Source organism: Erinaceus europaeus, chromosome 18 (genome assembly GCF_950295315.1).
Source record: "Erinaceus europaeus chromosome 18, mEriEur2.1, whole genome shotgun sequence".
NCBI classification, from domain to species: domain Eukaryota; kingdom Metazoa; phylum Chordata; class Mammalia; order Eulipotyphla; family Erinaceidae; genus Erinaceus; species Erinaceus europaeus.
Genome location: NC_080179.1, coordinates 26,008,866 through 26,278,457, shown reverse-complemented (window position 1 = coordinate 26,278,457; position 269,592 = coordinate 26,008,866). Strand labels below are relative to the sequence as shown.

The following is a 269,592-nucleotide window of genomic DNA, read 5'->3' as shown; positions in this document are numbered from 1 at the left end:
ATAGCTGCAGACCTGCTTCACCGCCTGTGAAAGGACTCCCCTGCAGGTGGGGAGCCCGGGGCTCTAACCGGGATCCTTACGCTGGTGTTTGCGCTTTGTGCCACATGCGCTTAACCCACTGCGCCACCGCAAGACCCCCACTTGAAGAGCTTTTTCATAGACACATAAATTAGGAAATTTTCTAAATCATGGGAAGAGCTAAAGAGGATTCTAAGGTAAACTCCATGTGCTGTGATCAACATAAGCAAATGTTAATGTTTTGTCAGATTTTCTTCAAGTTGCAAAAATGAAGATTTGGTGTCACAATAGAAACCCCTTTGTAACTCCCTACTCCTTTCCCTTTAGCTCCAGCCATTCACTTGGTGAAGCTGATATCTTTCTCTGTATTTCGTTCGTGTCTTTGATGGAGGAGAGGAGATTTTAGGAAAGAAAATTGCCCATTTTATCATTTCAGCTGTTTTCCTTTGAAATAATCAAAGAACACTTGCAACATAAGAAAGTCTTAAATTTGAGTTTTTAACTAGATTTTAAATAACAAAACTGAGATTATCAGATGGGATGAGGGTGTTACTTTGCCTTGTATGTTTTCAAAGTTTAAAAAGATGGTCCCATGTTGTGCATATGGTTTCCTTGCTAGCATATTTTTTTTGTTTGCTTATTTAATATACTACTTTAGAGATACATGAAAATATATGCAGATAAATGTAGATTTATGCAGATAGTCACCTTATCTCCCTCAGAATTCAGTAACTAAAGACATTAAAGTTGTTTTTGACTTTAGAATTGTTAGCAAGTAGCTCATGCACATTTTCAATTATGTTAAACATTCCTCTACTGCTCTGCAGATAACATCAATTACATTTCCACTAGCAGAGGTGAGATGAAATTCTTATGTTTTTTTTAAATGATACATAATCATTGTATTGATTCAATGGTGAGATTGAAAATCTCATATGATAATGACACAGCAGCTATTTAGAAAGTGGTTTTTGTGAGTTTTCTTTATTTTATGTTGTCATTAGGGTTACTGATGGGGCTCCACACTGACACACAATTCCACCTTCCCTGGTAGACTCTTCATTTATTTATCTCTGCCATTATGGTTATTGCTGGGTCAAGTGCCTATACTATGACTCCACTATTCCCAGAGACCTTTTTCTTTCTTTTTTCTTTTGATAAGAGTTTAAGACAGAGGGAGAGAGAGAGAGTGACAGACACCTGCGGACTACTTCATCACAAATATCCAGGACTGCGAATTTATACAACTTGCAAAACTTTTTTTTCCATTTTTTAAATTATTAGGTAATAGGACTGTATTTAAAAAAATATTTAATGTTATTTCTCCTCCTTCTCCTCTTCTTCTTCCTCCTCCTCCTCCTCCTCTTCCTCCTCCTCTTCCTCCTCCTCCTTCTTTTTCTTTTTTGATTTAATGAAAGTGAGAGGGAAGAGGGAGGTAGAGACCAGCAGCACTGATTCTCCTCTCTGGAACAGGGGCATGAGCCCAGGCCCTGGTACATTGTAGCATGTATGGTCTACCATGTGAGCCACCGCCTGGCCCAAAGGACTGTATGTTTAAGGGTTATCATTTCACACTTCTTCCTGATATATGTTGTCATACCATGCCCACCACAAAGTACCAATAACTTTCCACCTGCCCTCCTCTACTGTTATAAGCCCCTCTTCCTCCCACTTTAGAGAACACAGAGTCTAAGGGTTTCCTATCCTTTGATTTTAGCAAAACTTTCTGCCCTACAAAAGAAAGGAGAAATTATAAATTACTGCATTCTCATTTTCAATAACCAAGATTTTTTCCCAATATAATGTGTGTATATTTCCTTCCCTTCCTGTGAAATTATGCTCTGTGGTGGTTTAAAACACTTCTACTAGATCAGAAATTGGGAAATACACAGTTTAATAATCTTGAATAGAGACAGGGAGAAATTGAGAGGAGAGGAGGAAATGGAGAGTGAAAGGGACAGAGAGACACCTGTAGCACTGCTTCACCACTTGTGAAGTTTTCCCCCTGCAGATGGGGACCAGGGGCTTGAACCTGGGTTCTAGTGCACTGTAATGTGTGCACTTAATTAGGTGAGCCACCGTCTGGCCCCTTAATAATCTTTCTTATAGATGTTTTCTTCTATCTTCAAAGGCAGTATTTTTTTAAAACAATATTTCCATAGTACTATATTCTCAGTGAGAAAACCAGAAGAAAAAAGAACAGGACATAGGGGTGGGGTGGTGGTATACTTCCTTGAGCACACACATTACAGAATACAAGGACCCATGTTCAAACCCCTGGTCGCCAGGTGCAAGAGAAAAAGCTTCATGTGCAGGTGTCTCTCCCTCCCCCTTCCCTCTCAAATTCTCTCTATGTCTATCCAAAGAAAATAAATAAATACAAATATTTAAAATGAAAAATATCAAGAAAAGAATAGGACACAATCACTGGCAGTCCTCCCATGCGAATGTAAACACAGTTAGCATTTTACAACTCTACAGTTTAGTCATACTACTTAGTGTTCGATGTGGAGGATAAATGCATATTCTTATGGGCATAAATAACTTTAGTGAGTCTGTCTTAACTCCAGATCAACAACATGGAAGCCAGACTTTCAGGAATGTGGAAAGCCTTAATTTGAGTTTTGAGTTTTTTCCCCAGACTGTACAATTATGCAGATAACATAGTATGTTCACCTAGAATTGTTACCTTTCTTCACTATTTGGTTACAGACCAGACTGAGTGACCTTTAAGGGTATTTAGCTCTCTTTGAAATAATCAGAGAAAGTTCTATTTTTGGTAAAAGTCTAAATTTGCAAACTTAACTCCTTTTTGGTTATTGTTAAAGGTCCAACTTTAAATGAGAGTAGAAAATAATAACTCATAGTGCACATTCCTGGAGAAGAGTTAGTTATTTCTTAAAATTTGGCAGGGAGATGAAAGAGGGGCAGTTTTGTCTTTTATAAAAATGAATGTTTCATAATTCCACAGTATTAGATTATTAACTTAGTTTCACAACTAAAATAAAGTCTAAAAATTAGGTAGGGAACAACCATTAGATACTTTTAGCTAAACAATCAGAATCCATTCTTCCCTTCTACAGATTAATCATCTTGCAAAATGATTCTTATAACTTGCCTCCTATAGTCTACATACTGCACAGAATCAAGAAATAATCTCGTTCTTATGGTACTATGTTATCACTATTGCATATTTAACGTATTTTGATGAGTTCTAATTATTAGAATTCTGTAGATCCACTGCAATACCATTTTTGGCTAGGATGCAGAGTTGGGGTACTGAAGAATGAATTATAGCCAATGTATAGCAAACCCTGTTTTACCCAATACAGTCTAGTATGAACTTGTTTTTATTCCTTTTTGTTACCCTTGTTGTAGTTGTTGTTATTGGTGTTGTTGTTGTTGAATAGGATAGAGAGAAATGGAGAGAGGAGAGGAAGACAGAAAGGGGGAGAGAAAGACAGACACCTGTAGACCTGTTTCACCGCTTGTGAAGCGACTCCCCTGCAAGTGGGGAGCCAGGGGCTGGAACTGGTACCCTTGCGCAGGTCCTTGTGCTTTGCCCCACGTGCGCTTAACCTGCTGCGCTACCGCCCAACTTCCTAATGTGAACTTTTTCATCCCACTGTGATTATGAGCAATTTCTTTTCCATTCTCAAAAGTGCACAGGCTTGGGTGTTAGTTTACCATATCATTTTGCAAAACTTTTCACAGCACTCTCATTGTGTTCAGGTTGATAATTAATGGACCTTAAAAACGTGGACTTTGGGAAGCCCCAGCTACCCACCAGCAGGGAGGTCGCTTCAAAAATGGTGAAGTGGGTCTACAGGTGTCTTTCTCTCCCCATCTCTGACTTACCCTCCTCTCTCAATTTCTATCTGTCCTATCCAACAACAACAACAACAACAGTAACAGCAACAACAGGAAAAAAAAAGATGGCTGCCAGGAGCAGTGGATTTGTAGTGCAGGCACCTAGCCCCAGGGATAACCCTTCAGGCAAAAAAAGAATAAATACATACATAAATAAATAAATTTAAAAAACATAGAATTTGGTTAATATTTTGGTTAGTAGAGAAAATTTGAAGTTCAGATTCTAGTATCAGGCTTTGATTCCAAATACAAGCGGTCTTGGAAATTTCTTGATCTTTAGAGTTTTGAAGCTCATACTGTAAAAACAAAAATGAAAGGGAAGAATAACAATTCATTTTTCTTAACAGTAGTGTGAATTAAATAACTACCACAAATAATAAATTTTTAGTATTATGTCCTTATGGCTGCTGAAACAAAGTAACCACATACTGAATAACTTTAAAAGAACAGAAATTTCTTCATCTAAAAGGAGAAGCTTCATGAGCAGTGAAGTAGGTCTGCAGATATTCTCTCTCCCTTTCCCTATCACCCGTCTCTCTCAATTCTTTCTATCAAAAACAAACAAACAAACAACAACAAAAACAGCCACCATATGTGGTGGATTCACTATGCAGGCAACATAAAACTCTAGAATAACTCTAGTGGCAATAATAAAAATAAATGAATCAATGAATGTTGAAATTAACTTTTAGACTTCTGGATGCTAGTTCTGGTGGCAAAGTATCATCAAAGTCAACTTCTTTTTGAAATCTGTAGAGGGAATAATTTCTTGTCTCTTTTTAGTTCTTGGTGGTGATTTGTTCATTTCAATCATCCTTGGTTTATAGGTAGATTAATCCAGGTTTCCATCTTCACATTCCATTCTCACTCTATCTCTTTACCTTCTCTTCCTCCATGCTCCTAAACATGTAAATAACCCCACACCACTTTCTGGACTTATGTTGCACTAGGGCTCTGATCACTGATCTCATTTAAAAAAAAAAAAGTGTAATTATGGTGGGCTACAAGATTTTAGGAATACAGGGTATATCTCCACAGAACACCTACCACCAAAGTTCTGTGTTCCCAACCTCCCACCTCCCAAAGACAACCGCCATAGTTTTTGCAATTCTTAGAAGCCTTTTCCTTGCTTGCTTTGTTTTGAAAAGTTCATGTGTATCAGTTCTCTAGATTCCACATCTAAATGAAAGTATCCAATAGGTGTCTTTTATCTCTCTACTTGTTTTGCTAAGTATAATTACCTCCAGTTCCATAATGTCATCTTTTTTGATTACTGAGTAATATTCCTTGTAATATAAATCCTATAGTTTCATTAGCCGATCATTTGTTTTTTTTTTAATTTTATAATTTTTTATTTATAAAATTGAAACACTGACAAGACAATAGGATAATAGGGGTACAATTCCCCCCACCAGAACTCGGTACCCCATCCACTCCCTTGACAGCTTCCCTATTCTTTATCCCTCTGGGAGCATGGACCTAGGATCATTATAGGTTGCAGAAGGTGGGAGATCTGGCTTCTGTAATTGCTTTCCTACTGAACATGGGTGTTGGCAGGTCAGTCCATACTCCCATCCTGTCTCTTTCTTTCCCTAGTGGGGCGGGTATCTGGGGAAGCGGGGCACCAGGACACATTGATGGGGTCGTCTGCCCCATTTGTTTGGTTGCTTCCAGTCTTTGGCCACTGTGAATAATGCAAACTATCAATATGGGAGTAGTTATGTCTCTTTGGATAAATGTTTATGTGCCCTTTGGATAAATACCTAATAGTGGCATCATCAAGTCATATGGTAATTTCATTTTTATGTGTTTGAGGATTCTCCATACTGTCTTTCAAAGGGCTGTACTAGTTTGCATTCCCACCAGCATTGTAGAGAGTTCCTTTTTCTCTACAACTTCATCAACACCTGTCATTTTCTTGTTTGTTGATGTAGGCCATTCTCAAAGATGTTATCTGGAATCTTAGAGTAGTTTTGATCTGCATTTCTCTAATGATAAGTGATAGAGAACATTTCTTCATGTGTCTATGGGACGTGTGTATCTGTTCTTTGGAGAACTGCCTATTCAGTTTATTGGTCCATTTTTATTTTTATTATTTTTAATTTTTAAAGCATTTTAAAATTATCTTTATTTATTGGATAGAAACAGCCAGAAATCGAGAGGGAAGGAGGAGATAGACAAAGAGACACCTGCAGCCCTGCTTCACCACTCGTAAAGCTTTCCCCCTGAAGGTGGGGGCCAGGGTCTCGAACCTGGGTCCTTTCACACTGTATTATGTCCCTCAACCAGGTGCGCCACCACCTGGCCCCTATTGGTCCATTTTTAAATAGGCTTTTTTTTTTCTTTTTGTTAAGCTGTACTAGTTTTTGTTTTTTTTTTTTCCTTTTACCAGAGCTCTGGCTTGTGGTGTTGCAAGGTATTAAACCTGAGACTTTGGACCCTCAGGCATGAGAAACTCAGCATAATCATTGTCTCCCACCTATGCCAGTTACTTATCGATATTTGACATCAATCATTTGTCTGGTGTTTGTTATGATCTCATTTTAACTATGCCTGAAAATACCTTATTTTCAAATAAGGTCATATTCTCAGGGAGTAGCCCATGACACTCCCCACCCAACCCTCCCTTTTAAAAAAAATTTTTTTTTTACAAAATTTAAGTTTCTAAATAATTCTGTTCACTTACTTGTTATTAATGATGGTTTACAATATCATAAGATTACAGGGTATAGTTCCACAACACACCCACCACCAAAAGTCTACTTCCTCCTTCCCAATAATAGCCTCCATAGTTCTTACAAAGTCTTAGAAACAGTTTGTTTGGCTTCTGTTTTTTTTTTTCTTTCCCATGACACTTTTTTTTTTATAAGGATTTTGTTATTTTCTTGGCACATATATGTTCTCAATAAGAATGTATGGCTACTCTATCCAAATAAAGAAGATATTTTATCACATTTAAATAAGACAAACTATGAAAAATTCTAGCTACTGCAGCAGAAACCATTTATATCTAAATAGCTGATCTTTTCACACCATGATGGAGTTGCAGAGACCTGATGACTGGAGGTGGAGCTTTAACCTGGACAAAACACCTGCCGGGACCTTAATATCAAAGTGATTAATAAGATAGAAAGACTGAGTTGTTGGTGAATATACCAGACCTGGATGAGTTATCATTTACAAACAAGGTTAACTTTTTTCTTTTTTTTTTTTTAGTTGTGATCAATAGTATGTCACAAGATTGTATGAGTACAGTATATAGTTCCCCACCACACTTACCATAAAAGTTCTGTGTCTTCACTATCCAATCGAGTTCTCACAAGTCTTAGAAATAGTTTGCATGCTTCTGTTTATTTTTTTCCTTTTTCTTTTTTGCAAGTTCATTTGTATCAGTTCTCTAGACTCCACGTGTGTGAGTGAAACCATCTGATAGTTGTCTTTCAGAATTTGACTTATTTCACTAAGCATACTCACCTTCAGTTCTATCCATTTTGTCTCAAAGGACACAGTATCATATTTTTGATGATAGATTAGTCGTCTATGAAATATATATTCCATAACTTTTTTAGCCAGTCAACTGCTGCTGAGCATTTAGGCTGCTTCCATTCTTTAACTATAGTGAATATTGCAGCTATGAACACTGGTGTGCATATGTCCCTTTGAATTAGTGTCAAACAAGGTTAACTTATATTAATACTCCTTCTCTGGGTACCAAGACTATGATTCTAATAATCACATAGGATTTGACTAGTCCAGGTGTTTTTTTTATTTTTTTATTTTTATTTATAAAAAGGAAACACTGACAGAAGCCATAGGATAAGAGGGGTACAACTCCACACAATTCCCACCACCAAAACTCCGTTTTCCATCCCCTCCCCTGATAGCTTTCCTATTCTTTGTCCCTCAGGGAGTATGGACCCAGGGTCATTATGGGGTGCAGAAGGTGGAAGGTCTGGCTTCTGTAATTGCTTCCCTGCTGAATGTGGGTATTGAAAGGTCGAGTTCAGGTATTTCTATTTAAATAACATTTAAAGAAGCTCATCAAGTGATTACCCTCTGATAGGAACAGGAATCTTCATTGTGGTTAATTGAACTCTGTACTATTAAACAAACACTTTTATTATTTTAGGTATATGTAATTATCTGTAGATCAGTAGACTCATATATATATATTTGTTTTTGTTATTGTTGTTTTGTTTCGCTATGAGTCATGGCTAAGAGAAGCTCTCAATAGTATGCCAGTCTTATCCATAGGCCCTTAAGGAGTCTAAGCAACACGGGCTATCACTCTTCTGCTTCAGGGTCTCCATCAATCATCACAAATCATTAACCTGAGGACCCACCCATCAAAACTACAATTGTGACTCTAACTTGGTTATCCAGATTTGTCCTCTCAACTACCTGTACTCTCTTCATGCATAAGGGAAATACAACTTACAAGTTTCTGAGAAGAGGTCTTTCTGCTAGGAATCAAAACTCTAATTTTATCCTTAATATTTATAGCTCAGTATTTCCTTTAGAAGATGAGAAGCATTTCCTAAGTTCCAGAAGCTGCAGATAAATGGCTGTGTGTTTTTTGTCACTCATACTATAATGCAAAGATTTTGATGAAGACAATAAATAGGTGAGCAAGTTGAGATTTATATTCAAGTAATACTAGTTTTATCACTCATTAACACCCAAATTAACGAGATTAAAGAAATGAAGTGCTATATAACATTTTAGTCAGGATTTTTTAATAGAATTATATTATCTGGTGGTTATAGTAGAATAAGAACTCATTACCTATTTTGTTCATATTTTGCCTTATGTCAGTTGAACTAATCAAGGAGAAATGGTGTATACCCTTCAGAAGGGCTGGCTGGGAAGATCAGAAATCTCATTAGATAGTGTTCTTGATTATATCTACTCAAGAAATTGTAGAACTAAAGTAGAGAATGGGCTAAAACGTTGACAGCCTAAATGTTAACTGTGATGTGTATTCTCTCCCAGCTGGCATGTTGACTTCTTATCCATGATGTATGACAGAAATACTGTCATAAAGGAAGGCAAGTAGGGTTAAAGTTAGGAAATTGTTTCAAAGGAACCTACACTTCACCACCACCCCCCGCCCCCAAAAAAAGACAAAAAAAATCTTTGTGACTTAGAGCCAGGTTTACTGGTAATATAGAAATAAGGGATTTGCATTATGTTTCTTTCATTCATATTTGGGTTAGTTTTTTAAAATTATTAATTTATTTAATTTATTTATTCCCTTTTGTTGCCCTTATTGTTTTATTGTTGTAGTTATTATTGTTGTTGTCGTTGTTGGATAGGACAGAGAGAAAATGGAGAGAGGAGGGGAAGACAGAGAGGAGGAGAGAAAGATAGACACCTGTAGACCTGCTTCACCGCCTGTGAAGCGACTCCTCTGCAGGTGGGGAGCCGGGGTTTGAACCGGGATCCTTATGCCGGTCCTTGTGCTTTGCGCCACCTGCACTTAACCCGCTGCGCTACAGCCCGACCCCCTTTGGCTTAGTTTTATTTATTCCTAAAATATATTCCTCCAGCCCCTACATTATGTTGTAGGTAGCTATAGACCTGTGCATGTGACTGATAAGCCTCTCGAGGATAAGGCTCATATTTATTTTGTTCTTATTGCTGATTTTTTTTTCTTTACTGAACCACTTTTAGTGATAGTACAGTTATTGATGTTCATTAAAAACATAAAAATGGGAGAAATAATCTCAAGAGGAATCAGGTAGCAAAAAGCATTGATATTAAGAGAGAACACATTTAATGTGGCTAGAAGTAAGGACTATCAGGAAAACATTCCACTAATCAGATTATGAAGTTCACTTGCCTCTGGAGCATCTGCGAAGCTGAGGATGATCTGGCACATTTCATTTCATCAACACAACCAGAACACTGAAAATAAAACATTAGAAATGGGGGCTTAAAAAAAGGGGGGGGAGTCGGGCAGTAGCCTAGTGGGTTAAGCGCATGTGGTGCAAAGCAGCAAGGACAGGTATAAGGATTCCAGTTCAAGCCCCCGGCTCCCCACTTGCAGGGGAGTCGCTTCACAAGCGGTGAAGCAGGTCTGCAGGTGTTTTTCTCTCCCCCTCTCTATCTTCCCCTCCTCTCTCCATTTCTCTCTGTCCTATCCAGCAACGATGACATCAATAACAACAACAATCATAACTACAACAATAAAACAAGGGCAACAAAAGGGAATAAATAATTTTTTTAAAAAAGGTGTGTTTCAGTCTAAATATTTCAATTTAACACTTTATTACTTTGCTGTTAGCCCTCAAATATAATGCAGTGTCATTCTGTGATTCATATATTGTATGGATGTATTAAAAGATATTCATGATAAGGCATAATAATGGGATGGTGTTTAAAATAAATTCAATAATTGAGAGTTATGTAAATTAATTTCTTTAGTGTGTTTCTGTAATTGTGTGTATAATCTCATTTAGCATGAAAGCCTAAATCTTAAGACATTTCAAGCTCTAAGACTTAAACCAAATGACCCATTTCAACCATCAGCGACATGTACCATTGGTCTTACAAATGCTTGATAGCAGTATATAACAAGAGATGTTAACAATACCCAGAATATTAACATTTGAAAATATTATCTATTCATGGTGCAAGAGTCTCATCCCCTGTAAAGGGTAGGGAGGGAGAATGTTCTAGTCTCCATTGCACATCATTCCTATTCCAGGCACATAACTGGAGCCTCACAAGTACTGACTAAAAGAATAACAATAAATATAAATAAATAAAATAGTGTAGGGTCAACTTAATATTCTCACTATTTTAATTTTTTGCTGATCATTAATTTGTGTATAGCACTTTATAAGTATCAACTCTACTTTGGAGCTAATCTTCAATTAAGGAGTTGACTAGGTCATGACGTACCAAAGGGGTAAGATGTATTTACTGGAGAAATTAAGTAATTATAATCTGATTAAATTTAACAAATATGATATTATCCTGTGAATCCCACAACTTTGCCCTGGATCAAGAAAAAAGGACAATAAACACAAGGGAACTTCTGAGTTACTGAAAATTTATTTGAAAATGAACTCATACAAGTAACAAAATGTTTGAAATAATTCAATAATATAATAGAAAAGTGTCTATTGTTTTAGGCAACAGTACTTGGCTAAAACACAGAGCAAGGAAATGATAGACAAGAACATCTGAATAGATCATTCGTGGACATGTGGAAGTCATGGTTTGGCAAAATTACAGATAAACTGGGCATTTTTCAAAGAGAAGAATTTATATACTGAATATAGGACAAGAAAACTTAGTTGTGCTCCAAAACACCCTAAATTTTTACTTTCTTTATCTATGATGGCCAACTAGATCTCTCACTTATAAAACATTGGCTTTTCTCTGTGGATCTTATTAATTCTTATGTTGCAGTTGACCAGTCTTTGGAGAAAGTGAATCTCACAGGCTCTGTCAATCGTCACCACCTTTGTTGAGCACAAGTCTTTTTTTTATTCTCTCTCTCTCTTTTGATTCCTTTTTTTCCCCTTTCTTTCTTTTATTTAAGAAAGGAGACATTAACAAAACCATAGGATAAGAGGGGTACAGTTCCACACATTTCCCACCATCCGATCTCCATATCCCATCCCCTCCCCTGATAGCCTTCCCATTCTCTATCTCTCTGGGAGTATGGACCCTGGGTCCTTGTGGGTTGCAGAAGGTGGAAGGTCTGGCTTCTGTAATTGCTTCCCCGATGAACATGGGCGTTGACTGGTAGATCCATTCTCCCAGTCTGCCTCTCTCTTTCCCTAGTAGGGTGGGTCTCTGGGGAAGTGGAGCTCCAGGACACATTGGTGGGGTCGTCTGTCCAGGGAAGTCTGGCCAGTATCTTGCTGGCATCTGGAACCTGGTGGCTGAAAAGAGTTAACATACAAAGCCAAACAAATTGTTGAACAACCATGGACCTAAAGACTGGAATTGTGCAGATGAAGTGTTGGGAGGTATTCCCTGCAGGCTCTTGTGTACTTCAGCTTTTTAAAACAAAAATGTAAGTTACCACAAGGTCTACCAGGGCACTTGCTTTTCCCCCTACCACATATATACTACCACCACTGTCACCTTAGGTTTCACAAAGTCCAAGAGAGTTTGGTTACTTTTTTTTTTTTTGCAAGTTTATTTTCTTTACTCATCTACATTCCACATATAAGCCAAATCATGACTGAATCGCACCTTCGCACCTTCTCCTTAGAGGCTATCTGCCTAATACTGAACTCTCCTGTTGTTAAGATCCAATTCCAGGGTCTGGGAAGTGGAACAGTGGGTAGAATGCTGGACTTACAGGCATGAGGTTCAGAGTTCCATCCCAGACATCACATGTACTAGACCAATGTTCTGTTGTTTTCATGTTAATTAATAACAAAAATAGATCTAGTCTCTTGTAGTCATAGACCATTTGGAAAAGCTACTATTACAGGTCTGCTAAGCACTGGAGGATAGTCTTAAGAAAGCCAGTGTCCATTTGGAGTTGACTTTTGTTTCTAGTGAGATAAAGTGGTTTGGTTTCATTCCTCTGCATGTTTCAACCCAGTTTTCCCAGCACCATTTATTGAAGAGAGCCTCCTTCCTCCATTTAATACTTTGGGCTCCCTTATCAAAGATTAGATGTCCATAGGTGTGGGAGCTTTAGTTCTGGGCTTTCAGTTCTGTTCCACTGGTCTGTGTGCCTATTTTTGTTCTAGTACCAGGCTGTTTTGATAATGATGGCCTTATAATATAGTTGAGATCTGGGAGTGTGATGCCTCCATTTCTGTTTCTTTTCCTCAAGACAGTTTTGGTGATTCTAAGTGTTTTCTGGTTCCAGGTAAAAGATAGTAATTTTTGTTCTATTCTCTTAAAGATGTTAAAAATAGTATATTGCAATAAGTGACTTCACTCTTATTAGTAGTCAATTTCTCTAAATAGAAAACATTGGCAAATGAAGTAAAACAAGAATTAAGATGTCTTACTCACTTATTTTTTGCCTCCAGGGTTATCACTGGTGCTCGGTGCTGGCACTATGAATCCCCTGCTCCTGGTGGCTTTTTTTTTTTTTTTTTTTTTGATAGAACAGAGAATTTGAGAGGGGAGGGCATATAGGGAGAGAGACAGATAGAAACCTGCAGACCTATGTCACCATTTAATGACCCCCTTCAGGTGAGGAAACAGGATCCTTAATTAACCTGGTGTACCACTGCCCCGCCCCCTTCACTTCTTTTTTATTAAGGACGTTATTTTATGTTCATTTATCTATTTATTTATTTTAACAAAGCACTGCTCAGCTCTGGCTTAAATGGCTTAGTGGATCAAATGGCATTTGTTTTTTTTTAAATATTTGTTCATTTGGCTTTAATTTTCCCTTTCTCAGATGTGCTAATCTCTCACAAAGCTCAACCTATCTTTCTATCATAAGGTCCTACATCTTGTACATTTTCTAGAAAAATGTGAACAATGTGGCCATCATGAATTCAATCTGATTATAAAAACATATTTTAAAATAGTATGGACAGAAATAAGATTCCATGTGTGTCCTAAATAGTACTACTATCTTCAACTCAATGTCCAAAACAGACCTGCATTTCCCTCAGCGCTCTGGGAACCGCTATGTAGACAGCAGTCACATTCCTACAGCCTTGCTTCCCAGGGATCTAGCCCACATATGGTGGGAATCACTGTATAGCAAGGCCTACTGAGTTTGTGTGCCATAAATGTTCCACCAGGAACAAAGCGACCAGGAGCAGGGGATTCATAGTGCCAGCACTGAGCCCCAGTGACAACCCTGGAGGCAAAAAAAAAAAAAAGGGAATAAAACATCTTAATTCTTGTTTTACTTCATTTGCCAATGTCTTCTATTTAGAGAAACTGACTACTAATAAGAGTGAAGTCACTTATTACAATATACTATTTTTAACTTCTTTAAGAGAATAGAACAAAAACTACTATCATTTACATGGAACCAGAAAACACTTAGAATCACTAAAACTATGAAGACAAGGAAAAAAGAAACAGTCCTTAAATGGTGTAAGACATATTGCAAACAACATGTAAGCTATTTAAGGGAGCTGAGTCATGAATTTAAAGTTCAGAAATGTAAGATAACATCAGTAAGAAAAAACTAAGCTCTCAGAATGAGTGTGCTGACCCAGAGGATGGCCTTGTGGTTGAAGCCTTGAATTTTCAGCGTGAAAACTGAATTCAATTCATAGCATCATATATGCCACAGTAATGATCTCCCCTATCTCTTTATCTAATTAACAAATTAATAAATCAAGGAGAGAGGTACCTATTTTAAAGTTTAATTGTAATGGGTTAGAGAAGTAGCATAAAATTTCAGGTTCAATTCCCAGCACTACCTTAAGTCAAACCTGAGCAGTGCTCTGGTAAAATACCACTACCACTACCACTACCACTACCACTACCACTACCACTACCACTACCACTACCACTACCACTACTACTATAAACATACATAAAAAAAAAATTAAAGCCTCTTTTTTTTACTTTTTAATTTTTTTATATTTATTTATTTTCCACCGCCTGTGAAACAACTCACCTGCAGTTGGGGAGCCAGGTGCTCGAACTAGGATCCTTACGTAGATCCTTGCGTTTGCGCCATGTGTGCTCAACCCACTGCACTACCGCCGGACTTCCCCCCCCCCCAAATTAAAGCCTCTTTAAAGTTTAATTATAGAGGTCAGGGAGAAGACACCGTATGTAGAGTGAAGGGATGAGTTCAATCCCTAGTGTATGTAGTGGTGCTCTGGCCTCTTCTCCCCTCCCACTCTCATAAAATCAGTATTTAAAAACCTGTTTGTTTTTTGTTGTTGTTGTTTTCATTTTATTTATTTATTTTAATTTTTTATTTAAGAAATGAGACATTAACAAAACCATAGAATAAGAGGGGTCCATTTCCGCACAATTCCCATAACCCGATCTCCACATCCCACCCCCTCCCCTGATAGCCTTCCCATTCTCTATCTCTCTGGGAGTATGGATCCAGGGTCATTGTGGGTTGCAGAGGGTGGAAGGTCTGGCTTCTGTAATTGCTTCCCCGGTGAACATGGGCGTTGACTGTTCGGTCCATACTCCCAGTCTGCCTCTCTCTTTCCCTAGTAGGGTGGGGCTCTGAGGAAGTGGAGCTCCAGTACACATTGATGGGGTCGTTTGTCCTGGGAAGTCTGGTCAGCATCTTGTTGGCATCCAGAACCTGGTGGCTGAAAAGAGAGTTAACATACAAAGCCAAACAAATTGTTGAACAATCGTGGACCTAAAGACTAATAGTGCAGATGAAGTGTTGGGGGGTATTCCCTGCATGCTCTTGTGTACTTCTGCTTTCAGGTATATATTTTTCCCCTAGTTTATGGGCACATGTGAACCTATGCTCTATCTCAGGGGACCTGGACTATATCTAGGTTTGGGGACTTTACTGGGGAGTGGAACACCTGGAATGGAATTAGAGAATACTATGAAAGGAAAGGTCTCACCCGAGTGATGAAGCTGAAGGGTTGTCATTCCACACCTGATGTCTTTGGTCACAGTCTGAAGTGAAGCACGCTGGGGTGGCACTCTTTGTGTAGATTAGGTTGCGATCCGCGGATGCAATATTATTTGATTTGAATTGAGAGCAGCATGCAGAAAAGTGGGCCCCACCCTAAGGTTCCAGGACTGGGGGAAATATAGGCTCTATAGTGGAAATGTGAGGTTCCTGTTGTCTTAGGGTTCAAGCAGACAATGGATAGTTATTGTTATCATCACATTATTTGGTGATAGGGTTAACTTTGGAAAGTCCCTTTGTTAGGGTTTGGGGTATAGTACCCAGCATCTTGTATACAGCTGTGTTGTCGGTTACTTCTGTTCTCCCTGGTCTAGGCTTTTGGGAGAGAACATATCAAAGACCCAGTAATTCCTCTCCTGGGGATATACCCCAAGGATTCCATAATGCCCAACCAAAAAGATGTGTGTACATCTATGTTCATAGCAGCACAATTCATAATAGCTAAAACCTGGAAGGAACCCAGGTGCCCAACAGCAGATAAGTGGCTGAGAAAGCTGTGGTACATATACACAATGGAATACTATGCAGCTATTAAGAACAATGAGCCCACCTTCTCTGATCCATCTTCGACAGAGCTAGAAGGAATTATGTTAAGTCAGCTAAGTCAGAAAGATAAAGATGAGTATGGGATGATCCCACTCATCAACAGAAGTTGAGAAAGAAGAACAGAAAGGGAAACTAAAAGCAGGATCTGATTAAACCGAGAGCAGGGCACCAATGTAAAAACACTGTGGTGAAGGGGAGAGTGGCCATTGGGCTTCCCGGCATGGTGGGGGTGGTGGGTGGTGGGGATGGGACACAGTCTTTTGGTGGTGGGAGTGGTGTTTATGTACAATCCTATTAAAGTGTAAACATTATATAAACCACTATTTAATTAATACGAGAGGCAAAAAACTGATGATATGTCTAGAACTTCTTAAAACACAGACTGAGTCTTTTTAATAAAAACCTGTTTTTAAGGGGCCTGGTGGTGGCACACCCAGTTAAGTGCACACAGTACTAAACGCAAAGACTCACAGAAGGATCCAAGTTTAAAGCCCAGCTCCCCACCTGCAGGAGGGAAGCTTCATGAGCTGCAGGTGTCTTTCCTCTTTCTCTCTTCCTTTCTACCTTCCCCTCCCCTCTCAATTTCTCTTTGTCCTATCCAATAAAATGGAAAAATTAGCTGCCAGGAGCAGTGGATTCATAGTGCTGGCACTGAGCGCCAACAATAACCCTGAAGATAAAAACAACAACAACAAAAAATTGTTTTTAAGGGATAGGGAGATAGTGTAATGGTTACTCAAAAAAAAAAAAAAGAAAGAAAGAAAGAAAGAAAAGAAAAATAAAACCTTTTGTGCGGCATCTCTTTCTCCCCCTCTACTCTCATAAAATCAATATTTTAAAACAATTTATAAGGTAGCATAATGGTCATGCAAAATACTTTTATGTCTGAGGCTTCAAGGTCCCAGGTTCAATCTCCAGTACCACCATAAACCACAGCTGAGCAGTTAAAAAAATAATCATCATGGTAGTAACCATGAGGCAAGAATAATGCAGAAAGACTTTGACAGCACAGCTCAGCATAATACCTGAAGCTGCCACTAATCTTTCCTGTATTTCAGAACCTAAGCTAGAAGCCTTTCATCTAAGCTTTCACTTATTTTGGTTAGAATGTCTATACTGGATGACATTTTTAAAAAATATTTATATTTATTTATTTATTCCCTTTTGTTGCCCTTGTTTTTATTGTTGTAGTTATTATTGTTTTTGTTGTTGGATAGGACAGAGAGAAATGGAGAGAGGAGAGGAAGACAGAGAGGAGGAGAGAGAAAGATAGACACCTGCAGAACTGCTTCACCGCCTGTGAAGTGACTCCCCTGCAGGTGGGGAGCTGGGACTCGAACCGGGATCCTTATGCCGGTCCTTGTGCTTTGCGCCACCTGCGCTTAACCCGCTGCGCTACAGCCTGACTCCCTGGATGACATTTTTAACTTCACTTCAGCAGGATTCTTGGCAGCATCAGATACTGAAGATTCTGCAGAGACTAGTTTGCTGCTGGAGCTTTGCTATATAGTAAGATCTGTTACCTGTAAAGGTATCTTCATCTGCTGTTCTGAATCTGAATTGTTGGCAGAATCAAGAGGAAGAACCAAGCTGAGAGACAAGAATCTTTGATTGTGAATTTTTTTTAATTAATGCTGGAACCTGGAAGAAAAAAAATATATAATGACCAATAAAAGAATTTAGAAGTGTGGTAAAGGGTGCAGTGGCCAGAGCTCTGGGTGTAAAATAAATTTGAGGTTTTAAGTTTGATCTCAAGAATCACATATGACAAAGTAATGATATGGTCATTTTCTGGAGTTCATTAAAATAAAATAATAAAAGTTTTATTTAGTGCCACCAGGGTTATCACTGGAGATGCGTTCCTGCATGACAAATCCACTGCTCCTGGTGGCCATTTTTTTTTCTTTCCCTCTCCTTCTCTCCCTCCCTTCACTTCTCTCTTCCTTCCTTTAATAGAACAGAGAGGAATTGTGATTGGAGGGAGAGATATAGAGGGAGAACCTCTCCCACCCCCTTACCCCCATCCCCCGCCTGTAGGTAAGGTGCTGGGACTCAAACCTGGGTCCTTGCATATGGTAACATTTGTGCTCAACTTGGTGCATCACCTGGCCTCAGTTAATACAACTTTTAAAAAATGATTATGATGGGGGGGTGGGCAGTAGTGCATTGGGTTAAGCTCACATGGCCCAAAGCGTAAGGACTGGCATAAGGATCCTGGTTCAAGCCCCCAGCTCTCCAAATGCAGAGAGGTGGCTTCACAAGTGGTGAAGCAGATCTACAAGTGTCTATCTTTCCCCCTCTCTGTCTTCCCCTCCTCTCTCGATTTCTCTGTCCTATCCAACAACAATAGCAGCAATAATAATAACAACAACAGCAATAACAACAGCAAAAACGGAAAAAATGGCCACCAGGAGCAGTAGATTCGTGGTGCAGGCACTGAGCCCAGCAATAACCCTGGAGTAAATAATAATAATAATAATAATAGAGCTAGGTGGTGGTGTGCCAGGCTAGCTTCGCAGGTGGGAGACAGACGACCAGGGACTCATGCCTGAGCTGGAAACGCAATTCAATCTTTATTGATGAGCTAAAATGCAGTGCAATCAATCTCATCTCTCTTCATTAGAAAATCCTGTCCTTTATATCTTCTGAGGCAAAAATGTCAGGTCAGAAGAGGAAGTATGTAGGATAGGGGGTGGGGAGAAGGAAAAAGCACTGGAGGAAGTATCAAGCTTCCATCTAACCAGTGGGGATTAAACTAATGCCCTGTAGGCAGGACAGTTCTCAGGTAAAGCAGTGATTATGTGAATAGACCACAGTGTTAAGCAATGCAAGGGAACCTAACGTGAAGATCAAAACACAAGGGATCTTAGAAGCAGAATTAGAAGCAGACCAACAGTGGTGCACCCAGTACAGCATGTATGTTACAGCATGCAAGGACCTGGGTTCAAGCCCTTGGTCCCTACCTGCAGGAGGAAAGCTTCACAGGAGTGATGAAGTGGGGCTGCAGTGCTCTCTCTGTCTCTATCCATATCGCTCTCTTCCCTCTCAACTTCTTGCTGTCTGTATACAAAACAAATAAATAAAACTTAAAATCATAATTAATTGTGAAAATTGAAGTATTTTTTTGGTCTGAGTGTGCCTGCTAAAAGTTTGCATTTTTTTCCTCTGAGGGACTTACAGAAAAATAAGGATAATCTAAGAAGTTTGACACATACCTTCCGCACACACACACACCAAACTGAATGCTGTGGGGGAGAGGGTAGAGAATGGGGCAAACAAATACATTATGTATACTTTTATCCTTTAACTTAAATAGTGGCTATCAGAGCAAAGAAAAAGTAAGATGGGGGCGAGAGGTAGTGCAGCGGGTTAAGCGCACATGGCGCAAAAGGACTTGCTCTAGGATCCCAGCTCCAGCCCCATGCTCCCCACCTGCAGGGGAGTTGCTTCACAAGCAGTGAAGAAGGTCCATACTTCCAGCTTGGCTCTCTCCTTCTTTACTGGGGCGGGGCTCTGGGAAAGCTGGGCTCCAGGACACATTGGTGGGGTCCTCTGCCCAGAGAGGTCCTGTTGGCAACATGGTAGCATCTGGAACCTGGTGGTTGAAAAAAGAGTTAATATATAAAGCTGAACAAGTTGTTGCCTAATCATGAACCTAAAGGCTGGAATAGTGCAGATGGAGATTTGGGGTCTCTGTTTTGTAGATAGCTAGAAGGCATATTTTAGTTATAGCCCAAAGGGCCCATGACTATACTAGTTTCTTTTTTTTTTATTTGTTCTTTTTAAAAATCATTTTATTGGAGGGCATTATAGTTTATAGTGCAGTTGTTAATAGATGGGTAGAATTTCTTATTTCCCTCTAACAGTTGTCTTATTCTCACACCCCAACTTAGGTGCTTTTCTACCTCATGTACTGGGACATCTATGCCTTCTCCACCCCACCCTATCCCCTTCACTCCTGTGCCCTTTGCTTTATTGTGGTACAATACACCCAGTCCCAGTTCCATCTGGTATTTTTCCTTCATTTTCTTATTTCTTAAGTTCCCCTATAAGTGAGATCATTTGGTATTCATCCTTCACTTTTTGGTTTATCTCACAATACCTTCAAGATTCAGCCAACAAGGCAAAGTAAATGACTTCATCATTTTAACTGCTGATTCTAGATAAATTTTGGTTTTATTCAATTCTATTAAGGAAAGTTGGTAAGGGGGAAGGGGATGCTGGGTGGTGGTGCACCCAGTTAAGCACATGTATTACCTTGAATAAGGACCCGGGTTCAAACCCAGGTTCCCCATCCTCAAGAAGGATGCTTCCTGAGTGGTGAAGCAGGTGTCTGTCTTTCCCTCTTCCTCTTTCTCTCTCCCTCCTATCGCTCAGTTTCTCTCTGTCCTGTCCAATAGATACGAAGAAAGAAGAAGAAAAAGAGGAGGATGAAAATAGCTATTGGGAGTGCTATAACCCTGGTGGCAATAAAAAAAAAAGTTGGTGGGACTTTGATAGCGATTGCATTAAATGTGTATATAGCAGGATCATTATTTTGATAATATTAATTCTTCTAATCTATAAGTAAGGTATTTCTTCATTTCTTTTTCTATTTCCTTGAATGATGACTTATACATTTCAGGGTACAAGTCTTTCACTTCCTTTTTAAATTTATTCCTAGATACTTTTTTTGTTACTATAGTATATGGAATTGATTTCTGGATTTCTTCTAGAGAGAGAGAGGGAAGGAGAGAAAGAGAGACCAGAGTGTCACTGGATTCTGACACATGCATATGGAGAGAGAAATTGGAACTCAGACTTAAGGAGTCTGTTTTGAGAGTCAGATTCATAGTCCAGTTTCAGGCTCGAGAGTGTCCCCAAGTCCCATATGTCTTTTTCAATGAAGTGTTATCTTTTCAACTCTTTTGCGTACGCAGAGTATTAAAATATAAAAAATCCTAAGTATTTGTTGAACATGTGCAAATTGAAAAATGCAGCTCATCAAAGGATTGAAGTTAAATGGGTTACTGGCCAAATTATGAAAGAAAAGATAAAGCTAATTCAGATAAATTTAAAGGCAATTATATATTTCTTCTGTCTGCAAGATGTGAACTCCCCCTGCTCAAGCATCATGCTCAGTCACCTAAGTACTTAATAGCAGATTAGAAATCACATTTTCAGAACTGGCGTATTGCACCAAAGTAAAAGACTCTGGGGTGGGTGGGTGGGGAGAATATAGGTCCATGAAGGATGATAAATGACATAGCGGGGGTTGTATTGTTAAATGGGAAACTGGGGAATGTTATGCATGTACAAACTATTGTATTTACTATTGAATGTAAAACATTAATTCCCCAATAAAAAATAAAATAAATAAAATAAAATATAATATAATAATAATAATAGTAAAAAAAAAAGAAATAAATCACATTTTCCTTCTCGATTTATTTCCTTGTGTTCAAATCAGTATAGATTTAGATTGATATTTTAATGTCAATTCAATATATGTAATACCCAGTCACTGATTTGTCATAGTTGTTTGTTCATGTTCACCAGTATAAACTTAGCTATAGGATAAAGCTTCACCATTAGAGCACATAGATTATAATGCATGAGGCCCTGGGTTCAAACTGCCTGTCCTCACCTGCAGGGGGAAAGCTTCACAAGCAGTGGGACATTGCTACAGGTGTCTCACAGTCTCTCTTACTATATCTCTCTTTTTCTCATTCAATCAAAAGAAAATAAAAACAATTTTTGAAAAAAACGTAACCATTATTAAAAATGTGTATTCCATTCATGGAAATGTGTACCGAGTTAATTTACTTTAAAATAATCCTTAAATCAGTGCTTATTTGGGACGGTTATCCTATGTGTTAATAATTTAAGGATTAGTTAACTCAAAGGTAAACTTCCTAGAAAAAAAAAAAGTGATTTTTTTTTTTACACCTCCTGGGTCTTGGTGCCAGTAGCATGAATCCACTACTCCTGGTGGCCATTTTTTCCATTTTATTGGATAGGACTGAGAGAAATTGAGAGGGTGAGGAAAGATAGTGAGAGAGAAAGAAACACCCGCAGACCTGCTTCACTGCTTGTGAAGCTTTCCCCCTAAAGGTGGAGAGACCAGGGGCTCAAACCCAGGTCCTTGTGCTTAGTACTGTGTACTTAACAGGTGCACCACTACCTGGCCCCATAATCTGTATTCTGGATTTGAATCCTGTAATTACATTGAACTCTAATTCAAATCAATTATACGTGTGTGTGTGCACAGCTAACTGCTAGATAAGGATACTCCCATTGCAGATCACAGGGCATCAAATAACCAGTGAGAAATAATTCAATAAGAGTTCCTGCTTTCTACTCACAGAAGTTCAGATAAAAATTACGTGAGGAAATACTCTATTTAGGCAAGGAAGTACAGGAAATATAACATCATAATGAATCTCAGATGTCATAGAAAAAAAATCTTTTATATGCCTCAACTGATTTGGCCATTTTTATATGTGTTCATATGTTTCATTTATTTTATTGCTTTAATTAATTTTATTTTATTAGTGATTTAATGATGGTTTACAAGATCATAAAATTACAAGAATATAGTTCCACATTGCACCCACCACCACAAATTAGAATTCCAAAGCTATATACGGGTTTTTAGGTAAATGGACAAACTCAGGTTTGAATATTTCCAAAGTTCATTCTCTGTCCAATACATCATTGCAAAAATAAACAAAATGTCTCATGAAATCCAGAAGAATGAATGATTTAATATTTATGAAGACTTGTGAAAATTCATAAGCATAATTGATTTTCACTTAGTAACACCCTATAAAATTATAAATAGACAAATATATATAAATACAGATAATTATAGAAATAATAGTCAACTTATGTTTGTGGCCTTGGAGAACTACCAATGGAGGGTATAGGGACACAGATTTCTGGTATTGGAGACAGTGCAGAATTATACCCCTGCCATCTCATAATTTTGTAAATCAATATTAAATCACTAATAATAATTTTTTAATTGCACAGTTCATGATAGTGACCCCAGTAATAAAGCTCAGCTAGTTTGTACTTTAAGCACATAGTCTACTAGCTTATAGTTCTTAAATTATCCAAGATTAACTTCTAATGGATAGTTCATCCTTATTGATTGACAAAGAGACTCATGCCTTCCCCACAAAATAGAAGTTTTCCTGTCAAGGCATTTGAATATTCTGGTAGACTTCTTCTACTTCTCAGAATGGAAAGGTTATATATACACACATTATATAGGTTATATATACACACACACATTTAATAAACAGTGAACTCAGTACATTTAAACTATAAGTTTTTATGTTAATCATCATTCTACAATAGCCATTCTTTTGCTTTATGAGCCGAACTTTTTTGTTTTCTTTGCTTTATATGGCCTTAAGTCCATCCATTTTCACTGCTCCCCAGAGCCTCCTCCCCTACACCTTTTTTTTTTTAAATTTTAGTTTAAAAACAGTGTAAGAGACAGAGTGAGGAGATATACTACACAACATCACTGTTCAGGAAACTTACCCTAAGGCCATACTTGATGCACTTATGTGGTTTGGTGGGGGTGGGGAGTTAAGAGAGCTTCAGAACTAAGTCCTCAAACCCAGGTGCCCTAGACTTGATGAATTAATTACTGAGCCTAATATTTCTCCCCCTCTGGGGGTACAAACCAAAATTGTCTATGTGGCACAGTGTGTCTATATCTGTTTGTATCTGTTTATCCTTCTGTCTGTATGAATATTTTTATCCTTTAATGTTTTGTAAAATTACAAGATTTCAGGGGTATGTTCACACCCACACATGGCACATGTAAGTCACCATATCCTCCACCAAAGTTTTGTGCTTCCTTCCCAGCTCTTCCTGGGCAGTCATCTTTGTTCTCACAGTCAAAAAAAAAAAAAAAAAGTCTGGTCATTTTTTTTTTTTTAACCACATCCCCTTCACATGAACAGAGCTGACAAAGACTCAGGCTGAGGAAGAGGCTGGCCAGAGATCTCCCTGATAACTCTGGGTACTCTACTTACTTACAGAAATTCATTCGTAAAGAAACAACATGGTAAAACCACATTTGGTAATTTGGAAACCAAGATAACCATTTCTGCAGAAATAGTTCAAAACCTTCAAAACAGTAAAGAGTGGGGGTCGGAGTGGTAGCACAATGGGTTTAGCACATGGCACAAGAGGGAGTCCGGCGGTAGTGCAGCGGGTTAAACGCACGTGTCGCGAAGCACAAGGACCGGCTGAAGGATCCTGGTTCGAGACCCCGGCTTCTCACCTGCAGGGAAGTCCCTTCATAGGCGGTGAAGCAGGTCTGCAGGTGTCTGTCTTTCTCTCCCCCTCTCTGTTTTACCCTCCTCTCTCCATTTCTCTCTGCCCTCCAGCAACAATAATAACTACAACAATAAAACAGCAAGGGCAACAAAACGGAATAAATTTTAAAAAGTAAAAATAAAAAAGTTGACAAAAAGTCAACAAATGAGAAAAAAAAATTAAAAAGAAGTGGCTTTCAGTGAATCTGTGCTTCCCTTCCCCTGTCTGCTTTTGGAAAAACTAGAACTAGCCTGTTGACAATCCTCCTTTTAATTTCCATCTTTTAAATTTATTTTATTTTATTATTTATATAGAGTTTGGGTCAGTCCAGATTACTGTTAATTTGGATTTCTTTGATTATCTCTTCATGATTACATTGAGACAAATGCCTTTGGTAAAATACTAATAGGTAGCTGTGTGTTTTTCAAATAAATATGAAGCAAGCAAAGGGCTAACTTCTCAAGAGAGAAGCTAAGGATTAACTTCGCAAGCTGAATGAGAAGAACACAGCTGGAAACAGCCTTTCCCTCCCCTCAACACAGACAAGATGTTATGCTAAAAGTAATCAACCTGACATTGGCCAGCTACCAGTGAATCCTCTATCTCACCTGCTAGGAAGGTCTGTTAGCAAACCCTGTTGCTAAGCAAAATAAAATATGCTATCTTGACGTAGAAAAGGAAAAAGAGGAACAACAACAACAAAAACCCATTAAGTTTGTTGCTATGAGTTACTATGTGAAGGTTGATAACTGTATATAAGGGCAAGTACCACTGCGCTCAGGACTCTGTTTTGGATACAAGCTTCAAGCTTACGGAGTCAATATTGCTAGTTGGAAAATAAATGCTTCTTCCTGTCTGACTGACTCAGTGTACTGTCTCTTCTCTCTGCCTGAGAATATCTTACAAACTTACAAAATTTAAATTCTAGTACAATTTTTTTCTAATAAAAGCCACTATCTTTTGATCAGTACGAACAAATTAGAAACATACCTTAAAAAAGAAGTAAGAATGTATTCCATTTTATGAATTTTTTTTAAATCTCCTTTCTTGATTTTTATCTGGTTGATGTGACTAACTAGTTACTTTTTCTCTTATGAGAGCACTACTTAATTCTAGATAAAATCTGGGATCCCTCATGCTGTGCTAGCTCCTTGGCCCATACAATTGTATATTTGATTATTTATTTTTCGTTTTAAAGATTTATTAGTCTGTTAATGAAAAAAAAAAAAAGCCAGAACATCACTGTGGCACATGTGATGCTAGAACTCAAACCCAGGAACTTATGTGCAATGCCTTAACCACTGTGCCACCTCCTGGGCCACACAGTTGCATTTTTAGTTTTAAGAAAGGTAAGGGAAATTTAAAGTCATCTGAAGTTTTCTTCAGATACCTCGTTTTTAGGTTCAACATTACTATGTTGTTTTCTTTAATCCTAGCATATGTACATATTCTGACATAAATAGTATTAAGCAAATGTATTTAACATACTAGATACTTAAAAATGATTGTATTCCTTGAAGAATAAGAACAGAAGGAAAAACACAAAGCAGAACTCAGACTGGGGTTGGTGTATTGCACCAAAGTATAAGACTCTGGGGTGATGGGTGAGGGCTCAGATCCTGGAATATGATGGCAGAAGAGAACCTAGTGGGGTTTGAATGGAAATGTGGAAAATAAATGTTTCACACGTACAAATGATTGTATTTTACTGTTGACTGTAAGCTGTTAAATCCCCCAATAAAGACATTTAAAAAATAAAACAATTGAAAAGCAAAAAAAAAAAAAAAAGAAAGAAAATAAAAGAAAAAAAATATTGTATTTTAGTAGTTTGCTACAAAATATTCAAGTTCACCATCGCATCTACCATTGACTTGCCTTGCCTCAGAAAACGCTAACGGTGGTGGGAACTATGTGGAATTGTACCTCTCTTATCCCACAATTTTGTTAATAGTTATTTAATCACTAATAACAAATTTTTAATGATAAATTAGAAATGGGATTTTACTTTGAGTCATCATCTGAAACAATAGTTTCATTCCTTTCACATTCCATGCTACCTCATTCTCCTGCTTTCATTCTTTATTTGAAAAAGAGAGTTACTTCTCACATAGAATGCTCCACCGATGCTCTACCACCAAGACATCTCCCTCAGTTTTCTTCTTTACATAATTGTATTTGTTTTCACTCACCCTTAAACTAGAAGCCAGTGGGGTCATGACTAATGACTGAATCGAGAATTGAATTCCCAAGAAGTTTCCTGGACAAAAAAAAAAAAGTGCAATACTTGTACACTTCAAATAAAATTTACCTATTTTTTATGGTATATGGTATCTCCACTGCAAATTCAATCATATTTTCTTTCCCCCTCGAATTTGAGCTGTTAGCTTTGACTTCCATCAGGTGCTATTGCATCAACTCATGCTGATGGACATTTTATAGACAAAGGAAATGATTTGAAATGATATAGGGATGCCATTAATTCTCTGTGTGTTAAGCTCCCATCAAAATAAGTATTTAAACATGTGCATTACTGCTTGGTCAAAAGCAGGAGAATGAATTTTAATAGATTCTCTCCAGTGTCTATCTTTTCTTGGTTTCCCTTCCTTCCTCCTGTCCTCCCCCTTAACTGCCCCCCCATGTCTATACTCCTAGGAAGCTTTAAAGAGAAATAGTAACAGGAAAAAAAAAACAACAACAACAACAGGTTCTCTAGCAAGCATGTTTCTTTGGTTTCTAAACCACTACTGGCAGCAGTGTTAGGCATCACTCCCACAGCTACCCACCATGCTATTAAAATAACCCTCTTTGTGTCTATTGTTTCCTACCTTTCCTGTTTTGTCCATAGTCATAACTGTGGAGGAAACACTAGGCAATGTGTCCACACATGACCACATAAATATTTATTAAATTTTTTTTGTTTGGTTTTTACCAGAACATTATTCAGTTTTGGCTCATGATGGTACAGGGGATTGAACCTTGGACTTTGCATCCTAATTATTTGTCTTTTGTTTATTTTTGTTCTGTGCAACTTGTTGGAGTTTCCTTATAAGAATCATTCCTTTTTAGTTGTATACAGTGTACTGTTAAGTTTGGGAGTTAAATGAATGCCATATCTCTGACCCTTATTTGAATGGCACACAGGCTAAACCAATATAGATCAATGAAAAACATTTAAAAGGCAGCCTGGGATGTGGTGTGGCTGCAGAAGTGATAGTCTACAAACATGAAGTCCTGGCTTCAACCCTTGGCACTGCATGTGCCAGAATATTTTTTATAAAATGGAAATATTGACAAGACCATAGGATGAGGGGTACAATTTCACACAATTCCCTCTGCCAGAACTCCATATCCCATCCCCTCCCCTGATAACTTTCCTATCTTTGTCCCTCTGGGAGCATGGACCAGGATCATTATGGGGTGCAGAAGGTTGAAGGTCTAGCTTCTGTAATTGCTTCCCCACTGAACATGGGTATTGACAGGTCAATCCGTACTCTCAGCCTGTCTCTCTCTTTCCCTAATGGGGCAGGGCTCTGGGGAGGTGGCTAATCAGGAACCTAAAGGCAAGAATATAGCAGCTGAGATATGGGGTCTTCATTTTGCAAAAAGCTAGTAGGTCTTTTTAAGGTATATCCCAAGGGGCTAATGACTTTACTAGTTTTTACCTGAGCCCAACAGTTAACATGCAGGTGGACTAAAGCTATTGTCTGGGGAGATGGTGTCAGAGCTGGGAATAGGACTAGAAAGCTGGATCAGGGAGGAGAGCTTGTTAGGTTCGAGAATCCAAGGAAGACACCAAGAGACCAGAGTGATGTAAGAACAAAGAGTCTTTATTTCTAGCGCTAGGGCCAAACCTAGTGTTCGACCCCCTATCTAAGTTTTACTAGGGTTTATATATGATTCAGAATACATGACAAGTCTCAGCTACACAACATAGTGATCACATGACAGTGTTACAATTGTGGTTATCTATAGTGTACATATGCGGGGGAAATGGGGGGGTCCTTTTACAACCTTGTAGTTATCTCTTACTTTACAGACTTAAGATTCTGCAGCTGGTAACAGCCTTAATTCCAAGAGTCATTTTTCTATCTGGGAACTCAGGTCTGTTCTGTAATTACTTACTTAATCCTGTGTTACTAGAGGCCAGGTTTACCTATCTTTTAATTACCATTTTACATTTATTAATTTTAGCTCAACTTCTACAAGATGACCTGGAATTTTTCTTTCTCCTTTTTCTCCATCACAATAAATAAATAAGTAAATAAATCCTAGGGGAAAGAAAAAAACTGAGAAGGAGTAAGGGAGATAGCATACTGGTTATGCAAAGACTTTCTTGCTTGAAGCTCCAAGTTCCCAGTTCCACCATAAACTAGGTCCACCATAAGCCTCTGGTTAAAAATAAAAATAATTAACAATAAGTTAACTAACTAATGAAATTTTGAGAAATGTAGTTTGGGTGGTTTCTTTTGCTCAATTTGCTTAGTAGGCCATATGAAATAAATTGATGGGCTGTGTTCTTTGTCAGTTTGTGTTAGTTTGATGAATGTTTTCTTGAGTGTTCTCTATGTACTTTGCACTATGCTGCCTGCTGGAAAGGCATATGAAATGAGTTCTGCTGTCAAGGACTTAAAAATATGGCTTAAGTTAAACAGGGCAGTTTCACAACAGGTAACCAAGTAAGCCTGTGTGTATTTAGATAAATGGCTTATTATTCGGGGCCTCATTTCCTCCCCGCAATGTGGAAGGGTAGAACTAATGATTTTTTCCCCATTGTCTAACAATATATAATCATTTTTACATAGTGTGTAGGCCCTGGACCTATTTTCCCTTCAAAGTCATCTTTTGCCCTTCTCCTGATCTGCTCTGTTATGAGGGAGAAGGTGATGGAGCTGATTTTTCCTGACTCTTGTTTGCTGGCTTTTGTCAGGATAAGTCAAAGGGATGTAGCTTAAAGTCAATGTGGTGGGATTTTAGGGTAGGATGAGGAGTGGGCTTTCATGGATGGAGCAAGTCACTCTTTTCTTTCAGTTTAGGATGGCTTCTCTCTGATTAGATAGATAGATTGATTGACTGATTGATTTTGTTTGTTGGCTTTTTTTTTTTTAAATCAGAGCACTGCTCAACTCTGATTTATGGTAGTGTTGGAGATTAAACCAGGACCTTAGGACCTCAAGAATGAGAGCCCTTGGTTCACTTACTGATAGCTTTTTTTGGCCAATACTAGGCCACCCCAGTACCAATAGCTTTAGTCAGGGAATCCTTGGATATCCACACAGATGTGCTGGGCCTAGACCTCTAATAGATTCCTCTCTCCACCATCACTGGTCACTTCCAACAGGAATGTCATCATAAACCCTTTTGTGGGCCTCTTCAGGACCTTGTCCTCATTGTAGAGCAGCAATGGTAGGGATTGCCTCACTCTCTGAAGGATGGCTGGGTCAACACACTGCCATTCAAGGAAGATTAGTCCCGAAATGAGTGCACAGTGTCCCCAGCTGTGTTCCCAGCTGTGATCATGGATTGTGAGCTCAGACTGACAGGGACTCAGAAGTTACACAGGCTCCTGCACTGAATATGAATATATATGGGCCCTTGGTCAAATCAATGGGGTAAACAGTTAATGACATTTATATACTTTCTTCAAATTTGGGAGTTACTCTCTGCCTTAATCCAGCTTTATAACCCTGCTCTCAACTCTGACACTATTTTCCCAGACAATATTTTTAGTCCACCTACATGTTAGCTATCAAGCTCAGGCAAAAATTACTAAAATCATAGGACTTATGGAACATACCTAAAATAGAATTTCTAGGTTCTTCTCACACAAAGACCCATAATTTTATCTGCTCTATTCCTATCTTTTGGTTCTTGTTTACTAAACAGTTTGTCCTGTTTTGTATTTTACTGTATTTCAGCTATTAAGATGCAGATGCTACTGTGATACCAACTTGACTTCCCTGGGCATATGACTTCACCAATATGTCACAAAGTCTCACCTTTCCAGAGTCCTATCCTACTAGAAAGTTAGGAAAGATAGAAACAGGCAGGGGTATTGATCGACCTGCCAATGACCATGTCCAATGGAGAAGCAGTTACAGGAGCCAGAACTTCCACTTTCTGCACCCCAGAAATAATTTTGAAGTATAAAGAATATGGAATTTCCAATGAATGGGATGGAACACAGGACTCTGATGGTGGGAACTGTATGGAATTATACTGTTATTATCTTACAGTCTTGTTAATCATTATGAAATCACTAATAAAAATTTTTAAAAGAATGGCAGTTTTTGGGAGCTGGGCGGTAGCGCAGCGGGTTAAGCGCAGGTGGCTCTAAGCGCAAGGACCGGCATGACGATCCCGGTTTGAGCCCCCAGCTCCCCACCTGCAGAGGAGTCGCTTCATAGGCGGTGAAGCAGATCTGCAGGTGTCTGTCTTTCTCTCCTCCTCTCTGTCTTCCCCTCCTCTCTCCATTTCTCTCTGTCCTATCCAACAACGACGACATCAACTACAACAACAATAACTACAACAACAACAAAAAAAAAGACAACAAGGGCAACAAAAGGGAAGATAAATAAATTAAAAAAAAAATTACAAAAAAAAAAAAAAAGAATGGCAGTTTTTTGCATAATCCTTGTTCTATCTCCCCCCACCCTGTTTGTATTTTTTTAATGGTAGAAACAAAATACAGAGAAAGTCCAGAATACAGCTTATCTCTGGTTTATGGTGGTACTGTGGATTGAACATGGATCCATGAAGCCTTAAGCATGAAAAACTTTTAGCAGAACCATTAGGCTACTTCTCCAGCTCCCTCTATAAGGTGTTTTTTTTTTCTCTCCTCTGTGCCTCCAGTCTCCAGTGCCACCAACCCGCCCATAGTTCCTAGTTTTCATAGGGTGATCTTGGCCTCTTGGTTCTTTTCATTGCATTTCCCCATTGTCTTTCCATGTTAAGAATGATATTTCCTCTCCCTGGTTTAATTCTCACCCTCTTGAAGCTTGCCATTTCTTCTACTGTGAACACCAGAGAAAGACTATGACAAATTCACAGTGTTTACCTATTAACTACAGAATACTGAGAAGGACTGGTTATATAATGTAGGGGCTTTACAGAAAGTCCTTCATGCCTGGACACCAGAGGTTCAGGTTCAAACTCCAGTTCCAGCAGAAGCCAGAGGTATGCTCATCTGTTATACAAAGGAAAAGAAAAAAAAAATTGGGGGCCAGGCAGTAGCACACCAGGTTAAGCTCTCATAGTACTAAGTGCAAGGACCCAAGTTTGAGCCCCGGCTCCCCACCTGCGGCGGCGTGGGGGTTGCTTTACATGTGGTGAAGCAGGTCTGCAGAAGTTTTTTTCTCTCTCTATCTCCCCTTCTTCTCTCAATTTCTCTCTATCCTGTCCAATAAAATGGGGAGAAAAATGGCTGCTAGGAGCAGTAGATTTGTAGTGCTGGCATAGAGTCCGAACAAATCTGGAGGCAAAAAAATATACTGAAAGTACCTTAAATGATTGCGGAAGAGACATACATATGCAATGAACATTGTCAATTATTTTATTTTATATTTTTATATTACAGAATTACATGTCGACAGGGGTTTGAATCCACACCATTCCCACCACTAGAGTTCTGAATCTTCACTCTCCCCACTGCAATCCACCACAGTTCCCCTAAGGTTGTAGACATGGGTCGACCATCTACACAACTATCGGCCTAAATTTATACATAGTTGCCCCTTCTTTTTCTGATCACTCCTCTCTTCCCCTCTGAGCCACTCATGACATGATAACTATTTCCACATGTCCCGCTGTGCCACTCATAGCTTCGTAGCTACCTCCATGTGTCCCTCTCCTTTTCCTTCTCTCTCTCCGGGTGCTGATGGAGCTGGAGTGCAGAGTCCTCTTATCTTCATCCTATCACTTCTCCCCCGCTTGGAGTACGGATCAAGGTTGTTTATGGGGAGCAGAAGGTAGGAGTTACGTCTTCTGTAGCTGTTTCTCTGCTGAGCATGGGAGTTGACAAGTTGATCCATACCCCCAGTCTTTTTTTTTTTTTTTTTAGTTGTGGCTTAATGCACTTTATTTTATTTTTTATTTATAAAAAGGAAGCATTGACAAAACCATAGGATAAGAGGGGTACAGCTTCGCACACCTCCAGTCTTTTTCTATCTTTCCCTAGTGGACCAGAGCTTTGGAGAGGTGAGAGTTCAGACATATTGGTGAGGTAGTCTGCTCAGATAAGTCGGGGTGGAGTCATGGTAGCATCTGTTGCTTGGTGTCTAGAAGGTGGTATGACCTAAGTTGAGACAAGATGTTTAATGAACATTATCAATTGTCATCAAAAGAAATGTTTATGTCATTTTCAGACAAATACTGAAGAAATACAGGACCTATTTTTTTAGATGAAACTGACAAATTAATTCTTAAAAATATTAAGAGCCATATAAATCAAGGTGGGGAAAATCAAGTGAAAAAATTGCATTAGTCTGTGTGCTTCTTGATTTTCAGGACAAATGATTTTTATTGTAATTGCCAAATCTAAGATATGGGGTACTTGTCCACCAATATCGATTTTAAAGGCAATTGTAGTGATAAACATATTAGCAACCTAAAGTTTGATGAGAAGAATTGTAAACAGCTCTTCATTCTTTTTTTTAATATTTATTTATTTACTTATTTCCTTTTGTTGCCCTTGTTTTATTGTTGTAGTTATTATTATTGTCATCATTGGTAGATAGGTTAGAGAGAAATGGAGAGAGGAGGGGAAGACAGAGAGGGGGAGAGAAAGACAGACAACTGCAGACTTGCTTCACTGCTTGTGAAGTGACTCCTCTGCAGGTGGAGAGCTGGGGGCTCGAACCGGGATCCTTACACCAGTCCTTGCACTTTGTGCCACCTGTGCTTAACCTGCTGAGCTACTGCCCTACTCCCTTCGTAAACAGCTCTTCAAAGGTGGGTTTTACTTATGATGCTTTTTAACATTTCTTTTTTTAAAATATTTTATTTTATTTTTATTTATTCCCTTTTGTTGCCCTTTTTTTAAAATTGTTGTAGTTATTATTGTTGTTGTCGTCGTCGTTGTTGGATAGGACAGAGAGAAATGGAGAGAGGAGGGGAAGACAGAGAGGAGGAGAGAAAGATAGACACCTGCAGACCTGCTTCACCACCTGTGAAGTGACCTGCCTACAGGTGGGGAGCCGGGGTTCGAACCGGGATCCTTATGCCGGTCCTTGTGCTTTGCGCCACCTGCACTTAACCCGCCGCGCTACAGCCCGACTCCCCTTAACATTTCTTTTAACTGTTGCATTTAGGTTGCTAAGATACTTTTTCCATGTTTAGCAGTTTCACCAGACAAAGGAAAACAATGCAAGCTGAGGTGATTTTATTTTAAAATGGAGTGTAGAGCTCTCTTGCGCGGGATGTTCTTTAATTTGTTCACCCAGACAGGAGATGGTGCTTGAGAGATTACATAATGGTTATGCAAAGAGGCCTTCAGGCCAAAAGCTCAGAGGTCATGGGTTTATATGCACCACTATAAACCAGAGCTGAGCAGTCTTCTGATTAAAAGAAACGAAGTAAGTTGCCACATAGTGGTACACTTCATACAGCACACACATTATCATGTGCAAGGAGCCAGGTTCAAACCCCTGTTCCTCACCTACAGGGGGTAGGCAGGAAGCTTTAGAAATGGTGAAGCAATGCTGCAGTAATCTATCTTTCCCTCTCAATTTCTGTCTTTATAGAAAATAATAATAATAATAATAAAATGAGAGAGAGAGAGATTAAAAGTCATTCTATTTCCCCTGCTTCCACTTTGGATATAGAAGTAAGGAGGGAAGAGATCTATGAGTTGGATTGGGTAACAAGAAAAATAATGGTTCCATTGTAGATTTGAGGTCAAAGGGAGGTAATAGGTGGTTGGTTATCCACTGAGGATGGCAATATATTAATTCTGATGGTTTACAACTCAAACTTGGTGGTTTAAAGCAGTATAAATTTCAAAGAATTTTGTTACTGGAAAAATTAATGGTTTATAGTCAATAGTAAATACAGTTGTAGCTACATGCATAAAATTTCTCAGTTTTCTGCAAAATGATCTAACTCCTTGCCTAGGTCCTCCTCCACCATCATGGATCAGGACCTGAAAGCTCCCTCTCTACCCCAAGTCCTTTGCTTTTGTGCAATTCACCAAACCCAGTCCAGCTTCTGCTTTGTGTTTTCCCTTTCTGTTCTTCTTTCTCAACTTGTCTGAGATCATCCCATATTCATCCTTCTCTTTCTGGCTTAACTCACTTAACATAATTGCTTCAAGCTCCAATCAACCTGTTCCTTACCTCTTCTAACCCTGTTCACTGATGTCCCTCAGCTTGTGACCTTACCATTTAAATCTGTGTCTCTACCTTGCTCTCTTCCATGATGCAATTTCCTTCTGCTTTCCTTCTGCATTTAAAGTCCATCAATTTAATCCAGGATAATCTCCCCCACTGCAGAATCCTTTATGACATCCTCATAGCTCTTTTGTTTGTGCAAATCACCATTCAAAGTTTCCAGGAACGGGGATAAGAATTAGGCAGAAAGGCTGGTGTGGGCTTTATTTGCATGTTTGCATGTTGCTCTTTGAGAGTCTTATGAGACTGTGATTAAATCAAAACTAAGGGCTAACTGCTGCTTTCAAGGATAAGTGTAGTTTTGTTGCTATTGCTTTTTTTTTTTTTTTTTTGCCCAAGATTAAGGCTGAGGCTCAGTGTATGAAGCCTCCAGTGGCTTGGCTGGCTGGCTTTCTTTTTCTTTTCTTTTCTCTTCTTTTCTTTTCTTTCTCTTCTTTTCTTTCCTTTCTTTCCCCCCCTTTTTCTCTCTCTCTCTCTCTCTTTATTTTCTGATAGATGCAGAGAGAAATGGGGGCGAGGGAAGGAAGAGAAACACTTGCAGCACTACTCCACGGCTCACGAAGCTTACCCCTTACAGGTGAGAACAAAGTTGATGAGCATGACAATGTGTAGGCTGTAGCAGTTGCACTACTATCCAGCCACCAGGGTTAAGGCTGATTAAAGATGGGAGAATATTCAGTACATTTATTTATTTATACCTCCAGGGTTATCACTGGGCTCAGAGCCTGCACCATGAATCCACTGCTCCTGGAGGCCATTTTCTCATTTTGTTGTTGTTGCTGCTGCCCTTGTTGTCGTTATTGCTGTTGTTGTTGTTTGATACAACCGAGAGAAATCGAGAGAGGAGGGGAAGACAGAGAGAAGGAGAGAAAGATACACACCTGCAGACCTGCTTCACCACATGTGAAGCAACCCCCCTATAGGTGGGGAGAGGGGGGCTTGAACCAGTTACTTCTTAACATCCGGACTATATGTTAAATATTGAAAGAACGTATCATTTATTGTAAATGGCTAAACAGTCTACCTTAGGAACACTGATGTATGACATCAACACAAAGAACTCTTGGAAGGAGGGATTGGGATGGAATAGAGAAGTATTGCGGTCCTGGTGAATGATGGGGGAGGGTTTCCTAGGTTACAGGAGTGTTCCAGCCACCTAGACACCTATTATAGGAAGATGAAGGGTTGTACTTATGTGTCAACAACTGTACTGTAAACCATTAACCTTCCAATAAAGTATAAAAAATAAAGTAAAACTGATAGAGTTGATTTTAACATTTGATCTTTACATATGGAACATAAGTATTCTTTGTGTAATATGAAGTTTAATTATATCTACTAATGCTATTTTATAATTATTTTTACAGTTCACCTAGAATTTGTTTTCTCTTATTGAGATATGTTAAATTTTACATAAAATTTCCTTTCTTCATAATTTTATGTATATGTATATTATGTAAATTAAAATTTATTCATGGTTATATTTTTTGTTGTATGTTGTGACTTTTTTTTGGTTGATCTGGGACCTGTAGGTCACATTTTTATTCAGATAGAGAGGCACTGAGGTTGATGGGAGGAAGAAAAAAAGGGAGGGAAAGAGAGAAGAGAGGAGAAACACAGAGAAAAAGAGAAATAACCCTGGAGTTTTCTGTGGTGTCACAGTACCTTCCACATGGTGTAGGGGGCCTTACCCAAGGAACCATCTCTCCAGCCCCTTCATTGTAACTTCTAATAATCATTTTATAAGATTTTATATTTTGGTCATGATATATGATACTTTGTTTATGATATTTCTATCTTTCTGCTCCTGTAATTATTTTTTGTATTCCTTTTGACTAGTGTAACTTTTTGAATAATTATTAATTTTCAACATTTCATTGTCATTCTGTTTACATGTGTCCTTCTGAATTATTTGTGATAGAAACTGAATTACATATTTGCTAATATTTGAGTAAGACCCAAGCAGAAAGTCTCTGATCAACATTTCTGTTAGAGAGGTAATCATTTATTGGAAGAATCCAACATCATAGCCTTTGTTGTAACCCCAGTAAGCCTGAGGGAAAATTATTTCTTGTCCAAACATACAGTATTATTTTCATTCACTTTATTCATCATATTAAATGTATTTTTCTTTCCTTTTTTTTTTTTTTTTTGCCATGACAAAGGCTTTATAGTTCTGAGCCAAGTTTTTCAAATAAAGACAGAGAGTTATTCACCAGGGACATCAGTGGAGTGCCTTTAGGCAAAAGTCTGTGTGGTCCCTCTCTCTGTCATCACTGGCCATCTCTACCAGGAATAGCATCATGGGCCTCTACAGGACCTAACACTCAATGTGTGACAACAATAAGAGGGATTCCTCCAATCTCCCAGGGGAGACTGGGTCAACATACTCTGCCACTCAGGGAGGAACACTGGTCCTGAAATGAGTGCATCCTAGAATGTTCCTAGCTATGGTCATGGAGTGCAAACTCAGTCCTACAAGGATACAGGGGTTACACAGGCTCCTGTGCCAAATATGGGCCCCAGATCACATTGATGGGGTTTAAAGTTACTGGTATTTATATACTTATCCCATATTTAGAAGCTACCCTCTTCCATGATGCAGCTTTCTAGCCCTATTTCCAACTCTGACACCATCTCCCCAGACAATATTTAGCCCACTTGCATCTTAGTTGTCAGGCTCAGGCAAAAATTAGTAAAGGCATGGACTGCTTGGATATAACTAAAACAGACTTCTTAGCTTTTATTTTTTTAAATGGAGACCACAAATCTCATCTTCTATATTCTTACCTCAGGTTCCTGATTATTAAACAATTTTTTCTGCTTTATATCTTAATGCTTTTCAGTCACTAAGTTATAGATACTACCATGATGCCAACCTGACTTCCCTGGGCAGACAACCTCACCAATGTGTCCTGCAACCCCACCTCCCAGAGTCCTGACCCACTAAGGAAAGATAGAAACAGGTTGGGAGTATGGATCTACCTGTCAATGCCCATGTGCAGCAAAGAAGCAATTACAGACGCCAGACCTTCCACCTTCTGTACCTCATAATGATTTTGGGTCCATACTCCCAGAGGGATAAAGAATAGGAATTTCCAATGGAGGGGATGGGATATGGAACTCTGGTGTTGGGAATTGTGTGGGATTGTAACCCTCTTATCCAAGGGCCTTATCAATCATAATTAAATTAATAAAAAATAAAGCCTGAGTTGTGGTAAGAATAGGTTAATAAATTAGTATATAGTTAAAACCAGACACTGGTGTGGGTGAATCGCTTCATCTGCATATATATATATATATATTGTGTAATTCACTTACCTTTAATTTGTTTCTTTGTGCCTTTTGAGTTCTTCCTTTAAAAAAAGATTTAATTAAGCACACGTGGTGCAAAGCGCAAGGACCTGCATAAGGATACTGGTTTGAGCCCTGGATCCCCACCTACAGGGGAGTGGCTTCACAAGCAGTGAAACAGGTCAGCAGGTGTCTATCTTTCTCTCCCCCTCTCTGTCTTCCCCTCCCCTCTCCATTTCTGTCTGTCTTATCCAATGACAGCAACAACAACAACAATAATAATAACCACAACGATGATAATAATAATAAAAAAAAACAAGGGCAACAAAAGGGATAAAAATGGTCTCTAGGAGCAGTGGATTCATGGTGCAGGCACCGAGCCCAGCAATAACCCTGGAGGCAAAAAAAAAAAAAAAAGATTTAATTATCTGTTTTTGACAGAGCCAGAAGTTGGGGGGGGGGGATAGAAAGGAAGAGGGAGAGGGGGAAGGAGAGAAAGAGGAGCAAAGAGAGAGAGACAGCACTTCTTCACCAAGCATGAAGCTTTCCCCTTCAGCAAAGACTAGAGGCTTGAACCCAGGTCCTTGTACATAGTAATGTGCTTGTTCCCCCAGATGTCATCCCATCTAAAACCCTTGAGTTTTATCTCTTCCAATATCTGAAATTTTTTAGGAATATGAAATCATTACCAAAAGAATGCCTGTTCTCCTTGTCATAGTGTCCAAACAGATTTACATCAATGAGATTTCATTCACACTTGTGATGCTGGAAGTCAGAGGTATATCCAAAAAAAAAAAACCCTTGGAGCCTATTATCATTATGACAGAGCCAACTTATTTATAAAAGAACTTTTCAGAAAATTGGCTCACAGTATCCAGCTTAAAGGAATGAGGCCAAAGAGCAGAAAGTTTCAAGCAACCTGCCATGGAGGAGGCAAGTAAGAGCTTGCTTTGAAATCTAACATCAATTATAAATGTCTACTGTAGATGTTTACACTTTCCTGGCTTGCTCCTTCAAGGGCAAGCAGGGAGCATTCAAAAAGCCTGAGCCAGGTGGGCATTTAATGTTGCTACAGGTTATTACATCTCAACCACCAACATAACCCATCATGCACAGTTAGCACTCACAGAGCACCTGAACCAGAAATAGTGCTGGAATCAGAAACTCCCGGATTGAAGTGATTCAATGTGGTGGATGAGTTGTGTTTAGTAGACTTTTACCATGCACTTGACTTGTACATTTAGTTCTGAGATCCACTGAAAATATTTTCTGTAAACAGTGCATTGAGGCGTCTGCTGTCAACAGTGCACTGAGGAGTCTGAGATAACTGTTGGGTTTCTTTACTGCTTTGTGTTCGAGCATCTGCATGACTTTTGCAAGGCCTCTGTAAAGAGTAGGCAGAGGCAGAGTTCATTCCTGATGTATTGCAGGAAAGTACTTCTTGTAGGCCCGATGTGAAGCTCTTCTTGCCTCCTCGACTTTCAAAATAGTTGTTTACTATAACCTCTGAAATTAGTGCAGTACGCTTTGAATGTAGCTGTATCCACACAATGAAAAGTGATATTTATAGTGCACATATTACAATGTGTAAGGACCTGGGTTCGAGCTCCCAGTCCCAACCTGCAGGGGAAAGCTTTGCAAGTGGTGAAGCAGTGTTGCAGGTGTCTCTGTCTTTCTCCCTATCACCTCCTTCACTCTTGATTTCTGACTGTCTATATCCAATAAAGATAATACATTTAAAAAAGTGATTTTTCAGGGGCCAAGTGGTGGTGCACCTGGTTGAGTGCACAAGGACTAGCCCCAGTCCCCACATGCAGGGGCCAAGCTTTGCAAGTGGTGAAGTAGTGCTGTGTCTTTGTCGCTCTCCCTCTATCACCCCCTTCCCTCTCAATTTCTGTCTCCATCCAATAAATTTAGATACTAAAAATTTATAAACTTTTTAATAAAGATAAATAAAAAAATAAAGATAATAAAAAATTTATTAAAAAGTGATTTTTTTCTCTCTTTGCATAAGGGTGATTTTTATTACTTTCGATATATTCACACATCCATCCATTCATTTCCAGTTCATTTATTTATTCGTGTGCCATACCAATGCTAGAGTCCACAGAGTAACGAAAAATGTTCCTCATCCAGAAGAAATAAGAAGCACATACCAAGTCTCCACAAGGGAAAGATAGAAACAGGCTAGGGGTATGGATCCACCTGTCAATGCCCATGTCCAGCAGAGAAGCAGTTACAGAGCCAGAACGCCCACCTTCTGCACCCCATAAAGATCTTTCGTCCATACTCCCAAAGTGATAAACAATAGGGAACCCTCCAGTGAAGGGGTTGGGATATGGAACTCTGGTGGTGGGAATTGTATAGAATTATACACCTCTTATCCCACAATCTTGTGGATCATTATTAAAACACTAATAATTTTTAAAATTTTATTATTGTAGTAGTTATTATTGTTGTAGTTACTGATGTAGTCATTGTTGGATAGGACAGAGAGAAATGGAGAGAGGAGGGGAAGACAGAGAGAGGGAGAGAAAGACAGACACCTGCAGACCTGCTTCACTGCCTGTGAAAGGACTCCCCTGCAGGAGGAGAGCAGGGGACTCTAACTGAGAGACATCCTTATGCAGGTCCTTGTGCTTTGCACCACGTGCGTTTAATCTGCTGTGCTACCACCGGATCCCCTTTAAGGCACTAATTAAAAAAAAAAAAAAAAAAGCACACAGTCAAGTCTACTGGAATTCAGATCAGGAAAGGAACAGATCTGGCTGGGGATAAAAACAGCTACACTCATAAAACGCTTCCTATTGGAAAGTTAGTCTAAAAAAGAGCATACTTTGTGTAGATGGGAAGGCTTTAGTCAGGAATCAAGATTCCAGATTTCATGTCAAATACTGAATTCCTCAGGAATATGCTGAGTCATAGCAAAAAATATAGTACTAGATCTCTCTGTGAAACACTTTAATCCATTCTGATTCAGATTTTATTTCTTGGAGTGTTTGCCTGCATCCATATCAAGGTGTTCCTGTTCTTTTAATTACAACCATATTTACAATCCAACTACTGTTTTTGGTGTAGGCCTTGGCTGCAGTTCAGAAGCATAAATTCTGTTTACAGCAGTTGAGTATATTGGCCACTAGAGGACAGCATTTCACTTCTCTTAAAATGTGATAGTTTTTCACAAAATGCTGAGCTGTACCTAAACGCTTTGGGATGCTAAAAGGATGGGAGGGCGGGGCTTTGAGGTCCTGATGCATGCTGGTAGAAATGTACCTAAGTTGGGGGTGAGAATGTTTTGCATGCCCCTGTCATGGGGAGATGAGAATTTGTATTCATGTGTCAACAACTAACCCCCCAATGAACTGATAAAGGAAAAAAAATATCTGAAATTAATTGATTTGCAATAAGCAGAAGACGTTCTGTGTGACTCTTGCCAGTACTTAGGCAGTAAACCAAATAATTTAAGCAAGCAATTTTCTTTTCTTTTCTTTTGTATATATATTTTTATTTTATTTATTTATTTATTTATATATTTGCCTCCGGGGTTATCACTGGGACTCAGTGCCTGCACTATGAATCCACTGCTCTTGGAAGCTATTTTTCCCTTTTTTTTTTTTTGCCCTTGTTTATTGTTGTTGTTATTGCTGTTGTTGGATAGGACAGAGAGAAATCGAGAGAGGAGGGGAAGATAGAGAGAGGGAGAGAAAAATAGACACCTGCAGACTTGCTTCACCCCTTGTGAAGCGACCCCCCTGAAGGTGGGGAGGGGCTTGAACCCGAATCCTTGCTCAGGTCCTTGGTCCTTGTGTTTCGTGCCATGTGCGCTTAACCCGCTGTGCCACCGACCAGCCCCCCCAAAGCAATTAATTTCTATGATTGAGAAACTACTAAGACATTTAAATTATTTCTTTAAAAAGTGTATTTATTAATGATAATCAAACTACCTCTTAGACTCCATGAGGACTAGCGTGGCTGGTGGGGGGTGGACATACGGCTTTGGTGAGGGGTGCAGTGGTTTACGCACACCATGTTGGGGTATGAAATTTACCCTTGAAATCTTATAATTTTGTGACACTGGTAAATAAATGACTAATAAAAAAGATTCATTTATTTATTGATGAGAGAGAAAAAGCCAGCATTATTACTCTGGCATAAGCTGTGCTATGGATTGAATTCAGGACCTCATGCTTCCAAATCCAATTCTTTGCTCACTATGCCACTTCCCAGACCTAGGGCATTAAAGATTTAAATTCACTACATCTCTAATAACAAATGTATAAATTGATAGTTTGCATGTCTTTAGTAGCACTAATTAAAAGATTTTCTGAAGTGAAGGCATTAAGAGACCAGAAAAGGCAATTTGAGATCTGAACAGCTAGCTTAGGGGAAGTGAGGTATTCAATGGAGAGTTCTCATAATTGCTCTGAAGCAGTACATGCTGAGGAAATGTGCTCGTGTATACTTTACTTTCAGGGAAATTCTGTGAGTAGATGGTGAAGAAACAGTTTATGCATTTTAACACAGAAGGAAGAAAAAAACATATAGAGGTGTTTAGTATAAACTGGTGTGTTTAGCAAATTTTGTTTATAAATAATAACCAAGTAGAAAAGTTACAGGGATGAGCAGACTCCTTGAACACTTTGTTTTTGAGCACTTGAAATGAAAAATATTGGAAATTAAGCTTTTAATCAGAAAGAAATGAAAATATATTTGTTGTAGATTACAAACACAGGATTGAAAAACATGTAAACATGAGGAGCTTAATATGAATATGGAAGTGAAAGGGAAGATTCAATAAAAATTTTAAAAGGAAGAGACCAAAGGAAAAGGATATGTAGGGGGCCGGTTGGTGGTGCACCTGGTTGAGTGCACATGTTACAGTAAGCAAGGATCTGGGTTCAAATCCACGGTCCCCACCTACAGGGTGAAAGCTTCCCAAGTGGTAAAACCAGTGCTGCAGGTGTCTCTCTGTCTCTCTCCCTATCACCCCCATCACTCTAAATTTCTGGCTGTGCATATCCAATAAATAAGTAAAGATTAAAAGAAATGAAAAGGGGGACTGGGCGGTAGCGCAGCGGGACACAGAGCACAAGGACCAGCATAAGGATCCCAGTTCAAGCCCCCTTCTCCCCACCAGCAGGGGAGTGGCTTCACAGGCCATGAAGCAGGTCTACAGGTGTCTGTCTTTCTCTCCCCCTCCCTGTCTTCCCCTCTTCTCTCCATTTCTCTCTGTCCTATCCAACAACGAACGATATCAACAATAACAATAATAACCACAACAAGGCTACAACAACAAGGGCAACAAAAGGGGAAAAAATGGCCTCCAGGAGCAGTGGATTCATGGTGCAGGCACTGAGCCCCAGCAATAACCCTGGAGGCAAAAAAAAAAGGATATGTAATAGTTGAAATATTAATTTAAAAAGTTATTGCCATAAAACATCTTTCTGTCTTCTGATTAACATTTTAAAATGTTCTAAAATTTACATTGAAAAATTGTTATACATTACTGTTTACTTATCATAACTCTAGATACATTTTTGTTGTTGAGATCAAGCTAGGGTGCTACTGAGAATAACTCAATTTTTTAGCTTTAATTTTAGCATGAATAGGTAAAACCTGAGAGGAATATTGGTACATTTGAAGTAAGTACACAAAAGGTGTTATATTTCATTATGAAAATAGTTTTATCTTTCTACTTACCTCACTCAGTCAAAGGTTCATTGCCAAGTGCTCAGAAGGCCATTTAAGAGATGGTTTAAGGAGAGGGTAGATAGCATAATAGTTATGTAAGAAATTCTCATGACTGAGGCTCCAAAATCCTAGGCTTTATTCTTCACACCACCACAAATCAGAGCTGAGCAGTACTCTGGTAAACAGAAAGAAAGGAAGAAAGAAAGAAAGAAAGAAAGAAAGAAAGAAAGAAAGAAAGAAAGAAAAGAAAGAGGGAAAAAAACTGGTTCAAGAAAAGCAGATTTAATCAGATATTAGACAAGCCCAAGAAGATATCACAGTCATATTTGAAAAAAAAAATCTTTTTCTCTGAGGCTAAGTTTCAGGGCTCATTTTTTCCCTATGAGGTGAGGTAATGGGCCAGTGGAAGAGAAGTTCAGTTATAGAACTATCTGGGTGATGTAAAGAGTCCTGGCAAGAGAGTGTCCATTTTTCTTTTTCTTTCTTTTTTTTTTTTTTTTTTTTTTTGTCTCCAGGGTTTTTGCTGGGGCTTGGTGCCTGCACCATGAATCTACTGCTCCTGGAGGCTATTTTTTTCCCACTTTTGTTGCCCTTTTTTTTTTTAGTGTTGTTGTAATTATCATTATTGTTGTTGATATCATTGTTGGATAGGACAGAGAGAAATGGAGAGAGGAGGGGAAGACAGAGAGGGGGAGAGAAAGATAGACACCTGCAGACCTGCTTCACCACCTGTGAAGTGACTCCCCTATGAGAGCCGGGGGCTCTAACCCAGATCCTTATGCCGGTCCTTGCACTTTGAGTCACATGTGCTTAACCCACTGTGCTACCGCCAGACCCCCTAGAGTGTCCATTTTTCTATAAGAGGATCTGTCACAAAATTATTTGTCCAGCTAGAGGGATCTAATCACTAGACATGAAATCTCTTCAGCTTACTGATCTTAGTGATTCACTAGAATCAATATGAAATATCTTCTTCCAAAGTCCTACCTAACAGATGCATCTTTTCCCTGAAGTCTAAGTGACAGATAAAATTATGTACATGGAAAGCAAGATGGAGTCTAATATTTGTTCTTCTACACTTACATATTACTGAACACATCTCAGCACTGTATTAGCAATTATATGCTTTTGAGCACTTGAGCACTCAAGGTGCTTTCACTTTTCTATATATAATCCCATCACATTTATAAAACTCCAAGTATTTTGGTAAGAAACTATAAAGCCACTTCCTTAACTGCACACTGATGAGTTTAATTTCTGTTGAAGGGTTTTTGTCTAGATAGGAACTGTGGAGGTGCTTGTGTTTAAAAATAAATAAATAAACCTAAACAAATAAAGAAAGATTGAGGCTTGTTAATATGGAACCCAGATCTAGTTGTTTAAAAAAGAAAAGTATGTGGGAAGAGCCTGTAATTTTCACTACTATCTTTGGGCTTGGAGAGATGCCCAGGTTAGTTGACAAAGGAAACTTTGGGGGAAGACTCTAAATCTACCACTTTGTGAGAAAATGGAAAATCAGATGGATAGCTTCATTAAAAATATACATCATGCAAAATCTTCAAGAGTTAATGGCATAGCAGAATAATTTCTATTGACTTTTTTTGCTAAATTGAAATAGTACTATGATTTAGCAATTTAAACTATTTTAAAAATAAGCAGAATTGTAACTGTAAGCAATTAACTACACTCAAATTTATTATGGGTCTATCTTGGGGACAGGTTTTACATACCCTGGTCACCTAGTCATGAAACCATAATGGCTTCTCTGAACTTTATCATTTCTTTGAAGTACAAGTTCCCTTGCAGGCATCATCTTACTTTGTTTTTCAGATGTGATTTTATGATGTTGTGTGGAAAATATACTTTTGGCAAAAGGACCAATTTCATTGGAGGGAACTCTTGGATGTGGAAAACAAAGGAAAGCTGGAAAAATAGCTCACCTGGGTAGTGTAACGTACACTACAACCAGATTCCAACTGGGCTCCAACACTTACAGGCTTTTGGATATGGATTTCTTGGTGTCTTTTCCTTTCTCTCTCTGTTTCTGTCTTTCTAAAAAAAATGAAAGAACGAAAGAAAAAAAGAAGAGAAAAATCAGCTCAGAGCAGTGAATGCAACAACAACAAAATGAATATAGGTCAGCTTTGAAATAGATTCTAGAGAAAGTAGAATCTGAAGAGTGATAAAGACCATTAAATAGTATATTAAAAAATCAATATTGCAACCAACATGTAAAAGGAATAGCTTTTACTTCATTTAAAAGACCACTTGGCCAGTGGGGAGGAAGGAAGTAAATTTCTCAAACCATTATATAGTCTCTGTCTCCTATCAGTACCTGCAGGGCTCCAGAGTCATTTGATAAAAGCCTGTCTCATAAAGCTGGATGTTTCAAACTTGAGTTCCTTTCTTGATCCAAACGAAAGTTCCTTTCTTAACAATAATAGATACAAAATAGAGTTCCTTTCTTAACAATAATAAATCCAAACTAGAATTCCTTAACAATAATGTGCAATCCCTCCTTGCTCTGTGACTTCAGGAAGGCAGAGCATTGCTGCCCTCGATAGCTGTGCCTCCCCAGTCCCTCTTCACTCCCAGTGCTACCTGATCCAAATCATAGGAGACACTGGGCAGGCAACCATGGTTATGTTTATGTTTAATGGACTTTATCCTTCCTGGAGGAGTCAGTCAGCTTAAGTCCTCTTTTCTTCTTCCCAAGTTCTCCTATATGTGTTAATGTTGGCACCTGGAATAAATGCATGGGTGAGTGATTCTTAGAACTTTTGGCCTTGGGTCTCTCCTATGTGCACAGAAGATATACATGTTACTAGTGAGTTTCTCCTCACTCTTTCTCTTATCAATTAGCTTTATGCTTGTTTGGTTATTTGCCTAGACTCAAAAAACCTAAGGGGTATAATAAAATAATTTATTTTCTGCCCCACAAGCCTATGACTCTTATATTTTATAATGTACACATAATTCTGAAGATTTTCTTAAAATGCAGACTCTATTTCTGAAACAGTGTCCTGAAGGACAAGAGTAACTTGAGTTGCTAACAAGAAGTTTTTCTTTTTCTCCCCCAGCTCCCTACAAAAGCAGGTAGAATAGTTAAGCTGAATCTGGTTACAAAAGAACTTCTGGGACTCAGGTCCTGACAGCCCTGCTCTCTGACCCACTATAGATTTTATTCTATCATGGAAGGACTTTTTGGGGAGCCATGGTACTGGAGGCAGGAAGATCTGAAGGCTTTTGACCTCTTCCTGACTGCCCTAAATCCAGTCTATGATTTTCTAGTCCTCTCCAGCCTCCACCTATGTAAAAGCTAACTATTTGGAGGGCAGGGGGGATAGATCTGAGTTTAGATATTCCAACCTCCAGTTGTATGATAGGGCAGGAGCAGTTGAACTAAACTTCTGAATAAAATGTCTGTCTAGCCACAGGACTCTACCTCAATGCTGTTTCCTACCACGGGGGCTTGTGACTGGGCAATAGTAATCATATCCTTACACAGTGTCCAGTTGAAGTTAGTAAAGGCCACAGAAAGGCAAACACTTACATCCATCTTTACTTTTCAAAGCATACCAGTTTTTGAATGAAAAGGATAAAATTCATTTATTGCTGTTCAAACATGACTCAAAAATGATTCACTCAAATCAACCTACCCTCCCTCTGAAGAAAGTACAAGGTAATGTTAGAAAATAGCAAAGTAGAGGCAGAAGGCTGGAATTAGGAGCAGGGCTTAGGGGGCAAACAGTAGGAGGGGAGACGGTGACCTAAGGCTTTTAAGTCTTCCTACTCCTGGCAGTGTGACAGACATTCTTGAACTTCCTCCAGAAACAAAGCTTATAATAAATATTGGATTATTCTTTACTATTTTCAAGGCCAACAGGTAGGGGGTTGTGGCACTATGTGAAAGCTTGGTAAAGCTTAGGGGAGCTCTCCTATCCTTGGATGGAAGTCTGGAAAGACACCCCACTTGTTAGCCTCTCTCCTTATAGAGAATGAGCCAAGAGGGAAAAGTCTCCCAGACTCAGTTTCTCCTTGTTAGTCTCTCAAGCTCACAGAAAGCCTACAAGCCTCTCACACTTAGTTCCCCCTGCCAGCAGGCCACATGGCTGCCTGCTTGAGGGTTCACTCAAGGTTCACGATAGTCATTCAAAGTTCACACATCCACTAGAACTTCACCTTTTGATCATATAGGAGAACACACTCTTTCATACACCCCTGCCAGTACCTGGCAATGAGACCCCATACTCTATTTCCTTATGTTCTTTGATATCTGTGATTTACATCAAGTTTTGTTTTTCTTCTTCTCTACCTCACCTTACTGGTTTAACCACTATGCTTCTCTCAGATACCTTTGGATAATTAACTTGCCATGGAAACTAGTTGTCTTGACCTTTATGTATCTCATCAATTCTTGTCATACCAACCCCCTACCATGGAGGCAAGCTGACCTTTAAAGAACCTATAATTTCTGACATATGTGAAAAATGTTCTTTGTTTAACTCAGTATAAAATCCTGTACCCATCTTCAAGTAAACAGATGTTCGTACCAGAATGTCCACCGATGCCTCTTTCTAATTCATGCAGCCACTAGAGCTGGTGAGGGAGGGTCGGAGGCTTAGCCCCTCCCCCGTTGGACCCACGCCATGTGAGCCCCAGCAGGGGGTGGGTGCGGATGTTTACTATACACTGCCTACTATTATTTTATTTTCCAAATTTAGTTTTAACTTATTAACTGCTGGCCTAATACACATAATTTTGAGTGAATTTATTGATTTCAGGTCACCTATTTCCCTTTAAGATCATCTCAGATAACCTTCTTCCATGGGGGCTTTGGTTTCCATTGTTTTCTTCTCTCAAGGAGAACAGGGTATTTTTGGTACTTATGAGGTTTTGCATTTTTCTGGTGGCTATTTTATGCTAATGCCCATATCACCCTTCAACAAGCCACTATTCAGTTTAAAATTATTTACTTTAGCAATTTAAAATTAACTGATGGGGGGAGAGGACTATAGGCATAGCATAGTGGTTATTCAAAAAGACTTTAATGCCTAGGTAGTCCCAGGTTTAATCCCCAGCACCACCATAAGCCAGAGCTGAGCAATACTCTGGAAAGAAAAATAGTAAATTGTGGGGCCAGTCAGTGGCATCCACAGTCGATGGCACACATTAGCATATACAAAGACCAAGGTTTAAGTCCTCAGTCTCACCTGTAGTGGGATGCTTCACTAGCCATGAAGAAGTGCTGCAGGTGTCCCTCTTACTTGCTCCTGCTCTGTCTTCTCCTCCATTTCCCTCTCACCTTCTCTGTCTCTATCAGAAAAGAAAAAAAAAGGCTCTGAAAGCAGTAGGTTATATTCTACATACTATTAATTTATCTTTCCCTCACCTTCATTGTAGTCTTAAATGTAAAATAAAATATATTACTTCTAATCTACATAATATATAATTACACACATATATATAATTTTATGAATTAAAATAATATACATGATATATCTAAAATATATTCAATATATAAATTATATACAACCCAATACATGAGATGATATATAACTAAGATACATTCAATTTATTATTGAATATAATGTATGAATATTACAACATGTGTTATAACATTTTGCAATTACATATAGTTTGTATATTACATAGCATATATAATTATAGTACATATAATTAGATGATATAACAATGTTATAATATAAACCAATAATATAATATTCAATTAATTAATATAACATTCAATTAATTACTCAACAAATTTCTTTTACTAAAGTTTCCCAACTCATATCTGGATAGATGAAACTACCCCAGTAGTAGATTCCGAAGAATGAACTCATAAGTATAGTAATTTCTGGGTAGCTGTATGTCTAAAATTATTTCCTATCACCTTGATACTCTGGTGCAAAAGTGAGAGAGGGTGGGATTCTTGGCTTGAGAGATCTTATCCTATTGGATAGAGAAGCACATTTTTTTTAAAGAAATAAAAGTAAGACTTTTTGTCAGGGTGAGTTGATATACCTTTTGATAGTGGTTCTCATTAGTTTTTCTTTTATAAATATACTGCATAGGATTAAATCAAGGACCTTTCAATGCACTCTACTTCTCAGCCACCTCCCTAGCCCATTTTATTTTTTAAAAAATCTATTCTATTGGGGGTCAAGCAGTAGTGCAGTGGGTTAAGCTCACATGGTGCAAAGCACAAGGACCAGTGTAAGGATCCCAGTTTGAGGCATGGGCTCCCCACCTGTGTGTGTGGGGGGGTCGCTTCACAAGATATGAAGCAGTTCTGCAGGTGTCTTTCTCTCCCCCACTCTGTTGTCCCCTCCTCTCTCCATTTCCCTCTGTCCTATCCAACAACAATGACATCAATGACAAGAATGAATAATAGCCACAAGAACAATAAAAAAAAAAGGGAACAAAAGGGGAAAAAAATGGCCTCCACGAAATGGAGACAAGGAGAGAAAGGCCACACGGAGCAGCACCCTGGCATCTACAATGCTGGGAATTGAACTCTGTATCTCATTCTTGTAAGTCTAATGTTCTACTGCTGTGCCACCTCCTTGGTAACTGCCTTCCACTTTCTTTTCTATTTTATTTCTTTTATTTATTTATTTATGAAAGGGAGAGAGAGAGAAAGTATGGCTCTGCTGCTCATAGATTTTATTTTGTTTTTGTTGGTGTGGTGCAGGAAATTGAACTGTAGGTCCCATGCTTGGAAGGCATATGCTCTAGCACCTAAGTCGCTTCTCTAGTTCCCCTCTTAGATTTCCTTGTATTTATGTATGTATATACTATTTTTTAGCCAGAACACTGCTTAGCTGTGGTTTATGGTGGTATCTGGAATTGAACTTGGAACCATGGAGCCTCAACCATGAGAGTCTTTTGCATAACCACTATTTTATTAGACAAGATTAGCTGTGGTCAAGGTAGTAGTATGGCTATAGACAATAACCACTATTTTATCTCTCTGCTATCTCTCTGGTTTCTTAATCTTTCTAAATTTCTTTTAAAATAAGTACATATATATTTTAAATTTAAATAGAGGTGAGACAAAGAGAGAAGGAGAGATACCTGCAGCAGTACTCCAGCACTTGTGAAAGTTCTTCCCTGAAGGTGGGGACTAGGGGCTTGAACTCAGGTCCTTGTGTGTAGTAATATATGTCCTCTAACAGGTGTGCCACCACCCAGCCCTCTTCCTAAGTTTCTAACACTTGCTTCTCTTTTTCCTTTACTGTCAGGTCTCCAAGTCATATCCCTAGCTCCTAACTGCTTTTATTTCAGAGGCCATACTTAACCCCAAGACATCTGCCTCTGCTCTGATGTACTTTTCTGCTCTTCCTTCCAGTTCTCTAGGATTCAGTGCTCTGACCTACCAGGGTTCTCTATATTTCTTCAGCCTATGTGTAACGGTAGTAATGATTCAACCGTTAACAGGCTTATTCCCTTATTATGTATAGATGCTATTTGCTACATTCTATCTTCCAGCTATGCCAACAATGATTTTTCTGGCTCTCATTGAATCTGTGCGATTTTTGAAAGATGGGAACTGAGATTTGAATTTAGGTGTCACCAACACCCCTTGGGAACTCAAAGGACATATATTACTTTTTAATATCAGTTATTTAAGCCCCAATAAGTGTAAGAACTTCGTGGACGCATCTCATACTGTATCTAACTTGGACTAAATTATAAATGTATTAGTAAATATTATATTTCACTTTAGCAAAAGATTATTGAAGGACTGTTATTAATATTTAAGATAAAACAATTAGCCTGTTCTTGTCTAAATTTTATCAGTTTCTGACCTGATAGTTTAATTATTGCCAGTATACCAGTGAAAAAATGTTATAAAAATTACAATTGTTTTATCTATGCAGTTACTCATTCATTTAGAAAAAGTGAGATCATAGAAAACAGTGTAGTCAAATGAATTTTTCCCAATAATACATTAAGTTACATGAATTCTTTTGTTGTTTTTGTTGTTGTAGATGGTACTGTACTACTCTGAGCTCCCTTTTACAGATAGTAGACAGACAGACAAAAGAGGAGAGGGAAAGACACCATAGTTTTGAAGCTCCCCAGAGCAGTGGAAGCTGAAGTTGAACCTGGGTCACAAGCATAGCAAAGCAGGCATTTTCCCAAATGAGCTATCTCACTGGCTCTAAATTTCATTTTTTAGGTAAAGGAAAGAGTAAGCTACCCAATAAGTTTTTTTTAAATTAAAAATGCTATGTTCTCTCATTCTAACCACTTGGAAAGATATGTAAGGAAAAAAAAAACTTGAAGAAAACCTATGGAGCTTTGCCAATGGTTTTGATCAAGAAATGTTGGCAGACTGAATGAAGACTCTGATAAAGTAATGTTGCCAAATATTTTCAGTATTTATAGTAGATGGTGTTCTTAAATTGTGCAGCTCTATGTGAAGCAAACATAAAGTAACTCTGGAAAGATTAATTAGTACTTCTTGCAGGAGATGGATTCCTACTTTCTCTAAAGTAAAACATTTTTGGTGATGCATGTGTTCCACATCATGCTACCCAACCATCACAACTTGCCAAAGGTGGTGAATGGACTGAAAAACTAAACGTTTAAGTTGCTTATGTTAACCTTTATAGATATCCACTTGTGATTCATATTTACTAATGAACTATTTTTAGACTTACTGTACTTTTCATTTGAACCTTGTAGGCTCAAAGAGACATGCATGAAGTCAGGTCTAGAATTATTTAATTGGGGTAGAAAATAAAGAAGAGGTGTTTAGGTGGTATGTGGAAATTCTATCCATCAGTCATCCACCATTAACCTGAAAAGGGGGTGGGGCAGTGACTCCTTTTCAAAGAGGAAACAAGAAATGTTGTTGGGCCAGCAAAGTAGTTCACTTGGACAGTGTGTAGCTCTGTCAAGTGTGTGGCCCAGATTTAAGCTTGACCCTCACCACACTGAAGGAGTCTTCAGCATATGTGGTCTCTTTCATTCTTCTGTTTTGTTGCCTCTCTGTCTCTATCTAAAGTGAATGAATGAATGAATGAACAGAAATCCTACTCAGGATTGTCTATGGGAACCTGGCTACAACCTTTCTTTGTTCCTTCTGCTGTTGTGTATCAGGCTACGATATACTTTTAGTTCAAGCTAAGGAACACAGAACTCTAGTACTAAACACACATGACATACTTAGATTTTCCCCACTATTAAGCCTAAAGCAATGTAGAAATTTATCAGCCAGGTGCGTGTTTGATGGATTGTTGGATTGCCTAAGGATTAAGTCCTAGGATTCAAGATCTGTGATGCTAGGATCTCAATCCTGGATACTGCAGTTAGTAGGTATGGAACTTTTTTTTTTTTTTTGATTGTTAGGAAGGTTAGATGAGAGGGTTTATGATGTTGTTCCTGATGGACATGACCATCGATGTTGTAGAGAAGGATCTATTAGAGGTCTAGGCCCATCATATCTATTTGGGACTCCAAGGATTCCTTGACTAGGGTCCCGGATTATGGGGTGGCCTGGTAGTGACCAAAAGGGCTATCATTAAAATGTTCCAGTCTCTTGTCCTAGTCCAGTTTTTGTAGTCCTTACTTTAGCTGACAGGGTTAGGCTTAGAGTGATTGAAGGAAGTGAAATAGAAAGTAGGTGAGGAGGGTATCTAGGTCTGTTAGAGAATATTTGATGGGGTTCTTTATGGTGTCCATTTTAGGTCTTTCTTTCTTTTTAAATTTTTTATCTTTATTTATTTGTTGGATAGAGACAGTCAGAAATTGAGAGGGAAGAGGGTGATAGGGAGAGACAAAGAGACGCCTGCAGCACTGCTTCACCACTTGTGAGGCTTTCCTCCTGCAGGTGGGGACCGGGGTCTCAAACCTGGGTCTTTGCATACTGTAACAGGTGCACTCAAGCAGGTGCGCCACCACCTGGCCCTTAGGTCTTTCTACCTGCTTGTTGCACCTACTGAGTCACTGTAGATTACTGCACACTTTTATTGTAAAGTATATGTTTTTTCCCAGCTTATGGATCTATGTGCTCATGTGCCCTATCTCATGGGCCCTGGCCTATATCTAAGCTCTTTAACTTTGTTAGGAAGTGCTGCATCGTATTCCATTGTGTATATGTACCACAGCTTTCTCAGCCACTCATTTGCTGTTGGGCACCTGGGTTCCTTCCAGGTTTTAGCTATTATGAATTGTGCTGCTATGAACATAGGAGTATACACATCTTTTTGGTTGGGTGTTATGGAGTCCTTGGGGTATATCCCCAGGAGAGGAATTACTGGGTCATATGGAAGGTCTATGTCTAGCCTTGTGACAGTTCTAAGATTTTAAGAACAATGAGATTTTAAGAAGAATGAGCCCACCTTATCTGACCCATCTTGGACAGAGCTAGAAGGAATTATGTTAAGTCAGCTAAGTCAGAAAGATAAAGATGAGTATGGGATGTCCCCACTCATCAACAGAAGTTGAGAAAGAAGAACAGAAAGGGAAACTAAAAGCAGGATCTGATTAGATTGAGAGCAGGGCACCAATGTAAAAACCCTGTGGTGAAGGGGAGGGTGGCCATTGGGCTTCCTGGCACAATGGGGGGTTGAGGGTGGGGGGCGAGGGTGGGTGGGGATGGGACACAGTCTTTTGGTGGTGGGAATGGTGTTTATGTACATTACTATTAAAGTGTAAACACATAAACCACTATTTAATTAATATGAGAGGGGAAAAATTGATCATATGTCTAGAACTTCTTAAAACACAGACTGAGTCCTTTTAATACATAGGCTGAGTCTTTAATATGTCGACTCTCTCAAAAGCCTAGACCAGAGAGAACAGAAGCAACCGGTAGCACAGCTATGTACAAGATGCTGGGTATTATACCCCAAACCCTAACAAAGAGACTTTCCAAAGTTAATCCAATCACCAATAATATGATGATAACAATAACTATCCATTGTCTGCTTGAACCCTAAGACAACAGGAACCTCACATTTCCACTATAGAGCCTATATTTCCCCCAGTCCTGGAACCTTAGGGTGGGGTCCACTTCCCTACATGCTGCTCTCAATTCAAATCAAATAATTTTGCATCCGCATATCGCAACCTAATCAACGCAACGAGTGCCACCACAACATGCTTCACTTCAGACTGTGTCCAGAGACTTCAGGTGTGGAATTGGGATGCATTGGATCGACCTTCCCGTGGTGCATCCCGTGAGTACCCATTCATTGGGGAAACTGACGATCCTTCCTAGCCGACTGAATCCACATGGATCCCAGTCACTTTCAAAGCCATTAACTGGCTACGGAAGAAGGGCAAACGCTAGAAGAAGAAGGTGTGGAATGACAACCCATCAGCTTCATCACTCGGGTGAGACCTTTCCTTTCATAGTATTCTCTAATTCCATTCCAGGTGTTCCACTCCCCAATAAAGTCCCCAAACTTTGATATAGTCCAGGTCCCCTGAGATAGAGCATAGGTTCACATGTGCCCATAAACTAGGGGAAAAATATATACCTGAAAGCAAAAGTACACAAGAGCATGCAGGGAATACCCCTTAACACCTCATCTGCACTATTCCAGCCTTTAGGTCCATGACTGTTCAACGATTTGTTTGGCTTTGTATGTTAGCTCACTTTTCAGCCACCAGGTTCCGGATGCCAGCACGATGCTGACCAGACTTTCCTGGACAGAGGACCCCATCTATGTGTACTGGAGCTCCGCTTCCCCAGAGCCCTACTAGGGAAAGAGAGAGGCTGACTGGGAGTACGGATCGACCAGTCAACGCCCATGTTCATCGGGGAAGCAATTACAGAAGCCAGACCTTCCACCCTCTGCAACCCACAAGGACCCAGGGTCCATACTCCCAGAGAGATAGAGAATGGGAAGGCTTTCAGGGGAGGGGATGGGATATGGAGATCGGGTTATGGAAATTGTGCAGAACTGTACCCCTCTTATTCTATGGTTTTGTTAATGTCTCCTTTCTTAAATAAAGAAATAATTTAAAAATGACCAAAAAAAAAAGGAAGTGCTACCTGAAATGGGCCTCTACAAGACATTGCCCTCAATGTAGAACAGCAGTGGCAGAAACTGTCCCTTTCTGCAAGGGGAGGCTGGGTCAACACAACCTGCCATTTGAGGAAGACTGGTCCTGAAATGAGTGCAGCTAGAATGTTCCTAGCTGTGACCATGGAATGCAAGCTCAGGCTGATAGAAATGCAGAGGTTACACAGGCTCCTGTGTAATATATGAATAGATATGGGCCCCAGGTCAGATTGATGGGGTTTACAGTTAACGATCTTTATATACTTCTCCCATATTTGGGACTTTCTCACTGCATTGATCCAGCTTTCTAGTCCTATTCTTAAATCTGACACCATCTTCCCAAACAATACTCTTAGTCCACCTGCATGTTTAGCTGTTGGGCTCAGGCAAAAATTAGTAAAGTCATGAGCCCCTTAGAATATACCTAAAATAGACTACCTAGTTCCTTCCAACATGAAGACCCCAAATTCCATCTGCTATACTTTTACCTTTAGGTTCCTGATTATTAAACAAATTGTTCTGCTTTACATCTTAATGCTTTTCAGCCACCAAATTGCAGATGCTACTATGACGCCAATGTGACTTCCTTGGGCAGACAATCTCACCAAAGTGTCCTGGAACCCCACCTCCCCAGAGCCCTGCCTCACTAGGCAAAGATCAAAATGGGCTAGGGGGATGGATCAACCTGTCAATGCCCATGTCCAGTAGATAAGCAATTGCAGAAGCCAGATCTTCTACCTTCTGTACCCCATAATGATCCTGGATCCATACTCCCAGAGGAATAAAGAATAGGGAAACTTTTAAGGGTGGGTGGTGGTGGTGGGGAAATATGGAACTCTGGTGGTAGGAATTGAAATGTGTGTAATTGTATCTCTCTTATCCCACAACCTTATCAATCATTTTTAAATCACTAATAATAATAAAAAAAAACTGGGATGTTTTACATCTGTATTTGTCCTTGTCACATATTAACCTTTTCTATTATAGAAATGTCTTTATAGACTGTAAAGTTAATCTGAGAGAGCTATGAGCCTTTGTAATGATAAAATATCAAATTTGTTTTCAGTTGATCATGGAGGGACTGTGAAAAATTCATGTTAAGTGAATTAAGTCAGAAACAGAAGGATGAATATGGGATAATCTCACTCCCAGGCAGAAGTTGAAAAACAAGATCAGAAGAGAAAACACAAGTAGAACCTGAACTGGAATTGGTATGTTGCACCAATGTAAAAGACTCTGGGGTTGGTGTGTGGGGAGAATACATATCCAAAAAGGATGACAGAGGACGTAGTGGGGGTTGTATTGTTATATGGAAAACTGGGAGATGTTATGCATATACAAACTATTATATTTACTATCGAATGTAAAACATTAATTCCCCAATAAAAATTAAAAATAAAATAAAACGTCAAATTTGTTAATTAGTGTTTTTATAATTGTCTAGTTATTATGTAGACAATGTAAATGTGAGAAAATCCACAAAATAAAATTGGGCTGTAGAGTGAAAAAAGTATAAACAAAGGTTAGATGAACTCATGAAATTGCTATGGTGATTAAATAAGTAAAATATATTGAACAGTGGCTTGTAATGTTCATTGTACAAGTTGAGTTAAATTTTACAGAATTAGATGCTAACAGCATTAATGACATTTTCCCATTCATCAAAGAGTATTCAAATATTGGACGGGTCACATGGTAGACATCAGAAATGTTCCTTGTGTCAGGTCAGGTCAGGTCAGTGCTGGCTTGATAGTCCCCATGATCTCTCCACAGCCTCTCTGTTCAGGAGTTCAGTATGGTAATACAAGCTCTGCTGCCTTCTACTTCTGGGCAGAGAGAGAGTAGAGGAAATATCATGTATTTTAGTAAGATGAGCTTGAAGTAACAGCAAACAGGAAAAATGTTGTCTGAACTTGAAAATACCCTCCAATTTACAGTCCTGAGAAAGATCCACAAAACACAGAAACAGGTGCCCAGGTTTGGCTGATATAATACTCAATATTCTGTTGCTAAGGATCTAAGGCTATTAATGGTGTCCTATTTTTAGAGTGTACAAGAATGAATCAGAGACCTATATTAATTATTAATGATTGTGAAATAGCACTGTTGGGTGACAGAAAGTACAAAGTTTTAATAACAGTTGCTCTGAGGATTACTTAACAAACACATAAAATAATTTTTGAAATTATATTTTACCTCCTTGGAACACTGTTTGCTTTGAAATATTTTCCCACTAAATGAGTATGCTTTCGTCTTATATTGAAAAGAAGAGACCTTGGCAATGAGAATCTCTGGAAAGCTCAATTATAGTTATTTATTTATCAGCATACAAGCAAAATTACTAAAAATTTTAAACATCTGACAGCTTGTCACATTGAAAAAAAATTTGTTTCAACTTGGCTTGAATATCTATAGTAATTAATGATGTTGATAATTTAATATGTCCAGGTTTCATTCTCTATGGGTTAGGCAGATGAGAAAACTTAAGTAATAGAAAAGTTAAATGTTGGGCAGGGGTAGAGAACATGATGGTTCTGTAAAAAGACTCTCATGCCTGAGACTCCAAAGTCCCAGGTTCAATCCCCCTAAACCACCACAGACTAGAGCTGTTAAGCGCTCTGGCGTAATGACCCTGGGTCCATACTCCCAGAATGATTAAAAATAGGAATGTTATGGGGGGGGTAGATACAGAGTTGTGGTGGTGGGGATTGTGTGGAGTTGTACCCCTCTTATCTTATGGTTTTTGCCAGTGTTTCCTTTTTAGAAATAAAAATTTTAAAGAATTAAATAGTTGTTCAAACTCTTATAGATGGGTTTGATCTTGAATAGTCAACTTTAGTCTATGTCCTTAATATTGGAGTCTTTTCCTAATTCACGTAAAGCTCTATTATAAATCACTAAATAAGAACATGGAGAAATTGCATCTTGCATTAATTTCATTTTTCCATATCCTACTACAGTCTTTCATTTGTTTGGCAAATACTGAGTGAGCACTGGCTAATAATAGATATATTTCATGGAACATTTCTTGGCTCATAGTTTCAATGCATCATCTTGTTTAACCTTTGCAGCAGCCCCATGATGTAGCTTAGAGGTTTTCTTTCTTTTTTTTAAAATATTTATTTATTACCTTTTGTTGTCCTTGTTGTTTTATTGTTGTAGTTATTGTTATTGATGTCATTGTTGTTAGATAGGACAGGAGAGAGGAAGGGAAGACAGAAAGGGGGAGAGAAAGATAGACGCCAGCAGACCTGCTTCATCGCTTGTGAAGACTTCCCTGCAGGTGGGGAGCCAGGGGCTCGAACTGGGATCCTTATGCTGGTTCTTGCACTTTGCACTACGTGTGCTTAACGCACTGCACTACTGCCCAACTCCCAGCTTAGAGGTTCTAAATGCTAGTGTCTCACAGCAAGTGAGTATGGAACTAAATGATGAAGGCAGGTCTGGACTCTGGGGCCAGTGTTCTTTAATGTCTCATTGCTGACACCAGATTGTATCCACTGCCATTGAACATAGACATTGCATAATACACAAGCAGCCCCTTGGAAGAATTTGTTATGCAGCTTTGCTGATAAGATTCAGGCAGATAACTGCTGCATGTGGGAAGAGTGCACTGCTACTAAGAGTACAAATACGTGCTATGATGCTCATCTGACACATCTGACCAAACAGGGTCAAAGTAAGTAGAAAATGATATTGAACTTATCCAAGAAGGACAACAACACTTGAGAAAGGGAGACATAAGGAACAAAGTGCAAGTAGTGAAAACTACCAACAGGATTTATAAGAAAAAAAAGTTAACTACAATTTTGTTAGAATTTTCATAGAGCATAGGGATATTCTTCCCAATATCCCCCCTTTTCTTTTTTTTCTTCTTTTTACTAGAGTACTGCTAAACTCTGGTTTATCTTGTTGCTGGGTAATTAACCTGAGGGCTCAGAGCCTCAGGCATAAACATTGTTTGTATATGCTGTCTCCCCACTTCACTTCATTTAATAAGCACATAATGCACATCTGTTGGGTACTATTGATAAATACTGCTGGTATAGGCATTGAGAATGCGTCATATTCTCAAAGAGACAAAGTCTTTCCTACTGACTCATAGTTATGATCTAGAGCACACACACACACACACACACACACACACACACACACACACACACACACACATACACTAAATGCACAACCTGCTTATGGGTAAAAGTGCTTCCTTAGGCTTAAAGCAGGGACAGGAAGTGGAGAGTTGGGTAGGTGAAGGAAGAACCTGAAGGAGGTAAGAGAAGGAACTGAGTTGGTAGAAGAGCCTGGAGCCCAACTTCCCCAGAGCCCTACCCCACTAGGGAAAGAGAGAGAGAGGCTGGGAATATGGATTGAACTGTCAACACCCATGTTCAGTGGGGAAACAATTACAGAAGCCAGACCTTCCACCTTCTTGTACCCCATAACGACCTAGGGTCCATACTCCCAGAGTGATAAAGAATAGGAAAGCTATTAGGGGAGGGGATAAGATACTGGGATATGGAGTTCTGGTGGTGGGGATTGTGTGGCATTGTACCTCCCTTATCCTATGGTCTTGTTGGTGTTTCCATTCTATAAATAAAATTTTTAAAAAAGAGCAAGTATAAAGACTACCTTTTAGTGCATTCAGTGTTAAAAATGCCATTAACTTCCTTTTAGCCACCACCCCTCAACCCCTTTTAAACTCTTTTAATATGGGAAAATGAGCTGGACAGGGTATATCAACCAGAAATCCTGCCCTTTGGTTTGTACTAGGTTTAGCTAAAAGACACTCTAGCATGAGATCAGAGATGCATTTATCTCTTCTATTCTTCTCTAAGCATTAACTACTGTAATATGGAGCATAAGGAAGTTATTAACTCTGCTGAATTTAATTTATTTTGTGTTAGCTGTGTCTTTACTTCTGTGGACCAATTTTTTTCAGATACAGCAATAAATACAGAAATGGAAGGGGTGGGCAGAGAGAAGGGAAGATAACACAGAACCAAAACTTCCTCCTGTGCAGTGGAGAACTGTCTTTGAACCTGGGTTACATGCATGGCAAAGCAGGTGCACTGTACAGGTAAGCTGTTTTTACAGACCATCCCTGTTGTAGAATGTAAAAACATGAATATTAAAAGATCCTCAGACTTCCAGAGGTGGGGCTATGGAGCAGCTGCAGCTGTGTTTCTCTCCTCTCCTCTCCCGGGTCAACTAGGAATACCAATGGAGACCACCTGGGACCGCAACAAGACAGGACTACAACGAATTCAGGAACCCACCAAATCACTGGTGAGTACAAAAACATATGGCTCCTTGACAGAGAGGAGCCTAGGGAAAGATTAAGTGGCTGGTAACAGTCTGACAGTTTACCAGTTGAGACACCACCTCCAGTCTGTTTCATAAACAAAAAGACACCTAAAGGGAGGAGAGGACTCCCCTGAGACTCACCAAGTGCAACTGTGAGTCTCCATTGTTCATGTCCTCAGAGGTTGGAGCTGGGGGGGGGGGGGCACTGTGCTGATACCAGGGGACAGAGAATTAACCAGGAAACTCAGGAGAAGATCTATACCTGAGTGGCCTAGTGGTGGGGCTGTGAAAGCCTCTTTGCATAACTACTGGATTATCTCTGCCCCACTGCTTTATCTCTTTGTCAGGAGACAGTGATTAATCTAAGGAGCCTACTTATAGTTTAAAAGCCCTCAGGCTCCAATAGCCTACAGGAAAGAAGAGAAACAAAAAGGCTTTTAAGCCACTGTGCTCCAACTCAGGGATTAAAATACTATTGAAACAACTGTCAATTTCTATAACTGTGAACCCTTTAATTACCTTACCTAGACACAAGTCAATCCAGGCAAGAGAGATCAGTAACTTGAAAAGTACTGAGAGAGGGACCTCATAACATACTATATAGAATAGTTAAACCAACAAGAAGAAATATTGGAGAAATGAACCAGGACAAGAGTCCAGCTAAAAGCCCCCCCAAAGGGTGAAGCACAAAATAATGAGGTCAACATACAAACACTAGTTAAGGAAATAATCACAGGAGTGAGTAAAGGGTTTGAAAGTATTGTCAACAGAAATACAGGAACAACAAATGAGACTCTGGAAGAAAACACTAATTATCTCAAGGTTATTAGAGAGCTGAAAACTGAAATAGCTGAGCTAAAAACACAACTAGCTGAACAAGCTAAAACAGTATCAGAACAGGGTATCAAAATATATGAACTCCAGAAAACAGTAGAGGGGAGAGAGAATACAATCAAAGAGGCTGAAGACAGAATTAGCAATATGGAGGTCCAATTAGAGACAACTAAAAAAGAAGTAAGAGATCTCAAAAAGAGATTAAGAGATACTGAAAACAACAACAGAAACCCATGGGATGACTTCAAAAAAATTAATATCTGAATTATTCGCTTACCAGAGGAAGAAAGAGAGGGAGGGGAAGAAAGTATTCCTCAGGACATAATAGCTGAGAACTTCTCTAGTATAGACAACATAAAAGACATAAAAGTTCAAGAAGCCCAGAGGGTCCCAAAAAGAATTAACCCAGAATTAAAGAGTGAACAAAATTTAGGCAGACTCACAAAAAAAAAAAAAAAAAAAAAGGGAGAAGACCTAAATAAATAGCATCATAAATGTAAGAGGAGTTATCACAAAAGACTCCGCAGAAATTCAACATATCATGCGAGGCTTCTATGAACAACTATATGCCACCAAACTAGAGAACCTGGAAGAAATGGACGATTTCCTAGATACCTATAAACTTCCAAAATTAAGTAAAGAGTAACTAGATAACATGATCAGGCCCATCACAGCTAATGAAAGTAAAACAGTTATCAAAAATCTTCCCCCAAAATAAAATTCCTAGACCAGATGGTTTTACAAATGAATTCTACAAAACCTTCAAAAAAGAACTAATACCTCTACTTTTAAAAGTCTTCCAGAAGACTGAAGACATTGGAATACTTCGTTCCACCTTCTATGAAGCCAACATCACTTTGATACCAAAAGCAGACAGGGACACAACCAAAAAAGAAAACTATACGCCAACATCTCTGATGAACATAGGTGCTAAAATATTGAACAAAATTCTAGCCAACCGGATACAGCAGTCTATGAAAAAGAGTGTTCATCGTGACCAAGTGGGGTTTATCCCAGGCATGCAAGGTTGGTTTAATATACATAAATCAATCAACATGATCCACCACATCAACAAAAGCAAGACCAAAAATCACATGGTCATATCAATAGATGCAGAGAAAGCCTTTGACAAAATACAACATCCCTTTATGATCAAAACACTACAAAAAATGGGAATAGATGGAAAATTCCTCAAGGTAGTGGAGTCTATATATAGCAAACCTACAGCCAACATCACACTCAATGGTAAAAAACTGGAAGCATTTCCCCTCAGATCAGGTACTACACAGGACTTCTCACTATCACCATTACTGTTCAGCATACTGTTGTAACTTATTGCCATAGCAATAAGGCAGGAACAAAGAATTAAAGGGATACAGATTGGAAGAGAAGAAGTCAAACTCTCCCTATTTGCAGATGGCATGATAGTATACATAGAAAAATCTGAGAAATCCAGCAGCAAGCTTTTGGAAATCAACAGGTAATACAGTAAGGTATCAGGCTACAAAATTAATATTTAAAAGTCAGTGGCATTCCTCTATGCAAACACGAAGTTAGAAGAAGTTGAAATCCAGAAATCAATTCCTTTTACTACAGCAACAAAAACAATAAAAGATCTAGGAATAAACCTAACCATAGAAGTGAAAGACTTGTATACTGAAAATTATGAGTTACTATTAAAGGAAATTAAAAAAGATACAAAGAAGTGGAAAGATATTCCATGTTCATGGGCTGGAAGAATTAACATCATCAAAATGAATATACTACCCAGAGCCATATAGAAATTTAATCCTATTACCCATAAAGATCTGAACCACATTTTTAGGAGAATAGAACAAATGCTACAAATGTTTATCTGGAACCAGAAAAGACAGAGAATTGCCAAAACAGTCTTGAGTAGAAAGAACAGAATTGGAGGCATCACACTCCCAGATCTCAAATTGTATTATAGTGCCATTGTCATCAAAACTGCTTGGTTCTGGAACATGAATAGATATACTGACCAGTGGAATAGAATTGAGAGCCCAGAAATAAGCCCTCAAACCTATGGACATCTAATCTTTGACAGAGGTGCCCAGACTATTCCATGGGGAAAGCAGAATCTCTTCAACAAATGGTGTTGGGAAAAAGGGGTTGAAACATGCAAAAGTAAATTCCAAGTGGATCAAGGATTTGGATGCTAGACCACAAACTATCATATACTTAGAGGAAAATATTGGCAGAACTCTTTTCCACATAAAATTTAAAGACATCTTCAATGAAATGAAGCCAAGTACAAAGAAGACTAAGGCAAGCATAAACCTATGGAACTACATCAAATTAAAAAGCTTCTGCATATTACAAGAAACCACTACCCAAACCAAGAGACCCTTCACAGATTGGGGGAAAATCTTTACATACCATGCATCAGACAAGAAGCTAATAACCAAAATATATAAAAACCTGCCAAACTCAACAACAAGAAAACAAGTAAGCCCATCCAAAAATGGGGAGAGGTCATGGACAGAATATTCACCACAGAAGAGATCCAAAAGGCCCAGAAACAGATGAAAAAATGCTCCAAGTCTTTGATTGTCAGAGAAATGCAAATAAAGACAACAATGAGATACCACTTCACTCCTGTGAGAATATCATACATCAAAAAGGGCAACTGCAGCAAATGCTGGAGAGGTTGTGGGTTCAAAGGAACCCTCCTGCATTGCTGGTGGGAATGCCAATTGGTCCAACCTCTGTGGAGAACAATCTGGGTGGAGAACTCTCAGAAGGCTAGAAATGGACCTAACCTATGACCCTGCAATTCCTCTCCTGGAGATATATCCTAAGGAACCCAACACACCCATCCAAAAAGATCTGTGTATACATATGTTCTTGGCAGCACAATTTGTAATAGCCAAAACCTGGAGGCAACCCAGGTGTTCAACAACAGATGAGTGACTGAGCAAGTTTTGGTACATATACACAGTGGAATACTGCTCAGTTATAAAAAAATAGTCACTTCATCGTTTTCAACCGATCTTGGGTGGACCTAGAAAAATTCATGTTAAGTGAAGTAAGTCAGAAACAGAATGATGAATATGGGTTAATCTCACTCTCAGGCAGAAGTTGAAAAACAAGATCAGAAGAGAGAACACAAGTAGAACCTGAACTGGAATTGGCATATTGCACCAAAGTAAAAGACTCTGGGGTTGGTGTGTGGGGGAGAATACAGGTCCAAAAAGATTACAGAGGACCTAGTGGGGATTGTATTGTTATATGGAAAAATGGGAAATGTTATGCATGTACAAACTATTGTATTTACTGTCGAATGTAAAACATTAATTCCCCAATAAAGAAATTTAAACAAAAAGATGCTATCATTTGGGGATTGGGCAGTAGAACAGTGGATTAAGCGCACACACATGGGGCAAAGGGCATGGACCCATGTAATGATCCTTGTTCGAGCCCCGCTCCTTCACAAGCAGTGAAGGAGGTCTTCAGGTGTCTTTCTCTCCCCTTCTCTGTCTTCCTCTCACTCTCCATTTCTTTCTATCCAACCCAACAACAACAACAACAACAATAATAATAACAACCAGAATGATGATTTAAGAAAGGGGGCCAACAAAAGGGGGAAAATGGCCTTCAGGAGCAGTGGATTCATGTTGCAGGCATTGAGCCCCAGCAATTACCTTGGAGGCAAAAAAAAAAAATAGATGCTATAATTTGATGACGGCATTTCTGTAATGAGTACAAACAGAATGAAGAGTCATATAACCCCTTACTGAAATTTGCCTGCAGAGAGTAGTAACTCCCTTTCCAGACTCCTATGAGAATGATGACAGGGACTGGGAGATAGAGCACGTTCTTTACAATACATGCCCTGAATTTGAGTTCTGGAACTAACTACACAGGAACACCATGGACAACACTAGGGGAGCTCCATGGATAGTGCAGTGGTACCCCTCTCCTCTCTCTCCTTTCCTTCCCCCCTCACTGTCTCTTTCCTCCTGATAAGTGAGGGGGGGAAATGCTCATCTGAGAGGTGGTTGGCTTATTCTTTTATCCCTTAGCATGCACAAAAGAGATGTTTTTGTTTTATTGCCACCAGGTTTATCCCTGGGCTCAGTGCCAGCACTATGAATCCACTGCTCCCAATATCCATTTTTCCCCTTCCTTTCTGAATTTTTTATTAGATAAGACAGAAAGAAATTGAGTGCAAGGGTAGGTAAAGAGGAGGTGAGAAAGAGTGACACTTGCAGACTTGCTTTATTGCTCATGACACACCCTCCCTGTATTTAGGGATTGGGGGCTCAAACCTGGGTCCTTGCACTTGCTAATATGTGTGCTTGACCAGATAACTACTGCCTGTCCACCCACAAAAAGAAATGTTGACATTATTGACTGTCTGAAAAAATGCATATGCACATACTTGCTTGCAGTTTTAAGGGGTTAACAGACCACTAAAGCTTATCTGCTACTGAATATTGATTCCAGGATAAGATTATTGACTTTGCTGAAGTGAGTGAGGCAATCTACTTTGAGGTAATTTGTTACATATTAGCATTTAACAAATACTAATTTTGTGGTTTCAGTGAAAAGCATATGGTAGACTTTATTTGGAGACTAAACAAGGCTTTCAGACTTCAAGGGTGGTGCTATTATGACCTAGTCAGGAAAAATAGGCTCTCCTCCAGAAAACAACTATTGCAACAAAATAACTCAACAAAATTTATCAGAGAACATCTGGGATTTCTAGTAAAGTAAGGAAAACCACTATAAGAAAGTTGGTGATTGCATGTGAACAGTGATAGCAGGAAGGGAGGGATAGAAAGATGACACAAGAAGCACTGCTTTGCCTGCAGGTGTCATATTTGCATTTGCTTAAAATCCACATGGCAGATTAAAGGGCCATCTGGGAACCACTCAGTTACCAAGTAGCTTTTGGGACTGCCTAAACTTTGCAAGTGAGAAAATGTCTTTGACCTTATAGTAGAATTCCCACATTTAGGAATCAGTCTGGGAAGAGAAAGGGGGTCTAGGATCCTTCTACCCCCCCCCCCATCCATAGACTCAGGCTTGTTTAAGGAACATTAGGTGCCATAATACTATGTCACTTCTTCAGAATTGCTCCCATGCCTGTTACAACTCCCATACAAACCAAGCCCAGCACCATCTGCTAACCAACGACAGAGAGTTGAAACTAGAAAAACACTTACTCTGCAACACCAGTGTGACAGCCAGGAACTTGATGCAGATGCAGTAGAGTTATCATTAGAGAAAAATTGGGGACTTTCATTGTAAAGAAAATAGAATAAATCAACATCTGTCACTGTAATATAGAGAAAAGAATTAAGAAAGAAATTCATGACTTTGAAGAGTCACTTGATAGGAAAATGGAAGACATGGAAACAGAATTATGGGGTGTGAAGGACAGTTTGAATCCATTACAATCTCAAATAGCAAGTCAAGGAAGAAGACTTACCCAAGTAGAGGAGAAACATTAGAATTAGAAGACAAACTGCCTACTGTTGTTGACTTTAAAGTATAAAGAGAAAAACTGTTTAGGAAAAACGAAGCAACTCTTATAGAGATTGAAGACTCCATTAGCAAAGCAAATATCAGAATTATATAGATCTCAGAAGGAGAAGGAAAAGCAAGGAAACAGAAACCATCTCAGTTTATAACAGAAAAGTTTCCAAATCTGAGAAATAGTCAGAATGTAGATGTTCAGGAAGCAGAAATAATTCCCAAATTCCCAAGCCCACATAGGCCTACACTAAGAAACATCACTGTGAAATGATCAAAAGTAAAGGATAAAGAAAAAAGTTACAAGCTGCTAGGAAAATGAAGAAAGTGAACTATAAAGATAGTATAGTCAGATTTATGCTATACTTTTCTGCAGGAACCAATGACGGCCAAGAAAGAGTGAAGTAATATATTTAAGGTTTCAGAAGACAACAGCTGTTAGCCATGTATATTTCACCCTAGAAGACTATAATTCAGATATGAAGGAGCAATCAAAACAGTACAAGACATACAAAAACTAAAAGACTTTGCCCCAAGTAGACCTGCCTTGCCAGAGTTACTGAAAGGAGTGCCACAGAAAAAGAAACAAGAGACATTTAGCTTTCAACAAAGTGATGCACAGTGAAACAGACCCAGCAACACCAGCCATAGAAACATGAGACAGCTTTTAAGTATGAAAAGGGAGAAACAGGTAGATGTTATTCTAGGAAAGAAAGGTGAGACAAGACCAGTTTTTTAAGGTTCCCTTTGATGTATTTATATATAAGTTATCTATTTAATGCTTTTACATATAATAATTCACATTCACACAGTCCTCTAATTCTTTTTAAATGATTTGAAATCTTTCCTAGATCTTCTTCCCCCCACCACCTATTTTTTCCTGTCATCCTTTAGGTTCTTTGATTTGATGTATGAGTTCAAGGACTCTTAATGCTATAGTTGATATATTATACATTATCAAATAATTTACATTTCTCTGAAAGGTAACTACCAGATGGTTTCACTCATATGTGCAATATTAAGGACTGAAATACATGAATTTTTAAGAAGAAGAAGGAGGAGGAAAAGAAGGAGAAGAAGGAGGAGGAGGAGAAGTAGAAGGAGGAGGAGGAGGAGGAAGAAGGGGAAAAATCAGCCAAACTCTAAGATTTTGTGAAAACTATGGTGGTTATCCTTGTGTTGTTGTTGTTGGGGGTGTGTGGTCAGGGGTAGAGCCTTAGGAGAGGAGGACACAAAACCGTGGTAATGGGTTCAGTGTGGATCTCTACCCTTGTAATCTTATAATCTTGTATAACATTATTAAATCACTAGTAATAAAAAAAAAGAATTCTACATGGGTTCAATGTCTTAACATGTAAATACATTATTCATTGTCAGGAAACATTTCCAAAATAAAACCCTAGGGCTAGGAGATTTCATAATTTTTACACTAAAAGTCTTTCATGCCTGAAGCAGGCTCCAAGGTCCCAGGTTAAATCTCCAGCACTACCAGGAGTCAGAAATGAGCAATAGTCTGGAAAGTAAATAAATAATGCTTTATACAGGTTGCATATCTGTTAGGGTCTATAGACTTTTACTCAAAGATACAGTATATCTTCTTAATAATATATATCAAATGGCCTTGTGTTATTAAAATGACAGGAAGAGTATTTTAAATCAGAGAAAATGATACTCCATGGATAGTAGGGAAGTACTTTGGTGTTTCTCTCCCCATCTCTTTCTTTTTTTTTTTTTTTTACTTAAGAAAGGATTAATTAACAAAACCATAGGGTAGGAGGGGTACAATTCCACATAATTCCCACCACCCAATCTCCATATCCCACCCCCTCCCCTGATACCTTTCCCATTCTCTATCCCTCTGGGAGCATGGACCCAGGGTCATTGTGGGTTGCAGAAGGTAGAAGGTCTGGCTTCTGTAATTGCTTCCCCACTGAACATGGGCGTTGACTGGTAGGTCCATACTCCCAGTCTGCCTCTCTCTTTCCCTAGTAGGATGGGTCTCTGGGGAAGCGGAGCTCCAGGACACATTGGTGGGGTCTTCAGTCTAGGGAAGCCTGGCCGGCATCCTGATGACATCTGGAACCTGGTGTCTGAAAAGAGAGTTAACATACGAAGCCAAAAAAATTGTTGAGCAATCATGGACCCAAAGCTTGGAATAGTGGAGAGGAAGTGTTAGGGGGGTACTCACTGCAGTCCCCCTCTCTTTCTTTCTAAAAACATAGAATAAAAATAGGTCTGGAGAGGTTGTTGCAGTACTGTTATGTATGATCCAGAAATGGGGCTTATTCTCCAACACCGCATTAAAAAAATGCTACCTGTTGATACTATACTAATTGTGGTAGAAATAAATAAAATATTATTTTGACGTAATAGAGCAATATAAATAGTTTCCATGCTCTTCTCTAGCCTCAATTCTTTGCAGTTATTGACACTATAGTCTCTGAATTGTGTTTAATGCTAACCATGGCACCAACTATAACAAAAGGTGCCACCAAATATTGATAATTGTGAACCATTTCCATTCAGGAAAAAAAAAATCGTGCCTCTTTTATGTTGATAAATGGATGTGAGCAACTCATGTTTCTATATATAACAAAATTTAGAAGAGTTTATTAGATTGAAGATATCATAAAGATTGTGAGCGAATCTGAGGTAGACTGGATCCAAACTTATAAAAAATATGTAAATTTGTTCATGAGTGGAGGCATACTCATTCATACACAAGCATGGGCATATACACACAATAACAAACTCTATGCCTCTTGACATGAAAAGTTGTAATAGTATCTATAGATCACTTAGTTTGTGTAACTTGTTATAGCAGCAATAACAAATCAATACATTTACCTAGAAATAAATCATGAAAGAAATTTTCAGAGCATCTAAAGATAAGACAAGAAGCCAAGGAGTTGGCTCAATGGCTTGAGTGCATACCTTGAATACTTGAAGCCCTGGGTTTGATTCCTAAACTGTACGAGATGCTGTTTCTTATAGAAAACAGATTAATAGACACTCAGGAAAAATATTTTAAAAACAAGGTCAGTAAATAATGTAGTTCTCTTATGAACTACATCACTCCTTTTTCACATTGTCTGCTCTGACTCTGACCCTCTTACCTTGCTCTTATAGGAGCTATCAATACATTGGATTTACCAGAATAATCTTGTCTTCTCAAAAATTTTAATTCAATCACATCTGCAAATCCCCTTATACCATATAAGGTAGCATAGATTCCAAGAAGGATGTGGGCGTCTATGGGAGGCTATTATTAAGACTCCCGTGCTCCTTTAAATGGTGCTATTCTGCTGCCCTCTGTCACTAACTTTCTGAGTTGGAACAGAGCTACCTTTGTCAATGACTTTAATTTCTAAACACAGAATCACTAGTCCTGGTCTTTGCTTAAATACTTAGTAGTGAATAGGGTTTAGCTTTTTTTTTTTTTTTTTTTTTTGTAATCTGCTAAGGTTGTGGCTGGGGCTTTGCTCCTGAATGATTCCACTGCTATAGAGGACTAAAGGTGAACAGAAAGAATGTGTGCGTGAGAGAGGGAGACAAAGAGAAAGAGGCCTGCCAATGCCCACATGGAATAGAAATTACCCGAAGCTAGAACTCCCACCTTCTGCACCCCAAAAATAATTTTAGTTCATACTCCCAACAGGGGAAAAATGATATGGGGAACATGACCAGAGGGCTCTGAAGTCCAACTCCATTAGGACCTAGAGACAGAAGAGAAAAAAGGGAAGAACACTCAAAAGTAATTATAGGTCTAAGTGAGTGTGACTTGGAAAGGAAGAGAAGATGGGACCATGGGAAAAATGGGGGGGCAAATATATACAAATAAAGACAGATAGTTGTAGAAATAATAGTTACCCCATATCTGCACCCTTGGGAGAACTGCTGTAGCATTCAATGGAGGGAATGGGGATACAGAACGCTGGTAGTGGGAATGGTGTAGAATTACACTGTTAACTTATAATTTCTTAAACCCCTATTAAGTCACTAATAAAATTAAAATAAAAGAGAGGGAGGGAGGAAGGGAGAGATGCCACAGCAACACTTTACCACCTGTGAAGCTTCCCTTTTGTATGGTGTTTCTTTTTTCTTTCATTTATTCATTTTTATTGCCACCAGGTTTATCTCTAGGACTTGATGTCTACATGAGCAATGGATTTGCTCCCATTAGCCATTTAATCCCATCCCCCCATCCCTGCAGCTCTCCTTCCCCCATCCTGCAGGTGGGAACCAGGGACTTGAACCTGGCTTCTTTAACTACCAGCTGGCCCCTTGTATGGTGTTTCCCTGTGGTGGCTGTATGATCCAGCCCAGATAAAATGTACACTCTACCAGGTACACTACCTCCTGGTCCCTTGCTTTAGCTTTTCTATTTATTCATTAGTTCATTCCTTTACTTATTGAATAAGTTGAGTCTTATGCATCTATCTCATTGAAAGAGTTGCTTTATTACAAGAACTTCTGTTACCTCGTTAATAATATTTTAATCATAAAAATATTAACTTAGAAATTAACCTAGTAAAATGACCTGGTTGTGCATTGCAGCATATTATGCTAGATGGGTGCATGGGGCACTACTCTATACTTGTCGTCCTGGGTATGAATAAAAATTGCTGTGACAGGTGCTGGGCAGTGGTACACCAGGTAGAGCCCTTATGTTATAGTGTGCAAGAACTGGGGTTCAAAAGTGGTAAAGCAGTGTTACAGGTGTCTCCATCCAAAATAGAACTTAAAAAGGGAAAAAAAAAGTTCTTGTTAGGCACACAAAAAAATCACATTATTATTGTGGAGTTGGAGGAGGGCCCCAAGTATTGAGATCAGCTGTTGACCTAAAGGCCAATTGTTCTTGTTCCGTGTGAATATTTCCACCTGTGCCCATCCTGTGATAACTATAAAAAGGTAGGGGGAGCAGTGATTGAGGTCGCAGACTCTCCCTTTGCTTAGAAGGGTGTCGTTGGCCCAAGGTTAAGCTTGATAATAAAGGATCTTGCTATTGCATGTGATTCTGGTCTTCTTTGCATGAGATCGGGACTCAAAATTCTGGGCATAACAATCATAACAGACTAAGCTATTGTAGCATACTTAATTTTTTGCCTAAATTATTTATTTTACTTAATGTCTCTATTTTTATCCCTTTTTGATGTATACTATCTACTTATTTATCTATTTATTTATTTAACTTTAGAGTTTCATTGGGTAATGGTCTAGAATATGGTATAGTCTTTTTTTCCTCACCACTTCTGTCACCAAAATTCTGTGTTTCTACCCCTAATCCCATAGATAACCACTATCATTCTCCCTATAGAGATACCAACATTGTTCTCCCACAGTCTATACCTATAGGTTGACTTCTTTTTTCACATTTGTATGTTCAATTCTCTATATTCTGCATACAAATGAAACCATTCTGTAGTTGTCCTTCACTTCCTTACTTGTTTCATTAAGCATAATTTCCAGTTTCATCCACTTTATCTCAAGGGATACAATATCATCTTTTTAAAAATTTATTTATAAAATGGAAACACTGACAAGGCCATAGGATAAGAAGGGTACAATTTCCACCACCAGAACTTCGTATCCCAGCCCCTCCCCTGTTGGCTTTCCTATCCTTTAACCCTTTGGGAGTATGGATCCAGGGATATTATGGGATGCAGAAGGTGGAAGGCCTGACTTCTGTAATTGCTTCCCCACTGAACATGGGAGTTGACAAGTGGATCCATACTCCCAGCCTGTCTTTTTCTTTCCCTGGTGGAACAGGGCTCTGGGGAGGCAGGGCTCCAGGACATATTGGTGGGGTCGTCTGCCCAGGGAAGTCCATCATCTGGAATCATCATGGTAGCATCTGCAACCTGCTGGCTGAAAAAAAAGTTAACATATAAAGCCAAAAAAATTGTTGACTAATCATGAACCTAAAGGCTGGAATATTGCAGATGAAGATTTGGGGTCTCTGTTTTGGAAATAGCTAATAGGTCTATCTTAGGTATATTCCAAAGGGCCCATGACTCTAATACTCCGCTGAGTATTAGAGTATGTCCCATAACTTTTTTATCCAGTCATCTGCTGTAGGGCATTTTTGTTGTTTCCATGGTTTTGCTAGTGTGAGTATTCTGCCCACTCACTTTTTATTGGGCTGTTCTTTTTCTTTTTATTGAGATGTATGAGTTCTTTATAGATGTTTGATATCTACCATCTATGTGTAGAGGGCAACTATCTTTTCTTATTTGCTGGGTTTCCTGTTCATCCTTGTGGAATTTTCTTTTGATGTGTAGAAGCTTTTTAATTTGATGTAGTCCCATTTGTTCATTTTTGGTTTTGTTTTTCTTATCCATGGGGTGGAGTCTCCAAATCTCTCTTCAATGTTAAGGTCCTGAAATGTTTCACCAATGTATTCTTCTATATATTGTATAGTTTCAGGTATATTATTCAGATCTTTGATCCATTTAGAGTTAATTTTAGTGCACAGTGTTTTGTAGCTGTCTAGTTTCATTTTTCTTTCCTCTGCCTGAGCGCGTCTACTTCTGAAGCCTGATGCTTGAACTTATACTGCGCTCAAAGTATCTTTCACACCCTGCAATTCTGCCTCAAGTTTTTCCTTCATGCTTCCTGTTTGGTGAATTCTGCTTGTAGTTCTTTTATGTTTTCTAATTTCTTGGAGAACTCTGTTTGAGCTCTTCCTTTGTTTTTCCTTACTCCTTAACAAAATATTCTTTCATCTCTTAAGAAAGCTTCTTGATAGTGTGCTTAGATTTTTTGGAGAGACTTCAAAGTGAGTTTTCTATAGGCTTTCTCTGATAGTCCCTTCTATATCCAAAATTTCCGTGTCCTTCTGTTTCATTTCTATTTTTCTGAGTTGTCATGTTCTGAAGTTTTTTGTTTGTTTTGCGATTTCTCTATTTTTTGCACATTTATTGCACTGGTTATTGCTGGGCCAACAGGTGAAGCTATTATTATAATTACTAGATTCCCTTTGTTTATATATTAGGTGATAGGGGGTTGGGGCTATGCTTATTGGTATTCTCTTGAGCTGTTTTATACTCTACGTAGTGTATATCTGTGGCTTCTCTGTATAATTTCAGTCTGAATTCAAGTCACGGTGGCAATTGTGGTCAAAGAAGCAGGGTTCAGTTTACCATTTGGCTGGCAGCTGCTGCAGATTACTTCTTTGTTGTTAATATTTTATTTATTTATTTATTTATGAGAAAGATAAGAGAAAGAAAAAACCAGATATCACTCTGGCACATGTGTTCCCAGAAATCAAACTCAGGACCCCATGCTTGAGAGTCCAAAGCCCTATCACTGCGCCACCTCCTGGACCACACCAGATTACTTTTTTGTATGACAGCCTTAGTTTGGGGTCTGGCAAATCCCCAGGCAATCTTGTGTAACCTGGTTACAGCAGCTCACTCTGGAGGCCACAGGCCAAAGCTTAGAGATTACTTACTCTTACAGTCAATACTTTGAGCAGCTTTGATTGCTGTTGCTTAGGGGCAAAATGGTGCTGTATGTTGCCAGAACTCCCAACCTCTGGGAGCTTGGCCTCTATCCTGTGCCCCCTCTCACCTTGTTCTTGCACACCAGGACCCACGTGAGGCCGATGTACAGCTGTAGTTCAGTGAGGTTTTTGGATTCAGTGGTTATATATATTTGTGGGGGGAGAAGAGTCTTTGTTTTTGCTGTTAGTCCATAGAGATGCCTCTCTCTCTTTTTCTCTTCATCCATCCCTCCATTCTTTAACTATTTATTGAATATCCACTTTTCACCAGGACTCTCTAGTCACTTATAAGTAATCTCATGACTGAGTTCCTAGCTTGGAAAAAAAATACTAAGGGAGGGATTGTAAAGATTGAAGATAGATTTGAGTGTAAAGATGAAAAAAAATAATCTGGGGCCAGGCGGTGGTGCACCTGGTTAAGAGCACACATTACAGTGCATAAGGACACAGGTTCAAGGCCCTGGTCCCCACCTGCAGGGGGAAAGCTTCACAAGTGGTGAAACAGTGCTGCAGGTGTCTCTCTGTCTCTCTCCCTCACTATCTCCCCTCCTCTCTCAATTTCTCTCTGTCCCTATCCAATAAATAAATAAATAAAAATAAAAAAAAAGAAAAGAAAAAAGAACAATAAGACTCAGCAACAAGGGAAAATCAGAATCAGGGTGGAAGTAGGAAGACAGCTACGCTCATGACTACACCACAAACTTAGCTTCAGGGTGAAAGGATGGGACTTGGAATTATTTTTTTCAGTCTGAGACTTTAATCTTTTTGTTTGTTTCCTTCCTAGTCATCACCTGGCTTGAGTGCTCCAGGCAAATTCTTTCAGACATAAAGAAGGAGAAATACTACAGTGTGGAAACGTCCCCCCATGCTATGGGGACAGGAGCTCAAGCCTGGATTCCAAGCATGGCAAAGCAGGTACACTCCCAGGTGAGTTCTCTCACCAGCCCTGTCCTGAGACTTTCAAAGATGCAGTGTTAATATCTAGTAACAAGAGAAATTGGGTGGTCTTTTGAGAATTATCTACAGAAGTGTTTATATGGAACTACGCTAATATTTATGCTTTAAGGAACACAATAGAAATAAAAGAATTTAAACTTTAGAAATAAAAGAATTTAAACTTCAGTTCAACAAAGTTAGCTCAAAGATAAAAGTTTTTTCACATTTATATGCAATACAACTTAGTACAAAGAGCTTAATTTTAAGGAATTAAGGGTATTTAGTTTTAGCAAAGTAAGGTTAGATAAAGCACCTGGTAACTAACTACATTGTACTAGAAAAGAATAATGTGACATTTATAAGATGGAAAAAAAATCTTAAGAAAACTTGGTTCTTGGATAAGCAATAATGGTTTTGTAGTATTACACACTGGAGTCTTAACTTCCTCATCCATCTTGTTATCTCAATATATATTTGAATTCTGCAGATGCTGGAAAATCTCTCCTCTCTTTGGAATAAGGCCTGAAAATATTATTCAATAGAAACCCATCTGCACGGTGATTGAATCACAACAAATCTGGATTCCTGGAATCTGAGAGAAGCTTGTGCTTGTTAAACGCTCCCTCCCTTTTCATAGTTCCCTGTGAAGGACACGGGAGGTTTGTTTTCAGACTGCATTTTCTGCACCTCTATTCTCGTCAGGCCGCATGAGGGCAGCAGAGAGGCAGAGTACATCGCCTGAACCTAAAAGTGCAAATCAGAAAAGCCTGGAGCTCTAATTTTGGGCGTAGTGTTTTCAGAAACACCCCTTCAAAAATTTAAACACATATTTTGTCTTTTTAAAACAATCCTAGCTGGCTGATTTTCCTATTTACTCCTTTTAAAGGAAAGTCATTCTTGCCTGTAGGAAAAGGTAAGTACATGTGAATACAGACATTTGCAAAAAGTTGTATTTGGTTTGCTCATAAACCATTTCTTAGTTGGGGGGGGCGGTGGGAGAGTACAATTTGACAACAGATTTGTTTAGTTTATATTTATATCCTTAAGATAACCATAAGAACAATGGTTTGGGGCACAGCCCAAGCCCCATTGTCATGCTCAGATACATACAAAGGGATTTTGATGGAATCCTTAAATTTTTTTTGATAAAATATAGGTTTTTTTTTTTTTCGTTCATTAGTAAGATATCTTTGACAGTATTCTAGAGCAATGGTAGTTACGGAGTCAATTTGACTTATAACAGAGACCTTATGAATGTTGAACTAGAAAGCTTAAGAATAACATATTCCCCAGGCTTCGGTTTCCCAGTCTCTTGAGAAATGCTTTTGTTCCTTCTGCTAGTTCCTTTTCCCCACCTCCATTCTACCCTAGTTTCCAGCCCCACCCACACTCTTGCCTAATTAACATCTATAGGCTGTTGGATTCTCACAATAGAGGTATCATTTCCTGGAAGCCTACCCCACTGCTTCTCCACCTTAAAAAACATTATGTGCCTTTCTGTTTACACCCATGATTTTCTATAAGCTCTTCTGGGAAACTATGGCTTGTTTAATTTTATCTCTGTCATCTAGCATTGTGTACTTGATAGAGACCCTGCTATTATAAAGTGTAAATGATGACTGTTTGGTGAGTAGGTGAGATGGAAGGGTAAGAAACAGAGGACTATTAACCTTTAAGTAGAATTCTAACTTAAATTCTAAGTAATGGAGAGTGTGTGTGTAACATTTGAGGCCATAGCAAAAATGGAGATCAATTCTTCAGCAGGTATTTGACAGACTGGCTATACCAGGTAGCCTTGAGGCATGTAACTAGCTAGTCAGATACTTTAGCAGAGGACTAAGGGAAAAAAAAATAATGATGAGAACCAGGGATTTAAAAGACCTAAAATCTTATTTGTAAATATGCTTTGTATAGTGCTACAAACCACACAGGAATGAGCACTAGTATCAGTTTAAAAAGTGAAAGAAGCAGCTTAGACTTTGCAGTGATCTTAGCAAAGCTCTTCCGTGGCCTTTCTGGTTATCCTGGTGGTTCTCTCAAGGACACTCCTCTGTGTTAGAGGTCACAGTGGTGAGAGGGTGGGGGCTCGGTTTAGAGAGGTCTCAGCTTGCCTTTTTAGCATCTTGTTGCTAGGCAATGGCTCCTCCAGTGAAAGCTCATCTCCCTCTTTAAAGGAGTGAAGTCTTGTTGGGGGAAATGCAGTTTGCATAAATTGGACCATATGCAAACAATATTTCGTCTGATCTTCGAAATTGTCTTATCCTATAAGGAAGACAAATAATTCCTATTTTAAATCCTGTCTCTTAGCAACCAGGCACTATAACACCCCCATCCCTCTGCAAAGCAATAGACTTTCTTTAAATCCTATTGATTTATTTTTACCTTTCTATCCATATGCCTTTCCAAACTGATTTAATGGGATTCAGCAAGGCATTGTTTTGTGATAGTATTTCCCTAGACTGCTGAATTAATTTTCATTTGAAAAATTACTTTGGATCTGGAGCTTCTAGTTCCACCAACCATATTCCTCTTAGTGCATATTACACAATGATCAAATATACTGGGTTGTCCATTTGAAGGGCCAATATTTAAAGAACGAATTGTTTTTAAACAGTGAACTACAGATAAGTCAGTGCTGCTTACATAGATTAGAAAAACCCACAGATGGTTTGCCAACCTCTAAAATGTTTAAATAATTTAAACTTAGCATAATTAGCTTTCTCACAACAAGAAAAAAAAAGAATCAGATTTTAAGACCCTTTTGTATTACCTTTCAGTATTTTAAATTGTTTAGAGAACAAAATTTGCAATCCACTTTTTTTTTTTTTATAGATTTTACTTATTTATGAGAAAAACAGGAGAGAAAGAAAGAACCAGATATCACTCTGGCATGTGTGCTGCTGGGGATCGAACTTGGGACCTCACACTTGAGAGTCTAAAGCTTTATCAATGCACCACCTCCCGGACTACGCAATCCACTTTTAATCAACCTCACCACACAATACAGTCTCAAACCTCTGGAAACTAATGTTCAACTTCACATGGTCGCAGAATCACAGAATATATGCTGTATGATAAATACTCTCTCTCTCTCTCTCTCTCTCTGCTTTTTGGGGTCTACAAAGAACTTTATGATTATCATCCAACACTAAAAATTCAGATTAGTGATGTGAAAACTTTGAGTCTATGAATGAGTTAAGAGATTAAGTTATCCTGAGTCATCTGAGTCTTCATCACTATTATTGTTATTATTTTAGAGACAAAGAGGCAGAGTGAGAAAAGAAAGAAAGAAGGACAGCAAGGAAGTCTCCTTCAGTGTAGCCTAGGCTGAATCCATACTGAGTCATCTCACTTTTCAAGCTTCTTCCATTTCTCAGGCCTGCCTCTCAGTCTCTCAGCTGCCATCCAGCTCACATCTGTTGATTTTTTTTTTTCTTAAGTAATGTTTTGTTTGTTTGTTTGGAGTATAATAGAATTCTATTTATTTATTTTCCCTTTATTGGGGGATTAATGTTTTACATTTGAAAGTGAATACAATAGTTTGTACATGCATAACATTTCTCAGTTTTCCATATAACAATAAAAATAAATAAATAATCAGCTTTGTGATAAAACTACATGTATCTTTATAAAACATAGTAAAAAAATAGAATTCTAACTTGAACTAAGGATTTCTATGTTGTACTAAGATCTTTAATGTCACAAAACACCTTTTTTCCCCACTCTCCTGCTTGTCTCCTTAGTTACATTCTTTTAAACTATCTTATCATTGTGTCTTTACCCAAGATTCCCAGTAACTTCCTGAATCTCATTTGCCTAATATTAATGGAAAGGAATTACTTTATTAACTTACTAATACTTATACCCTAGTGGGATGGAACTGTTGGTGTAACTAGTTTGAAGGGATTGATGAACAAATAAAACTGAACACAGCCACTTTTCCACCTTTTTTTTTTTTCATTTACTTGAGGGAAAAGAAATGACTAGATATACTTTAGACTAATGGGAGAACAGGTTTGTAAATTTGTATCTTTACTACAGTGTTACTGTAGTTGACTATATAGCCAAATGTGAGTAGTTAGGACTTAATCAGTTAACATTCAGACCAACAGTTCATAACATTGTTTAGAATGCAGCTGATTCCAAGAAGTTAGATAATATAGACTCCTTTCTTCTTCCCAAGGTTTCTGTTCTTTATTTTTTGACCCTATGTGTGTGCTCTCCAAGAGGATGTATTTCAAAAGCTGCTCTCCTGTCTGTCTTTGAACAATTCTCAGTTAGCCCTGTCTTTCATTCTCCAAGCACCCTGTCTTAATGTTTTATTTCAACTGTGAGTCTGGTGTGTGGGCCCCCCACACACACCTACAGTGAAAACATTATTTCTGAAACTATGAAGATTTACTTAGGGGGTTCAGATGGTGGCACACAAGATACCAAGCACAAGGGCCTGGGCGTAAGCCCTGGTTGGTCTGCACGTGCAGGGGTAGAAGTTTCTAGAGTGGTGAAGCAGTGCTTTGGGTATGTGTTCCTCTCCCCTCTCCACCCCCCATTTCCCTCTGAATTTCTCTTCTATCTCTATAAAAGAAGAGGAAGAAGGATAGGAAGAGAAAGGAGGAAGAGAAAGAAGAGGAAGAAGAATAATCATGTATTAGAAAGAGAGAGCAAACCAGAACATCACACCAACACATGTTATGATACAGAGTGAACTCATGCTTATGGGCCTAAGCCTTAACTTACTGTGCCACCACCTCCTGATCTGATAATAAATGCTTTCAAGTGTTCCTCAAGTCTCTTAGAAAATGTGAATTGGGGGTTGGGCAGTAGCTCAGCGGGTTCAGCACATGTGGCACAAAGCACAAGGGTAGGTATAAGGATCCCGGTTTGAGCCCCGGGCTCGCCACCTGCAGGGGAGTCATTTCACAAGTGGTGAAGCTGGTCTGTAGGTGTCTATCTTTCTCTCCCCCTCCCTGTCTTCCCCTCCTCTCTCCCATTTCTCTCTGTCCTATCCAACAATGAATGACATCAACAATAACAATAATAACCACAATAAGGCTACAACAACAAGGGCAACAAAAGGGGGGAAAAGGGAAAAGGTGGCCTCCAGGAGCAGTGGATTCCTGGTGCAGGCACTGAGTCCCAGCAATAGCCCTGGAGGCAAAAAAAATGTGACTCAACTATCCTAGAGATAGGGAGATAAGGAGAGAGAACAATTGTACAGGATGAGCTATGGGAGTGCTTTTACCTAGGAGCCTTTGCAGTATTATTTGTGCTTACATTAAATCTTGCAGATAATATAGGTTTATGCCATTTCAACAAAGAAAACAAGATATTTGAGTCAATAGAAGAGCAAAAATAGGGGCTTCAGTTGTGCAATCGGTTAGTGCAGTGTACTTATACAGAACAGCAAAAACACTAAGAATATGGGATGTTTATGAAATCCTCCAGGTTCCAAATGGAGCAAATTAAGAGCAAGTGCTGGGGCTTGCTGGAAGACATATGCATAGAAGCATTTCTGCAGTATCATGAAGGACTTCTAGTGCCATTGTTTTGGGGGAAAGAGAAGGGACTGACACTTGTTTCCCCAACATTTAAAAAGTTAGCCATGTATCATCTTAACAAAGAATTGAGGAGAAAGCATGATTTTCAGGGATTTTAAATTTTATTAGGGAAAATTGGGAGCATTTGTGACAGGGTGTGGCCCCTTGACCTAGATAAAGCCATCTTGTCCTGAAAGGAAATTTCCTGACTTCTTAAAAGACCTCACACACAAAAGTATAGAACCACCCTGTTGCAGGAACAGAAAGTTACAAAAAGTTTCTAACTTCCTACCAGACTGTTTGTAGTTTTCCTTGTTCCTCCTTAAATTGCTAACAGCTAATCTAACTTCCTACCAGACTGTTTGTAGTTTTCCTTGTTCCTCCTTAAATTGCTAACAGCTAATCTCGCTTCTGTAATCAAAGCCTGCTTGCTCAACCGCTGACAAAAAATAAGTGGGTTTTACCTTTGCATTCAGCTGTATGCTCAAGGTCAGACTGCTTTCTGAACAGCACCTGTCAGGAGAAATAAAGACTCTAATTTGCACTTTGGTCTCAAGTGGTTTACCTTGCCTCTATGCCACAACACATTCACTTGTTAGCACATGACAGGAAAGAGAGAAAGAGAGGGAGAGGGGGAGGGAGAGAAAGGAGAGGAGGAAGAGAGAGGGGGAGGGGGATGGGAGGGGGAAGGGGAGGGAGAGGGGGGAGGGGGAGGGGAGGGAGAGGGGGGAGGGGAGGGGGAGAGGAGAGGGGGAGGGGAGGGGGAGAGGAGAGGGGGAGGGGAGGGGGAGAGGAGAGGGGGAGGGGAGGGGGAGAGGAGAGGGGGAGGGGAGGGGGAGAGGGAGAGGGGGAGAGGGAGGGGGAGAGGGAGAGGGAGAGGGAGAGGGAGAGGGAGAGGGAGAGGGAGAGGGAGAGGGAGAGGGAGAGGGAGAGGGAGAGGGAGAGGGAGAGGAGGGAGAGGGAAGGGAGGAGAGAAACTTGTCACATGATGACCTGGATAGAAAAAGGGAGCTAAGCCCACAGGTCTACCTTTTAACACCCAAGCCCCACCTCCACTTTTCCAAGCCACACCTATCACCACTCCCATTTGTCTGGGTGGTACCCTCCAGGTATTTCTTGTCCCTGGACACCGTAAGGAGTTTTTTTTTTTTTTTTTAATATATATAATTTTTATTTGTAAAATGGAAACACAGACAAGACCATAGGATAACAGGGGTACAACTCCACACAATTCCCACCACCAGAACTCCATATCCTATCCCCTCCCCTGATAGCTTTCCTATTCTTTAACTCTCTGGGAATATGGACCCAGGGTCATTATGGGGTGCAGAAGGTGGAAGGTCTGGCTTCTGTAATTGCTTCCCCACTGAACATGGGCATTGACTGGTCAATCCATACTCCCAGCCTGCCTCTCTCTTTCCCTAGTAGGGTGGGGCTCTGGGGAAGTGGAAGATAGCATAATGGTTATGCAAACAGACTCTTATGCCTGAGACTCTGGGATGCCAGGTTCAATCCCCTTCACCACCATAAGCTAGAGCTGAGCAGTGCTCTGGTAAAGAAATAAAGTAAATAAATAAATAACTTTTATTCCCTGAATATCCACTAACTGAGCAGTAGATGTAGATAAATGAGTGTATGAGTGGGAAGCTTGTTTAAAAATATGCCCAGGTGTCATTTATTTCATTTCAATATAAATTATTCAACCATCATAGAAATGATTATTCAACATTGCAAACCACATTTAGAAGAAATAAATATGGAAAAAATAGAATAAATAAGTATTTACATATATGTGAAGATATGAATAATATGGTCACATTATTCCAGTGGAAACTTTATATAATCTTGTGTTCTAATTCCCAGTTGTTTAAGTAAATAACATTGTTATCTTTCTGTGGTAACTGTAGTTTTCACTTTGCCAATATTTCTCAGATTTTCTGAACAGTTTGCTATATGCCAAGTAGAGAAATACTCCAAACAAATCACTGAACTCCACCCAGACATTCACACTGAATATACTGCTTAAAATGTATTTATTCCATCTCCCAGCTATATAGTAGAGTGGTGCAACATAAAATCTGTCAGTTGCTGAAGTGTGGTTAGAATTTTTTTTTTTCTGCCTTCAAAAACTGGAGTATTACATTATACAACTTTCAGGTGCACATCATTGAAGCCAAATCTCAACTAGTAAATGAAAAACTAGTAAAAACTGTCCATTCTCTTCAGGAGGGCACCACATAGCAATAGTGTTAGAAAGTAAAGACCTTTAAGTAATACTCCTTGACACTCAAAAGTTCCTCACCTGAATGTGAAGAGGAGATTACATCAGATTACCTAGAACATTACATCAAAAGGTCACCAGGTTGATCGTCCTGCTGGTACATTGTTAGCAAAAAAGATAATATTTTAGACGTGGCATTTAGGCTGAGAATGTAGAAGTAACTATGGTAGTTATTAGCATAGCAACTCTCATGATGGCAAACCTTTCAACTGATTTTGTTTTTGCAATCCACATGTATAATATTGCTAATGCAAATGTTTCACTTATAATGACAGAGATGGAAATGTCCTATTAGATCATCTCCTGCAGATGCAAAATAAGACCCTGATTATGATGACCTTGTCCATATTCCTTTAATACTCTTGGTTCAAACATAATGGTGTTGGAAAACACACATTTTAATATAAAAAGTACTTATACCCCATTTGATTTATTAAAAGCAGCAGGGGAGTGAAATATGACCATTCTGGTTTTAAGATAACCCAGTTGCATAGTAGGTGACTCAGCAGAGGTGTCAAACCAAAGGCAGTCCTGCTATGTCTGATAAACTGCCTGTACGACACACAAAGTGCTTCATGAACCTTTGATGCTATTTAGGTTGATATGTAAATTATCTAGCCCAGCATGTTCAAAGAGTCACTATGCAATAACACCAAAGATCAAAAGCATGTGAATTGTTATTCTGTTGAACTTCAAAGACTAATAAAAATCAGGAAGAATGTTAAATGAAAAGTATTTTACACTTAATACCAGGAACTCTTGAAAGATGTAAGGAATAAAGTCTTGGCTGAACTAAAAATAGTCTAAATTCTTGTTTAAAGTTTCTCTGGCCAGTTTTCACTGCAGTATCATATCACTTCTTAGTACCTAGGAAGATGGCGATAAAAAGGAATTCTAACAATGCAGTTGCAATGTGGAACTGAAATTCTGTTACCAAAATCCAAGAGGACTTTCCAGAAGCCATAAGAACCATCAAAAGTGATTAAAAAGTGGAGAAAATTGACTCCTAATATGTGTGTGTGTGTGTGTGTGTGTGTGTTTATGATTACATATGAGATGGTTGGGCTTTTAGATAGATTTTTCTGCTTCTGATTGTTGTGTCACTTTCCCCATCACACTCATAAACTCAAAGATTTGAAATTAAAATCCTAGTGCATAACTAAGTATTTGATCTTACTGTCTCCCCGCAGTGCTTGTGGACACACAGTCCAGGGGCTGATGTGCTGTCACACAGAATGGTGGGTGTAGTGTATGTTGACTGTAACATGTCATATTCCAGCAATCAGGCCACACTGACAAATACAGAGGGGTACCAAGGGCCAATGCTATCCTTTCTGTGAATTCTAACATTACTGCTTTCGGTGTAAAGAAAATCATTCTGTGAGTAGGTGGTAGAAGGAAGTTCCACTTCAGTGAACTAAAGGTTATTTGTATATTAGGAGTAGAGCTGAGAAGATGTTTACTTACTTGTTATATTGTAGATCACAGAAAGATTATATTTAGACTAATAGTGGCAAAACAGACTCATCTACTTATCTGCTATCACTAGAGTTTATATATTTATAACTAGTATTAAGCAACTGAAAAAACAAAACATTCAATTGGAGACTATGAAAAATAATCTGGGGAAGAAAGGCCTAAAGGTAAAAATGGTTCTAAGAATGAGATTTTATCTTATCTTACTAATTTTTCTAGAGAGAGGTAGAAAGGCAGAAAGAGAGAATATTTTTTAAAATATTTATTTATTCCCTTTTGTTGCCCTTGTTGTTTTTTATAGTTGTAGTTGTTATTGTTGTTATTGATGTCATCGTTGTTGGATAGGACAGAGAGAAATGGAGAGAGGAGGGGAAGACAGAGAGGGGGAGAGCAAGATAGACACCTGCAGATTTGCTTCACCATCTGTGAAGTGACTCCCCTGCAGGTGGGGAGCCTGGGGCTCAAACGGGTATCCTTCCACCATCTTTGCACTTTGCTCCACTTGTGCTTAACCCGCTGTGCTACCACCCGACTCCCTAGAGAGAATATTTATAAAATTTATTCTTATTAGTGATTTAATAATGATTGACAAAACTGTGGTATAAGAGGGGTACAATTTCACACAATTCTTACTACCAGAGTTCCCTATCCCATCCCTTCCATTGGAAGTTTCCCTATTCTTTATCCCTGGAAAGCATTAAGATATAAAGCAGAACAAATTGTTCAATAATCAGGAACCTAAAGATAAGAGTATAGCAGGTGAGATTTGGGGTCTTTATGTTGGAAGAAGCTATTTTAGCTATATTCCAATGGGCCCATGACTTCACTGATTTTTTGCCTGGGCTGGATAGCTAATGTGCAGTTGGGCTAAAAGTATTGTCTGGGAAGGTAGTGGTAGAGTTGGGAATAGGACCAGAAAGCTGGATTAAGGTGGAGAGTAGCTCCCAAATATGGGAAAAGCATATAAATACCATAACTGTAAACCACCATCGATCTGACCTATGGCCCATGTCTGTTTGTATTTAGCACAGGAGCCTGTCTGTATAATCTCTGCATCCCTTTTGGTCTGAGCTCATATTCTATGATCATAGCTAGAAACATTCTAAACCGTACTTAATCCAGGACCTGTCTACTTTAAGTGGCAGAGTGTGTTGACCCATTCTCCCTTTAGAGAGTGGGGTAGTCCCTACCATTGTTGTTCTACATTGAGGGCAAGGTCCTGTAGAGGCCCACAAGAGGGTTTATGATGGTGTTCCTGTTGGAGATGACTACTGATGGTGGAGAGAGGGATCAGCTCTCTAGGCCCAGCATATCTGTGTGAGAACCTCAAGTCTTCCTGACTAGGGCCTGGGATAATGGGGTGACCTGGTAGTGACCAAAAGAACCAGCATTAGAATACGCTGGTCTCTTGTCCTTACTCGGCTTTTGTAGTCCTTACTTTATCTGACAGGGTTAGCCTTAGAGTGATTAAGAAATGTAAAATAGGAAGTAAGTGAGAAGGGTATCTAGGTCTAAGTAGAGAATATTTGGTTAAGTACTTTATGGTGTCATTTTTTAGGTCTTTCTACTTGCTTGCTGCACTTACTGAGTCACTGTAGACTATTGAACATTTTTACCTTAAGGTATATATCTTCTCCTAATTTACGGATACTTGTACACATGTGTCCTATCTCATGGGCCCCAGTCTATATCTCCGTTCTCTAACTTTGTTAGGAGGTGTGCAACTGGAAATGGAACTTGGGAGTCCTATGAACTAGGAAAGGTCTCACCCGAATATTAGAGCTGGAGTGTTGACATTCCAGGCCTGGAATCTCTGGACATAGTCTGAAGTGAAACGTGCTGAGGTGGCACTGTTTGCATTGATTTGATTGAGATCAGCAGATGTAGTATCAAAAAGTTTGGATCAAAAGAAGCATGAAGGAAAATGAGCAAAGCCCCAGAGGATACATATAAGACCTTACTATGATTTTTAAACATTTTTTATCATTGTTGTTGTTATTATTGTTGTTATTGATGTCGTTGTTGTTGGATAGGACAAAGAGAAATGGAGAGAGGAAGGGAAGACAAAGAAGGGGAGAGAAACATAGACAGCTGTTTTGCAAGCAAGCCCAGGAATTAGATTTTAGAAAAACAATGGACCTTCCTATTATTCAAGAAGGTTATTTATTAATACTATGTATATATTGGAAAATATGTGCCTTTTTGTCTAAGAATGAGATAATGATTTAATATCAGAATTTAAGTTAACATCAGAGACAGTAAAAAATTTTACATTATTTAAATTGAACTGATAGTACAAACAACAATGAATAGCCCTTTCAGATGTAGAGAAAAAAGGTTCAATGATGAAAAAGATGAAGAGGCAGTTCATAGTTATAAAAATTGGAATGCCAGGGAGTCGGGCTGTAGCGCAGCAGGTGGTGCAAAGCACAAGGACCGGCATAAGGATCCCGGTTCGAACCCCGGCTCCCCACCTGCAGGGGAGTCGCTTCACAGGTGGTGAAGCAGGTCTGCAGGTGTCTAGCTTTCTCTCCTCCTCTCTGTCTTCCCCTCCTCTCTCCATTTCTCTCTGTCCTATCCAACAATGACAACAACAATAACTACAACAATAAAACAACAAGGGCAACAAAAGGGAATAAATAAATAAAATAAATATAAAAAAAGAAACTACATTTCTAAAAAAAAAAATTGGAATGCCAATCTCAAAATTCCACATTTTGAAGATATGACTACAATAATTGGATCAAAAGCACCAATCAAAGATAATTGCTGAAAATATTCTGGGCTGATAATGCTGCTTGGTCTTCTATATTTCAGACAAAAATTATTACAAAGAAATTTATAGGCAGATATATCTTGGCAACTAAAAAATTTTCAGTAGAGTTACAAAATGTTTCAAAAGCATTGAGATGCTTTTTTTTTCAGTCTATTTATAGCAGACTAAAAATCATGATGATATCTAGTATCTCTTATGCTATATATCTGTAGGATGATAATGAAGATGTTATAAAACCAGGATTTTCATTTTTTATATGTGAAAGTTCATTATATTTATATTTATTTTATTTTATTATTATTATTATTATATTATAATTTTACCAGAGCACTGCTCAGCTCTGGTAAAATTAGTGGTGTGGGGGATTGAACCTGTGACTCAGAGCCTCAGGCATGAGAGGCTTTTTGCATAATCCATATGCTATCTCCCCCACCCTAAGAGCCTTCTTTCATACATGAAGGCAACAAAAAATTTATTTTTGCATGAGTAAATCCTCAGGAGGTAAATCACCCATATATATTTTTAAATAACATGAAAATATGTATCAGTGAACCAAAGAACAGTCAGATTTAAGAACTCCACAATGATAGTTTATATAAAAGTATTCTGGATCCTGTACTTATTTTTTAAAATAACTTACTAATTTTCTGGAATTGCTTTCAGATGTATTTGAGGTCTAGCTTATTAGCTTACTTACTCCATACTTTCTGCCCTTTTCAGTTATGTTTTAAGTAATATGAATTTGGACTAGATCCTGCATTTCTTTGAGCCTCAGATTTTTCTTTCTTTCTTTCTTTTTAAAATACTTATTTATTTATTTGTTTATTTATCCCCTTTTGTTGCCCTAGTTGTTTTATTGTTGTAGTTATTATTGCTATCGTCATTGCTGGATAGGACAGAAAGAAATGGAGAGAGGAGGGAAAGACAGAGAGGCGGAGAGAAAGCTAGACACCTGCAGACCTGCTTCACCCCCTGTAAAGCTACTCCCCTGCAAGTGGAGAGCCAGGGGCTTGAACCCGTATACTTATGCTGGTCCTTGCGCTTTGGGCCACATGAGCTGAACCCGCTGCGCTACCGCCGGACTCCGGAGAGCCCCAGTTTTTTCATATGTAGGGACATCATACTTAGTGTATAGGAGGGCTGACCAGCTCCTCTTGGTTTTCTGTAGATGGATCTCCCTCTCCCTCTCCCTCTCCCTCTCTCTCTCTCTCTCTCTCTCTCTCTCTCTCTCTCTCGTGTGTGTGTGTGTGTGTGTGTGTGTGTGTGTATGTGTGTGTGTGTTACCTGTCAAGTGGCTCCCCTGCAATTGGGGAGCCGGGGCCTCGAACCAGGATGCTTATGCCAGTTATTACTATTGTTATTGATGTTGTTATTAGATAGGACAGAGAGAGATCGAGAGAGGGAGGGAAGACAGAGAGGGGAAGAGAGAGATGGACACCTGCAGACCTGCTTCACTGCTTGTGAAGTGACTCCCCTGCAGGTGGGGAGCCTGGGCTTGAACTGAAATCCTTTGTAGGTTTCTTGCGCTTCCCACCATGTGCACTTAACCTGCTGTGCTACCACCAGACTCCCTCTACCACTTAATTTATATGAACAACTTTTCATGGACACATTAATCATAATGGCTAGTGACCACTATAGCATGTTGAACTGCACAGCTTTAGAACTGATATTGGAGTAAGTTGGATAGTTACCTCCCCTAAAATGTTTTTTTTTTCTCTTCACTAAGAAAATGATCTTCCTGACTTCACAAATCCAATCCGCTCAAAATTTCTAAACCTGTATGCTGTTTTTGTGACATCAGATATTTTAGTTTCATGATGAAGTGAAAAGATGGTTGTTTATCTTTTATTTGAATTATCCACAACACTGACCAACAATTTGATGTGTGTGTGTGTGTGTGTGTGTGTGTGTGTGTGTGTAAAATCTCTCATTCTACCACTTTCCTAAAAGAATAAAGGTCAAAACGCATAAGCTGGGGAAGCCTTTGTGTTCTCCATTAATTGTTTACTTAAAAAAAAAGCGGAATTGTGTGGAGTTGTAACCCCCCATCCTATGATTTTGTTAATGTCTCCTTTCTTAAAGAAAAAAAAATGGTTTAAGTAGCTAATATTTACCAGTTCTTCTGGGTTTGAGAACAAACTTCACTTTTTGATTATTCCTTTATTTTTCCTGTTTGAAAATAATGCTTGCTCAAGAAATTGTCAACAATAACATGAAATACAAAATCATGGTGGCTAAAGTGTAGTGTTTCCATTTTTTTTCTCTGCTTTCTATTTTATTGGGGAGGAGGGTTAATGACTTACTGCACAATTGTTGACATATTGATACACCAAGACCCCAAGAGACTCTTCTTTCCCTCCCAACCAAATTATTTTTATTGCAGCTGGAAATATCCCAAAACTATGAGTTAGTCATAAAATATATTTATTTTGTGATTCTAATGGATATTAGAAACTTTTCCTTGATCTTGACAATTGCTAAATTCTAGACATTTTACTTTAGACTTCTGGGCCCCATACAGATTGTGCAATCAGTGGTTTTATAATTTTTTTAAAAAATATTTATTTATTCCCTTTTATTGCCCTTGTTGCTTTATTGTTGTAGTGACTGATGTTGTTGTTGGATAGGACAGAGAGAAATGGAGAAAGGAGGGGAAGACAGAGAGGGCAAGAGAAAGATAGACACCTGCAGACCTGCTTCACCGCTCCTGAAGTGACTCCCCTGCAGGTCAGAGCCGGGGGCTTGAACCGGGATCCTTATGCTGGTCCTTGCGCTATATGTCACCTGCGCATAACCCGCTGCGCTACTGCTGAACTCTGGTGGTTTTATAATTTAAGGGTGATGAAGTAGCCATGATCCAATCTGTGCTCTCTCCAAAACAACAATTGAACACAATAAGAGATCAAATTGGACACATTATCTACAGCTGGAAAATCTATAGCCTCCAGTGGATGCCTGCACATGGTTGGGGCAAATAGCATAGTGGGTTGAAGACAAGGTCAAATCCAGAGCTCTAGGGGGCCAGGCCATCTTGGACAGTAATGCAGTTATCAGAGCCCCCAGAAGAACAGAAATTGGAACTTAAAACCTCTCAATCTTTGGCTCAGGTATTTATTTATTTATTTATTTATTTATTTATTTATTTATTTATTTATTTATTTATTTATTTATTTATTTATTTATTTATTTTCTCAGTCTGAGTTTAAGACAAGGACACAAAAATCAGATAGCTTTAGAGACCACAAAGTAGCTGAAAATACCCCTCCCCCACCCATTGCCGTGGTTTATACAAACTAGACATCACAACAGCACCACCTGCTGGCCAATTCTTCTTCTAGCGTTTGCCCTTCTTCCGAAGCCAGTCAACAATGTCAGGTTGAGCCTGATGTAAAGTTTCAAGACCTCCTTTGAATCTGGAGAGTTGGCAGTCGTTGACTATGTGGGTCATAGTCTGTCTGTAGCCACTGGGGCAGTTCGGGTCGTCTCTGGCTCCCCAGCGATGGAACATAGCTGCGCACCGGCCATGGCCTGTTCGATAGTGACTGAGGAGGGCCCAATCATAACGTGCTAGGTCAAAGCCGGGTTGAAGCTTGCAGGGGTCTGTGATGAGGTGTTTGTTCTTTACCTCAGCTGACTAACAACTCTGTTTCCAAGAGACTGGAACAGAGAAGTTCCAATAATAAGTGGCCAATAATAACCAACATCATTGTGGAAACAAAGAGGCAAACAACTAAATACACCACAACAAACTAAAGCAAATCAGACGAAATTCAAGAAATTCTTGATGCAGAAAGTCTATCAAAGACAGACTATAGAAAGCATATGAGAAAGCTATATTTAAAAATTTTTTTTTCTTTTTAAAATTTAATTTATTATTGGATAGAGACAGAGAGAAATTGAGAGGGGAGGGAGTCAGAAAGGGAGAGAGACACAGAGACACCTGCAGCTCTATGTCACCACTTGTGAAGCTTTCCCCCTGCAGGTGGGGACCAGGGTCTTGAACCCAAGGCTTTGCACATTGTAGTGTGTGTACTTAACCAGGTGCGCCACCGCCTGGCCCCAGAACTCTATAATTCTTAAGCAAGAATTGAAAGAGCATTTTACTTTGGAATTAAGAGCACTCAGAGCAGAATTTGATAAGAAGCTACAAAGCTTGGAAGAAGAACTTCAAGCAGAGTTCACTAAGCAGGAAGCATGAAAGAAAATTTTCAAACAGAATTGCAAGGACTGAAAGACACCCTTAGTGCAGTTCTAACTCAGATGGAAGGCTTAGGGAATAGATTCACATACGCAGAAGAAGAATTTCCGATCTAGAAGGCACAATTTGCCTACTCTTTTGACTCAAAGATGAGACAAAAAAGGTTTAGAAAGAATGAATCTATTCTCTGTGAAATTGCAGACTCCACAAAATGGTCGAATATACTATTTATAGGATTACCTGAGGAAGTCAACTAGAGGACGTCAAAGGTCCAGAGGTAATTTTCAGAGAAATTTGAGCTGATAATTTCCCTCACCTAGGCAGTCCTCAGAACATACTTATTTTGGAGGCAGATCGATCACCCATTGTAAAGTTATCAGAACTCAATGACAAGGAAAAAAAATTTGCAGGCTGCTTCTTCTTCTTCTAGCGTTTGCCCTTCTTCCGTAGCCAGTCAACAGCGTCAGGTTGAGCCTGATGTAAAGTTTCGAGACCTCCTTTGAATCTGGAGAGGTGGCAGTCCTTGACTATGTGGGTCATAGTCTGCAGGCTGCTAAAGAAGAGCAAGACATTACATACAAAGGCAGAACTATCAGATTCTCATATTTTTCTTCACAGACCCTAGAGGAACTTCCAGCTATGAATTTTGTATCCTGCAAAATTTTCCTTCAAGGTATGAGGGAGAAATAAAGGTATTCTCAAATATTCAAAAACTAAAAGAATTTGCCACAATCAACCCCACCTTCCAAGAAATAGTGAATGGCATCCTACAGAAAGGGGGAAGCAAAAGAATACACGTTCTAAGCGAGGTGAATAGCAGTAGACTAGAAAACAGTAAAAATAGGAAAGAACAACAAGCAAATAGAGGAGGGAATTAAAAGACAAAGAAGCCCTTCAAATGTTTGTTAATCCAGATCAATTTTAAAAGGACTTTTCTTGTTTGGCTTTATATTTTACCATGTTTCTGTGATGCCAACCAGACTTCCCTGGGCAGAGGACCCCATCAATGTGTCCTGGAGCCCTGTTTCCCCAGAACCATACCCCACTAGGGAAAGAAAGAGGCAGGCTGGGAGTATGGATCGACTTGCCAATGCCCATGGGATGCATTGGATCGACCTTCTCGTGGTGCATCCCGTGAGTACCCATTTATTGGGGAAACTGACGATCCTTCCTAGCCGACTGAATCCACATGGATCCCAGTCACTTTCAAAGCCAGCAACAAGCAGACATCAGGCTCAACCTGATGCTGTTGACTGGCTACGGAAGAAGGGCAAACGCTAGAAGAAGAAGAAGTGGGGAAGCAATTACAGAAGCCAGACCTTGCACCTTCTGCACTCTATAATGACCCTGGGTTCATGTTCCCAGAGGGATAAAGAATAAGAAAGCTATCAGGGGGAGGGGATGGGATACAGAGTTCTGGTGGTGGGAATTGTGTGGAGTTGTACCCCTCTTGTCCTATGGTTTTTGTCAGTGTTTCCTTTTTATAAATAAAAAAGAAGACTTTTCTAGATATGCTAGAATGCTAGTTAACTTAAGGGTGAATTAAAGTCAACTAGATTTTGTCTTTCTCTAGTTCTGAGTTCTAGTTAGAAATGAAAAGATAGGGGCGGGGCAGTGGCAAACCTGTTTAAGTGCACGTATTACCATGCACAAGGACCTGGGTTCACACCGCTAGTCCCTACTCAGGAGGAAAGCTTGACAAATGATGAAGCAGGTCTGCAGGTGTCTCTCTTTCTCTTTCTCTTTCTCTTTCTCTTTCTCTTTCTCTTTCTCTCTCTATGTCAATTTTTCTGTTTTATCAATTTAAATAAAGTTTTAAAAAAATCTGAAAAAAGTTACAGAAATAGAAGAGATAACTCTCCCCGTAATATCATGTAGCCTCTAACCGTACCAGTTTAGTGAAACATTAAGAGTAAGTCAAATTAGACTTTTAAAAATATATACATATGTACGTACCATTTCTGAGCTTGTTCTTTGAAAGCCAGTGTTTTATCACAATCCAAAGTCTATTCTCTGATTATTTTAGTTAAGATTTAAGAGATTGAGTTTGAGACCATTTGGCCCAGGGTGGTGAGTTACAGCACAAATGCCAACTCTAATTGATTATTAGTGACTGTATGTTAGGCTTTGCTAAGGAGAACTGTGTGATCTAGTGTCATCCTTCCAGAAAGAACAACTAAAGATGTCAGCAGCAGCTGTGGGAGGTGGAAGCACATATGTTCACCCTAACTTCTCATTAGCGGCAATCCTTTTAGAGATGAGGCTCTTTGCAAAGTAGAGGAAAGGTGATAGATGCAGCCATTATTTCAGCAGACTTTCTGAGTTGCTGGCGAGTAATGCATAAAAAAAAAAGGGACAGTGTCAACCACAGGCTAAATCTTAAGGAGAAGTTTGCTCTCGAAGTCTGCAGCACAAGGAAAGTTCTGGCCCAGACGCCCCTAGAGGCCATCCTAAATGGAACAGCATGCCTAAATACTGCTAAGTGCCAGCATGTTTGTTCATGCCGTAGTTAGTGGACAATTGCTGAGTATGTGGTGATGACACTGAGGAAGGTGAGATATTAGAGATGAGGAACTCTTAAAATGTGACACATTTGGACATGATGTCAAAATATTCTAACATCAGTTAAATATGCATTCTAAAGGGTGATCAAATCATTTGGATGTCATGAATATATTCTTTGAAATGTACAATAGAAGATTATGAAAATTAGAAGTAATTACATCTTTCCCAGCCTCCTCGTTTAATAATTACATACACAGTACAAGGAAGATAGGTGAATCCCAAGGTATAAGAATTTGTGTGCATCAAAGGTGTTCAGACTGAAGTCTCCTGGTTCTTTCTTTCTTCCTTCCTTCCTTCCTTCCTTCCTTCCTTCCTTCCTTCCTTCCTTCCTTCCTTTCTTCCTTCCTTTATTTCTTCCTTTCTTCCCTTTTGTTGCCCTTGTTGTCTTATTGTTGCAGTTATTATTGTTGTTATTGATGTCCTTGTCGAATAGGACAGAGAGAAATGAGGACAGGAGGGTAAGACAGAGGGGGGAGAGAAAGATAGACACCTGCGGTCCTGCTTCACTGTCTGTGAATCGACTCCCCTGAAGGTGAGGAGCCGAGGACTCGAACCGGGATCCTTATGCCAGTCCTTGAGCTTTGCCACCTGCATTTAACCCGCTGCGCTACTGCCTGACTCCCAGTCTCCTGGTTCTTATAGGCTATCAAGTACATATATATTGGTTTAGTGTCTGGAAAAGAAAAGTAGAAGAAAGCCAGAAGTAACGATAACTACATGTAAATTTTAAATAATTTTGAGTAAAATGCCTTGATTCCAGTCAAAAGGTGCTTATTCATTCACTGAGTATTTTTGGGTATTGTAGACACTGTCAGTTTTATATCACATAGGTATGGCTCAACATATACTTAATATATTAGTTACTAGCTAAGAGGAGCTAGAAGCTCATATGTAAGATACAGGAGACAATTACAACCAAAAGTAAAATGTACAAGTAAAGAATGACTATCCAGGCAAAAATACAGTCCCGCAGTGATTTTTATTCTATTCAGTGGCTACTGTGAGAAACTGTATAATGCTGCCATTTGTAATTTCAATGACTGAGATTGTTGATAGGAGGTTATATGTATTTCATAAAATTGTCATGTACTATATGTGTTTGTTCTCAATTCCTTGACTTTCAAATGGTAGAGTACAAAACTGTGTGGTGCCAAAAACCATGATTAATTTGTGAGAACTTGGCTGTAGATTATGAATGTGGGCCTGGGTTTGAGCCCCTAGCCATCACATGGGAGCACTCACTTGGGGGAAGATTCATGAGCAGTGCTTAGTGCTGTGGTATCTTTCTGTCTCTCACTTTCTATTCAAAAGAAAAAAAAATATTGTAAAAACTCAACTCATTTAAAACCCAATAAAAAATTTGAGGAAAAATGTAGTTCTTCTTCTATTGGAGAATCCCTGATTATAATGCCTCTTGTTTCTCTGCTGAACTATTTTTCTTAATTACTAACAACTATGCACTGTACCAGACATGTCAGAAATTCTTTGTTATCTCTGGAGTTCTGTCTCCAGCCGCCTGCCGCCCCGGATATTTTGACTATATCAGGATAAGCACAAATAGTGTTCAGTAGACCTTCAGGCTTACATGAAGCCTGCCTTACCTGATATCCGTGAATTATGCCTACATCATTGGGGTAAGGTCAGGATTTGTAGAGTAAGTACAGAATCTGATATAATCACTAGAATTGAAGATAGCAAGTATAATCTTATCTTTAAAATGTTTATATTTGCATTTATGTATAACCTATAAAATGTTTATGCTTGACATACCTGGGTGCATAGATACCCTATATGAAGGGAGACAGTGAGCCTATAAGAGACTAGAGACATTGGAAACATTAGATTTTGGAGAGATTAGACAAATACACATACAGAAGACATTTCACCAGAACCTCATAGTGCCTACTATGAGATATATTATGGGAGACATAATATATGGGACACTCCATAATATATCTTTTTTTCTCATCTAGTGGTGTGATGAAGTTTATATCACAACCCTCAGATGTGAAGGAAATACTGGGCCCTGACATGGGGGTAGGGGGAGGACAACCAGGTTTATTACTGGAAATTGGTTCCTGCAGGAAGATTCCATAGCTCCAAGTAGCCATATTTCCCCCATCTATCTGATAGAGACAGAAAGAAATAGAGAGAGAGAGAGAGAGAGAGAGAGAGAGACAGACTTGCAGTACTGCTCCACTTCTCATGAAGCTTCCTCCTCTGCAAGTGGGGGACCAGGGACTTGAACTTGGGTCCTAGCATATAGTAAAGTGTATACTATACAGGGTACACACAGTCCTGCCCCTCCTTCTTTGATTTATATAAAATTATTATGCATAGATGTTAATCTAACAGTCTTAATTGCTTTTAAGGAATAAGAGAAGAATTTAAATCACAATTTTAATAACATCATAAGCAATTGGTAAAGATCATGTCATTTATTAACCATATTACCTACATGCCTAGTGGCCTTTTGTAAAAAGAGAATACTGAACTAGTTAATGTGGATGAATGAGTTAAAGTGTGGGTTTTTAGTGCCCATATGCAACTCTACTATAGAAACAACACCAAGGGGGAGTCAGGTGGTGGTGCAGTGGGTTAAGCGCAGGTGGTGCAAAGTACAAGGACTAGCATAAGGATCCCAGTTTGAGCCCCTGGCTTCCCACCTGCAGGGGAGTCGCTTCACAAGTAGTGAAGCAGGTCTGCAGGTGTTTCTCTTTCTCTCCCCCTCTCTGTCTTCCCCTCCTTTCTCCATTTATCTCTGTCCTATCCAAAACAATGACAACAATACTAACTACAAGGGCAACAAAAGGGAATAAATAAGTAACTATTAAAAAAAAAAACACCACCAAGAAAAACTGTCTGATGTTTGAGTATTTTTGTCAGGCACTACTCTAAGCAATTATGTATGAACTCATTGACTATTTAAAGGTCTATTTTAAATGTTGTTATTTATTATTATTATTCAGGTAGGGTGAAACTATCATATTAGGAGATGGCCACCATGAATAATACAGTTACCTACAGTACCCCAGAGCAGAGGGCTTACTACAACAGAGGACCACATGGAACAACATCAGGGTCAGTTACAAGGCAGAAGGGGGTGAAAGAAAAATGGACAACAGCCTTTTCTGTCGTTTTTACTCGAAAGAGTAGATCAAGAAGCAAGGTTAGCAAAGTGAGCAGGCTTAAGACTGAATAATTTAAATAATTTTCATCATGTCTTATCTATGGGGCTTGGGGTAGTAATCCTCTTTTTAAAATTTTTTAATTAATTAATTAATGTTATTGCCACTAGGTTTATTGCTGGGGGGCTTGGTGGTACCATCATTACAAATCTGCTGTTCACGGCAGACATTTTTATTAGATAGGACAGAGAGAAATTGAGAGAGGATGGAGAGATAGAGAGAGGGAGAGAAAAGTAGACACCTGCAGGCCTACTTCTGCTTGTGAAGTGGACCCCCTGCAGGTGGGGAGCTGGGGTCTCCTACGCCTACACTGAACTTCTCTGTTCCAGACTCTTGGAAACAGAGCTGGCAGTCAGCTGAGGTCAAGAACAAACACCTCATCACAGACCCCTGCAAGCTTCAACCCGGCTTTGACCTAGCACGTTATGATTGGGCCCTCCTCAATCGCTATCGAACAGGCCATGGCCGGTGCGCCGCTATGTTCCATCGCTGGGGAGCCAGAGACGACCCGAACTGCCCCTGCGGCTACAGACAGACTTGACCCACATAGTCAATGACTGCCACCTCTCCAGATTCAAAGGAGGTCTTGAAACTTTACATCAGGTTCAACCTGACGCTGTTGACTGGCTACCGAAGGAGAGGAGGAGGAGGAGGAGGAGGAGGAGGAGGAGGTGGGGGGGAGGAGGAGGAGGAGGAGGAGGAGGAGGAGAAGAAGAAGTGCTTGACAATGTGTGTACTTAACTGGGTGCATCACTGCCTGCCCCCACTGGAGGGGTAATCCTTAGTTGTTCTTTAACTAGCTCTGCTATCATTCAGAATAGAGATGGAATCCCCAATTAAAGGAGCCTGATACCTGAGACCTGAGGTTTCTAGAACACGGATATGTGCTCCAGCTTAGAACATGAGTTTCTTGTACTGTTTTCAACCTTTAACAAAACTGTCATCTTTTTCTTTCTCCCACCCTTACCATCACTTCTGGAAAGCAGATAATTGAGAACAGTCCATAAACACAAACACCTTGCAGACCAGTAAAGCTCCAGATACAGTGAAGATATTTGCCTGTGTTTACGTTTGTCTAGTCCATTTTAGCCTTTTTGAGATGAAAAAAAAAAAAAAACGTTTACAATATGCTGATATGCCCGCAAGGCATATACATAGCCTTGTCCACCTATTAACTGATAACTTCTTTAATAAATATAAAAGGTGAGGGGCCAGGTGGTGGCACAGCTGGTTAAGCGCACACACTACATTGCACAAGGACCTGGGTTCAAGTCCCTGGTCCCCACCTGCAGGGGGGAGGTTTCATGAGTGGTGAAGCAGGGCTGCAGGTGTCTGTCTTTCTCCATCTATTCCCTTCCCCTCAATTTCTCTCTGTCTCTATCCAATAAGAAATAAATAAAGTTTAAAAACAATAAAAAATTAGTATAAAAGGTGGTGTAGACGTATACAAACATACACATACATAAATCATGCTTGTAGTTTTTGTATACTCTTTATTTCTAAACATTTTAATTTAAATATACTGTTCAAGTGGGCCAGGTGATGGTGCCCCTGATTAAATGCACAGACTATAGTACTCAGGGACCCAGGTTCAAGCCCATGGTCTTTACCTGCATGGGGAAAGCTTCACAAATGATGAAGTAGAGATGCAGGTATCTCTCTGTCTCTCTCCTTCTCCCTTCTTAATTTCTCTCTGTCTGTATCCAATAATAAGTAAATAAAATAATATTAAAAATAAAGAATAAAATATTGTTCTAGTAAAACATATACTTGACTTTAATGCTAAATTCTCAAAATTAAGGATTTTAAAAAACATATTTCTACCAATGCAGTGCAGAAAAAGACAATTCCTATTGATATTATGAGTTTACCATAGAGATGACATTTAAATATTTAGGCAGAGATTCATAAGAACTAATCCTTCAGTTATAGAGACAATAGTCAACTCATATCTGTTATCTTGGTTGAATCACTGCACTTTCCAATGGGGATTAAGGGGACACAGAATTCTGGTGGTGTGGAATTGTACCCCTGTTAGTTTGTAATTTTGTACATCACTAATAAAAATGAAAAAAATAAAAATAAATAAAGGAGCCTGATAAAGGGATTTGGGTGGAGGTATGAATTTGGCATTACTTGACATGCATATCAGAGTCCTGCTTCCAGGTAAAATGTTGCTATTGCTAGGCATTAGCCAACATTGGGAGGGGCAGTCCCTTCCCAGATATATTGGGCTCCAAGATTTCAGAGCATCATATAATATAGAGAAATAAAAACAGCACAATTTATAACTACCTCATGAGGTAGGATTATTACTGTGCAAATTTTAAGATGCGCATGGAAGCATGGAGAAAAGTAAGTAACTCTTCCAAGTGAGTACAACTAGTAGTCAGGCTGGGATTCAAACCACATTATGTCTCTTCAGAGACTTAGTTATTAACTGTCATACTATACTTTACATATAAATAGAGAACAATTATTAAAGCAAACAAGCCTAGATAATAAAAGTACACACATATCAACCAAAAGCTGAATTTATAAAGCTGTCAGTGTAAATGTATTTAATATAGTGTTTGAAATACTGCTGAGGGGGTGGATGGGTGATGACATGAGGAAAGGACTTTTATTATCTGTTTTTCTCAACAACAACAAATCTTCAGTGGTGATTTGTAGAATTTTTTTTTTTTTTTTGAATGAGAGGAAAAGTACTAGATTAATACTTAAGATACATTTGTCTCATTATATAGGACAAATGCACAATACATAGTATATATTTTATATTTATAAAAAGGACATGTTTACATCTTCTCAAGTACTTTGTTGTACCATGATTTTTTTTTTTTTGCTAGTGAATTTTTCACACTAGAAACTAGTAATGTGTGGCAGTGACTGTCATATTTATTTTACCCTTTGCTTAATGCCTACCATGTAATAGCACCTATAAGAATGTATTAAGTATTGTGGACATTCTGATGCAGAATATGTACATGAACACATGATGACATCATGCTAGATATATTGGACAGACACAGATTATGAATTATGTGGTGTTTTTTTTTTTTTGTCTTTTAAGAAAGAGATCTGGCCAGAATTGCTCTGAACTCCATGTTCTAAACCCAAATTTCTTTCTTACATAATAGCTTGGAAAGTACTGTTAGGGACGAAATGGGCACTTAGGGAGACTGAGAGTAGCTCCTGATTGCACTTTGGTTATTTGGTGATGCAACATACTCCCTAGATCATTGTTCCCATGGTCTTTTTTTTCCCCCTTCATTAGTTATGCAACTGGGAGCTAAGAGCGGACAGCTGTGCTGAGACCAATCTCAAAGAACTTGGAAAGATCATGATGGGAGACAGTTAAATATTTAAAGATAATGAAAGAAGTAAGGATTAGTATTGCAATAAAATGTCACTATACATTAAAAAAAGTAAATCAGCATATTTCCATGTTGTGTTGATGGTTTATTTTACATCCTTTGCTTTGTAGGATGAGATTGTTTCTCATGGGAGACACTTCACCATGCATACTAGAGTTAATTGCTTCTAGCTATTTTAAATTGTTAAATGAATGCACATTGAATATTAGACTGCTCATACCACAGTCTTGCAGAAAGTGAAAAACAAAAGGGTTTATGCCCACATGTTTGTTTAAAATTTAATTGCATTTTGAAGAAACCCGAAGCTTGTAGCCAAGATTTGCAAATATTAGAATCTAGGTCATCACAGTTGTGCACAAATTCTATCTTTAGGATTGTACAGCAGTGCTTTTAAAAGAACGATTTAAATACATTTGTTCCCCGAACAAGTCAGTGTTTCAGAAAATGACTACACTTGATGAAATGGATTAATCCTGTTCATCATATTTTGTGAACTATTTATTTTTGATGCATACTTTAGTCCAGGTGGCTTAAAAAAACTGGTTTCATGAATAATTGCTAGAGCTATTAGTTGTACATGTAGGCTTTGGACTCGTTTCCTTTATATTTCCATGCAGAAGGCTACAATCTCCAGCTTTCTACTTTCTCTCAAGCCAACTCTTTTTGAGTGACTATTGCTTTTCTTTTGTAAATATTTATAAGACAAAGAGAACAAAATCGAAGAACTTTATTTCTTTTTGTTAAAAATTTCTTTCTCTGGGAATCGGGCTGTAGCGCAGCGGGTTAAGCGCAGGTGGCGCAAAGCGCAAGGACCGGCATAAGGATCCTGGTTCGAACCCCGGCTCCCCACCTGCAGGGGAGTCGCTTCACAGGCGGTGAAGCAGGTCTGCAGGTGTCTGTCTTTCTCTCCCCCTCTCTGTCTTCCCCTCCTCTCTCCATTTCTCTCTGTCCTATCCAACAACGACAACAACAATAATAACTACAACAATAAAAAAAAAAAAAAACAAGGGCAACAAAAGAGAATAAATAAAAAAAAATTTCTTTTTCATGTTAAACAAATCTTGGCATAGCACATTGTTTTAATTAGTCTTTAAGACTCTATTGAGAACCTTTAATACTAGTGTTGAATACCTTTAATACTCTATTGAGTACCACATTGATGCAGAGCATTAATTTATCCATATACTTGTTTGCTGAATATTATCTTTTCTATCAGGTTAGACAAAATTGTACTATTATTTGTTTAAATTACTCTAACTTTTAAACTTCAGTGGGAGAAGCAAATGTTGATGAAAATTATACTGAGACTACATATTGACTTAGATAATATAGTACTTTAATGGTGCTAATTATCTTCTCTATGCTCATAGGATTTCTTTGCATTTCGTTGTATTCTGTTTCTTGCAACAAGGTCTCATAGATTTTGGTGTACAGTTTTCTTACTTCTCTGATTATATTTATTGCAATATATTTAATTATTATTATTTGTTGTTGTTTTTGGTTGAACTCCAATTCATATATTAAAGTTAAGAACCTAAAGCACCAACAAAATAAAATATTTCTCTTTTTTAAATTAATTAACTTATTTTCCCTTTTGTTGCCCTTGTTGTTTTTCACTGTTGTTGTAGTTATTTTTGTTATTGATGTTGTTGTTGTTAGATAGGACAGAGAGAAATGGAGAGAGGAGGGGAAGACAGAGAGGAGGAGAGAAAGACACCTGCAGCCCTGCTTTACAGTCTGTGAAGCGACTCCGCTGCAGGTGGGGAGCCGGGGGCTTGAACCGGATCCTTATGTGGGTCCTTGTGCTTAACCCGCTGCGCTACCACTGGACTCTCAAAATAAAATATTTCTATTACTTGAAATTGCAATAGTCAACAGATGCTGTGATGTATCTGCTACAATTTAGACTCCTTATTCTTTGGTGAGTCATATTAATAGTACCCGATAATGCCACTTTCTGTTAATAGTCATTTTAAGAGGGCTTAGGACTGACAGGATGCTTAGTGCAAAAAGAAAAGTTGTGCAATGTCATAGAGACATTGCATAGCTAGAATGGTGTTGGTAGTCTGTTGACAAAGGATTGGAGAAAAATAAATCACCTGGAATCAAAGAAAGACACAACAATGAGATGCCACTTTACACCCATGAAAATGTTATATATCAGAAAGAACAGAAACAAAAAATGTTAGAGAGGATGAGGAGAAGAGGGGACAGATTTTCACTACTGGTGAGAATGTCAATTGGTCCAAGCCTTGTGGAAAACAGTCTGGAGATTTCTTAGAATACTAGAAATTGACCCAAACGAAACAAAAGCATTTGTCAGAAGAGTCCTATGTATACATATTTTCATAGCAGAAAAATCTGTAATAGCCAAGATTTGGATATAATGCAGATGTCTAACAACAGACGGATGGATAAGAAAATTGTGGCATATATACTAAATGGAATACTACTCAACTGTTGAAAATGTTGAAGTCATCTCTTGTTTTATCTTGGACAAAACTTGAAGATATCATGTTAAGTGAAGTAAGTGAACAAAAAAGAAGGTTAAATACCAAATTATCTCACTTATAGGTAGAACTTAAGAAATGAGGACAGAGAGGGAAAACACAAAGAAAAATTTGAACTGGATGTGGTTTATTGCTCCAAAGTGAAGGACTCTGGGTAAGGAGAGAGAGGGAGGGAACAGATGGAACCCTGAGATCCTGTTGCATAATATATAGGAAGATGAGTAATTATATTCATGTTTTTATTGATACAATTACACTATAAACCATTAACCCTCTAAGAAAAATAGTAACAAAGCAGGGCATACACATAAAGGGAAAATAGCTAGAAATAGTGACAATATTTTTGACATAATTTTTTGCCCTTTTTTGAAATGCTTTATTTACTGAGTGTTCTTAATTCTCCAGACAATGTTTACAATTTTTTGTTTGCTTTGGTGTTTATGGAGCTATAGAAAGATTTCAAAATGCTATATATTATATTAAATCTGTGTATATTTTAACTCCACTTTAGTCTAACATATGTCTTCCTACTCCATATCTCTCTCACAGACATTATCAAAGACCTGACTGTATGACTTCTCTAATTTTTGATAAGCTGAAAGTATTTGTCACTTTATGACAAAGATAATATTTTGAATAAGAAACTTGCCCTTTTGAAGTATGCCATTTCAGGTGATCTTTCAGGTGTCATTTTAGATTATCTGAGCCATGCCATTGTTGAAGTGATTTAAAATGTTGAGGAGGCAAATTTAACTTCCAAAGTCTGTGTATATATGTGTGGGAGGATTAGATTTGAGGGAAAGAGGAACAAATATTTCCAGTAAGTTAAAATCTATTAAGTTTCAAACATTCATATTTTGCTGTTAATCTTTAGTTTTTTAAAGTGCACATCTAGTCAGTAACTTCTCAAGAACAGCAATCTACTGGACTCTTTTTAAATTCATGTAGTTTTAGCCTAAAGCTATACATTCTTGAAGCATGTACATGTTTGAAACAGAATTGAACATGCAATCCTGGGAATTTTAGGGATCATAAAATATTTGAAGGCATACAAATTCCCTTATGCATGAAGGTGCCATTAGTGAGATGTAGCCTCTATTCACCGGAAGTAATTGGGAAAACACATATTTAGAATAGAAGTTTATTTTACATGCTATTTATCGCATACAGTGTATAGTGTATTGTTCTTCTATTTCTTTTGGAAAGCAGTTGGTACTTACAATAATCAGAAAAAAAATGGAGGTCTGATAATATTTCAGTAAGTTCCTTGGAGAATGAACATAACTCTAGCAGCATTTGAATTAGCATGCATGGATGTATTTATATTACTATCACTGCATATACATTTGACGTGTTAATTCTAGTTCTCTGATTCACACAGAACTAGATACTTTATCTATTTGCCATGGCAACACTATCTTGATGAAATGCAGGCTTCTTATCGAAATGAGTCATGCTTTTGGTAGTGACAATATGACTCTCTTCCCAAAATGCTGCAGCAACTGATTCTTGTGTTAGGAAAAGAGGGAATGTTTCATGAGTGTGTGGGTTGTAAACAGAACAAAGGGGTTATCTGTAATTCAGACTAAAAATAAATTGCAGAGTTAGCAACAATATTCTCACCAAAGGCCTTATACCAGAAAAGCTTCAGATGAATAATTTATGTTTAAATTTCTTTCTAAAAAATCCAGTTTAATACAGAATTGTACCTTTCTTAATATCTCTCTTTAGTTACTCAAGATTTTTATTTTTCTATGTACCATATTGCTGGCTTGCTAATTTTTGCCTCTCACATAATGGTAGAACTATAAAAATATCTGAAGGATTTTATACAGCATTAAGTATTTGAAACCAGGCAATACTTAATCTACTTTTTATCTGGAAACAGTGACACATTTTTGCTATAGATGTTAAGAAGCAGTCTATTATCTAGCTGTTTTGCTTATTGAAAATAGGCTGCAATAAATAATTATTTTCATTAAAATATGTTTTCTTTTTTTCTCATTGGGGAATTACTCAACTATTAAAAAGCAATGAAGTCATCTTCTTTGCCTAATTTTGCACAGAGCTTGAAGAAATCATGTTAAGTGAGTGAGATAAGCCATAATGAGAAGGATTAATACAAGGTGATCTCACTCATAGGTGGAAATTAAGAAACAAGGGCAGAAAGGGAAAACATAAATTATTTCTATTTTAAAATGTTGTATTTTTTAATGTTAAAAAGAAGATATCTATGCTAACTTCTGGTAACTCAATGTCATTAACACTAAGCTTGGGTGTAAATATAAATTGTGGTCTTTATGTATAATTAGTACATAGTTTATGAGTCATAAATAGTGTTGTTAAATGCTACCATAAAAATCACCCCTATAGCTGTAGCTGTGCCTCTGCTATATGATCATCAGATCTTTCTACATATAATGCACTTATAATTTCTCTTATGATCCCATCAGTAAATGATTTTTGGTAGGTCTGCTTTTGATTCTGGCCTTACTTTCTTATTGCTTGGGTTTCAATACATAATTTTTTTTATTGAAATTATAGGAGAGGATAAGAAAGACTGAGAAAGGAGCTACTGTTACATATGAGACCTTGGGATTGACCTGGGAGCCTCAAATAAGCAAATCTTATATTCTACCAACAGAACTGTTTTTATAATTATTATGTTATCTTACCATATAGAATGTAGTCAGATTAAAATGCTCATGTGCTTGACTTGTGTTGTGATATTTTGCTTTAAAGGAGTGGCAGGCTAATTAATATTATACTGAAAGAATCCTCTAAAGTAAAGTCATTATGTTGTATATAGTATCATTTATTTATTTTTTATTTTTTTATTTAAGAAAGGAGACATTAATAAAATCTTCATATTCCATTTCCTCCCCTGATAGCTTTCCCATTCTCTATCCCTTGGGGAGTATTTTTTTAATTTTTATTTATAAAATGCAAATATTGACAAGAGCATAGGGTGAGGGGTACAGTTTCACGCAGTCCCTACCACCAGAGCTCCATATCCCATCCCCTCCTTTGAAAGCTTTCCCATTCTTTATCTCTCTGGGAGTATGGACCCAGAGTCATTATGGGGTACAGAAGGGTGAAAGGTCTGGCTTCTGTAATTGCTTCCCTGCCAAACATGGGTGTTGGCAGGTTGTCCCATACTTTCAGCCTGTCTCTCTTTTTCCCTAGTGGGGCATGGTTCTGTGGAAGCAGGGCTCCAGGACACATTTGTGGGGTTGTCTGCCCAGGGAAGTCAGGTTGGCATCATGGTAGCATCTGGAACCTGGTGGCTGAAAAGAGTTAAAATATAAAGCAGAACAAATTGTTGTCTAATTATGAACCTAAAGGCAAGAATATTGCAGATGAATATTTGGGATTTCCATTTTGGAAAAAGCTAGGAAGTCTATTTTAGGTATATTCCAAGGGGCCCATGACTTTACTAGTTTTTGTGTGAGTCTGACATCAACATGCAGGTGGACCCAAGGTGTTATCTAAGGAGCTGGTGTCACAGTTGGAAAAAGGACTAGAAAGCTGGATCAGGGAAGAGAGTAGCTCCCAAATACGGGAAAGTATATAAATATTGTTAACTGTAAACCCCATTCACTTGATCTGGATCCCATATTCAGCTGGATCAGGGAAGAGAGTAGCTCCCAAATATGGGAAAAATATATAAATATTGTTAACTGCAAACCCCATCAACTTGAGCATATTCAGCATAAGAGCCTATGAAATCTCTCATCCCTATAGGACTGAGCTCACATTCTATGGTCAAGGCTAGAACATTCCATGCTGTGCCAATTTCAGGACTCATTTTCCTGGGTGGTAGGGTGCTGTCTAACCCCCTCTTCAGAGAATGGAACAGTCCCTACCATTGTTGATCCATATTGAGGGCAGGATCCCATAGGGGCCCACAAAGGGGTCCATTATGTTTTTCCTGATGGAGGTGACCAGTGACAGTGGTGAGAGGGATCTGTTAGAGGTCTAGGCCTATCATGTCTGTGTAGAAATCCCAGGACTTCCTGACTAGGGCACCAGGTGATGGGGTGGCTCGGTAGTGACCGAAGAGTCATCATTAAAGTATGTCAGTCTCTTGCTCCTATCAGCTTTTGAGAAAGAACAGAAAGGTTAACTAAAAAAAGAGAAGCTGACTAAGTTTAGAGTATGGCAAGTAAAAATCTCTGGTGTGTGTGTGGGGGGGTTCAGCTTCACTTTGGTGGTAGGTGGGTGGGACAGAGACCTTTAGTGGTAGTGATGTTTTTAATATAAATTCCAACTAACTCATAATCTCACAAATCACCATTTATTTAATATGAGGGGGTATGGATGGAATGTCTCAAAATTTTTTTATGCATAAACTATACCTCTGAGTATATGTTCCTTCAATCTAAGCACTTAAAACTTCAATTTGGTAATCAGATTGAATTTAACAGTGGGCTCAAATTGTTAATACATTTCTAATAATGACTTTTTTGTGATGTACAGTCAACATATTCTAAACCTGAGGCAATTATGAATTTCAAGTAATAGAAATAACATATCCTCATCAGAGTACTTGTAAAGCTAACAGCCTTTGTCTTTATGATTTGTTCTTTGAAATATTTAATCACCTATAAGCTTAGACCAGGGAGAACTGAAGCAACTGGTGGTGTTCCTTTGTAAGATATAGCTATCTGTAAATAGCATTAAATGACATAAACTGTGGTGACGTCTTGTATGATATAGAAAATCCTAACAATGGGATTTTCAAAGTTAACCCAATTGCCAAATAATTTGGTTATAGCAATAACTATCTATTGCCTTCTTGAACCCTAAAACAGCAGGAACCTTCCCCATTCTCTATAAAACTCATATTGCTCCCAGTCCTGGAACCTCTAGGGTGGGGTTCACTTTACTGCATGCTTCTCTCAATTCATACCAATTGATACTGTGTCTGCTGATCCCAACCTAATCAATGCAACTAGTACCACCTCAACATTTCACTTCTGCCTGTGTCCAGAGACTTCAGGTGTGTAATGTCAACTCTTTTTTTTTTTTTTTTTTGCCTCCAGGGTTATTGCTGAGGCTCAGTGCCTGCACTATGAATCCACTGCTTCTGGAGGCCATTTTAAAATATTTATTTATTTATTTAATTCCTTTTGTTGCCCTTGTTGTTTTACTGTTGTAGTTATTGTTGTTATTTATGTTGTTGTTGGATAGGACAGAGAGCAATGGAGAAAGGAAGGGAAGACAGAGAGGGTAAGAGAAAGATAGATACCTGCAGACCTGCTTCACTGCTTGTGAAGCGACCCCCTTGCAGGTGGGAAGCCATGGGCTCGAACCGGGATCCTTACACTGGTCCTTGCATTTCATACTGTGTGTGCTTAACCTGCTACGCTACTGCCCAACCACCTGTTGTGCCAACTCTCTAGCTTCATTAGTTAGACCTTTCCTAGCTCATAAGATTCCTTAATTCCATTTTGGGTGGTGCACTTCCTAATAAAGCCTCAAAACCTAGATATATACCAGGTCTCATGAGATAGGGCAGATATACACATGCATGCACAAGTTGGGGGGATATATATACCTTAAAACAATAGCTGCCCAGGGATGTCAGAATGAAAATACAGTAACATCTGTAACTTTACATCTAAACTATTAAGTGATATTTTTTCTTACCTGCAGTCCCTGTTCAGGGCGCCATTTGCTGGTCTAGCTTCGTGGGCGGGAGACAGACGACCAGGGACTCATGGCTGAGCTGGGAGGCAGTATCTCGTTTATTAATCAGATACATTGCCTTTTATGCATCTCTTCACCAGAAGTGACAAGGGAAAGAAATGACTAGGAGAGGGGCCAGAGCAAAAAAAAAAAGAGTGCAAACAGAACATAGAAAGCTTCCATCTAGCCAGTGGGGATTAAACCAATACCCTGCAGGCAGGGCGGGACCCAGGTAAAGCAATGATTATGTAAATAGACCACATCATAAGTAATACAAGCGAACCTAATGTGATGATCAAAACAGAAGGTCTTATGAGCAGAATTTAGAAGCATACCAACACTTACCATCATGAATTGATTGGCTAACTAGAAAATATTACTTTAAAACAGTTGCTAAAGTTTTCCCATTGTCAATGTACTCAATTAAAAGATACAAAAAATACATTAATATCATCAACTCATCAGAAAAGCTATTTTCCCAGTTATTGAGATATAATTGATAGACAGCAGTGAGAAAAGTTTTTAAGTATTGGAAAGCTGCCAAGTTCCCTGTAGCAAATACAGATTTTTCCAAAAAATGTATTTTTGTTTGAAAATTTGAATTTTGTCATTGGCAAAAACAGTGTCAGTTGTCTTCCTGACATGACAGACTTACTTTGTTCATTCTAAAGAAGGGGCTGTCAGATTCCTAAGTCTGAATAACTACAGGTTGTCTGTCAGTTATTCTTTTAAGTACAAATGGTGTTTCATGAAAAAATATAGCTACTTTGTCTTCAACCACCAACTGCCTTCCCTCAAAATGACAGGTAAAAAGCAGAAGGGTTTTTGTATACCATCCTTTTGGTCCCACAATTCTAAAAGTATGCATACTCAATGGTCCAGATTTTATAAAACTACTAATTCTTACTGATGGAGCACATTTTAAAGTAAAAATCAGGTGTGGCAGTAGGAAAATAATTCCTAATTATACAGTTTGGTGTCACTACATTGACTCATGCTAAGATATCCTTACATTTTATCTACCAATGTTTTTGCACCATTGGTGCAAATGTCAAAATAGTGAAAAAGGCAAATACTATCTTCCTATTACCTAGACAATGGTTTTGCCTGTAGAATCTCTGCAGAGGGCTTTTATACTAATATCTAAATCCTGGCTCTCCCATTTCTTTATTTTATTTTTATTTTTATTTCCAACCCTTTTGTTGTTTATTGTTGTTGTTGCTGTTATTGCTGTTGTTATTGCTGTCATTGTTGGATAGGACAGAGAGAAAGTGAGAGAGGAGAGGAAGACAGAGGGGGGAGAGAAAGATAGATACCTGCAGACCTGCTTCACCACCTGTGAAGCGACCCCCCCCTGCAGGTGGGGAACCAGGGGCTAGAACCGGATCCTTATGCCAGCCTTTGGCTTTGCGCCATGTGCGCTTAACCTGCTGTGTCATCTCCAGGCTCCCAGGTCTCCCATTTCATGATAGTGTACTCAGTGTATATTATTAAGAGCAAATCACCTCAAAAGTTACTGGCTCAGATCAATTTATTTTCTCTCATAGTTTTTTAAAATTTTACTTCAAGTTTCTAAAGACAGTTGAAGTCAACATCTAGGGCAGTCATTACAGACTTCCTCTTGCGTTAGTAGGGGTTCTCTAGAGAAACATAACTGGTAGGCTATTTGTAAATATATATTCTAGGATTTTGCTTCTGTGGTTATGGAGACTGAGAAATCCCCTGATCTGCTGTGTGCAAACTAGAGAACCAGGAAACGGAATAGTGTCAATTAGGCAAAATTTGAAATTTGGAGGCGGTGGATTAGGTTGAGCATAAGGTAGGTGAGTGCTGATGGACTAAGTTGCTGTTGAAATCTAAAAGTTGAAGAAGTAGGAACATTGATGTTTGAAAGCAGAAGATGAATGGTGCCGGGATAGCCTGAGGGTACTTCTTCCCGAGCTAGTGCTCTCTGGGTTGGAGAGAACTTGACTGGAGCCAATCTAGGCTGCTGCGTGGGAGAGGGATCAGGAACTCGTGCTGCACTAACTTCGCAGGACATACACTCTGGAACTCTCGGAGCCGGAAAGCAATTTCCAAGTGTCTTTAATCAGAAGAGCAGCTGTTTTTATACTCTCCAAGTAGGGTGGAAACAGGATGTGATATAGAGAGGGTGGAGCAAAAAGTGACTGGTGGAAGATCAGGGTGTGACAAGGAGAGGATCAGGGTGTGATAAGGAGAGGGGGTGGAGCATTCTACTACTAAACCACCAATGCCCTGGAGGGAGTGTGGTGCTTTATGTAAACGTAAAAGTGATTTATGTAAATAGACCAAAGCTTTGAACAAATCAATCCCTATATAAGCATATGGTTAAGCAGAAGCCAGGGGGAGCTGGCATACTACCCAACAGAATGGCTCAGTTCAAGCAAAGAGAAAGAACTTGACTTTCCCCTGCGTTTTATTCTAGTTAAGCCTTCTATGAATTAGCTCTGAATGATAGAGGGAATCTTTTCCACTTGTCTCAGGCTTTCATGTTAGTCATGGGGTAGTTAAGTTTCTTTAACATGTTGAATGGCCTTTCACAGAGAGAGTTTTCTAAGAGAAAAGAATAAGAAACCTAGTTCAGAAATGGGTGTAGCCTCATTTCTGCTGTATTCTATTGACAATATAGGAAATAATTCATTTAAAACTTCATCATAAAATATTTTTACTATTTTATTTATTTTTAATTTCTTTATTGGAGAATTAATGTTTTACATTTGATAGTAAATACAATAATTTGTACTTGCATAACATTTCCCATATAACAATACATATTATTATATGTTTTCCATATAACAATACAATCCCCACTAGGTCCTCTGTCATCCTTCTTGGACCTGTACTCTCCCCCCCACCCACCCCTGAGTCTTTTACTTTGGTACAACATGCCAATTCAAGTTCAGGTTCTACTTGTGTTTTCTCTCCTGATCTTGCTTTTCAACTTCTACCTGAGAGTGAGATTATCCCATATTCATCTTTCTGTTTCTGACTTATGTCACTTAACATGAATTTTTCAAGGTCCATCCAAGATCGGCTGAAATCGATGAAGTCACAATTTTTTATAGCTGAGTAGTATTCCATTGTGTATATAGACCACAACTTGCCCAGACACTCATCTGTTGTTGGACACTTGGGTTGCTTCCAGGTTTACAAATTGTGTTGCTAAGAACTTATGTGTACACAGATCTTTTTGGATGGGTGTGTTGGGTTCCTTAGGATATATCCCCAGGAGAGGAATTGCAGGATCATAGGGTAGGTCCATTTCTAGCCTTCTGAGAATTCTCCAGACTGTTCTCCACAGAGGTTGGACCAATTGACATTCCCACCAGCAGTGCAGGAGGGTTCCTTTGACCCCAAAACTTCTCCAGCATTTGCTGCTGTTACCTTTTCTGATGCATGACATTTTCACAGGAGTGAAGTGGTACCTCATTGTTGTCTTTATTTGCATTTCTCTGACAATCAGAGACTTGGAGCATTTTTTCATGTGTTTCTCAGCCTTTTGGATCTCTTCTGTGGTGAATAGTCTGTCCATGTCCTATCCCCATTTTTGGATGGGGTTATTTGTTTTCTTGTTGAGTTTGGCAGGTTTTTATGTATTTTGGTTCTTAGCCTCTTGTCTGATGTATGGCATGTAAAAATTTTCTCCCATTCTGTGAGGGGTCTCTTGGTTTGGGTAGTGCTTTCTTTTGCTGTGAAGAAACTTTTTAATTTGATATAGTTCCATAGGTTTATGCTTGCCTTCGTCTTCTTTGTAATTTCATTCCAATAAAATGTAAAGACAAAGGTGGAATATAAATTCTTATAGAGTGTTCAAAATTGAATGTGTAAGTTATTAGCAGTTTTGAACTTGTATAGAATTAAAATCTATTGTTGTTTTTAAAAATGTGATGCAGTGGATCTTGCTCTAAATGTCAGAGATGAATGTGGCTTAGCAAGAAACAATCTCTCCAGACCTCTTTTAATACTTCTAAAATTAAAATGTTTGACTTTTGACAACTAGCAGTGTAGGATTCAACCTCTATTCTCAATTTTTCTTTCCAGAAATAAACACTTAATGGAAATGTTACGTGTATGTGTTAGTAGTAATTGTAGTTTTAATTTTCAAAATCTTCCCTATTTAACTAGAAGAAGACAACCACAATGGCTAGGAAAATTGCCTATCAGCTAAAGCACCTTAAAAAAAAATGTCCAGTATATAAAAAATAAAGCAAAGCAAAAACAAGACTTAGACCCTTATATCAGAATGATGGCTATCAAAGGGGTTGGGGAATGAGGAGCTGCTTGAATAAGTAGAGGGTACTAACTGGCTGGTGGTGGGTTGCAACTGAACATTTGGTGGTTGACCTGGTATGATATAGTTTCTGAGGTGAGAAATTGTATACTTGAATTTTTAAAAAATGTAAACTAATGCCACTTCAATAAAACCAAAATATTCCCAAAGAATATATAATCTTAAATTTCAATTTTAGTAGAGTTTTCCCAGCAATAATACTTTTTTCTGTTTGGTTATCTGCCTTTTAACATTTATGATTAGCCATAAGCTATCAACTAGTTTCAAACTCTGTAACAATACACATTTGTCTATTTGTAAAGGTGAAATCTATAGGGGCATTTATTCTATCTGTTGCCATTTCACACTCTTAGATGCATATTACTAAGAAACCACACTTGCTACTTTCCTAATTAGAATATTAGGAGTAATGAACTTGAGCAAGGGGAAAGTTCTTAAGTTCTTTTGAATTTATCTTTCTTTCTTCTTTCCTTCCTCCCTTTCTTTCTTTCTTTTCCTTTTTTTGCCTCCAGGGTTATCAGGTTATCACTGTGGCTCAGTGCACTACAAATCCACTGCTCCTGGAGGCCATTTTTTCCTTTTTTTTTTTACTCTATGGGACAGAGAGAAGTTATGAGAGAAGGACAAGGTAGAAAGGGTCTAGTCAGACAGACACCTGCAGATTTTCTTCATCACTTGTGAAGAGACCCCCTTGCAGGTGGAGATTGGGGACTTGAACCTGGATCCTTGCACAAAGCCTTTGTGCTTTGTCCTATGTGCACTTAACCTGGCCATCTTAAATGATTATTTATGCTTTCCTAGTATCTTAGTGTGGACTCAACGACTGTCCAAAATTATGGCTTGATTTCTGTTTAAAATATAACAGAACTTTGATGACATTAATTCTCTGAGGCTCAGCATTTGCAATCAATCAGGGGAAAAATCTTGTTTGGGTTAAAATATCTTTATATATTCCACACCTACAGGAAAAAACTAATCAAGTGACAGTTATTTAATCAAGACTTATGTCTCTAAAAATATTAAAATTTGTGGCTGAGGAGACAACATAATGGTTATGGAAAGATTTTCATGCCTGAAGCTCTGAAGTCCCAGGTTCATTCTTTGGCACCATCATAAGCCATAATAGAGCAGTGTTTTTTTTCTCTCTCTCCTCCCCCCCTCCATCTTTCTTTCTGTATCTCTCTCATATGAAAAAAATTTAAATATTAAATTTTATCTTATTTTCCTTTTAAACTTTTATTTTAATTGAAATTATCTCAATGAATAATTTACTGAGATACAGAAATAAAGGTAGATAACCCCATCATCTCATCTTGGGCCCTACTCAGGGAATTCTAGGATTCCCACATAGATATGATGGGACTAGATCTCTAACAGATCTCTCTCTCTGCCATCACTGGTCATCTCCATCAGAAACAGCATAGTGGACCCGCTTGTGGGCTTCTCCAGGACCTGGTGGAACAACAGTGGTAGGGACTACCCCACTTTCCAAAGGGAGACTGGGCCAACATACTCTCCCTCTAGGAATATTGGTCTTATAATGAATGCAACCTAGAATGTTCCTAGCTATGACCATGGAATATGAGCTCAGACCTACAGGGATGCAGAGGTTACAAAAACTTCTGTGACAAATATGAGCCTCAGACCACATTGATGGGGTTTACAGTTAATAGTATTTATATACTTTTCCCATACTTGGGAGCTACTCAGGCTTTCTAGTCTTATTTTCAACTCTGGACCATCTTCCCAGACAATACCTTTATCTCACCTGCATGTTAGCTATGGCCTCAAGCAAGTATTAGTAAGTCATGTTCCATTTGTAATACACTTAAAATAGACTTCCTAACTTTACTGAAAATGGAGACCTCAAGTGTCATCTGCTATATTCTTACCCTTAGGTGCCTGATTATTAAACCATTTGTTCTTTATATCTTAATGCTTTTCAGCAAGTTGCAGTTGCTACCATGATGCCAACTTGACTTCCCTGGGGAGACGACCTCACCAATGTGTTCTAGAACACCAATTCTCTACAGCCACTCCCCACTAGGAAAAGACAGAAACAGGCCTGGAGTATGGATTGACCTGCTAACACCTGTGTCCAGTATAGAAGCAATTACAGAAGCCAGACCTCCCATCTTCAACATCCAATAATGATCCTGGGTCCATATTATCAGAGGGATAAAGAATAGGAAAGCTTCAAATGGAGGGGATGAGATATGGAACTCTGGTGGTGGGAATTGTGTGGAATTGTACTCCTCTTATCCAACAGACTTGCCATTAATAATTAAATCAATAAAAGAAAGGCGGATGTTATCTTACAAAACTTATCCACTTCAAAACTTAATATCTTGTCAAGTTAGATTTTTTTTGTCACCACAGTTATCACTGAGGGTCAGTGCCTACATTGCTCCACTATTCCTGGAAGTCATTATTTTGACAGAAGGTAAGAGATAGTGAGTGATAGGGAGACAGATAGAAAGATAGACACTTATACCACCACTGTCCCACTACTTTTAAAGTTACTCCCTGCATATGTGTGCCAGTCCCTGTTCAGGTGCCATTTGCCAGGCTGGGCTAGCTTCATGGGCAGTAGAGAGATGACCAGGGACTCATGACTGAGCTGGGAAACAGTATCTCATTTATTAATCAGATACATTATCTTTTATGCATCTCTTCACCAGAAGTAGCAAGCGAAAGGAAATGACTAGGAGAGGGGGCAGGGCAAAAAAAGAGTGCAAAAAGAACATAGAAAGCTTCCATCTAACCAGTGGGGATTAAACCAATACCCTGCAGGCAGGGCAGGACCCAGGTAAAGCAGTGATTATGTAAATAGACCACAAGGGAACCTAATGTGATGATCAAAACAGAAGGTCTTATAAGCAGAATTTAGAAGCATACCAACAATGTGGACTGGGGGCATGAACCCCTGTCCTTACTCATTATAATGCTCTACCAGGAAAGGCATTACCTGTGCCATGTCCAGTTACTTTTAAGTAATATATATATATATATATGGCTAAAAGATGCAGTTTAGTCTGGTAGTTAAAACATGGACTAAAGAATCACCTGAGTTTGGGAGTAGGGCAGTAGCATAGGTTAAGCGCAAGTGGGTTATAAGCGCAGGTGGCACAATGCGCAAGGACCAGTGTAAAGATCCCAGTTCAAGCCCTTGGCTCCCCACCTGCAGGGGAGTCACTTCACAGGCAGTGAAGCAGTTCTGCAGGTATCTCTCTTTCTCTCTCTCTGTCTTCCCCTACTCTCTCCATTTCTCTCTGTCCTATCCAACAACAGCAACATCAGCACTAATTACAACAATAAAACAACAAGGGCAACAAAATGGAATAAATAAATAAATAAATAAATATTTAAAAAAGGATCACCTGAGTTTAAATACTTGTCTACTAGTGGCTGTTGTTCAGTTTTAAAACAAAAGACATAAATCATGAAAAACACAGAGCATGTGATTTCTGACTTGTAAATGTTACCTATTTATACATTTAAAATATTAAAACACTAAGATTTTTTAAGTTGCAGTGTTGGAGTTGGCATGGGGGTTAGAGCATTGACTTTGAGAATATGGGGTTCCAAATTCAATTTCCAGCATCCTACGTGCCAAAGGGAAGTACTAATTATTTTTCTTCTCTCTTCTCTCACTTTATTGTCAAGAAATTGAAGGAAAAAAAAGTTATTTTGATGTTGCAGATGAAATATAATTGAAGAATTATAGGCACTTATCAGGAATATATTTTACTTTATTGTGTACAATAACTACTTACCCTCCCTGCAGGCTATGAGAGCCTGAGGGCTTTTTAACTATCAGTAGACTTTTCTTAGCTTTATCACTCACTGGTGACCAAGAGCTAAAACAGGGTGGGGGATAAATAGCACAATGGTTATTCAGACAGACTCCTTTGCCCCAAGGATCTAAAGTCCAGGACCCAAACTCCAGCCCCACGACCATCCAGAGCTGAGCTGAACACTCTGTGTTTCTGAATAAATCTTGATTTCTGAGGGAATTATTCCCCTTTTTCCTAATTTATCAGGAGAACTATGTGAAAATGCTCTTACTATAAAGCCACATTTCAGGGCCACTGCGAGTATAGATTTTCTTCTGAGTCACCTAGCCAGTTGTCTGCCCATTGATGTCAGTTTAGGGCTTCTCTGCTGCTGTTCCAGCCCCTGAGGGGCAACAGCAGTGGAGACCCACAGTTGTAAATTAATGAAGTTTGGGTGATCTTCTCCTCCCTTCAGCAGCCTTTTTGTTGATAAAACTGACAAACTGTGTCAACTGACAAACTGCCTGACTGGTACCAGCAGCTCCTGAGTAGGTAATGACTTTTAGACTCAGGATTCTCTCCTTAACCTCCAATCTGTCCATGAGCCACACGTGTTTGCACTCATCCATGGCTTGGAGCATTCCCAAAGTAATCCTAATCCTTCCCATTGTGTTCTCAGGTGATCCTCTTTGTTATTCCTAGTTGTTCAGGGAGAGCAAAACTCAGCTGCTGCTACTCCATACCCACACCTCTAGAAGTCGCCCAATATACTTTCTTCTGTACAATAACTAATCATTGTCAGAACAGGAGGCATTCACAATATTTAAACCAAATCTACAACCTTAAGTACTTTGAATTTATTTGTTATTTAATTTTTTTTTTTGGACAGGGCTTTACTAGACTGACTTTTTCAGACAGTGACAGAAATAGATATAGATAAAGAGAGAGAGAGAGAGATGCTACAAGCACCAAAATCTCCCCCAGTGCCATGACTGTTGAGAATCCCAATTTGGGTTGCCCGCATGGCAAAACAGGCATCTTCTTAAGTGAGCTACTTTGTCATCCCTGAAAATAATTTCTTAATATTTAGAAACATGAGATAAACAATATTATAAGCCTGTTCTTGCTAATAGTATCGATTAAAAAAGACTGATTTTAGTCTTTTTTAAAAAATATTTTACATATTTATTTTGAATGAAAGAGAGATACAGAGAGAAAGACACAAAACAAGATAAACCAGAACACTACTCAGCACTGGTTTATGATAGCTCTTTGTTTCTTTCTTGAAAAATAATGAAAAATTGAGCTTGGGGGAGGGTAAAGGAGTCACTTAGCAGTACTGAGTATGTGTGTCCTTGGTTTCTTTTCCCAGTATTGCACTAAAAAAGAATCTTTTAGCAGCCTCTCCTTAACTATTAGACCCTTGTACTGGATTATCATACTTTCATTTGTTGGATTTAAAATGATCAAACCATTCATTTGTTCATTTTGGTAAGTCAGAAGATTATTGTTTTTTGCTCTTTGCCAGAACTCTAAGCCTGACATCTTTTATTATAGGGTTGGTCTGTCTACTCCATAGTTCACTAATTTTCATTTCTCAGGTTTACTTAGATTTCCCTTTTATAGGAATCTAATGAAGAATGGGTTAAATGGGTTAAATGTTCACTTCTCTGATACATAATATCCTATAAGACCCTGTTTTACTAACTTACTTAATTCTTCTCTCTGTGCCTCTTCTTTTATTTATTATTTTTTATTAATTTAATAATGGTTGACAAGATGGTAGGTTGCATATAATTCCTTCCATCAGAGTTCCACATACAATCCCCTCCATTGGAAGGTTCCCTATTCTTTATCCCTCTGGGAATATGGACCCATGATCATTATGGGGTGCAAAAGGTGGGGAGTCTGGTTTCTGTATTTGCTTCTATGCTGGACATAGGCATTGGCAGGTTGGTCCATACTCCCAGCCTGTTTCTATCTTTCCCTAATGGGGCAGGACTCTAGGGATGCAGGATTCCAGAACACATTGATGTGGTTGTCTGCCCAAGGAAGTCAAGTTGGCATCATGGTAGCAACTGCAACTTGGTGGCTGAAAAGGAATAAGATAAAAAGCAGAACAAATGGTTTAATAATCAGGAACCTAAAGGTAAGAATATAGCAGATGAGATTTGGGATCTCCATTTTTTTTTTTTTTTTAAAGCTAGGAAGTCCGTTTTAGATATATTCCAAGGGGCCTGTGGCTTTACTAATTTTTGCCTGAGTCCAGTAACTCACATGAAAATGGCTAAATATTGTCTGGGGAGATGTTGTCAGAGTTGGAAATAATACTAGAAGGCTTGATCAGGGTAGAGAGTAGCTTCCAAATATGGGAAAAGTATATAGATACCATTAACTGTGGACCCCATTGATCTGATCTGGGGCCCATATCTATTCATATTCACCACAGGAGCTGGTGTAACCTCTGCATCCCTGTAGGTCTAAACTTGCACACATTTCATGGTGAAAGCTGGGAACTTTCTAGGCACTCATTTCAGGACCCGTCTTCCTTGAGTGGCAGAATATATTGACCCATCCTCCTTTTGGAAGAGAGTGGGCAGTCTGTACCATCGCTGTTCTACACTGAGAGCAAGGTCCTGTAGAGTCCCACAAGATGGCTTATGATGTTGTTCCTGATGGAGATGACCAGTGATGGTGTAGAGAGGGATCAGTTAGAGGTCTAGTCTGTGGCCCCTTCTAAGCAGTAAACTCCATGGGAGTAAAGTGTACTTAGCACAGTTCTAGACATTGAAGGTACTCAACAAATGTATTAAAGTCATCCTGCCTGCATTTCACTTTAACCTTCCAATTGTTCCTATTTATATGTTTTTAGTTCATTTTTTAGTGCTTGTTCTTAATTATTTTTTTTCTGTGTGTATCAGGACTGCCTGACCCTAATAGGGTAAGACATTGTCTATTTAATCAATCTTTTTTTATGTCCAGAGACAGTTCATGTGATCAGACCTTCAAACACAGAACAACTTGTTCTGAATTAAATTATTTTAAGCTCCAGGGCAGGAACAACAGGTTTTTTTTTTTTTTTTCTTCCACACCTTCTGGTTATCTACATAAAACATTTGATAACTATTAAGGAGTACAAAATATTATTTCAGAGAAAATGTTATTTAACATTTTCTATTTAGATATGGCAGTGAAATAGCTAATGTGTCTGTGTCAGAGAAAATATTTGAATGTAAGATTACATTTTGAGACTGGCCAAATTTAGATTGGGGATGGTCTCTGCCACTAACTGTGACACTGAGTTTCAATTTCTCCACCTTTTAGAATTTGTGAAATTTGCTTCACTGTGGTTTTAAAAGTATACATACTACAGTGGCCTGTATTTCTTTCTCAAGTATTTCTTTCTCAACAATCTCGAAATAGGAGATTTTTTTTACATATATATTATACTTGCATGCTTATTGGCTTGTTTTCATCTACAGAAAAGAAGAAATATCTGCTTAATAATAAGTGTGAGGGCCTCTAGGCCTTTATATTTCTGGGGACACATAGTACACAAATACATTTTTGAGTATACACAGTAAGCAAATACACTTTATGTTATAACTTCCCGAGAGAAAGAAATCTAGAAGCCAGCAAGTGTGTGAGGACAATACAACTTTACGTATATAGCTTACTTTAGATCATACTGGCCACTAAGAAGTTCAATTATGCAACTGATTTGCAAAAAGTACTATTTAAGTTAAGGAGAGTTGGCCACTTAAAACTAGAACGTAAGAATTATCATTTTATTTGAAAGGATATGATTGTCTTTGTGATATGCTTTCCCAAGAACAATAATGAATTTTGTTTACTTTTATTTTTTAATTTAAATTAAAGTTAATTTTTTATTGACCCCAGGTTAATGCTGGGGCTCTGTGTCTACATTATGAATCCACTACTCTCAGCAGCCTTTTCTTTCTTTTTTCTTTGTCTTGATAGGACAGAGAAATTGAGGGAGAAAGAGAGGTGGCTGCATTACTGCTTTACTGCTTGAGAAGTTTTTCCCCTACAGGTGGGGCTGGGGTCTTGTACCTGGGCACTCTGCTGGGCACAACATTACTCAGTGTCTTTTAATTTACTTATATTAGTGACATATTATATTTATAATTTACGAGATCATAGAATTCCAGGAATAGAGTTCTACTCTATACCTACCACCACAGTTCTCTCTGCCTCCTAGGATAACCCCATTGTTTTCACCAGTTCTTAGATGTAGTTGACCACTTTTTTCTCCACTAGCTCTTGTGATTTAATGTTTTTATATCGCACACATTAGCAAAATAATCCTATAGTTGTTTTTCAGAGAAATGTAAGTCACTTGGTAACAGATGTAAATTATAACAATAAGAGGTTCAATGAACTTGAACTGAAGGATATAATTCCTTGAATTTACCTCTTACTCTCTTCTTCCCCCTGCTTTCCCCCCCTTAATGTAGAGTCTTGGGGACAGTACAATGGTTATGTGAATGTATTTCATTCCTGAGGTTCCAGGATTTTGGGTTCACACACAGGCACCACCATAAGTCAGAGAGCAAAAGTGCTCTGTGAAAAGAAGAAAAACCAAAACCAAACCAAAACAAAAAACCAAAGAATTGGGGATAAACTCGAGACCTCTTCCAAGCACAACATTTAAGGTTGGAAATGAAATATTTCAAAATGCATGTTTTTAAAAAGCAGTATTGAAATTATCTTAGTTTTCAGTCTAGAATTAGAAATGAGTTGCCTTAAAATGCGATTCTTGGAGTCAGTCATTGTATTTCTGTGCAAAAATGAGAATCATAACTCAAAATAGTTTTGCAGATAGCACACATAAAAATATAGTCTGTTCCCAGTGTTCAGATTTGTATGTCTTCCCTATCTCAGAATTAATTAAAAATAGTATCTGGGAAAGTTTAAGTTCTGCTGTTTTATTCTCTGTAAGATGACTCCAAATTGAGAAATCATCAAGTATTTGAAACTAGGTTAATTTCTTTGAAAATTGAGAGGGAGATTCACACACACACACACACACACACACACACACACACACACACACACACCCCAAATCACATATACATAACTATACTTGAAATTTGGGGGGAGGTTGAATTTACTACCTTTAATAACAAACACAGCTGAACAAGTGCAGGACATTTTTTTTTCCTGGACTAATGCCAGTTCACAAGGGTTACTGCAGCTCATAGTGAACACAAATGTCTCTCTATAAGGCAGGAAAACTTACAAATAAAGCACAGAATGTGAAAGCCAAATTTCATGGTTCTTTTTACTGAAAACCCTAACAAGGACATTGCTCCTTTTCTCTTGGGAGAAGTAAGGCAGTGAACAGAGCCGGAAATAATCTTTCCACACTTTTCCCTCTGGGAGAATGGGTTGGGAGTTTCCTCTATGAAAACACTAGGAGCCTTTTCTCTCTGTGTGTCTTACATTGTTTACATTGTTGTTTAGTACATTTTTTGTTTAATCTTTCTATATATTCCTGTATGTATACACATATAGTTTCGCTCTAAACATATGCATGTACTTACACATTCCCCAGTCCCATTTTTTATGACATAACATGAGAAATAAGCTGAAAACAGAAAGTTTTGATAGTTCATAGCCTCAAACTAGGGTGGTGGGGGAGGTAGCATAATGGTTATACAAAGAGACTCTCATTCCTGAGGTTCCAAAATCTCGAGTTTAATTCTCTGTACCACTACAAGTGAGAACTGAACAGTATTCTGGTAAAAAAAAAAAGCCTGGAAGTGAAAAGTTAAGATAGTCATAAAGGGGGCTGGGTGGTGGCGTACCTGGTTGAGCGCACATGTTACAATGTACAAGGACTTGGTTTCAAGCCCCTGGTCCCCACCTGCAGGAGGAAAGCTTCACAAGTGGTGAAACAGGGCTGCAGGTGTCTCTCTATCTCCTTCACTCTCTGTCTCCCCCTTCCTCTCAATTTTTGGCTGTCTCTATCAAATAACTAAAGATTAAAAAAATAAAATAAAAAGATAGTCATAAAGTTCAAGATGAAAAAAAGCACTAGCACCTTATCTCTGAAGATTTATTGTTATTAGGATATCTATTTACCTTTGCTCCTTCACTGTTATCATACAACTATTGTTATAGTGCGTTTTATGACTAAAATGATAGAGAACTTAAATACGGATCATAACATTGTTTTTTAAACTGTTAGACAACTTGGGTACTACTTACGTAGTAAATTTCAACTTTTCATCAAGTTTAAGGTTCATTATATAACATTTAATCTGTTATGTATTTAATTAATAGCTTAGTTTTTTTCCCCTAGAAAGCCTGGGGGCCATTTAAAAAAAATTGTATGCATAAACTTGGTCATGGCTTTAGAATCATGAGGGATAAAGACTTCAGTGAACAAATTTATTTCCATAAAGGTCAAAATTAACATCAATATTATCCATCATCTAAAAAATTTAAATACATTATTGACTTTAGTGATGTATATGCGTAATGAATAATACATTCATGAGATTTTTGTTTAAGGACTTAAAAAGTCTAAGAATGCGATTGAGCTAAATATCTTTTGTAATTCTGCTTACAGGAATTAGGCGATACAAATAGTTTATTTGTGATGTTTTATTTATTTTAGTAGTAACTTTTTTCTATTTGCATGTTCCTTTTTCTTGATTGTATTCTTTGCTTGAGGATGCAGGATATTAACATAAATTGAAACTATCACCACAGATTTTCAAGACAAAGTAGCTGTGCTTTGTATTAAATAAGATTACAGACTAAAGGTAGAAATGTAACTTATATTCTTCCAGAAAACTGAAATATTAAGAACATTATTTAATGTCATTGAGTCACATTTTCACTGTTAATCACATTAACAATTCAAAATAAATTAATATATTATATTTTAAAATATAAACAGCATATCTGTAAAGCAAATTTCTTTATTGGTACTAATAGGAATTCATGTTCTGCTGGTGCTCACTTTAGTAAATTTTAAGAAATCTGTTATTGTGTGTGTCTCTTTCTGTAACATTACTTATATTTGATAACTGAAATCCTAGTAACTATCAATTTATTAGAATAACTTCTTTAGATAATTAAAATATCTTGTTATAGTGCTATGTTTATCCTTATAACTAGTATCTGTAACTATTACATAGAAATGCTGAATTACATTGATGTAGTTATATCTTTGTTATTATTGAAACTTAGAAAAAGTACATTATTTATCTAAAAAATCATTTCTTTGTTCTATTGAAATTTTAGCCAGGTAAATAGATGATCGAAGAATATCCTTATTGTCTTGTCACTAGTATTCTTGTATTGGTGTGTGTGTGTGTGTGTGTGTGTGTGTATTTAATTTGTTTTCTTTTTCTACTGTCTCTTTTAGCAGGTCAGGTCATTGTTTGATATCCACAACAAGTAACAAAAGGGTTCACCACTGTCTCTCCATGCTTGCTTTTACCAGCCCTGCTGTTTCTGTTCCAAGGGCAGAAGAGGCCTCTTCTGTCTCCATGACAACGGTATGTCCTCTGGGAGGCTGCATGTAGCAAAAGACCTTCTGAGAGAGGTGGGGGAGGAGCCATTTCTGAGGAAATTTTCACATTTCCTCTCTTTGTGACACAATTTACTTGTTTCTCTTTTTTACTGTTTTGTATAATAATGTTTATCTAAAGGGTTCACATCCAGAATCTAATCTCAGAAACAACAGCAACTCAGACACACACACAGACACACACACACACAGACACACACACACACACAGAGACACACACACACACACACACAGAGACCCACACACACACACAGACACACACACAGACACACACACACACACACACACAGACACACACACACACACACACACACCCAAGGATTTTTGTTGCATCTGTCATGTAGTCTCACACCCCCATCCATCCCCCACCCTGATTGCTAATATTTAAATCAATTTTGACTTTTTCTCTAGTTCTGGAATGATTTAAATATTAGCAATCACTGAGAAGTCAAACACAACATAGGAATACAGTTGCCATATATTATGGTCACTTGAAGGGAAAAAAATGCTTAGGTATCCCACAAAATTCTGTTTTAGCATGAGATAATGGTAATGTGTGGCATGCATATTGTACAAACTTACATTTATTGAGTTACTTCATTAAATGTAAGCATTTTCTTTTTGCCAGAAATTCTAAACAACATTCTACATGACCCCCTCTCCTTCTCTTCTTAAAGAAGCTCTGGTCCCCAGAAAATAGAAATATGGGATTTAAAAATTTTACCCTGTGACCATATAGTGACCTTCCTGTCCTCTTGCATAGAGGTCATAGCCAAGATCCACAGTGGATGCCTGCTGTCTCAGATAACATTTAAATTTGCATATACTTTGTTTTTTACTTCTTATACATACATCCCTGTGGTAAAATTTAATTTACAAATTAATACATTGTCCCTGGAAGTTCCTCTGTAGGCAGAGCACAAGACTTGCATTATGGGGCCATGGATTCCCTGGATTTGAATCCCAACACTGCAATATTACATAGGCTGGATAGCAGTGAATCTCTCTCTCTCTATTTTTCAGTACGTATTTATTTATTTATGAGAAAGATCGGAAGGGAAGAGATAGATAGATAGAGAGAGAGAGAGAGAGAGACAGAGAGAAAGAATCAGACATCACTCTGGTACATGTGTTGCCAAGGATTGAACTCAGAACCTCATGCTTGAGAATCCAGTGCTTTATCTACTACACCACCTCCCGGACCACAGCGATGAATCTCTTTTGCTTCTGATATATATATGGTAAAATTTAAATGTTCAAATTAGTCAAGTATACTCAATAAGAGATTAACAATGAAAGTAAACTCAAGCAATTATAATACACTGTACATTAGTCATGTGGGTAAAGTCTTTCTTACAAAATTTTAATGCCTACTAATTTAAAGGCAAAATTGACCATCTGCTACTGAAAGCAGGGAAAGCAAAACATTCTATAAGCAGGGAACATTGGTACTGTTACCTTTCTTCTATTCTCTTTACTTTGTTTCAACATAGTTTCTTACAGTATGGTGACTTTCTGAATTAAATGAACTATGAAATGTGTCATGGTTGTTTTGGGTCTGGAACTGTTCTTAGCTGGATATGGTGGTTTTACTTGGTGTAAATTTATATAAACTGGAGCCACACTTCCCAGAATTCCTTTTCCCTTATAGCTTTGGCTTAGCATTGCCATCAGCTGAGTGGAAGCAGCTGCCATATTATTTCATGCTGAGGTGGCACAAAGCTGTGCCACCCTGTGTGTGTGATATTAGGTGTTGCCACAATCTTGTGAGAGTTGGGTGGCTAACTCTTAACTGTGACTTTTGCCAGATCCCCTTCACTTTTTCTGGATCCGGTGCCAGGCCTATGTGCTGCTCCACATTGTAGGTAACTACTTCCCTTCAGGTCACCCAACCTCTGGGAGGTCTTTTTCTTTTAACTTTCTTCTTTTTTAAAACTTTTAAAAATCTTTATTTATTTGATAAACACAGCCAAAAATTGATAGGGGACGGGGTAATAGAGAGGGAGAGAGACACCTGCAGCACTGCTTCACCACTTGTGAAGCTTTCCTCCTGCAGATGGGGACTGGGGACTCGAACCTGGGTCCTTCCTTGCGCACTGTAACATGTGTGCTCAACCAGGTGCACCAACACCCAGCCCCAGGCTGGTCTTTTTTATCCTCTCAGAATCCTTGTTCATGCATGAGTTAAATAGAAATTTGACTAATTTTAAAGGAGGGACAGACAAATTCACATTTTTACAGGCGATGTTAACAATTTTTTTTTAGTAAGTATACACAGATTCAGTGATGAAGTGTTTAAATATGTAGCTTTTCAGTGCAGAGTAATTTTTTCAAGTACAAAACAGACTGAAAAAATTATTTTTTATTTTTTTATATATACAGACAGAAAAAAATATATACCAACTCAACAAGTCTCAACAAGATTTTATTTATCTTTCACAATTGATATTATCTGAAAGGTTGCAGGCAGTTATTTTATGTTCCAAATTGTATGCTGTGATAAAAACAGTGAGCATGAGATTACTGAAGACATTTTCAAATGTACAGTCTATTATTGTCTAAAGCTTTTTCATCTTGCTTAACTGAAACTTTGCCTCTGTTTATTAGCAACTCGCCTTTTCTTTCTCTGCCTCTATGAAAGTCATTACAGTATTTTAACCTGTGAACATGACCTTCAAATTCTTGGCATAAGTGTAATCTTCTGTATTTCTGTGTCTGGTTTAGTTCACATAAGGCAACATCCCCAAGATTAATCTATGTTGCTTCCTATTGCTGACCTTCTTTCTTTAATAGTTTCCTTTGTATGTTTATACGATTTTTTCTTTATGCATTCATCTGTCAGTTTGATGATTTAGATTGTTTTCATAGCTAAACTATTATGAGTAGTAATGCAATAAAAATTGAAGTTCTAATGTTTCTTCAAGATCCTGGTTTCAGTTCTTTTGGGTAAATAACCAGTAGTAAGATTCGTTTAGTACAGGTAATAGTAATTGATTTTTTTTTTCATTTTTGAGCATTCTCCATATTGTTGTTCATAGCAGCGACACAATTTGCATTCTCACTAACAATTTCTCTGCCAGATTTTATATGGAGATTGATGGTTTTCCTCATATTTGGGGAAGCCTTTATCCTTTTTTCTTTAAATCTTTGTGTTTCTACTTTTTAAAAAAATATTTATTTTCCCTTTTGTTGCCCTTGTTGTTATTGTTGTTATTATTGATGTCTTCATTGTTAGATAGGGCAGAGAGAAGTGGAGAGAGGAGGGGATGACAGAGAGGGGAAGAGAAAGATAGACACATTCAGACTTGCTTCACAGCTTGTGAAGTGAACCCCCCACAGGTGGGGAGGCAGGGGCTCAAACCAGATCCGAACTTCCGCTGGTCCTTGTGCTTAAGCTGCTCAGCTACCACCCGACTCCCTTGTTTCTACTGTTTTTAACCTTATGTACTTCTGATAGTATACTCATCTTTAATTTAATTTAATTTAATTTAATTTAATTTTTTGCTTCCAGGTTATCACTGGGGGGGAGGGTGGTGCCTGCACCACGAATTCACTGCTCCTGGAGGCCATTTTTCCCATTTTGTTGCCCTTGTTGTTATTGTTGCCATCGATGTCATTGTTGTTGGATAGGACAGAGAGAAATTGAGAAAGGAGGGGAAGACAGAGAGGGGGAGAGAAAGAGTGATACATGGAGACCTGCTTTATTTGTGAATCTTTCCTCCTTTCCAGCAAGAGCAGGTGGGGACCAGTACTTTGAACCCTAGTCCTCACCCATGGTGATGTGTGACTCTAACCTGTGTGCCACTGACCAGGTCCTGAATTTATTTTTAATCCTGGTCCCTCTGGGTCAGAATAGTTTATTTTTTGCTTGGCAACAGAATGTGCTTAAACCCTTCTGCTAATGAGTTTTCCCATCTTTTTGCTAGTGGATTTGTTTAGAGTTCCTGAGAGTACTTTTGTATCTTCCTCATATCTTGTTCTGACTTCCCTTGAGTGGGTGAAGTTTAGTGCATATATAGCCTTCCTGAATACAGAATTAACTAACCTAAAAGGGCTCTACTTTCTACTAATTTGATTATTCTATGAGACTTTTGTCTGGTCAGCTGCTTTGCTTGCTTGAGTATGCTATCAACCTTATATTAATCAGTGTTCACCAAGACACCTGTTTTCTTTTTCAGTAATACCCTTAATTCTGTAAGTTGTTTACAAAGTGTGAACCCCTTCAGGAAGTATTTGTAGTGCTCTTTGTCTTTATGGCCTGACTTCTCTAAACAGAATCTGCCACTGACTGGAGGCACTGTCCTGCTTCTGCCACAGTAACGTTCTTCCTGAGGAATGAACACTCAATGGTATGAGATAGACCTTGGTTTAGGCTTTTCCCTTCCCAGGTTGGACTTTTTAAGTGCCCCATGAGCCAGCCACCGAGGAAGCAATAGAGAGCTCAGTATTCTTAATTTGCCATGCTCACAGTAGGACTTCTGCTTTGGGAATTAGGGGCTGATGGCGGAAGCAACACCTATTCCTTTTCAGTCTGGAATAAAACTAGTATGTGATTCAGTGTGGGGGAAGAGAATGAGCATGAGAAAAACACAAGTCTGTTCTTACTACACTTGGACAATAGGAGAAGAATAAATGCTGTGTTCTTAGATTGCTTGGGATAAATCTTTTGAAACGTGGAACCAGCAGAGGGAGGTAGAGTGAATTAATAACTCAAATACCATAGAACTTCACTATTGTTACTGACACTTAGTGTTTTGGGACAATGTTTCTTCCTTTGCTATTATAGCCTTAGGATGATTCTCAGAGACTTTAAATGATTGTTTTCAAGGGTCAAGACCTAGTGTAATGGCTGGGCAAAAAGACTGATGCCCAAGGCATCAAACTTGAGGCTCAAGGTTTAGTTACCAGCATACCATCAGCTAAAGCTGAATTGTACTCTGAAGAAAATTGTGTTTAATGATCTTTGTAACTTAAATGATTTGTTTTTACTGATTTTCCTTCATTATATAAAATTCATCTGTTTTACATTCTAACTTTTTATTATTACTGATTTCATATTGATTTACAGAATTAGAAAATAGCAGGAGACTATGCCATTCCCAACACAGGTAACGAGGACCAGAGTTCTGTGTCCTCGTTACCTGTATTGGAAACTGCAGTAGTTCTCCCAACGTCACAAATATGGGTTGACTGTTACTTCTGTACCTGTCTATCTAGCTGTCTATGTGTGTATATTTTGCCCATTTCTCTATAGTCTTACTTTTTCTTCCTTTTCTAAGTCACATCTACACCTGTTACTATTTCCAAACAAATGTCTCCTTTGTTTCTTCTTCTTTCTATGGGTCCTGATGGTGCGTTTGGGAGTCCTCTAGTCTTCCTCCCCCAACATTTCTCTCCCTCTGGGAGTATGGACCAAAATACTTTCTGGGGTTCAGAAAGTGGGAATTCTGAGCTGTTTTACATATTTATTTATTTATTTATTTATTTACCTCCAGGGTTATTTCTGGGTCTCGGTGCCTGAGCTACTAATCCTGTTTCACAAATCCCCTGCTCCTGGAGGCCATTTCCCTACTATGTTGCCCTGGTTGTTGCCCTTGTTGTTGTTGCCATTGTTATTGTTGTTGTTGGATAGGACAGAGAGAAATCGAGAGAGGAGGGAAAAGACAGAGAAGGGGAGAGAAAGATAGACACCTGCAGACCTGCCTCACTGCCCGTGAGGTGACTCCCCTGCAGGTGGGGAGCCAGGGACTCGAACCGGATTCCTTACACTTGGTCCTTTTGCTTTGCACACGTGTGCTTAACCAACTGCGCTTAACTTGCAGTGCTACCACCTGGCCCTTCAGTTTTACATTTTTAATGTGTTGTAGGTTTTTTTCATATATATATATTATATAATGTGTATAAATTATGAATGTAAATATATATATATATATATTTGTGTAAAATTGGTCATTGCTTTCCCCTTTATTTCTTTTGGGTATTTTTTCCCCTTCTTTCTAAGGGTGGAGGATTTTCCATATTGTCCTTGAAATTATTGAAATTTGAAATCATATGTGACTAGTTTGTCTTTGTAGGGGGGATAATTTTAAACACTGGTTAAATTTTTGTAAAGATTATAACATTTTCAAAATGTTTTCGTTACTACTTCTCTTTCAATGTTGGTCTGCTACTTTCTTAAATTGTAATAATTTTGTATATTTTTATGAAACTTTTCAAATAAATTAGGTAATTGGAGTCTATTCTGTTGCTTTTTATTACTTCAATTAATTAATTGAACAATACCTATAATTCTTTTTTAGTTCTCGTATCATTTACTTACTTTGATCAATTTTATCAGAGATTAATTTTTATCAACATTAATTATGAAACCCAATGTTTGTTCGTTCTACTATATATTTATCTTCTGTTTCACTAAGTTGTCTATCCATTTATCCTCCTTGCTTCAAGTTTCTCTGAAATTACTTCCTTCTGTTTACATTACTTCCATTCTTACTGAGTTTTACCCAGTTTTATGTTTTAATACAATGCTCTCTGATCAAATTTACCTCTAAGCACTTTAGTTTCATATTACAGCTTCTAAAGTAGTATTTTGTATTATCAAACTCTATTTTTCTCCTCTGTTCTTCTACCCCTCTCACCACCCTCCCCCACTTTTTTTTTTTGTTTTTTTTTTGCCACTGGAGCTGTTGCTGGGACTCAATGCCTGCACATGTCCCCCTATCCTTATGGCCATTCCTCCCCCCCTCCCACCTTGTCTCTGTTTTGATAAAGGATGGATGAGTAGGAGATAGAGACCTGTGAGAGCAGCTTGCAGCACTGCTCTACCTGAAGCTTCTCCCCTCCAGATGAGAATTGATCCTTCCTTCCTTCCTTGCCTGCCTGCCTGCCTCCCTCCCTCCCTCCTTCCCTTCCCTTCCTTCCTTCTTTCCTTCCTTCCTTCTTTCCTTCCTTCCTTCCTTCCTTCCTTCCTTCCTTCCTTCCTTCCTTCCTTCCTCCTTCTTTCTTTCTCATTTACTTTTTCTTTTTCTTCTCTAACCACTGCTAAACTCTAGTTTATAGTCCTGCTATGGTTTGAAACTGGGACCTTTGATGCCTCAGGCATGAAAGACATTTTGCAACACCATTATACTATCTCCTTAGTCCCCTTCCTTTTTGCTTTTCCCTAAAACCTGAGCCTTTCTCAGATGCAGATTATCTCCTCTGGGTAACTTTTTTTTTTTTAATCTAGTTAGGGAGGGAGATTTACAGAGAGAGGAGACAGATGCCATAGCTCTGGAACTTTCTCTGTTGCCACTGTTATTCCCACATGGTGCTTTGCTTGAGCCCGAGTTGAACAAATGTGCCCTACCAGAAGAGCTGTCTTTCTAGCCACATTTTTTTGTTGTTGTTCTTTAGTTATAAAAAAGTATATTCTTGGATAACAAATAAAAAAAACTTATTATTTTCTTTTGCTATTTCTAATGTTAGACTTAGATGTTAGGTATTGTGCTTTTCAATTCTGAAATTTTCTTTTGGTTCCTTTTATAGTTTCTATTTTTTGATATTTCCTGGATGTTCAGTCATTATGAGCATATATATCTCTAAAATTTTAAATATAATGAGATCACTGCTTTGGAATTGTTGTCTTTTCAATCAAGACTTAGGTATTTGTCATACATCTTTTCTTTTGATTACTGTCAAAGGGATCACATAGGCTCACTTACTTCTGTCCGTCTGAAGAATATTGATGGAGTTCAACTCCAGACTTCAGCGAACATCTGAAGTCTTTAGACCTGTAAGCCTTAGCCTGGCTCCTTTCTATCTATCTGTTTTACATTTGCAAAGTTCAGGGATCGGATAATTGAACCATTTGTATGCAGTATTTGGGGTTTCTCTTCTGCGATTCTGTTGCATTCCAGCCACTTTGACTATCTAGTTTCTGTTCTTTGATTCTGAAGTAAGGCTATAGCTTTTGACCTGAGTTTTAGCTCAGCTAATTGGGTCCTGACCTCTGAAAAGGTCATAATCAGAAACTCTTTCCAATTTTCTGACTTTTAGGGATCACTCTCTAGTATTTAAAAATAACCACAATTTTCTTCAGAATTTGGTTTGCTATTAAGTATCTTGCCATTCTGGATGTGTGAGTCTTCAAATATAATCAAAATGTTATATTCCTGATTTGCATTCATATCAGAGAACATGGTGGACTATCATAACTATTTTTGCAACTTTTGGTGCTAAATAATTAAATATAAATTCATAAATTTAATGTGAATTTGCCAAATGTGATAACTTTTTAAATGTTGCAGAGCTCTATGAGTCTAGTTGCTGTACCATTCATGGTGCTGACCACAGTATACCTATATGGTGCTGGAACTTAAAATCCACGGTGTAGCACATTATTTTAAGATTGGGTGAACTGGGAGTTGGGCGGTGGCGCAGTGGGTTAAGCGCATGTTGCGCAAAGCACAGGGACCGGCGTAAGGATCCCGGTTCAAGCCCCCGGCTCCCCACCTGCAGGGGAGTCGCTTCACAGGCGGTGAAGCAGGTCTGCAGGTGTCTATCTTTCTCTCCCCCTCTCTGTCTGTCTTCCCCTCCTCTCTCCATTTCTCTCTGTCCTATACAACAACAAAGCAATGTCAACAATGGAAATGGTAACCGCAACGAGGCTGCAACAACTAGGGCAACAAAAAGGGGGAAAATGGCCTTCCGGAGCGGTGGATTCATGGTGCAGGCACCGAGCCCAGCAATAACCCTGGAGGAAAAAAAAAAAAAAAAAAAAAGATTGGGTGAACTGTTCTATTCCCTATTTATTACCATAGGGGTGATAGGTGTGGGAGGAAAAGAACCCCAAAATGCCACTCTGGTAATTGTAGTTCTGGTAATTGGACTTATTACCTTACACAGACAAGTCATGAGCTCCACCACTGACATAACTCTCTGACTACTTTTCTTAAAAAAATTCTATCATAATGGTAACGAATAAGATTTTTCTTTTGTTATTTTGTTACTAAGAAGTATTTATTAATACAAGAGAGTGAGAGAGAAGAGAGAGAGAACCAGAGCACCACTCTGGCATATGCAATTCTGGGGATCAAATTTGGCCACTGTGATACCGCTCAAGCAACAAAAGGTGTTGCTGACTTTTGGAAGATAATCATTTAGAAACAATGTGATTGAGTTAATAGATTTCTTGACTACTAATTATAACAAGCATGAAAATTTTTTTTGCAAATAATTACTTATTTTTATTGTTGGTAAGTTTTGAAAACTGACTTAAAATGAAACCAATATATCTGAATTTGTCACCTTTTATCATTTTTGTTGGGATAATAGTGAAATGCATATTTAGATAAAGTTCATTTTCAAAAATGCGTTAATGCAGTTTTACACTGAGAATATAGATCTTGGTTTTTGCTTGACATATATATATATATATATAAAACATAAAAAGTTAACATAAATTTTCAGTTATTGTACCATTAATACCTTGTTTCATTAGAGGTTCATTCATTTTGTTTATGTAGCAAATTATGTGATAACTTCTTAACTACCAAGAAACTTGAAGATGGCACCAATTACATGGAGAGATATTGAGATTAAATGCTTACTGTCAAGAGAATTTATTGGAATTGAAAATCACTGTAGATGACTACTATTATTTGCTGTTGAACTTATAAATTGTTATATGTGGTCTGATCCTCTGTACACACGAAAGTTCAGGCAACATTTTTAATAGCCTTATTCAATTCACTGGGTGTGATATTGTTTAAGTTTTATGTATACAAATGTCAGGTTTTATCAGATATACAGTACACAGAAATATATATATATATATATATGTATCTTAATGTGATATATATATATATATATATATATATATATATGTATCTTAATGTGGTGCCAGGTAGTATGATAATACTGAGATGACTCATTGTCCCAAATATATATTTATATATATTAGGAGAGAGAGGAGCAAGTAGAGATAGAGTGGTAGAGTGAGAGAGGAGAGACAGACACCATCACTATTCCATTGTCGGTGTAATTCCCCACCTTTGGTGCTGTTCATGACACTCTCACTTGATATTCGAGATCAAGCCCAGAGCCACTGAGTCACCTCCAGGCCCCAGATATATGTATTTTAAGCTTCCAACAATAAAAAAAGAGGCCAAGAAAGTATTACAATAAAAAATGAAATATTTATTCTTTTGGCTCAATAATGACGTAGCTCACCATTCTTTTTAGTAGTAGCAATTCCCTGCATGCAGTTCATCAATACACTACAAGTAAATAATTTCATAAAAGGAATTAACATTAAACTTTTGGTTTGTGCAAAAAAACAAAATTTGTATCATGTTAAGTAATTGCACACTTTTCCACTTTGTTCATGACCAACAAGGACAGAACCCATGTTGTATCTCTAATAGCTTTAGTGCAGCAGGAATTAAAAAAATAAAACTAGTCTGCATAAGCAAATACTACAAAAGTTGAGTAAAAAAAAAAACCTTCTATGACTAAAGGGTTATATTGAAACAACCGTAGTTGGTAGAAAATGATCTAGGTTTGAGTTTTTGACCAATGTATCTCCTACTGGAATGATAGAAAATATATTATAACAAAGAAATTCACAAAACCCATTGTCTAACTTTTATTTTAGGAAATTATCTATTGAAAAGTCTTATGGATTCAAAAGTTTGAGGTTGTGATTAAAAATAAAAAGCAAAAGCATAAAGTAAAATAAATTGCCATGTCATCAACCTGAAAATAATTTTCTTATGTACAAAATGCAGCAAATAAAATTGATAACATTTTTACATTATTTATATTTAAACAAGTTCTGAACATATTTTTAGCAAAATATGAATTATAGGTTTTGACAATAGGCAGTATGTAGTGTATTTCCTTGAAATCTAGAGAGACATATATGACACTCAAATGGCATTAAAATGTGAAAGTAAAGGTGCTTTTAAATTAATGCAAGCTATTTTGGTTGATGTAATAGACATAGCTGGTTGAGTTCACTCTAACAACAACTTGTGACTTCTAACCAGGATTTGTGAAGTATGAATTGGGTAAAATAGAGCAGCATAGGCAATATTAACATGCAATAGTGATATTCTTCAAACTATTTATGTTTAATGAATGGTATAGGATTGATACATCCCTGTTGGAAGCTTGCAGAAGACACACACACGCACACGCACACGCACACGCACACACACACACACACAACACTGTGGTACATATTAGATTTTGTATGTAAGTTTTTATCAGGATGGATATATGTGTGTGTGTATATATATATACACATACACACACACACACACATATATCCAAACATGCACCACAGGATAAAATAACTATTTACAAAACAGAGGATGTTTTATTGACATAAAATGTCAGCTTTGCTGAGAGCAGAAGATGGCAAAGCAAATTGCAGCAGTAAAGTGGAAAAATTAATTCTAAAGCAATATTTTAGATATACTTTTCTAGAGAAGATTATTAGATCACTTTTTTGGGGGAAGTACTTAACCAAAATTAAATATAGAACTCTGAAACTCAGAATAAAATTTGCACTTGCTGAAACAAAATACTTTGCATAAAAATAATCCTTTAAAATGTAGAGGAAATTTTACAGGCACATATCTGTTTAGATATAAACAAACACAAGAGACTAAAATATTTTCAAAAGTAAAACCATCTAGAAAATGGAAGTACCTGAAGTTGTTGGTTGTTGACATAAGCCTTTTTTTTTTCTGGTTCTGAGCAAAAATTTTATTGCTCAGGGAAAACTTTTTTAGTTGATTATTTGAGAGACTTGTGGTTCTTATATATTTTTCCCCTCAACTTAAACCTCATTTACAAAAATAGTGTCAATAATATGAACAAACTATGAATTAAGGGATAGGGAAATTCACTAGAACAAATTTTGTAAAAATATGGTAGATATGGAAGTTAAAAATATGGTGGATGCAAATGTACTAAAGGTGTTTGGTATAGGTACAATGATCACTTTGAACAGCTATCCCTACAGTCTAGGTAGCCATTAAATTTCTCCTCAGCAGTGTCAGCTGGTAGTAAAAAAGCAACCTCTTGTCAGTGTTGATACCCTGACTAAAAGAGTTATAGTGACAAAGAGGTCATTGTCTTGTTATAGGCACTGACCATGAGTATATGTTAAAACAGTCAGTTTGGCATAGACCTCTTCTGGGAGTCCAGTTGACACCTAGATTTCACCTTCATAGGCTGTAAACAATTGGTCACAAAGATAATTCTTTGTCTCTTTTTACTTTTGATTTTCCCTGCCCTCTTTTCCTTTACTTTCTTTTTCTGGTTTGTCTTTCTCAAACTTTTCTTTGTCTGGCTTTGTTACACTATCATAAGAAGGAGGGGAGGTGGTAGAGGAACTTCCATCTGTTTTTTCTGGGGTGGAGTTCCCATTTAATTTGTCAATAATCATATCTTCTTTTATAGGTAAGTCAATCCTTCCTTTGATTGCCTCTTTGTTATATTCACTTGAAACCTTTTTTAACCTTTGTCTCAAAAGATAACATCTGAAATTACGTTGAATGATAGCAGCAGACACCTCCTCTTGTTTACGTTTCAGAGTGGTAGTAATGGGCTCGTAAGATACTTTGGAGGGATTTGATGCCATGAACCGGTCTTCCATCTGTATTCTAAGGGCATCCATTTCTCCACTCTCACCCAAAACACGCTTTGTAAAGGCAAATAATATGTCAAGGCAATGGATCCGGTCCCCACTGACCATGGGCAGGTCCATGGCAATGAGCTGGACCTTGTTTGGCTTTGCTATGAGAAGGGGAGGATCCAGGGCAGCTGCAAAATCAGACAGCTTGGCAAACTCTATAAACTGGGTGGCATCTGGGTCAAACTTCTCCCAAACCTCATAGAACATCTCAAAGTCATCCTCACTCAGGGGCTCTGCACTCTCTTCAGTGGCCACACTGAAGTTCTCCAGGATGACAGCGATGTACATGTTCACCACAACCAGAAATGATATGATGATGTAACTGACAAAAAAGAAAATCCCCACAGAGGGGTTTCCACAGTCTCCTTTCACTGAGCTTCCAGGGTGAATTTTGTCAGGGTCACAGTCGGGTGGTGCACTGTTGAGAATAGGTGCTAACAATCCATCCCAGCCAGCAGAAGTGGTGATCTGGAACAGACAGATCATGCTGTTGCCAAAAGTTTCAAAGTTGAACATGTCATCAATCCCTGCTTCCTTCTTGACATAGGCAAAGTTGGACATTCCAAAGATGGCGTAGATGAACATGACCAGGAAGAGCAGGAGGCCGATGTTGAACAGTGCAGGCAGGGACATCATCAGAGCAAAGAGCAGTGTGCGGATCCCCTTGGCCCCTTTGATCAGACGTAAGATTCGACCAATCCTGGCCAGACGGATGACTCGGAACAGGGTGGGGGACACAAAATATTTTTCTATCAGTTTAGCCAGAAACATTCCTATGGAAATAATACAGAAAACGGTGAGTATGTTTACACTTATATAAATCCTTAATCTTTATAAACTCCATGGGAAAAAAGATTCTTATATAGTTCTTTGCTATATAACACTCTCTAATATTAGAATTTAAAAATTAAGGTTTATATAGTTTTATTCTATGATTCCATAGAATCATAAACCAATATGGATTTTTGTAAAATTTAAGAAATTAAGTAATCTCATATAGTGGATTGGCAATTTAAGATTCTAAATATGTTGTTACTATGAACAGTTCACCACCCACATGAAATGTGCTACAAGGAAAGATTAGTTCTGACTCTCAAATATATTTTGTAAACCTGTGTTCTCCAGTTAGAGGAAAATGAACAATATCAGTAAATTGTAGTATTGCATATATTCTAAGTCTCAGTTTTAATTTCCATTTTATACTAATGGTGAGGTGATGGTTACAGTATAGTCTTTCTCATCTCCCTGTTATTGGTGTCTAGGAAATACACCAGAACCCTGATGACCCTCTATCCTGAAATAGACCATTCTTACCAACAATAGAGAGAATCACTACCACAAAATCAAAGATATTCCAGCCTATGGTGAAGTAGTAGTATCTGAGGGAGATTAGTTTGAGCACAAATTCTCCAGTGAACAGGATAATGAACACAAGGTTAATCCGGGAGAGAACTAGAGTCATATATTTGCTCTGGTCATCAGTTTCCACCATCATTGTGACCATGTTGAGACAGATTAGAATCATGATACCGATATCAAAGACTTGTCTGGTCACAAAATCAAAAACCATTCCTTGGAATTTGTTCTAGAAAGAGAAAGAGGAAAAAGACTTAATGCTAATATGCATATTAGTATGATATTACATCACTGATAATGATACTGTATAATTGAAAATGATGTCCTTTCACTTTTGGCCATGAGCTTTTTGAATTACCCTAAACAACTCTGTGTTTTCTATTTTTCTTAATATAAAAATACTTAACATTTTAATGTATTTATTTACTGGATAGAAACAGAGAAATCTATGGGGAAGGCAAGAGAGACACCTGCAGCCCTGCTCCACTGTTTTTAAAGCTTCCCCCTGCAGATGAGGATGAGAAGGGTCAGCCCCTTCTCCTTGCACGTCCTTGTGCATGGTGACGTGCACTCAAGCAGGCTTGCCACTGTCTGGACCTCTAAAAATAATCGTATGACAAGAACGAAACACAATGCTAATTAAGATATGTTTGTGGTAAATGTGCATGGGGTTTACTTCATTTTAGTAATTGTTGCAAAAGCTATTGACAACTACTAGTAAAAGTTTAAAAAACAGGGTGATATAGACTTTTGCATGGTTGCATACACCAATTCATTTATCTTTTTAAAAGTGTTTTACTAATAATTAATAGTGGTTTCCAAGATTATAAGATTACAAGATATAGTCCCATAATGCACCTGCTGCCAAATCTTATTTTTAATCTTTCTCTTTCAAAATATGTAAAAGATGTTTTTATTGAATTCTCCTTGCCTTTCTGTGTGATTGTTAATTTACTTCTCTTTTCATCTGTCCTTCTTTACATATACTTTAACAAGAATATATGACTTGTTTTTCTTTTATTTTATCCTATTAAATAAGTAACTTTGGGGCCACATGCTTTTAAAATTCTTATACTCACTTTTACCAGAGAGAAAAAATTAATAATAATTAAAATTTACCTGAGAGAAAAAATAAAAAAAGAAAATATTACAGTCTAAAACTAAAATATTTATCCAAAACTAAAATATAAAGTGACTGCTTTCATATAATAGCTAAATTATTTCAATAAAACAGGTAAATGCTTCTGTGTACCCTGTTTTGTGACGCTGAGTATGACGTTTAAAGAGTCAATTTCGGGGTCAGGCGATAGCACGGTGGGTTAAGCGCACATGGTGCAAAGCTCAAGTGACCGTTGTAAGGGTCCCAGTTCGAGCCCTCGGCTCCCCACCTGCAGGGGCGTCACTTCACAGGAGGTGAAACAGATCTGCAGGTGTCTATCTTTCTCTCCCCCTCTTCCTCTCCTCTCTCGATTTCTCTATCCTATCCAACAACAACAAACAGCAATGACAATACTAATAACAACAAGGGCAACAAAATGGGAAAAATGGCCTCCTGGAGGAGTAGATTCCATAGTGCATGCACCGAACCCCAGCAATAATCCTGGAGGCAATAAATAAATAAATAAATAAAAGTCAGTTTCCTTATTATTTAACCATCTAAGAGGATAGAGGGTAGGGCGCAGTTCTGTGGACATAATCAATCATTGTTTGTGCTTTCTCCTATGGAGCTCTCCAGACCTCTGAAGTTCTTTATTTTGGGGTCGAAAAACTATTTTTATAATATGCATTCTTTCTAGAAGGACTTAGAGCATTCTCTGGTCATAGAGACCAGAATAACATCGATTATGGCTCAATGAGAAGTCTAGGAAATGGCATCTATTTAAAAGGATGAAAGGTTGCCTTGTAATGTGATCAGAGGTACAGGAATGGGAGGTATTTTGGCAGCAGTAGGTGGCAGCAGAAGCATGAAGCCTGCTTTGGAAACAGTTACTGAGAATCATGAGCTTGAGGTTTTCAACTGAGAAACCATTAAAAACTTGCCGTTTTTGAAGGTCTCTAGTAGTCTTCACTAAGCATAGCCATTGTGAGGTATGTTACACTCTATGAGCTTTATAATTAGGCATGTTATATATTGATAATATCATCCTGTATTTTCTGGTCTTGGCTACTGCCCAGTTTAATCAGATGCAAATAAGGATTGGGAATATTAAAGAAGATGATTAATTCTTACTGATGGCCGAGGTATGGGTTTCTGAGGTTTTTTGGATCCAAGCTTTTTCATTGCATTGTAATATTTTTTTTGTTCCTCTGTCATGAATATATCTTGGCCTCCAAAGTAAAGACAAAGCATAAAACTGGTTACAATCCCATCATGTGTTACAGCAGCACTTATACAAAATAATGTTTGAATTTTTAATATGCTTCCAGTGTTGGGTGGTTATTTTGCTTCATATAGATATAGTCAGCTTTTCTTATAAAATTCTTAGTACTTTAATATTATATAAATATGTAATCGCCTAAAACTCTGATTAACTATGGTCCTAATTTAATCATGTATGTTTAGAAGAAGTTTCAGGGTACTCAAATATATCTTCATGAACAAAAAACCCTGGAGCTCATCTTAATGTTGAAGTTTTATTTCTTTATGCTACAAATTTCAACCACTGTCTCTTTGTTAGAAAATGCACCTGGAGGGGGTGGGTCAGGCGGTAGCACAGTGGGTTAAGCACACATGGCGCAAAGTGAAAGGGAAGAGAAAGGACCGGCATAAGGATTGTGGTTCGAACCCTGGGCTCCCCACCTGCTGGGGGTGGGGTGGTGGGAGGGTGAAGCACGTCTGCAGATGTCTATATTTCTCTCCCTCTCTGTGTCTCCCCCTCCTTGATTTCTCTCTGTCCTATCCAACAATGACAGCAATAACAATAATAATAACCACAACAACGATAAAACAAGGGCAACAAAAGGTGGAAAAATAGCCTCCAGGAGCAGTGGATTCATGGTGGTGCAGGCACCAAGCCCCAGCAATAACCCTGGAGGCAAAAAAAAGAAAAAGAAAATGTACCTGGTATCCCAATTACATAGATAGATATAGGGAATATATGACAGTGAAGAATATATAGTGATATTAAAAAAAGAAAAGGCAGGCTCTGACGCGCAATGGATAGCGCATTGGACTTCTAGTGATAAAAAAAAAAAAAAAGAAAGAAAAAGCACTGCAGAGATAACAGTAAACTCCAAGACTCAGGAAGGGCATGGATATAGACAACCCTTAAGTCAAATCTTAAAAGGTGATTAAAGCTGTACTATAGAAAGTATTGCAGGGAAAGAAAATATCTTATATAATACTGTGGAGGTATAAGAGCATGACATACTGAGAAAAAGGATAAAAGAAAGAAAATCCATGTTACCGAGTGTTTATCAAGTAATATTATTACTGGTAGTGGGTGGTGACTGAGGAGCTGGGAATAAGAAACAGAAAATGTGGTGTGGGAGAAGATGAAGTTGGAAAACTAGGTGGAGGTAATTTCTGAAAGGTCTGTAAGCAGGATTAAAGCACTGGACAATAAAAGCTCATGGGATATGTTGAATCAGTGTCCACATTTTTTGAGTCAGGAAGATAACAAGATAAGTCTGTAGAGAATGACCCTGGAGAGGAGCCTTCAACTGGAGGATGGAGTCCACTGTAGCTGAACTGAGGACTTACTGAACTGAAAGGAATACAGAAATGATCTAAGTCTCATAACTACACTTATTCTGGATATCTTAATGCACAACAGACTCAGAATGGAAAAACGTGAGAGCTGAGAAATACTTATCTTCTTTTTCTGTTGGTTGAAGTTATCTATGATGACACCAATGAATAGATTCAGAGTGAAGAATGACCCAAAGATGATAAAGATGACAAAGTATAAATACATATACAGATTTTCTTCATATACAGGCTGAAGTTTAACCTATATAATATTGAAAATATTAAATCACATTTAAAACACAATAAAAATTCTTCAGTTAAATTGAGTGTTGTTAATTCATATGGGAGTATCATTGCCTTACCCTGAGGTGTTGTCCTGTAAAACTAACTTTTTAAAAAGCTTGTATGATCACAGAGTAGTGTATTCTATGGACTATATATCCCATAACCTCTTTAGCCAGTCATCTGCTCATGGGCATTTAGCCTGCTTCCACTCTTTGGCTATTGTGAATAATGCAGCTAAGAACATAGGGGTGAATATATCCCTTCAAATTAGTGCTTGAGTGCCCATTGGATATAAGCTTAAGAGGTGTATTGCTGAGTCTTAAAGTAATAATCAATATAATGAAAGTCTGTCATTTTTATGATAGTGCATGAATTTATTCTGAATGATTATGGCTTTATCTATACATATTCCATAGAGTGAATAATAGTGATATAAATAATACATGCGCTCAACCAGGTACGCCACCACCCAGCCCCAATAGTGGTATAAGTAAAGAAGACATTTAGAACCCATTAGTTATTTTACTTTAAATTTTGTCAATTTGGATTTGGAAATTGACTCGTGGATATTTGACTTTAAAAGCAGAAAATAACTTTCTAAGAAAAACATCAGCACAAACAGGTATGTCCTGGGGAATTATTTTTATTCCTATATTCATTCTTGAGTTTCTCTGGAACTTGACTGATTTTTGTCATGTTTTTGGAAGCTGTTTAATAAACTAATTTATCATACTCTCAGGATTAGGGAATGTCTTCCTAACGCTTTTCCCTAAAGTGTTATTTTCAGTCAGTCTGATACCTTCTGACTTATATAGCTATGTGTCATTTTGTATTAGCTATATAAATATATCTAAATATTATATATAATAGATAAAAATATTGTGTATGTCAGAGTATACTGACTTAGAAAGTTGAGTTCTACGTGTGTTCTGACTGCATATAACATAAAGTTCTGGGTATTTTGGTGAAATTACCACAAGTCTTCACTACAGAAATTCTAGTGACTATAAGTAGTATTTGAGTGACACTTACATCTCGTGAATCAACAGCTGCATACATAATGTCCATCCAGCCTTTAAATGTGGCCTGTAAATAGATACATTTGAATTTTATATGAAAATATAACCAAAGAATATGAATAAGAAGTTTCATAGTGTCATTAGGATAATTTTTTAAAACTTAAAAAAAAATTTATATTTATTTCCCCTTTTCTTGCCCTTGTTTTTTTTTTATTGTTGTAGTTATTATTGTTGTTATTGATGCCATCATTGTTGGATAGGACAGAGAGAAATGGAGAGAGGAGGGGAAGACAGAGAGGGGGAGAACAAGATAGACACCTGCAGACCTGCTTCACTGCCTGTGAAGCGACTCTCCTGCAGGAAGGGAGCCCGAGGCTCGAACCCAGATCTTTACGCAAGTCCTTGCGCTTTGCGCCACATGCGCTTAACCCGCTGCACCATCGCCGGAATCCCTATTAAAATAATTTTTTTGTAATATTATGAACTTTTCTATAGAGACTTACATGAATGAACAATGAAACAGAAGTATAGTAAAACTGAATGTGGAGTATGGATCTTGCATTAAGCCCATATTTCTTGATGTTTCTTCTCTTTAATACCTTACCATCATACTGCCTCTGTCATTCTCAATTAAATCATACTACCATTGCTGCCATGCCATACCACGTTACGCTGCTACTGACTTGTTACTGCGGATTTTTGCCAGAGACACCAAGCCTGAGATGTCAACCTCCCAACTCCTTTAATCTGGTAAGATCTTTCCTAACACACAGTACTACTTAATTCCATTTCAGTTGGCACGTTATCTACCAAAGTTACAGATACTAGATACAGACTAAGGCCTAGGATACTGGGTATAGGTATACATGTATCCATAAGCCAGGGGTATTTATATAATATCAATATGAAAATAATTATATAAGAGTGCCTAATAGTCCTCTGTGATTAGACTTAGACATAATAAACCTAGGATCCTAGTAGAATGGCCTAAAGAAGACATCATAAATTCTCTGAACTAAGACCAAGTAAGCTCGGCAATCTAGTAGAAAAATCCAAATAAGGCAGACCTCATAAACCTAATATGGGTTTAGATACAACAAATGACACTCAGAGCTTAACAACTGGGAGAAAGTTGAAGGTTATTAGATAAAGAAATAGTGGGGGTGGAGAGTAGATAGCATAATGGTTATGCAAACAGATTCTCATGCCTGAGGCTCCAAAGTCCCAGGTTCAATCCCTCATACCACCATAAACCAGAGCTGAACAGTGCTCTGGTTAAAAAAGAAAAGAAAAGAAAAGAAATGGTGGGTGTGTGGGCGATCTGGCTGCACCATCTGTCATACAATTGATCACCAGGGTTTATTCCACTGATCTGGCTGGCTAGGCAGGTGTCCCCTTTCCCCCTCACCACTCCATATGCATCCATCTCAAAGCTGCACATTTGGTCAAAGAGGATGGCCTTCCCCAAATAGAGATGGACTAGTCTTCAGTCAAGGGTATGAGTATCTGTGTTCCCCTGCTAGAACCTCCAACTATGCTCTCAAGAAATGGCTACAACAGCTGGATAAGGGCAAGAGACTGGCTCACTTAATGATGGCCTTTTTGGTCAATACCAGATCACCCCATCATTTGGGGTCCTAGTTAGGGAATCTTGGATTCCTACACAGATATGATGGGCTTAGACCTTTAATAGACCCCTCTCTCCACTATCATTAGTCACTTTCACCAGGAACATCACCATATGCACTTTTGTGGGCTACTCTAGGAACTTGTCCTTCTTATAAAGTAGTAATAGTAGGGAGACTAGCTCATCCTATCCTGCCACTCAAGGAACACTGGTCCTGAAATGAGTGAAGCTTAGAATGTTCCCAGCTGTGACCATGAACTGTGAGCTCAGATTGACAGGGATTCAGAGGTTACACAGGCTCCTATGCTAAATAATAACTCTCTTTTCAGTCACCAGGTTCCAGATGCATCAGCATGCCGGCCAGGCTTCCCTAGACTGAAGACCCCACCAATGTGTCCTGGAGCTCCACTTCCCCAGAGACCCACACTACTAGGGAAAGAGAGAGGCAGACTGGGAGTATGGACTGACCAGTCAAGGCCCATGTTCAGCGGGGAAGCAATTACAGAAGCCTGACCTTCTACCTTCTGCAACCCACAATGACCCTGGGTCCATGCTCCCAGAGGGATAGAGAATGGGAAAGCTATCAGGGGAGGGGATGGGAAATGGAGATTGGGTGGTGGGAATTTTGTGGAATTGTACCCCTCCTACCCTATGGTTTTGTTAATTAATCCTTTCTTAAATAAAATAATAATAATAATAATAATAATAATAATAATAATAATAATAATAATAATAATAATATATATGGGTCCTGGGTCTGGTTGATGGGGTAAACAGTTTTGTTTTAGATTTTCTTCAAGTTTGGGAACTACTCTCTGACCTAATCCCATTTTCTAGCCCTTTTCTCAACCCCTACATCATCTTTCCAGACAATATTTTTGTCTACCTTCATGTTAGCTATCAAACTCAAGTGAAAACTATGAAAGTCATGGGCCCTTAGGAACATACCTAAAATAGACTTCCTAGCTTCTTTCCACCTTAAGACCCCTATTCTCATCAGCATTATTCCTACTTTTTGGTCCTCGTTTATTACCCATTTTGTCCTGCTTTATATCTTATCATCTTTCAGCCACCAAGTTGCAGATGTTGTCAAAATTCCCATCTGACTTCACTGGGCAGAAAATGTTACCAATGTGTCCATGAACCTCATCTTTCCATAGCACTACCCCACTATGAAAGGGCTCTCCCTCAGTAAAGAAGCAATTATAGAAGCCAGAACCTCCACTTTCTGCACCCTAAAAATAATACTGGTCCATACTTTCAGAGGGGGAGAAATAATGGGGAAAGATGTCCAGAGGGATCTGCGCTCCAGCTCCATCAGGACCCAAAGAGAGAAGAAAAAGGGAGAAACATTTGAAAGTAGTAATAGGTATAGGTGTGACTTGGAAGGGATGAGAGGGCCATATCATAGGGGGAAAAAGAATTAATATATATAAATATAGCTATTTACAGAGATAACAGTCAACTCTTATCTGCAACCTTGGGAGAACTACTGTAGCTTCCAATGGGAGGGAACAACGATACAGAATTTTGCTGGTGGGACCAATGCAGAATTGTACCCCTGCTATCTTATAATTTATAAATCAATATTAAGTCACTAATAAAATAAAAAATAGTTTGGGACTGACTTAAGGATTCCGGTTCGAGCCCCTGGCTCCCCACCTGCAGAGGAGTCGCTTCACAAGCAGTGAAGCAGGTCTGCAGGTGTCTATCTTTCTCTCCCCCTCTCTGTCTTTCCCCTCCTCTCTCCATTTCTCTCTGTCCTATCCAACAATGACATCAATAATAACAATAATAATAACTACAACAATAAAACAACAAGGGCAACAAAGGGAATAAATACATAAATAAATATTTTAAAAAATAGTTTGGACCTTGCTTTATTATTATTTTTTTATCTGGAGGGGTATTCTACTTTTTCTTACACTAAATTTTCACTAGATTCTTGATATATGAGATTCCTACCTCAAATTAAAGTTTCTTGTATATAAGAAAAGGTAAGTTCTCTCTTAGGAGAATTAATGCAGTTTCCAATGGAGGATATGAGGACACAGAACTATGGTGGGAAAGGAATGGGATTATACCTCTGTTATCTTATAATTTTGTAAATCAATATTAAATCACAAATAAAAAAATCTATAAAAAGATAGACTGCGGTTCAAACTAAGGCTGTGTTTAAACAAGATGACTTTCATTAGCTAAGTATTGATTTATTGATTTATTAATGTATTCTCAATTAAGTTAAATTTATTAAACATTTTACAGTTGAAATCCACACCTTAAGATTTACATTTTCACACACAGCAGAATTATACTTCTCAGCTGTCAGTGCAATAAATAATATAATGATATATTTAATCATCAATACATAATAAACACTGATATTTTTATATTTTAAAATTTATTTTCCCTTTTGTTGCCCTTGTTGTTTTATTGTTGTTATTATTATTGATGTCATCATTGTTGGATAGGACAGAGAGAAATGGAGGGAGGAGGGGAAGACAGAGAGGGGGAGAGACCTGCAGACCTGCTTCACAGCCTGTGAAGCGACTCCCCAGCTGGTGGGGAGCCGGGGACTCGAACTGGGCTCCTCATGCTGGTCCTCGCCCTTCATGCCACATGTGCTTAACCCGCTGCACATACCGCCCAACTCCCTACAAGCACTGCTATTTTAGTATTTAAATTCCTCCTTTATCAGTGATTGCTACAGAAAACTAAAAATGGTAGTAGTGCAATAGTCATCAATAATTTAACAAGAAAAACAAAGTCAAAATATGAAACCACATATGATTAAAATCATATAAAATAATGTACTAAGAGATGAACATGTATTCTTTGCAGTCAAAATTTCCTTGCAGTTCAGTCAAGCTAATATGATAGGTATTATAATTAGATACTTCATTGTTTTGGTATTGTTGGGTTTCACCTTTATGGGCCAAATGTTTAAGGTAGCTAGAGGAGCAAGGAAAGGCACCACAGCACAGAAACATCCCCCATTATGATGAGGGCTGGGTTCAAACCCAGATTGTGTGGTTGGCAAGAGATGTATTTAATTTCTTTTCCGTTAAATATTAGTTACTCCAACAGAACATCACAGAAATAGTCTTACAGGAAACATTCTGACAAATTTTTCAAAGCTCATATAGTATCCACTTACCACTTGAAGTAGTGCAAGATAGCCAGCACCAACATTATCAAAGTTTACTTTCACATTTTTCCACCGAGCTCGCTTTCCGAGAGCTTGACAGTCGCTGAAATTGTTGACTTCATTAACTTCAAACATGTTACCTGTTGTTGTGTTAACACAGTGATAAAACTTGCCAGCAAACAGATTAACACCCATGATGCTAAAGATCAGCCAGAAGATGAGACAGACAAGTAGCACATTCATGATGGACGGAATTGCTCCCACAAGAGCATTCACAACCACCTAGAGAAAGGAATGAGATAAGACAATTTACAAACCATTAAAATGAAGCAAGCCTTTTCATTTATTTACTTGGTATCAATATGGGCATTAAAAGAGTGAAATAAAAATCTAGATGGAAAAAGATTAGAAGGACAAATGATTTCTCCTAACATTTTCTAGAGCATATTTGATATGTGGAAACTGACAGAACTGAAGAACTAAAGGATTTAAGAAAGCAAAATATGTAATGACTTGAAAAGAGACAAAAATCTGACATGGCAAGATGGATTCAAAATGGTTGATGATGAGGGGGCCGGACGGTGGCACACCTGGTTAAGCGCACATGTTCACACTAGGGCACATCTTATCTCACTAATCCTAAAGTGATTTAGTTATCTTGCCTCTCATTAAATCTGGAAGGCAATGGCTTAGCCAGGAGTACATAAACCTTGTTAACTCTGAGGCCTGAGTCTGAGCTCTGGAATCACAATAGGAATGCCACTGATGTCAGTCAGGGAGCTTCATGGATGGTGGAACGGTGCTGAGTGTCTCTTCTTCTCTTGGCCTAATTGTCCCTCTTTCCTCTCTCCCAGTAACATAATTAATGAAATACTGGCTTGGAGCACTCACTCAGTGGTGATATTATGCCTGCATGAGACCCTGAGTTCATTTAAAAATTTTATTTTAGATGAGACTAAGATGCATTTTAAAATCTTTAAGATGGGGGAGTGGCAGGGGGGATGTAGTGCACCAGGTTAATCACAAAGAGAACAAAGCACAAGGACCCATGTAAGGATTCTGGTTGAAGTCCTGACAGAGACACATGTAACATTGCTTCACCACTTGCAAAGCTTTTCTCTTGCAGGTGGGGACTGGGGGGGGGGGCCCGAACCTGGGTCCTTGTACATTGTAACATGTGTGCTCAACCAGGTGTGATACCACCCAGCTCCATTACCAGTCATTTTCTAGAGGAATCAAATTATCTATTGATTAGAAGAAAAACCCATAATATGAATGTCTGTAGTAAATAGTCATCTTAAATGTATAAACAATGAATAGCAAGAAATAGCAGCATGTGATTTTGGGATGTTGCAAAAACATCCTTGAATGATTATCAGAAGTCATGAATTTTAGTCCTAGTTCTGCTATACTTTCTGAAGATCTGCAATAATCAGTTTTAGGAGGCTAAGCTTACAGATCTGAAAGATTTATGTTCTGGAATCTTTTAATTAAATATAGGAAATATCACATTAATATACAGATATAGTGTTTGTATTAGGGCACACATATGTATCTAAATCATTATTTACTTTTGGTTTGATATGAATCATCGCAGAACATTCTGTCTTTATTGGGGCTTTACCACTATAGGCTGACTTTTTTGGTGGAGAGGGAGAGGGAGAGGGAGAGGGAGAGGGAGAGGGAGAGGGAGAGGGAGAGGGAGAGGGAGAGGGAGAGGGAGAGGGAGAGGGAGAGGGAGAGGGAGAGGGAGAGGGAGAGGGAGAGGGAGAAGGAGAGGGAGAAGGAGGTCAGACGATAGTGTAGTGGGTTAAGTGCACATGGCACAGCGTGCAAGGACCAATGTAAGGATCCAGGTTCAAGCCCCCAGCTCTCCACCTGCAGGGGGGTCACCTCACAAGTGGTGAAGAAGGTCTGTAGGTGTCTCTCTTTCTCTCAACCTCTCTGTCTTCCCCTCCTCTCTAGATTTCTCTCTGTCCTACCCAACAACAACATAAATGGCAATAATAGCAATAATGCAACAAAAGGGAAAAAAATTGGCATAGAGCCCCACTAATAACCCTGGAGGAAAGAGAGAGAGGGAGAGAGAGGGAGAGAGAAGGAGAGAGAGAGAGAGAGAGAGGGAGAGAGAGAGGAGAGAGAGAGAGAGAGAGAGAGAGAGAGAGAGAGAGAGAACAAGAAGGAAAAACATCATAGCACTGAAACTTCCTTCCTCCAGTGCAGTGGGGACTAGGCTTGAAGCTAAATTAAAAGAATGGTAGAATTTTCATTCTTCTTACCCTCATGCCTTCAAATCGGGATAAAGCTCTTAGAGGTCTTAAGGCTCTCAGAGTCCGCAGGGATTTGATGGCACCAAGTTCGGAGTAGCCAAGAGCATTAGCTACCAAGCTTACTAATGACACCTGTGAAAGGATACAAAAATTTAATCAGTCCAACAAGAAATAAATTGTTGATTAATGAAATAAAATAGGTTATATATATTTTTAGTATGTGCCAGCATATAACACTTTATACATAACTTGAAAGACTTCATCTTCCACATAATTGGATCATTTTCAATAACAGCCTCATTTCAGTACTATTACATTTCTTATGAGTGGAACCAGAGTCCCAATTTTATAAATAGCTCTGCATTTTTCCAGTTAGTTACTTTCATACAACTTAACCCTTCTTAACAAATATATATATACCACTGATGATTCAGGATTTAGTTCAAATCTGGCTTTTTCAAGGATTTGTCCTTTATTATTAATTACAAATTATGTTTCTTTCTTGAATTTGTATAGTTTCTAGGTTATATGTACTGAAGCCATTTACCATGTAATGTAAATTGGTTAGATATCTCTTCTTCCAGGATAACTTTTATGGGATGAGGTTAAACATTTTTAATAATTGTGCCTAATTGTGCTTTAGTCAATGTGTGTTAGATAAACAAGGGGAAATTTTTACATTGTAGAACACCTCATCAGATCTAAGCTAGCCCCAGAAAAAGTTAAAGACACCAACCATATAAAAGGAAAACTGTGATTTCACCCATATAGACTAAATAAAGGAACAGCTAGCAAAACAAATGAAGGTAAACAGGGTGCAGAGTGCAGAACAGAGGTTACCAGAAGGGATAGAGTTGGGAGTAGACCTGGGATGCAAGGGGTCCAGTGGACTTTGGTGGGTAGATATTGACACTTTGGTGGCAATTGTGGTGAGATGACATATTTTGAGGAGGTATGAAATTGTACTTTTAAAACATTTGTACTCTTGTAAACAAAAATAATTTATATATAATATATATATATATTATAAGATCACCTGGGACTCAGGTAGTGGTAAGGACCAGATCTAAAATGAAGTGATGGACCGGACACTTGGCGAAGACCAGGTTAGTGAAATGGAGATGATGAAACTAGGTTAGCTGGGATGGGAAAGATTTATGGCAGGAAAAGAATGTGAAGGGCATTCAGTGTCATTTCACAATGTCTGTCAGGAATGTGAGCTCATTTTTACTTAAACACACTGTGTAACTCAGGGACAGCTTCTTTGCCTTTGATTTCCTTTTAACTTTTTTCTTGGTTTTTTTACAGCTTGTCTTTAACTTTGTGCAGAATTAGAAAATGCATATTATTTATTTAAAGCAAATATCTCAATCACTATGGTATTATCTGTGGCAGTGGGAAACTGCAGAGAATCTGCAGTGTCCATTCCTGGGGAACAGAAGAATAAATTCTTCTGGAACATTACCATAGCCCATGGAAGTCAAGATTTCTGTATTTAAGGAATGTCCCATATGTTTTTCCAAACACAACTCTCCCTTTTTCCCTCATTCTTTCATTTTTTTTTCCACAGAGTATCACTCAGATCTGGCTTTTGGTGATGTTTGGTTCAAACTTGGGATATCCAGGATGAGTTCTGTCTGCTGCCTTGCATTATTTCCCCTGGTCCATCTCTCTCTCTTTTAAACAAAGATCATTTATTTGTTTGTTTGTTTGTTTGCTATTGGATATAGACAGAGAGATTGAGAAAGAAGGGTGAGATAGAGAGGAAGAGAGACAGAGAGATGCCTGCAGACCTGCTTCAAGGCCTGTGAAGCGACTCCTCTGCAGGTGGGGATCCGTCGACTCCAACTGTGATCCTATCTGGTCCTTAAGCTTCCTGCTACATGTGCTTAACCTGCTGCGCTACTGCCCGACTCCCCAACAAAGATCTCAAATCAGATAATTTCTGAGTTTCCTTTCTTGTCTGAAATTATATAAAATTCAAAACTTTCCAGGTTATTAAAAACATTGTATTTTATCTGTGCTGAAATTATGAATCTCTAATGAAGCGCACTCTAGGAAAAACACGTGAAAGTGCTGTCCTGATTGATAATGAGCATACATGATAATTTATGTTTATGGGATATGGAATTATCAATACATCCTCAGTTTCCATTATTTTTCTCTGGAATGCAGGGATTGTTTTGAACATTTTCTTCTTTAATATTTAATTAATTAATTTATTGGATGAAGACAGAGAGAAATCCAGAGGGAAGGAGGAGATAGAAAAACACCTGAATAACTAACTGCTTCACTGCTTGCAGGTGGGGACCTCCTGCAGGTGGGGACCAGGGGCTTTGAACTCAGGTCCCTGTGCATTGTAAGATGTGTACTTAATTAAGTGTGCCGTCATATCGTCCTCAAACATTTTCTATAATGAATGCATCTTCTTTAGTCATTTAACAGCTAAGTAACTACTCTGCATTTCAATTTCCTCATCTGTAAAATTCAAGTTATAATAATGGATGCTTCAGAGGTTCCTGAGAAGATTAACTGAACTAAAATAAAAATGTTGAATGATTTATGGCTCAAAAAAGTTACTTCTTGTTATTATACATGAAACTCTTATCTGTCTTAACTACTAATATTTAGTATCCTGACATTGAGCTGATGTGATATCCCATGCAAGATTTTTAAAAAATATTTTTATAACTTTTTTATATTTATTTTCCCTTTTGTTGCCCTTGTTGTTTTTCATTGTTGTTGTTATTATTGATGTCGTCATTGTTAGGACAGAGAGAAATGGAGAGAAAAGGGGAGAAAGAGAGTGGGAGAGAAAGATAGACACCTGCAGACCTGCTTCACCGCCTGTGAAGCGACTGCCCTGCAGGTGGGGAGCTGGGGGTTTGAACCGGGATTCTAATGCCGGCCCTTGTGCTTTGCACCACCTGCTCTTAACCCACTGCACTCCTGCCCGACTCCCCCATGCATGGTTTTTAAGACGAAAAATGGACCATGTGAATCCTCTTAATGGAAGTGTTTGATGAGGTCGTAACTGGAGGTAGGAAGAACACTTAGTAAGCCAATGCTTGTTCTAATTAGTCATAGCACTATTAGTGTGATGTGATATTCTCTGTCCTTAATTCATTTATTGGTTGGCCACACAGAAGAAAATGTGCTTGTTGGTAAGATGTGAAGTGTGAAAAAGAGAAATTGAAAATCATGTTGGCTTAGTTTCATAGGTATGGCATGATAAGACTAACCAAGAACTTTTTTTTTTTTTTTTTAGAAAAGCATACACTTCAATGGAATAAAGAATTTTATATTGTTGAATTAATTGGATTATTTTATTATAATTGGCCAAAGAGGAATACTTTATTAATACATTGATATTACTAAAATCCCCCCACCCCTTTCCCTTGCCATCAGGGTTATTGCTGGGGTTTGGTGCTTACACAACAAATTTATTGCTCTCAGGCTTTTTTTTTTTTTTTTTTTAGAGAGACAGAAAACAAGAGACTAAAGGTTTGTATCACCTCCTAACCCATATGTTCAAACCTGGTCTATAATGTGATGGTAAGGGGGGTGGCTATAAGATATTTTAGGTCATGAAAATGATTAATGCTTTGTAAAGCAGTTTCAGAGTTGACTAGGCATTCCTTGATTTGAGAACAAACTATTGATAGAAGATGTGCAGTTAAGGAAATTAAGTATTTTTTGTTCAACAGATGAGTGGCTGAGCAAGTTGTGGTCTATATACTATGCAATGGAATACTACTCAGCTATCAAAAATGGTGATTTCACTGTTTTGAGCCCATCTTGGATGGAAATTGAAGAAATCATGTTAAGTGAAATAAATCAGAAACAGAAGGATGAATATTTCTGTTGATCTCACTCACAGACAGAAGTTGTAAAACAAGATCAGAAGAGAAAACACTAAGCAGAACTTGAACTGGAATTGGTGTATTGCATCAAAGTAAAAGACACTGAGGTGCTTAGTGGGGAGCATAAAGGTCCTGGAAAAGGATGACAGAGGACCTAGTGGGGGTTGTATTGTTATGTGGAAAACTGAGAAATGTTATGCATGTACAGACTCTTGTGTTTATTGTCAAATGTAAAGCATTAATCTCCCAATAAAGGAAAAAAAAAACTTTTTTGTTTTTGTTGTCAGGGTTTTACTACTCTGGGCCAAATATTTCCGACAAAGACAACAAACAGAGGAAGAAAGGGAAAGACACCACAACACCATAGTTTCCTCCAGTGTGGTGGCATCTGGGCTTAAACCTGTGTTATGTCTGGCAGTTCAGGTGAGCTCTCTCCATAGCTGAAGTGATAACATCTTTCCATAGATAAATATCTCAAGGTGTGAAAGCATATTTCTTTGCAGTATTTCACTTACACCTCAGTTATTTTTGTTTTTATTATTGTTTTAATTTACTAAACAAATGAGTGTTTGTTTAGTTTTGTTTTAGCGAAATACCTAGTGAACTGTGAAGTGTTTGTAAGTATTTCTGCATTTCCAAAACCTTTTATTATTTTTTAATGCAGTGTGAGGGATTTAAGTAAGAGTTTTGCACATCTATATTAGCTCTAAGCCATGCCAGTGGTCCAGCTTTTTTCTGTTTTTCAGAATGAGGAGACAGTGAGAAATACAGAGACAGAGACAGACTGCAAGACCAAAATACTGCTTTACCATCTTTGAGTTCTCCTTGCTGGGGGTTGAATTCAGAACCTCATAATTTCAGGTAGGTATGTTATAGCTGAGCCATCTCTTCAATCTTCAAAATGTGTTTTAACATATATTTATTTTAGTCTAATAGATGCAGTATTCTGAGAATAAATAGTTATCTGAGGTTTCATTTTATTCATGTACTTAAACTGGTGATTTGGGCAAATAAACTATTCTTATTTCTAATAACATAAAGCTTTTAACTACCTAGTTTTACATTTAAAAATTTAAGCTCACAAAAGGGGAATGATTTTGGAAGCACCATTTTTAGTCATTGATATATATATATACTTTTAGGGAGTTGCGTGGTAACGCAGCGGGTTAAGCGCTCTTGGTGCAAAGCACAAGGACCAGCATAAGGATATATATACTTTTAGATTACTCAAAAGATATACAAGTATGTAAACATAGTGCGAAATCCCTGTTACCAAAATATTTTGTATTATATTTTCTATGTCGAGCAGTATATGAATATACTTAAAGCACAATGTAAATATTTTAGAACATTTTAGTTTTGTAGTAAATATAAACATTTTAGTAAATTTCAAAAATTTGGGGGAATTTGTCACATTTATAAATGATCTTTATACATGAAAATATCTTTTTGAACTGTAGAGGTTTCTTAAATGTAGTGTTGGATCTTTCCAAGGAAAAGCTGGAGATTATAAAGGTAAAATCCAAAGCCAGTCTGAACTTTTGAACTTTTATATTTCTCTCTCTCTATCTCTTTTAAATACACACACACACACACACACACACACACACACACACACACACACACACACACACACCAGGTAGAAAATAAAATGTGTGGGCAAGAGAACTTGAATTGAGAATAAAAAAAATTAGTTACTTTCAGCATTTTTAGTAATTACTTGTGCTATTTTAAGGAAAAAAAATTTACATGGAGGCTTCAGTTTCCATGTCCAGAATAAAGGCTAGTTATTCTTTAAAGTTCACTACAGCTGCAGAGTATGAGACTATTAGACTTCTTTTTAGGAAGCTTTTGAAGACAATTTTGAGATTTAACTCTATTAGTAATTTAGGATTAACCATGAAATTGAAAGTCACTTTTTGTCTATTAAAAGCAACTTGGGGGGGTGGTGGCATACCTGGTTAAGTGTATGTATTGCTATGCACCAATATTCAAGTTCAAGCTCCCAACTCCCACCTGCTGGGGGAAAGCTTCATGAGTGGTAAAGCAGGGCTGCAAATGTCTTTCTGTCTCTCTCTGCCTTTTCTACCTCCCCCTCCCTCTCAGCTTCTCTCTGTTCTATCAAATACAGTTAAAAAAAAGATTTTTTTAAAAAGCAACTTAGCAGCCAATTGCATATGAATCCATAGGGTTAAATACATTCTGGTTCTAGAATTACGAGTCTGTATGTATGTGGAGAGAAAGTGAAGTAGAATTGAGATAGGCCCACAGTTGTCAGTAGTGATAAAAAGAATGAATACACATACAGCAACCATTGATTCATACTGGAAACAGCTAGAGTTAAAAATAAAGTGTTTTATGATTGCTAGGGAACAACTAGAAATAGTGTCTAGTGCACTTGTTTTTTGGGGGTTGGGAAGCTATGAAATCCTGAGCAATAGAATATCATGAACTTTAAAGAACCAGATGACTGCTATTATGCTCCAGTGCTTCTCCATCATTTGAAATTAAAATAAAAAAAATAGGCTGCAAGTCAGACATATTCCATAACTGTCAATCCCCCTAAGACTATTCACTTTGAGGTAAACAGACTGAAATGTAGGGTTTCTACACCTAACTTTATACATAGTAAACATCTGATTAGCTTTTGAGATATATAGCTATAGTACTATGTATGAAAATATATTTTATTTTCTTCTGAATCTCCATGACTACATAAAGTTATGCAAATGAGGCCAGTGTTTCTATATTTAGAAGAGATAGCATAATGGTTATGCAAAACACTTTTTTAAAAAATATTTATTTATTCCCTTTTGTTGCCCTTGTTTTATTGTTGTAGTCATTATTGTTGTCATTGTTGTATAGGACAAAGAAATGGAGAGAGGAGGGGAAGACACAGAGAGAGAAATATAGACACCTGCAGACCTGCTTCACCACCTTTGAAACGACTCCCCTACAGGTGGGGAGCCGGGGGCTCGAACCGGGATCCTTGAGCTGGTCCTTGTGCTTTGCGCCATGTGTGCTTAACCCACTGTGCTACTGCCTGACTCCCCTGCAAAAAGACTTTCATGCCTGAGGCTCCACAGTCTCAGAATCCATCCCCCACACCACCATAAACCAGAGCTGAGCAGTCGTCTGGTTGCACTTTTTCTCTCTGCATCTCTTTCTCATTAAAATAGAACAAAATACATTTTTAGAAAAGAAGTTTAAAAGACACTCTTCTGAACGAATCTTCTGAGAACCCAAGTGTCTATATATCAGTGAGAGTGAATGAGAAGTTCTCTCCTCATCTACAGGAAAAAAAAAAAATATATATATATATATATATATTTGTCTTTTGGGGTATATATATATAAATGAACAAGCAAATGTGTTATTATTACTTAGTAAAATTTACTCCAAAAAGATATTAAAAATGCAATACCCAATCTTCATATCTACCTCAAGTTTTTGAAGTGTTTTTTATGGTATTCCATATGACTTAATCAATTTTTTTTTAGCTCTTTGTTACTTACTTTGTGGTTATTGACTTTAATAAAAAGATCTCTCTGCTTGTGACACAGTCCTCTGTTTTCTCTTGCTACTGTCTACATTTCTGAGAACTCTTCTGAGGCCTTGGTGGTGGCACACCTGGGTACCATGTACTAGGGATTGAGCCCCAGCTCTCCACCTGGAGGTAGTATGCTTCACCCCTGGTGAAGCAAACGTTGCAGATGTCTCTCTGTTTCTTTTCTTATCTATCGCCCCTTCCCCTCTCAATTTCTCTCTGCCCTATCAAATAAAGAAAAAAATAATAAAGGCTGCTGGGAGCAGTGGATTTATCCTGTGGGCCTCCCAGCAATAAACCTTGTGGGAAAGAAAAAAAAAACAAACAAAAAACCTCTTCTACTATTTCCTTGATACTTCCCTTATTTTAAAAAAGTAAATAAAAATGTTATCATTTAGGGGGTCAAGCAGTAGTGCAGCAGGTTAAGCGCATATGGCACAAAGCAAAAGGACCAGTGTAAGGATCTGGGTTTGAACCCCTGGCTCCCCATCTGCAGGGAGGTTGCTTCATAAGCAGTGAAGCAGGTCTGCAAGTGTTTGTCTTTCTCTCCCCCTCTTTGCCTCCCCCACCTCAATTTCTCTGTCCTATCCAACAACAATAATAATGACAACAACAAGGGCAACAAAATGAAAAAAAAAAAGGCCTCCAGTGAGTTTGTAGTGCAGGCACAGAGCCTCATAATAACTCTGGAGGCAAAAAATAAAAAGTCATCATTTTACTGAAACCAGATATTTCAAGCCAGGGGTTTAGTTACAGAAATAAACTAAATGTCAAATGTACCTCTATTAACAATAACTTCATGAAATTACTCAAGATACTTACATCAACAATTAGAAAATCCAACCAGCACCAGGCATTAGTGAAATATGTCTGAAATCCATAAGCCACCCATTTGAGAAGCATTTCCAGAATGAATATGTATGTGAAGACCTTGTCAGCATATTCTAGCATAGTTTTTATAGTCTTCCGTTGTTCAATGTATATATCTTCAAAAGCCTGTAAATTAAGAATATTTTCATTTCACAGAATGGCTTGCTTCCTCCCTTACCATGATGACATTACTTAGTATAGCATTGGACACATAGCAATAGTTTGATAAATATTGGGCCATATCAGAGAAATAATAACCGTTAAACAACATGTAAATACTAAAGCTTACATAAGGTACTGGTAAGGAAATGGGCCTCTCTTTATTGATTTAGAATGTTCTTTCCTGCATCTTAGCCCAATACTTCCCTCAGTTAGACCTATTTTTAGAGCAGAAATATGAACACAGAAAATGACTAGAAAGAAATAGTTATGCTAAGTGGGGATAGAATTAGCCTATTAGAAGGTGACTTTCTATGACTCACTGAATTATCTAGCTTATTTTGAAAGAAAAAAAATTGACAAATAAACAAAATTACACCTTTAGTCCAGAGTTGTTAAGAGGGAAAACTAGATGGTACTTGATATTAGAGTTAATATAGCTACACAATGCCTTTGTAAATGGTTTATCGTCACAGAGACAATAAACACCAGATGAGAAATTCCATCTGGCTGTTTCATTGTTCTGATTTACTCTGTACTGAATTTTGCAATGTCAAATCAAGGGTGCCAAACTCAGCAAGGTATAGTGTGCCTCCTCTTCTGGTTCCTAAACTTGGTGTAGACTTCCTGTATCTTTGGTGGAGAATACGTGATTTTACAAGATCCTTTATTCACTTCACTTACCAAAGCACCACTACTGAGAAGGATCATGAAGACAATGAAAGTCTCAAACCAGTTATGTTCAACAATGCTGTAGCAAGTTTTTCGAAGATTCCACCAGATCTTTCCCTTGCCTTCTTCTATACTTACTTGACAGAATGGGAACTTTTTAATACATCCTAAAAATAACATTAAATATAGTAAATCAGGAAAAATAAAAGCATTTTTACTGTTATTTAGGAACATAAGGAAAGTTGTTGCTCCTATCCCATTTTAATTTTAGGTCATCTTTTTATAGCAAAACTTGCTTCACCCCTTGTTATTGTAAGCATTTCTCCTGTAGAATGAATCCCCACTCAGACTTACACACTTACCCTCCTACAATTTGGGGAATACTTTACTCAGAGTTGCTTGAGTGTAATTGCTTTCATTCTTTAGCACTAGTTGTGCTCTCTCTTAGCCTAAAGGCCTCTGGGTAAAGTAGAGTTCAATAAGACTTCTCAGGCCTGGAGAAAATCTACATGTTGAAATTGTATATTTTCCTTTGGATAAGGTTCTAGGTTGTCACTCCTTTTCATGCACGGAAAATCCCCATGTTTTCTAAGGTATCAGCCTCTGTCAGTTTTCCTCAGCTAATTTATTTTCAGCCTCGGTGCTTTTCTTAGTCACACCTGTGATTCATCTTGTCAGTCAGTATCTCTTATTCATTTGTCCTCCTCCTCAGCTTTCATGTTATTTCAAAATCACCTCCATTATTTTCCTTTAACATTTTGCTACGACTCAGAATTAAATCCAATGACACTGAATCAACAAATCTTAACTGATTTGTGTGTAAGACACCTTACTGGCTGCTGTGAACGCAACAACTGCTCTCCTTATCAAGGCTTAACAAACCATATACATCTAACTTAGCTTTGATGTTAGCACAAATTGTCCGCATCTTAAACTGTAAGGGATAAGGGACAACTACTGAGAATCCATGAATAAAATTATGCCCTTGCCAAGTAGATCTAAAGGAATTGTTATGCCAAGATGACATTTTATAATGCCATTTATCTCATAAGGTACTTTGTGCACATTTTGGAGAGAAAAAAACAAACAAAAAATAGCAAAATACCTTAGTTGCTGAGACACATTCATTTTTATAGTATGATATAGAAATATCAATATTTTGATTTTGAAAGAAAAGTAGAAAACAAAGGTAAATAGGATTCTCCTTTAACTGATATATATGTATATGTATGTATATATATATATATGAGAGAGACTTCATAAGGAAAGAGGAGAGTCTGCATATATCATTTGCTTTTTACCTTCAGTAAAACAGGCTTCTGGTTTAAGGTCTTCTTCTGGTTCAGTTTCTGCTTGTTCACCTTCTCGGGGTGGAGCAACATCAACGGTGCTTCCTTCAGAGGAGCTGGTCGCATTTAATTTCTGGGAACATAACCCCATTTCAAAGCTGTGATTTTTCTATTATTCAACTATGGGTTTTTCTATGCAAAAAGGTGCTATGACTTTTCTGACAAACCAATCACTCTGTCATTGTCTGTCATAGTGTGAAAAAATGGAAGTTATAACACTTGACTATATCAGTATTAGTGATAATACCAAAATAATAATTTAGCATAACTAAGTTCCTATTATTCAAAACAATAAAAATGTAACCACTGACCCGATTCAAATAAATAAAAAATTATTAGGCAGCATTCAATATTGGTGATTTGGAAAGAATGAATTATACTGATTAACTTGTTGCAAGATCACCATTTACGTATGAATACTATGTGAAAATAATTTAATCAATTAATTCTCAGGACAATACAAGGATACATTGAAATTTTTTTGTTATACTGACATCTATTACTGATTATTTTAATTAAAACGCATCAAATCAAACTGTAATTTCCACCTTTTATGATGGAAATTTTCAGAGGGCAGTGAACATTACCAGTTGTCTCTAAGTACACTCCATGTTTCTGTAATTTTAGAAAGGAAGAACGGCACATTAACATTTGTCATGGTCATTATATTTCAACTTTGAGCTATATTTTTCTCTGGCTTACATAATTTTCTTACATTACTTGCAGAAACATGATGGATCTCTCTTTTTTTTCATCTGAAGATGTTTAAATGAATTCAGTACTTGCCAAAGAATTTTTAATGAAATGGAAATTTCTTCATAAATGGCACTGTCTAGAACCTGTATAGACTTTTACTAACAGGGCATTGTGAATTCAACTTGTGATCAGACTGTGGATTTTTCCTTTAAATAAATCACTGTGACATATCACATGGTTATGTAGTACTATTTAAATAATATAGGAAATATATACCTAAGAAGCTTTCTCAGATCACTGTGAAGATATTACAGATGGATGGATATACAGTGTTTTATAAAAACTGATGCATATAATGATATACAATTCAACTTGGAATATGCTGAGGAGAGAAACAAAGCCACTAGTTCTTGACTGATAGCTCCTACTATTAATATAGTACAAGGATTTTAAAAAATATATTTATTCCATTTTGTTGCCCTTATTTTATTGTTGTAGTTATTATTGTTGTCGTCGTTGTTGGATAGGACAGAGAGAAATGTAGAGAGGAGGGGAAGACAGAGAGGGGGAGAGAAAGATAGACACCTGCAGACCTGCTTCATCGCCTGTGAAGCGACTCCCCTACAGGTGGGGAGCCGGGCCTCCAACAGGGATGCTTGAGCTGGTCTTTGTGCTTTGCGCCACCTGCGCTTACCTCGCTGCCTTAACTCGCTGCGCTACCACCCGATTCCCTAGTACAAGTATTTTTATCATTACTTTTCTCTAATTTTTAGAGAAATAGGAAGGTCAATGGATATATTTTTCTAATTTTTTATATTTATTTTCCCTTGTTTTTCATTGTTGTTGTAGTTATTGTTGTTATTGATGTCGTCGTTACATAGGACAGAGAGAAATGGAGAGAGGAGGGGAAGACAGCAAGGAGGAGAGAAAGGTAGACACCTGCAAACCTGCTTCACTGCCTGTGAAGTGACTCCCCTGCAGGTGGGGAGCCAGGGGCTCAAACCAGGATCCTTACGCCTGTCTTTGCGTTTTGTGCCACGTGCGCTTCACTTGCTGCGCTACTGCCTGACTCCTGGATATATTCTTCTAACAGGATTTTTCTGCTTCTCACAGCCAGAATATCTTTATTTTTCAAAAAAGAGTCTGCTGAAGCTACAGCTGGATATGACTGCAATAGCTTCTGGTATAATGAAGAAAATTATGAATAATTATCTGTACCCTGTAACTCTTCCCTTCCTAATTCACTTGTGTGTTTTGTATTGGATACTAAGCTTTCTTTTTTCCTTCTTTTCTTCCTTCCTTCTTTCCTTCCTTCCTCTTTTCTTCCCTTCTTTCTTCCATCCTTTTCTCTTCCTCACTCTCCCTTTCTCTTTTCCATTCTTTATTTTCTCTCTTTATTTAAAAAATTTTATTTAATTTGATAGGAAAGAGAGAAATTGAGAGGGAAAGGAGAGAGAAACAAGAAATGAGAGAGAGAGACCTACAGCACTTCTTCACTTCTAGTGAAATCCCCCCCCCAAAGTGGGGGAGGGACTAGAGGTTTGAACCCAGATCCTACCTCGTATATTAATGTTTAATATGTGTGCTTAACTGGGTGCACCACTCCCTAGCCCCGTGGACATTGACTTTTCAGGAGTGGAGGCAATAAATAAAACCAGTGAGAAACTAATTATTTTTAGGTTACTATTTTTTTTTTATATCTCTTCTTCCTTTCACAAATACGGTCTTACTATCGATCTAAGCCTGACCATGGTTCATTTCCTTTAAAAATCTTTTTTTTTCCCTATGCCCACTCCCCACTTAGAGAGAATACATAATAATTTATGTAATTTCTTCTTTCCATTTTATGTATAACTCATTCATGGTCTTGATAATAATTAAATTAATTAAAATGCATTATAAAATGCACTTAGAGGCCTGTAAGACAGAATAATGATTATGCAAAAGATTTTCATGTCTAAGTCTCTGAGGTCCCAGGTTCAATTCTTAGTACCACCATAAGCCAGGGCTGAGCAGTATTCTGGTGTCCACCTCTGTTTTTGTCTCTCTCTGGATCTTTTTCTCTGTATCTTGCTCCCTCATTAATATAAAATAAAAAATTAAAAAATAAAATGCATTTTGCTCATAAGTGAACATCTTTTAATTAATCACATTTTGAATATTAAAACACATGGTAATTTCAAAATGTTTCCCTGAGAATTGGCAGATATTTAGCAAGAAATACGAAGAAAGTAATAGATATATCTCTGCACACATATACTTTTCTATTTGAAAACTTTTTATACTCACTCATCACATTCCTTTTTATCATTATTATTGTCGATAATTGTGAGGCATTCGGGTTTTTCATTACAGTTATCTGCAATATATTTTATAGGTGCTTATAATTTAAATACAAATACTTATTTAAGGCAAGCCTTTCACAAAGCAAGTAGTAGTAGTGGTACCCACTAACCTGAATAGTAATTGAATCTATTGTTAGCCAAGTATTGATCTCTAGATGTATTTTATTGTTGATACTAATTTGTAGGTTATAAGCATTTGTGAATGTGGTTACCATGCTTATGTATAATAATCACAATTTTGTAAATGACTATGAATAGTAGATATTCATACATCTTAAAAGCAGAAGGGATAGATATCCTGGAGGTGGCTCAGTGTATAAAGCATAGGACTCTCAAACTAGAGGGTCTGAGTTCAAGTTCCACAACTGCACCAGAATGATGTTTTGACTCTCCCTTTTTCCTCCTATCATAAATAAATAAATAAATAGATAGATAAACACCATATTTAAAAATAATAGAAGGTAACTGGAGTAAGTTAATTCACCTCTGTCTGACATTATTAGGTATTAACATCCCTTTTGAAAAAGGCTGAAGAATCAACTCTGCAAATATTTTGCCTTCTTAAGTGAGCAGATCTCATTTTACATAAAGAATTGTGTCAGTGTTATCCAATAACTTTTCTGATGACAAAGACAATTTTTTAGAGGCCAGGTATTGGTTTACCTTTTAGAGTGCACATGTTACCAAAGACCCTAGTTCAAGCCCCAGGCCATCATGGGGAGCATGGATAGTAGAGAGTTATGAGTAGTACTTCATTGTCTCTTATTCTTTCTCTCTCTCTCTGTCTCTCTCTCTCTGTCTCTGTCTCTCTCTCTCTCAATCAATCAAGACAAAAATATAGCCACAAGGAGCAGTGGAGTCATACAGGCACTGAGCCCCACTAATAACCTTAGTGGCAATAAATAAGTAAACAAACAAATACAATGAGTTTTAGTATTTATACTGTAGAAAGCATAATGGAAAGCTTAGAGAGAAAATTGCAAATTAAATATCTACAAAGCTGCCTTGATCCTAATACGTCAAAGACATTATAAAAGATAATTGAGGGCCAGGTGTTGGAGCATCCAGTAGAGTGCACATATTAACATATGCAAGGACCCAGGTTCAAGTCGCCTGTCCCCACCTGCAGTGGGAAGCTTCAGCAGAAGCAAACAATGCTGCAGGTATTTTTCTCTCTCCCTATTCCTTCTTAATATTTCCCTGTCTCTATCCAAAGAAGAAACGAATGGCTACCAGGAGTGGTGAATTTGTTATGCGGGCACCAAGACCCATTGAGAAGTCTAGTAACTGTAAAAAGTAAGAAATAAATTTGATAGACTTGTTCATTTCACTAACAAAAGTGTTTTGTCAGATGCTCCTTTTATTATAAAGGCTTGAAATAAAATTAATCCTTTCTAAATTGGAAAGCCAGACATTAATGTTGTAATCTGTACAGGACATATTATTGTCAGAAAAAAGTACATATATTTTATTTTAGAAAGTTAATTAAAATGCAATTACATAAAATTTCAAAAGTTGTGAATTTACCTACATTTATAAGTTGAATATTATATATTACATATGATATATTCTTAATTAAGTTACAACTTTTGAATGATGGCATATCATTTGGTATACTTTAGTCACTTTTACATAAAGAATTACACTGCTATACTTTTAAATTGCTAATTTATACCTTAGAAAAATACTACATGAGCATTTAAAATTATATTGATAATATATTTATCACATCTGTACACTGATAAAATGTTATCTACATAACCTAAACATTTCTCAGTAGAGGTCAATACTTTGGCAACCATAGCAAAAATAATTTTCAAAATGATTTAAATACATGTAATTGATCTCAAAAGTAAAAGACTCATGATAAACAAAAACAAACTTACTTTATTTATATTGCCATATCTGTGATACTATGATATAAAAAAAGAAACCTGAAATGAAATTTTCTATATTAAAGAAATTGATGACTGTACTAAATAACTATAATGCATGTTCTGAAGTATTTAGGAAAACTAATTAGGCATATAGGCATGGCAACAGAAAACTTCAAGATAAAGCTACATAGTACAAGTTCAAATTTGTTTTCTTGTACTATTTTCTCCCTGTACTCCCAATATTTCATGACATTTAAGATTAGACTCTTCCATCCCTTGTAGAAACTACAGAGCCTACAGAGGGATGATGGCTTATGCTCTACAAATGCACACTGAAAAGCAGGTTTGAAGATGCAACATTCTCCAGGCCTAATTCAGCCACAGAAAACATGCCTGGCTGGAGCAGAAGCCTGGCGCAATGCTGTGGAAGCTGCACACTGATCTAAGAACCATATTCTCAAAGACATGGTACCTAAATATGAGTTTTTCAGAAAGGTTAACTGCAAATACCATTTACAAGAAATGACAGAATCACCACCCAAAAAGGCCAGAAGATCTTCCCCGCCCCCCCTACATGAACTTGCATAGAAATTCCCCATTAAGGTGAGTATTGTTCAGGATTTTTAGCCAATTTAGTAATGGGATTTTAAAGATAGAAGAGAATGTTAGCAACTGGCCTACTTCCACTGAAATGCGCTCACATTTCATTTATTTTCAGTCAGCTATCAAATGTTTTTTGACTCTAGCAAATTGCTATGTGGTTCAAGAGGCAAAGTAAACGATTCAGCCATTACAGATCGCCTTTAAAAGCTCGCCATTTCTTTAAAAACTTCTTGGCTTTTTCTTGTAGTAGCAGAGGTAAATCTTTTTGTCACATACTCTCAGGGCCTTTGTCTGATCTTTTGGATATGCATATCCATATCTCAACTTGAAATATTTCACTGTAAGAATAGCAGTCTCCCAGTGAGACCACCAGGCTCCTTGTCCAAGGAAGGAAAAGACAGTCAAAACAAATAGCACGTTTTCAGGACTACTTATTGGTTAAAAATATAAACCACTTCTGTGTTTTGCCTCATCCATTTTAAATGTGTAGCACTCCTGATGTTCTTATTTTAAAATAGTTTTAAGATGAACACTATACATGTTAACTGAGATGAATATGTAGTCACTAAAGATTAAGATAAAGGGCATCAAAAAAGTAAAAGAAAAAGTTGTTTTATTTTGAAAAGATAAAAATCTTTCCATATAAACTAGCCTTAATTAGACTTTGTTTCATCTTTATAACAAAGCACCAAACATGACAGTATTCTAAAGGCTAGATTTAAAATGACTTTTCACACACTCATCTATGAGTGGAAGAATTGTCTCCTTTAATTTTACAAAGACTATTTGAATACACAGAGAACATAAGAGAGAAATTGCATGTTAGAGGTAATACTCCATTATTCTTTAGATTATGAACACAGTGTCTTTTTTGGAAGACACATGCTTGTCTCTAGACCCTATTTCTAATGCTTTTATGAAGGTTTTTTTAAAAGAACAGAATTCTGTTATAATCATCTTGTAAATATATATACTTTTTTCTGGGATAAATGATACATTTTATTTTACTTGTGAAGAAAAGATATATTATATATATATATATATATATATATATATTTAGTACCTAATAATACTGCTTTACTGCTATAGCTATAAGTAGCATCACTGCTAGCAAAATAGCACAAATTACTAAGTACTACATTTTTTTCTGGTTTTTGTTAATATTATTTCTGAATTAGTTGTATCCTGAAAATGAACTTACACTTATTTTTAAAAAGGAGGGTAGACTTTAATTAAAGACAACCCCAGATGCTAATCAGATACCCTATTTCAGTAAAAGCCTTGAAAGCTGCTAATATTCATGAACTTTTAATTTTTCTCTTGAATTTTAACTCTCAGGACCCTCACACAAAGAATGACATCAATAATGATATCAACATAATAAAGTTCAGTTAAAATTAATTGAAGGTTGTTAATCCACAAAAATACAATAATCTCTTAGAATAACTATTACTCCTCATAAACTGTAGTTATTTAAAGTAAGGAGTTTTCCAAAACTTTTGTCTTGTCTGCATAATCTGGGTAGAACATTTAGGGAGAAATTAATGTTGATCAGGGACATTTTGCTTTTTATAATAGCTATCTTGCATTAATTACTTAAAATCAACATATAATAAATTATCTGTCATACATCTGATACTGTCCTACTGTTAATAACTTTATAGTGATCAATTATGCATTGAGCAGAAACATGATTAACAACCTTCCTAAAGTACATAAGAAATCCAAACATGTTGGTGACCATATCATACAGACCATGGTCCTTTTACCCAAAATTCATATCCAAAAAAACATAATCACCCTGCTCTTTTTATAACAGAGCCTTAAACACACACACACACACACACACACACACACACACACACACACACACACACACACACACAGAGAGAGAGAGGGAGAGAGAGAAAATATGATAGCAAATATTTCTATCTGGAGCATGTGATTTGGATGGGCTAAAAATTATATTCACGAGCCTGAATATAATGACCTGAAAATGGCAGCAGCACTATCAAAAAAGAACCTATGAGGTTTATTTTGGTAATATGATTTACTTATAAGGGCTGAATCAACAACAACAAAAAGTTGTGATCTTACTTTAATGAAATTAAAGCAGTGAAATAAAAAAAAAAGTGCATGCTCTCTTAAATTCTTGATACTGAATGCTAAACATGCCTATCATGTTTTAAAATATAGTAATGTTCTGCAGAGCATGCAATCATTTTTTTTTTAAGTCTAAAAGGCTCAACTGGAAAAACTCATTAGCAGAATCAGATCTGATGTTGGGACTGTCCATCTCATCTGACCATGCTGTGATGTGGCACACGATTCAGCAGAGAGCAGTTGGACATGTCTAGCACTTCCTTGCCACAGCAGGGGAAGGAACATAGCTGAGTAGCATGCAGGCCAGTCAAAATTCATTTAGAAAGTGATTGCACATGTGCAAACTTGCTTGGGTAACCTGGGTAAAAGTGGTGGCACGAGCCTCTCACTGGTTAAAAAACACCAGAGTGGCATTCTTGATGGCTCCAGCTTGATTTTACTCCTGTGAGAAGAATGGTAAGTAGTGAAGGTCACAGTATATTGGTAGATTGTGCTTTGGAATTCTACTTCAAATATAATTATTAAAAGCATTTATTCGATAGTCTTCATCTAGGAAGATGGTGAAGTCTTTAAAGAACTGAACTGCAATAATATAGTCATAATTTTTTTTAGAAATCATTAGTTTAAAAAATACACAAGCATACTAAATTCTAGTCTATTGTAATAAAATTTTCACTCCAAAGTTTTCAAAAATAAATATTTTACTTTTAGAAATACATACCTTCAATTCTCACTTTTTCATGTAAAATTTAATCTTTTTTCCATGCTTGCCTTTTATATGAACGGTCCATGCATGTGAGTATACTACATATATTATAATTCATTATTTTAAAAGTACAATTGCTGACAAATATAAATGATAAATATTTTATCTCCTGAAAATTATAGAGATTACCTCCCCAAAAACTCTATCTCTATATACTTGACTACAAAAATAATTGAAAGGGGTAAAGAGTTTTCAAATTCTATTTATATTAATACTTAATTTATTGCCCTTACTGCAAACCTTTTAGAAAGCATGGTGAGCATTTTTTTCTTTAATTTTTTAAAATGGCAAATGTATCATTCTGTCTGCATTACCTGGTATGAATGCTTATTTTGCCAACAAAGAGAAAGAATATTCTGTACTGTTAAAAGCATAGCTTGATGATCTTTTTTGACTTGTGATACAAAAGCTAGGAAGTGCAAATAAAGTTATCATTTTGTAGATATGATACTATTAGTACTGTTTATGTGTTCATGTGCACATGCAATTACTATTAGAAAAGTATAACTCATAACTCTACAACTGAAATGTGATCTGTGGTGTAGCCAGAAATTTTACAATACTTCAGATCAAATCTACATTTTTTAAAGTAATTTTTATTTATTTACTTATTCCTTTTCATTGCCGTTGTTGTAATTATTGATGTCATCATTGTTGGATGGGACAGAGAGAAATGGAGAGAGGAAAGGAAGACAGAGAGGGGGAGAGAAAGACAGACACCTGCAGACCTGCTTCACTGCCTGTGAAGCGACTCCCTTAAAGGTGGGGAGCCGGGGGCTCGAAACAGGATCCTTATGCCGGTCCTTGGGCGCTTAACCCACTGCGCTACTGCCAAATCTACATTTTTTAATGAAACTTATCCATATTTTTTTTATAATTTCAAGTGTGCTGATTTTGCTTTTTAATTTAAAGAACTGTTTGCTTTTAATACATATGCGAACATATATAAGGACTGTAATTTCATGTTTTTAGGCACTAGTTCATCAAATCATCCACATAGAATTTAACTTTAATGCAAAATAATTTCAAATTTTATACTGATTTCTTGAGTATAGAAATTTGTTTTTACTAAAAAAAAATTTTTGCTTTTACTTTGCTATATATTTCCACTACTGCATCTATCTGTACATCTTAAACAACTTCACTATATTCTGTGACTAGGTTCTATGTTGCCAACACCAGTAATAAGAGGATCAATGATTAAAAAATTTACCCAGTAAGGAATTTTTTAAAGTAATAAAAATGTTTTCTAGTATTTGACAATAAGAAATATATGTTATGCCATTACTCTAAATTTAAGTTATTTTAGGCATTAAATGGGGCATGTCAGGAGGTAATGTTCTTCTAACAGTCATTTTAAACATCTGTGAACAAAGAACTTCTAAAATTGTTCTGATTTCAGTTTATGATACAAATAAATGAATTCATTTATACTCTGCATAAATCTAATGCAGCAAAACTTATTAATAAAGCAAAATTTCTTTTCTCTTTAATTTTTATAATTCTTTTTGGCCCCAAGGTATTTGCTAAGTTTTTTCTATGGTCTCCCCTTCTTTATTTTTAAGGAATTGGATAATTATAACATTAGTATCATCAAATTTATTTAATTGAGGTAATGTTGGTTTACAAGACTGCATATTTTAGGAGAAATATTTCAGTTCTTTTCAAATTGTGTGTTTTACCCCATGCCCATCCATCATCAAGGTGTCGATTTTCTTGACTTTATCACATTTGGGTCAGTTAGTGTTTTACAGTACAGTTAACATGTGTGTACAATTTCCCATTTCCCATGATGGATGTCCGCAAAACACTCTCGTCCCTAAATTAAGTCCTTTTCAATCATTTTGCCCCAGGAAACCAGGTCCTGGCTCCAACACTGTCACTTCTGATTCCACTCTATCCCAGTCAAATTTATCTTTTCCTCATATAAACCTAGCCACTTTTCTAAAAAAATATTTCAGACAGTGGTATTTTTATTTTATCATTTTCCCAGAGTCATTACAAATTCTCAAATAGATGCTTTCAGTTCTCATTACTTATTATCCTAATCCAGAAGTTTGTCACCTCATTGCTATTTGGTGGTTGTTACCACATTTACCAAGATAATCCCCCTTATGTGTCATTCATTTATATAAAATTAGTTTCCTAAAACATAAAAATTTTTAAATATTTTCCATGTCCTTGTTTACTAACAAATAATTCCTATTGACTGAAGTCAGCATCAGACTCTCCAAGTATTTCAAATACTTGACTATGTTACACATGCAAGCGTATTTTCCCACAACCTTCTCAAGCAGTACTTTAGCCATACTAACTGTTTTACTGCTTTATCTTAAGGTTAAGCTTAGACTCAGCTCCAACTTTCATTTGTTAGGCTTCTGGTTTTTTGCTTTTGTTTTTGTTTGTTTGTTTTTCTTTCTGTTTATATAGATGACCAATATTCTGATATCTATTTCAATTATATCTTTCCACTTAGCAACTTGTGTTCTTGCTGATTTCAGGATCCCTAATCTTTTTTTCAGCTTTATATCATTAAACCTTTTAGTAGGCCTCTCATGATTTTGTGAGTTGGTGTTAGTCCTCTGAGAGACTTTGAAGCAATTACAGAAGCCAGATCTTCCGCCTTCTGCAACCCACAACGACCCTGGGTCCATGCTCCCAGAGGGATAGAGAATGGGAAAGCTAGTGGGGAGGGGATGGGATATGGTGATTGGATGGCGGGAATTGTGTGGAGTTGTAACCCCCCCATCCTATGATTTTGTTAATGTCTCCTTTCTTAAATAAAAAAGCAGACTTTCAGATTATTAAAAGATAAATATATGAATTATTGGTAATGATAATTTCTATGGAAAGTTGTAATTTCTATGAATGGATTCATCAATAAACTCAGCTCTGGGAAAGGCCGAGTAGAAGGTGAAGCTATAGACCACTTTGAGTGAAATCAAAAAGTCTCATAATTTTCAACATTTCTATGTATGAAATTTTCAGTATATTTTTAATAGTGCCTATAAATTCATTAAAAATACCAAATAACCACAATGTATTGTTATAATAGAAAATACAACAAAAACTTTTTAAAACGTTCTTACCTCTTTGCTTTCTTCTAGTTCTGACTCACTGCTAAACTCTTCAGTATTTAAATTTTCAAAATCAGACTCTCCAACTGCAATTGGCACTGTTACTGTGAGACTGGGGTTGTTTATGAATGACATGTAATCATTTTCATCGATGACATATTTTTCAACACTGCTTCCAGTACCTACACCACTGGTAGTTCCATTCCCATCTTTAAGATAGTTAAGCTCTTTGCTTATTTCAACTCCTGTGTTATTGGAGATACAACTGTCTATTTTGTTGCCTTCATGAATTTCTAGAACTTTTGGTTTTCTAAGAAAGGTTGTTCGGAAACACTCTCGAATCATATTTTTCACATAATCTATTCCCTTTTGCATTCTTCCCACTGCAATCTGGAGATTGTTCATTTCATTATCGTCATCAGTAGCAGCAAGATTGTCTGAGCTAAATGAACTCAGCAATAAGGCCAGAAAGAGGTTCAGAACCTAAAAGGGCAGAAAGAAATTTTGCTTATTAATGTTGAGGCATGAATAAAAATAACAGTCTAATCACGGAGCACATAGATCTTTGTTAAAGTTAATTTAATAAATGCTTCTTAAATGGGCTGTGGGTGACAGCACAGTGGTTATGTAAAAGATTTCATGCCTGAGACTCTTGAGTTTTCATGCTCAATCTAGCACCACCATAAATCAGAGCTGAGGAATGCTCTAGTCTTCTCTCTCTGTTTCTCTCATTAAAATAAAAATAAATAAAATATGAAAAGGTAATTGCTTATTGAAAGTTTAGATATTTCAGGTAACACATCCCAATCACACATTATTTAAAGAACTTGATATCTACCTTCTGTTAAGGAGAATGATAACAGAGCACGTTTTCTTTCCTACCTAGAGAAAAGATGGTAAACCAGAGTTTCTAGGATTTGAATTATGTCTATTCATAGTTGCTAATGAAAAGACAAGATCCCATTTTTATGTCTTTGACTAATGAGAAAAACAATATTTTTATTTTAATAGTTTTATTTTATCTAGAAGATGTTTCAATGCAGTTTAAAAACACCGAATGTACTGAATAGATTGGTCAGTTTTTTCTTCCAAGGGCTATCTTCTTCTTCTAGCGTTTGCCTCCAAGGGCTATAATCTTTTACAATAGTAGAAATTTCTAAAATCTGATCACATAAGATTTAAAACACTTCCAATCAATACAACTTGAAATCTAGTATACCAACAGATGAAAAAATATTCTAAAATGACAGGGTTTAGACTAGATGCATAGCATATAAACTTCCTCTCTTGTAATAGAATATGAAGAAATGCAAAGTCTCAGGATATCGATAGGGCAGGTGGGGAAAGCTAACCAATTATTCAATAAAATGCAATTAATATAGGAATAACTCAGATGGTGTAAAAGAAACTTTATAGGAAAAATTTTGAGCTTGAAACATATTTTTGAGACTCAGAATATGTTACACAGTAAGAAAATATTTAAAAACAAGAGCCCTTATATGCTTCTGTATTTCTGTATCAGATTTTGTTCTGAATCTTGTTTTGTAATCTATTAATATGAAAAAAGTAGCATGTCCATAGATATCCAATAGCAGCCCAAACAACAAGATTCATTGTTATCATGAAGAAACACTTTATTTGCACATGGTTAACAAATTTATATATTAAAATACATAAGTAATAAATAGTACTTTACATTAATGATTTTACAACATAATTAAAGTGAATCTTTAAAATTAGGTCAATGTTCATAAATCTGGGATATTAAAACTGTAGTAATTTGTTTTAAATGTAGAAAGCCCAGGGAAGAGTATATTCAACCTAAATTCCATGTTGATTAGATTTAGGGCATATAGGCAAGATCTAATTTATTGAAATTTCTTTTCTAAGTTTGATAATACATAACTTACATGATACAAACTATGAATGTGTAAATAGAAATTTCACTATATATGATATTTATATAAGATCATAATCAAAATATTAAGCAGGTTCATTTTGGGTGACAATTCTTTGAATAAGAAAATATTATTTTTTGTATGGCCTTTCATAGATATACTTTATTTATTTCTCACATCAATCATTAGGTTTTATTCTATTTCTTTAAATTCCTGTTTCATCTGGGGGCTTTCTGAACCTCCTACCTTCCGTAACTCAAAAGTATTTATTTATACAGGAATTTGAGTCTGTTTCAATATAGATAAATCTACCGTGTTAGATTATGTTCCTTACTACTCTCTCATCTTAATCTCAACTATCAATATATGTAATATCTACATACCACCAGATTTCCAATGACCATGACCAACATGAAAACAATAAGGCACATGGTTTGGCCGGCAACCTCCATACAGTCCCACATGGTCTCGATCCATTCTCCACACAGCACGCGGAACACGATCAGAAAGGAGTGAAAGAAGTCGTTCATGTGCCAGCGTGGAAGCTGACAATCACTGGAGATCTTGCAGACACATTCTTTGTAGCTTTTACCAAACAGCTGCATGCCAACCACGGCAAAAATAAACACAATAATGGCCAACACCAAAGTGAGGTTGCCCAGAGCGCCCACAGAATTGCCAATGATCTTAATTAGCATATTCAGTGTAGGCCATGATTTTGCCAACTTGAATACTCGAAGCTGTGATTAAAAAAAGAGAAAGAGAACCTCTCAGTAGTAATCACAATGCAAATTTGGAAGTTAACTAAATATTGTTATTAGTATGCTAGGTGGTAGACTGTGAGGGATATAATATCTATATAAAATCTATATGGCTATAAGTAGTATATTTGTTTTTCTATCTTGGGAATAAAAATATATGTCATATAGGTATTATACTTATATTTATGTACTTCATATACTTATATATTATTAAGCGGGGTATCTATATTATACACAATACATAGTATAGCATATAATACATAAGTATATGAGAGATAAAAATCACAAAATATACCAAATTAAAATCCAGAAAAATGTGCTAACAATGTTAGAATTGTAATAAATTTATATTTCGATGAAAAAATATGATACATAAAAAGTGATAAACAAAACATTCTAATACATAATGGGACAGGCTTATGAAAGCACATTGCTAATTTTGTTGGAGATATCTGTGGATTAGGCAAATGAATGTCACTGTTAGACTATTTCAGAAAGTAAAAAGGAAATAAGGAAATATTGTAAGTGTAATAAACAACTTAATGAATATTTTTAAAGTAAAAAAAAACTGTTGGAGGAAACACATAGAATACATTTCTAAATCTTAAAAAAGGCTTATACACATTTTATTTAACTCCCAATATAATCATACATGTTTTAAATAATTTTACTATAATTCATATTTATTATACATTATTCTTTTATTTAAAGTGCTAATGACATCATATATTTTTATTTTCATTAAAACTAAGATTAAATTACATCACATCTCTTTATAGATTTAAAAATAATTTTAGATGCATGATTATTTTTAAATGTACCTTAAACATTTAATCATTATGAAAAGTTTCACCATATTTATTATTATTTGAATATAGTTCACACTAAGTTTTAAAGAGAATATTTGATCTTTTAGACTATCACAATACTGTTATAAATTTAAATACTGTTCAAACTAAGTAACTATATTAAAGTACATTGATTGTATTTCAAAATATACATGATATCTGTTGAAAGACAGAATGTAAGCATAATCTCTGCAGATACCAGTCTGAATGATCTCAGTACAGACAATCCCTCCACATTTGCCAGACCAAGCTCCATCAAACTAAGGCTGACGATTATTCCATCAAAGATATTCCAACCCTCTTGGAAGTAATAATATGGATCCATAGCAATGATCTTGAGAACCATTTCTGCTGTGAAGATTCCAGTGAAGACCTGAATTAAAACAGAAATCAGTAGTTCACAAATACGTCACAAGCTACTGAAAGTTTAAGGAGTTATACAGAGGAAAATTAGCAATCATGAGTAAAAAAAAATATCCAAACTTTCTAAGAAATGGAGGGATACTATGAAGCAAGTGTGAAAGGGCAATGGACCGTGGTCTGTTGCAGCAGATCCAAGGGACACTGAAGAAGGATAAAGAGGGTGTTTGCTGGAGTGCGGTAGGAATCTAGTAGCCTATGGTAAAGGAGGAATAAGGTTTGGTGGAAGGTGAGATGTACTGACATCTATCTCAGGGAAAGTTGAAATTGTCCCCCTGTGATTACAATTTTGTAAATCACTTCCTCAAAGTGATATAGAAGTGTAAGGAAACATGACCAAGATTTAAAGTGAAGAAATATAATAAATTTATTAAAAGTTAACATTTTTCCAAAACAATATTTTAACTGTATTCATTTAACTTAATGAACCTGCTAAGTTTTCAAGGAAATATTTATTTTTATTTACTTATTTCCATTTTCTATTTTTTTGGTCATTGTCAGGGCTTTATTGCTCCAGGCCCCCACATAAGTTTTTATGCTAGTCATTTATCAGCTCTTGAAATGAGACCCTAGGCAGTAGTTACTTAAATTTTGTCCTTTTTGATATACTGTGGTTTTTCTGCAATTACAATCAATTTTTAGGGTAGCATTGCATTAGGAACAGATCCACATATAATTGGAAGCTACTGAAATTGATTCCAAATTTAGTAGACACTGTATTATGTTGTTGATTTGCTTATGAGACATCATCTTATTTTTATAATTGCATAAACAGCCCTGAGACCAGAGTGGGTTTGCCACAATGTTTTATAATAATGATCTTTGAATGCATGTGTCAGAACTAAGGAGAGTATATTAATAGAGCAAGGCACCACAGACTTCATTGGGGGCTCTTTATGCCAGTGGTTGCACTTGGTGCCATGTACCCTTAACCCACTGCACTACTGCCCTACCTCCTGCTTTAATATCACTTTACATCATCAAGTAGATATTTATCACACTAACCTGTCAAATGTTTTTTAAGATTAACTTGTGTGTATGCATCCTGAGAATGTTCCCCACCTGCAGGGTGGGTGTGGGGAGAGGGTCTCTTCACAAATGGTGAAGCAGGTCTGCAAGTGTCTATCTTTCTCTCCCCATTTCTGTCTTTTCCACATCTCTCAATTTCTTTCTGTCATATCCAACAACGACACCAATAACAACACTAATAATAACCACAAAAATGATAAAACAACAAGGGCAGCAAAAAGGGAAAAGAAGCCTCCAGGAGCAGTGGATTTGTAGTGCAGGCACCAAGCCCCAACAATAACCCTGGTGGCAAAAAAAAAAAAAAGTGATATTAAAACAAACTAATTTTGTATGTACTCAAAACCATAGGCTAAAAGATATAAGAACATGAAGAGTTGTTTAGTTGCTCTTATAAGAATGCTTTTAAAGCAATTCTTTTAAATGTAGATAAAAGTTACTGTTTGTGACTGTAAGAATCAGCTTATCATTTACCCAGGTAAATGAGCCTTTACCTTGAAGGAACCCTATCAAAATCAGGCTTTTTGCAAAGCTAGTGATAGAACCTAGGAATTTATGTATGTATTTATTACTGTACCACTTCCCTAACCCAGCTATTTTTGTTTGTTTTTAAGATGAGAGAGAGAACAAAACCCAGAGAACCATTCTGTCATCTGTGGATGGCAGTTCTTGTTGTTCCTTGTGATTCAAGGAATTTACCTGTGAGTCTCATACTTGCAGGGTATGTACTCAAACATGGAATCACCTCTTTAACTAAAATAACATTAATGTCACTTTGTTTCTGAAAACATTAATAAAATAAATCTTGATCCACTTTTATAAGTACGTAATACTTCATTTCCACAATTACAGAGGGAGCTTAATGAAACACATGTCCTAGAAAACAGATGAGCTGAAGTTCATCAGTGCACTCAAGTAGTAATAAAATGCATTTATGTTAAGTCAGAAAGACAAAGAAGAGTATGGGATGATCCCACTCATAAACAGAATCTGAGAAAGAACAGAAAGGGAAACTCAAAAGCTGAATCTGACCGAGTTTGGAATATTGCACCAAAGTAAAAAACTCTAGGTGAAGGGTGAGGATAGATGTTCAGCTTCATAGTGGGGTTTAAAAAAATGCATTTTAAGCAAACCTAGTACATGAAAAATTCAGGTATATAATGGAATGTACATGGAAAAAAATGACTCTTTTTCATTTTATATGATGGTGTATCAGTGAATTTTTGTCTGTGGTGAATATAAAATAACTTCTGATTTATCCAGATTTTATTTCTTACACAGAAGTATCAGAAATATCTTAGTTCAACTAAATTACTAGGTAAATGATTTGCAAAGTCTCTTCATGCATAAAGTCATCAAGTGGACTTTTAGTTTTTCTAAAAGAACTTTGACTCTTACATGATACAAAACTATAATTTATTTTATTATATATGATACATAGTAGCTTTCTATTATATAATATTATATATAGATGTATTATTTTCTAATATACACATATTTTCCAGGTTGTTACAAGTATCCGATAAGATATCATGAGAAATTTCACCATGAAATATTTTATAGATGAATTATTGTATGTTGGGTCCGGTGGTGGTGAACCAGGCTAGTGTACGTATTGCTATGCACGAGTTCCTGGTCCTTACCTGTAGGGGGGAGGGAAGCTTCATGAGTAGTGAAGCAGTGCTGCTGGTGTTTCTCTTTCTTTCTCCCTTTCTATATTCCCCTTTCCCTCTAAATTTCTGTCTCTATCCAAAAATAATTTTAATTACTATATATCTACATATAATATACACTAACTATATATTGTATTACTTAATAATAGCAAGGAGCTTTCTGTGGTTAGGAACAGCTAACTTAATTCTTCCTATAACCTACACTTTCTATATTAATGTGTTGTTTCCCTGACACTAACCTCAATTTACCACTGACTCTACCAAAGTCTGCTAGACAACCAGCTTCCATTCCACTTCACTACTTTATTTTCTCTGTAGTTATTTATAATGTTAAATGATTTTTCTATCCAATCACTGATGAGTGGTTAAGGAAGTTGTCATATGTGTAGGTACAGATGATGGGCTGTTACTCGGCTTTAATATTTTCTCTTTTAATAAAACATGGTTGTAACTAGAAGGAATATTGTTGAGTGAAATAGCTCACAAAGAGAATATGTTCATTTGTGAGACTCACAAAAAAATGAAAAGTAAAAGTACAGGGTAAAACTTAGATATAGTCTATTGCAACAGATCCAAGGCCTGTAGAGGAAGGAGGTCGAAGAGAGCTTGAACAAGGGAGTGGGAATGGAGATCCATTGTCCTAGAATTCATAAACATCAAAAATCATAGAGTGGGGAAAGAGGACAAGTTGGAGGAGGTATGGTGTCCTGACACCTATGACGGGGAGATGTGACATTGTACATCTATGTCAATAACAGTCCTGTGAGTTAACATTTTTTGAATAAAATGGTTTATTTAAAAAGTTATAAAACTTTCAACCTGGGAGGAACTTGAAAAATCATCTACTCCATTATATTTGACTCATGAGAAAACTCTCAGAGTATCAGGTAATTATTTCTAGGACTACCCAGGTTTGGTATTTTAATATAGTGTTTTTCCATTTGTTCATCCTGAAATCAACTTCCTTTGTTCTGTTTTCATACTCAGTTGCTTCAACATTGGAATTCCTCAAAGCCTCAACTTCCTGTTTCGTTTTATCAAATATCCAAAAGTTCTTTCACTTATTCAGCTTCACTAACAGTCCAATATTTTGGGGGGAAAAAAAGAACTAAAGCAGAACTATTTTCCATCTATATTTGACAGAAATATTTAAAAAAAACATAAGTAGGAGGAAGGAAATAATTTACTGAAACCATGTTTAATGCTTAGGTGCATTACAAGAGGTACTTTTTTTTTATACTACCTTGTTTGACCTTCAAACGATTATTATACCCTTTTCAATGATACAAAAGAAAGAAAGAAAGACTGTTTTGTCTTGTTTTTTAAATCAGATTTTTCCAGATGCTACATTGTGAGTAAACATTGGCAATGTGAACAAACCTGTTTGTACCTGGTTCCAAATCATAGTATTCTTGAATGAAAATGTGCTACCTGAAGTGATCCTTTTGGATAGACAGTACTTGGTTATTTATTGAGTAACAACAGTGTGTACACAACACATTGGGAAATACAAAATAATGGGATTTAAACTTTACCCAATGTAATTTATAATATATTTACTTTTTTCATTTATTGCCAGAGTACTGCTCAGCTCTTACCTCTGTTGGTGCAGGGGATTGAACTTGAGACTTCAGAGCCTCAGGCTTAAGAGTCTCTGCATAACAATTATGCTACCTACCCCTGCTCCTAAAACAGATTTGAAAACTGGGAATTATAAGAAAATGTCTAATGTCCCACATGATATTTATTTATTTTTCCACAAGTGGATTAGGAATTACAAAATGAATGCTTAAAATCTTATTAGAAGACTGCTACTTGAGCTTGAAGACTGAAGAATTAAGAGGGGCTTATTTGAGTCAGGACACAAAGTGAATATACAGAGCAGTGATATATTCCCTCATAATCAACATGTAAGCATTTGTGTGGTATAGTGACAAGGCTATTTTGAGGGGGCTAATTAGGAAATAATGGACAATTAGGTCCACTGGTATGGAAAGGATGGGATCAAAAGGGAGTTTTGACAACCGGGAAAAAAAAAATTGTTGAATCACAAGTGTAGTCAACGTGTAGTCTAACAGATAAAAAGGCATTGAGTGAAGGGAGTTTTATCTTAATCTTAATTATGGGATTAATTATGGGTCATCACATCCAGTTGTGCTTAAGAAATAAGGGGAAAGTGGATAAGCCTTGCTCTAAGATTTCTGTCTTTGAAGATGAAAGATCACTCACTACTAGAAAGCTCTCAAATCTGAAATGAGATTTATGAACTCTCAATAAACTGTGGGAAAGAATGATCTTTTAGTTGCCACACACTGTTTAAAGTTATCTTTGAACAGTTATCAGTAAAGTTGGAAACAGGGAACAGGAACGCAGCTTATACTAAGAGAGTGAATACTTCCTTGATTTACTGAGTACTTAGAAAGTATTTATGAAAAAAAAAAATCCCTGGGCTGGGGAGATAGCATAATAATTAGGCAAAAAGACTTTGATGCTTGAAACACCAGAAGTCTTAGGTTCAATCCCCAGCCCTACAATAACCCAGAGCTGAACAGTGTTCTGGTTAAAGGGGAAAAATATCCTTGTGGCCTGGGAGATTGGGGGTGGGGAGTGGGGTGATGCACTCCTTGAGTGTGGGACTTGCAAACTTCAATTCCCAGATCTGAACCATTCATACCATACTGCGTGTGTCATAGAATTGATCCTTTTCTCTCTCCCTCTCTCATAGATAGATAGATAGGTAGGTAGATAGATAGATGATAGATAGATAGGATATATAAGATAGATAGAAAGACACAGAAAGATTTATTTCTAAGAGGTAAAACACAGGGGGAAGCTCTGCCACTGTGGTGCCTCTTTTTCTCTCTGTTTTCATCTGAATAGAAAAGACCACCTGAGAGCTGTGAAACTGCTTAAGGACAAGCCAACTCTCTGTAAATTTAAAAATAGATGCCAAAAACAAATCAACAAACCTTAAAGGCTTAAGAAGAGAAGCCCAGAAAAAGAACCAGAGATGATATCATTGAAAAGATCAACAGTCGGGAAAAACGATCAGTATCACAGGTGCTAGTGAAGAAGAAAATCACAAGATTATCTGGTGGATCGTTACTGAATTGAAAAACACAGTGAAGTAAAGGTCATTTGTTGGGCTAGACTTTTCTCCACTTATTCAGTTATTCCCTTCTGTTGAGAATAATTTCTCCTCCACTTATATGATCCTTTAAGACTGCCATGCTTTTTCATATGATTCTACCCTCTGCCAAGACTAATTAAACTGGGAGTATGTGACCATAGTAGCTGTGCCAAACAGAGTTCTGTTATGAAAATTTTTGAACTAGACATGAAAGGGATTTTTCCCCCCATGACTACTCTTTTATATGGTTTGGTATTTCTTTTTTTTTTCTTTTTTGCATTCTATGGTTCAGTTTCTTTCTTTTTATTTTTTTCTGTTCTAGTTAATTTCTATATCATGTCAAAAAGAAAGAGCTTGACAAATTAATTACACAAATCCTTTATCTGTTCATTCATTTCAGTGTCTCCACAGAGATTTAGAAGGGAAAATGAAAGTTAGCACACACATACACATACATGCTCAAGTGATTTGAAGTAAAAGTGTGCCCAAGTGATAAATATAATTTTATCAGTTACATCTTATGTGAATACTTGGTAATCTAATTTAACCAATTGTGATTTTCTCTGGATAAAGACCTTGATCCTTTTTACTTTCTTTAACGGATATGACTTATTCAGAACCAGAGTGTGTTGAAATTGCATGTTTGTAGAACCCAAACAGACCTCATGGTTTGTCTGAACTTATATTTCCAGCAAGAATGATTAAGATTTTAATGAGTTTATAGCTGGTAAGACACCAAGATCTACTAGCTCGGATATTGATCTAAATAATCAGTATTAATATCAGTTTAATTTTTGGCTTTATATTATTGGTGCTGTTCCTTTAGATGTTATTGCATATAAGTATAAATAAAGAAGATGTTTTTGTCTTCCACATAGCACATAACATTTTATTCTTGGTCTGTTATACACACACACACACACACACACACACACACACACACACACACACACCTAATGGAAATAAGTAAATTGCAAATGAACTTACCAGGTTTCCTACAGTCAACACACTACTGAACTGACCAGTCATGGGGTAGTGTTCCATAGCCATAAAGAGGGTATTTAAGACAATGCAAATGGTGATGGCAAGATCAACAAATGGATCCATGACAATTAAATTCACAAGATGCTTTACTTTTAACCATGCATCACAGCAGTCCCAGATTAAGAACACATTGGCAAATCTATACCAGCATGGTGGACATTTCTGTCTAGATTCTTCAAGTTCTAGAGAAACAATAAAAATGAATAGTAAATAACTTTACAAAGAATTATCGTAGCCGTAAATTAATACATATTGGATAATATTAATGATTTTTGATGCTTTTGCTTATGCATGGAAGTTCATATTAATTGATCAAACATGAAAACAAGGGATCGTCAAATACTTTCATAACGTGCCCATTTAAATAGAATTTTTAAATAAAATACAAATAAATATTTGAGTTTAATATTTTGCTTTAGAGTGAGTCACTAGATAATAGTTGATTAGTAACTTTGTTAAAAATATACTTTCTATATCCATAAGCTTTATAAATACATCAAACAATATTTCTTATTTTTTTTAAATTTTTTAATTTAATTTTATTTATTTATTCTCTTTTATTGCCCTTGTTGTTTTGTTGTTGTAGTTATTATTGATGTCGTTGTTGTTGGATAGGACAGAGAGAAATGGAGAGAGGAGGGGAAGACAGAGAGGGGGAGAGAAAGACAGACACCTGCAGACCTGCTTCACCGCCTCTGAAGGGACCTGCCCGCAGGTGGGGAGCCGGGGGCTGGAACCGGGATCCTGACGCCGGTCCTTGAGCTTAGCGCCACCTGCGCTTAACCCGCTGCGCTACAGCCCGACTCCCATCATCAAACAATATTTCTTTTGAAAGAGTCTTTAACACTGTCTAAAGCTGTGATCTTTATATGTGGGATTAATTCCTCTGATTTTTCTACATTCTTACATTTTCTACTTTGCACTCAATGAGAATCCATTATGCGCTTCTTTTTAGTATAGACTCAGATCAAATATATTTTTATTCATATATACTCATGTCTTTAGAGTGTGAACTGACTTTATTAAAAGGTTACCTACAATTTTAATATATTGAGTTTTTAATAAAATAATTATTGTGCAACTGGAAGTTCCAATACATCGATAAGGTGTATATGCTCTTACAAAGACTTAAAATGGGAAGTATTTATTCTCAATGTTTATGGGTAAATTCTCACTGATGTAATGTCAAGTAGTGAAATTTCTGCAGCTAAGAATTCAAAAAAGAAAAACAATATTGTTTAGAAATTAATGGGATAAATGTATTCCATATATTATCTACTTAGATCTATTATATCACTTGACTCTAGGGGAATTTACTTTGGTAATGCTTTCAGAAAGACTATTTCCACAAAACATATATTCACAGAAAACGATAAACTGCTTTCATCTTACCCTCCATTGTGTTAGTCAAGATGCTGGCTATGCTCATGGCTCTTTGTCTTCCTGAAGAGTCTTCCAGCATTTCCATTGAAATCTGGTAGGAACTTAACCTTCTCTTTCTAATTTCTGTTTCAGTGGTGGTGCCCTGCAAACCAAATACTAATAGCTCAAACCACCCTTTCAATAAATACCATAACACCACATGTCACTTCTTGGGAAAGTCATGCTACATGCACTTTTCCAAGGTTACTAAAGTAATAATAAAATACTGAGTTTATTTTTTAAGTCTTAAACATTTCAATATTATCACAGGTGCTGCCCTTAACAAGAATTCACCAAATGGGTGAAATTTTATAGGGCAGTTTTAATTGACCTGTTGCAGTCTTCCAGGAATATTTACATAAGCATGCTAAAGTCACATATGGTTTGATTTCATTCAAATGCAGCTAATTTTTAGCTTATTTCAAAGCTTGGTAGTCAGATAAATCTTCCTCCAAAACAAATAATAGAGTAATATAGTCCCAAGGATGAATTATTTTCTTTGAGGCTATATTGACATATATGGGCCAATGTTTTCCATGCACAAACACAGATGTACAATGAAATGTGTGTGCTTTCCTGAGATTTAAAGAAAAATATGTCTATATGCCATCCTATAAGAAACTAACATTTTAATCATTTTGAAATAGCATTGTAATATTGATAGTTGTGTAAAACCAGTCTTTTGTCAAAGTACTGAACATTATAACATTAAATTCAAGTATATAAAATGTTCAGGATAGGTAATATACAATTTTGGGTAGATATGCACATCTCTAAGTATTTGATTGTCCAAGTAGCTATTATTTTGTGTTGGTAGGGTTACTGAATTTCCAGATGTGATTCACCCCAGATTCTAAAATTAACATCTTTTCACTTAAAATATTTGGCAGCAAATGGTCCCATACAATTCAATAGTCTGACAATTCTAAAGTTTTTTGTTCACTTAATCATATATTATTTTTTAAAGACTTTTCATTTGGTATAACAAGTTCACCCAGGCTTTGATTATTTCAATTTGATGTATAATGTCAGTAATAGCTAACTTATCTATTATCACCTCTGGCAGAAGTTGTCCAGTAGGTGAGGTTAGAGCTGATGGTCCACCCACCAAGGAAACCACACCATTGCAATCCACAGTGCTGTGCATCTTCCCATTTGCTGGAAGCCCTGGCACCATCCTGGATGACATACTGGCCTGACTAACGTTACTGTTGCGTCGCTCTCCATGTCTATGGGGCACAAACAGTGAGTCTCTCCTGCTCTCGCTGTCTTCAAATGTGCTGTGCTCATCATCAGCAAAGTCATTTTCAGAACCAACATCTTTCGCCCGACCTCTGAAGCTGAAAATGCTTGTTTTGCTGTTGCGACGTGGAGAAAACAAGGAGCCACGGATACTTAACAGAGACTGGGGAGAAGACAAAGAAGAAAGGAATTGGGGAGTGGGAGGACACAATTATTTTATAAAATTCAGTACTGTAGAATCCGTTTGCATTAGAATAGATAACCAAGTACATAGAAAATGCCTATGTTTTTGTTATTTTTATTAAAGACTACAATGCTAATTTAAGTACTAAGAGTTTGCTTTTTCCTCTCTAGTGATCTTGATTTCCTGTTTATTAAATGCATAGTTGACTGCTTCTTTTACTTTGTATTGTAGTTTGATGAAGTGGATTTTGTCAACCATAACATTATACCCGTAAACTATTGTGCTGGAGAGGGGAATTAATTCTTTTTAGTGGAAACATAGGTGGATTTCATTACCAAATATGATATCTGAAAAGCATGCTACTTGGAGAATAAGTCACAGCTCAATTGTAACTATGGGCTTAAACTCAAGCTATTCATATCAAACATTTACTTCTGGATAATGATTTTTTTCATTTTCATTTTATTTTAATATTTTATTTTATTTTTGCCACCAGGGTTAACTCTAGAACCTGTTGTCTGCACTATGACCCCACCACTCCTAGCAGCCATATTTTTTCCTTTTGATTTTATTGGATAGGACAGAGAGAAATTAAGAGAAGAGGGGAGTTTGAGGGGGAAAGAGAAAGAAAGACATCTGCAGATTTGTTTAACTGCTGCTGAAGTGTCCTTCCTGCAGGTGGGGAGAAGGAACTCTAACCCAGGTCCTTGAGCATGGTAATATGTGCACTTAATTGAATGTGCCAACATCCAACCCCCTGGATAATGATTTTTAAATAAAACTATTATACCGTTATTCTTTTCTTTTGGAGTCTACAAGAAAATAAATTCATTCATGTTCTGGACCTATCTGTCTCTATCCACGTTGGAATGAAACTTTCCTATGAAGCTGTTTTTCCAAAATTATTAATGGTTTCTCAAACAGGTAATATAGATACATCTTATTTGAGAGAATAAATGTCATGTCAGGTACAACAGAAATTATTCTTAAACTTATATTTTATTTTAAATTTAACACCACTTTCTTGTTGCCAGAACTTCGCTCCTCTGAGCCAGTTTTTTCAGATAGTAGAGACAGAGAGAGAGAGAAAGAGAGAGGAGAGAGAGAGAAAGAGAGAGAGAGAGAGAGAGAGAGAGAGAGAGAGAGAGATGGAAAATATAGCATCAAAGCTTCCTTCAGTGCAGTGAAAGCTGTACCTTAGAACTTGGGCCATGTACTTGGCAAAGCAGTTGTACTATCCAGGTGAGATATCTTGTTGACCCATACATATCCATATGTCAACAGTAAGCTTATCTATACCTTTCCTTTTTCTAAGCTTGAGTATAAAACCAAGTAAAGTAATTTTAATCACACACACACACACACATACACACACACACACACACACACACACACACACACACACACACAAACACACACCGAAAGGCAGGCTACATCCAGTTTATTTTTAAAATTTCTCTGCCTAATTAGGTCATGCTGACTTTTTAGTCTTATTTTTATGACTTTTCCCAGATTGCAAAGCACTAGAATACTCTGTTGCTCTCTATTTCAGTGATGTTCTGGAAAGATATTTTTTCATTAAGAAATATGTTGTTGCTTTGAATTTGGTTAGATTTTTTTCAAAGGAAATATATCAGCTGTCCAACTTGTCCGATCTGAGATTGTACCCAGGTGATACTATTTTGCACAACCAGTTTCTCTATTCAGTGTTAGAATGTCGTTTGATTTTCTAGCCATGAAAGTGATAAAAAATTAGACATAGTTCAGCAATCAAATTTAAGAATGTTAATGTTTCTCATCTCATACTTAATTTAAAAATTCGATATGGTATCTGATATGTTGAGACTTGTGTTCCTGAGGTTTTGAGGTTTTGGAACCGATATTCAGTTGGCAGGGAGGTAAAACTCTATCTAAAGTAAACACATATTTCATGTGAATTTAATGCAGACAAACTTCGATTTATACTTAGAGGAATTCTAATGTTGTCTTATATAATCCTTAGGCTGGCAATGAAATCATCTTAATATTTGGAAACTGTCTTTAAAAACTGCAAACCTGCCTACACATATTGGCTGAGTTTATGTGGTATGTGTGTACTTCCATTATGTATCCGGTACATGCCTTTAATTTGCATGGTTTTATGTTGTGTGTTTTCAAAGGCATTCCAGATCTCTGAGTTTATCTGAAACTTCTATTCAATTTCTGGAAAGTATAATAATGGGTGCGAGCACAGCTTACAAGGCAACAGGGACTGAAAAAGAAGATAACAAAAATAGTATTCAGAGAAAATAAACCAAAAATAACTCACTAGAAGATGCAGCCAAGTGAAGGGAATACCCACAGCTGTGACTGCCCTTTCTCTAGGGAAAACAACGCTGCATGCTTTGAGGACCCAGAGGCCATCTTTCTTTTTCTCAGGCAAACTGAAACATAATTCTCAGATAGTGAATATTTTTATTGTTGTAATTATTCTTATTCTTATTATTTTAATGGAGTGTCAAGAAGGTAAACATGAACTATTAACTTTTAGGGACAAAAGGGAGCATAAAAAAGAGTCAGATGTGTCAGACACTATCCTGCATGTAGATACTGAACTCAGGTAGATTGGGAAAATTCAAGATGGAGCATGACCCAAGGGATTTCAAAATGGTAGGGTTTACATTGCTCATATGTAAGGTATTTGTTGAAAATACTCAATAGCATTTCTAATTAAATGTTTGTATTTTATCAGTGCCTTCAATATGTTAATAACTATACTTTGTTATAACTACATAACTTCTGATTTAAGCAAATTATTTTCACGTGTCCAAATAAGACAGATATAATATTTAGGGGGTGGGGACTCAGTTTCTATTGCACACATTTAAATGTGGTTTTTTTTATTTCTTTGTTGGAGGATTAATGTTTTATAGTTAACAGTAAATATTATACTTTGTATATGTATAACATTTCTCAGTTTTCCATACAACAGTACAACCCCCACTAGCTCTCCTGCCATCGTATTTCAGGACCCAAACCCCCCCCAACCCCCACCACAGACTCTTTTACATTGGCTCAATGTGCCATATTTAAATGCTGCAATTTTGTGCTGTGAAATTATAGATTTTCAAGTAAAATAATGTTGTATAAATACAATAGCATTTAAATGTTATATTAGTTGAGGACACAGATAATTTATAGCTTTTCTGCTTTGATATCCTATTCATCTTATATTCTCTGCCTCCAGTATCTTCACTGACGTTTTCCTTATCAGAGATTTCTTTTTTTTTTCTTCTTCGCAATCATATATTGTACACCTTTGGTAAATTTTTTTTTGTGAGTTGTATTAATGCACTCTTTCTGTTTCTTTTCCTTTTGAAATATTTGCTGTCAATCTATCTGCTGGCCTGCCTATCTAGATACTTACCTATGGACCTAGGTCTATTTTTGTTAAGTATATGTTTATACCTATCTACAAATTTAAGTTAATCTTCATATGATATATGTAAATGCTGACTCTGATCTCAGAAGTAAAACTAATTGTCTGCCTGTTCTCTATTGCCTCTCCCTGGTTCAATCAACACAGGCCTCCCAGCTGCTCCATGAGCATTCCAGGCATGTTCCCTCTTCTGGGCCTTACATTTGCTCTTTAATGAGCTTGGAATACTTTGCCATGTGCTAGCCTCTTCCTTCACCTCTTCTAAACCTTTGCTGAAATGTCTTCTTTACAGTATGGTTTCCCAGACAATACCATTTACAATTTTTATCTCTAGTGATCCCAACCCCTATGCACCACTTTATTTAGGCTTCCCATAGTACTTGATGTAATAAATGCTTACAACATAGGTTTTGTCCTATTTATTTTGCATATAACCTCTTATCTTTCTTATCCTCTTCCCCCCTTTTGGTATAAAAGCCTACAAGGTCAGTGACATTTGTCCATTCAAATATTTTTGTCATCCAGAACAATTCTGTCACGTCGTAGGTGATCACCAAATATTTATTTACTGACTAGATGAACAAAATTTTTATTTGAGCACAATGATGAATGGAATCCTACATTTAAAACATAGAAATATTGATTATTTATTTAAATTTGTGAGTATTAAAACTGCTTATAAGCTTTTTGTTTCCCTCATTTGGAATTTATTCACCTATTTTAACTTAAGACCAGTACAATTATCACTTCACTGTTTATATATTACTTAATCCTCCCCCCACCAGCTTTCTATTTTAAGCATTTTTACCCCATTTTTCTGAAACTTTACAAAATATAGTGATTCCGTCACAGTCACAGAATTTGGAGGTATGATGTGACCACACATTTTTGTGATGTCAGTCATTTTGCCTAGTACTTCTAATCCTATGGCTCCCTGTAGTCTCAATAATGTTAAATATCAAGGGTGACAGTTAAGGGAAAAATGCATGTCTAATTTGCTTCATAGAGCTTCAAATTAATCCTGAATATGTAACACTGATTTTTATATCGCCCTTTATAATTGCATTATATGCAAGATAGTGGATAAATCTCTTGATACTGGAATTACCATGTTATAGAAATGGTTGCTATCATATAATGTTCTGTGTTATGAGTATCTGTTTTATATATTTGAAAACTTTGGTTTTAAATTACATACATATATATATATATGAAGTTTGATTTACATATTCAATATAAATTATTAAACATGCTCTATAACTAGCACAAACTCTTTCCTCACAACTGAGAGCTAAACACTGTTTGGACTTTATGTTTATCATGCTAATAATTTTAAAATTTATGTGTTTTTGAAATTGAAAGATATTCCATGCTCACAGGCAGGAAGAATTAACATCATCAAAATGACTGTCCTATCCAGAGCCATATACAGATTTAACACCATCCCATCAAGATAGCATCAAATTTCTTCAAAGAGATAAAAAAAAAAAAAGCTACAAAAATTCATCTGGAACCAAAAAAAAAAAAAAAATCCCCCAGGATTGCGAAATCAATCTTAATAGAAAAGAACAAGACCAGAGGCATCACACTTCCTGACCTTACCTGCAAGGGGAAAGCTTCATGGGTGGTGAAGCAGGACTGCAGGTGTGTGTCTCTCTGTCTCTCTCCTTCTCCATCTCCCCCTTCCCTCTCAATTCTAGCTGTCTCTATCCAATAAATACATAAAGACAAAAAAACATTAAACCAGAATAAAAACATATTGTTTAAAACAGTTCTCAGGGGCCTTTAGGTCATAATTCTGTTCTAATGAATGATACAGTACTAACATAATTGAGATTCAAAGCAGTACTATTTTCACTTCAAAATGTAAAGGCAAAACTCAGAGTCCTTTCTGTTCAGAATTCAAAAATATGTTGCAAAAACTAGAAAATAAAGGCAGTAGGGGCCAGGTGGTGGTGAGCCTGATTGAGTGCACATGTTACAATGCATAGGGACCCGGGTTCAAGCCCCCAGTCCCCACCAGCAAGGGGAAAGCTTCATAAATGAAGTAGGTGAAGCAAGTCTGCAGGTTTCTCTCTGTCTCTCTTCCTCCCTATCTATTTAATACTTAAGTGACTTTTCCTCCTTTCCTCTTGATAGCTGGCTGTCACTATCAAATAAATAGAGGTATTAAAAATTAAAATATATTTAAAAGAAAATAAAGGCAGAATTTCATATGCAAAATATAAGCTAACTTTAGGTAAACAAGAAACTATAACATCATCTCACTGAAGTCTTAGAGGTCTCACAAAAACCAAAGAAACCAAAGATATTAGAAATGTGCTCTCAAATTAATTCAATTAAATCTGATTACTTTAAATTAAGAGTCATTAATAGTTTAATAAGTCTCCTTAAAAGACAAGGTACGCTAACATAAGTCTCCTTAAAAGACAAGGTATGCTAACGTGTTAACTATTTATATTAGTTTTCTAGTCTTCATTTCAATGCGATATTATTTTTACAAAGTGTGCCAAGAAATACAACTAAAAGACAATGACATGACAGAACAAAATGCATAGTTAGTAAGACACTTTACCTGATGAGGGGAGCAGAATTTCTTATCACTGTTCAGTCGGTTTCCATCCATGGAGAAAGGGAAGCTTCTTCTTTTAACACTGTCTTCGGATTCTGATTTGGGAAGTCTGTCTCCCTCTTCTTTGTTGTTTACTTCAAAGTGTTCCCTTTGTCTTCTTTTCTTCCTCCGATGATTCCTCCACTCCTTAGCACTTTTGGAGCTTAACTTCGATGCTTCTGAAGAACTTTCTAGGAGCTCTCCTAACCCTCCTATTCCACTGAAATCTCTTGAAGCTGCGGATGCTGCTGCAACTGCCTGTTTAAAATAAAGCCAGGTACTATTTAAAACATATAACAGAATGATTGAGTAGGGCACACTTTCTGTCTTTAAAAACTATTAACTGTATATGAGAATTGTGTCTCCTGGGAATTTTATTGTTTCATTGCAAGGTGATTGTCTAAATAACGAAACATACTTTTAAATAAAATAAAGCGCATGTTAGCTTCTGAATCAAGGGAAAAAATGTTAGATTGTGACATTTCTTGGAAAGTATTCTTTTGAAATTCTGTTGACATTACTTTTGCTTCAGGAGATAATTAATTGCATAAAAATAACTAACTTCTGTACTTTTTCTTTTTTCAATTACCACCATGGTTTTCACCAGGAATTGTTGCCCCCTTGACTTCTTTTCTTTTCCTTTCTTTTCTGTTTCTTTTTAATGCCACCAGTCTTATCACTGGGGCTCAGTGCCAGCACTATGAATCCACAACTCCTGGTGGCTATCTTTCTTTCTTTTTATTTTATTTTATTTTTTGATAAGACAGAGAGAAATTGAGAAGGGGGAGTGGTAGAGAGGTAGAGTTACACTTGAACACCTGCTGACCTGCTTTACCACTTGGGAAGCATGGCCCTGCAGGTGGGGAATGAGAACCCAAATCAAAGACCTGTGCATAGCAATGTGTGTACTCAGCCAGGTGTGCCACTGCCTGACTCCTGTTTTTCCTTTTTTAGAGAGAAAGAGAGAAAAAGAGGGGGACATAAGAAAAGACACAAGCTTCTTCGCTGCAGGTGGGGACTAGGGGCTTGAACACAAGTCCTCACACATTTTGATGTCTTCACACATCATATAGTGTATGCACTACTGCCCAGCCTTATCTTCTCCACTTTAAAAACATATGTTTTCAAGGGAGTCGGGCAGTAGCGCAGCAGGTTAAGCGCATGTGGTGCAAAGTGCAAGGACCGGCATCAGGATCCAGGTTCCAGCACCTTGTTCCCTCCCCTGCGGTGGGGATCGCTTCACAGGCGGAGAAGCAAGTCTGCAGGTGTCTATCTTTCTCTCCCCCTCTCTGTCTTCCCCTCCTCTCTCCATTTCTCTCTGTCCTATCCAACAATAATAATGACAACAATAAAACAAGGGCAACAAAAGGGAATAAATATATAAATAAATAAACGTATGTTCTCTTCTTGATATTTGCTGGTCTAATTACTCTTCCAATTTCATCCATAGACTTGTTCCTCCCACATATGATAGTGAAATAACCGAAAGGTATGCTTTTCCTCGATCTTTAGGACAAAAAAAATACAAATCTGTCATCATTATTTACAATATGTGCTTTTGCCTCTAGGTGAATAGACATGTATCATCTAATTCATCCTCTTTTTTAATTTGAATTAAAGTTAGTACTAGGGCCATGTTAATCACATGGAGTAATATGATTAGTTGGCTAGGCAACACTCAGTTTTAATTGTTTAGTGTTTATAAATTTATTGTTACTAGAAATAACAATGTATCAGACAATTAACATATGAAATAATCATTTAAGATATTATGAAAACTTCCTTAAGTATTTTTTCATATGTACTTTGACTTTATAGTAAGCAATGGAATGCAGCTCTGAGTATTTTGCATTTTTATTTATATGAATAATATTTTGTATTTTCCTTTATATGAATAGTATTTATAGGTTAGATATGATCTAACAATGACTCTAGAGGATATGAAACAATGGTATAGTTCATATCAACAATGAGTTCTCATTATATGTATTCCTGTTTTTAAATATAATCATGGAAGTGGAAATTATTAAGTCATGAAAATATTGGTTCAACTCTGTATATGTAATTACAAAATGAAATACTTAATTTCTTTACTACATTACTTAATTTTCTCCACTAGACTATATGCTAGATAGAAATTTTGCTTATCACATAGTTTTCTATATGGTTACTGGCCTACTATGTCACCTAATTTAATAAGAAATCTGGAAGTTATGAAAAAAAAGGTATCATGTCTTTTGTCTCAGACACTGGGTGGGTGGGAAAGAATAAGTAATACTTACATGACTTTCCAAGATCTCACAAAACACTATGTGTCAGAATGATCTATATAGCAGAAATTTCTTTGAGGAAGAAAGAAGATATTAAGAAGCTTAATTATGTTTTGACAATACATTGGACTTTATGTTTCTTTCCAAGACAATACATTGTACTTTATATTTCTCTCTTTCTGAATTTCATCTCAACTCAAAAAAAAAGTTTAAAGCTAAAGGGACAATTCTATGTATTCTCTAGAATTAACGTAACTTCAGAGAGAGGAGTTGTAATGTTGCATCTAGTACTGAATGTATGTGCTAGACTAAGTTATTTGTTTATATTGAATACTGTATTCATTTATGGAAACTTGGGCCTCAAATTCTTCACAAAATAATGTCTAGTACTTAATGAAACATTGATTTATAATACTTATAGCATTGTATAGTTAGGTAGCCATATCTTTTGATTTCTTAATCATCAAAATAATTTCTAATCATTTGTGATGAAAGAGTAAAAGTAGTAAGGACCCTATGTGACTATATCTATATGACAAAGTTAATAAAGTCTTTCTCTATAATCTGTAACAACGCAGGACACTAGACCATCAGTATTCAGTACAGGACATTGCAGAACATCATTATAGGCTTGATAGATACAGTGAGATATATAGTATATATCACTTATTGAAGAATGAATATGCATGTATCCTTCTAATGCAAATGATTTAAATTTTCTTCTTTCTTTTCTTTGGGTAGGGGATCACTGCATTACATTACATATTCACTGCTCCTGGCAGTCATCTTTTTTCTTATTTATATATTTTTAGATAGGACAGAGAAAAATTAAGAGGGGAAGAGGGAGATAAAGAGAAGGACAGACATATACAGACCCGCTTCCCTGCTTGTGACTTATTTTCCTCTCTAGGTGGGGATAAGGGGCTTAAACTTGGGTCCCTGATCATAGTAACAATGTGAGCTCAACCAGGTGCACTACCACCTGGCCCTTCTATTTCCCCAATTTTATGGAAACAATATAGTGCCAACCACTCATGGACTTGTTTGCTGTTTGAAGGGAAGTGGTAGTCATATTCACTTGCCATAATCCCCAAATCCATGTACATTTAAATCATTTCCAGACTTTGTTTTGCATAAGATGTCATTTCCCTACCTATTCTGGGTAACAGTTAAAAAATATCAAAATCAAACCACATTTCTAAGACAATAAAGGTAATCTCTAACACAACACATTTTCTGTGTTGCTCATCAACTCCAATTTGTCACTAGTTCCACTTCCAGTGGTTTGCCGATTCCCTCAAAAGCAGATGTTTCCTGTCACCTCTCATGTTTGTGTACCTGTTTATGCCCAGTCTGTGACATACACAGTATCCAGCTTATTTAGACTGGTAGTATTTTGCACTGACTTGCTAAAGAACATCTCTTTGTACAAATAATTAGGCACTTAATATTTACACAGGGAAAAGCATTTTTTTCTTATTTTTGTATGATTCTAAATAGACTATATACATTCCCTGTATTTGTATTAAAAATATAGTCATATGGCTATGCTTGTGATAACACTGTATTTTAAACTGTAAATCCAGTTTTAAAAATTCCATTCAAAATAAAACACTAACTACACTTGTTTTAATTTTCTATCTCTACTTATATTGACACTCTAAATGTCACTATTTCTTATTTCTTTCCAAAATGTCTTTCTAAATGTTTTCCTATAAATCTAGTATAGACAGTTCTATGTGGGTCACTATCAGAAATAATTTAACTGATTTAGTTTATAACATCTGGGACTTTGTTCTGCTTGTTTTTCCCCAATCTTCTAAAGTTGCACTTGAATGTCACTCTGCTGAGCTGAATATTTTTCAAACAGCCAGGAGCAGTAGGTGGGCCCTTAACAGAGACTAGGTTGAAACAGACTAGGCTTCATTAAGTACTTGGTTAGATTGTAACTTCTGAAGCATCACAGGTGGTTAACTAGATTCAAGTTACACGGAAGCACCAATTTACTTTTCTGCTGCCACACCCCACCTCTCTAGAACATTGGCTACTTAAAGAGCATTGTTACCTATATAGTCAACTAAGAACCAAAATTTCTTGCCCACAGTGTCATTTCAGACAATATAACAATACACTTTATTCAAGCATGAAATTTTCTTCTAAAAATAATGGAACTATTCAATGCTTTAAAATATAACTATAGTCTATAAATAGCATTTCCTATTACATTTATTTAAAACTTTTAAATGTGAAATGCTTTGTCTTCTACTTATTTTATTATCTTACAAATTTATTTTATTTATATTGATCTAAGGTAAACTCTAAAATACTTGAGATATAGAACCTTTTGGAAATCATGAGCGATACAGATATCACCACATTTATTAATACTTTTTCTTGTAAAATCAGCCAAATATAACTATGTTACTACTTTGTACCCAATGACAAAATGAAAATGCTGTTGCCAGCATGTTCAACGTGTATGGTTGGACTTGAGCAGTCCTTTGTCAGATATCCATCATATCAAAGAGATTCACAAAAGACCTTATGGTATATGTAGTGAATCTTTTTGAATTTGCAATGTGTGTGTGTGTGTGTGTGTGTGTGTGTGTGTGTGTGTGTGTGTGTGTGTGTGTGTGATTTAAATAATGTTTGAACTATCTAGAACTGTTCATCTGGAAAAAAAAATCTATCCAAAAGTGACTATGGGCAAAAGTTATTTGGACTTCTGTTTCTGACCGAGATGTAATAAAGGGGATTAGATTTGTCTTCTGTCATGAAACAGATGCTAAGAAAACTAAGTGTAATGGTGATTTTGAAGATCTCTAATATTTGGCAATGATGTTCTGAGGTAATGGGGAATGAAAATGAAAGCAGGTTCCATGATTTTCTTAGTTCATTGCCTTGTAGTTCCAGATATAGTAAGTACATTGAAGAGCTATCACTGTAAGTTCCATAAGGGAAGAAAATGGAGCTGATTTCAGGGAGATGAAGATGATAATACTTTACAGGGCAGATAAATGATGAGGAGAAAGATGTACAGAGAAAGAACTCAGGAAAGTTCTCCGTGAGTATTGGATATACTCCACTTGAATATTGAGACTGTTGACATAAATGTAACTTTTGTTAGAAATTCCTGTGGATCAGATGAAGCTATTGTACTAGAAGTAGAGCTTATTCATACTATTTTCACTTCCAAGCATTTCATTTATAAATGGAGCATTTGATAGGATATTCAGATAGAATTTTATAGGATATTCTTTACTTAGTAGTCAGGAAGAGTGAGTCAAAATAAAATGCTACTCAGGTTCAATCTTAAAGAAAGTTTCCAATGTTTCAAAACACAATATGTCAAAATATTTATAGGTAATGTAACTGTCTCCTCCCCAAAAGTAAATTTTTATAAGAATGAAAAATAATTGGTAGTCCAAAATGCAAAAGTGGTGACTGTATTGCATCTAAACATTGTCAAGGATTAAAAAAAAAAAGAATTAAAAAAAAAAGGCTATGATCCATAATGAAGCAAAACTTAATCAGAATGTGAAGAGTAGGTATAGATACCAGAAATTCAGACAAGGACTTTAAACAGTTATTTTTGCTGTTAAGAATATTAAACGCATATAAGGCTTTTTTAAAATTTAAAACAGATGTAGATAAAATGTCCAGAGGTGAAAACTGCAATATCTGACATAACAACAACAACAACAAAAACTGGTTTGGATTAGTGACACTGAGTGAAAAATATGATAAACATAGCAGTGGAAATTATCCAAGCTGAAACTGAAAAACTGATGTGTCAGACTCATAGGAAAGTACAACGGATTTGGAATAGTTAAAAACAACTTTGAAAAAGAAAAACAAAGTTAGAGAAGCACCATTATCTAATTTCAAAACATACTGAGAAGCAACAGTAGCTAAAAGCTTGATGTTGATATGAAGAGAGACAAGTCAATTGAATAAAATTGAATCTACAAGTAGACCAATGCATATACAGACAATTTTTGTTAACAGTTTAAAGGAAATTTAGAATTTCCTTCAGAAATGATATTTTGTTCTATGAGTGGTGTTGGAATATTTAATGTGCATCTTTAACAAACTCTCAAAACATAAATCATGCTTGATACAAAAATTAACTTAAAATGTGTCATTGACTTAAATATAAAAGGCAAAACTGTGAAACTTCTAAAAATCTTTGTGTAGTGGTTTGGCAAAAGTTTCTTAAATATAACAGTGAAATCATGAACAAACAAGTAAATGACTTGATTAATTGTGCTTCAAAAAATTAAAACTACTGTTAGGAAAACAAAAAGACAAGTTATAGACTGAGTAAAAATATTTTCAAAGCAAATGTGCTAAAGAGCTTGTTATCAGAATATAAAAATATTCAAAATACAGTAGAATAAAACAAAATTTTCAGGTAAAAAGCAAATAATAGACTTAGATGTTTATACCACAACAGAAGCTATACATATGAAAAATAAAAAACAAAATTTCCTCAATGTTGTTAGTCACTAAGAAACTGCAGAATAAGAAAGCTATCAGATATGTAGAGAATGACTAACAAGACTAACTATGAAAGATTGGCAAAAATGAACAGGAACTCTCTCACTGACATGAGTCAGATTTCACTCTATCTATAATTACCTCCTGTCAATTATGTTTTTAAAACAAATACCATTATTCTGTTTCTTCTCAAAACACAAATGCCCATTCATCATGCTACTAACTTGAGCAGTCCTTAACATTAATGAAAATTTAAATTTGTGATTGATTGCAGATATCTTCCTATTATCCTAATAGGGGCTATAGAAATACCTTTTGTACTGTAGACTACAAAGGGTGCTTAAGATTAGGCATGCATAATATTATTAACTTGAAAATAAAAATCACCAATGTTATAATAAATAAGGATGAAACACTAATAGTTGGAAATGTCAGTTATGTGTCTTTTCCCTATTAAGCAGAAAATCAGATTTTCCCCTCAAGTTTCATGCAATATTGCATAGTTAAACTTATCCCAAACACGTTCCCTCCCACTAGTTAATTCCCTTATATAATAATTTCTGAAAAATTTGTTTGACTCTAAATTCAAGGGGAAAAGTCTGAATAGCTTTCCTTTTCCTTAACACAATGTCTGTTTACAAGCTCTAGTTCTACTCCTACTAAAGGTCAATACTCAATAATGTCATAAATAAATCTATGCTTATTATCATCCAGTACCTGAGCTTCTTCTTGTTGCTTCTTAAGCTGTTCAAGCATTTGCTGAAATTCAGCCTCTTTCTGTTCTGCCTCTTCCAGGGTGGCTTGATTTTGTTCTTCATAAGCCATGGCCACCACAGCCAGTATCAAATTCACCAAATAAAAAGATCCCAAGAAAATTACCAGGACAAAAAATATCATGTATGTTTTCCCAGCAGCACGTAAAGTCTAGGGAGAAAGGGGAAAGGGAAATTTTCATCATTATTTTATATAATGCCCACAATAATATACACAACACACACACACACACACACACACGTTAATAAGACTTAAAGTGTAGACTGATATAAATTTCAAATTAGTATATTTTGGATATATATTTGAGCTGTATTTCAATATTTGGATTGTATAATGCTGGATGAGATTGCATATCTTTAATTTAAGTGAGGCTCCACTTGTTTTTTTAAATTTTTTAATTATATTTATTTATTGGATAGAGACAGCCAGAAATTCAGAGTGAAGTGGGTGGTAGAGAGGGAGAGAAACAAAGGGGCATCTGCAACACTGCTTCATTCACCACTTGCAAAGCTTCCCTCCTGCAGGTGGGGACTGGAGGCTCAAACCCAGGTCCTTGGGCATTGTAACATGTGCACTCAACCGGGTGCCCACCACCCAGCCCCTAGGCTCCACTTCTTTGGTAGGTCATTTGCCTTACTATCTAGAGATGACATTTTTTTTCCTTTTTCCTTCACTTATTATTATTTTTTTATTTAAGAAAGGAGACATTAACAAAACCATAGAATAAGAGGGGTACAGTTCCACACAATTTCCAAAACCCTATCTCCACATCCCACCCCCTCCCCTGATAGCCTTCCCATTCTCTATCCCTCTGGGAGTATGGATCCAGGGTCGTTGTGGGTTGCAGAGGGTGGAAGGTCTGGCTTCTGTAATTGCTTCCCCACTGAACATGGGTGTTGACTGGTCGATCCATACTCCCAGTCTGAAGAGATGACATTTTTATCCTTTCTCTTCTAGCCTCAACTAATTATACATTAGCCTGGAATTTCTACTTATTCATTTAGTTAGAATTTTATATTTATTTATTTTATATATGTTTTATCATCTTTATTGGACAGAGACAGACAAAAATTGAGAAAGAAGGGGAAGATGAAGAGGAAAAGAGAAAGAGACACATGAAAACCTTCTACAGCATTTGCAAAGCTTTCGCCCTGCAGGTGGGGACTGAGTGCTCAAACCCAGGTCCTTGTATGTTGTAATGTGTGCTCACCAAGGTACACACACAAAAAGAAATTTTATATAATTGAGTTTTAAAACATTTTTACACTTTCATCTCGACAGACTTTATATAAATCCGGTCATTTCCTATTCTTTGTATCCTCCATAAATGCTAACAGAATGCCTTTCATAACTGGTTATCACTATACAGTGACTTAGATACATTTACTTTATATTGGATCTCCCTCTGTATTCTTTCTTGAATGTTGTAAATGTGCATCTATACTTGTCATTTCATATATGTTCATTTAAAAAAAAGCTCCACTCAGGACCAGCAAGGTAGCTTTTCTGGATATTGTGCTTGCTTTGTCATGCATGCAACCTGGGTTTGAGATCAGCTCCCACTACTTGGAAGCAGCCTGGATGCTGTGGTGTCTTTCTCTCCGGTACTTTGTCTTCGTTTCTCTCTTTCTGTGTGGTGTTTTTTAAATTTTTCTTCTTTTATATATATTTTTATTTTTTGACAGGGCAGAGAGAAATTGAGAAGGTTGAGGAAGAGATAGGAGAGAGACAGAGAGAGAGAGAGAGAGAGAGACATACAGCGCAGCATAACCACTTGAGAAGCCTCCCCTCTTCAGGAGGAAACCCAACACTTAAACCTGTATTCTTGTGCAGGGTCATGCATGCACTCAATCAGGTGCAACACCACATGGCCCCCCTCTCTCCTTATCTGAAAAAAGTAGGCTGGGAACTGTGAAGACAAGAGATTACCAAAAGTTTATCCCGTGATACTATCTTGGATTTTACTACTATGGTTTGAATACTTGTGCCTACTATGCCATTCATATGATATTATAGTCTTGATCAAATGGTAATAAATCATTTGGTTATGAGGTTGAATTTCTCATGGATGGGAGTAATAAAGAGCTTCATAGAGCTCCCTTTCCATAACAGGAGGACACAGAGCAAAGTGATGGTTTATGAAGTAGGAAGAAAGCCCTGACCCAAATAGTACAATACTGCTACCTTGATCTTTGACTTCCCAGCCCCCAGAACTGTGAGAAATAAATTGATGTTTTCTTATATAGCAGCCCAAAAGGACTACTAATATACTTACTAACTGGTAAAGATTTTCCCAGTAGTCTTGAGTCATGAGTCGAAAAAGAGACAAGAAAGCCCAGCTAAAGGTATCAAAACTTGTGTAGCCATAGTTAGGGTTCCGTCCAGCCTTCACACAGATATAACCTTCCGGACACTGGCTATAAGAGAAAAACGGAAGTAGGGTCAGCATAATTATTATGGTTCTTTTCAATTATGTTGATTAATAAGAATTATCAGAATGCAGGACTGCTCTCTGTGATAAATTTTCTTGCCTTCGCTTCTAGAACACTTTAGGTAATTGATTATAGTGAAACTGATCAGCTAAAATTGATTAAGAAAATCTATAGGAAGCTATCCAAAGCACTCATATTTATGGGCATTTAGGCCTGCAGAGAAGCTACAATCATGCATTTTGACTCTTGAAACCATTAATATCTTGCTCATTGTTGGCTACAGTAAAAAGTTAAAAATTAAAAGCTAGAAAAAACTACAGATTTGTTACCACTTAATGAATGACTTCATTATCTACTCAACACAGTCTTCTAACATGAAATGTTTATTTATAAAATTCTTACATTTAGTATTAAATGTTAAAAATTAGCATAATTATATGCCACTGTGAAAGCAATATATTATTAAATATAAAACAATTGTAATAATATTATTTATTTGAATCCAGTCATCAGGGATAAAAAAATTATCATGAGTCTTAATATGAAGTAAGCAATCTTTGCCATACTTCTTCATTATGAATTTACTATTTTATATTTTCCTGAATGTACTCTTTGAAATCAAGTCACTATTTGTGCCCCACATTTAAAAAGAAGGTAAGTATGGCCCACCTTCTAGTGAATTATTTTTCTTAAATTTTATTAGTTAATTGATTTAATAGGACAGAGAAAAGTTGAGAGAGGAGGGGAAGATAGAGAGCAAGAAAGACTGAGAGATTGCTGCAGCACTACTTCACTACTTGTGAAGCTCCCCCCTTTAGTTGGGGACCAGGGGCTTGAACTTGTGTACTTGGGCAAGGTAATGTGTGAGCTCAGTCAGATGTACCACTGCCCAGGCCCCCCTAAAATTTTTATATAAGTTGTTTGAGATTTGTCTATCAGCTCCCAATTATTTAACATCTATATATTCAACTATGTATATATATATATATATATATATATACACATATACACAGATAGTAATTTTTATATTTTTAATTACAGTATAATGGTATTTTATTTATTTTTTAATTCAAATTCCTCCAGCCATGGCCATTTGGGAGACTTTTTAGTTTTCTCCTTTATGTCTATTTTTTTAAAGATTCAATTTATTAATTCATGAGAAATGATAGGAGAGAAAGAAAGAACCAGACATTACTCGGGTACATGCAATGCTGGGGATTGAACTCAAGACATCATACTTGAGAGTCCCACACCTTATCCACTGTGCCACCTCTTGGACCATTCTCCTCTATGTCTTTAATATAACTCCACAGTCTTGTGGGTTTTTTTAAACATATTTTTATATTTATTTTCCCTTATTATTATTATTTTTTAATGAGAAAGATAGGAGGAGAGAGAAAAGGAACCAGACATTACTCTGGTACATGTGCTGCCGGGGATTGAACCCAGGACCTCATGTTTGAGAATCCAGTGCTTTGTCCACTGCGCCACCTCCCGGACCACTGTGGTTTTTTTTTTTTTTTTTAGAACTTTGTTAATTTCTGTCATTACAAGATGTTACAAACTCATCTTTTACATTTTATCCCCCAATCTTATAGTCAGTTATTTCTCCAAGGAGCTCTGTTTTTGTAGAATGGTGCCAGGTACCAGATCATTATGATAATGTAGTTTGTTCTTGCTCTGATGTCATTACTTTTAGATCCTCCTCCAATAGAGCAAGATATCATATATATATATATATTAACTTGTTTGTGCATGTGCACACAGGCATCCACATTCCTACATATAAATATCTCAATATGTACCATCTGTGTTTAGGTTACACTAAAGATGAGGTCATACTCATGTTTCCAACTCTTTCATTACCATGGGGACCATTTCCAAAGTTACTTAGATTAGTATGTATTCTCTACCTGCTTTAGTGAGGTTGTTTCATACAGTATAAAATCTAGATACTTTGATTCTCTTTTGAATTTCAATCTGGGGTTCCCCAAAATGACAAATTATTTTTAATTAGTTTTTTTACATAAACTTTAAAAATATATTTGTTGAGTAGAGATAGAAGTCAAGAGGGGAGGAGAAGATAGAGAGGGAGAAACACCTGCAGGACTGCTTCACTGCTTGCAAAGCTTCCTCCTGTGTGGGGGGGTGGGGGCTTGAATCTAGATCCTTGTACATGTTACATGTACTCATCTAGAAGCTCCACTGACCAGTGTTTATATTTTTTTTCCTATTTTATTTTTATAGGGTAGAGAGAAATTGAGAGGAGAAGATAGAGACAGAGGACAGCCCTGCTTCACTGCTTGTGAAGTGTCTCCCCTGCAGGTGGAGAGCAGGGGCTTAAACACAGGTCCTCACACTTGGTAATGCTTGTGCTCAATTTGGTGTGCTGTCAATTGGACCCCTAAATGAATTTTTAAGTGTTTTATAAAGTCCCATGAGTTGGACATATATTTAATGACCTTGACAAATACAAAAAATAAAGACTGATCTTTAAAAAATATTTTAAGTCCATTTATTAATGGGGGGGGGAAGAATCAGAGCATTACTGACATGTGTGGTGCTGAATACTGAACTCAAGAATCATGCTCAAAAGGGAGATGCTTTACCTATTCTGTTACCTCAGGGACTCAAGACTTATCTTTTTATCACCTCTAATATATATTCTTTCCAGAATGTCATGCAATTGGAATTGTATAGCTTGTACCTTTTCAGATTGACTTTGTTTCATGTAGAATAAAGTGCTTAAAGCTCATCACTGGGGGTAAGGTGATAGCTCGTTTGGTAGAGAACCATGTCTGTGGGTCTCAGTTCAAGTTCTGGAACCACCTATGGCACTGTGGTCAAATTCACTGGAAGAGCTCCATGAATGAAGTAGTGCTCTGGTGTTTCTCCTCTGTCTTACTTCCTCCTCTCCTTTATCTCTTTTTAAAATATTTTTTAAATTTATTTATTAATGTGGAACATAGGCAGAGAAAGAACCAGTTATCACTCTGGTACATATGCTGTCAGGGATTGACCTCATGCTTTATCCACTGTGCCACTTCCCAGATGACCCATTTTCCTTTATCACTCACTCACTCACTCACTCACTCACTCACTCACTCACTCACTCACTCACTCACTCACTGTTCACTGGATAGCTCATGTTGTACCAATACAGAGCATGTTGTACCAAGAGTAAGATCCTGGCTCCAAAGTAGAAATAAAACAAAACAAAAATACCAGTGAAACAAAAAGGCTTAAGAGGCTGATCAATAATATCAACCATGTGCAAGCCCTAGGTTCATTCCCTATTGCTGCATTAAAAAAATTCATTGGCATTTTCATTTTACTTGACATATCTTTTAATTTTACTACTATATAATATTTTATTGTATGCATATATACAGATTTTTTATCTTTTTATTTTCCCTTTTGTTGCCCTTTTTATTGTTGTTATTGTTGTTGTTAGATAGGACAGAGAGAAATGGATAGAGGAGGGGAAAACAGAGAGGGGGAGAGAAAGATCTGTGAAGCGATACCCCTGCAGGTGGGGAGGGGAGCCTGGGCCTGGAAAGGGGATCCTTATGCCAGTCCTTGCGCTTCACGCCAGTGCACTTAACCCACTGAACTACATACAGGCCAACTCCCATCTTTTTAAAAATGTTTATTTATTTATTATTGGATAGAGACAGAGAGAAACTGAGATGAGAGGAGATAGAGAGGGAAAGAGACAGAGAGACAGATTGTAACCCTGCTTCACCTTGTGAAGCTTTCCCCCTGTAGATGGAGGCCAGAGGCTTGAAACTGGGTCCTTGCACACTGTAATGTGAGCATGTGAGCACTTAACCAGGTGCACTATCACCTGGCCCCTCAGTACTCTATTTTTCAGAATGACCTGAATTGTTCTATGTAACTCTTGTGGTCAAAGAGCTATTTACTATTGCCATTCCATGGCTTAAAAAAATATTTCTAAAAAAAAAAATCTCTCTGCACTGAATTAAAATTAAATTACAATTCTATTGGTAAAATGAGAGCAACAGGATAATTAAGATATTGAAATCCAGAAATAAGTCACATTCACTATTGCAGCAAAATGATAAAATATTTACAAATAAACCTAACCAAAAAAGTAATAGAGTTATATACAGAAAATTATGAGTCACTCTTCAAGGAAATAGAAAAAGACATAAAGAAATGGGAAGATAATCTATGTTCATAGAAAAGAAGATGGAACATCATCAAAATGAATATTCTACCTAGAGCCATATACAAATTTAATGAAATCCTTATCAAGGTCCCACCTTTTGTTTTTAAGAAAATAAAATAAGGGGCCAGGTGGTGGCACACTTGCTTAAGCACACACATTACAATGTGCAAGGACATGGGTTCAAGTCCCTGGTCCCCACCTGTAGGGGGAAAGCTTCACAAGTGGTGAAGCAGGGCTGCAGGTGTCTCTCTGTTTCCATCCCCTCTCTCTCCCCCTCTTCTCAATTTCTCTATCTCTATGCAATAATAAATAAATGTAAATGTTAAAAATAAGAAAAAAATAAAAATCTAAGAAAATAAAACAAGAGCTTCAAAGGTTTAGCTGGACTCAGGAAAGACCTAGAGTCACTGAAATAATCTTGAGAAAAAAGAATAGTATCAGTGGCATCATACTCCCATATCTCAAACTATACTGCGTGGCCATTTTAATCAAAACTTCCTGGTACTGAAACAAAAATAGATACAATGACCAGTGGAATAGAATTGAGATCCCAGAAATAAGCCCCCACATCTATGAACATCTAGTTTTTGACAAGGGGCCCAAAGAGAGACTCTTCAATAGCTGGGGTTGGGAAAATTAGGTTGTAACATGCAGAAGAATGAAACTGAGTCACTACATTTCACAACACACAAAAGAAAGCCCTAACTGGATAAAAGACTTGGATATTAGACCAGAAACTATCAAATACTTAGTGGGAAATATTGGTAGGACTCTTTTCCATCAAAATTTTAAAGGCATCTTAAATGATACAAATCAAATTACATGAAAGACTAAAACAAAAATAAACCAATGGGACTACACCAAATTGAAAAGCATCTGAACAGCAAAAGAAACCACCACCCAAACTCCTTTCAGAATGGAAGATCTCTATATCAGACAAGAAGTTAATAATGAAAATATATAAACAAAGAGCTCACCAAACTTAGCAACAACAACAACAAAAATGATCCCATCCAAAATTGGGGAGAGGATATGAACAGAATAAAGATATTACAGCATCTATTATTCTGAAATGGGCTCAAAGAGAACTGTGAACTACACAGACTCACTCTTGAACATGCCATGGGTACACACTTGTCTCTTGTCTTCACTGTATCCGGGGTTTCATATTGTTTCAAAAACATCTATGACACTCAGAGCAGTTTCCTTACTGGGCCTGCAATCTGAAGATGAGGTTATAATCTGGATGATTTTTCCTTTTTATTAATTTTTTCTTTTTTAGTTTGTTCTTTTTAAAATATTTATTTCTGGATAGAGAGGAAGAGAAATTGAGTAGGGTGGAAAGATAAAGAGATAAGGAGACAGAGAAAGATCGACAGCCCTGCTCTACCACTCCTGAAGCTTTCCCCCTGCAGGTACAGATTTGAACCCACGTCCTTGTGTCCTATAATGTGCATGCCTAACCAGATGTGACACTGCATGGTCCTGATATTTTCCAGACAAAGCAGAATTCATCTTCCCAGTACATACCCACCCTAATAAAAATGTACCTATTGTGTTTCCTTTACTATTTTTTTTTGTTGTTGTTGTTTGTTTGTTTGTTTTTAGATAGCTCTGCCAAATTTATAGGAAATAAAGACTTTGGGCTTTTGTACTTTGAAACAATTCAAGTGAATCTTCACTGTGGAATTCTGGATGAAACTACTTAAAGAGATGATGATTTTATTGACTAAGAATTTAGGACCAGATAACAACCCAGTGTATTATTCCCTTAGCACACAGTACCACATTGTTATATACATGGAAGGCTACTTTTTTTGAAATGTATTCCATATCTTCAAAAAACTACATCCCTTACCCTGCATCTGAGCCATTTCCACAGAGTAAAGGGTCTTTTTGTCCATCCAAAACATAAAAATGACCTATTGACAAAGAGAAGAAAAGATTTTGTTTCATGTGCTGTCCCTACTGACATTAGGAATAGGTGAAAATTAACCATTTCTATTATTTCCCAAATGGATGCTTACAAGAGCTGCTTTCCCCTCACACTCCCAACTATTTTTAGTTAAAAACCCAATTGAGTAATACTAGTATTAACAACAGAGCAACATTTCTTACTGTCATCATCAATGTAATCCTTCCAATTAAATGTGCTCATTGTTACATTAATAAGTGTCCCATTTGAATCCATTGTGCCATTCAAGTAGGAAGTGGTGTTGGTTTCAAAAGCAGAGTCACTTGGGGGCCACTGCAGGCATTTATTCCGCAGATTACCCATAAACAGCTGTAATCCTATTAGTGCAAACACACTCAGGCAGAACACAGTCAAGATCATGACGTCAGAAAGCTTCTTCACAGACTGGATCAGGGCTCCCACAATGGTCTTTAAACCTGAAAAAATAAAGCAGTAGGTTAGCTAGAAAACAGTGTTACCATTGGCCGCGGTGCCTTGATAGTCAGGCACATTCACTTTCTCCAAGAATTGTTCTGTTAGGATATCACAACTTTATGAACAGCCAGATGGTTTGGGGAATGGGTAAAAAGCAGGTTTTTGTCTGTGAACGGTGAGCTTTCTGGAGGTTCAAAGTGAAAGTTTGAGTACCAGGGTAGAAAGCTCTTTGTATGTAGTTTTACATGCTGCCACAAACATGTTAAGGCAAGCTTGCAAAGTATTTTTCATTTGGGGTTTTGTGTTTCACAAGGGTGTTACCATCCAATCCATTCTTTATAGTGGCCTCTGAGTAGCAGTGTTAATTTAAAGGAGAAAATAATCTTAATATAATATATGTTATGTGCATGCTGGTCGATAATGTTTTCTCCTTTAAAGGGGGATACATTTTAAAAACAGATTTATAAAGAATGGCAAAATCCAAATCAGTTAGAAAAGCCAAGGTAGCAAAGCTTTTTCAGAATGTAAAAGAAAAAAATCTTTACATTACCAATGCAAGAGAAACACAGAGAAAGATCAGTGCTAGTGTTTCTGTAGGCATTTCATGCAATTCTCTGTTAAACTCAAAGGCTGACTTTGTAAGTAAGCATGTAATTTCTAAAACTTTAGGAACTAAATGGAGCAGAAGAACAATTTGATGTTCTCAAGTGTGACAGAATATTAACCAACAGCCTAATGTTATTAATATAATTTTAACCATAGTTTTATTATGATTAAAGTCAGCCTCAGTGTTTAACCTAGCTCTCACCTGGAATGACTGAAATTGTTTTCAATGCTCGGAGAACTCTGAATGTTCTCAATGCTGAGACATTGCCCAGGTCCACAAACTCTGTCACATATCTGTAATAGGGAGTTCACACACAAACACAATAACACACAAGAAAAGATGGATATGTAAGAAGTCTACCATCTCACATCAGTTTCTTCTTACCTGGAATTACAGAAATAGTTTTCAGAGCTCTCAAGACTCTGAAAGTTCGAAGAGCTGAAACATTGCCTAGGCTTACAAATTCTGTTACATACCTGTAGAATTAAATCAGAGTTACTGGTGGATTTGGCAAAATTTATACTATAAAAGAATTATTGTTGGATTTGGCATATAGAGCCCCTTGAGTTTAACAAACAGAAAATGATGAAAGCTGCTTTTATGGAATTAAACCCTATTGCTTTATTTCAGGGTAATTGCCACTAATGCAAATGCTTGTTTGAAAAGTTAATTAAAGATCAGTGGGTAATATTACATTTTAGTTAATGGATAACTTAATTTTGATGAATTGAAATATTGTATGACATGAAAGCAATTCCATTTATTGCTCATTTACCAGATATCTACCTTGCAATGTGTATTAAAATATATATGGCATATAATTAATTTGACTAATGACTGAATACTTTACAACCGATTGTTTTGTAATGTACTTTTTTCACCCTTTTGAGCTTAATAAGTTTTCAAAAATACTCACGCCATCACAATGACACTGAAATCTAGCCAGTTCCATGGATCACGAAGGAATGTAAAATCTTCTAAGCAAAACCCTCTTGCCAAGATTTTTATAAGTGACTCAAATGTGTAGATTCCAGTAAAAGTATACCTACAGAAAGTAGTCAAACAGAATTATGAATTCCTTTGAACTCATATAAAATCAATGATTTTAAACATAACAAAATTCTAAACCATTGTTGTTTTTATTTTAACATCATGTTACTTTAATATTTTTATTGGGGGGTAATGGTTTATAGTACAGTCACTGGCACATAGGCACAAGCTCTCATCTCCCCTTAATAGGTATGTCAGAGACACTTGCTCTGCCAACCTATGATTCCCCTCCACCATTGTACAGTAGGGCCTCATCCCTTTTCCTCCTTTCCCAGAGTCCTTTGCTTTGGTGCAAACCAGTCCAAGTTTCACCTCATGTTTTTCCTTACTGTCTTTTTATTTCTTAAGTGCACCCTGTGACATCATTAAGCATTCGTCTTTTTCTTTCCAACTTGTTTTATTGCAAAGGAGATGACCTCAACTTTTTTTTTTAATGACAGGATAGTATTCCAATGTGTATATGTACTACAAATTTCTTAACCAGCTGTATTACTTCCATGATTGGGCTATTGCAAACTGTGCTACTGTGAACATAGCTGTACATTGCTCTTTTGGGATATATGTCTTTATCGTCCCTGGGTATATCCCCAGGAGAGAGATTGGCAGGTCAAAAAGTAGGTCCACTTCTAATATTTTGATGAACACCTGGGCTGTTTTCCATAGTAGTTGGACCAAATTATATTCCCACCAGTGATGTAGGAGACCCTTTCTTCCCACAGCCTCTCATATTGTTGGTGCTTCTGTCTTTTCTAATATGTGACATTCTCACAGGTCTAAGTGGTATTTTACTGTTTTTATTTTCATTTCTCTAATCATCAGTGACTTAGAGCATTTTTTTTCTTATATCTATTGCCCTCCTGGATGCTTTTTTGGGAGAAGAGTGCCCAAGTCTTCCCCCTACTTTTTCAATGGAGTTATTTTCCCACTTTTGCTGTTGCATTTTGTGAATTCTTTGTGTAGTTTCGGTTATTTAGTACTCTTCTCAATGGATGACACAAAGATTTTCTCCCACTCCATGGGAAGCCTCTCTCTTCTGCCATGCAGAATTTTTTCAGTTTGCTATAATCCCATTGCTTTATTTTTCTTGCAATTACACTTGGGTCGGTGAAGTTGTTTTTAAAAATTACATGGGAGAGTTCTGTCTGCCTAGTATTGAAATCATGATCCATTTGAAGTTTACTTTTGTATCAGACAAAATGTGTTGTTTCAGTTTCATTCTGTATGTTTCAAGCCAGTTTTCCTAACACCATTTGTTGAATAAATTCTCCATTTGCTATTTTGGGCTTACTAGTAAAATTAGATGTGTGTAGGTGGGCAGGGGTTGGTCTAATTTCTGGGTTCTCAACTCTATGCCACTGGTCTCCTGTGTCTATTTTAGTTCCAATATCAGGCTGTTTGGATTATGGTGACTCTGTAGTATGTTTTGAGATCATGAAGAGTGATGCCTCTATTCTTGCTCTTAGTTCTCAAGATTCCTTTAGCTATCCTGGTTATTTTCCATCTCCAGATAAACTTTTGTATCTTTAGTTTTATTCTCTTGAAGAAATTTGGTGGGACCTTGATAAGGATTTCATTAAATTTGTATATGGATTTGGGTACAATAGTCATTTTGACTATGTTAATTCTTTCAATTCGTAAGTATGGTATCATTTTCCATTTCTTTTTATCATTTTCTATTTTCCTTCCCTTTCCTTTTCTTTCTTTCTTTCTTCCTTTCTGTCTTTCTCACTCTTTCTTTCTTTCTTTCTCTCTTTCTTTCTTTCTTTCTTTCTTTCTTTCTTTCTTTCTTTCTTTCTTTCTTTCCTCCTTTCTTTTTTGCCTTCATGGTTATCACTGTGGCTCAATGCCTCAGTGCCAACACTATGAATCCACTGCTTCTAGTAGTTGTATTTTCCATTTTATTGCGCAGGACAGAGAGAAATTGAGAAGGAGAGGGAGACAGAGAGGGAGAAAGAGAAATTGACACCTGCAGACCTGCTTCACCATTTGTGAAACTTCCCCCTGCAGGTGGGGAACAGAGGCTGGAAACCTGATTCTTGTGCAGGTCCTTCCACTTCGTACTATATGGACTTAACCAAGAATACCACTACCCAGCTCTTCTTTTATTTTCTTGAAAACTGTCTCAGAGTTTTTCATATAAAGATCCTTCACTTCCCTTGTTAGGTTTATCCCTATATACATACTTAATTGTTTTTGATACTATGATGAATGAAATCTATTTCTTGATTTCTTTTTCTAGGTTGGTGTTTCCACAGATAACTATTACTGATTTTTGTATGTTAATTTTGTACCTTGCACCATATAGACTTCATTGCTTGATAATTTTCAGGAGTTTCCTACAGGGTTCTTTTGGATTTTCTGTGTATGCTATCATATCAGCTGCGAATAGTGACGTTTCTCCCAAATTTTATTCCTTTAATCTCTTTCTTTTGTCTGAATTTATGGCTAGGACTTCCAAGACTATGTTAAATAGTAGTGGAGACAGAGGGCAGCCCTGTTTCATACCTGACCATAGAGGTAAAGCTTTCAGTCTCTCTCCATTGAGCATGCTATTAGCTGCTGGATTGCTGTATATAGATTCTGCCAGTTTGAGGAATTTTACATCTATCTCCATTATTTAATGTTTTAATTATGAAGGAATATTGGATTTTGTCAAAGGTTTTCTCTGCATCTATTGTGATAGTCATGTGTTTTTTGTATTTCCTTTTGTTGATGTGGTGAATCACATTTATTGATTTATGTATATTGAACTAGCCTTGCATTTCTGGGTTAAATTCCACTTGGTTATGATGTGCAACTTTCTTAAAGTATTGCTGTAGCCAGGTTGCTAGGATTTTGTTCAATATTTTAGCATGTCTGCTCAATATGGATATTTGTCTCTAGTTTCATTTATTTATTTTATTATTTGGAAATAACTCATAAAAGTACCCCCCCATTAACATCAATAACAACAATAACAACAACAACAAAAAAAACTTCCCTTGTCATCTTTCACATTATGGAAATACCTTTTTCTTAGAAGTGTTTACCCTGACTTCAAAAAGTGGAAACCACAAGTCAGATGATAACAATACAGGAATTACTGGAGAATTTGAGAGTTTCTGATTCCCAGAAGTCAGTTCTACTTACTCCACATTCTTTGTCCAGTCTGGAGGGTTACTCAAGGTCATAAATACACAGTTGGTCAAAATAGTGCACATGATAAGCATGCTGAATAAAGTAAATTATAGTTAAGGAACAAATAAGTGCCGGTACATTACCATGGTCATTTATAACTTATCAAAAGATCATCCATACAAGTTATTTGCAAAATAAACTTATGTGTTTTAATAAAATGGGAAAAAATAAGAAACTTCAAAGCATGTCATGCATTCTTGATTAAATCTTTCTTTTTTATTTCTTCACAGAATTCATTTTAAATAATGAGATCTCCATTTGAAACAAATGGTATTTTTGTATCCCAATCAGTTCTATGAAATTGCTGGCAAGAGGAACTAAATTAAATATACAGTAGAATTATAAAGGTTGTACTTCATATATAATAAATATTTTCATTATCTGACAAAAGGTTAATGAAAACAATATTAAAAGTCTGAGACTCTATAGTTCTATAGATTCAAAGTTTACATGGCTGAGACTTGTATTGTAATTAGATATAGGAAATAACTTGCTCCTTTCAACATTATGACATAAGAATAAGGGAAGACACTATTTTTGCTGATAACTTACTGTCATTTTCTAACTTTTAATTTTACTTTAGAGCACAGCCATTTAGTTAACTGTCCACATCTAGTTTACCCTGCAGCAAAATAGTTTCAAAATATATTGAAACTTTTCTAAGAATTTACTATAATGATTTCTGTTGTGTCTCAATTCAGACAGCAACTGAAGAAAGCTTATGACTATTTTAATTTCATCTTTTATTTTCATAGTTTCCACCATGAAATCATAGAATAAGAGAATTTAAGCATACTTCAAAAAACAAGAGTTCTATTGGCCCTGTCTGTAGATGAACCACTTCATCTTTCACGGTTTTTTTAAATATTTATTTATTTATTCACTTTTGTTGCCCTTGTTTTATTGTTGTAGTTATTCTTGTCATCATTGTTGGATGGGACAGAGAGAAATGGAGAAGGAGGGAAAACAGAGAAGGGGAGAGAAAGATAAACACCTGCAGACCTGCTTCACCTCTTGAGAAGTGACTCCCCTGCAGGTGGGGAGACACTGGCTAGTACTGAGATCCTTAGGCTGGTCCTTGCGCTTTGTGCCACGTGGCTTAACCTGTTGCGCTACCGCAGATTCACCATCTTTCAGTTTTTATACAAACTTAACTCGAGTCTGCACATACAAAATGCCCATTTTAAAAGGAAAGAACAAGTAAAAAAATTATATATTCTGTACTGCAGATCTGAGAACATGAATGGGGAAGAGGGTAGGAGATTATAAAAAGGAGTTCGGGGTGGCACTGTGATCTATTGTAAAGGGAAATGGAGCTATGGTGGTAGATGAGGTGTCATATTTTGGGGAAATGTGAAACTATATCCCCGAGGTAATAAACATCTTCAAACAAAAGTTTTCCAACAAAAATAAAAAATAATTAAAATGACTATTGTTGAATGATGTCTTTGGAGATCATCTTTATACTCTATCATTACTTATTTAAAAACATACTTAAAATCCATCCTTACTTTGCCTAGTACTATATACTTTTGAGTAAGATAGTAAACAGATACAAATTCATTAATTTTATATATGTATTATTAACTAATTTCATAGGCATGCACAAGTGCTTAAGACACAGAATCAATCATGACACAAAATTTGAATGCTTGATAAAATAGATAATGAAAACTAAGTACAGTAGAGTATTTTTTTTAGACAGTGGTTACAGATAGTCTAATTTAGACTAGTAAAAGTGTGAAGAAATAACTTTCTATCATACGGAGTGTTTAATTTCTACACCACTACTATGGGTGCATTTTATTCTCTGGAATCATCATATATTCTCTAATAATATTCCTATATATAGTCAGAAACTAATAAGAATAACAAATTAAGCAATAATGTTACCAATAAACTTAAAGAAACTTTTCCTCTATAAACAAGAGTGTCATTTTACTATGAAGTCAACAAGAGTCATTGGACAATTCACACAAAAAGGATATGAATGTACCAAAATCTTAATAGCAATCTTCCTAACAGGGTTTAGTGGAGTTAAAATGTACAAGGCAGAGGCGGCACTGAACCGGAAAATTGCCTTCCCTTTATTCAGTACTATGAAAGTCTGAAAAAGAAAACATTAAAAAATTACAAAATTAGACATGTGGCTTATTTAAAGAGATTACAAACATGAAGAACTTTAACCTGATTTGTTTGTTCAGACCTGTTTAAACCAGCTAGTATGTCATAACTATAATAAATATAAGGTGTTTCTCTTCTAAATGAACACAAACAAATAAATAAAGATATGACTTAACTGTTATCTAATCCTGTTCCAAGATTTACAATTCCTGATACAAACTGATTACCCTGCTGCACAAGATGCTTACCAATTTATAAGGTAACTTTACAGACTCCAGTTTTATTGCAAGCTTACCATCTGCCTCCAGTCTGATAACTTTTCAGATTATGCTGTGGACACTGTTATTAAAATAATATTTTATAAATACTTTAGCTACATAAAGTCTTATTTATTTTTATTTATTTATTTATTTTTCTTTTTTACCCAGCACTGCTCAGCTCTGGTTTATGGTGGTATGGGGGATTAAATCTGAGAGTTATTTTGCATAAACATTATGTTATCTGTTCCACCCAAGTCTTTTAACTCCAAGTTTATGTTGGCAGTTTTCACTTTTAGTAGTTGTTCTGTTCTATTCTATCCTATCCTATCCTATCCTATCCTATCCTATCCTATCCTATCCTATCCTATCCTATCCTATCCTATCCTATCCTATTCTATACAAGTTGAATAACCTGTTTTGCTAATTTATAGATCTGCCGGTGATACTGAGAAGGGACAGCTGCATGGAGAATCAGGCACCAATATATTGCCTCAAAGATAAAATCCTATGATTTAAGACCTATGATCATCAAATTAGCATTTAATTTCTGCTGCCCAGTGGAATTTCACCACCCCTTAAAAGGGTTATCTTTGATTTATTTTTCCCCACAAAGACTTTTCTAATCCAGTCAATTGAATCCATTGGTTAGTCCCACTCACAACCTGTTGATTTTTCCCATTGACTCTGAAAATGAGTATCATAGAATTCCATCAAAAGGTGGCAAAGGTGGCAACTAGGAGGCCACCTAATACAAACTCTCTCTCATTTTAGCTGTGGAGCCAACCTGAAAATAAGGTTTTACTTATAGTGACTCACTTTCATATCAGCGTTGCTTTTCAAAAAATTTATTATTTTTTTAAATTGCCACCAGTGTTAATCCTCAGCACCAAGGTGCCTTTTTGTTTTATTTATTTGTTTATTTATTTATTTATTTATTTACTTATTTTGTAGAAACAGAGAGAAGTTGAGAGGAAGGTGAGAAGTGAGAAAGACATGTGAAGCATGATCCCACACTCATTCATGAAGCTTCCTCCTCTAGTGAGGTGCTTGAAGTTGGCTACTAGCACATGACTTGCCAGAACTACTAAGTGACCCCCATATCAGAGTTTCTCAGTCCTATCTGTATATTGGAATTTTTGGGGGGTGACTCTCACTTGGCCATTTTGTTCTCATTTCAGATCATTAAACAAAAATTCTGAAGAAAGAGCACAGTGATGGTTTTAAAAAAAAAAAAAAAAAAAAAACCTCAAGTGATTCTATTGTGTAACCCTGGTTAAAATTCCTTACTTTTAAAACCACATCTTGTAGCATATATTCCTTTCAGATCACACCACCTTCAATCACTCCCTAATTGTTTCCTTTTACCAGTAAATCAGTATATTAATTTTCACACATTGGCATGTTGTTTGTAATTATAGTCAAGTAGCAATTTACATGTAAGGTTCCCTCCCTTGTGAAGTTGTTATACACCATTGAGCATAAAGTGTCCATAACATACTTTTCCTCCATTTTTTCACAGTATTTAATAGCTTGCTTTGCAAATAAGCACTTGTTTTAATTAAGTGTAGGTTTACTTTTAAAATGCCATTTACCTTTACGGCATCTATTTTCTATATCCATCTACCTAATCATATGTTTTTTTTTCACTTTAACTAGTAGCAAAATTCTCTGTATTCATGTGTATTGACAACATGTTCTGACAAAAATATATTTAGATGTTCAGTATAAACTGTGGAGAAAATTTATTTGTACATTACCCTTTTGTATCCATGATCCTGGAGCCTACTGCTACTTAATCAATTATTTTCTATGAACTATACTCCACAAATGTATACATGTCTATGAAGTGGATAAGTAAACCATTATTTACTAATAGATTATCAAAAAGGGACAGTCGACATCTGGAGAAAGACCACCTTTGAAACACAAATGCATTAAAGGATTTTCTATACACAGGATTAGACAGTTTAATTCTACTGTTAACAATCTAGACACATCAAGGTGCCCAGTGACAGCAGTGACATGTAAAAAATTGCTGTAATTTAAAATTCTTCACTTGCATTTATTGAGAGAATTTCCATGAAAAAAACAATTGCCACTTGTAAGATTTTATTTAAAAAAAAATCTCTGAAACCTGGGGGAATAGAAATGAATTGTCCTTTTAAACATGGAACCCTTTCCTCCTGCTACAAAATTAGCCTTTGGGATGCTAAGGGAATCGATTAACAGTGTCAGGCTAAGGGAATTTTCTTTGAATTTACTGGTTCTATAGCAGGGCTCTACCTTAAGAAAACAATCCTAGTTTATTTCTAGTGTTCATCTCTGAAAAAAAACTGAAAATATGTTGAGTTCTGAGAAATGAAGAATGAAATATGAATGCCTTGTGTAGTGGAGGAATTGATAGACATTTGAAATTTGGAACTCTGTCATTACTGAAGAGCCTAATCTAAACTGAAAATCACTTCAGAGAATGATAGGATATTGGAAGGAGAGATTGGGACAAATTTCAAAGTCGGTTTCTGTTTATGTTAAGTACTGATGTGATTTCAAAACAACAGTACTAGCATGGGGAGGTGGTTTAGCATTAGAACACAAAACTTGCATGCCTGAGGCCATAGCTATGCTAGGTTCAGTTCCTGGCACCTGGATATATTCCAGAGTTGATCAGTGTTCTCCCCTTTCCCCTTCCCATCCTGCTTCTCCTCCCCTTCGTCTTTCCTTCTCCCACTACTTTCTTCCCCTCCCCTTTGTCTCTCCTTCTCCCACTACTTTGTTCACCTCCCTTTCCTCTTTTCTTCTCCCACCCCTCTCTTCCCCTCCCCTTCCTCTCTCCCCTCCCACCCCACTCTTTCCTCTCTCCCTCTCCCACCCCTTTCTTTCTTCCCTTCCCCTTCCCCTTTCACTTTTCCATCCCTCTCTTCCCCTACCTTTCCTCTCTCCCTCTCTTCCTTTCCCCTTCCTCTCTCCCTCTCCCATCCCTCTCATCCCCTCCCTTTCCTCTCTCCTTCTCTTCCCCTCCCCTTCCTCTCTCCCTCCCCCACCCACTCTTTCCTAATTGAGGCATGAATCAACTTTCTATCTCTGTGTGGAACCAAAAAAAATTGGAGTTCTAAAAGTAATGCATTCTATTTTAAAACATTTGCTTTATGATGCTAGTAAACTTTATTTAGTCTCAGATAGTGGTCAAGAGTTCTTAGTCTGAAATCTGCTTGATGTCAAATCTTGAATCTGCTATTTATTTACTTATTTTCTGACATGTGAAAATAATAGTACCTTCCTCCCTGATTCTTTGAAATGTAAGTATACCAGCTAAAGCATTTGAACAGTGCCTGAAAAAAATGTGACCACAAAATAAGTCATCTCTACCACTATTTTAAAGTTATTATCTGGTCAACTTAAATGCCATTAAAATATGTTCAGATATTGATCAACTGGTTAAAATAGGTATATCATAATTGATTTATGGAGGAAGTATATAATACTCTATACCTTTATAATGTCTTTCATTAGTATTGGTTCATTCAATGAATGAGCAATTTTGATACCATATTTTTTAAATTACAGAATTTCCTACTAGCTCCTAAGAGTTACAGGCTATCTCTTTTTCCAGTAACAGCTGAGTCTTAACTTTACAGATTCTTCATGAAAGAAAATAGAGCAGACTACAAGATGGGTCATGGCTACCCTGAATAAATAAAGATCCATGTCTGCTTCTCAGGGAGGGAAGCAATAAAATCTGACTTTCCTAGCACACAATGAATGATTCTGTTTCTTAGTGGCAGAATCACATTAACCAAACTTGAATCCCTGACATGTAAAATCAGAATGTCAATCTACTTAGAATGAGATATATTACTGTCACATGTCTGAAATAACTGCAGTGTCATAACCAGAACATCCTTTCCTTTTAAGTAGACCTGGAAAGACAAATTGTAATGAATAAAAAGTTCTTTACTAAGCTGAATAAGGGCAAGAGTCTGGCACACTTTAACGATGACTCTTTAGTCACAATCAGGTCACCTCCTCAGCTGGGGCCCTAGTAGGGGAGTCCTGAGATTCCCAAACAGACATGGTGGGCCTAGACCTCAAATAAATCCCTCTTTCCATTGTTATCAGTCATCTCTATCAGGAACAACAAAACAGACCCCTTTGTGGGCCCCAATAAGACCTTGCCCTCAACTTGGATCAACAATGGTAGAGAATGTTCCATCCTCTGAAGGGAGGCTAGACAACATATTCTGTGTTCCACCTGAGGAATATGGGTCCTGATGTTGGGGCAGCTTGGAATGTTCCTACTCATGACAACAGAATGTGAGCTCAGATCTATATGGGCCCCAGATAACATCAAATCAATGGGGTTTACAGTCAACAATATTTATACACCTTTCCCATATTTGGGAGCTACTCTCTTCCCTGATCCAGATTTCTGGTCCTTTTTCCAGCCATGACATCATGTCCCCAGATAATAACTTAGATCCACCTGCATATCAGATGTCAGTCTCAGGAAAAAAAAACAACAAACAACTAGTATATTCATGGGCTCTTTGGAATATAACTAAAACAGGCCTACTAACTATAAAATGGAGACAGCCCAACTCATCATCTGAACTATTCCAGCCTTTAGGTTCATGATTAGTCAACAATTTGTTTGGCTTTATATGTTAACTCTTTTTTTCAGCCACCAGGTTCCAAATCTAACATGATGCCAACCAGACTTCCCTGGGCAAACGACTCCACCAATGTGTCCTAAAGTCCCACTTCTCCAGAGCTCTTCCCCACTAAGGAAAGAGAGAGAGAGAGCCTGGGAGTATGGATCGACCTGCCACCACCCATGTTCAGCAGGGAAGCAATTACAGAAGCCAGACCTTCCACTTTCTGTACCCCTGTAATGACCCTGGGTCCACAGGAAAGCTATCAGGGGAAGGGATAGGATAGGGAGTTTTGGTGATAGGAATTATGTGGAGTTGTACCCCTCTTATAGTAATTCTCCCTTGTCCCTAAAATTTACCAGTTTTCTTTCCGTTTTCTTTCTTTCTTTCTTTCTTTCTTTCTTTCTTTCTTTTTTTTTTTTTTTTTTTTTGTCTCTAGGGTTATAGCTGTGGTTTGGTGCTGATATTAGCACTATGAATCCACTGCTCCTGATGGCCATTTTCTTCCATTTTATTGGACAGGATAGAGAGAGATTGAGAGTGGAGAGGGAGAGAGAAAGATAGACACTTGCAGCCTTGCTTCACCGCTTGTGAAGCTTCCCCCCTGCAGGTGGGAAACAGGGGCTGGAACCTGGGTCCTTTCTTGGGTCCCTTCACTTAACTGAGTGTGCCATGGCCTGGCTCCCAATTTTCCCAGTTCTTTTCTCAAGTACTTTTATTTTATGTTGGAAATATTTTCAATGATGTTATATCTACCATAGAAGCTATCTTTGCAGATACATTCTAGTAAATCATTACTTTTTTTTCTTTTTGCAACTCTATGACTTCATACATTCCACTCATCCCAGATCAACTTTTCATTCTTTTTATTTGAGGAAGAGAGAGAAAGAGGGAGGAGGAGAGAGAGAGGAAAGAGAAAAGGTAGGAGAGACACCATAGCACCATTCCACTATTTGTAGAGCTTCCTCTGGTGCTGTTCATGGCATTTCCATCTGGTGGCTATCCTGCAGACCAATTCCTTGCAACAGATGGAATGTGATCTACAGGGTTATCTCTCTCTTGATTCCTTGATAGTTCTCATAGAAAATTATTCTTTTCAGGGCTGGGTGGTGGCACACCTGGTTGAATGAACATGTTACAATATGCAAAGACCTGGGTTCGAGCCCCTGGTCCTCACCTGCAGGGGGGAAAGTTTGCAAGTGGTGAAGCAGGTGTCTTTCTCTCTCTCTCTTTCTTTCTTTCTTCTTTACTTCTTTATTCCTTTCTCCCTATCTATCTCCTTCCCTCTTGATTTTTGGCTGTCTCTATCCAATACATGAAGATAATAAAACAAATTAAAAGGTAGAAAGAAAATTATTTGTGGGACATATCATTATTATAATTTTGTGTAATAATAGGCTAACACATAACAAATCTTTTACTGTAATCTCTAGCAATGAATTCTATAATAAAGCACTGGATTGTATTGCTTTTAGAAGTTTATGAATATGTATTAAATGCTAGTTCTCATGAAACTGGTGAAATGAAAAATAAAGTAGTCATGTATTTATGTTTTCTTTCATATATCTTTATAGCACTTTAAAACTTGTTATACAAAAAGTGTGGCCTTGGTGCACATACTTAGAACATGAATCTCACTCAAGGACTGGTTAGAAATGCAACATCTCTGGTACTATCCTGGACTAATGAAATTAAAATATATCTTTTGATAAGACCCCCAAGTTGCTGCTAGGAGGTGGCACAGCTGGTGTAATGTTGCATTATGGAGCATGATGTCACAGATTTGATACTTTGATTCTCTCTTCCCACCTTCTCTTCTTCTTACTCTAATACATACATAAATCTTAAATTTTAAAAAAAACACTCCCAAGTGGTTTGCATTTTTTTAAATTTTATATATTTACTTGGTTGAGAAAGGAGGGAGAGATAGAAAGTGAGAGAGATAGAGAGGCAGCTGCAGCATTGCTTCACCACTTGTAAAGCTTCCCCTGCAGGTGAGGAACAGTGGTGTGAATCAGAGGCCTTGGGTATGGTAATGGTTGTGCTGAATCAGGCATGCCACTGCCTGGTCTGGTGGTTTATACTTTCATGCAAGTTTGAGAAGGATGACTTTAGAACAACAGGATTAGTTCCATGCCTGAATGTTTCACTGTCTTTTCATTTAGCCATTACTAATCTTAAAAAGTTAAGTCTTTATATTGCATAAAGAATGAGATTTCTTTAGCCATTCCTTTGTAAATGGCTTATATTAGTGAAGGTGTTAATATCTTCTTTAAATCCATAAGTCTTTAAAGTGATATTAATTAGTCCCTAGATAGACTTATTTTACTCATGTGGACTGAAATATAAATAGTAGTATTAAGATGCCATAATACTTAATTAGATAGCACAGAATCTGTCAACCTTTTTTTTTTTTACATTTCCCCTAAAAAACTGCACAGCTGGTTTGAGAAAAAAAAGAGTTAGCTCATTCTGACAATTGTTTAAGTTATTCTTGAGTTAGGAAGGCACAGCTGTAACTCTAGATTTGAATAATAGGTAGATGAGAATTTTCTTTTTCCTTTGGATATAGACATTTTTTCCCTAAGAGTGTTGTTTAAATCCATAAAAGTATTCCAGATTCTAGCCTGTCACAAAGTAAGTACGGTTAAGAAAAGTTATATTCCCAGTAGGAAACAATTACTACCAAAATGTACCTGTGAGTAAAATGCTTTTTTCAATGTAATATATTTCTGTAGGAGAATTTTAAGTAAATTATTACCTTTCATCTACTAAAAATACATTTATTGTGAAAAAAACATCAGGAACATTAAAACTTAAAAATAATAAGCACATCTGTTTATAACTCTTACATAGCTTTTAGCTTTTATTTTATTTATTTATTAGATTCTTTAATTTTTAATTTATAAAAAGGAAGCATTGACTAAACCATAAGATAAGAGGGGTACAACTCCACACAATTCTCACCACCAGAACTCCATATCCCATCCCCTTCCCTGATAGCTTTCCTATTCTTTATCCCTCTGGGAGTATGGACCCAAGGTCATTGTGGGATGCAGAAGGTTGAAGGTCTGGCTTCTGTAATTGCTTCCTGGCTGAACATGGGCGTTGATAGACTGATCCATACTCTCAGCCTGTCTTTCTCTCTCTAGTGGGGAAGGGCTGTGGGGAAGCAGAGCTCCAGGACACACTGGTGGTGTTTTCTGTCCAGGGAAGCCTGGTTGGCATCACGCTAGCATCTGGAACCCTATCCAGAGAATCCCAAGTCACGAACTGCTGCTTGTTGGAGCTCATGCCAGCCACTGCTTCCAAGTCGCCATCTTGGCTCTAACCCCTAGCTTTTATTTTATTGTCTACCTCATGTTAAGTATGTTAACAACCATTGTACTTTGAGGATGCTGCTCTTAATTGTGACTATCAATTACTACATAAATGTTGAACATGTTCATCTCTTCATATTTTTCACTGTGAGCAAACGACTTTTTTTTCTTCAGTATGAGTCTCACACATGGTAGTTATCTTCCTCTACCAATCCATATTTCTTAATCTTTTTCTTTCATTGGGAGGTTGGGAAGAGGGAGGGAGAGAAAGGGAGAGAGGAAGTGAAGGTAGGAGAAAGGGAGGAGTTAGTAAAGAGAAAGGAAGAGAGGGAGAGAGAGGGAGAATGAGAGGCACAAAGAGAGGGATCACAACACTATATCCTTCATGAAGTTTCCCCCTGGTGCATGAGAGGTGTGCTCCCATGTAATGCTAAAGCTGGAATCCAGGACTTTGCACATGGTAAGGTATGCTCATTACTGGGTGAACAATGTTCCAGACCCTGGACTTCATATCTTTATAAGTTTTACAGAAGTATTATATGTTTCTGCTTAATGTCCCGTGTTTTAAAGTAAGTGGAAATAAAAATTATGATGTCAGGGGAAAAAATTCTCTTTGAAGTTGAAAGCTTAATTAAATTGTCAGTATAACTTAACACTCACTTTTTTACTGATATAATATGGATCCAGGTCCTCCAAAGGCTCTGACACCATCTCTGGAGGAATGTCTCCGTAGATAAATGGAAGGTTCTTTCCGGCTTCCAAGTCACTGTTTGGCTTTGGTTTGTTCTCATCATCATTGTCTTGTTCTTTTTTGGGTTTCTGGGACTTCTCTTCTGCAGCACGCTTTTCAATAGCAGCAAGAGATTCTCGAGTAAAAAGGCGGAAGCTTTCGGGTCCTGGGGGTACCAGAAGTGCCTGTGCCATCTTTTCATCCTGTATATTTAATTATGTTTAGCTTCTTGCATAAGAATTGCCTACAAAAAATAGCGAAAATATTGATAAGATGAGGGTGTCATGATAGAAAAGGATTAAGAAAAAGCACATATGCTGTTTGTAATGCTGAACTATATATATATATATATATATTTGCCTCCAGGGTTATAATTGGGGCTCAGTGCCTGCACTACAAATCCACTGCTCCTGGAGGTAGCTTTTCCCATTTTTGTTGCACTTGTTGTGATTTGCTGCTGTTGTTGCTGGATAGGACAGAGAGAAACCGAGAGAGGAGGGGAGGACAAAAAAGAGGAGAGAGAGATAAACACCTGAAGACCTGCTTCACTGCTTGTGAAGCAAACCTCTTTCCCTGCCCCTGCAGGTGAGGAGCCAGGGGCTCTCACTGGGATCCTTAGGCCAGTCCTTGCGTTTTGTGCCATGTGCGCTTAACACGCTGTGATACCGCCCAACCTGCTGAACTATAAATTTAGACATGGAAATATCATTCAGCCTGATTTTTAATAAATTCACTTTGTAGGCCTATGCAAAGTCTGTTCTTAGAGTCTTTTATTTAAAATATACAGTACTTTTAGTAAAAAGAACAACAACAACAACAAAATGGCAATACTGTTTATGCATAAAATTATTTATGGGCCCACTCCTTTTGTCACATTTTCTTACTTCTCCAAATAAAGAAATATGAATAGTAATAGAATGATATATTCATGATTTCTAAAATCTCAGGACAGGAAAACAGTTTTGCCTAAGCTAGCCAAATTCTAATGATGATAGGTTCTCCAGGCAAAGACTGACCAGCTAAAGAAATACAAACTATTCCCTTTCATTTAGTTTGTGACATTGGACTTTTCTAAGGCAATGGAGAATATACTTATTTTATTTTTTGTGTCTACTGCCCCTCAAAATTATTCCAAGACAATTTTAGTATTCTTCTTGAGTAGTGCATTTGGTGTAGTGATTACAAGCATGAACCATGAAGCTAGACTCCTAAACCTGCCTCTTGCACTTGTAAGCCAAATGCCTTTGAACAAATGTAATCTTCTCAGTCATTCAGTCTTAAACTATAAAATAATGATAATATAGGAACTGATCTCCTAGTTTATTGGAAGGTATGAATCAATTACATGAATGTTTGCTATTGTAATTATATATCATCCTGTAAAATCATTCTATAAAATGGCTCATGTACTTGTAATATTTTGTTGTTACTGTATCTTGACTTTTAAAATGTCATTTTTAAGGTAGAGATAGCTCAGCCTGTTAGAGAACCAACCTGCATACCTGAAACTTTGGAGGTCATAGGTTTAATTTCTGGTACCACTTTAAGTCAAAACAGTAATATTTTCACCTGACTTCTCTCATTTTCACTCTATATTCAGTTTATCCAGTTAGACCCTTTGTTGTGGTTTCAAGTATCCTCACAATTCAAGTCAGACTCCTTTAAATAAAGTTTTGACTTCTTGTTGCCACAGGTAACTCTAGAGCTCCAGAAACGGGCTGAAATACTGAGTACAGGAGTACACACACACACACACACACACACACACACACACACACACACACACACACCTATCATGTGACTGAGAGAGGAAAGGAGAAAGGGCAGACATGGAGAATGATCCTGCTCAATTTCCCAAAGGAAGGGGGAAAAATTCTCTCTGCTGGAAATGTGACAAAACTGTCAAAAATACAGGAAATCAGCAACATAAATTTTGGAACATAAGCTAACAGTTATTTTGTCTTGTATTGTGCCAAAAATCACATTTTAAAACCAAGACAGGAAATTGAAACAATAACAAAAATACGAAGAGTACATCTTTCAGACTGCTCTACAAACACAGTATCAAAGTAATCATCAAAGTCATCTGTGACATTTTACCAGTTTCCCAAGCACCCAGCCCACCTCTGCCCCCACAATTACTCTAGTCTTCATAGTAGTTTATCCCTAGAAGACCTTTTAACTCTTAGTAGTTTACTGTATGTTTATACTGAGTTTACAGACAAGGAGAAACTTTAAATCTTGTGACATAAAAATGATGTAGATTAAAATGATTTATTTACCATAAATATACATATATATATATATATATATATATATATTGTGTGTGTGTATCTGTTTGTCTGAACTACTAGTTCCTTGATCTGTTCCAGTAATAAAATCTTTCTCTCCTACCTCTTTCTCCTCCCCAACTTTTCCTCTGCTTCCTTCAATTTATTACTTTCATTTACTTACTAAGGACTGGAACAAAGAATTTTAGCTTTTGTCAAAAATTTCTTAGAAATTCTGTATTGTCCTGTTGCCTCTTAGTTCTCAGAATACAGACCAGCTCCAGACTCAACATTTTCTCAGCAAGAAAAGCAGGACTTTCCTTCCCCAAAAGTTAGACGGACTGAGACATTAAAAAATTACAGTGAGGAGAGTTCCTTGATTTACCTGCAGCATTGCTGTTTAAAAACCTCTCATAGTTTTTTGGCAATGATTTTGTAATTACTTTCTGCTCCTTGTTCACTGTGAACTCATTATACATAGTTCTTACATAATTTTATATTTCCATTAGATACTTAAAAACTGATTTTTACTGATGTCTTGGACTGCAGTATATATTATTAATGCATATATGTCCATAATAATTTATTAAAATATCTCAGATTTAATATGCCCAAGTTTCTCTGGAATTGCCGTTGCAAGGACAAAAGGATAAGAAAAAAGATTACAAGATCTATTTGGTTAAAATAAAAAATCTCTGTGTGTGAATGTAAGTAAAGTAAATGCATCCTTCTTTTAATCAATAAAATAATTATGAATCAAAAATATCCTCTTATAGGGATAGACTAGAGAGTTTTAAGTTTGAAAGAGATCTTGGAATCATTTTTTTCAGTGAGTATTTGTTAAGGTACCACTATATATCAACTGGGCTTTGTACTAGGTGTCCATGGTTCCTTCCTTATGGAGCTAACAGTTCAGCAGGAGAGAAAGCTGTTTATTCAAATTAGAATACAATTAGACAAAATTGGTTACTGACTGAAATACACAAAAGGGAGAAAGTCATCTTGCCCAGGGCTAGAGCAAGGGTATGGTTCAGGAAAGTTTTCCTGAGGAAGTGATCTTGGGTTTTCTAGACATGTTGGAATTTGACCAACTAGTTTTGGTGATCATCATTGGTGAGTGTTGGTAGCACAAATATCAATAGAGACGTGTTGTGCAGGGAGACAGCAAATACATATGCCTCATAATAAGACAGAATAAAGGGATTTTGGAAGGAACAAAAAGCAGTTTGTCAAGAACAAAATTCAGGATAGGGGTGTGAGTGGGGTGGGTGATGGATCACTCAGCTGAAATGCAACATTACTATGTTCAAGAAGCTGAGTTCAATCCCTGGTGGGGGGAAGCCTCACAAGCTGTCAAGAAGGCTTGCAGGTGTCTCTTCTTCTCTTTACATCTCTACCCCCCCTTCATTTCTGTGTCTTATAAGATAAAATAAAATAAAATAGGGGGCTGGGCAGTAGCGCAAAGGGTTGAGTTCATGTGGCGCAAAGCTTAAGGATCCCAGTTGTAGGCCCCAGTTCCCCACCTGCAGGGGGTCCCTTCGCAGGCCTTGAGGCAGATCTGCTGGTGTCTGTCTTTCTCTGCTCCTCTCTGTCTTTCCCTTAGCTTCGATTTCTGACTGTCCTATCCAACAACAACAACAACAACAACAGCTATGACAACAATAACAATAATAACTACAACAAGCACAACAAGGGCAACAAAATGGGAAAAATGACCTCAAGGAACAGTGGATTCATAGTGCAGGCACTAAGCCCCATGGAGGCAAAAAATAAAATAAAATAAAATAAAAGCCCATTAGGAGTGGTAGATTCCTCAGGCACTAAGCCCCAGGTATAACTCTGGTGGCAATAAAAAATAAAAATAAGAAAAAAAAAAATCAGAGTACAGAGGAGAATTAGAAATTTAGATTGAATTAGAAATTTAGATATAAGTCTAGAATTAGAATTATATCTAAATTTCTAGAAATTTAAATTTTATTTATTAAAATAAATTAATAAATATCAAAAATTAAATATTAATTTAATTTAATAAATATTAAATTAAAATGTTTATTTATTTAAATTTTAATATTAATTTAAATTTTATAATTCTAGAAATTTAGATATAAGTCCTCACTTGAGGACTTATACTGCATTCTAGGCTAAGTCATATGTGTAAATGACATAATCAACTTGAATACTGAAAGATATGGCAATACAAAAGTAGATAGTAGTGAGTGATTCTAGACCAGATTTCTTTAAACATTTTTGCTTCAGATCCCTTTATACTTCTAATATCATTGATAACATTATCAGCATGAGCTCAGCTCTGGCTCATGGTGGTACTGGGAAATGAACCTGGGATCGCAAAGCCTCAGGCATGAAAGTCTTTTATATAACCATTATGCTATATCCCCTGCCCTTCATATTGAAAACTGAAATAGAAAATTAGCATAAAATGAAATGACTCAAGGGTACAGAATAGGACTTATATGCCTAAAGACACAGTTTTTTTTATCTTTATTTATTGATTGGATAGAAAAAGGCAGAAATCAAGAAGGACGGGGAGATAGGGAGAGAGAAAGAGAGACAACAGTAACATTGTTTCACCACTTGCAAAGCTTTCCCCCTGCAGATAGAGACCAGGGACTCAGACTTGGGTCTTTGCACATTGTCATATGTGTGCTCAACCAAGTGCACCACCACCCAGCCCCTAAAGACACAGTTCTCAGTATCACATATACCAGAGCAATGTTCATGGCTTCTCATGAGATAAATAAAATAATTAAAAATAAATCAGAAAATTAAAGACATTTGCTAACTGAATAAACATGTGTATTATGTACACATAAAAGATATTTTTAATGGAAGTAACTTGTACTCCCAGAGGAAAAAAAAATTGAGTGGGAGAATGAATTTTTCATTTAATAAATCTCTTTATCTGGCTTGATGAATATAACTAGATTCTCATATCAACCTTTCAGTTCAATCTGTTGAGATAAATTGTTTTGATTGAAGTAAATGAAGAAAATCCTCGTGTGTTAGTGTGAAAAGGAAGGAGTACAAATTTTAATGGCCATTTCACTTAATTGTGAACATAAAGGGCTTGAGGGGATGGCTCGGGTGAGGGGTGGATTTCAGGTTCTGGTGCACGGTAGTGGAAGAGGACCTAGGCATGAGAGTGTCTTGCAGAAAATTGATAAATTTTGCACATATATCAACATTTATATTTGCTGCAAACCATTAATCCCCCCACTAAAAAATACAAAAGACAAAACAAAAGAAACAAACAAACAAAAAAATTCTGCAAGTGATAATTTCTTAAGTGGACTCTAAACTTCAATGAATGACTTTTTTTTTTCAGTCAGTCTTGCTTTTTTGCATGGGTTTTGTACCATCATATACATGGATCATCTAGAAATTGTAAACCCATCTTTATACAGATGTCTGAATTTAATAAATTTTGTGTTTTAATCTTTAAAAGTTGCATTTTAATATCACTGCTTTTGGGAGAAAAACTATAGTGTATTGGGAGTCTGTCAAACTCTATTCCAGTGGCAGGCAAAACTTTTCCAAAATTCCAATTTCTACTTGAAAGATCCTGTTTTAACAATGATAACAAATACTGCCATTTACTTTTCCTGAAGTGACAGGTTTTTCTTTTGTTCGTTTTTGAAGGAATATCTGCCAAATACCAGAGTCTGAAGAGATGTAGTTTGCCAGTTTTTTCAGTAAAATGGTGTTTCACGTTGGGAAAAAAAGATTTATTAAGTCCTTGACTCACTGAATCATGTAAGTGCTTTTCCTTGAGACAACATGGTACTTAATATACAGTAGAGATATTTTATATATTCATTTCATTTCACCAAGCAAAATATTAAAAATACATGTTTAAGATCAATATATAATTAAGTTAATGACATTTACAGCTTTATCAAAGATGTTTTTATGTGGGCTGATTTTTTCTTTCTTCCTGTTGCCTTGACTCATGATAAGTCATTAGCAATTTTACCCATGCCTTTTGTACTCAGTGCAAATGTCAAAACATTATTAAAAAAAAAAAGGCAATGACATCTTGGTATTATTAGTGAAATAGTTTAGACCTCACAGGCCTTCACCCCAACCTCTGAAAGACTCAGGAATCCCCAGTTGTCTGCAAACCACACTTTGAGAACAGCTGCCCAGGAAGAAAGCAGATGGACACCAGAAGTTTAAAGGAGAGGTCTGGAGGATCTGATTACAGTGCTATTTCAGGATGTGAACTTGGCAATCAGAACCAGATTCAAGCCCTGGTCTGCTATGTTCTAATAGTGCGACCTTGGACAATTTTTTTATCCTTTATAATCTTCAGGTTTCCTATCTGCTAATAGAGATAATGATAACACATATTTCATAGAGTTAATGTGACACTCGAATGAGAAAATGCATTTAGAGAGTGAGTATAGTGCTCAAAGGATACTAAAATATCAAATTAAGAAGAATGCAAACTGACCAGAAGAGAGGATTCAAGGCACAATTCGGAGAAAAGAAATTGTGAGATTTTTTTTTTTTTTCTATGTGACTTGATATGAAAGGTAAAGGATTATGAGGCTAATCTCATTCCCAGGTTTCTGGCTTAAATCACAAGCTGTCACCAACCCAACATGGAAGTGAAACTTGTCTGCAGGATGTGAGGATAAGTTCTGCTTTGAGTTATTTGGTTTGAGATACCTATGAAACAACTGGGAGCATCATTAAAATACCATCTGAGACTCGAAAGATCTAGGCTGAGGAAATGTTGATAAGGGGCCACTGTTTGCAATTGACGCTTAGAATATGTATCACAGTGTCTAAGGGAAAGCTGGAAAAAGGAACATGGCAGAACTCCCATGACTACCAATTTTTAAGGAAAGGGCATATAAAAGATATTAGACAACAAAGTTAGAACAGTTACATAGATACCAAAAGAAAGATGTCCAGGCTGCTAATTAAAGGGCATATGTTGGTGGACAATTAGGGGCTGGTGAAAAGTCATGATGCATTTTTTTTTCTGTTTTTCTATACAAAATTGCATCATGACTTTTCCACCAACCCTTGCTTTTAAAAGAAAAAGAAATGGGCACAGGATAGCTGAAATTGCCATTGCAATGTCTTCTGACAAAAGCTGCTGCTCTGAGGCAAAATATTTTTCACATACTCTATTCTTGACTGACTTTTCCTCTTTAAACTGCTATTTTCATCTTAAATCTTACAATTATGTGATTAGATTTTAAAGATATAAGCTGTATATAAACAAGTGTGATAAAAGATTGGTATAGTTCAACTCAGTTTTCAAGACTCACATATCTGCATGGCATGATGGTAATGCAATCTTTCTAGTCTATACAAAGCCAATCATACAATTAGTACAAAACTAGCATTTGTCAGTGAGTCAGATATGAGAAAAATGGTGTAGCAGACATTTGACATACTCTTTGATAGTACACAGACAAAGGTATCTTTTTTCACTAGTCATGTGATCTATGAGTTCTCATCTTATTTTCAGAATATTATTTTAACAAATTGTGTTGTACCAGTAGCTTCCCCCACCCCCTCTCTGTAGTGATTTTTTTATGATTACATTACAGACAAAATCAATAATTTCTGGTCTGTTCCCATGGAAACAAAATTATGTCCCAGGCTATAAATTTGTCATCTTCAAGGCTGAAAAGTTGCTCTATGTCATACAGCATGAAAGATCAGAAAAAAAAAATCATGATGCATTTTCATGTGCTTGTTGACAGGAGGCAAATTGTCAGGAAAAGAGTGGGTCATTATTGAGAAAAGTATGATGTGCTTTGTTGATATCAACAAAACAGACTATTTATTATAGGATTTGTATAACCAAAAAGACAACAGGAACCAAATAACTATTTTTTAAATTATTTTTATTTATTTCCTTTTGTTGCCATTGTTGTTTTATTGTTGTAGTTATTGATGTCATCATTGTTGGATAGGACAGAGAGAAATGGAGAGAGGAGGGGAAGACAGAGAAGGGGAGAGAAAGACAGACACCTGCAGACCTGCTTCACCATGTGTGAAGCGACTCATCTGCAGGTGGGGGGCCAGGGGCTTGAACTGGGATCCTTACTGGTCCTTGTGCTTGGTGCCACGTGCGCTTAACCCACTGCGCTACCGCCCGACTCACCCAAATAACTATATTTTTTACAGCTATCCTCAGCATCTTTCAAAGAAATTCTCAATTGAGGTTAATGATTGACTATTATCTACCATCTTCTTACATAAGACAGGTAAACAAGAGGATAAAATGTTATTAAAACTATGCACAGAGCATTTAACATAACATAACAACTGGATAGTTTCCAAGGCAGGATTTGGGCTATTTTCCACATTTCTTTTTTTTTAATATTTATTTATTTATTTATTCCCTTTTGTTGCCCTTGTCGTTTTATTGTGGTAGTTATGTTGATATTGTCGTTGTTGGATAGGACAGAGAGAAATGGAGAGAGGAGGGGAAGACAGAGAGGGGGAGAGAAAGATAGACACCTGTAGACCTGCTTCACCGCCTGTGAAGCGACTCTGCTGCAGGTGGGGAGCCGGGGGCTTGAACTGGGATCCTTATTTTCCACATTTCTAAAGAATTTTGAGTAACACTTAGTGGATGTGTCTACCTAACCAGGTGGCTTTAAAGATAATAATATATAAAGTTATGTTGCATGACTACTGTGTTTTATAAATTCTATTCTTTAATTTACTTGTGTTAGACTTTTAAATCTCCACTCTAATCTTATATGGATACCATTACTAATTCATTTTTAGAGGTTGGAAAATATATGTGCAAAGTTAGAGGTTTCTATCCCTTGTCAAAGTTAGAAAAGTAATTAAGTCAAGGAGTGAGCATTTAAACTACATATTTCAGGAAATAGCATGGATCCCAAGCTTACAAAATGATATTTTTAGTTTGTGTTTTCTGAAATGGAATTTGGGTAAATAAACTACCTAATTGAGAGATTGTTATTTTAGGAATGAAGTGGTTTGATCCAAGAAATATTACTTTCGCTTTAATGAAGAAGACAACACAAACAGAAGTTAATAACAAACCCAAACTCTACCTTGAGCAATACATGTTCACATGTAAATTAAACACATTGGAGTTATTTAAAAATATACCAAAAGTCTAGGCTAAATTCCTCCTTTATCAGGCATCTAGTTCTTAGTATGGCATCAAGAAAATCAACTTTCTTATAGTTCTTAAAACAATCTCTTGAGAGACAAAAACTCTGTATCGAGGGCCTTGATTAAACACAAAGGAAATCTGGACTATCTCTATTAGCTAGCACATGACTGCCACATGTAATATTATTTATTGATTTTATAATTGTCTAATAAGTGCCTGTGTCTGTCTTTCTCTACCTAGACTCAATGCCAGGCCTTCACAAATAATAGTTGAGTATTAAATCAAATGCTTATTTCTGTCCTCAGAACGACTTTTAGCTTGGAAGTAATAGCTAGCTACTAGCAGGTGAAGTTCCCTGTGACTGTCCTTATTAGAAAGACTACTGCTCAGTAATAACAACAATTAAGCCGACATTCTAACAGACCAATCAGCATCACTGGTGTTATTAGTTCCTGAATTTTTGTACTGCATGTTTGCAAACCCAAGTAAATTGTGTTCAGCTCCCCAATATTAATTCTACTCTGGATATATCCTCCCAAGTCCTTGCCTATCATCACTTAAGGAATAGGCATGTGGTCCAATTCTGACCAACAAAAGTTAGTCAGGTGAATAGCTTTAATAAGATTCTTCCATATAAGAAACTGAGGAGGAAACAGAATTCTTTGTCCGCTAAACCATATTGCATTGAGCACTAATTCATTCTACTATTTAGTAACTGGAAAGGAACTAATAATTCTGGGGCAATGCTGACACATTAAGGGTGGTAGATCACAGAGATAGATCTTCTCCTGACCACTTGATGGATCACTCTGTTCTTGGACCCAAATAACCTCTGTACTGCTTGTTACTCTCAATAAACATCCCTCTTGCCCAAGACAGTTTTGACAGCTTTGCTAGCTGGTTGTAGCTGATATATCAGACAAATAAATATACCTCTTGGTTGGTTCAAAAACTTGGCCTGAGCAGAAGTAGATTACAACCAAATACTAACCACATATTTTGGATCTCATTACTCCATGTAAACAAGTAAGCTATGGCTCCAATTACAGAATAGACAGAATAAAATACAATCCTTGGTAATTTACTAAATACATAGGATGGATGTCTCTCTTAAAAAAGAAAGAAAGAAAGAAAGAAAGAAAGAAAGAAAGAAAGAAAGAAAGAAAGAAAGAAAGAAAGAAAGAAATGAAAGCATTCCACTCCCTGAGGTTATCTCTGCCAGTGTTTCTACTGCTTGCCTCTCTGAGGAACAAACTAGGAAGATAGGAGGAAATAATTCACTAGCTTTCTTTTATATTTTGATACAGCTTCCCTTTTTAACTTAGAGATTTTAGTTTTCTTTCCACAAATGCAAACTTAATAGTAGTTTAAGTACCTTGGTTAGTCACGGCACTTTTTTCCAGAAAAGTTCCACACCACTTCTAGGTATTCCTGGAATACCTCATTTGTTCTTACACAGTCCCTAGAAGAGATTCTGTGATTTTATTCCAGTGAGCCACTCTGCCACAAATCCTTGACATTTAATCCCATTCCTGAGGAATTCTGATGTGACTCGGCATTAGGTTTCTTGCTCCATGATCTGTGTATGAAGGGAATACAGGTGAAATTAGTCTGGTATCTTTAGCATTTGGGTTGAGTGGTCTGTCTCTACGTCTGAGCTTCTGTATGTTGGTGAATGTATAGCTTTAGATCAAGAAAAAAGGACTGATGCAGAAGTTATTCAACCTTTATAAGTAGCATGTAGGTATGCTTAAGGAAATATGAACAAATAACACTGCCAAGATCCTGGGGAAAGAGTAGGATTTCTTTATTGTGGCAGCCTCAATTCAAATACACTTTCTTTCTTTTTTTTTTAGGTATTTAAAAAATTTTTATTTATAAAAAGGAAACATTGAATAAGCCATAGGATAACAGAAGTACAACTACATACAATTCCCACCACCAAAATTCTGTATCCCGTCCTCTCCCCTGATAGCTTTCCTATTCTTTAACCCACTGGGAGTATGAACCCAAGGTCATTGTGGGATGCAGAATGTGGAAGGTCTGGCTTCTGTAATTGCTTCTCCACCAAACATGGGCGTTGACAGGTCGATCCATACTCCCAGCCTGTCTTTATCTTCTTTCTTTCTTTTTTTAAAAATTTATTTTTCATTTATGAAAAGGAAACATTGACAAAACCATAGGATAAGAGGTCTACAACTCCACATAATTCCCATCACTAGAACTCTGTATCCCATCCCCTCCGCTGATAGCTTTCCTATTCTTTCACCCTCTGGGAGTATGGACCCAAGCTGATTGTGGGATGCAGAAGGTTGAAGGTCTGGCTTCTGTAATTGCTTCCCTGCTGAACATGGGTGTTGGCTGTTCGATCCATACTCCCAGCCTTCATCTCTCTTTCCCTAGTAGGTTGGGACTCTAGGGAAGCGAGCTCCGGAACACATTGGTAGGGTTGTCTGTCAAATACTCTTTCTAACTGCAAGCTGAAGTTCAGAGTAGCTTCCTGTTCTTCACTTCCTACTTCCTACTTTCTTCTGTTTGTCTTCTTTACTTCTTTGTTTGTTAAAATACCAGGAAGTCAAAGAAGCAGAGTGAAGTACTGTGGTTGACACTGGTGCCATGAGGCATTATTCTATTTCCTTTCCTTCTGTAACTAAAACCCTATCTTATTGGCTGACTAAGATAAGCCCAATAAACCATCAGTGACTTCTAAGAGTAAATTTCAGGCAAGCAGAAGTCAAAAACAGCATGATCAACCAAGGTGGAATATTGATCTGAATATAAAAATCTTATATCAGAATCCTTTCAGCTATAACCATTAGCATTGGCTCAACCTATTTAACCAATCACTGTTTTATTTTATTTATTTAGTCTCCAGTAACTTTTTCAAGGGGAGAGAGTGAGAGTGAGCAGTGAAGTTTTCCCCAGTGCCTTAGTATTTCCATGTTTGAACCTGAGTTGCACATATGGCAAATGTAGACCCCCCCTCCCAGGTGAGAAATATCCCTGCCCATCTTCACCAATCATTTCTTTCTGTCCTTTTCTTCCTTTCTCTCTCTTTCTCCTTCCCTACTCTCCCTGCCTTCCTACTCTCCTTCTTCTTTTTTTTTTCTTTTTTATTTAAGAAAGGATTAATTAACAAAACCATAGGGTGGGAGGGATACAAATCCACACAATTCCCACCACCCAATCTCCATATCCCACCCCCTCCCCTGATAGCTTTCCCATTCTCTAGCCCTCTGGGAGCATGGACCCAGGGTCATTGAGGGTTGTAGAAGGTAGAAGGTCTGGCTTCTGTAATTGCTTCCCTGCTGAACATGGGCGTTGACTGGTCGGTCCATACTCCCAGTCTGCCTCTCTCTGTCCCTTTTTTTTTTTTTTTTTTTTAATAACCCAAGGCAGTACTTGACTCTGGTTCATGGTGGTTCTGGGGATTGAACCTAGGATCTCATATCCTTAGACTTGAGTCTTTTAGATAACCACTAGTGTTATCACCCCAGCCAACCAAACCCTTATTTTAAATGACAATAAATATAGTTTTAAACATCCAGCAGTTGGTATTAGAACAAAATTTACTTCAATGTAATTATACAACGTTCTTAAGCTGAACTGGTTGTGGATTCTAATCACCAAATTTCTCTTTTTAATTTGCTATGACTAAAACCATTAGATATCACCTTTTTACTCTTACACTTACTCCTTTTCTCTACAGCATATAGGTAACTTGGATTTTGAATTATCTCCAATTTAATAGAGTGAGCATGATTTTAAGTTACCATAAAAACAATTTTGATCTACCTTCAAAATATTGCAGATGCTTTCTCTATGAACATGATGGATAATGAAGGGATGGAGGACTGAACACAGAGGAATGACTAAGAAGTTTAAAAGATCAGGAGAATAGATCTTGAGAAAGTATACAAGGAGGTTCTGATTTCCTGGAATTTTTTTTCTCATCTCCTTATAATTATAAAAATCACTGATTCACAGATACAAGAAAATATATCTTATGGCCTGGGTGAGTAGGGAAGAGTTTTTTCAGTCTCAATTACCCATGGAGATATAGTGATTTCTACATATGGTTTCATGATCTAATATAGCCTTTGTACTTCAGGTTTCATTATGTCTTGATAATGTCCCTATCTCACTTGCCTTTAAAAGGAGATCATGGCTTACAGATTTACCCCAATATGGAATTGAATCATTTGGGATAAGAAAAGGAGAAATACTTTAAAAAGTAGTTCAGAACTTCTGTCAGCATAAGAATCACTTGGGTGCCTTGTTAAAGATGTTGAATTCTCAGCTTGATGTTTGCAGATTCTGGAAAAGTAGGTTTAGGGCAAGGCCTAGGAAGCTACACTTTGAAAAGTTCCCTGAATGAATTTGGTGCAGATTATACATAGAGTTTAATGCATAAAGTCTGTTCTGAAGGAAAAACTAATAACCTGAGAGATGTTACCAGGAATATGAGATGAGTGCTTTATATCACATGTGTAACTAAATCACATGACTTTTAGTTGAAGAAAAAATATCAGTGGTTAACTAAATGTAGTGCATTAACAGGTTGATTATTTAAAAATTGTTTTTATTTATTTATTGGATAGAGACAGCCAGAAATCAAGGGGGTGGGGGTGATAGAACAGCAGAGAGACAGAGAGAGACCTGCAGTACTTCTTCACTACTTGCAAAGCTTTTCCCCTGCAGGTGAGGACTGGGGGCTCGAAATTGGGTCTTTGAGCATTATAACCATGTGCGCTCAACCAGTTGTGCCACCACCCATCCGGCCCCCCAACAGGTTGATTGTTCATGACATATCTAAAATATAATGTTATAATGCAGTGCAAGTTTAATTACAAAAAAATTACATATTGAAAAAGAAAACTTTCTTCCTAGAACTAAACAGAGAGAAGACATTTTACCTAGGTTATGGCATAGCAGACATTAGGCAGCATGCTCCACATATGTGTTAAATTTAACTTCAGAAAAGATCTATAAAAGTTTAATGAGCCTGGCTGGGTCCATGCACTCAGGGGGTTAAAGACTAGGAAAGCTATCAGGGGAGAGAATGGGATATGGAGTTTTGGTGGTGGGAACTGTGTGGAATTGTACTCTCTTATCCTATGATCTTGTTAACATTTCCCTTTTATAAATAAAAATTTTTTTAAAGTTTAATGAAATAAGTCTTCTACTGATGGCAACATTAGTTAAATTCAGTGAATTCCACTTAGAAGATGATGAGACCAGATGGTTCCAAAATTTTTTTAAAATATTATTTATTATTGGATAGAGACAGAAATTGAAAGGCTAAGAGGATATAGAGAGGGATTGAGACAGAGAAACATCTGTAGACCTTTACCACTCACGAAGCTTTCCCATTGCAAGTGAGGACCAGGGCCTTGAACCTAGAACCTTGTGTAATGTATGTGCTTAACAAGGTGTGCCACCACCTGGACCCCCAAACTTTTAGTTTCAGATTATCTAATACAAGTACTGCATATGCAGATACTGCATATCTCATCAAAATGGATAGTAGACTTTTGGAATGAAAAAATCTCAACAAGCTTTCATTTATTTATGTTATATATTTATTCATGTATTTATGTATTTTGCCATCAGGGCTATTGCTGGGACTCTGTGCCTGCATGAGGACTCCACCACTCCTGGTGGCCTTTTTTTTTTATATAGAAAGTGAGAGACAGAGAAATAAAAATAAAAAGATAGAGAAACAAGGAAGGAGAGAAGAAACATATCCAGCACTGATCCACTGCTTTAGTATCTCCCCCTATTTCAGTGGAGTCTGGGGGTTTGAACTTGGGTCCTTACATATGGTAATGTGTACAGGCTGTATTTGGTATGGTACCACCCATTCCCGTCTCAACATTTTGAAAATTAAGGAGAAATTCTTTACTACAGAAATGAGGAAGTGGTAGCTACAAGAATATGACAAAAACTTTACCGTGAAAAGGATAGGTGTCACAACTGAGGAACTTTGGACAAAGCTGCTTTAATTTTATTTTCCTTAATCCATTTCTGTTTACAGTTTAGTGCCAGTAATTGTAATACTAATAACACCGAATGCATTTTCTAGAGATGAATTTGATAGTTTATATTCCCCTTTGTGTTGTTTTATCCAGACAATTTGTTTATTCTTCATGATGTTCTAGTCCCAAGTGTGTTTTGAATTTTGGAATTACTTGAGCTCCAATGCTTTTATCCGTAATTTAGCCTCTTTAGTTTATGCTCTGATTTTCAGCCATTCATGCTATTTTATTTCCTTTAAGTTGATTTTATCTACCTTGATGTGAGCAACATGATGTACCTGCTTTAGAATTTTCCAGATCAAAACCATTTTTTGCCATGTAATGGGACGTAAACCTCTGGGGATACAGTGGGCAATTTATGCAAGAACTGTAGCAGAGCCAAAGGCACTCACTGAGACTTTGCCAGCAGGCAGCATCTCCCTATGGAGAAGAGATAAGCTTCCATCTGGGTGGGAATATGGTTCTTCAGTGTCTATAACAATTTTATCCTTGCAACTGCTCATTTGGTTTTAAGACTTGAGACCCTTAACTGTTAGCCTATAGGGTCAATTAGAGGTTACTGAAAGGGAAAGGGAATTGGGAAAGGAGAGTGCTTGGAGGGAAATGTAAGTTAGGACAAAAGAGTTATGTACTGATTTCTAGTCATGCATACATTAAAGCTATATGTTCTTATAATACATTGATGCTTCAACACAAAAGTTTAAATTGTGAGATTATAAAAATAAAATTAAACTCAAAAAAGAAACTGAAATCTCGACTTGCCAAGTCCATGTCCAGCAGACAAGACAATAGAAGCCAGAACTTCCACCTGCTGCACCCCATAAAGAGTTTTGGTTCATACTCTCAGAGGGATAAATGTTAGAGGAAGATGATCAGAGAGCTCTGATCTCTAATTCCATCAGGACCCAGAGAGAGAAGAAGGAGGAGGAGGAGACAGAGGAGAAGAAGACACTTGGAAATCTTAATAGGTGTAGGTGTGACTTAGAAAGGTAGAGAAGAAAGCAGGACCATAGAAAAAAGGTCTGTATATATACAGATATTTACAGAAATAATAGTCAACCCATAATTGTGACCTTGGGAGAATTACTGTATTTTCCAATGGAGGGTATTGGGGACACAGAACTCTGGTGGTGGGGATGGAATGGAATTATATTCCTATTGTCTTATAATTTTGTAAATAAATATTAAATCAGTAGTAAAAATAATAAAAACGCTGGAAATAAAAAATTGAGATACTTATCAAGGAGATAAATTTCAAGTGGTCAAATCACCAAGATTTATAAAATGAGATACTGAAGCTCGTCTATGAAGCACTTTTAAAAATATGAGACAAAGTATAATAAAGGAAAGTTGATTTTTCTAAATATATAACTTACAAGATTTGTTTATTCTTAAGCACAAATATGTGCTCCTTATAAATAAGCTATTTTCTTTCTAGAGAACTATATTTAACTTAAACATAAGAACAAGGTCTGTTAATTAAATTTAAAAGTTCAGAATCTTGAAAGTAAAAAAGTTCTTGTAGACCTTCTGGTTTCACCAATGGAGATTATTTTAATCACTTTATTGGAGATTTTTTTTTAAGTACAACTTGGCAGAGTTATAGAATCTTTAGATATGGGTGAAGCCTCCAATTTTGCATTTTTAAAAAGTGCACAATTTCTGCACAACGTTCTGGCACAGGAATCACCTTTGTCATGACTAGATTAAGAATTCAGAATTGTGTGTGTGTGTGTGTGTTTAAGTTAAAAATATGTGTTACTGCTTGCTCTTACTTTTATAATTTATCAAAGCTATTTCTCAGAGCTGCTTCAGTCAGTCCATTTGTTCATTTATTTAATGTCCTATGATATAACTCCTCTGATCCTAGAGCCTTGCAATGATTTATGGCAGTGTTTCACAGAAAACCTGCAATAGCTTCTTAACTGTCTTCCTGCCTCTAGCAGGACTGGTATACTTCACTTCTACTCCAGCTATCAGAATGACTTGGGGGGCAGGGTGGAGACAAGGGATAGAAATCAAATCAAATTATTCCTCTGCTCAAACACCTCTAGGAGTTACCCAAGGAAATGTCAATAACTCTATAAATGCAGACAGGGCAATGGTGTAGCCTTCCAGAAATCATTTATTGCCTTATTCCTCCCTAGCAAAATTAGTTTTGGCTATACTAATGCACCTGCCAAGCAAATGTGGATTGTTCCCTCTTCCAGCAGTATTATGCCTCCATAGAGCTGAATGACTTAACTCTCTCTTCTTCAAGCCTTGGCCACAAGTTTGCTTTCTCAAAAGAATTTACAGTACCGCTTACCAGCTCCTTAATCAGCTCTCTGATTTCCTAAGTGCTCACTTCATTATACACTATGTATACACTAAGTGCTTACTTCATTATACACTATGTATTTCCTACTAAATTTTTTGTCTCTCCTGAGTAAAACATAAGCTTTATTAGTACTGGAATATTTACTTGGGTGGGGAAGGGTTTCAACTAATCCCATCTAAGTGTTTGGAATAGTTGCATGGCCAATAGTAGATATTTTATAACCCCCCTTTGCATAAATCAATTAATTTTGATTATTTAAAAATTATATTTAGGTGAACTATTTAGAAATTAAATCCACAAGGACTCTTTAGATAGTCTTGTGTTCTATGTATTACACCATATTTTTGTGATTAATAATACATTAGTACATCATATTTTATAATAGTAAAGTTTAGCAACATACTGAAGTGGCTGAAATGCCCACTGCTAAGTTATTGGCATAGTAAATAAGGTGATTTTCAATTGTGTAGTCTTTGTTTTTATTGTAACCAGGTAGATTATTCCTAGGGCTCAGTGCCAGCACTACAAAAACACCATTTTCAGAACAAAGAGAAATTCAGAGGGGAGAGAGAAAGATAAACACCTATACACCTGCTTCATTGCTTATGAAGCTTCCCTCCTGTAAGTGGAGAGTAGGGGCTGGAATCTGAGTGTAACATGTACACTTCAACTGGGTGAGCTGTTGCTTGGCTCCTCTTTAGTCATTTATACAGTACCTGGGGTGGAACTCAACTTACACGTATTTCATATGTGTAAAGCATAAAATCTACCATTATACCACTTTCCCTATGCAATGCTTATTTTCTTAAAAAAAAGAAATATCTCTCTTTCAAAATATGTTACCAATTTGGTTTTTAGTCTTATCTTACATATTCTCTTGTAAGCTTTTCTCTAATCAAACTAACCTATTTGCATTTTTTAGCACATTTCTAGTCTCTGACCTCTGATTTTCAAACATATTCCCTTTGCCTGGTATATCATTTATTATCGATTGTTGCTTATTAAAATTCTAACTATACTTCTCAGCTCATCAAATCCAAATTCTGTCAAATATAACTTTGTCTTTCTCTTCCAGTCACACCATACATATTGTCATTAAAATTCACATAGTAATTATTATGTCCTAGTTTTTTTTTTTTTGTTGTTGTTGCTATTAAGGCTGTTTCTTATTGTGTCTATATTTATTACTATGTCTCTTGAAGATAAGGATTTTATTGTCTACCAGCCATAGTGAGCAGGAAATTATTTGATCTATGGAATGCAATCACCTAAAATAAGACTAATGATGGCCTAGTCAAGGTGGTATCTGCTGACCACATGCAGAATTTGAATACTTGAAATTTGGCTCATACAAATTTTGAAATGGTACTTTGAGCATATTGAGTTAAATGAAGTATAGCAGTAAAACACTAATTTCACTTATTTATTTTGTGTTATTTTGATATTATCATTCATACCCTCAGCCTGTCTCTATCTTTCCCTAGTCCCAGACAATATTTTTTTTGTCCACCTCTATGTTAGCTATCAAACTTAAACAAAAACTACAAAAGTCATAGGTCCCTAGGAATATACTTAAAATAGACTTCTTAGCTTCTTTTCACCCTAATATCCCTATTCTCATCTGCTGCATTTCTACTTTTCGATTCCTGTTCATTAATCATTTTGTCCAGCTTTATATCTTACCACCTTTCAGGCACGAATTTGCAGATGTTATCATAATTCCATCCTGGGCAGAAGACCTCACCAATATCTCCAGAAACCTCACCTCTCCAGAGCCCTACCCGACTAGGGAAAGATAAAAAGACGTTAGGAGTATGAATCGACCTGCTAATGTCCATGTACAGTGGAGAACCAACTGCAGAAGCCAAAACTCTCAATTTCTATACCCTATAAATAATTTTGGCTCATACTCCCAGAGGCAGAGAAATGATAGGGGAGGATGACCAGATGGCTCTAAACTCCAACCCCATCAGGACCCAGAGAAAAAAGAGGATAAAAGGAAGGACAATCAGAAATACTAAGATGTGTAGGTGTGACTCAGGAAGAGAAGGCAAGACCATAAATAAAAATGGGCAAATATATATAAACATCTACAGATAATTATAGAAATAATAGTCAACTCATATCTGCAACCTTGGAGAACTACTTCAGTATCCAGTGGAGGGAATGGGGACAGAAAACTTTGGTGGTGGGAAAGGTATGGAGTTAAATGCCTCTTGTCTCATAATTTTTTAGATTAATATTAAATCACTAATTAAATAAAAAGTAACAATAAAGTTCAAAATATGTATGTGGGCTTCATTGTATTTTTCCTGAATAATTCCAGATTATTATATACCTCCATTATCTTCCATGTGATAAAATCCATGATCAGTTGCATGATTAAAAAAAATTCAGTATTCTGTAGTGTTCTGAAAGGGTGTAAACCTCTCTCTGAAGTGACTGTTTTGCAATTTCACTTGATTGAAGTGTTATGTTTGTTCTTAAGGAAAAGGATTTTGAGGCAGCAAATAATATAATGGAAAGAGTATTTTGTCAATAAGGAAACAAATAGTGGAGCAGAAACAATATTTAAATCAGAACCTAACAGAATTATAGGAAGCTTTCTGTTCTGATGTCAAATTGGTATCATGGCAAAAAGAAAGCAAATAGCCAGAAATAGCAATAGCCAGTCCTTGATTTGAATGCCTATTAGAACAGCAGTTTTGCTTCAGCCATAACAGGGAGCCCTTTGAGTTGCCCTCTTTATTTTTCCTCCTACTGCTTGCTGGTACTATGTGCTTTCAGCAGTTTCTTTCCAGGCAACCACAGACTGTTTACTAACTGTAATCAAAATGACAGTGAACTGTTTTCATAACCGAGCATTAAGAGTTGACTGCCTTTTTCACTTGGTAACTTGAGACTTCAGAACTAGCATCTTGAGGTATAACTTGCATTACTTCAAGATGGTGTTACTTCAAAATGGCAGTGCTTACTTCCTCCTTGGTTGCTGACATACATTGGAGATGTAAAATACTGTGGACTGAGATTTGTCGAAATTGGGGTGTAAATGCTGTAAACAGCACCTGTAGATCAGTGCCAGTAATAAACTCTAGTGGAGCATAAGGTGATTTTAGGGGAGACTGTACTGGGATTGCTCATCAGCTAGAAATAAGGAGGGTTCCTCAGCCTATAAATAAATGGTTATAAGACTGTGGAATCTAATCATCTTAATTGGTGTGATAGAAGACAGAGTAACAGTGAAAAAGCAAACCCTCTCCTATCTTTTAGACATGAGATATAATGAAAAGGAAGCAAAAGGAAAACACGAAGGGAATGAAACTTGCAATCTGAGAGCAGCCAGCACAAGATTTTCTTAGCTATCACTTGCTGTAAGATATGCACACTCAAATCATGACCGTGCAATGTTCAGGTCTATGAAAGAAAGAGGAGGAAATCTGACTCGGTCATTTGGTAGCATTTCTTTTTTTTCTCTAAAACTCCTGTTCCAGTGTTTAGACTCTGGAACTTGGTACTGTGTATTCTCCAATGTTCATTCCTTTCTTTTTTTTTTTTTTATTTATAAAAAGGAAACATTGACAAAACCATAGGATAAGAGGGGTACAGCTTCCCACAATTCCCACCACCAGACCTCCTTATACCAACCCCTCCCCTGATAGCTTTCCTACTCTTTAACCCTCTGGGAGTATGGACACAAGATCATTGTAGGATGCAGAAGGTTGAAGGTCTGGCTTCTGTAATTGCTTCTCTACTGAACATGGGCGTTGACAGGTCGATCCATACTCCCATCCTGTCTCTCTCTTTCCCTAGTGGAGAAGGGTTCTGTTCATTCCTTTCTAAAGAGAAGGAACTGAAGGCACAGCAGCAGTCATGTATGATTTAAACAAGAATCATTGAGCACTGAACTTATCATGTAACTAAGGTAGACTGTGGTGTGAGTTTTTAGAGGTTGGTTGTATTCACTTTTAGAATAGTTTTATGAACTGGCAAATTGCTCAAAACTCTCTAGTCCAATTAAAATTACTCAATTTAAATTGTGTATTATTTGATAAACCAATACTAGCAGTGCCTTGAGTATAGCATAGATACAAGTAGAGCTATAAAGAACAATCAATTAAATACCAATTCTGGTTATTAAACTCTATATACATGATTTCTTCATTAAATAGTAACATGAAAAAAATCTCATCTGGGTGATTAGATAGTGGTACACCCAGTAGATCATATATATATATATGCAAGGACCCAGGTTCAAGCACCAAGCCAACATCTACAGGGGGAAAGCTTCACAAATAGTGAAGCACTAGTTCTTCCTCTCTTTACCACTTTCCTCTTGATTTCTCTCCAATAAAAATAAATACAATATTAAAGAAAACTCATCTGAGTAAATATGTAGAGAGGAGATGAGACACTTTCTGTATAGTATTTCTGTAAACAGAGAGAAATAATATGTAAATAGGAGTTAAAAATGCAACTTTAAGTTGAAGGCTTAGGAGATAACATAATGGCTACACACAAAGATTTTCATGCCTGAGAATGTGAGGTTTCAGGGTCAGTCCTCAGCACCGCTATAAGCCAGAACTGAGCAATAACCTGGTATAATAATAATAACATACAACCACAACTTTGTCTTATTTTTAGTAAGACATAGTAAGTCATTTGGTTAAGCCCCCCCCCCATCCAATTAGGGTATTATAAATAAAGAAAAGATGAAAATGCCTTTCCTAAGATCTGAATGCAGGACTAAGAGAGTCTGTTTTTTCTCCCTCTGCTGAGAACATCATTGGCACTAAAATAGAGCAAGAGCCTGCATGTAGTGCCCTGATTTAGGTGTTGATGATGCCACCTTCTGCAGTAGGAACACTCAGTGAAAGGTCTCTGCATGTAAAGGCAGGAGGAATGCTATTCAGTGGTCAGTTAGTATGAGACTGAAAGAGAGCCAGATTGCCACAGGTAAGAGAAAAAGCCATGTATTAAACTGTATTTTGGACAAATTGTAGTAATTAACTGCTAATGAATTAGCGAAGAGAAGGGTCACTTGACAGCTTTGTTTCTTCCAAGAATGGAGGTTCTGGCAAGAAAGAAATGGATTAGAGAGAGCAGCAGTTATGAGGAAAAATACAAGATCTGAACGGATAGGGGTGGGAGTGGGGAGACTAGAAATCGCTCACTTCCATAGTATGATGATGCTTTGCTATGTGTATGAACCAGATTCAAGCCTAGTTCCCACCACATTGAAGGAAGCTTTGGTGTTGTGGTCTTTTTCACTGTCTCTCTTCTTTTCTGTTTCTATTCTAATAATAATAATAAATAATAATAATAAATACAAGGACAAAGATGCAGGAGGAATAGAACTGTCCTTTGTGACTTTCCTAGTGTGAACTTCCTTCATAATAACATGAATAGTTAGGCATTCCTTCAGAGCTGCCAGTACAAAGCTGGACTTTCAATTTACCTCTTCTTCCAGTGTTATCCTTTAAGGAAACCAGTAGACTTAATTTTTTGAAGCAGTTTTAAGTCTGCAAAAAATGGAAAATTGTCCTACTTTGAGTGACTCCTGTTATGTCTCAAGAGTGTTGTCTTCAAATTTCTTTCTCAGGAAAAACAAATTGAGAGAGTAAGTAGAAAATATTCTGTCATACATAGATTTTTCCCACGTTAGCTTTTCTAAAGAATCTGGATTATTGAAGAAACATATACTTTTGTGATTAAGTCAGTTCTGCTCTATAAGATGTTGTTTGAAAACTGACATCTTTATAATTCATTTAATGATTATTTTAAATAAGTAACCAGCAAGTCTAACAAACGGATATGGAAGAACTCATCATTGCCAGTATAGTTTAAGTTTTTCTGTTAATTTGCATAGATATCTGCATCCTGATTTGAATGTGCTCTGCCACTTTTCATTTATTCCTAAGCATTACCTTTATCCTTTTAAAAATATACTAAATGCTTTGGAATACCAAATACAAATGAATTTCCCTATTGAAACATTAGTTACAGCAATACTAGTCTTTGATAATCATCATTCTCTAACTTGGTACTTATTCAGTAATACTACTGTTGTGAAGATTAGAGATATTTTGTCTTAATTTTAAAAAAGAAAAAAAGAAAGAAAAGGAAGAAAAGAAAAAGAAACATTATCATAGTTGCCAACATACTGGTGATTTGAATGGTTATATCAACAGTATTTTGTTGTTGTTGTTGTTGCAGTGACTGATTTGGTGACCCTTCTTCAGAAAGATATCCTACTTCCTATTAATATTTTATTGGCTTGTTATTTATATTTGCACTGTATACTTTTCAAGTAGTATATAAAGGCAGAATGGCTCAGTACCAGTTTGAGAACCCACGTACCATTCCTCAGACATTCATATGTCTCAAACATAAGATTATATTATTTTTTTTTATTTTTATTTATTTATTTTCCCTTTTGTTGCCCTTGTTGTTTAACATTGTTGTGGTTATTATTGTTGTTATTGATGTTGTTGGATAGGACAGAGAGAAATGGAGAGAGAAGGGGAAGACAGAGAAGACTATTTACCATGCTAGCTTCAAAATATGAATAGTCTCAGTTTGAGAGTTAACAGAACTATGTGATAAAAATATTACTGACCATGTTGACAGAATGGTAGGGGTCATATAAAAAGCTTAGTTAAGTAATAATATGAAGGGATATTTCTGTAGAGAAAAAAATTAGGATATAATCTGTTTAAAGGACATAGAGGATTGTTTCATTATAGGTCAATACAATCTCCCCAATTGTAGAAAGGTAAGCAAGATCCCAGTGTGAGAAAGAACCCGGATGTTAACCTAACAAATGGCTCCTTAAAAAGTCGAGAAAACTGACTTACCTGAGTAATGGAATTCCTTTTAACAAATGCAGTTACTATTTTTAATTTACTAAGCCAGAAATGCCGCCACTTTCTACAAATGCACTTTAAACACGTCTTTGATTTTAAAATGTTTGTTGTTTTACTGACCTGTTTTTCACATCTGCCACAATAGTAGTTTAAAAATTTAGAATTCAGTAATTTGTTTTCAACTAGATGACTTAGACATTTAAAATATATTTCAATAGGAGGTCTTATTTGATTATTTTGTTCTTTTAAAGGGACTAATTTATAAGGTACAGGATAAAAAGAGGGGGGATTTATAATTAAATAGACTGAAGTCCATGGATACCTATTTTCAAGTGTACATAAACGTTTGTATTGTTAGTTTACAAAATAAACTCTAACTGGCAGCTGGATCAACTTTCCAGTAGAGGTTTCTACTAGGCAATTAACAATGTGAAATATAAAACTGCCAAAACATATAGAATAGAAATGTGCCTGTTCAACCCAGGGAGATATAGGTACAATGCATATTTAAATACTTAAGAGTATTACTCTGTTCTTAATGCACACCCACTCAATAGGATTTTGAAATTATTTTGAATGTCATATTTTTAGTTATCTCAAACCAGGTTGCACATGCAGAACTTGTAAACAGACAACGATATGATACTCAGGTCAAATCTAGATAATCTAACTGCATTGGTCTAAGGAGTCAAGATTAGAATCAAGCTCTATTACAAGTTCCCCAAATCATTCTCCTATATAGCCAAAGCTATGAGCCACTCCTTAAATAAGTTAATCATATTTGACCTCTTTTTGTTTACTCTCAGAATGTGTGTATCTATGTCCATTCAACTGTTTTTTTCTTATTTATGTATATATTTTGCCTCCATGGTTATCTTTGGGGCTCGTTGCATACACTAAAGGTTCACTGCTTCTTTGGCCATTTTTTCAATTTTTTTTTTTTTGATAGGACAGAGAAATTGAGAGAGGAGGAAAAGATAGAGAGGGAGAGAGAAAGACACCAGCAGACCTGCTTCATCGCTTGTGAAACTTCCCCCTATAGGTAGGGAGCCCCGCGTTCCGGGATCCTTGCGTTTTGCACTATGTGTGTTTAACATGGTGCACCACTGCGTGCCCCCTTGTCTTTTATTTCTGATAGTGAGGTTTAGGGTAGGTAAGATAGTTCACTTAGGAGGGTGCTTGTTTTGCTCTATGTGTGACCTAGGATGGAGCCCAACCCCCACAGCACCAGGGGACACTTCAGCATTGTGTGGTCTTTCCCTTTTTCCCTTCGTCTCTCTTTCAGTCTGAAAATGTTGACCTGGGGTGGTGAATCTTCAGCAATGACAACAATAATAATAGTCAAGTTTAAAATATTCATCTTTTCTTCCAGCTGCCATTTTGCCTTTATCTTTCTGATTCTCCTCAGCTTGTCCAGAAGTTCTCCTTCTAGGCACATTTGGTATTTTTATCTAAAACTACAAAGTTTTTATGTCAATGAAAGCGAATACATTATGAATGTGAGTTATACTGTACTGTGCTATTCTGATGCAGCATGATTACATAGTTTAATTTTGTTATAAATATATAATGGTTGATAATAAAGCCTAATGCAATTGTTGAAAACTAATATTAAAAATGGATTTACTTGTACTGTAATTCCCACTGACTATAAGTAGAGATAATTTAATGAGAAATTTTAGAACTTTGAGACCATAGGGGATTCAGGGACATGTAAATAGCTTATTAATAATAATTTTGCCATTTCACAACTAAAGGACATATGTTTGCCCTAAAATTTAAGTTTTAAAGATAAATTTTGAGATTTTCAGAACAGGCGAACAGTAAAAATATTACAGTCTATAGCAACTAACATATCAGTGACAAGATATGATAAGGGAAGTATAAATAGCTGCAAAAGGGGAGTGTGATGATAAATTTCTCTGATGTAAATATCAAAAGAAAAAAATGGAGAGGTAATGTGTGTGATATTCAAGACTTTAAAAATTCAAGAGATGGAAAAATGTTAGGCAGTTGGTTGAGCCTGAAATAGAAGACAAAAAAAAAATTCCATTATGGCAGAGCCTTGAAATATGGTCCAACTAGTCCTATCCATGAGGCTTGATTTGCCCACACAGGTAAAATTATGTAGAGTTGAGAAATAAAAAAACTCCAGAAATCTCCTAGCCATATCTTGTGTGTAAGTATGTTTTGTTTGGGTTATGTAGTATTGTGAATAATTTATAATCAATTATAACTTAATAAATGGGAGATTTCTAATAAAGATTTTGATTTTTCAGTTTATTTGGAGAAATTGATTCTATACTATCTTAGTTCCAAGAAGGAGCTTTTCCTTTTAAACTAGTTCCTTAATCCTGAACTGTTTCACTTATTTTTCTTAACCATTTTGTAGTCTAAATAGGCATTTGGCTTGCCTTTGAGAATTTATTCTTTTTTTTTTTTTTTTTTTTACCTCCAGGGTTATTGCTGGGGCTCAGTTCCTGCACTACAAATCCACTGCTCCTGGAGGCTATTTTTTTCTCCCTTTTGTTGCCCTTGTTGTTTATAGTTGTTATTACTGCTGTCATTGTTGCTAGATATGACAGAGGGAAATTGAGAGAGGAAGGGAAGACAGAGAGGGAGAGAGAAAGATAAGACACCTGCAGACCTATTTCACTACTTGTGAAGTGACTCCCCCCCCCCACAGGTGGGGAACTGGGGGCTAGAACCAAGATCCTTAAGGCGGTCCTTGCGTTTCTTTTCCCTCCCTCCCTCCCTTCCTTCTTCCTTCCTTCCTCCCTCCCTCCCTCCCTCCCTCCCTTCCTTCCTTCCTTCCTTCCTGAGCACTGCTCAGCTCTGGTATATGGTGGTGCAGGAGATTAAACCTGGGAACCTGGAGCTTCAGTAATGAGAATCTCTTTGCATAACTATTATGCTACACCACCACAACCACCACTACCCCTCCCCAACTTGAGAATTTACTCTTTGAAACCATTCCTCTGGCCATGATATTAACTCCATGAAAAGAAAATCCTCACAAATTTAGGTGGGAAAATAATACTTAAAAAGAGAAAACAGATGCTTGCAAGGAAAACCACCAAGGAGATAAACTAACAAACAAGTGATCTGTTATTAAATAGAATAAAATAAAATAACTGCTAAAACTACTACTATTCTCTATGCAATAACATTTTAGGTTCTGGTTCAGAAACACAGAATCACTTAGCAATCACTACTAAGATTTAGTGAGTTATTCTAATAGGAAAGGAAAATGACAAAATATTCTGTACAACTCAAGTAAGAATTCAATATATTCTGAATATTACAAGTTTATAATTCCCCCACCCCAAAGTGAATTCTGGGGAAAAAATGGCCATAGTTATTTAAAGAGTGTCTTCCCATCTCTGAACTCACCCATTAAATAAAACAATATTAAGCTACTATTCAATAATTTAAGGACCGTCATTTCTTTCACTTTGCTCCAGCACAAAGCTTAATCACATGAAGGGCTCCCTATATGCAGCCTCCAAAATGATGAAGACTTAATTCAATCATTATAAAAATAACTCCACACTTTTAGAAGGTTTCTCTGAACTGAAGTAACCCCTGAAAATTCCTTTACACAGCTGCCACCACCTAGCATATATTTATATGCATTACATTTGTGCTTTTATTAAGTTGTATACTTAATATTGTAACTTTGCTTGTAATTCATTTTGGAAAAAAAAATGTTCTCTGTTCATTCACCTTGGGCAGAAAATTCTTTAAAAGTCTCTTTGCTGAAGTCGGGCGGTAGCGCTGTGGGTTAAGCGCATATGGCACAAAGCACAAGGACCAGCGGAAGGCTCCCAGTTCGAGCCCCAGGCTCCCCATCTGCTGGGGAGTCCCTTCGCAGGCGGTGAAGCAGGTATGCAGGTGTCTATCTTTCTCTCCCCCTCTGTTTTCCCCTCCTCTCTCCATTTCTCTGTCCTTTCCTACAACAACGACATCAGTAACAACAACAATAACTACAACAATAAAAAACAAAGACAACAAAAGGGAATAAATAAATATTTTTAAAAAGATAAACATAAAAAAGTATCTCTGCAAGGTTTTTTTTTTTTTATCACTTCAAATCTTGGAGAAACAAGTTAAAATATATAGAAAAGTTGTTGACATATAAATGATGCACAGTAAAACTTGTATTCTCCAGTTGAGTAGGTTTGAAAAATTTAAAGAGTACTTGTACTGTGACTAATTATAGGTCTGGACGCAAATTTAAATTTCAGATTTCCAAGGAGCTAATGCCTGTCAGGCAGTTCATAAAACAAAGTATGTCTTTTCTCAGTAAGAGAGCAAAATATTTATTACTGTGTAATGAGGTAAACAGAAATTAACACTGTTCTGCTCTGAAGCAGGTATCTATACTCATTATATCCCATTAAAATGTGTTCAGAGAATCTGTTATCTGCACCCCAGATTGAAAAACATGATCAGACAAAGCTGAATTGAAAGCACAGTTTCTTAATAGAAGACAAATATATGAGTTTGGGGAGAAGAAAGACACAGTATAATTGCATTTGTACTTCCCTACTTTTATAACTACCTCAAGAAGCAGTAGTTCAGAGACTAGGTTTCATATTAAATTAACATTAAAATTGTTTATGTAGTAAAATTAAAATGGAGGAAAATATAATTTAGAACTATAAATTAGTAAAAATTGAAAAATAGATCCAAAAATTACAGAAGTGTACTGTTTACAAGTCAAATTATATTTGATAGCTCATGAGTCCTTATAATTTTTTAAAAATTGGTAAAACAAACATTGATGGCAATGCATTTTTGAATGACAAATGATAGATTAATTCCAAACCTTTAGTGAGTTCACAATATTCCTATACATGAATGAAACTGAGAGAAAAGTAATGTGCATACAGCCACCTATGCAAAGAAATTTTACTATGCATTCAGATTTTCAGAAAGAAATGAAGAAAGAGAGAGAGAGAGAGAGAGAGACCACACCTTTCTTTGCTTAGGACTTATGAGAGTTTTTAGTTAATTTCAACCCTATAACAAGAAGTCACAGAAGTTGGGAGTGACCCAGAGTCAAGGGAACAAATTCCAAGCACAGCACGACTAATTGAGGAACTCTTCTCATATCTACAAACCTCCCAAGCTCTTGGTCATCTCAGATCCATTTAATCGCGATCCTATTAAGTCATCTTGGCTGCCATAAAGATGAAACTGACAGCGCAGTTACTTGAGTCACTTTAAAGAGGCCCAGGGTGGTTGAAGAGAAGGATTAGGAGGCCTGCGGTGCTGAAAGGACATCCCAGCTCTACCTCCCAAAGATCCCAGTAGCACATAGCTGTCAAGAGCACAAAGCTGCACGTACAGGAAATCTTTGGAGGGAAGCAGGGGTTTTATAGTATGTTAACAATTTCATGAGGCACTGTTTGTCTTTCCATTTTTTGTGGTACCATCAACAAGACTTAAGCAGTGGAGAGTTTGTGATTTCATCTCATAGCCAATGCATACAGCCTCTAGGTTGTAGGTTCTGTAATTTTATGATCACTGTCGAAATTATTTGACATTTAAGTGTGGTATTTGGTGAAATTTAGATTTAATTTTGAATGCCCACAGAGGACTTTTATGTGAATGGATATATGCAGTCAAGGCAAAACAAAGCAAGTGGCCTCTACTTAAATTAAAAAAGAAGAAGGAGGAGGAGAAAAAGGAGAAGAAGAAGGAGGAGGAGGGGTGGGGGAGAAAGAGATAGTCTTTGAAAATGGAGATGCATCACTGGGCAAAGTAATGGTCTTCTAGGAGGTATTACAAGTATTGTATCAACTTCCCAGAAAATGCTTAAGAAGACAGTGTTAACTGTTATTTTTATAGGGAACATATCTTTTGTTGCTGTTTTAGCAGGGGTACTCTTCAGGGATAAGAATTATTCATTTTTTTCAATTACAGACTTTCTTGGTGACTCATTCTATCTTTCCTGTTATGATAGATGGTATAGTATCACCATCACCAATAATACCTGTATCTTTTCCCATGTGTGAGTAAGAATGGAAGATAGGAAAACTTAACAAACATATTATAAGGTATATAACAAATACATTCATTTTATGTACACAACCCTACAATATAGATAATATCCTTTGTAGATGACATAACAGACTCATAGAGTTTGCCTTGTTGATTAAAAGTGGAGCTTGGATTCAAAGTGCCAGCTTTCCTCTCTAGCCACTTCTTCATTATTGCTTCCTAGTTGTTACCACTACAGAAGGAAATGGCCAAAAAAACTCACTTCTCTTATGTCTCTCTATTCATATGTTTCACATTTTACTGATAGTAATATCCAACCTCATTAGGGTTCACAAATCCATCAGATTATTATTAAGATGAGAAATTAGCTTATGAAAATTCAGATAATAGAATCATAGTGCTTAAAAATTAAAATTCTCCTTCTCTACATATATATGTACATATAAATATATATTACACTTCCTACCTACTAAAGAATATAAACTTAATTGTACTTGTTGCTTTTTTTTTTTTTCTGAAGTGACAAAGCTTATTAGAAGCAGAATTTAAACTACAAATCAAGGCTTCTAACTCATAGTTTAACCTGTTTCTCCCTACCATAATCATAAATTATGGTATTTTTGACCATAAAAATTAAGTTACAGACTATTAAAAATAATGTATTCAGGCATGTTTGATTTGTCATTTAGTCAAAACAGGCTTGATTTCTAAAGACTACCAAAGAACACATTTTGTTAAGAACTCCGTATACATTCATTGTGATCATATATACAAACAACTAAATGATCACAGCAATAAAAATGTTAGCATTAAAGACTAAAATGAAAATAGTCATTCATAAATGTAAAATAGTTCAATCAACACCACCTCTGGTGATTACACAGAACAAAGTTATTCATATACAATCACCTGTAGAGAAGCATGGCGTGTACAATACACTCAAGTAAATTATCAGCCATTTCTGCAAACCCTTTTCAAACAAACAGTTTTCTTTATATTCTGTGTATGGTAGGAGTTCTGAAATCTACAAGACTCAAGGTTTTTCTCTGAATCAACTACTATTTTGTAATGCTTTTAGGAAGAACATTCTTGATACTCAATATGAAATATTGAGAAGTCAGTGTTTTTACCATTATATAAATTGCAGTTGCTTTTAAATGGTCTCTGGTTATATTTTTAGGCCCTGTTGGTCAGCACTGAATGGAAATCCAGGTTTAAATTAGAGAGCTTTATTTCATATAAGGTACATGCTGTTGGAAGCGATTGTGATGAAATTTTACCATGTAAATTCCTACAAGCACTTGGGCCTTTACCTCCTCATATACTACATTATACCACCTGTTGTATATTAAAAAAAAAACCTTTGTGATTTTTAAAACCCCTTTCAATTCGTATTTGTCATATTTTCCCAATATTTTCATACTCTAATTCTGTAGCCGCTAATTATATGAAAAGATTATGTTTATGTTAAAAATATTTTTAAAAGACAGCAGGAAATATAAAAATCACAGGTATAGAAAATGCTTTTTGGCTCAAGTGCTAAGTCTGGTAACTAGTAGTAGTGATAATAGTAACAACAACCAGCTATTAAATCTACACAGAAAAAGAGAAATGTATCAAGTCTATGAAATAATTCAAGAAGAAATAATGCCCTTTAAATAAATTAAAAGAAAAATCTAATGTAGAATTAAAATATAATATAAAAAGAAGAAATCAATTATGAAGCATGATCTCTTTTTTCATGGTTGGTATGGGTAATTTTCCCTCCATGCGATTAGATTAGAGAAAAATAATAATGTGTTTCAGACAGCTAAATATTTCTATACTATTATCACTCCTTGTATGCATGGCCTTTCCAAAGATGCAAAATAAAAACCTAATAGCTGGAGAATTACAGTTTTATTCTGATGTACATTCATCTTGAAAAATTACTGGGCATTTAAATAGGTGAGGACAGTCACAGAGCCACTCAGTTAGCTTTGTGTAATAAAATATTTTTTTTCTGTATACAGCAAAGCATGAACATCTGTATGTTTCAAAAATGTGAAATCAGTAATGCCTAGTCTCTACGATGTCACCATTTCCAGACAGAGGCTCTATTTCTCTTGAGAGATAAAGGAATAGTAAGCAGTTTACACATCAAATGATGTCTTTAGTCCCTGCAATTTGCATTAGAACAACATTAAGTTAAAAATAGCAGCATGAAGATGATTTTAATACATGAAAGACAATCCTGTTATTGTATCCTATGGTATTGATAATTAAATGTTTTGCCAGCTTACCTGATAAAGCAAAGCCTTGGAGATCACAGCATAACAAAGCCCCGCATCCAAGATGGTTAGAGTATAACGTGTCTTCCCCTGCAGTTGTTCAGATTTTTGGCCACAGAGGTTTACAAATTAATTACATGCTCTTTTTTTTTTTCTTTTCCCTTTGCTTTCCCTGGACAAGAAAACAAAGAGACCTTTCCAGAATCCTCTCTGCTTATGCCTCCGCTTCCTGTTCTGAGATTCACTCTATGGTACCCAACATATATCAGAAAACAGCTTTGAGGGGTTAAAAAAAAAAAAAAAAAAAAGGCTGACAGCCCTTGACGTAGTATCGCCATCTACTGGCAGACATTCAAAATGGAACAAAGGGAAAAACATCCCCCTCATTTTTTTATTGTAACCTATTTACTGCTTAGAAGTATACACAGAACCTCTTTTTATGTACTCGTTTATTTTCACCTAGTTTTTTTTTTTCTAAATTCAAAATGACCCGGGTGGTCCTTCAAAGTAGATAAGAGGAGCTATAACATGGGAGGATATTCTGGTGCTATCTATGGCCCGTCTCTGTCTCTGTCTGTCTCTCACTTTCTCTCTCTGAATAAAAAATCAACCTGAGCAGTGAACCCTGCTTCATAAAATAAATAAAGTGTTGTTTCATCCATATACTACTATAATTTCAACAAACTTTGTGTTTTAACATTAAGTTTTTTGCTATATTATCAGGACAAAATAATTATTGCCAGAAGGTGAAGGGGAAGGAGTACAACTAGGTTGGGTAAATTTACATAGAGAATGAAAAATACACTTTGGGGGGCAAATGTAATATAGTATGTACAGATACTTAATTATCATGCTATACTATATATATGATGTTATTATAAACAAATAATGTTTCTGCTAAACACTTTTTAAATATTTTTTAATATTTATTTATTCCCTGTAACATGATGCCCTTGTTGTTTTATTGTTGTAGTTATTTTTTTTAATATTTCTTCATTTCCTATTGTTGCCATTGTTGTTTTATTGTTGTAGCTATTATTGTTGTTGTTAGTGATGTTGTTGTTGTTAGATAGGACAGAGAGAAATGGAGAGAGGAGGGGAAGACAGAGAGGGTAGAGAAAGATAGACACCTGCAGACCTGCTTCACCGCTTGTGAAGCGACTCCTCTGTAGGTGGGGAGCCAGGGGCTTGAACCTGGATCCTTAAGAAGGTCCTTGCGCTTTGTGCCACGTGCGCTTAACCCTCTGAGCTACCGCCCAACTCCCTTGTTGTAGTTACTATTGTTGTTCTTGTGGTTGTGTTGTATAGGACAGAGAGAAATGGAGAGAGGAGGGGAAGACAGAGAGGGGTTGAAAATGACACCTGCAGACCTGCTTCATCACTTGTGAAGTGACTCCACTGCAGTGGGAAGCCAGGAGCTCTAATCATGATCCTTACACCCTTCCTTGTGCTTCATGCCAAGTGCACTTAACCCACAGCACTACCGCCCAACTCCCTGCTAAACACTTTCTAAGACTTAAGTTTTCAGGTTATCTGCCCAGGTTCTTTTCCAAGTGCATCATTTGACTCATTACAGACCAGTGGAATAAACTTTCATTAAAGTTCTCTTGTGGGAGTCCGGCGGTAGCACAGCGGGTTAAGCGCAGGTGGCGCTAAGTGCAAGGACCTGCATAAGGATCCAGTTCAAGCCCCCAGCTCCCCACCTGCAGGGGAGTCATTTCACAAGCGGTGAAACAGGTCTGCAGGTGTCTGTCTTTCTCTCCCCCTCTGTCTTCCCTTCCTCTCTCTATTTCTCTCTGTCCTATCCAACAACAAGAACAACATCAATAATAACTACAACAACAAAACAAGGGCAACAAAAGGAAATAAATAAAAAAGAAAAAAATCCTAAAAAAAAAAACTTTAAAAAGTTCTCTTGTAGAGACAGGCTGAGAGTATGGATCCCTCTGTCAATGCCCATGTTCAGTGGGGAAGCAGTTACAGAAGCCAGACCTTTTACCTGCTGAACCACAGAATGACCCTGGGTCCATGCTCCCAGAGAGTTAAAGAGTAGGAAAGCTATCAGAGGAAAGAAAGGGATATGGAGTTCCAGTGGTGGGAATTGTGTGGAATTATACCCCTCTTATACTATGGTCTTGCCAGTGTTCCCATTTTATAAATACAAACTTAAAAAAAAAGTCCTCTTGTATGAGTGACCATTCCACCAAAAGGAACCTACAATTTCTTTTTTTTTCTCACATTTGTTTTATTTATAAAAAGGAAACACTGACAAAACCGTAGGATATGAGGGGTACAACTCCACACAATTTCCACCACCAGATATCCATATACCACCCCCTCCCCTGATAGCTTTCCTATTTTTTAACCTTCTGGGAGTGTGGACCCAAGGTCATTGTGGGATGCAAAATGTGGAAGGTCTGGTTTCTGTGATTGCTTCCCCTCTGAATACGGGCATTGACAGGCCTATCCATACTCCCGGCCTCTCTCTCTCATTCTCTAGTGGGGTGGGGTTCTTGGGAATCGGAGCTCCAGGACACATTGGTGGGGTTGTCAGTCCAGGGAAGTCTAGTTGGCATCATGCTAGCATCTGGAACCGTTTTTTTTTTTTCCTGAGCCTTTCATCTGATAGGCTCAGGTGGACCAAAGTTATTGTCTGGGGAGATGATGTTATGGCTGGAAAAAGGACCAGAAAGTTGGATCACAGAAGAGAGTAGCGCCCAAATATGGGAAAGGTGTATAAATATTGTTGACTGTAAACACCTTTGATTTGATGTGATCTGGGGCCCATATTCAGCTTAGGAGCCTATGTGACCTCTGTATCACTGTAGATCTGAGCTTACATTCTGTGGCCATGAGTAGGGATGTTCCAAGCTACCCCAATATCAGGATCCATTTTCTTCAGGTGTAGCATAGAATATGTTGTCCAGGCTGGGGTGCTAAGATGGCGACTGGAAGGTAGCTGCACCAGTATGAGCTCTGACAACAACTGCTGGAAAGCCTTAGAAATCCTAGCGTTCAGTGGGACAAAGGAGGCATCCTAAACGTGAGTCCAAGGAGGTGACTATAATTCAATTTCGGTTAAAAATTAGAGCAAAAAGAAAGGAAATTTCTTGATTATTTCTCTCAGCCCCCCTCTCCCCATAACTAGACCCAGGGTTTTGGAGCCACTGCTAGCAGGCTCCCCGCTGAGCTCCTTTCTTTACCAAGATTCCTGACCCACCAGGATGCTACTCCAACCACTCTTTCAAATTTCTAGGCTATTTTTGTTTTTCCTCTGAGTAAGTCACTTAGACCCATTTGGAGTGACAATTAGTTAATCAAGCAAGCCTCACCCAGTCTGGGAAAGACTGATTGAAAGTTTTTTTTTCTTTGGTTTTGTGTTTTCTTTCTCAAACAGTTGTCTAGACTCAATGTGCATATGCTAACTAGGAACTGTCCAAGCTGCAGAACCACTGCTTGAGCTTTTTACTCTGTTATATTTTATTAATACTATTATATATACACACATATCCCTTTGACCACCCTCCCTCAGATTGACTGATATTAACTCCTAGTATACCTTCCATTGCTAGGCGACAAGAACTATCACTCAGTGTGAGAGAAACTTGTTTCACTTTTCATACCTTCTCTATCCACTCTTGCCTTTCTCGCACCCCCAAGCCAATTAAAAAAAAAAACATACACAACTCTCCTTTCATTGCTTTTTTAAAACTGTTTTCTTCTTTTCTTTTTTATTTTCTCTTTTTTTCCCTCTGTCTTCCTTTCTCCCTTCCTCCTCCCCCTGCCTTCTGAATTCACTGATACTCATTTGTGAACTATTTCAGGGAAGAAATTTGACTCAAGGCAGACTTTATTTGTGTTTGTATCCACTCTACTTCCCCTTCTCCTCTTGCTACCCCTAGAATTTACAGGGGACAGTAGATTTGCATACTTGTCTATTCCTGCTATCTCCTTTTTCCCTTTCTCTTTCTTTTTCATTTAGATTTGGTTGCTATTATTTCACGAACTAGAGACATTGAGGGACTAACTGGTATTGGTTACTAATTTAGTTACTAATTGGTATTAGTAACTAAAGCAATGCTTCAGTCATTGCTTTAGTTACTACTGTAATTTCCAAGGGTGATTGCATTTGTCATAAAGGCATTTAGTATAGTGTGGCTTGTATGCAAAACACAATAAATGAGGAACAACAGAACATAAAAATAAAAAACACATTTAAAAAATGGGTAGGTCAAGAGCAAGTAAAACTGCTACTACAATGAATGAAGACAAGAGCCCAAAAGAAACTACAAAGCAGCCATAAGTAACCATAGATAAGAAAAGCATGCAAGCAATAATAAATTTATTAATCACAGAAATGAAAACAACTTTGGAGGAAAGGAATAGCAGTATTAGGGAAACAACAGATGAGACCCACAAGGAAATTACTAACTACCTTGAGGCAATTAGAGAATTGAAAGCTGAAATAGCTGAAATGAAGAAAACAGCTGAGGGAAGGGAAAGCAGACTAGCAGAAGCAGAAAACAGAATTAGCCAGACAGAGGATGAGCTAGAAAAAACTAAGAAAGAGGTGAAAGAGCTCAAGAAGAGATTGAGAGACACTGAAAACAACAGCAGAGACATATGGGATGATCTCAAAAGAAGCAACATTCGTATAATTGGCCTGCCAGAGGAAGAAAGAGAGGAAGGGGAAGAAAACATTCTAGAGGAAATCATAGAAGAAAACTTCCTAGACCTGAAAAACAGAAAGGACATTAAGACCCAAGAGGCTCAGAGAGTCCCAAACAGAATCAACCCAGACCTGAAGACATCAAGACACATCATAGTCACAATGAAAAGAAATAAGAATAAAGAAAGTATCCTAAAGGCTGCAAGAGAAAAACAAAAAATCACATACAGGTTAAAACCCATAAGACTATCAGCAGACTTCTCCACCCACACTATAAAGACCAGAAGAGAATGGCAAGATATCTATTGAGCCCTGAATGAAAAAGGGTTTTAACCAAGGATAATATATCCTGCTAGAATTTCATTCAAACTAGATGGAGTCATCAAAACCTTCTCAGACAAAAAACAGTTAAAGGAAGCAACCGTCATCAAACCCTCTCTGAAAGAGGTTCTAAAAGACCTCTTATAAACAAGAGCATCACCATAATACTTGCAACATATCAGAACAAATAAAAACTTGTTGAACAATGGCACTGCATCACATTAAATCCATATTAACAATAAATGTCAATGGCTTAAACTCACTCATCAAAAGGCACAGAGTGGGAGAATGGATCAGAAAACATAACCCAACAATATGCTGCTTGCAAGAATCCCACTTGACCCAACAAGATAAACACAAACCTAAAGTGAAAGGATGGAAAAATATTCTACAGGCTAATGGACCACAAAAATGCAGGAACAGCCATTCTTATCTCTGACACAATGGATATTAAATTAAATAAATTAATAAAAGATAGGCAAGGTCATTACATAATGATTAAAGGATCAATCAGCCAAGAAGATTTAACAATTATTAACACCTATGCACCCAATGAGAGACCATCTAAATACATCAACCACCTACTCTAAAAACTTCAAAAATACATCAATAATAATACAATAATAGTGGGAGATTTTAACACCCCAACACCTCACACTTAGACAGATCAACAAAGCAGAGAATCAACAAAGAAACAGAGAATTAAATGCAGAGATTGACAGACTAGATCTCTTGGACATTTTCAGAGTTCTTCACCCCAAAAAATTGGAATACACATTCATTTCAAATCCACACAACACATACTCAAGGATAGACCACATGTTAGTATTCTAGCATCAACAAATTCAAGAGCATTGAAATTATCCCAAGTATCTTCTCAGACCACAATGGAGTAAAGCTAACAATTAACAACAAACAGAAAACTATTAAAAGTCACAGAATTTGGAAACTAAACAGCATACTGCTTAAGAACCACTGGGTCAGAGAGACACTCAAGCAGGAAATTCAAATGTTTCTGGAAACAAATGAAAATGAAGACACAACCTATCAAAATATTCAGGACACAGCTAAAGCAGTACTGAGAGGGAAACTCATAGCCATTCAATCACATATTAAACAACAAGAAAAAACCCAAATAAACAACCTTACTGCACACCTTAAGGACTTAGAGGAGGAGGACCAAAGGAACTATAAAGCAACCAGCAGGACAGAAATCACTAAAATTAGAGCAGAGATAAACAACATCGAAAATAAGAGAACCATACAAAAGATCAATGAAGCCAAATATTGGTTCTTTGAAAAATTAAACAAGCTTGACAAACCCCTAGCCAGACTCACTAAACAAAAATGGGAGAAGACTCAAATTCATAGAATTGTAAATGATAGAGGAGATATCACAACTGACACCACAGAAATCCAGAAAATCCTTCAAAACTTCTATGAAGAACTATACACCACCAAGCTAGAAAATCTGGGAGAAATGGAAGAATTCCTAGAAACATGTGCCCTTCCAAAACTGAACCAAGAAGAACTACAAAACCTAAATGCACCGATCACAGACAAAGAAATCAAAACTGTTATTAAGAATCTCCCCAACAACAAAAGTCCTGGACCAGATGGCTTCACAAATGATTCTACAAAACCTTCAGGAAACAGTTAATACTCATACTCTTAAAGCTTTTCCACAAGATCAAAGAAACAGGAACACTCCCTTCCACCTTCTATGAAGCCAACATCACCCTGATACCAAAAGCAGCTAGAGACACAACAAAAAAGGAAAACTACAGATCGATATCTCTGATGAACATAGATGCGAAAATATTAAACAAAATCTTGGCCAACTGGATACAACAGCATATCAAAAAGATTGTATTCTTCACGACCAAGTGGGATTCTTCCCAGGAATACAAGGCTGGTTCAACATATGTAAGTCTATCAATGTCATTCACCACATCAATAAAAGCAAAGCCAAAAACCACATGATTATGTCAATAGATGCAGAGAAAGCCTTTGACAAAATCCAACACCCATTTATGCTCAAAGACAAAAAATGGGAATAGATGGGAAAGTCCTCAAGATAGTGGAATCCATATACAGCAAACCTACAGCCAACATCATACTCAATTGACAGAAGCTGAAAGTGTTTCCCCTCAGATCAGGGACTAAACAGGACTGTTCACTATCACCATTACTCTTCAACATAGTATTGGAAGTTCTTGCCATAGCAATCAGGCAAGAGAAAGAAATCAAAGGAAAACAGATTGGAAGGGAAGAAGTTAAGCTCTCACTATTTGCAGATGATATGATAGTATACATAGAAAAACCTAAAGAATCCAGTAGAAAACTACTGGAAGTTATTAGGCAATATAGCAAGGTGTCAGGCTACAAAAATCAATGTACAAAAATCAGTGGCATTTCTCTATGCAAACACTAAATCTGAAGAAGACATCCAGAAATCACTCCCATTCACTGTTGCAACAACGTCAATAAAATACCTAGGAGTAAAGCTGACCATAGAAGTGAAAGACTTGTACACAGAAAACTATGAGTCACTCTTCAAGGAAATAGAAACTGATACCAAGAAATGGAAAGACATCCCACGCTCATGGATTGGAAGAATGAATATCATCAAAATAAATATTCTCCCCAGAGCCATATGCAAATTTAATGTGATACCCATCAAAGTTCCACCAAGCTTCTTTAAGAAAATAGAACAAAAACTACGATCATTTATATGGAACCAGAAATCACCTAGAATTGCCAAAACCATCTTGAGGAAAAGAAACAGAAATGGAGGCATCACACTCCCAGATCTCAAATTATATTCTAAGGCCATCATCATCAAAACAGCATGGTACTGGAACAAAATAGGCACACAGACCAGTGAAACAGAATTTAAAGCCCAGACCTAAACCCCCCACACCTATGGACATCTAATCTTAGATAAGGGGGCCCAAAGTATTAAATGGAAGAAGGAGGCTCTCTTCAATAAATGGTGCTGGGAAAACTGGGTTGTAACATGCAGAAAAATAAAATTGAACCACCTTATCTCACCAGAAACAAAAATCAACACCAAATTGATCAAAGACCTGGATGTCAGACCAGAAACTATCAAATACTTAGAGGAAAACATTGGTGAAACACTCTCCCACCTACACCACAAGGACATCTTTGTTTCCGACCTGGGCCGGTTCAGCCCTCCTTAGGCAACCTGATGGTCCCCCGCTCCCGGGAGGTCACCATACTGATGCCAAACTTAGTGCGGACACCCAATCGGCATAGCGTACTGCAGCCCAGAACTCCTGAGCTCAAGCGATCCTCCAGCCTCAGCCTCCCAAGTAGCTGGGACTACAGGTGTGCACCACCACGCCCGGCCACAAGGACATCTTTGATGAAACAATCCCAATTGCAAGGAAGACTAAAGCAGAAACAAACCAATGGGACTACATCAAATTGAAAAGCTTCTGCACAGCCAAAGAAACTATCACACAAACAAAGAGACCCCTCACAGAATGGAAGAAGATCTTCACATGCCAAACATCAGACAAGAGACTAATCACCAAAATATACAAAGAACTCAGCAACCTTAGCACCAAAAAAGCAAATGACCCCATCCAAAAATGGACAGAGGATATGAACAAGACTTTCACTTCAGAGGAGATCCAAAAGGCTAACAAACATAGGAAAAACTGCTCCTGGTCGCTGATTGTCAGAGAAATGCAAATAAAGACAACATTGAGATACCATCTCACTCCTGTGAGAATGGCATACATCAAAAAGGGACAGCAGCAACAAATGTTGGAGAGGCTGTGGGGACAGAGGAACCATTTTGCACTGCTGGTGGGAATGTAAATTGGTCCAGCCTCCATGGAGAGCAGTCTGGAGAACTCTCAGAAGGCTAGACATAGACCTTCCATATGACCCAGTAATTCCTCTCCTGGGGATATACCCCAAGGATTCCATAACGCCCTACCAAAAAGATATGTGTACATCTATGTTCATAGCAGCACAATTCATAATAAGTAAAACCTGGAAGGAACTCAGATGCCCAACAGCAAATGAGTGGCACACTATGCAGCTATTAAGAACAATGAGCCCACCTTATCTGACCCATCTTGGACAGAGCTAGAAGGAATTATGTTAAGTCAGCTAAGTCAGAAACATAAAGATGAGTATGGGATGTCCCCACTCATCAACAGAAGTTGAGAAAGAAGAACAGAAAGGGAAACTAAAAGCAGGATCGTATTAAATTGAGAGTAGGGCACCAATGTAAAAACCCTGTGGTGAAGGGGAGGGTGGCCATTGGTCTTCCTGGTGGGATGGGGGAGGGGCGGAGTGGGTGGGGATGGGACACAGTCTTTTGGTGGTGGGAATGGTGTTTATGTACATTCCTATTAAAGTGTAAACATATAAACCACCATTTAATTCATATGAGAGGGTAAAAATTGATCATATGTCTAGAACTTCTTAAAACACAGACTGAGTCTTTTTAATACATAGGCTGAATCTTTGATATGTGAACTCTCCAAAAGCCTAGACAGAGCAACCAGTAGCACAGCTAAATACAAGATGCTGGGTACTATACCCCAAACCCTAACAAAGGGACTTTCCAAAGTTAACCCAATCACCAAATAATGTGATGATAAAACTATCCATTGTCTTCTTGAACCCTAAGACAACAGTAACCTCACATTTCCACTATAGAGCCTATATTTCCCCCAGTCCTGCAACCTTTGGGTGGGGCCCACTTTCCTACATGCTGCTCTCAATTCAAATAAAATAATATTGGATCCACGGATCGCAACCTAATCAACGCAAAGAGTGCCACCACAACATGCTTCACTTCAGACTGTGTCCAGAGACTTCAGGTGTGGAATGCAACCCTTCAGCTTCATCACTCAAGTGAGATCTTTCATAGTATTCTCTAATTCCATTCCAGGTGGTCCACTCCCCAATAAAGTCCCCAAACCTAGATATAGTCCAGGTCCCCTGAGATAGAGCATAGGTTCACCCGTGCCCATAAACTAGGGGAAAAATATACACCTGAAAGCAAAAGTACAAAAGAGCATGCAGGGAATACCCCCAACACCTCATCTGCACTATTCCAGTCTTTAGGTCCATGATTGTTCAACAGTTTCTTTGGCTTTGTATGTTAACTCTCTTTTCAGCCACCAGGTTCCGGATGCCAACAAGATGCTGACCAGACTTCCCTGGACAGACGACCCCATCAATGTGTCCTGGAGCTTGCTTCCCCAGAGCCCCACCCTACTAGGGAAAGAGAGAGGCAGACTGGGAGTATGGATCCACCAGTCAACGCCCATGTTCATCGGGGAAGCAATTACAGAAGACAGACCTTCTACCCTCTGCAACCCACAATGACCCTGTATCCATACTCCCAGAGAGATAGAGAATGGGAAGGCTATCAGGGGAGGGGATGGGATATGGAGATTGGGTTATGGGAATTGTGGAACTGTACCCCTCTTATTCTATGGTTTTGTTAATGTCTCCTTTCTTAAATAATAATAATAATAATAATAAAAAGAATATGTTGACCATCTTCCCTTTGGAGGATGGAACATTCTCTACTGTTGTTGATCCAAGTTGAGGGAAAGGTCCTTATGGGGGCCCACAAAGGGGTCTGTTTTGTTGTTCTTGATAGAGATGACCGGTAACAATGGAGAGAGGGATTTATTCTAGGTCTAGGCCCACGATGTCTGTTAGGGAATCTCAGGACTCCCCTACTAGGGCCCCAGCTGATGGGGTGGCCTGATAGTGACTAAAGAGTCATTGTTAAAGTATGCCAGACTCTTGCCCTTATTTAGTTTTTGCAGTCCTTGCTTTGATAAGGATAGCTTGGGCATGAGTGAGAGAAGTATAATAAGAAATAGGTGAGGAGGGTATCTAAGTCTAAGTAGACACAGTTTAGTTATGAACTTCATACTGACCTACTGAAGACTATTGTGTACTTTTGCTTTCAGGTATATATTTTGCCCTAACTTATGGATACATGTGAACATATGCCCTATCTCATGGGACCTGGTCTATAGCTAGGTTTTGGGACTTTGTTAGAAAGTGAACTACCTGGAATGGAATTAGAGAATCCTATGAAAGAAAAGGTCTCACCGGAGTAATGAGACTGAAGGGTTGACATTCCATGCCGGATGTCTGGACACAGTCTGAAGGGAAGCATACTGAGGTGGTACTCATTGCGTTGATTAGGTTGGGATCAGCAGATGCAATATTATTTGGTATGAATTGAGAGAGGCATGCAGGAAAGTGAGCCCCACCCTAAAGGTTCCAGGACTGGGGAAATATAGGCTCTATAGCAGAAGTGGAAGGTTCCTGCTGTCTTAGGGTTTAAGAAGGCAATAGATTATTGCTATAATCAAATTATTTGGCAATTGGGTTAACTTTGAAAAATCCCTTTGTTAGGATTTGCTGTATCATATACAACATTAGCATAATGTATGTCATTTG

At 37.1% G+C, this 269,592-nt stretch overlaps 1 protein-coding gene and 1 pseudogene across 7 annotated transcripts; one reads left to right on the top strand and one right to left on the bottom strand.

The window, feature by feature from the left end:
* The first annotated feature begins 16,957 nt into the window (after nucleotides 1-16,957).
* LOC132534537 (small nucleolar RNA SNORA44) lies at nucleotides 16,958-17,064 on the top strand (annotated as a pseudogene).
* A 118,152-nt stretch (nucleotides 17,065-135,216) lies between these two features.
* SCN3A (sodium voltage-gated channel alpha subunit 3) lies at nucleotides 135,217-258,370 on the bottom strand. 7 transcript variants are annotated; one of them, XM_060177786.1, is made up of 29 exons: nucleotides 258,138-258,370; nucleotides 248,439-248,502; nucleotides 236,001-236,204; nucleotides 225,151-225,464; nucleotides 216,127-216,244; nucleotides 214,090-214,180; nucleotides 210,827-210,955; nucleotides 210,112-210,203; nucleotides 209,033-209,305; nucleotides 208,773-208,836; nucleotides 202,566-202,707; nucleotides 200,234-200,440; nucleotides 192,711-193,004; nucleotides 186,349-186,696; nucleotides 185,262-185,394; nucleotides 183,813-184,051; nucleotides 176,776-176,949; nucleotides 175,351-175,707; nucleotides 173,082-173,552; nucleotides 161,555-161,675; nucleotides 160,266-160,420; nucleotides 159,375-159,548; nucleotides 151,152-151,274; nucleotides 148,882-149,154; nucleotides 144,111-144,164; nucleotides 142,918-143,055; nucleotides 141,333-141,437; nucleotides 139,061-139,331; nucleotides 135,217-138,519 (listed from the first exon to the last, which is right to left on the bottom strand). In XM_060177786.1, exons 4-29 carry the CDS (start codon nucleotides 225,412-225,414, stop codon nucleotides 137,324-137,326), a joined length of 6,006 nt encoding a protein of 2,001 aa, XP_060033769.1. In that variant the 5' UTR covers nucleotides 225,415-225,464; nucleotides 236,001-236,204; nucleotides 248,439-248,502; nucleotides 258,138-258,370; the 3' UTR covers nucleotides 135,217-137,323. The 7 variants fall into 7 exon arrangements, with proteins under 7 accessions (XP_060033769.1, XP_060033768.1, XP_060033772.1 ...); XM_060177785.1 differs by lacking the exons at nucleotides 210,112-210,203; nucleotides 248,439-248,502 and adding an exon at nucleotides 210,295-210,386; XM_060177789.1 differs by lacking the exons at nucleotides 210,112-210,203; nucleotides 248,439-248,502 and adding an exon at nucleotides 210,295-210,386 and having other exon boundaries at nucleotides 186,496-186,696.
* Between the last annotated feature and the right edge of the window lie 11,222 nt (nucleotides 258,371-269,592).

Coding starts and splice junctions, on each gene's coding strand:
- SCN3A (XM_060177786.1), bottom strand. CDS start 225,414: ATGGCACAGGCACTTCTGGTACCCCCAGGACCCGAAAGCTTCCGCCTT. Junction 210,204..210,826: donor TTCAGTGTCATTGTGATGGC/GTGAGTATTTTT, acceptor TCCCTATTACAG/ATATGTGACAGAGTTTGTGG. Junction 184,052..185,261: donor CTTGACTAACACAATGGAGG/GTAAGATGAAAG, acceptor TTGTTTCTCTAG/AACTTGAAGAATCTAGACAG.